The sequence below is a fragment of the Manacus candei genome, unplaced genomic scaffold (assembly GCF_025592945.1).
Source record: "Manacus candei isolate 608988 ecotype Guabito, Panama unplaced genomic scaffold, ASM2559294v1 h1tg000025l, whole genome shotgun sequence".
Taxonomy (NCBI): Eukaryota; Metazoa; Chordata; class Aves; order Passeriformes; family Pipridae; genus Manacus; species Manacus candei.
The window spans coordinates 5,997,288-6,241,080 of NW_026138073.1; the positions used below are offsets into that span (position 1 = coordinate 5,997,288).

At 44.6% G+C, this 243,793-nt stretch overlaps 2 protein-coding genes across 3 annotated transcripts; one reads left to right on the plus strand and one right to left on the minus strand.

The window, feature by feature from the left end:
• The first annotated feature begins 63,947 nt into the window (after nucleotides 1-63,947).
• On the plus strand, nucleotides 63,948-157,177 carry LRIG1 (leucine rich repeats and immunoglobulin like domains 1). The gene is made up of 19 exons (XM_051788788.1): nucleotides 63,948-64,438; nucleotides 101,445-101,516; nucleotides 106,340-106,414; nucleotides 124,863-125,000; nucleotides 126,014-126,157; nucleotides 128,395-128,538; nucleotides 129,374-129,517; nucleotides 133,589-133,732; nucleotides 137,542-137,622; nucleotides 142,528-142,599; nucleotides 143,858-143,929; nucleotides 145,888-146,051; nucleotides 148,036-148,356; nucleotides 149,008-149,289; nucleotides 149,817-150,236; nucleotides 151,542-151,664; nucleotides 152,243-152,389; nucleotides 153,508-153,816; nucleotides 154,060-157,177. Exons 1-19 carry the CDS (start codon nucleotides 64,260-64,262, stop codon nucleotides 154,284-154,286), a joined length of 3,258 nt encoding a protein of 1,085 aa, XP_051644748.1. The 5' UTR covers nucleotides 63,948-64,259; the 3' UTR covers nucleotides 154,287-157,177.
• Nucleotides 157,178-159,560: 2,383 nt separating this feature from the next.
• Nucleotides 159,561-243,353, minus strand: SLC25A26 (solute carrier family 25 member 26). 2 transcript variants are annotated; one of them, XM_051788826.1, is made up of 10 exons: nucleotides 243,196-243,353; nucleotides 239,875-240,031; nucleotides 238,244-238,353; nucleotides 225,129-225,233; nucleotides 223,877-223,924; nucleotides 184,849-184,893; nucleotides 173,429-173,498; nucleotides 165,431-165,495; nucleotides 164,139-164,212; nucleotides 159,561-160,008 (listed from the first exon to the last, which is right to left on the minus strand). In XM_051788826.1, the coding sequence occupies exons 1-10, from the start codon at nucleotides 243,226-243,228 to the stop codon at nucleotides 159,912-159,914; spliced, it is 804 nt and encodes a 267-aa protein (XP_051644786.1). In that variant the 5' UTR covers nucleotides 243,229-243,353; the 3' UTR covers nucleotides 159,561-159,911. The 2 variants fall into 2 exon arrangements, with proteins under 2 accessions (XP_051644786.1, XP_051644787.1); XM_051788827.1 differs by lacking the exon at nucleotides 184,849-184,893.
• Between the last annotated feature and the right edge of the window lie 440 nt (nucleotides 243,354-243,793).

Sequence of the window (243,793 nt, forward strand, 5' to 3'; positions counted from 1 at the left end):
AGTTCCAAAGAAAGGGCTTGTCAAATTGTTTCAAGCCATGACTCTCTTCCTGTCCTACAGCAAAGCAAACAATTTGGAAACCCCAGGTCAGCGAAGCCTTGCATGTATTGCTGAATTGAGCCCTTTATGTTCCTGGGCTTATGTTTCAGAGAGGCAATGATGCTTTTTATAGCTAGACTATTTTCTATTCAACTCTGAGTTGGGCTCTGCTTTCCTAATAAGGATTCTTCACCCCATTTTGCAAAGGAAATTGCATTATTTTGAAACTACATTTATCCACCCCAGCCTCACAAAATGTTCTTGAAAACACTGTGCGCTTGAACCTACCACCCATGAAATAACAGAGGGAGCTTTCTCCCCAGGCTGTTTCTCTTTCTCTGTGGTTTAGGGACAGCCTCTTCACCATACAGTGGATCATGTCATGTGGTAACACACCCAAGCCCAGCTGGCTGGTGCTGCTGCTGAGGACATGCACACTCATTTCTAACAGGATTCTGGGCTCATGAAAGTGGATGGAAAAATTCTCTTGTTGATTCCAGGAGAGCTGGACACCCCTATAACATCCCTGCACAGCATTTGGACATACCTGTGCAAGTGCTGCAGCAGTTGTAGTGTAAAGCAGCTCCTTAAGGACCTGTTTGATGTCCTCCTGTTCATCCAAATTACACCCACAGCACTCATCTCTCCCATCAGTTATCTTCCAGCCTCCTGTAAACACCAAGTCTGAAAAACTTGTTAAACAACGACAAGAAATATTTAAACACTGCGTTCAGGTCCATTTTGAGTCTTAGATCTCTTCTCCAAGTCCCACTGTCCCTGTGAGTGTTGGTTAAGGAGCATTTGGGGAAGGAATGTCAGGAATATGGACATTACCCGGCAACTAAGAGATGGTGTTTGCAAACACTGTCCACAGGTGGGGTAGGTGACTTAGTGCTGAAAACTGGATGATTGAGCTGTGTCCTAAAGCTCAAGGCTGTGATTACCCCATGGGCTTGTCTGCACTGCACAACAGTCCTAAGAGGGGTCCTGGAAGTGGTGCAGCTGTGTTGGCTATTTATCCAGTGAGGAGCTGTTCTGGTAGAGTTACACTTCCTAACCCTGAAGCCTGATTTATGAGAGCTTTCAGGAGGATTTGCGCCTGGCATGTGGTGCAGAAGTTCCTATTTCAGTTGCCTGTGCCTAACTGATTTCAATGCCCAAAGTTCACCCAGGAACAAGGGAGTTTTAGGAAAATTATATGCAAAAAAATCTAAGAAATAGCGTGGCAGGGATGTTGCAGGGCTGAACACAGCTCCTGGGAATTTTCCTCCAGGACGTGCCAAAGCCCAGGGCAGCCTCTCTAAGAGCTGTTCACAAGTCCTGGGCACCCTCCCTGCCCACTTGTCACTGGACATGCTCAGCATGTCCCTGCAGGCACAGTAGGACCATCCGGCCATTCTCTCCACCAGAGCCTCTTGGGACAATCACAGTCCAAAACCAAATCAGCAACTACAGCTCTGCCTCCATCCAAGCTTTTCAGCGTTTTGGTGTGACAGTTGGGAGGGAAAATTTAAAACTTTGTTTTTATCTTCCTCTCTCTGTGCTTCTTTTTTTTTTTCTTTCCTTTTGTTTTTTAAGCAGGCAAACATCTGCAGAGCACTTTGAGATAACCATAGCAATGACATGAGGACAATTGGCAGGCACTCTCTGTGCTCCTCAGCTGTGTGCTGTGATTCACCGGCCCAAGCAGGAGGGACCTCTCTGCACTGAGACCTTGCCCCGGGGTCAGAGATAGAACTTTTACTGGAGCAGAACAGGGGGAATGCAGATATCAGGGGATTTTCAATGGAAATCACAGGTGTTTCTTCCCTGCCTCCTCCCTGTGAGAGGCCCCTCTATGTTCTGTTACGATTTGTTTTTCTGGCAGCCAGCGTGCTCTATTTTTCTTGCCTGTGTTTTTATGACTTATGTTTGGTTTCTGCTAAAACAACAGAAAACAGCACAGGGCTGGGTTGATTTTTTTTTTTTTTTTTTTTTTTTTTGAGTGGGTTGTTGTTTTTTTTTTTTCCTTTTCCTTTTAGGAACTATGCAAAGGGTCATTTGGAAGCCCTGATTCCAGTAAAACTTTGCAGAAGGATTGATGGAGGTTTCGGATCAGCTGAAGGTCACAGGTCAAATGGTTTACCCCCCAGGCGGGCGAGAAGATGAGATTAGCAGCCACAGAGCCACGGCTGAGCCGTGAAAGAGGACACAGGGCTCCACAGGACACACTCAGCAGCAGGAGGAACACGAGCCTTTAGCAGTGGGCTTGCAAGCAACTGTTTAAAAATGCCTCACTGAAGAGCCTCTCTTCCACTCCATCTCAGCAGAGAAAGTGAACTGCAGCTGGCCAGAAGGGAGGACTTGGAATGAAGCAGACGCGTATTCACACAAGAGCAGGAGAATAAATACCTTGTTTTTTAAAAGGAAGAGATTTTTTCATTTTGGTGGAGGATTAAGGGTTTTTTTAAAATATTTGATACTGTGTTTAAAAGCAGAATCAATTGCTAGTCAGTGCAGGCCTGAACCAAAAATCAAGCAGGGAGTAAGAGTAAGTTACAATAAATCTTCAGAGGAGCTGCTTTCAAAGGTATCTGTGCTTTGCTCTAGACGTGAAGCATTGGTTTTGGTAAAATGCATTATCCACACACTTCCATCTAACTAGTGAAGGATTTTGGCTGTTTCAGAGAAAAAAAACTGGTGGCATATGGTCTGCATAAAGCATGAACATGTCTTGTCCTTTCGGCTGATTTTAGCACAGGGAAGGTCACGAAATCATCTTTCAGAAACCCCAGCTGGACTCAGACAGAGCCTTCTTCCCTTTTCCTACTTCTCCCTACCAAGAACCTCATTCAGAACCACTACTATCATCATGCCACGCATCCTCCCAGGACCAAAAATCTGCTGTTCTGAATACAGAAGCCTCTTGCTTTATGCCATTGAAGACAGGGATAGAGACTAAAACAAATCAGCCCAACAGGTATTATTCCCTGAGAAATGCCTGTAATTCTTCTTCATCTTTCATTATCATCATCAGTAAGGTTGGAGAAGACTCTTAGGATCATGGAGTCAGACTGTTACCCCAGCACTGCCAAGCCCATGGCTGAACTGTGTCCCCAAGCAGCACATCTACATGTCTTTTAAATACCTCCAGGGACTTTCTAGTGTGTCAGACTGTTCCCCCCACCTACTGCTGTCAGAAGGAGAGGACTCCAGGCTCTCCAGCAGGGCTCAGGACCTGGCTCATGTTGCACATTCAATATTCACAGGAGCAGTTGCTGCCAGCCGTGTGTCACCAGTGTCACCAGCCCGTGAGCCCCGCGAGGACGGGCAGTAACGAGCACCCCTCACTTTCCTGAGTAACCCTACCTGTGAGGCAGCTTTCAGGGGGAGGAGGACAGTGGAAAGTCTGGAAACAGAATATGGAAAGGAAAAATTCAAGGCCTCCATGTTACATGAGCTCGCAAAGGCGAGCTGCGAACCTCTGCAAGCAAACCCGGCAGTGCTTGTCTGCACAAACAAGCATCCTTGCTCTGCCTTTACAGGGATTTTGCAAAGGATTAATAGTTTGGCTACTTGAAATCATGTAGAATGAACAAACCCTATTCCTACAGTCCCTGAGACAGAAGAAAACACATTAGCCACCTGCCCAGCTGAGCAATGATGGCCACAGCATTTACGTAGCTGGGAGGTATTGCAGAAGGTTGGTTCCTCAAAGATGAAAAAGACTCTAGGCTGCCTTTTTTCTATGCACAAAAAGTGATTTATGTGAAGCCAAAAAGTGTGAAGGATTATCTTTTGAACCTGCCAAACTGGCTGCAAACGTCCCGAAGAGCAGATTTTATTGTTATTATTTTGCATTATTCTATTTTTAAAAGAACGAAAGAAGCATTAGAAGCAGAAAGATGAAAACTGGCTCTCCCTTGACATATTTACCCCCCAGATTAAGTGTGTGTAACTGTATGCTATATACACAACCCTGCAGATAACAGAGGTGTTGGCTGTAGGACATTGCAACATCCGGGATGTAATTTATCTCTCTCTCCACGTCTCCACTCTCAAACACATGTGGTTCATCCTGTTCTTTGCCACTGCTGGACCTTGGCAGGCCCCAGCATTTCAGTGGTCACTGGGTTGTTGAGGGGCTGCTTTTGTCAATAGACACTTTTACTGTGTTTACCCAGGTATTGTTCAGCTTTGTACCACTGAGACAAGCTGGTTCACACCGGTTCTGTTCCACCTATTATTTATTCTCTGGTGTTTTGACCTTAGAGTTTATCTGTGAAATGTGTCCAACAGCACTTACAGAAGCTGCTGTAAGAGGCTCTAGAGATGAGAACAGGGACAGGATAGGATAGGATAGGATAGGGTAGGATAGGATAAGATAGGACAGGACAGGACAGGACAGGATAGGATAGGGTAGGATAGGATAGGATAGGTTAAGAGCTGGTGTTGGAGGACACTGGTTAGACCAAGCTGAATTTGACATTTCTATTTAAACTTGATGTTTGCAAATATAATCCACAGCAGAGGCATCACTCCTCTGTCTCTAAACCTCATAGCATGCAGACCACAAATCACAGCTTTGGCATACCTGTTGCCAATCCACTGAATATGAGGCTGAGATACCGCAGGAAAGTACTTCTTTTTTCCCTTGTTTTACATTTAACAATCACAAATATTATCCCAAGGGGAAAGTCTTCCTCTTTCTCATGCCAGCCAAGTACAAGTCCAAGGAAAACTAACAGCTGGGAGTCCAACCCCTCTGCTTTCATGCAGCATGACTTAGGAAGAGAGTCTTAGGATGCCAGTGGTGCTTCACCAAACCCAACCTGAAGCTGTGAGAACGTCTCCTCCACAAAGACCTCCAAAGACTGAGTCCAGTCACTTGCCAACAGACATTTTACAAGCCCAATTTCAGAGGACAGATATTCAAAGCTTTCTGAAAACCAAGACCTTTAGAAGTTTCTTTAGCTGGACACTCAATAGCTAAGGCATCCCAAATGCCTGGCTATTTCTGAACATCTTGGCACATAGTGCTGAGCATAGGAAATGTGTGAGATTAACGACTTCTGCTCACACATCAAGCAGGATATGAAGTGCTACATGTGCTATGTGCATAATATGTCCCTTTTGCCAGTGTCAATCAAATTTTAAAGCACAAAAAAGACATTGTACCCATTTGGAGACCAAACGTTTCACTACCCTGGGTCAAAACTTAAGGGAAATATCTTCTTTCTTCCTGTCCTCCTGCCACTGTGTGAGCTGGAGAATACCACCATCTAACATTAAAAATAAAATTAAGTAGACCAAGAGAGTTTACAAGCTAAAAATCCAGAGGGAATTTCTCCCTCTCCATGAACTTCTCACATTTTCGTTGCCTGAGAGAAGCCTGAGGTTTTCCAAAGGTGTATTCAAGGATCTCGCACAAACACGCTCTGCTGCACTAGACATTTCTTATCAGCCCTGGACTGCGAAAGCTGTGATAGGAAATGTGCCATTCATTCACAGGGCTGCTGGTGGGGATCTGAGGCATATCTTGAGCGTGTTATCACACGCTTTGTATTGTCTACTCCATCCTGAGAAAGAAACACTCTAATCAGCCTAGCATTTTCTCCTTCTGGAAACCACCAGCTCACTTCTGTGCCTTTTGCCTTGCGTTGATTAAACACCTTCCTGTTGAAACAGTAACTAGACAACCACAACAGCAGCAAAAAAAGACTTTGAAAGTCGGTATCAGCTTCCCGGATTCCTGTTCTCTTTCACATGAGAACAGAGTTATTTTGACTGCACAGGCAGGGAATATGTGGGGGAAGAACTGGAAGAAGTTTTGCCACTTGGTTTAATAACGTTCACCCCCTAGTGCTATCCTGGACCTGTGTACAAGTGGATTTGATTCCTCTGGGTTTGGATACTGCTCCCATGTATGATTCCCAGGAAAGGATCCCCTCTGCAGGAGATCTGCTGCTGCTGCACTCAGGAAGGTTTCTTCTCTGAGCAAAGTCATACATACTTGAAATATTGAGGCCAAAAACCTGAAATCTGATACAACCCAGAAATTCTGGGAAGTTTACAGATGGACACGTGTCTGAATTTTCTTCCAGCAGAACCTTTTTCCATTTTTCTATGGAAAAGGGTTTCCCCTTGCACCAACCACACAGTCCATTTAGATCTGCTTATTCTGATCAATTCCAACTTTCTGAATACTTTTAACTGTATTTCCCAGCACAGGATACTTTGTCTGTGTCCTTTTACATTGGCTAAAGTGTAAAAGGATATTTTCTAGTAGGAAGGAGAACTCAGTCATTAAAAATGTACACACACAACCCACTGAGGCGGTCTACATTTAAGAGTAACATTTATCTAATCACACCCATATCAGCTCAGTGTGACATTGCCTCCCAGAAAGGGAAAAAATTACACTAATGTTAACATTGCAGTAAGATAAAGGGGGTTTTAAATGCAATTGTGCCTGTTCAATTAGCTTCTAGCACTTATTAGCTTCTAGGCTGCCATCTTCTATAATTGTTCTTTCCTTAAAGGCAGTTTTTAACTTTTCACCTCACTACAATTTAGTGGAAGAAAACCAAAACTGCTCTTCTTTTCGTCTAAACAAGTAAGCATCTAAGATCTCAGGCTGCTTCTGGGAATATCCAAGAAAAATGCTGTTCTTAACATCCTGTCTGTATGGAAAATTAAACATTCTGCGGATAACAAAATATTCCCTGTATTTCAGTTCTTATTAGCAGAAAGAAAAGAAATAATACATTCCAGAAGTTATTTAAATTTCAGAAAACCCATAGAAAAATTCTAACTGCTTGGGGAGAATCCTTAAACCTCTCTTGCTTATGTCAGCATTAATAACCCACTTGAGCACTTCCTCTCCTTCCCAGGCAAATATGCCCAGGATACTGCACTAGTTTTCTGTCAGCTGCAGCTCCCTGACAAGGGACCCTTAGTTTAGTGGGGTGCAGGGACCTTGTGAGCTTGCAAGGCAGTGATATGCAGAGAACAGGCAGAGTACAGAAATCATCCCATGAAAATGAAAAGGCAGTCCCATCTTCCCCAGACATTGTACAACTCCATGAGGACATTCAATTGTCCTGGTAAGGAGAGATCCCAAAATCACATCATCCCAGACTTCACCTCAGGTGTGGTTTGGATCTCTTCTTTGTTCAGCACTCATGTTTCTTAAGCCCTTATTCTTGACAGTTGAAAGTTTTCACCATGGCTACAACAGCACTCACCCTGGTGTTCCGTAAATTCTAAAATTCAGGATGACTATTGCCATATATTAAATATATTCAAAGGAAAAGTCAAAATGGCCCATTGCTCCACTCAGTGTTTCCCCCGTTGTTGAAAAATAGCAAGTAACAAACCACTTATGGATTAAAAACTTACCAGCAGGCACTTTAAATCCTTACAAAATTTACCTTATACCAGACCTCGGCTGAAACTACTCATCAAATCGCACTCAAATTTGAGGAAGATAGTTCCCTAAGCTTTGCCTAGAAGAACACCCACTGGATGCTGAGCAGCAGGATGGAGCTGACTGCTACACACACACATATGTGCAGACATCCAGGGAAGATTTAGGAGCCACCTTCTGCTGCAGCTGTTTTCATAACTTAGACCCAACATTCTCACTCACTGCACGTAGTCATATCAGTCAGACTTACAGACTTGAGGAGGAGCTAAAGATGAGTTCAAACCTAAGCCCTCCTCATCCATCTTAGTCATTTTACAGGATTACAGCAGGAGTTTGTCCTTAGAAGTGCACAAACAAGCCTTTCCTCAGTCAAACCAGAGCTTTAATTTGTTGTAATTCAGCCACTTTGGACAAGATGACAGTGTGATGACAGCAAGCCTGTACCATCAGTCTTTCTGGAAGCACCATGACCATAACTTCTTTGATGTCTCATTAGATTCAAAGATTCTAAAGAGCCCATTGGAGCAGCATTTAAAAAGGGGATGAAAGTTTAGTCCAGTAAGAATGATCCAAGCCCCCTGAATTCATGGAACCTTGTTATCTGCATAATTCCTACTGTAATTTGCCTGTTCTGTGACCATTCCTAAGCAGATTTTGCATCAGTTCTTGCATCCTTAACCAAAATAGACACCCATTTTTTTAGTGAACACTTACCAAATTATCTAGTGTTTCTGAATTTTTACCCTCCATGGGTGGTGAATTCCTTCTCAGAGCAGAGGCTGTAGGTGGGGGGTAACTGCTGTGCAGAAGTCTAAGCTCACTAACAAGAAATCTCAGAGTAAAATGATCCCTTTGATCCAATGCTTAAGATCAGTCTCTAATATTACTGATAAGCTTAGATATCATTTTGAGAGAGACACAATAAATAATACCACAAGAAGAGATGAAGAATCACATAGAAGAAGAGAGCCTTAGGCATAAGACTGCAGCCATGATCTTTGGTCTGATCCATTTCCATTTAAAATTGCTGGGTTTTTCTGGGAAATCCTGACCCTTGAGACGTCAGTGTAAGAATGAATTCCTTATTTCATTTCTATACACTGCTCTCTCCTCTTGATCTTTTTTCATAAACCATGACGTCTTATTCTTTTACAATAACTTCCAAATGCAATCTTTAGTGGTTTGGGGTTTTTTTGTGTTTGGGTTTCTTTCTATTTGTCTACGTTAGAGACAGTTTTAATATGTCCACAGACCTTTGCAAATATATTGAATATAATTCAGGTTTAATCACCAGTGATTAGGGATGAGTCATTGCTAGAGAGTTTGCTTTGGTGCAGCTTCCCAATTTTCTGTCAAAGAATATACGAGGTGGCTGTAGCTGAGCACATGGACTGTAAGTCTTGCCCTGGATCAGGCAGGAGAAGCTGATGTATGAGCCTGGGTCCCATTTCTTATTTAGATCACATATAACAAGGTTGCATTATTGCTGCATATCCAAATGACTTCTGCAGTTGTCCCAGGTACTCTTGGCCATAACTCAGTATGGTGGAGATACGCACAGGATGTATCGATTCCCTGCAGCATCTCCTCTTCCTCCTGTAAAAGGAGCCATTGTTCTAATGCCAAAGTTATGTGGCTGGATTTCCAAAGGCACTTTTTCAATAACTTTGTCTTACTGATAGCCCAAGGAACTGTTGAAACACCAACCTCCAGGTTCAGCAAACTGAATGGGAGCTGATTTCTCAGGAAAGATCTTTCTTTTAATGTGGGAAAATTCACAGGTCCTGTGAAATGCAGGAGAGGTCCAATGGTTGGAGTCTGAAGGCAGCTCCTTTATCCCCATCTGAGACCCAGCTCTGCTCCCTTTTTCAGTGCAGAGGGAGTGGAGAGGACTCAATCCCTAATTTAACACACCAGCATTAGCTGACCGTGTCTTCAGAGGGAATGGGGCATGTCATGGTCTTGCAAGATGTGTGTGCCATGCTGCCAAGAAAAATCCTCATCAAGGACAGTATCACATCCTGCTGTTTTCACAGCTGTCAATTTTTTTCTTCCTAAAATGGAAGCAAACCTTTGCAGACAAACTCATCCCTGGTGTAAGTACACTGAAGACAAGTCCAGTATCAATAAATCAGTGCCCTCATCAGGAAAGCAAAAGCATGGTTGTTTTTATCTGCTATTATCTGTAAGTTTAATTGGAGTACGAAAAGTAAGTAAATTTTTAATGACAGCTGCATTCCCCATCCCAGCCTGTTGTATGACCTTCAGATATTGAAAACAAATGAATAATTGAAAACAAAGCTTCGATCATGTAACTTTTAGGTGTTTTTGAAGCTTGCCTAAGAAACCTCAAAAGACTCCTTGCTCCTACCAGAAAGCAAATACTTCAATCAATTCTGATCTTCTGCATTTCTCTTTAAAAATAATTAAAATCTATTTCTGTGTTCTCTAATATGGAAAGAAAACTATAAAGAAGCTAAATTCTGCTGGTTTTCCTGTGGTTTAAGTCAAAGAAATTGCTGCAGTTTTACACCAAGAATTCACTGTCTTTATGCTGGGGGATTTCAGCTTTGGTACTCATAAAATCCATCCACATTTCATATAGAAAAGCTGAATTTTCTTGCAGAAAGAGGATAAATTTATTTTTCCAGAAATAATTCAGGCAGGTCAGAGGTTCTAAACCAGCCCTGGACTGTTTTAGCTAATACTCTCTGTGTCTCTCCCAGGGTGGCTCAGGCTGCCCCAGGAATGAAGCCACAGCAGGAGCGTCGGGGCCACCCAGGGAGAAACCCAGGGATGTGGTGACAGTCAGGAGACACCACACACACCCATTCCTGAGCACTGTACGTGGAAATCAAACTAACACCCAGCTCAGAGCAGCATGTCAGTGGAAAAGGCAGGCAAAAAATACCAGGCTTGTCTCCAGTGACCACGGGGATGGGGCAGAGCATCAGCCCAGCAGCCTCTGCCAAGACCTTCCTCTGCCCCATTCCAAGCCATCACACCTGGCAAAGTGATGCCTTGTCTCATTGCAACACCAGCTATGTGGCCACATTTCTGCCCAAACCCTTTTTGTTCAGGGACACAGGGTGTAGAAGCAACAACTCTGCCCATGAGATCCTTGCAGGAAAAGAGACAAGCAGGAAGTTTACCATCTATATGCATTAAAAAAAAAAATAAAATACACCTCTGTAGAAACCCTCCTTTGGTTTCTCCTCTGGCTCTGAGTCTCACCCAACGTGGAGGGGATCCAGTGCTGGCCCATCCCAGCCCCCAGCTGCTCCCCAGCTGTTGCCCAAGAGGCTGGGGCACATTTTCCAGTGACAGGGCTGAGCTGATGCAAAATGCTGCACATTGCAGCCAGGCCCAGGCACTCACCAGTGTTTTAGAAGAAGCCCCTGAGATTTCCTTAGTTGGAAGAAAAAACATTCTCTGAATTCCCTGCTTGGGCTTTTGCTTTGTCTTAAAGGAAAATAGCAGGGGGCAGGGAGGGAGAGTCTCCTGTCCAAGATGCTGTGAGGGAGGGAAGTCACTCCTGGCACTGCAAATAATTACCTGTGCATGAAGCACAGAGTGACAGGGAAATGCTGCCTTCAGCAAAACCTGGACCTGGTGACAGACAACCAGCCAGGAGAGGGGCTGCTGACAGGAGCACATACACGTGCTTTAATACAAGTGCAGTGGCTTGCTGCAGATAAACCCTCGTTAGCTGACACCCGTACGCTCGATTCAGCTCTCACAGGTGTCATCGCCCTGGCTGGGCATCCTGCTCATTCCACTCAGAAGGCCTTGCTCTTTCTGGAGTTTTCCTGATTTTAAAAGCCTCTTAGAAAGTCTATAAGTGATTGCTCCTGCAGGTCAAACCTTCCCCAGTGCCGCACAGCTGGAAGTTGCCCTGGGCAAAGGGCAACTGCAAAGGCTTTTCTGGACAACCTGGCGTTTTGTTTTCACATTCTGTCTGTTAACTCTGAGGCTTTACAGGGAAACAGTGCACACAATAACATGAAATATTTAATTCATATATATGCCATTTTATGTTTGCTACTGGGTAGAAATTCAGTGTCATTGAGAAAATCATTCCTCAGGCCAAAACAGTTTTTAACTATTAATTCCCCGGTGTGGCAGGAGACACTTCTAATGTTTGTAGCAGACTGGAGCCCTTTTACTAGTGACAGTCTCACGTAATTTTTTGCTCCCACTTTATGCCAGCAAGTGACAATTCACTATTGAATTAATCATTACCCTTGGCAAGAAGGTATGGGGTTTCACTGGGAAAAGTATTAAACTGATGACGGGTTCCTTTAAAGTTAAGGAGATTTTAAACTGAATATTCAATGAAGTAAACAACTTGTGCTTCGGTTATTAGAATGAAATATATTCTCCTTTTTACCTACCTGGAGCTCTTTCTGAAAGAAAATTATCTTTGTTTAATTATCTAAATCAAGCAGTATTTCTTAAAAAAGGAAAATGCCACATGCAGGATGTGAGTGATCAACAGCTTTTGAAATAAACAGGAACTGAGCACTATATCCCTAAAATATCTTCGCAAACCTCAGACTGAAACCATATTCATATGCCTTGACCCCAGTCTGAGTGAGGCATCCAGCCCAGATTTCTCTCCTTATCCTGATTTTCATTTTGAATGTGCATTTTACCTTCAAGAAATTAATCTTTTAAATATGAATTGCTTTTCCAAGATGCCTGGCTATGATAAAAGGCTCCAGACACTGCCAAGAATGAGATTATAATGAATATTGGTATTTGTCATTATTTGTTGCCTCTTTGGCATTTTATTTTGTGTTTTGAACAGGAATGATCTGGGCCATGTATATTAAACACTTGTGGCTTCTGCCACAGAGGGGGAAAAGGACAAGCTTTATTTCAGAGGTGCCAGGTTGCACCCCCAGCCCATAGCTATGGGAATAGCCATTTCCATCTGTTCAGCAGGAGATGACTCCCTGCTTTGTCAGATTTTGAGGAAACTTGAATTCCTGATTTTGAGCGTAGTTGGCCAAAACGCATCCTCCCCGTGTCAAGATTTCAGCCTGCTTTGGATAAAGCATTGCAAAGCCAGGCATTGCAATTCCATCTGAGGTGATGGGTAGCTGGCAGCACTGCTCTGCTCCGAGCAGGAATTGCAGCTCCCAGGGTACCTCTGCACCTGGGGGGTGTTACACACCCCCCTGCTCACACACCCCAGAGCCCAAGCGGCACCTGGCACCTCTGTCTGACACAATGCCACAGCCTCTGGGTCAGGAAGGCTCTGAGCTTCAGCTGGCTGAAGGCTGGTGAGGCAGAAATTGGGTATTTCTCCTCACCTACCCCATCCCCACACTCCTCCTGCAACCCCAAGGTGGACCCCAGGCCACAGGGCACCAACCCGCCCAACCCATCGCTCTCACCAGCTGCTCCCACGACTTTCAGAATAACCCTGGGAAGGGCAAGCCAAAGCAAACTGTCTTTTGCCTTCAGTAAGAGTTTCTCAGGCCTTGTTGACAAAGATAACATTTATTTTTTTGGAAAGTAGACATGTAAAGCCCGACCAAGCGCCCCTCCTCCCTGCCTGCCTGCTGGCCCTCACGTGAGTTTGGGCAGTTGTGTTTGTACACATTTGGTCTGCTACGCATTCGCTGTGATTTCTCTTGATTGAATAAAGCATTAATAAGATAATCAAAACAAATGCCACTCTTTGTCCCTTAAGCGTGTCTGGAGCTACATAAATCATTTGACATGACTGCTGGAAAATGGGAATGGTGTAAAACTGTGCACATGGTGCCATATGGCTTACACACAGCTTCACGATCAATCAGCATCAAATTAAAAGCAGGAATTATTATTGAAGTTGAAATGAAGTACAGATAGCAAATGCAAGTACTTACAACTTCTGGGTCACGCTTGAGAAAGGAAACGATGCTAAGAGCTATAACTGGTTCTTTTTCAAAGGAGCATTTAATAAGGGCTCAAAACACTTTTAGGAGGGAAAGAGTCCTATGGCTGATCCCCGAAGAGCAGCAGAAGGCAGAGAGCTGTGGGGGTGCAAGCTGGGGGCTGGCTTTCCCCTCCTCAGCCATTTTTTATGATGCTGCCTCAGTTTCTTAAATCTGTAAAATGGGCTGATATTCCCAAGAGCTTTGAGGCTGGATCAAAGCAAGGCACTGGAAGCCACAGGCAGACCCTGCACACCACTGCAGAGAGTAAAGCATGATCTGCCTTTGAGGACTGAGGGGAGCCTGTAGCACGTTGAACCTGAAGGCTACGTACCCTCTTCTCAGCAGACACTCCGTGCTGTGCCAGGGTGAGGCTGAAGGGAGAGGACACAGCAGTGCTACATTGCATTTCTCCTCCTGACCATTCCAGGGAAGGGTGTTGTTCCCATTCCAGTCCCTGCCTTGCATTGTATTGGTCCTTGATTGCATTAGATATTTTCCAGGAAATCTCCTTTCCAGCAGATTAGCAGGTCCCTCTCCCCGCCCCTGTGGTGCAAGATTCTTTATGTCCCACAAGTCCTAGTGCAGTCAGGAGTTTTTGGGGTGGGAGGGTTTCAGGGTTAAGTCTGATGCTGTTGCTAATTTAGTCCTCTTTTCCCATTGCACCAGAGCCCATCATACACCAAGGATTGCAGCATCCCCAGGTGTTCACTGTCACTTACTTCATTAAAATTTGAGGAAATTTTCCTATCAAATCAAAATATCTACCAGTGTCTTTGGGCAGTATCTTAGAAAAACAGATCTCCTTTGAAAAGCAAGAGAAGCAGACAAAGCCAACAGCTAGAGATGTGGGGCTTAGTGGGTGTGGGGATGTTCTGCAAGTTTTGAGGGTTTGGGATTTCTTCAAGTACTTCAGATTGAACTAAATTAATCAGGACAAAATGAGGATCAAAATTTTGTCAAGAAAATTACCTTTTCATGCAACTCTTTTAAAGGGATGGTTCTGCCCACGGGCTCTTGTCTTAGACCTCATCTGTGCAAAGATAGGGAGAAATACATATTGACATTTTGAGATAATATGGAATTTTTAATTATATCCTCTCACATTTAAAAATGGTAGCTTTGAGGTGGCTTGGTTGGCTTTGCTGGTTTTCTTTAATCTCATTAATTTCTGTGGCAAAAATTACAACCTCATGAAACCAGGCCCCACGCCAGGAAAGAGCCCAGACCTAATTCCAGCCCTAAGGTGGAGGATCATTCCAGGCAGTGAAGCTGCTTCAAGATCTTGGCTTGGCTGAAATGGTACCTGAATAAGTGGAGTTGCAGGGGAAAGGAGGGCCCCAATTTCCCTGGGCCACAATGTCTGCTCAGGTTCTTCTGCCATTGTGAACTGAGGGAGCAACAAAGCAAATGAGATGGCAGCACTAATTATGGTTGGGAAAAACCTGGGACTCACTGCTGCTCTCACCAGACTATTTGTTTAATTATGGAAATACTCTCATTAATAAATGAGATACAACATGCAAGAGCTCCTGCTCCCTTGAGCACCTTAAATATCCTTTTATCATCTGTCTGTATTCCACAAAGGCACTTTCCAAAAGCATCACAAGCTTGAAATCCTCCATTTTTGGTCTTCTCACCTGCAGCAACCCCAGCAGACTTGATCCTTTAAGGATTACAAACCTTCTCATTTTCTGCTTGTTTATACCCATTTGCTCTGCTGCCAAAACTTGTGTTGGGGTTTTTTTTTACATTTCTATTCTCTAGAGAAACAGGAATTTATCTTGGAGTGCCATGTCCCTTCACTTGAGCCATGTTTTGACAGGAACACCATGGACCCCTTGAATGTCAAGAAAAAGCTTGTCTGACTTTTTAAGTCGTATTTCAACAAGTCCTTCAATTGTTCCATCAAACTTGGGGGGAGGAAAAAAAAGTAAAACAAACAAGGCACACTTTTGCCCTGTCTTTAAAAGAGAAATACACCTCCCCCCCACCTTCCCTGCTCCTTCGGGCAAAATGCCAACCTGGGAACTCAGTGAATTATCACCTTTTTAGCAGAGCTGAAAAAAAATGTTTCTCTTTTGTATGAGTAGCCCTGCAAGGGCCAGACCCAGACAAATAGCTCCAGGGTGAAGGACCCCCAGGGGAGGGAGTGTTCCCAAGTGGGGATGAAGCCACCAAGGGACCATGGCTTCTGCTACCTCCCCATTTTCATCCAAATGTGGCTTGAGACGGGGGAAGGGGGGGGGGGGAGGGAGAGGGAAGAGAGGGTGTTTTTTAAGTAATAAATGTATAAATAAGGAATAAAACAAATATTGCCAAGGGCCACAAGTCCAAAAAAACCCAAAGTGAGCCAGAATGTTATGAAATCCAGGCAGCATCTGGGATCTCTTCCTTCACTGTTTGCATTACAACCAGCACTCAAAAAAGTTCACACCTGTGCTGGGAACCCTGCCTAAAAAAAGCCCAGCCAAATATTTGAAACAAACACATTTTCAGACTTTTCTAACCCCAAGGCATTTTCACAGGCATTGCCAAGGCTCCAAGTCAAAGCACAGAGAAGAGAACAAACAAAACATCCCTCAGCCAAGCCCAGCTCTCCTGCCTCATGCAAAGCCCCCCCAGTGGGATGACCACAGCCGGGCTGGGGAGCTGGATTGGGCTGGGGATGGGTTTCCTAAAGAAAAGGCTCCTCCAGCTCCCAATCCCACATTCTGCCGTGGGAAGAACGTTATTCGCTCAGCACCTCCAGGTGGAAAAGGAAGAGCACCCCGATTCCAGCAGCCTCTGAAGCTAAGGACCAGCTAATAACCTTGTACAACATTGCCATAAAACGTAAAAAGGGGCTAGAAATGCCGAGCAGTAAGTTAAGCAAAGTGTGCTGCTCCCAGGGAGGTGTTCTGCTCGCTTTCCCAGCAAGGTCTGACAGTAGCTTAGTAACTCCGTGTCACCAAAATATTGCTGGGGTTTCCAACCTGGCAGAGCCCTCGGACTGCATGGAGACCAACTGTGTCAACAAACAAAGCAACCCCTCGGTGCTGCTCTCTGTTTAGTTAAGCACATCTTCCTGAGAGAAATGGAAAGGTAATTCCTGAGCTATTTATAGAGGAATTTACAGCACGAGTCGCCGGGCACAGCCCGCTTGCCCTTGCCGGGTCCTGCAGATGCCTGGGCTGTGTGTTTGAGCCCACCTTGCTCAGTGTGCAGGGGTGGCTCCTGCCAAGCAGTAGCCAGACACCCGGGCAGACACAGACAATTAGCAGCGTCCCTCGTGGGGTGGCTGGACTTTCTGTGTGGTCCTACCCTTCAAAGCGCCGAGGCTCCAGCCCAGACTCGTGTAGGAAACACTCGTAGGTGGTTTGTGGGGAGGACAAACTCCCTGCTGGCCATCCCACGGGGAGCTGGGCTGTGCTGAAAGTCTCTCTGTGCATTCTCTGCCTCACTCGGGAAGGGCACATGGAAGGGGAGCTGGGCCCTCCCTGCCATCACTCATCCTGCCAGATGTGGTGTTGGACATCCACGTCGAGTCAGCCCCCTAACAAATGCTCCCTGTGGAGGAGCACAGAGGTCCTCCCTGTGCCAGGCAACCCAACAGCTGCAGTGGATAAAGGCAAGGTTCAACGTCATCCCTGTGAGGAATCCATGGATGGCAGAGCCACCAGGGCTGGGTGCTGGCTCCTGCACACCTGGCAGGGAGGCTTTAGTTTCAGATCTGTCCTGCTGGGGAGGTCACCAAGAGCCTCACAGCCCTCTGCTGCGGCCCTATCACGTCAACACCACTGACAGGAGCTCTTGACAGGGATAATCAGACAGTCACATTGGCCCCATTCCCCCAACAGGTGATGCTAAGTAAGAAGACTTGGTCAGTACTAACTTTGGGCTCCTTTTTAACACAGGACACCAGGCTCCCTAGGTAAAACTAATGCTTAGGTTACAATCTTTGGATTTAAGGACAGAAAACTGGAAAAGACCTCTGAATCCAGTCTCCTGCCATCACAAAAAAGATCACAAAATCTCTTTCAAAGCCAAAAAAGCTCCTTTTGGAAAATGGAACCGTTTCAGTTGTCATTGTTCATCCCAGGCTTGTAGGAGAAGGTTTCCAAAGCCAGGGTTCAGCCCACGAGCATCTCCCTTCACAGTTAAGGAGAAAAGTAAATATATCAAAAGCTCCAGAAGAAGGTGGGACAGGCAGCTCTTGGGCTGGAATAAGCCAACAAACAGCTCTTGCTCCTGGGGCATCTTGTGTCAGCCAAAGAGCTGTCTCAAGAGCTGCAGGTGAGTAGTGGAGAAGCAAACATCCTCATCTCCTGCTAGGACAGGGAAGAGGCATACATCACTACACTTCCAGTTTCCATTTATTCTGGGAGAGGATTCAAAGCCCTTGCTTGAATTAGCCAAGTCTGTGAGTATCCAGACCCCATGTTCTCCTTTGAGCACCTAAAATCTGAATTCCTGAAAGGAATGGCACTGAGAGGCAACAAGGGGATTAAGGCACTTTACAAATGCTCCCTTGCAGAGCAGACTTGCTCCCATGCAGTTTTCCAAGGGGAAGATGACTGCAGTTTGTCACTGAACTTCATCCCACCAGCCTGGCCTGTCCTGGCTGGCTTTGAGAGTGGCTGACATTGTGCTCTCCCTTGCTGGCAGCATCTAAAGCGACCTGAGATGTGGGTCTAACAGTGCCAGCATGGGTCTGACTCTGCATCTGCACCAATGTCCCCGTCCCCAGGGCAGCTCCCTGCACGCAGGATCTGCTCTGTTTCTCTTTCTGCTGAGTGAAATGTAATTGCATGTTTGTGACTGCTGCACCCTTGCCGGAGTCTCAACAGCTCTGCTGGTGTCTGGGCTCCTGAGGGAATAAACAGAGAGGGGAGAAAGAGCCAAAGCACCAGGGGAAACAAGGAAGGAGACGGGGAGCTGCCAAAAAAGACTGCCTCCTGCCTGTTCAGACAAAGCTTGTCTTGCTGCCAAAGTGGCAGAAAAATGCTACCCTATAAAAGCAGGCAGGGAGCAAGTAAAGTGAGAGATGCCCCTTGCTGCCGACTGGACATTGGGGTCTGTGTGCCAGGGGAGTGGGGCCGGGCCTGCAAACCGGGCTCCAGGGAACAGGCACACCAGGCACCGGGTCCTGCTGTGTGTGATCTGCGCCCTTTGTGAATGGTGGGAGGGAGGAGCAGCGAGAGATACCCAACCATCCTCTTCTTAAAATGCCCCTCCTGACATTAGAGCAGTGGGGAGCTTTATAAACAGTCCTTTTTTAACAACTGCCTCCATCTTTTCTGGATTAAACCCTGCCGTCTGTCTCCAATCTGAATGCTGAGTCAATTCGGCTACAACGCATCTGCAGAAGCCCCGAGTGGAGCCTGGGATACTGTCTGGGCTTGAAAATACTCTGTTTGAAAATCCCACGAGGTTTGAAGCTCTCAAAGCAGAGCCCACCAGAGTTGCTGATAGACACCCCTCTCCTTCCTGAGGGCTTTTGGCTCGCTGAGCTGAGCTGAGACGCGGCGGCGCGTTTGACGACAGTCCAGCGTTTTGGAGAAGGCAGGGTGGCCAGGCAGAGGAGGAGCACAGCTGCAAGTCAGGAGACCCGGGATGAGCTACCAGCTCCATGGTTCTGGATGTGCTGTGTCCTTCCCCCATTTATTGCTGACAGCATGATAAAGACCTTTGCAACATCAGTCATCTTAAAACAATAAAACGTACAAACCAGACCAAACATCTTGCTTCCAAACACATCAGCATTAGTGACTTCAGATCTGTATCCGCTGTAAGTGCGACTTTATTGTGATAAAGTAAGTTCTATCAGCCCAATACTCTTAGCAAAGGGTACTTTAATGGGCTGGAGTTTATTTTCCTGGACTACCACACACAGTCACCACCGAAGAAAATAGAGAGGACTTGATGGGACTCCAGAGCACACAGAGAGTTCTCTGCAACTTTAAAACTGATTTAATGCTTGCACACATGTAAGACTCCTGGATGTGTTTAATTCTGAGAATTTGCACAGAGGGTTGTTCTTTGGGCATCCAGAGGAAAGTTTTATGTGTGCAATTAAAACACAGAGCAACCCACCCTAACCAGCACAGAGATGCTGCTTTGCAAAGACTGAACTAAGTATTACTTGGTCTTGATGGCTACTGCTCTTTTTGTACTTGGCACTCCAGCATCCAAGCCCGTCACAAAGTCAAGTTCAACTCCAAGAACCCAATTTCCCTGCCAGCTGTTATTAAACAATGTCCTGAATATTTCCTGATTATTTTGTTTGTTTGGGTTTTTTTCCTCCCTTTTCTTTTCCCTGCATGGGAATGTAAAGTCCAATTTCTACAAATACTCATGACAATGACATCCTGGCTTCAATACTTGCATGTGGCTGCCAGTAAAACCTGATGGACTGAGTATCAGTGAAAAGTGGATACAAAGGGTGTGATCACAACTCAGACAAATTCATGTAAAAATCTCTATGAGTATTCATGACATTTTTGTGGCATTCAGCCATCACCAGCACTTTGGACTTCTCCCAGCAGCATTGCAGCCAGTTGTGGGGAAGGGGAAAAGCTTGCTCTTCACACAGGAGTTATCAACCCTTCACTGCTAAATTAGGACCAACACAATTTTGCTTTCCAGCACTCAGCACAGCCTGTAAACATCCTAAACACAACACTCAATCCAAAATGTGCCCTCCAGTCATCCTTGATGTGCTCTACCCCTGCAGCCTCAAAATACAGGGCAAACACCAATCTCTCCAAATAATTTCAGATCCACTGACTCCTCTGCTAAAAACCAAACAGCAAGTGGGGCACTGCCTTTCTCACATTGATTTGGAGGGCACTTGGCACAGGGCAGAGAAGCTGAGCTCAGCCAAATCCCCTGGGTGCTGCTAGAAGGCATGCTATTAGTAATATTTTCACTGACGAGCAAAAATTTTAACAAAATCTTTGTATATTTCTACCTTGTTCATGGGAGTCTTGTTGACTGAAAGGGGAACCCTGTTGTGGGTGAAGTACAGACACACTTCCCTCTGGCAGTTTCAGTCACCTGAAATACCATCTCCAAAGAAACACCTTCATCAAGACAGACAGTGTTTGCTTGCTGCAGTGAACATGTCAGTAAAATATGTCTAAGCACACTATAAAAATTAAATAGTACATCCATTACATCACGACTACCACACTGCCAGGGCATTTGGGTTATTGGATCCACAAAGCTTTAGCAGGAAAGGTTCTATAAATTCAGTCAACTTGTGATATTGCAAGGTCATGTGATATGCCAGGTCATGTCCTCAAAATGTGTCAATTCCTTGTGAAAGTTTGGCTTTCCAGAGGTTAATAAACCAGCCAGTGCTGTAAGGAGGTGGTGCTGTCTCTGCACACCACCACCTCAATCTTCTCTGACATGGATGTGAGGACACAGTTTGGGGTTGGTCCCAAGGATGCTGCTGGGTTATAATTGCCACAGCTCTGGCTTGGAGCCTGCTGGGGCTCACACACAGTACCTTTATCGTACTATTTCACAGAAATAAAATAGCAGGCAGCAACCCACCAGGCAGACTCCCCTCTGCTCAAGGATGAAGCGAAGAAGAGAGGAGAGGCCCAGGCAGACTCCAGAACCCTCACCGGTCATCAGCTGGCTCAACACTGGACACACCAAAGGAGTCAGTGACCCTTCCCAGGTACAAGGGGTCAGCAGTGCTCATCTGCACCAGATATCTGCATAGTCCTGACAAGGCATGAGGGCAGCGGTGCCCAGTGAAGGATATTGGTGGGAGCAGGACCCTGAGCAGGACCTGAAAGCTGGAAAGCACTGATGCTTTTCTTTGGGTTATAATTTGAGATTTTTTTCCCTGTCATCCTCTGCTGACACTTCATTAATCTCTCCTGCTTCACCACGTGCTCTAGCTGACCTTAAATCCAGTCCAAAACCCACTGGAGTTTTTTCCAATCTCCTTTGAGGGACATGATAAACTTGTGCTACTAAAACTGAAGGCAAATGGCTTCAGTCTGACCTGATGTAGCTCTGCTGGGATCAGTCTGACTTGGCCAAAGAAAAGACAAATATTCACTCTGCACACAAAACAAGGCAAAACTGCAAAAAGTTGTTCGACAGCTTTTTGTCATACAGAGGCACTTTAAGAGTTGTCAGGACATGAAAGAAAGCGCTACTAAATAATATTTGACTTGAGTATTATGTCACATGAAGTAAACATCATCTGTTGCCCTGATGGCTTGCTTTGGGTTGGAAAACAACCACCACTGCCAAGGCACCCAGGCAAATTCCTAAGACAGGCTCTTGCCCAAGTGCTCAGAGCAGAGTTTTTCTGGCTCTGCGCTTCATTTGAGCCCCTGGCAGAGCCCACCTCCCAGCTGTGGATGGACAGACGGATGCAGAGGACATCGGAGCAGTTTCAAATCCCATCAGGCTCAGACAGATGAGTAGAGTTGCCTCCCACTCGTACCCTGATTCCCAGACATTCATGGACAGCCTTTGAGGCTAGGGCCAGGCTTCCAGAAATGGGACAATCCCAGCCAGTCACTGATAGGGAGACCTGCAATTGTGGGAAATGTGGTGCCAAGTGTGCAGAACCATGAGGAAACTTAGAAGAGGTGCACAGAGATTTTGGCTGTGCCAAAGGTCAGGTTTACTCAATGTTATTAGTAGAGAAATGAAAACAGCAGATGAGCCACTCCAAAAAAATCACCCTGGAAATGAAACTGCTTTAAGGGAGAAAGAAAATACAGGGGGAAGAGTCAAAACCAGAAGGCAGCATTAAGTTAGTGGTTGGACTAAAAGATCTTAGAGGTCTTTTCAAACCTAAATGGTTCTATGATTTTGCTTGGGAGAGGAATACAAGCTGGTACATCAAGGAGGAATGAATCCCAGTCTGGAAAAAAATTCTTAGGGTGAAGAGGTGCTATAAAGAGAAACCTGGGGTGTGCATCCTCTAAGAATATCTCCATGCAGGAGACACCAGGAGGTGCAGAGGGCCAGACACCATCCCCCTCTCTACAGCACAAAGAGAAGTTGTGAGCATCAGGATGCAGTGATGGTCTGTTTGGTGACACAGACAAGCCCTTGAGCAAATCAGTCCCTGGACAGCACGATGAGCAGCATGGTCACCCAAGGAACACCCAAAATGTTGCAAATAATGGCAGCACTTTCAATTCAGGGCATATGAAGAGCATCTGGAAAAATCAGTTTTCCTGGAAAAACTCCAGCCAAGTGCTGTTGAAGTCACTCCACCCTGGGGATTTTTTGCACACGTAGACTCACTCCTGCATGGAGAATTCACAGTCTTGAGACATGCATGGTTTCCCCAAAATTTCCTGCACCCCAGGAAGCTCCCATTGCACAGGGAAGCTGTCAGAGAGTCTGAGCAGAGCCCAAGACAATGGGGTTGGCTTGGGAATGGCTGTGATTTTTACAGTGCTAAATATGATAGATTACCAGGATTTATTCTGTTTGTTTTTTTAAGGAAAATGTTTTATGGAACCCAAAAGTATTTTGCTAACGAAAATAAAAAAGCCACTTACAGAAGGCTTTGTGAGCCACCACACAGACAAATGTTACTAAACACAGTGTTTAACTGGGATTAGAGACACGGACATTAAATACCAACAGGCAACACAACCTCCAGCGTGGGAAGTCCCCAAGCCATCGACAGCCATCAATCAAAACAATGCCAAGGGTGGTATCAGGACATTCTTGCCTTGTCCTTAGGTTTTTTTCTCTCAGCATCTGCTCCATGTTCCCAAACACGAGGAATTGGTCTGATCCAGGAGAACAGTTCTAACCTACATACATACACCCGCCACATATAGGATCCCATTTTGTGTTCAGACTGCAAACAGCTCCTGGAGATACTGGGGATTTTTCCTTTGGATTAAGTTCAAAGGCCTGGTGGTGGTTTACAAATAAATGCCTCAAAGATAAACGCATGAAGTTTTTTGTAGGAAAAGATGTTCTTGAAGGAAGAGAAGGAAAAGCAAATGTGAGCTAATCAGGGCAAAGAGAGAACAAATGAGTTCATGGCCAAAAACCCCCTAAATTCATTGCCATAAAAGATAAAAACTGAATGAGTAATGAGAGCACAGCTCCATCACAGTGGGGGGAAAACTGGATAAAAATGCAGAGGTCTTTTCACCAAACAAGTCTTTTCTACAGGAGGAAAAATGGGAAAATATAAGAAACACAATTATCCATCAACTGCTTAGCCAATTTTCCCTTAGTGTCCTGTATAATAAATGCAGTTTAACACTTTGGGAATACAAAGGGAAATTGTGTACTGGACTTGACAAACACATGATGGACATTAGTAATGGAAATTCATGTCTTCCCAGCCAGGCAGACATGCCCCAGGAAGAGGCCATGCTGTTAGTGATGGGGAAAGGGGAGAGAAGGAAAACAGAAAGATGAGCAAAGGAAGTAATTGGTGAATTTCGGGAATGCAAAAAAAAATCTCTTAAATTAGGTCAAGCCACTCTCCTTTATGCCTTTGTGCTGGTCCAGAGGGGTCAGGGATGTCTGAGCATCTCTCCTAGTTGTGCTTAAAGAGGGCAGGTTGGTATCAAACCTCACTCCAGAGGGGCTCCCCTGGCTGGGGTCACCCTCTGCCAGTGCCCAGCCTGCCCTTGCTGCAGACCCTGCACAGGGACAACCCCACATCTGCTCGCTTGGATGGTTTTGCGGGAAATGACGTTTTTAAGGAAGATGAGGAGGAGCGAGTGGCTGCTCACCACAGCAGAGATGGAGCACACGGGATGCTGGCCAAGCCAAGGCCGGGGCTGTGAGTCACTGTGATCTCTGCTAATGCTTCCCTGAATAACAAGAGCATGGCTTGGTTGCAGCTGGGCCGTCCCAGTGGTCCCCAGCCCCACTGGCCAGGGGGAGATTGTACACAGTCCAAAAGCAAGGAGAAAACCACATGCCTGCAGATATCCTTCCCCATTCATTCATCTGCACACTGTGCCCTGCAAACTAGATGATTTCCCTGCGTTTATTTTATGTAACACTTCAATGGTTACGGCTGTCAGATGCTTTCACTGACAAGATACTTTTTTCAGTTGCTGTTGCCAAAATTCAACTATCCAGGCTTAAATTTTCCAAGTGAGCATCTGCTTCAGTCTAGATCTTGGGGGGAAAACACTCAAAATATGTCTCGTGTTTCGTAGAATGAGCTCATGGAAAACAGGGTTGTTTTGTCTACGTTTACAAAAATAAAAAGAATCCTCAGCGTTTCACAGAGCAACACAAACATTTCCATACAATAGAGTGAAACATTAAAGTTTGCTGGAGGAGAGAGGAGTTTGCAAGTTCAAAGCCATGAGAAGGAAAACATCGATGCTGGGGAGGCTGAGCAGTGGCCAGGACATTTTCCCCATCGCTCCAAATGGAGATCTGCCATCGGACAGACCCGCTCCTGGGACAGACCCAGCACCCCACTGGGAACCCAGGGCACGTCCTCCTTGGAGCAGTCACTAGACCCTGGCTGGATGGAGCAATTGCATATGTCCACATGTGCATCTGCAAGGCTCTCTTCGATGCTTGGCCTGAGCACACGGGTTTTTGCAGGGCAAATGCAACGTGGTCATGTCTGGAGAGCACTGTGGAGGTATTCTCCAGCTAGTGCAAGATGCAGCTGGGATTACATCATTTATTAATTTGTGGTAGAGACAAGTGTCCCATAACTCAAGGCCAAGAGAGATTTCTAGTGCTTTGACACTGGAGATTAAACAGAAATAAACACGAGTATCAGTAAAAGCAACTGCAAAATAGCAGAAAGGGTAAGTGGTTAAGAACAGATAAAGATCAGTTTTGTTACCCTATAACAAGGATTTAACTGCAGGGAGGAGAAGGGCATATAGAGACCGTGACAAATTGACAAGTTCCTCAGTGTTTATGAATAAAGGATGTATTTAAACGAATAAAGAGCATTTCTAGGAGGGGAGGTGTGCACAGGCTCTATTTGTGTATAGCCCCTTAAGCTGAGAGTGCTGCACTTTAGGCTTGCCTGTCTTGAAAAATGGCTCCAAGGTACCTTGTACCAGCATGTTAAACCTAAGGTGTTAGTTAATACCTTTTTGTCTCACTCTCCAAGAGACAATGATGTTTTCACTGGGCTCAGTAGCTGCCTCTGAGGCACACATGTATCAGTAATGAAATCCTACTGCTTTCTAAATGTTTTGGAAAGCACACACAAAAAAAGCCCATAAACAAGGACAGTAGCAGTAGATACATTCTTCTGGATCTTTATAGCCTGTTTGGGAATAGTTCCATATGGGCCCTGCCACGCACTCCACAAGGGATCAAATCCTATGTAAAGCAATGCCAAAACTTTCCTAAAACCTTCCTTTGTTTCCCTGGAGCTCAGTGCTCAAGGTGTATTGCAGGGACTGACCAGTCTCCATCCCTTTAGCAGGGTCCCTGGGACCATCACAGCTCTGCCCTGGCAGCTGTGGCCAGCAGGATCTGACCACTCCAAACCCTCACCCTCCTCTGCCTTTCACCCTCTTTTTTTTTCCTCTTTAAGACCTAAATTTTCAGATGTGCTTGACAACAACCCAACCATTGTCTGTCTGTTCCAGTGCTGGGGGGGGGGGTACACACACTTGGAGATAACATCTCCATAAGCCAAGTGTCAAACTGAGGATGCCACGAAGCTGTTTTAGTGAGGGAGCCAAGAAAATCAAGAGTTTTTAAGTCAATGAGTGACTAAATAAAATAACATAAAAATACCTATTAATCTTAAACCAAAAGGAATGTTTCAGGAAAGCACACACGTCTCCTCCTTACCCTTTGAAAAATTTCAGATAAAGTCTTCAACACATAACATGGGTTTTCCTCATTCAAAATAAAACAGTCTGCATCACTTTAGGGTTACTCAGGCTTATTTTTAAAAAAAAAAAACTTTTCTCTTTTTGAAATTGCTTTTTAAGTCTGGTCTAGAATACACTCAAATGTGAAGGATGGCAAAACGAAGCGTGAGGGTTTTAAAAAAGTTTTAGTAGAAAAGATTCAGCAAGTTCAGCCTCAGTTCACAAGAGCTCCAGACCTTTCAAAACCTAATTTTAAAACTGTGTCCTTCACTTCAAAGATTCACCAGCCCCCTTCCAGCATCTCATACGCATCCTTATGGTGACAAGGCTCAGAGAAGATGCTCAGGCACACCAGTGTGGGCACTGTTCGTGTCTGTCTTGCACCTGCAGGACAACATCTCCTTGCTGATGGACTTTGGTGACACAAGAGTGACTGCCAGCCTTGACATCCTGCAACACCTTGCCCTAACCAAGACAGCACCTACCCATAGGCAGGAGTACATGCTTAGGAAACCTCTAGGATTACGCAAAAACTCATAAAAGCTCATAAGCTTGAGGAGTTTCACTGAACAAATTGGGCACATTCACCTGAATGAACTTCTGCAAGTTTTTTCATAAGTGTTAAAGAAATGCCAAGAAGTATCTGTTTGATGGGAAAGAGATTTCTTCCATTTCTTGCAGTACCATGGGCTCCACATCCTGAAAAGCTCAGAAAGGACCAGGCTGCAGGGAGGACAGGGACGATTCCCTGGGCTGTTCTTAAAAGGTATTTTAAAAATACGGCCAGCACGTGGAAAATATTTGGAACAGCTTTCATAAGAAAGGTTTTGTTCTATCTGTTCGAGTGAAGATATTTATGGTGTCTGCTGTGTCATTCCAGATTTGTCATGGGCCATTAAATATCCACCTGGATATTGCATCATTTAACTACTGGAATGCGTAAGCATTTCTGCTGCCCATGAAAGAGCAACTCTGAGCTGTACAGAACATAAGTGCATTGCTGTACTCCAACAAATAAATCAGAAAGTGGAGCAGATAATACAACTGTGTTCAGTTGTGGTGGACTGACAGTTATGTGTATTTATTTTTTTTAACTGGTCACGACAAGAATGTGAGTAGTATATATTATTTCTGGCCTTTCCCTGAGTTTGTTAATCTTCTCAGGGTGTCAGCAGCATTTTGGTGATCCATCTGAGCAGGTCTCTTCTCAAAACAGACACTGCACAAACATGGTCAGAAGCCTCACACACAGGCAAATGCCTGGTATGGACAAAAAAAGTTCATCTTGATTCAAGGCCGTGCCCCAAACTTTGTGCAGCTGAAGGTGGAAAGCGATTGCTCAGTCAAGGAGGCTCCAACCTGTCAGGATCTGGAATGGGATTGTGAAACAGGGTCTCAAATTCTGCTTTTGTGAATGAAATGTCCATACAAAAAAAACCAATGTTTTTTTGCAACCCCAGTGCCTCAGAAATGTGTTTGGCCTCAGGTAATGCTTTTCAGACTCACCCCTCATGCTGGCTGAGCCAGCTGCTTGTATTCAAGAACCATCTACCTTTCTTAAGCGTGGCTGGTGATGCCAGGGGGACATCCAACATTCCTACAAACACCAGTGCAGTACTTAAAGTGGAAGATAAGACCTATGGTTACACAGGGAACTGAAATGGATACCTCCTCAAGAGAAAGCATCTAATGACATATTCACAAGTACAGACTTCCTTGGTGGTCCTGGTTTATCCAAGATTTAAAAAACATGCCTCATACTGAACAGATGGAAACAAGGTGATATTGTGGCTGTACTGCAGTTGGATGTTGGCACAGGATGTACAAACCCAGCGGGTAGGGACAGCACTGGAAAGAGCTGATTCTGCCAAATCTAGGGGGTTTAAAATACATATATTTTTTTCCAATCCTCAGTGGAGATGGTGGGGAAGGAACCTAAGCTCTCTACAGAATCAAAATGTAGTTGTAGAGGGTTATTTGAGAAATAAAGTGGTTTCAGTGGGAGGGATTTAGCCAGGCTAAAGGGGGGAGCTGGAGTGTGGATTTTGGGGCTGGCTCTCCCAGGGCAGCCTGTGAACCAAGCACCCTGCTCGAGGGCCAGCAGCCCCACGGCCTTCAGCCATGGCACACGTCATCTCACAGAGTCCCCAGGGAATGTGCATATTGGGAGCACGTCAAAGAGGTCAGAAAATCTGGCAGGTCTCTGCTCCGATGACATCAGTTTTGGAAGAACTTCGTAGGAATCAGAGTCCTGCTGGGGAGAAAGCAAATGTCTGCAGATCCTCAACTGCAGGGGAAGGAGCAGCTCTTTCTTCTGGAGGGTTTTCTGGTTCTCTGCAAGTCGCCCAGCGTGCCCAGGCCCCATCATATATCCATTTATTGCCTCCTGGTTGTCACTGGAGCAGCAGCAGCAGCTGTGGAGGCGCAGGTTGGTCTCAAGTAGGATATTCCTCCCTCCCAGAGCTGCGGGAGGTTTTCTTTTGTAATTCCAAGGGATTGGACCCTAAATGTGATGTGTTTCCTCTACTAAGCTGCTCATGACAGAGGCCCCCACCCTCCTCCTCTGATACCAGCAGCATGGAGCAGAGAGCAGGCACAGGAAGGAAACTGAGTAAGATCAAGTTCCCTCAGAATAGTTTTATCAGCAATTTCAAAGCTACTCAGCCCTTCCCAAGCACAGCAGAGGCAGGTGCTCCCAGTTTACTGTAAACCACCAGAGAAGTGTGAAACAACTCTTACTGTACTGGGCCATATGGATAGAAAATCTGCCTCCAGGACAAAAGTATTTCAAATAAACCCATTCTCAAGGCACACTCTAGGTTTAACCTATAAAGCAAGCTCTGTGGCACTCATGTTGGAGGAGAGGGGGGAACTGTTTTCCTTGGCATTTCCCATCCCTTTTTGCCTCAGCTGCAGACAGAAGGAAAGCAAAACACACATGTGGTCCCCAGGACAGAAGAGAAGAGGGGGATTTTGCAGGGGTTTGGCATTAGGATGCCGTGGTGCTCTGGAGAGCCTCTCCAGTGCCACCCAGCACGAAAACAGCAGCTCACTCTGAAAACCAGAGCAAGGAGCCCTGAGCAGATACTGCAAGGAACAGAAAAGGAAAGCCTTGGTAAAATGTGCAAGCAGCCTGTTGATGCAAGGCAGAGAACAGACAAACAAATAATGACACCAGATAGGTAAGTGATGAATCCAAAATTTCCATCCTAAAAAAATTGCCTCACTGCTGCTTTGCTCACTTAGATTCTATTACCTGACTTCCTCCTACAACCACTAAAGTCCCCAGGGTGCTTCAAACTGGTTACTCCTGTAGTCTAAATACAGCAAGACCCTATATGGCCAATAATTACAGAGGAAGCGAGAACCTTGGCAATGGGACCCATCATAGAGCAAGCTGTCCTGATGGCTAAACATCAGCAAACAGCAGCAGGTAATATTTGCTCTGCTTCTTTCCCAGACTAAGATCTGACTAGCAACAGCTGCCTACTTTATGGCTGTCTCTTTTTATTACTTTATTCCCCTCCATGCCCCCCCAAAAAAGGGAAAAAATAAAAAAAAGAATGGCTAAAATTTATGGCTAGAAGAAACCGATTACTGTTGGCAAGTGAACTGAAGGGATCAATTGTTCCATACGGCAAAAGCCAAAGAACTCAGGACTCTATTCACAAGAAAAGACTGATGTGCTAAAGGGCATGGAAATGCCACTTTTATTGTGTGGCGGAGAATTTTCACGATTGAATCCAAATTCCATAGGAAAGCGTGGTATGCAAGAGACCCAGCTCCGAGGGCTGGCCAGACGGCGTGTGTGAGCAGAGAGCATGTGCGCGGGAAAAGCATAATACCCTGAGCACAAAGGTCCTGTGTTCATGGCCTCCCAGTACAATGTCGGGCTTTCACACAGGCAGGGAATTGTGTGCAAAATGCTTAGAAGTCAGCACCAAATGTGCTCAGAAACAGGCAAAGCCAGAGACACGTTCTCCCCTTGCCCAGCCAGCATGGACTGCGAGGTCTGTTGCTGGTGCAAGAAAACTCGGTCAAACTCATGAGAATTCCTGTTATAAGGGTGGGAGAATGAACCCCTCATGTTTCTGTGCTCAGGGGAAGGAGCAGCAATTCTCAAGCTGAGCAGGCTGGGGCCACGTGCCCAGAGGTGGGAGCAGGGATGTGGGACAGGATGAGCACAGGCATCGGTTAAAGCACGTCGGGAAGAGTCATCAGAGGTAGGACACGCAGAAATATGAGAGCCTTGGCTCCAGGACAGACATGCAAACTGCTCGTGCATTTGTACAGTGGGGCATGTTGACAGAGCAGTTAAGCAGGATGGATCCAAAGAAGCCAATTCAAGCCGTATTTCTGGACGTGCATCAAAGGTAGCACCCGGTGGGGAAGAGGAGGGTTTGAGGCACAGCGCTGCCATCTCAGCACCACGTGCTGAGATCACTGTGGTGCTGTTCCCAAAGGTTCTTGGTGCTGGGTGCCACACAGAAAGTGGGAACAGATGACTCTTGCTCAACACTGGGAATAGCTATTAATTACCAGCTGATTTGGTGCTTTCCAGCTGTACAATAGCAAAGAGACAGAGAGAAATTTTGCTTTTCAGATTTTCAAGCAGAAAATGGGAGGTGGGCACAAATTTAATAAATCCTCCAATAACAGGAAGGTACCTCACACCCCAGAAGGCCTTGGAAGTCACAGTCCTTGCTCAATTAAGTGAAAAACAAATAAAGTTCTCCGAACAGCCAAGTACAAATTCTTCTAAAGCAAATGCCATTGTCGAGATTTCCCAGGTTTTGTTTCGGGTTGCTCTGTCTATGGGTGTCTGAAACTCAGGACACACGAGTGTTTATGCATTTAGAAGGAGGCTCGTGGCTAAATTTGGGCAAAGGTTTGCAAACTGGAGGAGTGGGGAAAAGGCTCTGGGAATGAGTTCAGCGTGCGCTCGCGCAGCCCCGCGGATCGGCGCTGGAGCAGAGCTCCCGTCGGGGCGGGCGGTGTCGATGGCTCTCTGGACGGCTGACAGCACAGATGTACTGCAGCTCAGCCTGTGACTAATTTCAACAAGCTGCTTGCACGGTTACAAAAGGCAGATCTGTTGGCATTTTTACTTTCAACCACCTGGTCTTGACAAACATTTTCTGCAAATAGAACATATGTCATGAGGCCAGACTCGGGAGACGTGCGAGGCAGGGAGGGAGGAGTTTAAATCCCAAGGATGGAGGCAGGGGCTGGAAGTGGTGATGGCCAGGAAGTCTCACCAAACAGTACAGGTCACCATAACCAACTGTGGTCAACAGGCTGAAGAAAGACAACACTCATAGGAAGAGGTGAAACACTTGTAAGATGAATGATGCTGTTGGATGGGTGTATTGCTCGTGATGGACATAGAGACTTATCCAGGCATGGGCTGGAGCAGGTTTCCTACTCAGTGTCACCCACAGTGCGTTGACATAAGCCCTACATCAGTTCCTGCCGTTGGCTGGGTCCATCCCTATTAAGTGCCAGACAGAGAGACACAACTCAAGAAGGAAAATGCCCAGAAGATGACAAGCTTGACCCTTGGAAGGAGAACATGTTGAACAGTTATCATAGAGGGTTTCTATCTGGAATAGGTCCCTCTGTGTTAAAGCCAGCAGGGGAGGACACACCTACAGAGATGTGGTGGTGCTTTCAGGGATAACTCCAGATCTGTTTGTACTCTCAAGCCAGATGCCTTTGAGGTGCTGCTGGGCACCCTCAGGCAAGGCGGTTCTTTTTCTATGAGATCCAGAGCACAAGCTGCTCTGTTGGACCTAAACCTGCAGCAGTGACCTCCAGAGTTCTCCTTTTCTCGTTCCACAGTAACATCCACTGCTTACATTCAGGGAGGAAGGACTGGTGTGAATTTGTTTTAGAAATGAACATCCTCAAATTCAATCATCATGACTAAGCACAAAGATAACAAAGGAGCTGCTAACGCAGTCTCCATCCCTTGACGTCGCCACTGGCAGGCCATTTTGGAAAAAGAGTTATTGGGCCCACTGCCAGGGTGACTGGTAAATCCCATGATTCATGAAATGTAAACTTCCAGTTGTTGATCTTGAGATATTCTCTGCCCTTAAAACTAATCCAGCTGTTCACAGAACTTTCTTCTGGTTTTCTGGAGCCTGGCACAATGAGGGAGATGAAGCGCGGGAGAATACAAGAGTATAATGTCAAACTACTGTGGCCACATCTTGAGTTGACTATTTCATAGGTCTCTTTTTGCAGATGGGGATGGGGAGGGACTGCTGACAAGCTGAGCTTTGATCAGACGAGGGAAGGGAGGAGGACACCAAGTGATGTAGAAACTATCACAATGAAATCGCTTTTTCTTTTACAAGGATGAAGCTGGTTCTTCTCTGTTCATCTAGAATTAATTTACTTTGGGTTGGGCAAGGAGAAGAGAAGTGAGAGAGCCCTGGAAGTCTGCAGTCCTTTTCTCCTGTTACAACGTGTCCTGGCTCACAAAGCTGAACTGTTTTTCCAGCTCATTTTCAGGCTACACTGGAGCCATTTTCAGACTAAAGAATAAATCAAAAAGCAAAGCAAGCAAACAACAATCCAAAAGTTTATGTGTCAGATCAGCTGAAACGCTGGGTCTCTCCTCCCCAGAAAATGTTTCATATTTTTACTACGGCATTACCAAAATGGGTCTCTACTGACCTATTATACAGAGCTCATAGTCAAAAGCAGACCACTACAACCCTTCTGCACACAGCCTCACCCCCAAAAAGGGCCAGTCAGGAGTCTCCATAGTTGTTAAAACACACTTTAAGCTGCCTACCCAACACACAAACTCTTCACAGCTTGCTTTGAATTAGTTGTGGGACAGCAGAGAGGAATGAGAAGGATTTGAAAAGATGGCGATTTAGGAACAAATGATAATTTATGTCTTTCAGAAAATGCAAGTCAAACCTTGCCTGTTCTGGCCCTTCAGCACTCCTGATGGGAACAGGATATGTGTTTAGCATATCTCCAAGGTATTCTCATATGAACATGACAACCAGGTGCCTACTGCGAGGACAGCTATAACAAATCACCCACATTCTTTTCAAGCCAACGCTGCAATTGTTCTTCTCCTCGGATCATCTGGCTTCAGTGTGGGCTCCCTTCAGTTTCTAACACGGAAAGTATTTCCAATAGTTGACAGATGTCTTTCCTCGCTTTACACTCCTTTCTTACCCTCTTCAGTGTCAGCCTTGCAGGAAATACCGAGTTAATTGGAAAGATTAGGAAAGGTCTCCTACAGCTATTGGAGGAGAAAGTGGGAGCAGACAAAATGCAGTAAAGGGAGAATAATTCATTTAATATTTTATTTTAGTATTACATTTTCAATGTTAACAGCCAGAGAAAGGAAGGGCTCTAAAATTCTGTTGGATGTTTGTTATCACTCAGCACAAAGTAAAACGATCCCCCTATAATAATTTTCAACCAGTAGTTTAATTCCTTGCCCACATATAGCAGAGTTTCCAAGGAACAAGCATTTGTAAACAGTTACTAGAAATACAATTTGATTGTGCTGTGCGATACTAGAGTATGGTCCAGCTCACTGGTTTATCCCACACACACAGACCTCAGGATCTTTGCCTATTAATTTCTCTCCTGTGGAACATGAAATACTCATTCTCAGAAAAAAAAAAACACAGAAGGGAATATTTTGAGCCTGTAGATAATGAGAATTTCTATAGAAATCATCTCTCATGAGCTCATTGGATTTGAGGAAGTCAGGGGGTTTGATGCCAAGATTTCTAAGCATGAAAAGTCCTCCAGAAGGATCCAGGAGTGGGATTCAGGTTTTTACCTCCACCCCCTCTCCCCCATTTCATAGGCAAAAGGAATATTTTCACACCAGTATCAGTTTGATCTGCTCTGATTTACAGCCTATATTCAAGTGTGAGCAGTTACAGACTTCTCTTCCTAAAAGGACACAAAGCACAACATGTCCTAATTATTTTCCTAAATGTACTGGGGCCATCTAAGCTGTTGGGACAGCAGGAGCCTACAGTCATAATGGAGATATGTAAGCATCTAGATATATTAGTCCTTTGATAGTGCTGCTCTTGCAGTAAGAGAAGCACCATCCTCCTCAAAAAGGGGTGGTGTAATGACAGGGAGAAGAAGGGGAAAAGGACACCTCTATCCTGCAGAGACCAGCTGCAAAATCCCTGCATGAGGAAAGTGAACCAAAGGAAAAGGCTCTGTGTGAACAATACTGACCATGCAGCACTTGGCTCCTTAGGACCAGTGTGAGAGGACAGAAACTGGACATGGCTGAGCGTGGATGTAAGAACAGATAATAAATTAAAAATTAGTTTTGTGTTTAGACCTCCTGAGGAAGCAGGGACAATTAGCAAAGACATGGTAATTTAAGGTACAAGTCGGTGACAGTCATTGCAGGGCTCTACAGTATCCTGGCAGGAAATCACCCCTCAGAGGGGCAGGTCTTTGAGCTGTTACCACCATTACGACTGGTGGGGATAATTTGGGATAATTTTCAAGATTGGTATTATTTGTGTCATGCCAGCCAGCATTTATCCTGCAGGTCAAAACTCAGCACTCATTCAAAAGACATTTCAAAGCATTACCTGCTCAGGCATCTGGAAGTGCTTAGGCACATGAACCTGTTTGCTATTTATGCTGCTGAACTGTTCCCATGTTAGAGTGCAGTGGAATGTTGGGTGACAGCAAAGAAAACAGCAAAGAGCAAGACCCAGGGCATTTCCCCAGACAAAGGGATGTTAAAAGTCCACTGGCAGCTTTGTTTGCTCTTTAGTTTCTCCTTATCTCATGCCTTGAGAATCCTGCGGAGCAAGTGACAGAGCAAGGGAAAGAAAATGAAGAGTAGCCATGACTTCAGATGATGAGCTGCTCCAATGACATCAGGATGAAGACTGCCAAAGTCTGATGGAGAACAGGAGCATCCAAAAGGGAATCAGCAAGGAAGAAGACCTTAAGGAAGGTTGTCTCAGCTGGGGATGCTGAACAGATGGGATCCAGTGAGGAAGGATCTACTGCCAGGAGCCATAAAGCTTGAAGAAAGCCCACGAGAACTGCAATGAAGGGCTGCAAGAATGCTTAGTGAGCACTACTGAACTGCCAGAAAGAAACCATGGGCCTGGGAGCCACAGCAAAACTACCCACGGCACCTCCTGGGTGATGCTGACAAAGCTCAGTGCGGGTTTGTGTTAACAGATCATACCTCCACATGCCACACGTGGTGGCTGGCAGAAGAAAAGAGATAAACTACAGCAGAAGGCAGGCTGGGATGTGTAAAATCTCCCAAACAGCCATACTCCAGAGGCAGGACTATCACCTTAAGCAAACAGAGCACTAGCAATCAAGGTTCAGTGCTGACAGAGGCAGCTGTACACGCTGGAAGGTGCTCAAATCCTGGCACGGGGCAGAGAGCAACTGACAGTGTGAGAGCAGAGAGGACAGGGGAGAGCTCAGTTGAATGGTGAACAACACACTGCAGTGAAATTCCATCATGGAGAGTGATAGGAACACAAGCAGGGGTGTGGCACTCCACTACAGGACAATTCATCCTGGAGGACACAGGGCAAGGAAGGGTTCAGAGAAGCTGAGCAAACACTGAGGCAAGAAATAAGTTCTCCTCTGAAGAGCCAGAACAAGTTACCTTAAAAAGAAACAAAAAAGGAGGAGGCAGAAGAATCCACTTTCTATAATTTGAAGAAAGCTGACAAGGAATTCCTCTATTCCTTCTTCCATGACTCCGGAACTACCAGAGCTAGACCAGTCCTGAGGACAGCAAAAGGCACAGCTTCATGCAGCCTCATCACTGGGACATTGAGGCCATTATTTTGAGATGTCACTGAAACTGAAGCCCTCACTGGCTTTAGGAGACAACTGCAACTGAGACGGGTATGAATATCCTGAATTATCCCTCAGGCCCCAGACTGGGCACATGTTGCATCTTGGAATTATTATGTAGAGCAGTTTTAGAGACTATGTGCATGGATCTACCTGCTGCAAAGCTTTAATGCCTTCCCCAGCAGCAGGATGAGCCCCATGGCAGGGGCAAGGACAGGCAGCAGACGTGGCAGTGCTCAGTGACACAGTTTAATGCTGCTTCAGTGACACACGTGCGGTCGTGCAGCAACGTGAGGACAGACACCTGCCAGCTCCCAAAGCCAACAAATTCCTGAGCCAGCAGTAGGAAAACAAACACATACAACAATGACTTGCCCCTACAGCAACTTGGGGCAGGAGTCCCAGCTTGCCTGAAGTATCAATAAATTGTTCTTTCAAAAAGCATGAGGTTTATTTGCTCTGATAACACCCATACAAATATTCGGGGGCATGCGTTTCTCCTGAGCTTGGAGTTATTTTCAACCTTCACCCTGTCACCAGCCCTAGTGCTTCCCTGCCAGTCTGCACTGCTCTGCGTGTCACAATGTCCCCACAGGATCTTCCAGCCAAAGCACCCATCATCCCACATCCACATCATTTCCCAGACTGTGAATGGATGGAAGGTGAAGCCAGAAAACCTTGCACCAGCCTGATCTCCATATTGTGATACCAGGCTAAAAAAATATCCTTCCATTTTCCTTGTCTAAAGCACATTAACATAATTCAAGCTTCTAATATCAAGATTTCTGTTTTCCTTTTTTGCTTCCCTTGATCACTTCACAGGATAGTTGGTCACAATTTTTCTTCATCAAGTCAGTTCTTATCTTCTTACTCTCCCAAGCCTTATACTGAGATCCCAACTTTCTTTTGAATCCCACCTTCTAATTACCATTGTTATCTAATTATTTTTCAAGAGAAAATAATGACCCTTGGTCTTTAAATCAGCTCAGATTTGTGACCTGACTTTAAATACATTCAGCTGAAAGCCATTAGCAATTACTCGATTGCCTTTGCTGTAAAATGGCTTAAATTACTCAATATTAGTCCATTATTTGAAGAAAAAATATCAATTAAACCTTCAAATTTAGAGAACTTACATTTATACATTAGAGGAATTTAACAGTATTTTGATTCTAAATTTTTTCCACCAGGTTCATTCAGAGCACAATTTTCGCTTCACACGAATCCTGTCCCCACCTGAGATGATGCTGGATTTGCAACATGCTTGGACCCAGCACCATCTCAGGGCTGGGTCCACGTGTGCCATGGACCTGAAATGATGCTGGGTCCAAGGGCATGCTTGGGACCATGGCTGTGCTTCCAGCTGGAGAAAACATACCCCTGGTCCATGCCAGATGACCTGCAACCACTAAATACTTTGCCCCAATGCTTCAATCCAATGAAAAGGAGAAGGGATAAAATAAAAGAACAAAAGAAGAAGAAAGAGTGAAACAAATGGTTTGGTGGTGGTGCTGACCAGAGCATTGTTTCTGTGTACACCTGTCCTCCCTGCTGCCTCTTGGCAGAGAACAGGGCTCAATTTTCTCCCCTTCTGCTCTGAATTTGACTCTTCTTCAGGGCCTGGGATGTTGAAATGCTCAGGTCTTGGCCATTAAAATCATCAGGTGTACACAACACACCCATCTGGCACTGATTGCAAGAAAGAGTGGCTGCAATTTTAGCTGTAATTTTACTGCAATCGATTTGATTTCAGGAATTAAGTTTTTCACATCCCTAAGGAACACTGAACTGCATTTCATCTCTGCAATCCACAGGAAAATATATCAGAAGTTGCCAAAAGAGGGAGCATTCCCTAAAAGCTCAGAGACGGACCACCCCTCATGCTGGAAGGAACACCATTCCCAGCATCTCCATGCAGCCCAAACCCTGTGAGGTTTTGCAACCAGGGGAGATGACAAAAACCTACAGCCAGACACTATCATGATTATATATTCCAGCCTGTTGCTACTGCAGGGCACCAGCTCATCTTCCCACTCCTGAGCAAACAAACAAAGCAAGGTCTGCCAACTGAATTAGGTGTGAGGAGACACAGAGTGACCTGAGGATCATAGCATGCATCTGCCACCCTCAGCTAGGCAGAAGTCCTACCCTCAGGGGCATCTGGGGCTGGGTACAACTGCTTGGGGCAACCAGGAGGCAGCACAGTTTGAATATGGGGCAGAGGTGACCCCCACATGAGATTTTGGGTCAATAGAACCTTCTTTCAAAGATTTGCCCTGACACCACACTTCTTAGATAGCAGCTTTCCCCTGGATCCATCTTCAATGCAGTCTGAAGGCAGAAAGAATAAGTACCACAGTACAGGGCTGGTGTTAAACCTCTTGAAATGGAAGAAGGGAAGTTCAGGTATGATGGCATTCCTGATGTTGTGAGTGATGCTGCTGCAGAGAAACACTTGGCTCACTGTCTAATCCAAACACCAGGCCAAATTCAGATGTGGCTTTAAGTGGCACAGATCGAAAGGCATTAAATGTTCAGAAAGAGGGAACAAAAGTTTGCAAGGCACAAACCACCCCCCACGCCCTTCCGCCAATTCCATCTCAATTATTTTCCTAACAGCATTTTCTGGGGCTGACAGTCCCTGCTGCAGAGGGGGCCAGCATGGATCCCTGCACCGCAGTGGTGGTTTGGCAGCTTTATGATGTTTTACATCACTTTTTCAGAGAACACCAGAGCTATAAAATTTGTAGTTTTCCTAAACCCCCAGAATCCATTTAATCAAAACAGTCCGGCGGCCACACCAGGGCATTATGCAAGTGCATGGCTGCTGCTCCTTCGGCTGCTGGAGGAGGAATTTGCTGACAAGTCAAGATTAAACTTTCAGTTCCTCCTGCTCTCCCCACTCATTATGGGCTGTTAAGAAATTTCAAGTTAATTAATTCAATCTCAGGAGGGGAAAATACTCGTAGGATTTCTTTAACATGGTGCAGTTATGGAAGGGAAAGGCTGAGCGTGTTTACTGCTCAGTGGAAAACAGTCCATATTCCATGAAACTCCCTTCTCATCTTCCACTGCACTGGGTGTTATCATGGGGTAGCCTCGTTGGAAATCATTTCGCATGAAATTAATTCTGTAGCATCTGAATGGATTTGTGCCACAAAACCCCTTGGTTTCTGAGCCACTTCTTGTCGTGCTTTTTGTTTTCTTCCTAGGAACTGCCTGTATTCACAGCCCATGACTTGGCAAGAGCACCAGGAGCCGCACCTCACCTCCTTCCAAGCCAGAAACTGGTAGGCAGGCGATACAGCCCCATAAAACACAATTAACCTTTTCATTAAGCAACAGCTCCCAGAGTGAAAACCAGGCTGTATTGAAAGGAATGAGACTGCTTTATGTTAACGGTGTGTCTCAAACCTTAAAATAAAATATTTGTGCTTACATAAATAGTTGGAAAGGTAAAAGTGTCATAACACTGGGTGTTTGTTATTGGAGCCGGAGCTTGCCTCCTGCCTGCAACAAAATGTCATAACAAAGCCTGGGTCGGGCTTGCTGCGTTTACTCCTCGCTGCTGTGTTTAAAAGTCAGAGACAAACGTGGGGTATAAACACATTGCATGGCAGCTCATGCAAAGGCTCCTGTTAGAGTGGGGCTTATTTTAGCATGACACAGACCCAGCATCATCTCAGGGGGTACAAAGCTTGAGGACCAAACTATACATCCCCCAAGATGATGCTGGGTCCAAGCACACCATGGACCCCAGATGACGGTGTGTCCAACCATGCCATGGACCTGCTGGATCCGCAGCATAGTTGGACCCAGCGTGACCTGGAGCCCATAGCACACTTGGACCCAGTGTTGTCTCACCTGGCACAAATTTTTTTGCCCCCTGCCATGACACTGGGTCCATGGCAAGCTTGAGCCCATGGCCAGGCTGCCTGCTGCAGAGCACCCGGTCGTGAGATGAGTGTTTTGAAGTCACTCAAAAAATAGTGTGGCCTGTGGTGGTGGGGGGAGGTGAGGTGGGGTGGGATGGGGGGATGCACCACCACACACCTTGCTGCCCCCCAAAGCCTGCCCTGAAATCCTCAACAAAAAATAGACTTCAGCCCATCACACCCCAAAACCTGCTTTTTGCAGAGAGTGCCTGCATCCCCAGTTCAAGCTAAGCTGGGCTTTCCAATTCACCCCAACCCAGGGGGGGCTGGAGGGAGACTTTTATCACACTTGGCCAACAGCAGCAGCTTCCCAGCTGCTCGCAGCACCAGAGGAGCCAGCGCTGGGAGCTGTGAGCACTCGTTGCAGCTCCTCCCCGCCAGCGGGGCCCACCTGCTGCAGCAGGATGGTTTGGCAGCATTTCAGCCTTGGAGTCTTATCGATCCCAAGGCTAGGAGAGGTTTCAGCTGTGCAGGGACTAATATGACTAGTGCACCGCAGAAAGGGGCAAGGGAATCTATAGGGTCTTTGTGGATTGTCCCTGAACATCTAAGGAAGAGGAACTGGCAGAGATGGAGAGCACAAGGTGGACTGTGCAGGGCTGCCACGCCCATCTTTGGAGTAGCTCTGCTGTGATGGTTGCTCCAAGGCAAGGACTACTCCCAGCAGTTCCCTGCTACCCACCTGCCTCCACCAACAGCCTGTTACCCCTGGGCTCAGAGGTGCTTCTGCCTTGTGCTCAGTGTCTGTCCCCTTGGCTTTTGCACTGTGACCCACCCTAGTCACTCAAAGCCCAGATAAGAAGCAAGGGGAGATTTAATGCTGTATAATCAAGGCAGGAACACCCAGTGTGCTTTCTGATATGGTGTGACTGAGCAGAGGCCAGGAAATGACAGCTATATCTGAGAAGTGGATCAGCATCCTTTTTCTTATAAAATGCCTTAGGTCACCTACAACTTAGGACCTGCTTTGCTAGCACAGATCAGGACTGGTCGCTGTTTTGTGTGAGCAACCAGAATTTCCATGAAGCCCAAAGCAGGGACAGCCCACACAGCTGTGCTGTACCAGGCAGCAGAACCTGTCCTGAGGATTCTGCCTGGTCAATACTTCTGCAGCTGTGAGCAGCCAAGAATTAACATGTAGCACAAAGCAGCATGATTCCCCCAGAACAGCTGTAGAAATACTTAGCCTAAATTAAATAAGCATTACCATAGAAGCTAGGTGCTTATTTACAAATGAAGGCCTGGAAGCTGCAGCCAGACCTGCTTCCCGTGGTCCCCACAGACCCCCAGAGCCAGGGTAGGCAGGCAGCTTGCAGGTTTTGCACAGGGAGAGGACTGGATGATGGATTGGAGGATCAGGGCTGTAGGCTGTACTGCCTTCTCTGCAGCTCTCAGAGGTCATTCAGGAGGTGGATGGTGATTACCAGGTCTCCAGAAGGTTAGGGGATCTTTCCCCAAAAGGCTGAGCCTATGACAAAGCCACCCTGCTGCCTGGAGGCTGATGCTATGAGCAGGGCTGGTGGCTCTACCTGAGCAGCCCCATGGAAAGGTGGGTCTCTCCATCACCCACCAGAGAACCTCTCTGCTGAGCAAGGAGGTCACCCTTGTACCTGCATCCAGGACTGTCCCCTCCTTGGCTCCCTGTGACTCAGGGACCCCACCCTGCCCCAGCAGCCTCAAACCTACTCAACCTCACAGATACTTTCCCACGTCCTTCACCCACTGGTGCCCTTGGCGTATATTTTCAGAAGCAGGTGTCTATCTGGAGGCTCTTAAATCCACACAAAAGCCCCTTAAATTGCTTGGTTTCCAAAACTCCTGCCCACTCAGCAATCCGCTCGAGTCCCCAGAGAGGCATCAATCGTGGGTAGCGAGGATCCACAGCGGAGAGAGACCCCGCAGCTGCAATCCCTCCCTCAGGAAAGCCCCTGTTTGTTTATTTGCCCGGCGTGGGCTGCAGCTGCCCCACACAGCCCTGTTCCATGGCCCCCCTGCTCGTGTGGGGCCGGGGAGCAGCTGCAGGCTCATCCCTGGACAGGGTGAAGGCCTGCAGGAGCGGACGTACGGCAGCGAGCGGAGCGTGGTTGCAAGACCTCAGGGGAACAGGCTGAGGTTCCTGTTGCCCTATCCCACCCTGCAGGAATCCGGGGTCACGTCGTTCCCACCGGGAGAGGACTCCACAGCTGTCCTCCCTCCCATGGGGCTTCCCTGGTCCCGAAAACCTGCCTTCCTGCAGCAGCACTTCAAAGGGCTTCACTCCTCACCAAGAGCAGAGGATCTGGGAGGCAACAATCCCAGGCTCTGAGTCTTCACTAAACATCCCTGAGGGATGGAGGGAAATCCAGTCTTATGGGAACGCAGATGGGTGAAGGCCTTTCTTGTTTACTGAGCTCAGCTCCCACCTCCCCCTTGCATCACCTGGTGCCTTGAAGGTTTACTCAGTGCAGGGCTCCTGGCACAGCACCAGAGGGCTCAGGGGGAGCCCTGGGGCAGGCTCAGGTGGGCAGCACAGGGGGGCCGGGGGGTGCCAGCAGCCGCCAGCCCCGGCGGGCAGGGAGCCACCGCCGCTATCGCTCTGGGATCAAACCCTCTTCTGAGAAGCACCCGGGCTCCAGCAAAGCTGGCACCCTCCTATGGAAAAATGTGCTTGGAAGCTCTCCAGCCATCCCTGCTCCAGAGGGAAAGTGATAACCCTGCTGTCAGCCAGATACCCCGGGATTGTCCTTCTTCCTCCCTACTGCAGAAGGACATTTCAGATCCCCTCCTCTCCCGGCCCAGCCTTTCAGTGCCTTCCATTTCTCAAAAGAAATTCCTGCGCAGCCAGAAGATTTTACCACTTTGTTCTCAGAATATCATAATATTTTCTTTTTTAATTAAATCGCATTCCCCATCTGCCTTGCATCCCTGTTTTGGGTAGTCTACTTTTGCCAAACATAAGGTCAACATCCATGCTACTAACTTTCAGTAAAAGCACACTAATGCTGGAACTCTGTTTTATCTAAACCCGATGTCTGTTCACAATTTTGACCGCACCCAGACTAGGGCTATGTGACTTCACTGCCCCAGATTCCCATCAAGAGCCTTTTAACATGAGTACACTCATTTAGCAGCGTACATTGTCTTGCTTTCTTCATTAGCAAACTCAAAACTCACAAGAATGATTTACAGTATTTCTGTAACAATGATGAACTTGTGGAGAAGGGTTGCTGTATTTGATTTGAGCTTCAAGCAAACGAGCAGAGATCTCCCAGTTCTTAGTTTTAAAGCTCAAAAAATGGACTCAACTCAAGGGAATTCAAGAGCAAAAAAGCTAAAGCAAGGGTATTAATAAGGGAGCTGAAGGGGAGACAGCCAGGAAAAGCAAATCCCAACCTGCAGCATACAGACTAAAAAAAAGGAAGCCTATATAGTTGGCCTGAAAGACAAACAACATAAATATAAGTATAGCAGGGCTTCTGTGATAGATGAACTAAAATGAATAAAAACCTCACAGAACTTCTACAGGTTTCTTGTCCAAAGTTTCCAACCTTGTCCAACAGAGGTTGTAACCTCAGACTTTCTCATTTTGCAGAACTGAAGCACAAAGATTAATAATTCATAGCAGCTTCCACCTATATCCTGCAGTATGGAAAGGCCATAAATGAGCATGCACTGTCTTATGCATTACATAAGTCCAGGAGCTCTATTTTATTCACAGGAGAAGGATTTTGGAGAAGAGCTCACCCATTTACATGTTGTTGGGAAGAGCAGTGCTTTCCCTCTCCATCCTAAAGCTGAAGACTGCACTCAGCTATAAATCTGGACTAAGATCTGCAAGGCCAAATCAAGATAAGCACAAAGCAGAATGCCTGCAAGTATAAACTCATCTTCTTCAAAGCATTTCAGGCCCCAGCTGCAAATTGGTTTATTCCGAGAACAAATTGTTGCTCAACGACTTGGAAGAGTCTTCACAAAACTTCAGGCAAAGTATCTTTGATTGAAAAGAAGTTAATATCAGTGATAAATAAGATCACATGAGAACACAGGAGGCCTCAACCTCCCCCAAAAGTGAGATAAGTAACTGCAAGACATGTTCTATCACTTGCTGCTCCATACCAGCCAATAAGTTGCCCAAGAATATTCCCCATGGTACTGTACAGAGTGTCCTTCTTCCTCTGTGCAAATTTTCCTCCACCAAGATAAACTCACAGTAAAGAAGGACAAATAATCCGTCTCTGTTAACAGATGGGGTTGGCTGGCCCAGGAATTTGGGGTGAGCTTCAAGGATGCTCCAAAAAAAAAAATATATCCTGCCAATATTAACTCCTGTTGTTGCCAAGCAGATCACAGTCACATCTCAGTACATAATCCCCTGTGGGAAAAGAGATGTTACACAAGGACAACTCAGGTCTTCTGTGAATTCACCCTCCCACCTGCACAGGTGTGGCTCTGCTGGGACAAGAGGAAAGGTGGAAAGTAGAGACAATGTCTCTTCTCCTATTGTCCAACTTGGTATTTTCCACTGGCATTGTTTGAACATGTGTGTTCGGAGAGTCATGAGACTGTGCAGGCAGATGACATGATACTCTCCAGATTATGGTCTTATTTTTCCTTTTATTTTTTCCTATAGACTTAGAGAATTGCAAAAAGAATATTTTTCCCTCCAATATTCTTGGTTTTTTAAGGTGAACAAAAAGGTGTCAAACCTGTTCCTAAAAAGGAGCCATCTCTTTCCTTCTTTTCCACTCCACATGGGGAAGGGTGCATGAGAAAGAGGGACAGAGAATGAGGGAGGACCACGGGGGGCAAAGAAGGGCCAGGAGAAACAATGTGAGAAGGCAAGAAAATAAATAGAAACACATGAGGTAAACCATCCCTCATTTAATCACTAGACAGCTCAGCAGGGTCACAGATGATATGAGGAACAAGCCCAGCAACCTCAACAAAATATTGTCCAGGTTGTGTTGAGACAAGACACTTTCCCTGGTGCCCAGCACGAATTTGGGTTTGCTGCCACATTGGGTTGGTCAGAGGAGGTGCTGCTGCTTGGCAGGTTGTTCAGTCATACCTGCCACCCACAGAGCAGAGCACAGAGCTGATGCCTGTGCTAGCAGGGAGCCAGTGAGCTCGGGTAGCCCTCAGGTACCCTCGGGTCCTGCGCCAGGGCTACGAGCACACAGGTCCAGCTCTGAGTCAGCACAGCTGGGCCTGGTCCAGTGACCAGGACTGTGCTGCAGGGACTCACCTTGCAGCAGCTGTGCAAGGTGAGTGATTTGCAGGCAGCACTGTAGCTGAATGATCCCCTAAAGGTCTAAGGGATCGGGCTATGGGAATTCTCTGGAGCAGCAGAGCATCATCTCCCTGAAAATATTTTGTTGTTTATCAGGGAAATGAGAGACACAATGGAGCTGCATGCTCCACAGCCCCTCTGCACTTGGTGTCCACATGGGGCTGGGGGCCACATCTGTGGGACAGCATCCACCTGCACTGGATTACTCTTTTGCATGTTGACCTCATTTTGGCTCTCTTGCTCAGCGTTTGAAGTTCCTCTGCAGAATCAAATTTAGCAAGGTCCATACCTGGTCTGAAAAATATATGTCCCAGGGGGCACTTCCTCAGCCATCCTGGCTTTCATTAACCCAGCTTCTCCACTGTTCTTCTTTCACACCCATTAAACAGCACCAAAGGGAGCTGGCAATACATTTTCCTTTGCCCTTCTCCTTTGTGCTCCTCCTTGATGAATGGCTAAAGCAGATGCACAGTTGTCTTTGAAGGCTCTGGCCCATGAGCATGTTGAATCAATGATGGATTGGACCAAATGAATCACAGTGTGGGAGAAAGCACAAGGCAATGATTTCTAAGTGGCCTTCACATCTTTACACTTTAGAACTTGCTTTAAAAGCCTGTTTTCTTCTTTTTATCTGGTTCCAGTTTCTGCAGTGCCTTTGCATATGTTGAGGGAGGTAGGGGGGAAGGAGGGGAACCTTTACATATAAACAGAAGAATCCACTTCTCCATCAGACAATAATGAAGCATTGTCATTTAGGGAGTTCAAATAGCTGGGAAACCACTTCAAGGCCATGCAAAACAACTGGGTAGCATCAGAAAGAACAGCGGTTGGCAAACTGAGTAGCAGAGTTTTAAAACTCCAGCAAACTAGCAAAAAAACCCACAGCTGGTTCAGTGGCCTACCTCCCCTCACTGAGACACCAGAACTGCTTCAGAAAGAAGCTTTAATGAAACTATATTTTTAGGATACAGTGAATTGCCAGAGATTACTGGATATGTAATGCTGCTGCTCGATCCCAAGCGGAACCCTGTGTGCTCAGCCAAGTCCCGTGTGTCCCTTCCCACAGCGAGCAGGAGGTCTCCAAAACCCATTCAGAGCATCAGTTGCTTCCAGCTTGGCTGCTCTTGGGCCCTCCCTGTGACTGACAACATGACTGGGCTCATCACATGGATGTTTTTGCCCCCACAGATACACCAGGGTGGTTATAGGAAACCAAAACCAACAATTTTGTGGTGCTGCTGGAAGAACAGTGCTGCCTGCCTGGGCACAGGACAGAGGCAGGGTTTGTAGGAATAGGAAATTGTCTTTTGGGGTTGATGGCGAACTAGAGGGAGAATAATATGCACACACAGAAATTTTCAGGCTCAGACATTTGAAAAAATCCCAGCAAAAGCCATACCCCAGGCTGGGTATTGGTTTTTATGGTTAAGCAACATGCCACACACGTTCGCCTCCAGCTCTCTCCACTCTATGCTGCAAAGGCACTTTGTGCCCAGACAACACTGTCAGAAGGAGGACACGGGTGGCTGATCCCTGCCTGGGCAGAGGTCTTCCCACACACAGGCCTCTGTGGGATCTGCTTTATGTTAGAGCTCGGGACGATGCCGCATGTGGAAATACAAGTGGAAGCTTGTTCAGACCACAGAATTTGCAAAGCCTGTTTGCTTAACCAGAGCTAAACACAAGCCAAGGACAGCTTGGTTTGACTCCCTTTATTCTGGATACCCCACATGAAGTGCTGTGGCTCCCGCAGTAGCAGTGCCAGTGCTGGACTGAGCCCATCGCCGCGGTTAGCACGGACAGGAGGACAAACTAGAAGCTGCTCTCAAGGTCCTTCTTGGAGATATCGTCTTAGTAGAAAGCAGAGAAAAAACTTCCTGAGGCACTCAAAGTGCTTATTCCTCCAGCACCCTCTTCCCAGCGCCACCATCCCTCACACAGCTGCACTCACACAGGAGCTGCCCATCCACTCACAGCACCACCATGCACCCGCTGCCTGCCTCCTCTGCTTCCAGCAAGGGACAAATTCCTCTGCTCCAGAGAAAATGGACTTGGATGCATGAACTCCCCTGGAAGTCTCAGGCCTGCCCTGACCCCCTACTCCCCAGCAAACAGCCCCTGCCAGCATTGTGGGCAAGGACAGATCCAGCTCGGCTTCCCAATAAATATTCAAAATCTCCGTGGCCTGGCAAACAGGGCTCTGGAAAGTGCCTACTGCTCTCCACACAGGCAGTGATATTTATGAAGTGCTACGAGGTTTGGAAGTATTATTTTATCCACGAACAATGGAAGTAAGGACGAGCTGAAACACGATTTGCTCAAGACTTTTCCAGCCTAACACCAAGTTTACAATTAAAACAGTAGAAAGGGCTGAACGAGCCTGTCTGTGGCCAGAGGATGGTACTGCAGACCCCACCACGGAGGGAAACCTGTGAAATAGAGGTGCTAGGGACAAAGGGAAGTCTGTTGAAGTAAGAAAAGCCTGAATAAACAGTTTTTTCACCCAATACCACTTTCAGCTTCATCCAGCCAGAGCTTAAAGATAAAAGAACAAGGAGCTGCTGATTTTCCAGCAGTGGGAAGTCAGCTGGTGGCTTCAGGGATGTGTTTATTAAGCGTTGCATTCGCATGGCTGATCTGAGGGGGAAGCCAATGCAGTCAAGTGCTAAAAGGAGTTAAATCCTCCTTTGAGCCTTATGGACTCCTCACTTTCAAGGATAAATGGAGGCTCTGCAGCTGGACACCCCTGGGAGCACACTTCCCCCAGTCACAGAGAGCAGCCTTGGGATGAGTCGGGAATGCTGCGAGCTGCACAACCCAGGTGAAGCCCTGTAAAACACAATACCCCTGTCTGAAGGCAGCATTTACAGCCACCCCTGTCACATTTGTCACCAGTTCTCAGTGCTTTCAGATGCATACACTGTACCCCAGTGGGATGCAGCCTCAGTTCAGCAATGCCCTGTGCATCTGCAGGGCTACAGGGCACTGCAGGCTTTGAAGTTTTGCTCCTCTGACGAGAGCACTGGTTGGTATGAGAGCTCACATGCTTATTAGGAGGTGAGGGTGATTAATTGCCTCTCCCCCCTGCCCCTCTGAGGGGGGCTCCTCAACGTTGTCTCACTGACAGTGATTTTTCAGGACCATATGGCACTTCCACATCCCATTAGTAACGTGCCTGCTGCACCCCCTTCGCCCTGCACCAAGTTTCAGCTTTCACTGGGTTGGGGAATGTGAAATACCAAAGCTCTGGATGAAATCTTCAAGGTCAGAATGTTTAGAGAAATATATTCTGTGAAAAACTAAACTTCTTTTCTGCTATCGACAGGGCTGGTGTCATGTGGCACCACCATCACTGTGGAGGGACACCAGCTGCACCCAGAGAAGGGTCCCATCTCCAAAAAGACCTTACATGGGTGCAATGCTGAGTTGCCCTAACAAAGGGGATGGGTTTTCTCTGTCATTGCAACATGCTTTCATAATATACTTTCACAAAAGCAACTGAAACCCCACTTGTGTCTCTTCTCTTTCTGCCCCCACATTATGGGCTTCCTCTGCAGCACATGGGGATATGTTTCCTCTTTCTGGGACTGGCAACAATTTCAGGGAATGTGCCCCGATGCCCACAGTCTCAGGGAGCAGAGAACCTGCAGACTTTGTGACCAGACATGGTATGGTGAGGCAGTGCTGAGGTGCACAGTGCTGCACAGCTACAGCTCTATAACAGGTAAATCCAGATTAAAAGGGCCTCAAGTTGTTCAGGTTGGTTGCTTTTTGGTTGGTTGCTTTTTCACTCCATGCAATCCATTGTTTTATGTCTCTCAGCCCCTCTAAGTGCAGCACTGTGCTCACACCTGCTTGGAGCTGGCACATCCCTCTGACCATGGAGAGCAAACTCACAGCAAAAGCAATTCCCACTCCCTGCTGCTCCTCGCCAGCACCCAAGCACACCATGGGGACCTCTCCCAGCTCATTTGTGGCACAGCAAGGAGCTCTTTGAAGGAGCCCTTTGCAGCCAGGCACCTACAGAGCAATAACTTGGGTACTCTGGTCCCAGCAGCTGGTGCCTGACAAAAGCCAAATTCCCCACAAGAGCAGGCTGTGCTCACATTCAGTTGCTAATCCAGACTGCACAGCCCCCCTTGGCAGGCAGCGTGGAAAATGCCAGTGCTTGCAGATATGGTCTCCAAGGAGGACAGTTTCCATAACCTACAGCAAAGCAGGAGAGGCTGACCCAGAGCCCAGGGTGGCCAGGGGCCAGCACCCACCTCCCGAGGTGGCAGAGAGCTGTGACACCTGGCAGGCACTTGCCTTGCAAGGATTTTGGTCATTTATCCCATCTCTGGTTGCTGTTTTTACTGGAGAAAGAGTCCAGCCAACTAAAAAATAAATAAATACAAAAGCCAAGAAGAAAGCAGCTTCCAAATAACATTATTTCACTTGGCCATTCAGTTCCCATCACAGAAGGCAGCTGGTTTTTTTCCAGGGAAAAACGTGGTTCTTCACCTCAGCCCCATCCTCAGTCTCCCCTGTCCAGGACTTGAGCACCATCATGGCCAGAAAGAGACACTGACTGTGGTTGCCACCACCTCTGGGGCTCAAAGCAGCTCAACCATCTCTGCAGCCCCAGAAAGCCCTGCACGGACTGGTGGCTGCTGTACCAACACTGCCCCAAGGACCCGAGCTGGGATCTGCAGTGGGATTTCTGCCCCATAGTCACTGGGAAAGCCACTGGCCTCCTGCTTCCGTGGACAGGGACCTGGGGTCCTTCTCCTGCCAGGCACTTGGAAATGGGCAGAGGCCCCTCTGCTGTGATGCTCCAGGTCTCTCCATGGAGAGGCTGGGAAAACCCTCCCTCAAAGACCTTCAGAGCCATGTAAGGGGAAAAGGAGAGAAGGGGAAACCAGATCCCTGCTGAACTGCAGAAGATCCCCACCAACAAGCCCCAGTGCCCACAGGACACGTACCTTCCCCAGTCCCACGAGCCTGCCAGCAAACCTTGTTGCTGTCTAATATATTCCATATGGAGCATTTACCTCCAAAACATTACTTAAAATGGGAATAAATCCTTCATGAGACCTCCACATGACAGATACCACTTGATTGAACTGCCAAGCAAGGAATTTTTATTTTAAGGAAAAGTCTGCAATTAACCTATTGTCACTCTGCAGCAGGGGGAAGCAATAAACTGTGTATGTCTGCTTTCCAGCCAAGTCCAAAAGGTTTATCCACAAGCCTTCTTAGCAAATCTCCTCCACAAGATCTTTTGATACCTTGTGGATTTGTTAAACATTTATAACATGAAAGTGAGAATATTATACACAGTACCCTGGCATAAATCACAGGTTTGATCCTCTGTATACACTGGCAATGGAAAGGGGACCTAGAAGGAGTAACAGGGTTCTAGGCTGCAAGGTGAATAATTGGAAAGGTTTACCTCATCCCTCCACCAACACTAAATGCACACCAAGGTATTAAGAGAAGCTGTTTCTTCCCCAGCCCCTCCGGTTTTTCAAGTTTTACACCTGGGGAAAGAAGAATGAACAATCCCTGTTAGACATCGGCGAGGTGAGCGTACAGGACATTTAAGAGGTGGAAAAACATCTGTTTAGTCCAGATAGAAACCAGATGGAGGTGGGGGGAGGTGGAGGATGGCAAAACAGTCAAGAGGAAAAACAGAAACACAGTGAGGAAGAAGGCTGCAGGAGGAGAGATGCTTCCAGCAGGCACAAGTATCACCCACCAAGACCTGCACGTCCTTCCTCGGGTGGTGGGCAAACAGCAGGGCACAGCTCTAGGTCACAGGATGAGAGGCTGGGGGTCACTCAAAGCAACTGATTTTGAAAACTCATATGCTGCCTGGCCACCTGGGAATGGCTATGGAAAAGTCTTGATGGTGGGAAGAATGGTGGACGTGGGCTTGTCTCCAGCCATCAAAGAGACACAGACCTGCCTGGAGGTCTCCACCTCCCCAGCTCTGCCCTCCAAAATGCCACAGTGGTGCCTGGACCAGAAGCACTTCCTACAAGGGACATACAAAATGCTACATTTGCAGCAGAAAGTATTTTTTAAAGGGTCATTTGGCATTATTCCCCAATCCTCTTTGTCCTCACACTCACAACAGCAATCAAGCACTTCTGCCATAGCACAGCTCATTTTAGGGCTTTCAGAGGCACCAGAGTGGAGCTTTAATGGATATAGCAGGGCAGTAAATGAAAGTGAGGCCTGGCAGACAGGGTGCAGCAAGCAAAATCTGAAAGGCAATGACACAAGCCAAGGGCACGCAGACATTTTGGGAACTGGTTGTAGCTCCTTCAGGCAGAGAACAGCAAGTAACTTCCGCAAGAGGGCTGGAATTCCCCCGGAGCTGAACCAGGATGCCGGGGAGAAACACCATTGCAACACCAGGGACACGTTTCTATGGCTGTGTTTGCAATGCTGCCAATCAGGTTGGAAAGATCACTAAAACAGGACAGGGAGATGCACTGCAAAACTCACCTCCAACCTAATAAACTGTTTCCTCCCGGTTTTGCGTCTGACTTTACTCTCAGATTCCACTTTAGCTGGCAGAGTGAACGAACAAAAAAAAAAAAGCAGCAATTTTTTTTTTAAACTGTAAAAGACTTCTCCAATAGTATCAAATGCTAGAACTAATGAGCAGTTTCCTCACAGTGTTTCCCACAGAAAAAAAAAGTATTGTCACAATGAACTTTTTTTTTTTGCAGGAAACATTTAATTTTGAGGCAATTTTGATCCATTGTCTAAATCCAGGTAAAGTGTCCCATTTCAAGTGAGTGTCAGAACTGAAGGTCCTTTTTTATGTGACTGTTCAAAATGTATCTGTGTTCCCTACATCGCAAGTAGGAAAAGGATCAAACTAACCCCCCACCTTGACCCCAAACAAAACCCAAGTGTTTGAACTTGGTCACTGTGCAATCTGAAAGACATTGTTCAAAAGTCTCTCAAATATTCCCAGTTTGGGAAAACTCTTTCTCACTCCGTGGGACATCTTCAACTAGTTCAGGTTGCTCAGAGCCCCATCCAACCTGACCTTGAATGTTTCCAGGGATGAGGCATCCACCACCTCTCTGGGCAACCTGTGCCAGTGTTTTACCACCCTCATTGTAGAAAAATAATGAGCAGACCACTTCCAGCCCACTGCACCCAAGCACTGGTGCCTCTGCAGGCAGGACACCCAGAGAGGTGGCACTGAGACTGTGCTTTTAGACCATGAGCTGGACAAATGAAATCTGAGTTCTTTTAATCTCTAAGGGGAGCTCACCCTACTTAACCAAAGCAGGTCCCTGCTCTTGTGGAGTCCTTCACAGCAGTCACAGTGCAGCTCAGTATTTATACCTTCCTCACCAAAGGCAGATCACTGATGTCTCATCTCCACCCTGATGACTATTTCCACAAAACCTATGGAAACCCAGCTGTCCTGGAACCCAGCACACGTACAGAGCTGTTCCCCCGCCAGCTTCCTCTCCGGCCGGCTCCCAATTTGTCTGCAAACCACACATTTAATTGAAGTTGGCAAGTGTTTTGACTTCAAAAACGTCTGTAACACCTGGAAGACAACGCTCAGGTCTAGGGGGGGGAGGAAATGGGATGATATCCAAATGCTATTGTCACGCTCTCAGCTGCCTGCACAAGAAGGAATGAATAGCTGCAGGGTCTGGTGCATGCAGATGATACCAGGGCAGGCACACAGCTCTGCCTTCCTCCAGCTTCACACTGCAGCAGGCTTTTGAGGTCACGTTAAAGCTAGTTACAAACACCTCTTGCAAAAAAAAAATAAAAAATAGACACATCCTATAATGTTTGGGAAAAATTAATTCCAAGAACTAGGAAGTGAGGGTGATGTGCCATTCCCAGCCAGAAGCACAGCCCACGAAGCAGATAAATGATCAAGCAGCAAAGGGCAGTTGGATGGGAAAGACTGTTCTGCTGAAGGACACTGTGGAGAGGACTCCCCCCATGGGCTCCTTCAGCATCCATGCAAGCTGACAGTCAGCTTGGATCAAATCCACCACAGTGCAATCTGCACACTCCATTATCCCACAAGTCCTGAGTTCCAGCTGTCTGGACACTGGGTTTATGGTTCTCCCCATTACAGTTTGCAATGCTTTAGGAGAGACATTCAAGAGAGTCATGGCTGGGCCTACGGCCTGGTCTACCTTCCTGGTTTTTGGACACTCCCTGAAAAGTCTTCTAGCGCCCACTGCTTGTTTGACCTGTTGCAGGAAGAGAAGTATCAGAGCCAACTCCTATCAGAGCTGCCCTGGGGGTGCTGGTGGACTCATGAGTGTCAAGTTGGACAACCAGAACTACCTTTTATGCAAAAAACATTTATGGCCAAAGACTGTTGAGTCTTTCAAAGACCAGGTTAGGAGGAAAGATTTATTGCCAGTCACTTTACCTTAGCAGAGGGTGGAGCAGATTTTTTCTCATTGAGGTTCTTGCAATTCCAACCAGTGATACCCTGCTAATTACTGTGGTCTTTCTCAAAAATAAGATACAGCTGAAAACCCATTCCTCTCCCACAGCTTTGAGGGTGGTAAACATTAATCCTTAGGGGAGATTTAAAACAGGATAAAACTGCTATGACACAGAAAAATCCTTCAGTGACACCATGGTTTAAAACATAATGCCCATTTGTCAGCCTCCCCTACTAAGTTTCACCTTTTATTTTCAGATTCTACATTGTTGAAAGTCCCACTTGTTTTTTTTCAAAAGGTCAGTTTATCTTATTTAATTGATAGAGAGTACACAAAGTTTCAAAGTCTGATACCAAAGAGGTGAATTAGCTGTTTCTGCAAGTCTTTCATTTAAACCATTTATCAAGCCTTTAATAACAGCATATGAGAAATGTTAACAGAGAATGAATTTTAAAAAAAGAATAAATGGTTTGCAAGGTGCTACAGCCCCAGAGACCAGTGTGATTGGTGTAGCAGATTTCCTTCCCTCTTAGGGAACCAGTCATTTTTGCATCTTTGCTGCAAAAGGACACAGGGGGCTTCTGACATGTTCCTGGTGCAAAAGCAACACACACAACTGAAAACCAAGTAGAGGTTGTATTTTCACACCAAGCCTGCACACGTTGCATCCTGTCTTTATTTTCTTGTAATACACATATACTTTTCTAGTTTTTCAGTACCGTATTCAGTGACTTTCTTAAACTTGGGCAAATTCTTCTGAGCCAGATTTTGAAAGAAATCCCATCTGGGAAATTTGAGTGATAATGAAGATTGTGACACTGGCACGATTGCCATGTGAAGGGATAGACAGTTTTGTTCATAGAAAAAAAATCTCAAGAACTTATGCAAGCAAGAGCAAGTATAACAAAAGCATGCACCGAGTTGCCTCCCATTAACAGCACAGATCAAATGAGCCAATGCAACTGCTTCTGCTTTGCCTAAATAAATGCCTGGATCAGTCATCAAAGTAGAATTGTTTTCCACAATACACTTCCTTGAGCAACCCAGATAGCCTTTGTGCTGGCCCCAGTAATGATGTAATGGGAAAAACTTACAGGCATTCTGTCAAAGCCATGCAGATTGCTCAAATACTATTTCCCAAGGCTCCAGCCTCGCAGGTGCAGACTCAGCAGCCATCGAGACTTGCTATGATTAATGACTTTTTCCAATGTGTTGCCTTACATTAATACAGCCAGCTAACTTTTATTAAATTATGGATGATCTATTAGAGGATTGTAGTCACCTGCAGGCTGCCATATGTAAGGAAGCTGCCCAAACCTATGCAATTTGGGTATCTCAGAGACAAGCCAGTTTAACCTTTATGCACTGAGGTTCATAGAGACCTCCTGTCTACATTGCATTCTGCTGTTTGCCTTCTGCCCAGCTGCCAAAGGAAAACTACTGCCCAAGCCTCAAAGCCATCCAAGAGCCAAGGGAAACCATCAGTCCTTATGGAAACCATCTGAAAATGCTTTGGGCATGGGAACCAGCAACCCACCCTGACCATATCCAAGACTGGGCTCTCTACAGAAGCACAGAAGGTATCTGAATTCCCAAGGAAACACCTCACACAGAGGCAGCAGTTCAAACAAGGCAGGAGCTCAGACAGTCACAACAGGGAGGTAAATGGAACAAAACAAGATAGCACTTGATAAACAGCGTTTAAAAAGAGAAGCAAACCTCATTCACTTACCCCTCACGCTTAGCTTATTCACCACAGATATTCCAAGTGTTGTAAGGCTCCACCATGCACTCAGATTTATCCAGGACACCCCAGAGAGGTTTCCTTCTGCCCAAAACAAGGACAAGTAACAAGGAATCATCTGACTTACAACTCTGGTATTTCTAGCAAAATAGCCAGCAAGGTCATTGTGTGAAAAAAACAACACTCACTACCCACCACCTCACCCTCAGCTATCCTTTAAAGGATAAAAGCTTGGGGCAGCTTGGTGGTGCCTGGGAGGTGAGGCTAACTGTTGATAGCTCACAGCTGGTTTTCTCCCCACAGGTGTAGCCCGTCCAGGGACCCAGAGCACAAAAGGCCCTGCACCCCATAAATGCTGGGGGGAAGGGGTCATTTTTTTTTTGCTGCAAACGGCCCACCAGGTTCAAAAGGGAAGGGCTGGACAGACAAGGGCTTGTGTATCATCAGATGATGGTGATGGAGAAGAGAGGGAAGGAGTTCAGCTCCCCTTCTCAGCAAGCCTGTGCTTGCCTATGGCAGAGAGCCTGTGCACAAGGCACGTGGCTATTTACTGTATTGCTGCCAGCTGAGTTCAGGGACCGCATAAACCTCCCTGAGATGGGGGTAAGCAGGAGGTAAGAGTGGTGTTTTTTCCTTTCTCCTTCCACCTTCTCCTTTGGGGATTCTGTTGGGCATTGCTTGTCCTCTAAGTTGCCCTCAGGAAGAACCCACGGGGAGTAGATGCTGCTGCTGTAGCTATGTGAGGAACAGAGGTGGCTGGTTGGTCTGGCCTTACCTTCAAGGTGTCTGGTTATGGATCCTCCAAAACAGAATAGAGGGTGCTATTGTCCAGGGTAACCAGAACAAAGAGGCTCTGGCCAAGGGGGATGGGAGGCAGTAATGTAGCCCTCTTGGAGAAAAATTTGGAAGCTAAAGAGCAGGAAGAATTCCTAGCTGAGTTTAGCTCCTTTCTGGAGCAACACAGTTGTGAGGCTCAATGGTCTATGTTGTTTCCTCTAATCTAAGAGACAAATTACATCATACTGGAGTGGGTTTTTTTTCTTTTTTTAAATTTGGGTGGTAGGGGTCATAACACATCTTGTGCCTCCTCAAACAGTGCTGCCTCCAGAATGCAAGCTGGTAACAGATTCAGCCTCATTATTTCTGTATTAGCTCTTCCATTACAGCATGCCTTTCTGCCAAGCTGATGGAAACTGTCCCCAAAAGGCAATAGGAATGTAATCTTCCTGAGATATGACGGAAACAATCATTATGTATCCCTGCAACTTCCCGTGGTTGCTCACATCTTGTGGGAGATGGAGAAGGCATGTGGTGAGAAATGAGTGTCACTGAAGACACGCAGAGCTTATATGCAAATTCCAAAACATCCATCACTGGATCTGAGGACAAAGTTGTCCAGCTACTGCAGTGATGGTGTGATGATGCCAGAGATTCATTCACGTGCCATGGCAAACTCTCAGAGAAGTCTGAGACATTTCCATCTACTTGCTTCCCCCTGTTTCTAATTAGTTATGGCACTGGCATAAAGCAGGATCTGTGTCAATTAAGCCTTCATCTGCTCTTCCTTATTGCCACATGAAGTCACAGTCCTTCATGGCATCCCAACTGTGTACTGTGGGAATGATTTAGGGTGTCTCAAACCAGAGGATAATACTTCAGGTACTGAATAAACAGAATAACTGTGGAGGAAAACAGACCTTGTGTCACATACTGTTTCTAAGAACACGTGTTAGCAGAGGGAGATGAGTAGAGAAGTGGAGGAGAGGCTGATGTATCCACAGAAGAATTTGAAGAACAATCATGAGATTTTACACATGGCAGATGTCTAAGATATTTTGAGAGATTCTTCTCAGAGCCTCTAAGCCACAGCAGGGCCCTGCCACATATTTTGTTCTTCATATAATGATGCTGTGCCATTTGTATTGCGCTATTGATGCACTCCTGGGTGGTACCAGCGGGACGAGAAGTGTGGTTAATAGTTGGCTTCAAGGGCCAAACAGAAATATCAGCCTGCAGTTCAATCCCTAGCCAAGAACGAGGCACTCAAGCAAGGAAACAGACTTCTTTCCTAAACAAGGGATCAAAGTATGATGAAGCAGAGCAGCCAGATGAAGCAATAAGAGACAGTTTGGTAGTAACAGCCCATGGTAATCACAGAGGCAGCAACTGAGTCCCAATAAAAGTTGTCACAAGGTATCTTTGCCACATTTCCAGTATGGATAAAGATCAAGCACAACAGTTAGAAAAAACTAGCTCTGACCTGTAAGTCAGTCCTTGCTTGCCAGATGCTTCCAAAGTCTGACTGCTCTGGTCATTCTGCAGTCATCTTCCTTTAATTGTTATATGGGATCTGGACCTTTGAGAACAGCCCTAACTTGTGCAACCCTCAGCTAAACTTGCCTTGAAAACCCTGCCAGGCAGAGACCACCCTTGCTGATGGCACCCTTCATCTGTGCTATAAAGTCTGGACAGTGAGCTATTAAATAAATACTCAGCAGCTTTTTGAGGGGGCAACCTGCACTTACTCCATGTGGGTTTTTCCTTATCTGAGCCCACAGAAAGGTAGGGGTTGTTTTGGGTGGGGTAGGTTACCTTTGTTTGCTATGAAAGTCACTCAAAGTCATCAGCCATCAGCAAGGAAATACAAACTTTATTCTGGAAACACTTTGGAGTCCATTAGTCTTATTAAGCAAGCTGGTGGCTCATTTTCCTACTTACACTGAGGCAAGGAGTTGCAGTGAAATAAAGCATCTACTATTTTCCAGCTGCACCTGAAGTCTCTAACCCTTTCTAGAGGAGACTTGTCTAGAGGGAAGAAATAGTTTTGATTTAAAACATCCCTATCTGAAATAGAAGTTAAACTCCTCCTCCTCCAAGATTTCTAATTTTTTTTTCTATTATTGTCTGAGCAGGGGCAGGTGGCTCTGATTTTAGCTGCAGCTGGATTCCAGCTTCTTTGCTCCACTTGCATCATTTCATCTAACACGTTCCTCTGGGGCTGCAAGAACTTCACGCTTCCATCTCAGCCTAGAGGTGAAAGCAAGGAGGAGAAGTTACACCATGTAATTACAGTTATTATGGCAGTTAATAGAGCTCCTCAGCATAAACACTGTTAGCACGAGTCACTGTCGGGAATAGCTGTGTCTCAAGCTCTGCTCTTGCTGTCGGAGGCTCGGCACAGATCTGAGTCCAAGCCCAGATCTGAAGAGCAACCCGTAGTACCTGCCAGCTCACTCATGGGGCCAAATCTCTCCCTGGGCTTGGGCAAACTTCTGGATTTTAGAGCTTGAGCACGATTAGAGAAGAATAATGTCGTGCTGGAATGTGTGATCCAAGCAGACGGTGCTCAGGCTTCAGGTCTACCAGCTTTCTTTTTGCACTTGGAGTCATTCCACTGCCTTGTCTTAAAAAAAAAAAAAAAAAAAAAAAAAGCAAAGCTTTTAAACAATTGAGTGTAATCTCCAGGCTTGAGTACCACAGATTTACATTCAAACCCTCACTCTTACCATATATTTTTCTGATCTAAATGGCAGGGAGTATTCCAGTGCTAGCAGTCCCCTTTCTCTCTCCCTCTTGTCTTGACAATAAACTGCTGTCATGCTATTTTGATAGTCTACTTTTAAAAAGATAAATACACATTTATACAAAAGTTTTAAAACTATTTCTTTGAGGGAGAGGGGGAGAAGATCAGAGGTGACAAAGTTGTGACAGAACTTGGATTTAGTTAATTGGATCTAGCTATTTGCACCATCTTTTGCTAACTGCCTGTGCCAGTCTCAGGCTGGGAAAGCAATTTAACTCATTGCCTGTGAAAAATGAAATGACAGCAGCTACTCGAGTGAACTTTCACATTAAGGAAGCATGATCTGGTCTTGATCAAAGACTTTATGTTACTGGAGGACCAGAGTTCAAGCACTGGCCTCTAATTTTGAAGGAAGAAAAGGTTTATATGTCATTGTAAGGCAAACTCTTCAGAGTTTAAGCCCAAGGTAAACTTTCATGTCAGCACTGTTAGTGACCCTATAGTGAAGCTTGACTTGATCATCTCTTCCTTCAATTCTCACTGTCATATGCTGCCTCCTGCTCAGCTGCATTGGCTTCACCCATTAAAGCAGTGAGAAGTGATGTTATCATTAGTTGCTGCTGATGGGCACTTTCGGATCACGTCACGCATCTTGCAGGTTGTTCCAACAAAATGAGCTCTGAGGAGCAGGGCTGGGATCCAAGAGAGACAGAGACCAGCTTTGGGTGGCAACAAGCCATAAAATTGTCCTTGCAGATCTGGTGTAACCAGATCAACTAACAAACCTCTGGAATGCTGATGCCATGGTTGATCTGGTCATACCAGAGAAACCATCTCTCGCAAGCCGGATGCCAGGAACCAAATCATGCAACATGCCAGGTGCTGAATAATCTCTGTGATCTCACACACTGTCCCCAAAACACACCTGCTGTAAACTTTTTGGGCCTTTGGCACCATGATAATATTGATTGACACATCAATGCAACAGGGTGACAATATAAGGGATTGTAGCCATGGGCATCAGTCATTTTGCGAGTCTCAGCATCACTGGTGTTGGGTAGAAAGCCATCATGAACATTATTAGGAGACAAACGTTGTTACAGAGGGATTTGTGGCCCTGCAGATAGAAACACCAGGCAGGAGTGAAGGAAAATTTTCAAATGCGAGGATGGTCAACATGAGCAAAGGTCCGTCCTTTTCTATTTCACTGCCTCCATCTCTTGCACCAGGAGATGTCAAACACATCCCTCCCAAAGCCTGACACCATTGCTACTGTCCTCCATGAATTTCACCACTGCTGGGTTGCTCTGCAGCCTTACCACAGCTCTTCTTCAAGACAGGCTCTTGCTCTGAAAGCCAAGGCATCCCTGAAAGGTGATCCTGCAGTTCCCGGATGGTTATTAAAAGTTATTTAGAAGGTCTAGCTTGTAAATCAGATTAGAGAGAGATACTTTTGCAGAAACCAGGGGTTAGAAACTCAGTTGATGTTGAAGAGGAAGGGTGCCCTGCACTCAGGGCTCCTGTGAGTTCCTGGCTGCACCCCAGGTGTGTGGGGTTGCCTAAGGTGAGTCATCTGGGGCTCCATTTCCCCAGCTGTAGAGCAGGGATAATACTTCTGTTCTCACCTCAGTTTGTCTTCTCTGTTTAGATTTCAAGCTCCTCAGGGCTGTGTCTTGATACATGTATGTACAGTTCCTAGCTTAATAGAGTCATGATCCAAACTGAAGCCTCCAGGCACTCCTGGATATTATATCATTGCTAATTTCACAAGAGGTTGCAATCAAATTCCTGTATCGGGCAAAAAAAAAAAATCCCAGAAAGGAATAAAGCAAGCTATTAAAAACTGAGGAGCATTTTTGCTGAAGTGGAAATAATGGTACTTTGTCCCAAAATGTATAAAATATGTATTGCAATTAAATTCTCTATTGGCAAATTGCTCTACAATTAAAAAACACAGAAGCTTGAGTGAGGCAATTAGAATAATAGTAGAGTGTTAATTATAGCTTGATGGATTCTGCATGCTGTCAGCAATTACCTTCCAAGTGTGCACTTCTGAACTCACTCCAAATCCACAAAAAGACACCAACAGAATTAGAAATATCTTCCTTGTTGGCATGCCTTCGCCATTTTAAAATTTGTTTTCATAATACCTTTGTAAGCTATTTAATTAGATTTAATGAAGTTCAAGGAAGAAACATCCTCCATGCTGTACACAGACTTCTCTCCAACACAGGCATTAGTTTGGGGAGGAGGGAGAGCACAACTGAGAGTAGTTTCTGCTTCTACCAACTGCCCTTATTTTCAGTGCATGGAGATCTTGTGCAAATGCAAGGTGATTTGGCCCAGTTTCCAGAAGAGTTCCTTCTACATTTCTGTTTTACGAAGGTTATCTAAAGCTCTTGGATCTCTTTCTCCGTGGGAAACTCCATGGCCATCCTCTTGCCTCTTGCCCTTGTATTAAAAAACATTAATGGTTAAAATGAATTTAAAAACTTCATTGTCAAATCTGAAAACACTGTAAAAGAACCAAAAGTTTATTATTTTTATGGTGCCTTCCCTACTGGGCAAGAGAAATCCTCTCCATAAATGTGCCTTAGACTTTGGGTTTCCCACATTTAGGAAATAAAGAAGTATTTTTTAATTGGTGATTTATTTGTATAAGACCGCAATATTTTCTATAATACATCTACTCTTCCTGCATCAGGACCCCTCCCCAAGGACAGGAACTCTTGCTCTTACTTTGCAAAAAGCTTTCAAATAAATCAGGAGACTAAACATCAGCTATTCTCTTCTTCAGTACTTGAAGGCTGAAGTAAGACCCTAAACCATAACAATATGAATATATTTTTAATCTCTCCCCTCTTTATAATCAAAAGCTTAAACCCCAAGTTTTACCTAGCCTTTGCAATGATTGAGTTTTCTGTTTGTCATCAGTCTCTGCAATCTGATACATTCAAAGCTGTCCCAAAAGCCAAATAGTTCTTGTGCAGGTGGCTGTCAGGAGTAAATAGAGAGGAACAGGAAACTGCTATGCCAGTAATAGCAGTAATGTATGGTTGAGATTCAGGTGAGGATGCTGAAATCACAGACTGTTCCTTCCTGGAGCAAGATCTTGCCCCATCAATAAACCCAGCTTCTACATTTCGTATCCTGTCATCTTCCCAAGCTAAATCTTCCTCCCTCAGGATCTCCAGACTTCTTTCCCTCTTTCTGATTTCTCTTGGGTATGATTTGTGTATGTGCATCTTTTCAGCAGTGCCTGTTGCATGTGGTGATCCAGAAGCTGAAGTATCCAGGAGGCACCGGGGCCTCCCCACGTTGCTTTTGGGTCCAGCAGAAGACTTGACTGCTGTCTGTAGCAGGCAGCACTGTGTCAGATGAAGTTAACTGTTCCATTCATTAGTTTGTAAGAAATCTAGAAGAAAAGAAGGAGAATAGGCAGGGGGAGAGAATGTCCTCATCCAGAGTGGTAGCTTCCAAAAATGTGTCTCCTCTCACACCTTCCATCCCATCATCAAGGTAGGATTTCATCACTGTGATCACTAACGCTGTGGTAGAGAAGGGCTTCGCAAGATTTTTGCCCAGATTCGGGACTAAAGGCTGAAGCACAGATGTTTTTAGCTGAATTCTTCATCCCTCCAAAGACTGGCCTGTCCATTCCTCTTCTCCCAGTTGATTATAATGTTTCAATATGGTGCTTCTTCCTGCAACAGGCTCCCACACATGGGTATGGAGAACAGATACATCTTCATCCTCCTCGTGAGACTTGTGAGGCTGCCAAAACTCTGTGACCTGCACAGGGAAGAGACACTTGAGGACTTTTGCAGCCCATGGGCCAAATGTAATTCGTTTGGTTATGCTTTCCAGCAAATCCAACATCACACCTGGGTTTTGGTTCAGCTGACCCCATCTGTTCTCTGGGTGACACCAGTCCAGGTTAGCTGCCTTTCAGGATCCAGTTTTGCTGCCTTTCAGGAGGAGGTACTTTCAGGAGCTTGGGTGCCACCTTGAACAACCTGGAATGCCATTCCTCTTGTGCAGGCTGTTTTGTGTGCAGAGACATGGGACTCTTGACAGAGGAGCAGCACGATTAAAGCATCCTCTTGTGCAATGCCCCGACCCATTACAGAAAAGAAATACAGCTCTGTCCCCACAATGAGCAGAAATCTGCAGCAGAAGGTTGGAAATCTAAGCAAAGCTAGTGGAAGCAGGATTGGGCCGTAATATGTGTTTCTCTCCATAAAATATCCCCTTTCTCCCCATTCAGCTCCTGGTGTAAGGGGTTAAACCACACTCCCACCCGCCCTCCAAGAGTGTCCTCCCCTAAATGCTGTGTCAGGCCACCTCCAAAGTCAGTTGGACGCTCTCCACTAAGCTCAGGAGCAGCCTCTAAAGTCAGTCCTTGGAGTGTATCGATGCTCTGACATGAGCTGTGCCCGTAATGCTCTCGGTGCGGCTCTGGTGAGTCACACTTCGACCCGGGTGTGCTCCTTTTACATCTGCCGTGTGCTGGGCTTCCAAACGCAGCGGCACATTTGGGAAGTGCAGCCTGTTCTTAGGTTTGGTCTGCAACACGCGTGGATCATTGATCCACTCAGGGATCGCGGGGACGGGAGGTCGTGGCAGGACACCCTACGGAGAGTGTGGCCCCACAGCCACTTCGCGGTGGCCAGAGAAGGGCTCGCGGGGGTGCAGGGAAGCCCCCATTCCCTGGTGTTCCAGCAGATTGCCCAAACCTCCGGGAGGGAGGTTCGTGTCCCGCGGGGAGGGCGCGGCGGGCGCGGCCCCTTTAAGAGGCACCGCGCGGGGGCGGCGCGTTCACACCTGGAGTGGCAAAGGGAGGCGGGCCCGGCGCCGCTGATTGACGGGCGGGGAGCACCAATGGGACGCCGCGGCGGCGAGCCCGGGGGGCTCCCGGCCAATGGTGACGCGCCGGGGGCCGCCCGGCAGCCAATGGGCGGGCGCGCGGGGGGCGGCGCGGATACATGTTGCGGTGTCGCCAACGTGGGTCCGCGGTGAGCGGCGCTCGGGGCGGGCGGGAGCGGCGGTGCCGGGACACGGCGCGGCGGGCACGGCCAGCGCAGCGGGCACGGCCAGCGCCCGCCGACTGAAAGGAGGAGGAGGAGGAGGCGCTCCCCGCGGCGGGGGACGCGGACTGTGCCCGCCCGGCGGTGGATGCCGGTGAGCCGTGAGAGCCCCGCGGGGCCGGCGGGCGAGGCGATGGTGCGGGCGGCGGAGCGGCGCTGAGCGCTCCCGCCGCCGCCTCCTCGTCCTCCTCCTCCCGCCGCGGACGTTGCCCCGGTGCCGGATACAAAATGGCGCTGCCGTCACGGGCGGCGGCGGCGCTGCTGCTGCTGCTGCTGCTGGGGCCGCTGGGCTCGGCCGCCGCCGGGGGCTGCCCCGCCGGCTGCTCCTGCGGCGGGGACACGCTGGGATGCGGCGGGCTGGCACTGCCCGCCCTGCCCCGGGACCTGCCCCGCTGGCCGCGGCACGTGTGAGTACCGGGGGGGCTCCGGGGAGAGGGGGCGAGCGGCGGGGGGGACCCGCGGGGATGGGATGTGTGGGCGGCCGAACCTGCGCTTGTTGGCGCGTTGTCAGCGACGGGAAAACTTCCCGCAGAAATCGCCGTAGAACTCCGGGTTGTTTGTTGGAGCGGAGCGGAGCGGACCGCCTTTTGCGGGCGCGGAGCTGCGCGGTGCGGGGCTCGGCCCGCGGTGCGCTGTCCCGTCGGGATCCCACCCGGGGTGATGGAGACGCCGGGAGCGATGCCGGTCCCGCGTACAAGGTGGGAGCTCGGGGTTCCCCCCGCCGCCCGCTCCCGTGCGGGGCTGGCGCTCCCTCTGCTCCGTGCGCGCGTCCCGGAGGAAGGAAAGCTGGGAGCGGGTTTGGTCTCTAACGATGGGATCTGCTGGAGATAACGGACAGCGTGGGCTCCCGAATCCTTATTAGGACATCATCCATCCATCCATCCATCCCCGCTGTCCCGGGGCTGGGAGCGGGGCGCGCCCAGCATCGCGCAGGGGCGGCCGAATGCGGACCCCCAGGACCGGGGCCGCACTCGCCCTTTTGGCCCTTCCGTGCTGCCAGCTTTTTAGGGGGTGACTTTCGGGGGAGATCGAAACGGAGTTGTGGGCTGTTGGGGTGTTTCGATAAAATCCGGGTGTTTCGATAAAATCCAGGTGTTTTTCAGTAAAACCGGCCCTCCCCCAATACTTGTCCATGTAGCGAGGTCATTATCCTCGAGTGTTTCGTGTGTCCTGGATGGCAGCAGAGCTTAGAGCCCTGCACCTGGGGGTTGGGGCAGCACTGTGGTGGGGTGGTTTTTATCCCCAGAAGGGTGTTTTAAGGGGCTCAGGTACGTGCCCAAGCACAGGACGCGGTCACTGCCACTTCCCGCTCCGATTGTGGGACCGCTGCTCTGGGCTGGTAAAAGCTGAAATAAAACATGAGACACCTTGAAGCTCAAGAGATTCGGGGGGAAAGTGTGCTCAGGTTTGACAGCTCAAGCCGTTTGACAGTCCAGGAGGACTGAGAGTTAAGTGTGTATGCCCTCACGAACTTATAAAAATAAGTGCCCTCGACTATGACCAAAACTTGGGGAAATAAAGATCGGGGAAGGGAGAGGGAAAACAGTGCTTATGTCATGAGGCCTTTCTGCTGTTTGAACAGATTTATAGATTATTGAATCTATAAAACCCCTGGTTGTAATAGATACTCCTCAGCTCTGCCAGGAGAAAGAACGGTCACTGAAGTGTTGCTGGAGATCATCCAGCTCCTTATTAAGAAGAAGTATTAGAGGTTTGTCAGGTCCTCCTGGTGGTATTCACTTCTGGCTGCAGAAATGCCTTGTTTTACTTGAAATTATCAGGTGTCATACTGAGAGGAACGTGTGGACTCTGCATTAAAACCCTGACTCATCCCATTCACCTGTTGCCGAGTGCTTTGAAGGATCCTTCCTTGGGCACCTTTCAGAGTGAGCTTTTAGTCTTGTCAGCGTAATTCCAGCATTCCCATGCACCTCTTAAAATAGGACAGTGTATCTTTGTTCGGGCAGGGAAATGCGTTAATAGCCCAAACAGAACAAATTTATTGTTGTGTGTTTTTTTTTTCCCGGCGTGCTAATACCCAGGAGTGTCTTTTTTATATGGAACAGATTTTTGAGTGTCTTGTGTTCATTTTGAATTTTACTGGTGAAGTAATAGCACGTATAAATCTTCTGCTGCGGACCTGTGGGCTGTTGGTCGTTTAGCCACTTAAAATATGGCTTGTAACTCTGTTCTAAACTAGCCAAAGAATTGGTTAAAGTGATGGTTTTTGTATCTGAAAATGCAAAATTAAGGCTTTTTTCCTACTCCATAGCTAGTATAAAAAGCAGACGTTGAAGCTATTGTAAATACTCTTGTTCTTAAAGTAATACTATTTCTAATTACTAAAATTACTTAAAATTCCTTATTTCAGTTTAGGAACCAAGATGAAGCACGTTTTTCATGCTTGGTGGGACCATAAATGCTGATTTTTGCGGAGTTGCTAACTCACTTTTTTAGTAGTTTAATATCCTCTATAAAAGCACCACGTGCTGGAGAAAAGTTACCTCTGCAACTATCTGTTGCTTTTTTTTGTTTGGTTGGGTGTTTTTAACTTGTCTTTTTAAAGAAACAGAAGGCAAACGTGAGGGTTTGCAGTGGTCCATGGCTGATGCCGAGTGTAGTGCAGGGAATGCGGGTTCCCCAGCCACAAGCTGGATTGCGATGGGTGATGTTGGAGCTGTGCATCCCGCATCTCCGTCACTTCTGGGCAGGCTGTGTCCCGCCGGAGGTGCCTGCTCCCCCGGGGGGATAAGCTCGGGCATGTTCGATCGCTAACGGGTGACGAGATAAATCCAGTTTCCAGTGGCTGCGGTGGCTGTGCTTTAACTTCATTAAAGCTCTATTGAACAATCCCTCCTTAGCAGTTTATCTTTATTCCTAACGAGTGCCACAATGCCGGGGCAGTGCTTGGAGTCGGTTTTCAGTGTGTTGGAGATAAAGCTTTTGTTTGTAGGGGTGGAAATGCTGCTCGGCAGGCCGGAGAGGGTTCTGGAACTGACTTAATCACGCCGCGTATTTTGTCAACAGGACTATCAGTACCGAGGAAAGGCATTGGAACTTTTGGAAACTATTGTTATTTCTCTGTTGGCAGTAGAGCCCGTAGTTGTAATTTTTCTCCCAAGCTTTCAAAAGTAATAACTGATATGCAGAAGGGCTGCAGTCACTTACAGTTAATGTAGTGTGGCATAGATGTGTGGGGGTTTTTGTTTTGTTGCTCTGGGTTTTTTGGGTGGGTTTTTTTTGTTTGTTTTATTTTGGGGTTTTGGTGTTTGCTTTTTTTTTCCTTAAAAGCAACGGACGCCTCAACACTGTGTGCCAGTTATATAAGTGTGCTTGACTTGCTGAGGGCACGTTGCAACACTCTGCCATGATCCCTCCTGTCCTTGCACCAGCACCCAGCTGCTGCAACCTCTGCAGCTGGGAAAGGTCCATGGGGAACATCGGGAGAGTCAAAGTGTGCTGGGCAGTTGCTGTGCCCAGGGCTCCTTTGCGGTGCCTCACTTGGAAGATGCTGAAGGTGCTTCACATCTTTCATCGTTTAAGTCTGAAATTTGTTTCTGCGTTAGAGTGTAAAGGGTGGCATGAAGTGTAGGGCCAAGCTTAAGTAGAAAATGCTTCATGCTCTAAAAAGCCAGGGCTCCAGCAGCACTGGGGGCATGGCACATCCCCTGCATCCTCTGCTTCTGTCTCTCCATGCATCTTAATTTTTGAGGGGTGACAGAAGATATTTCCTCTAGGCATCATGTATGAGGGTTTTTCCTTCCTACGTAGTGATAAAGCAATAGTATTTTAGGTGCAGATTTTTGATGAGAAGATTTTTGGGGCAGTGAGACTGCAGTTGGATAGCTAATTCATTGCTGGTATGGTCTGCAGGAAAGGAAAAGTTCTTATTTTAAACAGATGTATCGTGTATTTTTGACCCAAATGACTAGGGTGTGTTTTTTTGGATACTGAGCATCCGTGCATGGACCCTTCTGCCTCTGTGTCAGTGTGCATGTGCCTGGCATGTCTGGGAAAATGCAGAGTCCTCAAGTGCCCAGGAGAGCTGGGCTAAGAGCTGCTCTCTGTTTCCCAGGGTTTGACTATATGGATAAGTTGCCCCGAGGCACCAGCTACATGGATGTTGGCTCTTTGCACTGTGCTGCTGCTCTCTGGAGAGATCCAGGCAAAGTGTCTGGATGCTTTTTAAAGTCCTGTGGGTGCCTGTCAGTAGTTTTAGGGCCTGGAAATGCATTTCAGCTAGAAGTCATTAGCAGACTCTTGCTGTGTTCAAGTGTATACATACAAAGAGATATTGTTAAAGGCAACGAAACTGAATGTTTGTGCTCAAAATTACCTATAAGCTGATATTTCTTGCTGAACTGGGGTTTTAATGTGTCAGGTCTTGTTGCTTTGCTCTCACATGTTAGAAGGTAGAAGCTTACATGGTAAGGGGCTGTGCTGCTGCAGGTTGCATGGGACTTGTGGAGAAGGACATTAGTTGCTCTTGAGCTCTGGAATAACTCATACTCCTGCAGATGCTGGAAGAGGAGGTGGTTGAGAAGACTCTCCTGCTGACAGTTGCCGGGAGAGGGGAGTGCTGCTGGCAGTACTTCTCCTGCATGTCCTACTTCCAGGCCCGCTGAAATAATGGAACAAAGATTAAGTAATCGTCACCCTGGGCTCCTGGTGCCTGACCCTGTGCAGCTGCAGAGACCCCACGGAGTGTTTGAAGGATGGCTTGGGAGAGGGATGTGGATTGGTGCAGATGGCCGGTCCCCCTCCTTCCTCCTGGGGTAACAGAGTAGAAACCCCAGAAACGCTGCAAAGGCGGTGGCTCCCTCCTGTGTGATGGCCCAGGAAGGATTTCCTGCTCAGATGGGACAGTGCTGGGAGCTGGTGGTGCATGTAAAAGAAATCCTGCTTGGCTTGCTATTCCACACTTTGATTTGGTGCTTCCTGGAGCATTGTCCTTGTCAGTGGCCCTGCTTGGGGATAGTGTCCAGGCCCAGGGCTGCAGGATGGCTCTGCACCCTAAGGGATTGCAGTTCCTGCACTGGGGCTTGGCCCTGGTGGGTAACGGCAGAGCCTCTCCTTGCAAAGCGGTGCCTCTGCGGGCCTGCTGCTTAAGCACAAATAAACACGTGCTTGCAAGTGAATCCACCCCTCCTGTGAGAACATGTGTTGGTGGATTCGCTGACCACCCTCAGCATGCTGCAGTATTTATCAGCTCTTCCAGGAGAGCCACAGTTAACAGCAAACCCTCTGCATCTGCTGTTCATCCTGGACCGAGCCCCAGCCGGGGCAGAAATTGGCTCATCGGACTAGAATTAGAAATACACGTGAGATTCTTAACGAGGGATAAAATACCGGCACCAAGAAGCCTTTTTGGCTCTCGCTGAAGCCCCTGGCTTCAAGTGAAAGGCTCTAGGACCCCCTCAGCCTCCTCTGCATATTCCTCTCTCCTTTTGAGAAACTTCATGGCATTTAATCACTTTGAGACTTTTCCTCTCTACAGTGACTGCAATTTGAAACGCAGGGGTCCCATACAAAAGGAGCAAGTGCTCAATGGGCTGTGTTAATATTCAGTGCAGTTTACAATGGGTGCAGTTTGAAAAGGGGAGAATGGATGGTCTGGGAGCTGGGGGAGGAGGAGCTGCAGAGGGAAAATTCCCAGGGCAGGGGAACCAGCATCTCAGTAGGCAGCCGAAACACACCATCGATTGTTCTCTAGAAAAATCAACTATTTTATGTGTTAGGTACAGTTGAATATTTTTTCTTTGCTTTTGCGAAGTGCTCTACAGTTGCGTGGATGTAAGGTTTGGGCAGGAGAAAATTTTTTGCTTGGAGTTTAAGGAGCAAATGTGAGGTTTTTTGTCCCTTTGCTTGATGGCATCAGGAAGCTAGAGAGGTGGTAAATGATAGGTTTGGGAGCCCAGACACTTCAACAAAGCACTTCAGGTGCTTAAATGCTTCCTTGAGCATGGGTGAGATTTCAGGTCCCTGCTTAAGTTAAAGTGGTGTTGGAGTCTGGTCTCTGGGGATTTAGGCAGGTGCAGAAGCACTTTGCTGAGATAGGGCTTTAGTTGGTGTGAGCCTCACCTGGTGCAGGGAAGTCTGAGAGCACTGGAAGGATGTTCCCTGTGTGTAGCTTCAGAAGAACCTGCTGGAAGGAAAGGTTAAAGGTGGCTTCATGTTGAGGCAATCCCCCAAGAATTCTCCGTGCTGGAGAAGTGCCTTCCTTACTCTGTGCTTGCACCTGAGCTCATGGATATATGTGCATCTGCCACTGGCTCTGCGGGGCAGCTGGGAATTGCTGGGTGCCACCCTGGGCATGCCCCGGCAGTGCCTGTCTTTGGGTTCCGATTGCTTTGATCTCTTGAAGGGGAGTTAAAAGTTGTGTCTTGAAGTTTGAGTGGCTGCAAATTGGGATGATGGCTTTCATTCCTCGGTAGCCAGATCTACTCAGAATTTGTGTATTTGCCCCTGATTTGTGTATTGTCCCTGACTGGTATGGCAGTGCACCCAGAAACTCCCAATTAGGGCTGCAGGGCTTTTAATTGATCTTGTTGCCTGCCCCGCCAGACACCTTGGATTGAGTTAGCTCAGCTCATCAGCTTTTAACATAATCATTTTGTGCTGCTAACCTAATCACCCGGTGTGACTCCCTTGGAGCTGGATGGGGTCATGTGCATGAGTGGAGTAGAGATAATTTAGACTAATGTTGCTGCGAAGAGCCATCTGTGAAAAATCCAGGCTTCAGGTTCATCAGCTCTGCAGGACCTGGGCTGGGCAGGAATTAGCACCTCATTCTGGGTGAGGGGATCCATTTAACATAGAATTGGCATCGGTGAATAACAGTAAATAAATAAAGCACCTTGGTCTGGGTTGTGATTTCATGCAAACCTGGGCATCCCCTGTAGCTCTTTTCAGAAGTCACTTGCTGGGTTTTAGTGAAGAAACAAGCAGAGTGAGGCTCCAGAGTGTGCAGGAAGAAACTAAAGTGTGAATCAAACCTGTTTCCTGATATGTCAGCTATTAAATGATGTGGTCTGAGATATTTTTTTCCACTATGCTTAGGGGCCTAAGTCAAGGACCGGGATGCCGTTGTGCTAATGCATCACATGAAATACCTATTATTGTTGTAGCTGAGTCATGCATTAATAGTTAACCAAGTCCTGTGCTGCAGCCCAAGTCCTTCAACCCCAGCCTCCTCCAGCTTCAGAGCAGGACCACAACATATGTAATATGTTATGCTCCCTCATTATGCTTTCAGCACGTTGTCTCTCAAGCCACAACCATATAATTTTGGAGATGTCTAGAAGCAGGCCCTGCTATTTTAGGGACACCTCTCAGGACCTGATGATGTGTCACATCCAATTCCAGGAGCATGGTTCACTTCCACGTGGTTGCATTTTCAGTTTGAGTAGGAACTGAAGGACAGGTCTCCAACTGTAGCCATCTGCTTGGCTTTTATTAATATGAACCATGCTGGACGTGCAAGCAGGACAGTTGGTTCTTTGCATCTGTCATGGCAGTTTTGTTAGTTCCCCACAGTGGCTCTGCATGGATTTCAGGAGGAACAGTATAGGAGACACTTAACAATTGAATAATTTTATGTGGAGCTGCAGATTTTTTAAATGTATACTTCAGTGTCATGCACAAATTTGCATTTAAAAGTGCATTGGCTGCCTAAGGCTTTGTGTTGGAGCTGAAGTTCTATGTGCAAGAGAATGTCTTGGGGTTTTTTTGGGGGGGAGGGTAGTCTTGATATTTCTGCCCATAATGAGGCAGTAACTTCTGTGAATTTTCCTTCAGTGTCTTTTTTAGACCCACTGGGGCAGCCTCATTAATTTTTGAAGTTGGCAGAGGTGCAGTCTTAAATGTAATTCTTTTAAATCCTACTCAGCCGTACTTGGTTGTGTTGCAAATGTTTCTGCTTTGAAGGTGCCTGTTTTCAGATGAATCTTTTCAGATTAGAGAACACTCTGCTTGAGTTCAGTGGAAATTTGGCTGGGAAATCTTGAATTAAGATGTTTTTCCTAGATCACCTCCTTCAACTTGCAGTTTTTTGCTCCCTGCAGGAAGGCACACAAACCCTCAGGTACAAGAAGGAAATGAGAAATTCAGAATGCCAAGTCAGGGTTGTGCTGCTTCCCACAGGGACATGGATCCATGCTCACCACTGACATCTCCCTCTGGTTGTCCAAAGCCTGTGATTTTGGGATGGACACTTACCAGAATGGGACCCTGTTACCTTTCAATGCTGTGTATATTCCTCTGCTCTGGAGAGTTTACCATCAACACCAGCTACTCACAAGCCTCTCCAAATACTGTCCTGCGAGTTCCAAACACATTTTGCCTAGCTGGTGTGCTGGGCTGTTTTATAACTGCACTTAAAGTCTGTTTTAGCCTGCTGCACGCCAGTATAAACACAGGTTTTCTGTGTTATTTGTCATCTAAAAAATACTCCAAAAAAGTGATGGCTGGCCAGGTGTGACAGTGCTTGGCTGATCCCCAGCACAGATGGGTACTGAGGTTGAGTTGATGAAAGATATTGGCATGGAGATAATGGGTTACTGGGCATTGTCTTGTAGTTGCATTTAAGAATGTGATGCTGGAGGTACTCTGGGTGAGTAGGCCCCCCATTGGGACTTGGTGTGGGTGATGTCCTTGTAGGAGTGGGGTAGTGGGAGACTTTGTGGATGGGCAAGCTGCTGGTCTGTGGGTTGTATCAGGGGTAATAAAACGATGGTCATAGGAAACAGCCTGGCTGGAGGCCCTGTGAAAAAATTGCCCCCTAAATGTGTTCCAGTTGTCCAAACAGTGGTGCCTCTCCTTCCTCTGCTGTGTGTGGGGGGAGGCTGGGGCTTGCTCTCCTCCACTGTCTGGGGAGCAGCCCTGGGCAGCCTGTGCTTGCTTTTTTGCTGTGTCTCGGTCAGCTGTGACCCACCCGGCTTCCAGAGCTGTGAAAAAGCTCCAGAAGCCTTTCTTTAGCACAGACCTAAAAAATATCCTTTAGCTGTCTGGACAGGATGAGCTCTCACAGCAGCAGCCCAGTCAGTGAGCAGGCAACCCGAATTTGGTTCTTCCCCAGCACAAGGTGGTTGCTTTGAGTTGGAGCTGGAAAGTGCCCCAAGCCATGGGGTTTTCTCCTTTCTCACCAGGCTCTGCAGCCCCAGGGAGGTGTGAGGATGGGGAGTATGGCAGGATTGGGTTCGTGGCCCGTGTTAACAATGAGCTCTGTCATTTGCAGAGGATGAGGAGGTGTCTCTTGATCATCCTGGATGTTCCTCATCCTGTTCCCCTTCTCTCATGCCCAGTTACTTCATCGCTCCTGAACCTGTCTGGTGATGGCACAGGCATGGGCAGGGCAGAACTGCCGACTGCTGCTGACACAGGGCAGTTGGCTGGTGCTCAGCTCTTTGCTGCCTGTGGTCTGGCCTTGCTGGGGAGCCAGGAGAGCATCCTGTGCTCTGTCTGTGTAACTCACCATAAACCTTTGTCCCCTTCTGAACCAGGGGCAGAGTCACATCCACACTTGTATTTCATTTGTTTTGGCAAAATGGGGAGATTTCTCTTGTTTTAGATTTAAACAGACCATATGATGTTTTATTTTGAAAGGTGTCATAATATTTTGCACTTTCCCTTTGCTAAACATGTTTTTGTGCTCTTCCTGTCTGTTAGTCTATAAACAACTCTGTTCCTCCTGTTTTCCTCCTTAAACAAGTCTTGTAAGTCAGAATTCTTGGCTTTCAAACACCTTTGGATTCTTTTGGAGTAGGGCATGCATTCTGCATTAAACCAGTAAATAAAATAGTGTGTATTTCTAGACTTCCATGATTTGGAAGCATTTGTGAGAGTTGTGCCATCTTTATTGTTTCATGTGGTTGTAAACCTCTTGTATATCTTCCCTCCCCCTTTCCAGCCTTTGTTAGTGAGATGGTGACCACCCAAAAGCTGTTGAGCTTGATTAAATTAAGGGGGTTGAATGACTCTCTTCATAAGAGTAGATGAATAAACCTTTACTGTTATAGTAGGTTAGAAAACAATAATAAAATAGGCAGACTCCACCTCTGCTGTGTGAATGGGCAAGGAGAAGTGTTCTGCTTTGGGAGGAGGTCTGCAGTGCTGAGACTTTGCCCCTGGTTTCTGAGCAGTTCCATCTTGGGTGGTGTCACTTGGTTTGCTTGTTGGACAAGGAGCTGGCAGCCTGTCCCTGCAGCCCACAGGGGTGTGTGTGGAACTCCATCAGCTCCTGCAGTTTCAGTAAATGAATCTATCTGTGGGGCTGAGTCCAGTTCCCCAGTGAAGTTGTTTGGCTTTTGACTCCTTGGTGAGCTGAACTTTTTCCAGGAGCTCCAGTTTGATCCTTGCTGACCTTACCAGCAGAGACATGTACTGGTCTTTGAGTTAATCTCTTTGGACAGAAACTTGTACAGATCTAACAGGATGTGTTTGGCTTATACTGTCTACTTAGAACAATTTTAGAGAACAATTAGCAGATTTGCTCCTCCCTGGTTTAATAACCTCTGAGGCAGGTTTAGCTGTTTAGCCAGGTTTCCTGAGAAAGGAGGCTGTGCCATGGTGCATATGTCTGTTCTCTTCCCCCAGAGGTTTTGATGCTGTTGGCCAGCTTCACTTTAAGGAGTGAACTCAAATTTGGAATGCCTGCCGCTCCATAGGCAGCAGGCTGAGGAGGGTGGCTGTATCCCCACTGAGGGAAGAGAAGCAGTGTGAGATTATCCTGTATGAGACATCAAAGAATCTCTGTGGGGAGGAGTGGTGCCATTAAACCATCCCTGCAGGAAAAGTGGATAATGGAAACCCAGCTGTGAGACAGGGCTCTGCTGAGGGCTGTGCTTACCTTTGTTAGGAGGTATTCAGAGTCTTGCTGGGATGGTGCTGGCATTAGCTAAAACTTCCATAGCTAGGAGCTGAGGGTTTAGTGCTGGGTTACTCCGTGCTTTGTTCCCCTGAGCAGGGCATGCTGTGGAAGCAGCATCCAAATCCTGGCCTCTTTGGGGACCAACATGGTTGTTTTTCTGTATATAAAGTAGTGCCACCGTGCAGTGGAGGGGTGTCTCAGCCAGAGAGCAACAAGGCCTTGTGACTGCCATGGCCATAGCTAGGAATTGTTTTTGGTGACTTGCTGCTCCTCTGGAAGCAGTGTTTCCATGAAGAAGGTGCCTACATGGCCTTGATGAACAATGGGCTATGGGTGGGGAGCAGCAGCCCTAGGTGTCTGCATCCCCCTGGCATCACTGTGGCAGGGCAGGGATGCCTGCCTGGTGTTCCTTCCCACTCCAGCTACCCAAGGGATCTGGGCTTTATGGCAGCTGTGAGGAGAAGGCAGAGCTGGGCAGCATCCTTGGGAGATGCCAAATCTCAGCCCAAGCTGTTTACTGTAGCTTTTCTCTCTCATGGCTCCTTGCACTTGTCTCAAGTGCTACCACTTTGTGGTCTGCTTCACAAGAGCCTGAGCTGTCCTTTCAGCTGGCAGGGACACTGGGACCATGCTGCATCCCTCTCTGTGTCTCCTGGGCTCACTGCAGCTTCCAGGCTTTCCTTTAATTCGGACTGCATAAGCTTTTTCCCCACACCTTCCCTGCATGCTCCCGTGCCCGCCCCATCCCCATCCCGCTCAGCAGCCCCGGTGTGCACAGGCTGCTGGCTGGGCTCCGGGTCCTGCTATTTACTTTGTTTGCTTCACTCTCCAGCTGCACATACTCGAGCCAGCTCAAAGGCGAGGGCTTGAAGCACCCCGTGTGCAAGTTGTAATGCCGGCGTAGGGCGTGTTGGGGAACGGGCTGTGCGTGATTAAGCCGTTTAGACTTGTCATAGATTTCTTTTTTTTCAAGTCAAAACAACTACCTTTTTGGGAGGGAGGGGGGCAGCTGAATGCTTTTGGGGCTGCATGCTAATTAGTGTTGCTCTGTTTATGAGAGACATGGTTAAAAGAAGGAGAATTCCGTGCAGAGTTATGGGCCTGCGCGTTTGGAAATGGAATGGGGAAGTTTCCCTGTCCAACAATTTCCAATTGCTTCCTCTATGGTTTCCTGAGTAATTCTGACCGCCGGTTATAAAACCATGAGTCTGCCTCACTGTTGCAGGGTGCATCACCCTCCAAATCTCATTCTGGCTCACTGTCTCCCCAGGCTCCTCCATCCCCTCCCTGTGGGCTCCCTGAGCTGGTGGCTGGAAAATTTCCAAGCCCCCTTGGAAATTGGTTTCCTAACATGTCTGATACACAATCAGAGCAACAGCCCTCATGTGACTGGGGTTGGGATTGGGAGTGAGCTGAAAGTGTGCACTGAAATGTTTTGGGGAGGTTATTGTCTCTCACAGCTGAAATGCCTTTTGATGGTTTTCTTGCTTTTTAGGTTTGAAATGCAGAATTCCTCTTGGTTTGTTTGGGTGGTTTTGGAGCCATCTGACTGTCAGCTGTGGAGGAGCAGAGCTGGTCCTTCTGGCACTCCCTGGTGTTGGGAGTGGGTTGCAGGATACCTGTTTAGGTCTTGGTCCATGGAAGTCAAAGGCAGAGGACAAGCCAGGAAGGAACCCTCCAGCACTGCTCCCTCTGCCAGGCTTTCAGGTGCTGGCTCCTGCACCATCCTCCGTGGCCACTTCCACTGAGGGCTTTTGAGACAAAGTGAGCCAATGCTGTGTGTCTAATATTTGATGGTGTTTTGAGGCAGTATGTGGCTGTTTGACCCGTGCCCAGCCTGCCACAGTGGTTGTTTTTCACCTTTGGTCTGCGTTTAGCCCAGTGCCATGACATGGGTGTTCTGCAGCCAAAAGTGTCCCTTCAGCCCACATCTCATGGTGTCTGTGGGGACTCGTTGGGGAGCAGGGTGGGAATAAATGATGAGCTGATGTGGCAGGAGCTGGGCTGTACTTTAGCAGCCAGCAGGAGACTTGGCTTGGGCAAGACCCCTCAGCCTGAAAATGGTCCTGTAACTAAAGCAGTGAAGATCTGTCTCACCTAATATAAGCCTGTAAACATTAGGCTTTATGGATAAGCTAGAGGTCTAGTATTCTCAGTTTCATGGAATGCAATGGATGTTTCCAGAGAACAACTCAAGTATTGTCCCCAGAGCCATGCAAGCAGAAGACCAAGTGCATGCTTGGCCTTTGGTGCTTGTGGATAGGGAGGCACTGGGACAGGGGTGGATCCTGTCTGTGGGGAAGAGACTCTGTCCAGAGGTTTTTCACAGCATGATCATCTCTGTAAAGGCCAAGAAAACTTGATCTGAAAGTCTGTTTTATTTATTCATTCCTGACTCCAGCCCTGCTTTGAGGGGAGCACATGGAGGCCATCAGCCTTGCTAAGCACGCAGGCTGTCCTGGCACAGCCACCTTCCCCTCCTGGAAGAGAGTGTTCAGGGCAATATTTGAAATGCAGCAGAAAACCCACACTTCCTTCAGAGTTTTGACTCTTGCATTTTTCATCTTGGGCATGGTTTAAAGTTTTCTGCAGCATTCAAGGGAACGTTTTGGTTTTCCTTTGCCCACATGTCAGCATTCCTGAACAAAGCAGCCTCAAGATTTGTGGAGCAGATTCTTGAAATTCTGCAAGTGTTTTGAGCCAGAAGATGTTTCCAGAAAATGCTTGACCCAAGAAAGAGTTGGTAGGACTTGGGCATGGCTTGGGAAAAATGAATAAGGCATTTTTATCCCTCTTTAAATGAACATCATTCCAGTCAAAACCACCATCTCCAGTCTTGGAAGCTGCTGCACTCTACCACCTTGTTGCTCTTAAACCACAGCTGTGCTTATTTGAATAAGCCAGATAAAAATGATAAACATTTTAAAACTGAGGTTTGCCCTTCTCTTACACTAATTTCCCCAGTGATCTTAATGTCATTTGAGGCTAGATCTGAAAAGGAGTTTAAGTACCTAAAGGTGGACTTAAAGAAAGGGGAATAAAGGGTGTATGACAGCTCATCTACCTGCAGGCACTAGAAACCTGCTTAAGGCTCCTGGGAATGTTCTGAGCACGTCCAGAGGTGATCCAGTCTCACGGCCACCAGCACCCCATAGTTTGCACCCTGCAGCACCCATGTGTTGCTGTCCTGGTCTGTCATGGATGCTCCAAACATACATTGACAATGAGTTTCTGTGGAAGAGCTCAGGGGGAGCTGATGCTGCTTTTGCCCAGAATTATGGAAGTGGAAGCACTGCCTTTTCCTTGGGGCTGGGTGACCAGTGATGGCATTTTGAATGGGGAATGTGACAGCAAGCTTTACCTGCTGTCTCCCTGTTCTGACTTAACTGTGCTGTTGCTGGGATTGGATGTCTCTTCTCATGAGCATTTAATTACAGGCCATGAGCATGAATGACTGGGAAGGGGATGTGGAATGTCACAGTACCCAAGGGGAGGAGGCAGGAAGGCTCCTGTGTCTGGGACCATTGGCTCACATGCCTTATAACCTCATTTCTGAAGATGAAATCCCAGAGCAGACCCATTGGTATTTTGACCCAATTATGGATTTTGTTTTGATTTTTTTTTTTTGGTTGGTTGGTTTTGTTTTGTTTCCTTTCTAGCACATTTATGGTGCTGGGGGATTGCAGTGTTAACATTTTCTCTTCAGAGAAGAGGCTTGACTTGAAGTGAAATCACTGATTGATTCCCTTTTTTTTTTTGTGCCCTCCCCCTTTTCCCCTTGAAGTCAAGAACCACTTCAAAGGCTCAGATGTGTTGGTGCCAGATGCCACGCAGTTATTGTGAGAAGAATTTGAAATATAATTGAAAACAAACCTTTGTTCAGCCAGGCAGATCTGGCTGTGGGCTTTCACTCACGACAGTGATGGGTGCTCAGCCTCTTCTGCTGCATTTAATGTCTACACACTTGTCATGGCAGATGAACTGCCCGTGAATTTACATCTGGTAAACGTTTGCAAAATCTGGAAAGTGCGTATTTTAGGGAGGTTTTTTCCTACCTAGGAACCCGCACTGACGTTCCAAAGTTGCCAGCATATTTGTGGAATTCCTTGCAGTAATAAAACACATCAGATTGGTCTCAGTAGCCTGATTTTCAATAGGGATACTCCAAGTCCAGGTTTCTCAGCTTGGCAAGCAGAGCTGTCCCGCTTCCTTTTAAGACTTGTCTCTTCTGTGGGATATAAGGATACTGTTTAATGCAATATCGAAAACATTTGTAAAAGCACGGATGATATAGATGTCAGCACTCATTTTACTTGTACTTGCTGTGAAAGCAGAGGTTGGGGTAGGTAGCTGTAGTCCAGCTCAGTTCTCTTGGTGAAGTCCACGAGCCTGGAGGCTTCTGAAGGAACCCAGCAAACCTTTGTACATAGCAGCCCTCGCTTGCCTGGTGCTGAGTGTGAGCTGTTGTTTTCACACCCCATGGGATTCCATTTCCAAACGTGGTACGTGGTTGCAAGGTGCACAGTGTATTTGTGGTTCCCGTTTCTTGGAGTTCTTTCCTGCATAAATTTAGAAGAGTGTACTAGATCTGTCTTGGATCATAGAATTTGAGCTATTCCTGTGCACCTTAACCCAGAGTATTGCCCTGGGACTCGTGTACCACCCCACGTTCTGTGTTGTGCACCTGCCTGGCATGACCACCTGGACAGCACTTTGTCCCTCCTTGCTCCAGATACCTGGATTGGGCCCTCTTTTGTGCTGGGATAATGGTCTGAGACCTCCTAAAACAGTAGAGTGTGGTGGAGGTAACTGGCTCCCTTGTGGAGGTTACTCCTGCAGCCTAACGTGGACAAAGGGGTCCCTCTGACATTTAATAGGTTCTTTAGCTGCTATTAGGTTACTGGATTTGGTGTTTCTTGTCTTTTTAATTTGCCTCCCCTACCAAAAACACTAGCCTCACTGCCTATGGTTGCCTGTCTGTTGTTTATTATCTCTGCTACACTGTGGTTAGTGCTCACACATGATATTTCTTTGGTTTCAGTACAGACTGAGCGGGTTGTCCGCCACTGGATCCAAAAAATGTAAACTATTTATAAATGAAAAATACTCTCCAGTTTGAAACACAGTTTGAAAGTGCTGTGTTGTCCCCTCTCCCTCCAGCATGTGCACATTTGTCTGCTCTCCTGTAATCCCACTGATGTAAGTCCAGATTTGTAACAATTTATGGGACTGGGGGCCATCTGGAGAAATTTTCATGGGACCTTGTGCTCATGGGAGGAGAACACAAAGCAATAGTGATAAAAAAGTAATGGAAAAATGTTACTTGGCTGTGCTGCATTCGGCACAGATACGGGCCCAAACTGAGATAAACCTTCCTTCAGAGTTCAGGGATTCTTGATTTTGATTTTCCAGTTGGGCTCATCTCCATCATAAGCAACTTTTGGAAAAACTGGGACGAAAACTTATTACTGTGGCTTAAAATGACCTGGAACTACCAGAGTGCTTTTTTTAGTACTCCTTACAATTAAACTCTGTTTGTTCTGTTTTGAGCATGTACTTAGTTTTATATTGAACTAAGTGCCTATGTTTAGTCTCCTAGGGAAGAAAAATAAGACAGGATTTAATAATATATTATGGGAGGCTGAGGTAATTTTTCTGTGCCTGTTTGGAAAGCAGGGCAGGAGGTGATGCTGGGTGGGCCAGGAGGGGATAGGCTGGACCAGAGGCTGAAATGGTCAAGCCCAGGGGCAGGAGAAGAGGAGACTGTGAAGGAAATACAGGGTGTTTAATTGAGGAGCTTGTTAGCCAGCAGCTGATGGACTGTTTTTTGTAGAGAACTACAGGGAACTTGAACTGACTTGGTTTCCTGGTTGAAATGAGTGTTGCTCAGTGATGGAGCTGGTAGGAGTGAGGGGTGTGGGGAGTGGAGCCGTTCAGAAAGTGCTCCCAAAAGACCAGAAATTATTTTGATCTATGGTAACATGGTTTTCCATGCAACCACGATGATGGTAAATGAGGCAGGACTGTCCTGCTTCCTGCTCAAATCTGGAAGATTAGAGGATAGCTGAAAAAACAGGTGGGATTTTTTGGAAGACCGTTCACAGCATCCCATTGAACCATCATTCAAATGCAAATAGTGGAAACTTTCTCATCGGGGTTGAGGCAGCCTTTGCCATGTAGCTACAGTTAGTCATTCTGTAAATGGTGCAAAAATTCAGTAGTGTAACTGCTGCATCGAGAAGTAAAGCATGAGTGGAAATTCAGTATAGTTTCCAGGTTTTCTGTGGACACTAGTGGCATTGATGGTGATAATTCCTTGTTCTGTAAAACCCAATTGGTGGGAATATTGTTTTTTAATTTTGACTGTTTAGGAGCACCTAAACACATTTGCACTTCTGTCCTGCACAAGACAGCACTTGCTGGAAAAGGCTGTTGCAGCCTGGCTGGGCCTGTGGAATGAAGCCTTTAATGTACTGATTGCATATTAATGAACAGCCAGGCAGGCGGGAAGGTGCCAAAAAGCAGCGAGTGAGAAAGCCAACAATATCAGCGCGAACTTTGCTCTCTAGAAAGTGTGAAGTGATGTTGGTGAAAGGAGTTTATTGCACAAGTGGAACACTGTGGTCCTCTTTGATGCCCAAATTTCTGTGCTAGTAAACCGAGGAAGAATAATTGGCTGGTGGAGCTCGGTGGGTTCCTGTTAACCCCTTCTGCACCCCTCGAAATGTTCCCCACTCTCCAGTGTGTTTTGGCGGTGTTGGGTGCTTGCTCTGAAGTGTTTGACATGCTGTGTCTGACGTATGGAGCTGTAACACCTCTCAGAACACATGGGGTTACCATCCACATCTGGTTTGTATCACCTTCAGTGGGTTTTATTGCAGGCTGTAGTGCTCCATCTGCACCCTTTCCCTTGCCCAGTTCTGTCCTGCAATCTCAGCCTGGAAAAAGCTACAAAATGGGCTGGTGTGTGAAATAATTAATATAATGGCTACTGATAGCAGTGTGCTTTGCCTGGTATTTGGCAGAAATTGGATATCTTGGCCCTTGCTTCTTCATTAGCCAGGTTTCCTAATCCCAAGCTCATTACCAAGTCCCTGGGATGTGGGTTTTTTTTCAGGGGAGGAACCGGCAGCCGCTGTGTGGTGGTTTGTCAATCACCTTGATTATGTCTTTGTTCCGTGCTCCCTCCAGGAATGTGCAGCATTCAGCGTGGGGGCTTGGGTGCACTGTGCAGCCCGTGACTTTTCCATCAGGAACATTGGGAGTATTTCAGATGATCTCTCAAATATTTTTGAAATTTTTGTATTGGCCCTGAGCCAATTTTTGCTTGTCTCTGATGCATAAAGTGGGTTTGAAAAAAATGTTGTTTCTCCCTCTCCCCTCATTTAAACATTTCAGGAATGTCAAGTCTTGTCAGCCTTAGCTTTGCTGGGGGAAAAAAAATCCCTTGAGGAGCTTGGGGGGTGGTGTGTGTTTTATATGTGATCCCAAAACCCTGAGGGGAAAGTACGTGAGGGAGGGAAAGAGCAGGTCATTAACAAAAGCTTCCTTTATCCCAGACTTTAATGAGGCATTGCCATTAAATAGTAGCAACCACACAAATTCAGCCAACCTGACTTGGTTCCCTAATGTTCAGCCCCTTGGTTTATCTTGTGCTCTCAGTTTGCTGGTTCCCTGCTATAGCCCTTGCAGGGATTTCAAAGGCAGGTAAACCCCAAATCTGTAACATAAACTTGTTTGGTAACATGGACAAGATTCCTCATGGAATTTTTCTTCTGCAGTTACTCATACTCTCCAGTAATCTGCATGAAAATGGGCACAAGAAGTCTGGTTTCCTGACAATTTTTGTCCCTAGGGCTGACTAAGATTTTGATTTCTGCAGTGTTCCCATTATCTGTGTTGTGTTTTAGCATCGCCCTCCTTCCCCACACTGACTGTCCTTGGTGTATTTTGGGGGTGTGTGGGGCTGCCTCTTTGCCACAGCACTGGGACCAGGTGATCCCAAGCCAAGGGTGGGGGATGTGCATCTCTCTCCACTTCCTACCCCTTCTTCTGCATTCTTGCAGGAGCTCATTGACCCTTCTCAGCCCTCTGGTCTCGTCCTGGTTTTAGACTATTTGTGATGAAGACATGTCCACAGCCTTGTCTTCTTTTGGGAGTGCAGCTGCAAGTCTCACCCATTCCTCAGTTTTTTGTGATAAATGGAGTGATTTGTTGCCTGTAGTGTATTTATCCTCATTTGGTGAAGTAAGGGAGATGGACGCTTGGGGTTTCACAGAGCCCGTGTCCTGTTTCCTAGGCTGTCTTTCATGGAAGACTGCAGTGGATACCTGCCCCCCAGCTTTCTTTCTGGTTTACCCAATGCAGGGGGGTCTGTGTGCTTTATCACCATCACCACCACCCCCCCATGGATGCTTTTGAGGGGCTGTTGGAGGTGGTGGGGATCGTGCTGAGCTCTGAGCTGACAGTTCACCTCAGCCCTGTGCCAGCTGCTCAGCTGGACTTTGGAGCCGAGCTCTGGATGGGGCAAGGGGAAATCCCAACGAAGGAGGAAATGTTTGTTTAATTCCTGACGTAGCACAAGGTTCAGAGTGAGCAGATTGTGAAACAGTGTGGATGGAGCAGGGAATTGCTTTGCCTGTGGTTTGCAGATAACACGTGTGGGGCAGGCAGCCGACATGGGGCTGGGGAGAAAGACAGCGAGGTTTATTTGTTTGTGTGGTTTGTTTTTAATTTAAGTAACCTTCATGATTCCTTACTTATAAAGGCCTCCTCTTATTGTTTGGCCTGAAATACAGGCTGTGCTCCAGCTTTTACGATTGGGATTAATTTTTTAAGATGGGCACAGGCAGGGGGGCAGGCAGAGTGAGCCCCCCGTGTTTGCGTTTCCTCTGCTGTTGTGGGGCTTCAGCTTCTCTACGTGCCTAGCTGGGGCCTGCTGCCCTTGCAGCTCTGGTGCTATAAATGAGGCAGCAATGTGTTCCCAGCTGGAAAAGGGCCGGATAATTGCTCTGGGCAGGTTTATGGTGGGGAGGTGTGAAGTGCCTGCTGTCTGTCTGCCCCCCCTGGGAGCTTGTCTGCAGATGGGCTGGGAAGTCAGTGGCTGGGAAGGTGGTGTGGGAGAAGGGATGTTTCCTCATGTGGGGTCAGGGGAACTGGTTAGGGGAAAAAGCAGTGGTGTTAACTATTTCTGGAATCATGGAATCATAGAAATCCTAAAGGCTTGGGTCAGAAGGGACCTTAAGTCATCTAGTTCCAACCCCCCTGGCAGGAAAACTCAGGGTTCCATCCATAGGATCATCTCTTCTCCAGAAGGATGCATGTCATGAGGTGTGGGGCTCTGGTGCCATTGCCCAGTGAGAGCACTCACTTGGAGAATCAAGCCATGCTGGGATTTCAGAGTGCATCTCTGAATTTCACACTGCATTTGACTTATTAAGGAGGGGGGGGAAAAAGTGTCCAAGGAGCCATTTGCAGACTTCTCATAAATATCCCACAGATATCACAGCAAAGTGCAGAGACCATGGAAGCTGGTTGGGCATACCAGAAACTTTATGAAATAGTTGGATTTGATCAACACTTAATCACATTCAGGCTGCTTGGCTCAGTCTCACCCGCACTCTCCCCATCCCAGAGGAGACAGGGGGGTGCAGGAGTTGACTTCGTGCCCCTGCTGTCAACTGCATGTGTCTGTGAGGTGGCTGATGGCACATGAGGACATCTGTCAGTGCCCACGGTAAAATTTCACAGGTGTTTGGTGCCATAGCAAGAGAGCAGTGGGGCTGCACCAGGTTTCTGATGTCCCTTCAGGTCTGGGGCTGTAAATGGAATGCTCTCTGCCCTCCTTCACGGTGGTGTGTGAAGATTGCAGAGGGCTTTTGCAGGCAGCCTTGCAGAGCTTCTCTGAAGTGTCTGGTTCAGGTGCTATTGTGGTAAGGCTGTATTTGATGCTGTCCCATCTGTTGCTGATGCACAGGAGCTGCAGACAAGCCACCTCATTGCCTGCTGCTCCATTGGCCAAATTGGCCTGTTGGTGAGCGTAGGACAGTGGCAGCTGAAGGTGGAGGAATGTTCTCACTGAATACAATGCCCTTAGTTTTATTTGTCAATAAATATTTTGGGTGTATGCTGTCCTAAAACCCCTTGCTAATGCTTCCCGTTTGTCCTCATGTGAATGCCTTCCCTCCTTGCTCCTGGCTGTCCAGGCTTACAGTGTTTCCTTTGGTTCAGAGGAGCTCTGGCTCTGCAGACACACACACGTTTACACACACACATTTCTCTTCACCCAAGTCCTTCGCAGCCTGGAGTTGCACTGCTCATGTGGGCCAGCGTCCGGTTTAAAGCACAGGAGAGATACTTGTTTTGGTTCTTTGTGCTAAAAACCAGCTTGCTTTTCCCGTAGAAGAACTAAACAGAAAACTTCAGACGTGGGTAGGAGTTTCCAGTCAATTTCATGAAGTTATTAGTAAATAGAAATGGAACACTTTCAGCAGCAGCAACATTTCTAAAAAGTTTACCTACAAGTAGTTTATTGATTTAGCAAATAGGTGGATAACACAGGCCCGGAGGTGTATGATGGTTAATGTGTAACCATTAAATAGACTTATTTGGGCACTTTTTATGTGTTCTCATAGCAATTAAAGCTTATAAACCTGTGGAGAGTGTTTTTATGTGGAGTAAAATGAGAACCTTTATCCCAGAGAAGGTGTTCATGGAAAAGGTACGGTTTTATGTAATTGTGTTCATGTGACTTGACGTAAGCGTTGGGCTGCAGGAAAAGGAACGACCTACTAGAGCTGATTCCCAAGGCTGATTGCAGTATTCCTGTGTATTGGCTTTCCTCCCAGGGGCTGATTCAGTATATCGAATTGAGTGTCATTCCATGGGGGGGGGCATTTTATTGTGAACCTCCCTTGCTCTAGACAGATTTTTTTGGCTCTCTCCGCTATGGGTGTGTGTTTTGTGTGTCTTGGAGCAACTTTGGTGGTGGTGTCAAGTTTGCTGAAAAAAAGAGCCTGAAATGGTTTCCTGCTGGCTAATGTGTTGGAGCAGTAAATGTGTTCTGTAGCTCTTGAGAAGCTCTGTCCTGGTTAAAGCAATTAATACACAGGACCCAAGCTTTGTGGGGATGTGGAAAAGCCTTGGTTTCTTCTCCTTAGTGTTTTTCTTCCCCATATGGTGTATTTAATGGAAAGTGAAGACTGAGTGAGATGTTGGGGATTCAGTAGATGTGTGTGCATATGTATATTACATATATAAAAAGCTGTAGCTCCGCCTTTCTGACAGAAGGAAATGAAGTCTGAAACCCAGACTTGTTTCCGGTATTTGCAGCAGCACCTTCTCCACACTGGAGCGTGTGGATGTTGGGGGAGAGAGGATGGGAGGGCAGCCTGGCTCAGTTTGTGGAATTGTGATTGCAGAGTTCCAGGCAAATATTGACACCAGATTTCTTGGCAGACCTGCTGTTCCTGAGGTGCCTTGGGAGTGTAAGATCCTTCACTGGCTCTTGTAAGATCCTTCACTGGCTCTTGCTGCTGCACAAAGCAGCCCCTCCTGGGGTGGTGGAGGTGGTGAGTAAAGGGAGAAAAGCTCAGTGAGTGTTAGTGGTGGAGCTGAGAAATATGATGCTAAAGGGAGTTTCACCCACAAATACTGTGGGATCACATTATGGGATTTCTAACAAATGGATGGATGGATGGTCTGACAGATGTGGAGAGGGATGGGACACCTTTGATATGTCTGCACTGCCACTCTGGTACAGGTCCAAGTGCAGGGCATGCAGGCATCTGCTCTGCTCTTCTCTTTGCACCACATCTTATAAAAAAAATAAAACCCAACTGCCAGGCACAGAAAGGGAAAATTGGAAAATGCTGTTTTCCATCAGCAGTTGGCTGCCTGGGCTTTATACTGTGGCAAGGGTGAGCATGTGTGAGATAACCTGCTCTCTCTGCTGCAGTTCTAGAGGATACACCAGAGGATTGTTAACATCAGCCAGATACCCCTGCAGTACAGCTTTGTAGCATGGTCTGGACAAAAGATTAAATCAGGCAGTCATTTGTACAGCGTTATTTCCTATACAACACTCTGGAGAAAGTTCAGTATCACTTAGTTAACTTTTGCAGAGCCATTTCCTGTAGGTTTTGTTAGAGAAAAGCAAGATTATGTGTTTCCAGTTGCAGTAGAGTTATTTTCCCCTATAAAATGCACTGCAATTTATTTTTATGCAATTTTCATTGGTTTGCAGAAGACTTTGGAGGGGGGAACTTGTGTGTTTGGAAGATCTGGAAAGATTTTTATTTCATACCTTACTTGCTGTGACAAATTGAGGAAAATGTGTTTTTGAATGTGGTGTTGCTGCAGTCTGGCCAGGCTGGGAACGGGGAGCGCTCCCACAGTGCCGCGGTCGGTGGCCTGTCTGACCCAGGGTCCTGCCTCTGGCAGTGCCTGGTTTTAGGAAGAACTGAGAAACCTGTACAGCTCACAGCCAAGGTGTGACATGCCTGAAGGAGAGAAAACTATCTGTTCTCTGTGGCTGCACAGTTGTGGTGACTTGCATGGGTGTTCCTTTGTCTCATCAGTCACGTGATGTGCTGTTACCCTCTGGTCTCCTCAGGCTTGTCCCCTTTCATCTCCCCCATGACTCCTCTTCTGGGGTGTCTTGGGTTCTCCACCGTGGTTCACCTCAGGATTTCTTCATCTTTTGCATGTGAAGTGCTACCTTTGTTTTCCCTCATTGCTGTTGCTTAGAGCAGCAATGCTTTCCACGAGCCCTAAGAATTCATTCTCTGACTCCCTTGAAATGGTGACACTGCTTATTATTCTCTTCATAGAGATTAATTTATCTACTCTCAAAAGGACATGGTTTGAGTTCTCTAAAGCAGTGCGTACACCTGTGGCCCTCCATGTGCAATAACAAACCCTGGGAGCACCTTTTGCATTCATGTTTTCCAAATAATTGTGTTTTGGAGCGCGAGGCCTTGGTGTGAAGCCAAGGAGCCCTTGGCCCTGTGAGAGGTGCAGTGTGAGTAGTGAATGGTGAGCCCCTGGCACAGTGCCTGGGCTTGCAAGGACCACTCGGAAGAGTGAGAGGGTATTTCTGTTCCTGGCTGAACTGTAGTGTTAGCTTTTCTATTTTCAGGTGGCCACCCATGTGGAGTTTCATTATGGGACTTTTTTTTTAATGTTTTTAGAGGCCATTAGGCAGTTTTAAGATGGGATCTACTTTGGATTATGCCCAAGTGAAGTGGGCTCAAAGCAAGAGGGAAGGATCTGTCTGCCTTTTAATATCCCCCTCCAGAATCTGTTGTTTGATGCAGCATCTGTTCAGATTAAGGGGTTCCCTGTCCTTCGAGCTGGGACTGGAGCTCCCCTGGCACATACAGATCTTCTGGTGGGCAGAAACTAAGATAGTTATAACAAAAAAAATCTGATCTCAAGTGCCAAGTGGAGCAGTATAATTCCAGTAATAACAGTTGAATGAAGAAGAAATTAGTTTATCCAAATACCTTCTGAATCCAGCAATTTTGTAAGAGTTCTTAATTGTTTCCCATAGCAAAAGAATAGGGTAATGTTCTCCTTTCCATCCCTTTAGAACATGGAAAGGATGAAAATCTATAGAGGAGAGAGTTTGTTCTTTGATTTAACCTTCAACATCTACCTTCCCTTTGAATTAGCTGTGATGCTTTTAGCTGAGAAAATGTGCAAATCCGAGGGAGTTCACTGAATAATAAATCAAGGTGTCCATCCAACAAAGTACATCATAGCCCTTTGAAGTAGATGAAAAAATACTTTCCTGATCTGAAGGATAATGGTGTGCTCAGCTTTGGCGCCTGACTGATGCTAATGCAGGGTTTGAGCACAGCTCAAGTGACCCCCAAGACGGAGCGTGCGGAGCAGGAGCAAGTGTGGGCTCATGGGCAGCTGCTTCACCTGGAGCCCTATTTGCCCAGGACTCCTGAAAGGTTAAGAGACCTGAAGAGCAAAAAACTGCAGCCACTGCAAATAGTCATTGTCTTTAAATCCTGCAAAGTCCCGAGATATCAGACCTGGGAAGATTAAGCTCATTTGAAGCGCTTTCTAAAATTTATTGGCTGGAACTCCTTTTGAGACTTTCTGCAGTCTGAGTTGCACTAATACAGAAGTCTGGCTTTGTAAGTGCAAGGAGCTGCAAAATAGCACCAATAAAAACTGTAAAGCTCTCAAAGATTTTTAAAATAGTGCTTCTGTAAAAGACGTGACATTATATGTTGGGGCAGAGTGTAATAAAAATTTTTTACTAGCGCTCTTCACTACTCAGTCATAAACTGTACAACTGTCCCAAACTCTCCTGATAAAGCTTTTCTAGCTGTATACATCACTGTAATTGTATTGCCTCATGCATATGTGGATGTGTACATATTTGTGTTTATAACTGCCAATGTGTCTGTAAATTCACGTAGTGAAAGTCACCTACACGTTTAAGTTAAGTGTGAATATATGTTTTGTGACATTCTACTGTATTTAAGGAACATGAAAGCTGGCACGTTATGGAAAGCAGCAATAGATTAAATTGTTGCCTCAGTAACTTTGTGGTATTTTTTTGGGCAGAGACTTGAGCTTCAGCTCCATCTCCTTTGACATCCTTGCTGGTGTCCTGCTGCTGTCCCAGTGGCAAAAACTAATGCGGGAGTTATGCCAAAAAAGTGTGAATGCTTGTTCTGATAGATGACCCTGAGCTTAACACCGAGGCAGGAATATAGCATTCTAGAGCACATGGATTGTAAGGAAAGAATCTACCATGTCATACAGTATCTGACCTGCTGGTTTCTTCCTGTGTCACACCAGTGCCTCTGATGTGCTGCCTCAGCCTCTTGCTACCCAGAGATGATAATACAGCTGTCTGCCATCGAGTGATAGACTGTGATAAAGTGAGGGTAGAGGAAGCCATCTCTGCTGTTCTCGGGGCATGTGCAGAGAAACAAGTTTATTGAGGAAAATAGCTTTGCTTAGGACCTAAAATAGGGAGTAAATTAACTTGAAAGTCTTTTCTGGCTTTTCATTGTCAAGTGAAAGATAGTTTCATGCTATATTGATTTGCTTTGTTTTGTGGCAAATGCATTATATATAGCTTGGCTTTTATTTCTCTTGATCTAGGTGGAAATGGTTTCTTTTAAATGCAGCCTTTCCATCTTGAAGGTCAATTAAACCAGGTTGGAGGTCAGATAAAATAAAAGGGACAGAACATTTGCTTCTTCTTGTATCTATTTCTGTAACGTTACCAGTGCATGTGGTTTTATTTCTAGCATTTTGTTCCTGGGGCTTCCTCTAAGACTGAACAAACTGAATCAGTTGGATGCAGTACAGCTTCCAATTTAGGGTTAGAAATGCATTAAATTGCTTGGTGCTTTGTTGGCAATATAGAAGTGCTTGGAATGGAAGTGCATTGTGATTGGACATTGATTACTTGAAAGGAAAGAGGGTGGATACTTGTGTAAACCACACACCTCCAGCCAGGATGACCACCTTAGGTTTTTTTTAGCTTAAAATCTGCAGGTTTTGCCCTTTAAAATGCTGTTCTTATTACAAAGAAGAACTATTTTTAAACTGGAAAGGGAGAACTGTCTGCCATGTGTTTCTCACACCTCTGGGGGATTAGAGCTGGCCTGCAACAGGCAGCACTGCCAGCCATGGACTGCCCTCTGGGTAACGAGTCCTTTAGATGATGCTTTGAGGTTATGTACATCATTCTTTTCCACACACAAGGGCTTTGGATTTGGCCAAACTCTCACTTTCAGCCCACGGCATTGGAAAGTGCTTGGGAACGTCCTTGGTCTGATAGATTTTAAACTTGAGTAAGTTCATGGTGGGCATAGTAAGGAGACCAGTGTTGTAATTCCACTTGGACTGTTCCTGGGATCAGAGAGGGATTTATTTCCACTGTTGTCTGTGAGACCAGAGTTATTGCTGCCAGGTGGGAATGGTGGAGCAGAGCCAGGAGGGTGACCACTACCTCTGTCCTGGCAGGTATAGCTGAATTGGCTGCTTGGACTCTGGTCCATTGGTTTGTTAAAGTTTGCAGCACATCTAATGAGATACACTGACTTTAAGCTCTATTTGCTGAGATTTTTCTTGGATGATGATACAGCAGATGCACTGGGTGGCTTACGAGGAGCAGCCACGAGTGAAACAGCAGTGTAACGTGGCCAGCCAGATGGAGAACAAGACAACAGTGGTTCTTTCTGGGAAATGTCTTTAGGAATGCTTATGTACCATCATCATGAGAGCAGGGAGGTGCTGCAGCCCCTCTCTGCAGGTGGGAAAAGCATGATCAAGTGCAGGAGAAGCAGGAGCTAGTGGGTGAGCCCCCATGCCTGAGCAGGAAAAATCTGAGCGCTGTTTTACCAAGACTATCCCCCCAGCTTTTTGCCTGACTAGCTTTTGTGCCACTTCCCAGCAAGCAGGTTTTTTTGGGGGGGGGGAGATCAGTCCTTCCCAATTAGCTGTTAATGAGAAGAAGCAGGACAGAGTGAAACGCTGGGCAAACACAGTGGGAGTGCATTCCTGCCCTCTCCCCACCATTAATGATGGACTGGGCTGGGCAAGGCCATGCCCAGCTGTGCCACTGGACCAGGCAGGGCCAAGCCTCACTCACTGTGGGCTCTGCAAAGGGATGATTCCAGGTGTGGGCTGAAACTTTTGTCATCAAGGCCTGGTGGTCTCCCATCCCAGTGTGCAGGGTGTGCACACATGGTGCTGCTGGTTAATCGCACCAAAGTCTTGTGCCTGGTTGTGTATTTACTAAATTAATATTTCTGATAAACAGTGGTGTTGGAGTAGTGGAAAAAATGTTGTTTTGGCTAGTTAAGCACTCTGAGCCTACCAGAAATGCTTGCAGACATGATTGAAACCACTTGGATCCCCAAGGAGAGCAGAATGCACTGCAGTTCTGTGTTCTAGGAGAAAACTTATCTTAAAATATGGATTATTGAATAATTGACCTTGGAAGCTTTCTAAAATCGTGGATACTTCTGAACAGTGTTCAAGGAATTTCTGAATTCTCCTTCTCTCTGCGCTCAACTTGTAACCCGCAGCTGGATTGTGCAAAGTCATGTAGTGGGAGGGCTCAGTTGCCAGCACTCAGGCGTTGCTGTGGGTCTTGCCAAACATTTGAAAAAGCCAAAGGTTTAACATGGTTTATCTGCTGTGAGTACTTGTGAAAAATTGCACAACATTCAGATGAAAATATTTGCTTTGCAGAAGGAGCCATTTTTGAAACTGTAAATAGCACTTATTGCTTATTTATCAATGTAGCTCTTGTTATTAGTTAAAGGAGGTTTAGCAGTTCTAAGGTAGACATGTATAGTAAATTATATAGTTGTTAATCTTCAATAAATTGGTTTAATATGTTGAATACACAGTGGGAAACCTTAATTGAAAATGTTAGTAAAGAAGTCATGGCCTTTATTGATTTACTGAAGAAACACAATGGTGATGGAAGCAGGAGCAATTTGTTTTATATTTTGTTTATGAGCTGGGCTATCCAGCCATTGCTTCAGTGGTTTAAGGCACAGAGTACTTTGCCTTGTTGGATGCAAAATCACCAAAAAAAATTTTCTATCAAATTATAGAAAGGTGAGTTTGCTTGTATGCAGTGGAGCAAACAACTTGCAGGGGTTTGGTTTTAGGATATGTCTTTCTCATGACAGTAGTCAGCACTTTAATTAAAGCAATAAAATCTATGGGTGTCTGGGCAGATGAAGGGTGGAGTTTTATTTGCGGGTTAAAAAAAACCTTCCACATCCTGCTTTTCCTTCCAACTTCTTACCTGTCACAGGTGGTAAAGCAGGATTGCTTTATGTGAAATTAAATACAGTTATTTTTATTTAGATGTCCATGCCTCCTTTGAAATGTGTTTTTGCTTTGATGCAATCCTTGGAGCTGATGGCTCAGTGTGTTTTGGAGAGGATCAGTCTCCTTCAGGCAGTGCAGCTTAATAGGAGAAGCAAATAAAGTGAAAAATTGCTGCAATTAAATACTGCCTGCTCTAACCCTTGCAGGATCCCCTATTCCCTACACACAATACTGCCTTTGACTGGGCTGCCTTGTTGGGAGCAGAGGAACGTGCAGTCCTGACGGGAGGGTTTGTAGCCTCAGTGACTGTGGGCTGTGCCTGCTCGTGGTGTTCTTTTCAGAGGCAGAGAAGGTGTTGTTGAATACCTGGTCATTCCTGCTTCCTTTGCCCTGCCATCTTCTGTTGGTTTGAGTCCCAAACTCACTGCTGGGAAGGGCTGTCAATGTCCCCAGGAAAGAGAAGGGCTGTAAATGCTCTTTTTGGAATGTGGAGCAGTTGAAATACTGAGAACTCTTGTTGAGTGGGCCAGGATCAAGCCCTGGTGAAATGAGAATCCTCATGTCTCTTCTGGTGCTGCAGAGGGATAGCAAAAGGTCCATAAACACCTGAGTTACCCAAGTGCTTTGTACATATGTTGTGGAGTATTTGCATATATGTATGATTATGTAGATTAAGTTGAATATAATTTTTCTGTCTTAAAATAGGGGTGTTCAGAGGAGATGATATTTCAAGAAAAAGAAGAAAAGCAGACAAGAACTCCTGTTTTGCTAAGGTTATTAAAATAGGAGGAAACGAGATCCTAGGTTTTGTCAAAGCACATTTGTGTAAATCAAACAGGACCTAAAATAAGGTGACACTGCCCTGTTGAAAGAGACAAACAAGGCTGTAAAAGTTCCTTGGTGCAGATGTGGAAGCCCCAGCAGCAGTGTAGTGTTACCCAGTGCTCCTGCGAAGGACTCCTGCCTTTCCTTAGACACCAGGAGTGTTGTTGCTCTCCTGTGCTGCCTGTTGGAGCCTGGGAGTCGACAATAATGGAAATATTTACATTTACAGCCTTGTGTGAACAGACCAGCTGTGGTGGGTGCTCACCAGGCTTATATGTGCAGGCACCTCTACGTGCCAGAAGTGTGGTCTGTGCGTGGTGAAAGAGCTGTGAGCACAGAGTGACAGAGCAAGGAGAAGGGACAGGGCTCAAAATGTACCCCCGAAAGTTACCTAAAGGTAAGATAATTCCTGAATTCCTTGAGCCATATCAACCACATGCTAAATTAAATTGTAGTGAGGCATAATGCTTCTCATTGATGTGGTTTTAATTAGTATTCTTTGCATTAATGGCCCCATGCATCTGCTGGAATCGGCATGGTACCGACTCTTGGGGAATCATGCTGCAGGAATTTCCTTTAGACGGTATCGTTGGTCATGACTGAGAGTGATTCATGGTGCAGTTTTCTTGGTGTCTGGATGACCTCTCAAAGTTTGTCTTCACTGTCAAATTAGCTCATATTATGGCTTGAGGGTTGCCCTTAAGTTGACTCCCTTCTGCACATAAAGCCCCTTATATGAGCAGGCTATTAACCCAAGCTAATATGATGCTGCTGCTGCTAATTTGAACAAGGACATAAGTAAAGCCTGAGTGAGTACATTTGCTGAGCTGCTAACAGAACCTCTCAGTGGTGAGGCACAGCTTCACCCTCGTGGGTGCCCTGTGTCCTCCCTGTGTCTGTAGAGCCTCCTTCTCTCCAAAGCACTTAGAGCAGCCATCTGGGACATTCCCCTCTGTGGTGCCCGGTGTTTTGTTGCTCTTCCCTCCTTTTGGGAGGTAACTGATGCTTGGTGTGAGATGTTTCTGTGCTCTATTTCAAGAGTCTCTTGTAAGCTGGATGCTTTGCCCAGGCAGGCAGCACACTGTAGTTAGGGTACACTGTAAAAGAAATCACAAGGGGCTCAGTTTGGGGTGGAGTGGCTGGAAAGATGCCTGGCTGAAAAGGACCTGGGAGTGCTGGTCAGCAGCCGCTGAACATGAGCCAGTGTGTGCCCAGTGGCCAAGAAGGCCAGTGGCATCCTGTGGCCAGCAGGACCAGGGCAGTAGTGATTGCCCCCTGTGCTGGGCACTGGTGAGGCTGCACCTCAAATCCAGGGTTTGGTTTTGGGCTTCTCACTACAAGACACACACTGAGGTGTGTGTCCGGGAAATGTGTCCAGGAATGTGTCCAGGGAAAATACAGTGGAGTTGGGGAAGGGTCTGGAGCACAAGTATGAGGAGGAGCAACTGAGGAAGCTGGGGTTCCTTAGCCTGGAGAAAAGGAGGCTCAGGGGAGACCTTATCCTCTCTGCAGCTACCTGGTGGTGGGAGGGTGTAGCCAGGGTGGGGGTTGGTCTCTTCTCCCAGATAAGAAGCAATAGGGCAAGAGGAAATGGCTGGGAGGTTTAGGTTGGATATAAAATTGTTTTCACTTGGAAGATAGTCAGGCATTGCAACAGGCTGCCCAGGGAAGTGGTGGAATCACCATTCCTACAAATGTTCAAAAAACATGTGGATGTGGCAACTGGGGACGTGGTTTACTGGTGGATGTGGTAGTGCTGGGTAAATGGACTTGATGATCTTGGAGGTCTTTTCCAACCTCAGCAGTTCTGTGATTCCAGGTATTGCTCAGCAGTGAGTGGGAGATCATGCTTGAGGCTGAACTGCAAGACAGTGTGGGTGCAGAGCCCTTCAGTGCAAAACATGTATTATTTCTGTTCTGTATCCTTCCTGGGGAAGGAACTGTGGGCCTGTTATGCTGCATTTGGGAGCAGTAAAATGGGAGGTGAGGGTGATGAAGGAAGAAAGGGGTGTAAGGATCTGGAGGTTTATATCAGTTGAGCAGGTGGATTCAAAGGAAACCCAGGAATGGTTGTGGTGGGCTGGGTGAGAGATTTCTCCAAGTCGAGGCTTTGACTTCTGGCAGTGCATCAGCCACTTCAAAGGAACCTGCAAGAAATCCTCCAGAAGGTAATTAAGGGCTGCATGTGGTATGTGAAAGCTCTTCCTGACTCTCATCACTGTGATGGCAACTCCGTTTAGTGGTGATTCGTTTTAGGGAGAACTGAAAAATTCCCATTTCAGGGAATTGCCGTGCAGTGCAGATGTGAGCAGCTGGCACTAGAAGCAGGAGCTGTTTGGCTGCTCTTGTCTCATGAGAATAGAATTTGGACTTGTCCTGTGCACAAGAGTAAAAATCTGGACTAAAGCTGCTTCTTTCTGCCTGACAGTCCATACAACTGCCTGCATCCATGAATCTCTTTGATCACGTAATGCTTCAGCTTGTGAGGACTCTGCCATCTCTGGCACCTTCCAAGCTTGTTTAAGAGAAATTCGAGTGTGCTTTCTTCCCTGCACAGCTGTACACTTCTAACATGGGCAACGTGTTCCCACTCTTTTTCCACCCTCTGCCCCTCATCCCCAGGCTAATTCAGCTGCAGCCATGCTTTTCATACCCAATCAAGTGTGCATGGGGCCTCCGTTCCAGCGCTGTAAAGCCATCTACAAACATGTGGGAAGAGGGTGGTGCCTATTCAGTAAGCTGCAGACTAGGCAGCTATCTTTCGACGGATGAGCCAGAGGAATTCCTGTCGCAGGGCTCAATTGTTCTGGGCCCTCGGCTCCCTTTTGTGCAGGAGCAATGAAAAGTTGTGTTATGACAATGGTTGACAAAGTGTTTAAATGAAAGCCACAGTTGGCAGTGGCAGAATTTCAAGCCATCCTCTTTTTCTTCAATGCCTGTCATCAAAAGGTGCAGAAGCGCTTTTGACATAATCTTCTGCACTGACAGATAAATGGTTTTGACGTAAGGGTCGGAAACCTTCACCTCTCTGAACAGAATTCAGCCATCGTCGTGGTGAGCAGAGACCAGGAACCACATATGTCTCTATTCCTTTGCCTGGGGAGACAGCCACCTCTGTTTTCTAAAGAGAGGTGGCTTTCCTTTGCACTGGTCAAGTTCCCAAAGCAGAGCCAAAACCTGTTCATGAACTCCCAGTCTGCCCTGCACTTTGGCCAAGGAGTTAGGATTGGCATCTCATGGTTCAGAGAACTGTCTGATGCTTCCTCACTGGCAAGCAGGACTCTTTCTGTGACAGCATTATTACTTTTAGGAGGTGATTTGAATGCAGGCTACATATCTGGTTATTTAACAAGGCTTTCTTTTCAGTCTCTGCAGTGCTCAGTGATCCACAGTGCCAGTTTCTTAATGCCAGCTGAAGGCAAACACTGCTTTCTTATTTAGAGACTGGAATGGCTGAATAGACAGAACAGGGGCCTTCCCATATTGATTTACCAGGCTCTCAGTTCCTGTTCATGGGCATCTTACTGACAAAAGGGGAAAACCCTGCATTGTTGGATTAGCCAATACAAGGAAGAATTGAAGTATGTAATGGATAAATAATATGCAGAGCACTTCTCATGCCATTAAGTCAGAATAAAGTTAAAAATCCCCCACAAACTCTCGCAGTTCAGTAGAAGCTGATCTGAAAAAAATCCAGCTGAATGTTAAGGGCCACTCAAGTTGTTGCTCTGCTTTATCTTCTCTGCCAGCTGCAGAAGCTTCTGACCTTTGTAGGATGCTTCCCTGAACTCGCAGCCCAGGCTCTTGTCCCAGATTTCTATTGGTTGAATTCTGTTTTCTTTCCACAGTTGCCTTGGAGGGATCAAAATATCCTCCCATGAGTAATTCAGCAGAAACATGTACCCATGCAGAGGAGCAGGCAGAACTCTGGGCAGTCTGTGTGGGTATGCCCACGTTTGGGCTCAGCTTAACCCTGTGTTAGGTGCCAGGAAATGGGCAGGACACACACCAAAGACATGGACTCTTAGGACTGGCATAAAACACTGTAGATGATGCTTTATAAACTGCCACTTTGAAGAGATGCCCAGGACGTGAGATAGCTCAGATGGTTTAGAGGAGTGCTGATTTGGGAAAGGCTTTGGGTGTTGATGGCTCTTTCTTTGAAGAAGACATTTTGGAATACTGATGGCAGAAACATTTGTTCAGTGATACGTTGGGTACTGCGTGGCATCATCCCAAGGGGCTCCTTAAGAAGGAATGCATTCTGTGCTGTGGGAGAGCAGTAAATGTGACAGCTTTCAGCAGTGGGACAGCTGTGCCCCCAGACTTGGCATCTCCACTCAGCTTGGAGAGACCAAACTGGTGGGAATGTTACGGCCCCTGCAGTGCTTCATGCACTGCTGTACATTTGGGACCCACGCTTGGGGTGGGGGAGCATCATGTGCACCCATGACCTCAAGTTTTGAGTTCCCTTCTTTATTTGCATTACTGGAACCCAACCAAGACTGAGGCCTCATTTCATCAGCATCGGGCAAACCAAGACAATACCTACCTCAATTTTATTTACAGTCTAAATAGACAAGACAGACAAAGGGTGGCTGTGGAAACAAAAGCTCCGGAGAGGTGATGTGACATGACCCGGTCACACAGCAGGAGATTAAGAGAGCCAGGAATAGACGGAGGTTTCCTGACTTCCAATGATCTATCTATTGGAGCACGTTTATTCTTTCTCTCACTTAAATGCTGTGACTTGCATGCCAAATAGTGCCTAGTGAGGGAATCTGAGTTCTGGGAAACACATCCTTTGATTGCTAATGCTTAAGGCTAGAAATTCTTGGGTATTTTAATTTAAGTTTTAAAGTACAGCTAGTGTGAGTAATTCAGTAAACTTTATTTTGGCATATCTGTGTAATTTCAAGTCTCCTGCTTATTTTGTACTGACTGTATTTCTAGCTTGCATTTCCCCACTGATTTTGGAATAGTGTATTGTATGTTTGGTGAGGATAGGTGGTGGTTGGGGTGGGTAGAACGGGGAGAACTGAAGACTTGGGCGTAGAAGAAGTCGGAGTTCACCTGCATTTCTGCAACAACCATTGAAAATTCTGTTGCTGAGGCAATGAAATACGGCTGTGCTGTCTGAAGAGCCAGCTACTTGTGCAGTGACTTGGGTGTTCAAATATCTTGAATGGCAGCAACAATAATCAGAAAGTCATTTTGGATGATGTTAAACTGTGGCCGTGAAATCCCTCAATTTACAAAGACCTTTGTTTTTTTCACTTGTGAACTTCTGAGGTTCATATCAATATCACTCAGTTCTTGAGCTCTGGCTAAGCCAGGGATCTGGTCCTTTTGACAAGTGTAGGGATGATCAGTTTGGTGCTTTTGATTCTCGGGGGGTTTTTTTCTTCATAAAATAGCCCCTTAGCCTATTGCAGAGGAATGTGTTGAGGAGAAATACATAACCTTAAGAAATGCAATGGTTGGCTGCAATAAAGGCATAGAAATACATGAAAACAGATGGATTCATGCACGGTCATGTCCACAGTTGTATTTCCCTCTTACAGTTTGTCACTAGTATTCTATGTCGGCTTGGTCTTTATTGTGTTGAGCCTATAGGACGTTACTTGTTGCATTTTCTCTTTTGCCTGTGGATCAGGCAAGGACAAGCTCCAACCTGATCTTGCTGTGTGGTTTTAAAAAAAAAAAAAGTAGTAATGTAATCTGTGGGCAAATTGCACTTTAATTCGTAATTGTGCTATGAATATGGACTTGGCTTTCAAACGCACTCCGAGTTTAAACTGCAGTTTGACTTTTATTTAGATAAATGCCTTTGAGTTCATAGTGAAATGGATATCTGCTGTAGGCTGGTATTGATTTAAAGGTCTCTTGAGTGTTTTAAAAGACAGTAGGGGCTTACAGGACAGCATATTTTAAACCAAGATGCTTGGTTAGGTTTTACACTCCCATATAGCTTCAGTTCTAGATTCTGTTAAGAGCCAGCCTGTGTTGTTGATTTGTAGAGCCTTCTTCCACAGCAGCTGTTGGCAAAAAATTGAACATTTCGGGCAAAGATGCAGGGAGCTGGCTGCTCTGAAATGGGGAACAGCATGATCATGAGAGCTATCAAATGATTCCTTTGTGCAGGGGAACGCTTTGAGGATTTCCCATAAATGCATTATAAGAGGGCAGGTGATCAATATCTGCGTTTTAGCTTGAAGGGGGTGTTGATCGCTTTGTGCTAATCATGCAAAGTTGTTAAGCTTTGTAGTCTTTCAAGTCTTGGTTGTTTGTAAGGTTGCTGTGGGCCCAAGTTTTTCTTTGCATTCCCACAGAGTGCAGTGGGTTGGCACGAGTGGTTCAAGCAGGTGGTTTCCATCAATGCTGTTCTGCCCTTTTTTTGTGTGCCTCAGCTCTTGTGTCATGTAGCTTGGGTTCAGTAGGTGCCTCAGTGACTTAGGTCCTGTTTACCTGTTTGGGTTCCAGACCTGCTTGCATTCTGTGGGCACAGTTTTAAAGCAAGGAAAAACACAAACCAGGGAAGATTGGCTGGTTTTCTAGTCAGACTGGCTTGGTTGTTTGAATAAGCAACTCAGTGTTTGAAGGCTTATCTAAAATCAGGCCATGGATCTTTTGGGTTGTGTTCAGAGGTGCAGTAAGAGGGTGTAACCTCCCTGCAGAGGAGACAGGAGGGATGAATTTTACCCACGGTAATATCCTAGAGCAGGGTGTGGAGCAGAGTAAAATTAAAGAAGGTCCCCCTCACAATTTCCTTACAATTCACTGTGGTTGCTTTTCTGCTACCACCCATCAATTTGCCTCCTCCCTCTTTAGATTACACTCTCACAGAAACATGCCAGCACTGCACAGATCACTTAATTACCACTTGTTACTTTCTGCATCATTAGTCACTAGGTCTTAATTGATCTGTGTTCTCCTGGTTAGTCCCTGGCTGCAGGTTTGACCTGTCTTGTGTGGTGTGCTTGTCTTGGAGGGAAGACTGCTGTTCAGCATGTGGTGCTAAAACAGAGTGTGGCAAAGCTCTTGCTTGTGGTTTTTGGAGTTGGTACTTTATTAGCATTATTTTGGCTGTTTGATGGCCCTAGCAATCCTTGCAGTGTGTTCCTTCCCAAAGTATGGTGAGCTCTGGATGTGTTTCCAATCAGGGATGTCCTGTGAGATGGGTCTGCTCTACCACTGGTCTGTTTTCAGATAATTGAGCACAACCCATTTGCTGTCCATCAGTGAAGTGCTAGAATGTGATAGAGATTTGGGCTGTTGGGTAGCTGGAAGGTGTTGGTTGAGGTTGTTGAGGACCAAAGCATGTACTGCTGCAGGGCTGAAAGCTGTATTCACTGGTTAGAAAAACATTTACTGATATAATATAACCTTGTTAGAAAATGTAGAATATATTTTATGTTTACACATAGTAAGTGTGTAAGTATCTATATGTGCACATTTTGTGTGTAACACACAGTGGTATGAAAAAATACTCCATGTGAATATAGCTATAAAATATTTAGTGGACGGTTTGTTGATTGTTTCAGTTCAGACTTTAATTTGTCAGGAAATATCCTATTCATCTGTGATTAGTTTTGTGGTTGTGAATAACCAATAGTAAAATAATAAATGTAATTGTGTAATATGAAGACAAATTAAAACCACACTAATCTAATGCAAAGGAGGGAAAAGCTCGGGGAGAGCTAGATAATATTTCTGTCATGGAACTAAACTCAGTCTTGTATTCAGCAGGAAAGTGCTGCTCTGCCATTTAAGTTCTCTCTTTTAAAAAACCCCAAACCCTCCCAGTGTAGTCCAGAATAATTAAGATGACTGTGTTTTGCTGAGCGGGGGAATTGCAGTCTGCTGATCCCCCTGTCTTTTTATTTTAACAGAAACCTGAGCTACAACAAGTTGACAGAGATTGATCCTTCTGCCTTTGCAGAGCTGTCGAACCTGCAGGAAGTGTAAGTATTCCTTCAAATGTTTTAATTGTATTTTGCCAGGGCAGCTTGTGAGCCAGAGGGAAATCTTATCTTGTTTCCTAAGACAGCACCTTCCTTTAGCTAACTTGAATGAGGTCTGACTTGGTGTGGAGGGTGTTTTTTTTTCTCCATATTGTACCTGTCCTGTTTTGTTGTTTTTTTTTTTACTAATCAATTAGCAGAACACAACATTCCAATTAAAACAGCAGAGCTGTTATTGGAAATCATTGGAGTTTGCCTCCCTCAGTCTTGTGCAATGCTCCCAGGGAGCAGTTCAACCAACACACCTGAACATACACACAAAGCTCCTTGCTGAAAGGATAACCCTGAAGCAAGGCAGAACAGCCTGGATTGTGATACCTGATGCCAACCTAGCCCAAATCTCCCAGGAAACAAAGGTGTAGTGTAGTGGATAACAAAGCACTTAACTGTGTCTCCTCCTTTCTCAGACATTTGTACTCCTTTTGGAACCAGAACAAATTCTGTTTGAAGTCTGCCAGGAGAGGCTAGAACAGCAGAGCTGTCTTCTGCTCTGGTGGGGAAGAGAAGGAGCTGGTGAAGGTCTCAGTGGCTCTGCCAGACCCCCCCTTGCTGGCAAAATAAACTTTTTTTGGGGGGGAATCGCAGGATTTCCAAGCTCCTGATCTGTGTAGAGGCTCAGCAGTTACACTCACAGAGTCAGCCATTCACAGGGATTCCTGGAGCTCCGATTTTGGGTTTGGAAAAACGAAAGTGACTGAAATTGCAGGCGGTGGGTTGAGGTAATGAGCTCGTGTTTGACTGGTGAATCGCTGGCATACTTGAGGTTTGGACTCTGTTTGAAGAGCTACTGATGCCTCATGGGAAACTGAAAAAACATTTCCTTTCAGAAACAATACTGTGCTCTGTTTGTATCGTGCATTTTCTCTTGTCATCTGTCAGTTTTCATTAAGTTTTGGCTCTGGGGCTCAAAGAGGGGCCAGATCCTGTGATTCTCAAATAGGCAGAAGGTGGAACTCTGCCTGACTGATGCCAGATTGGAGTATGGGGATTATTGTAGCATCTCTCCCCTGACCTGATTGCCCCGGGCTCCCCTGCTTACATTAATAGTAGGGACTTGCTAGGAATCATGACTAAGTTAGGAATATGCATCAGGAGTGACTGCAGTGCTCTGAAATCAGTTCCTCATGATCATCCTCAGAGAGAAAGTGATGCAGGTCAGCAAAACGCTGCCTAAAGGATCTGTTTTCTCAGCTTCTCTTTAAACTGTGGAAAGCTTTAAATTACTCTGGGCTTAAAGAAGAGAATTGCAGCCCTGATCCCATGAGACTTTTGAATTATCTTAACATGACTGTGGCTTAGCAATAGCTTTTATTCGTGGAAGTGCCTGAAGGCATGTGACTTCAGGGGAATGGGGTGAGAAATGTGTATGGCTGCTGATTCCTCGGGGAGGGAACTCCCTTGTGCAAAGTGCTGCACGTGTGGAGGGCAGGACGAGCCCTGCACTGAACAGTTAGACACTATAAAAAGGTGTTAGGGTTTTGGGGGAGGTAATGCAGCCCACAAAGTAATGGTGAAGATGGGAGCTGCTTGCTGTGTCAGAAGGGCAGGGTTAGGGAGCAGGGAGAGAGCATAGGACTGAGTAGGAGGGAAAGGGAGCAGTCAGAAATGGGAGACTGGAAGGGAGGCAGAGGTCTGGAGTAGAGCCTGGAAGGCAGGCTCTGGAAAGTGTGAGGGAGAAGCTCTATTAAAAGCCCTATCTACCAATCTTGGTTGCTTTTCAATAACAGCTAAACCACAGACCACTGAAATAAACTTCATTTCACAAGGAGAACCACATCTGTATTGCCAGAGCATCTCCTTTCTGAGGGTTTTTTTAAGCACTTTACAAACATTCATGAAATAAGCATCATGCTGTGGCATGTCTTGAGAACAAGTCAGTGTTTTGCTGTGCATGCTGCGCTGGGCAAACCAAGGCACCCTCAGGGAAAGAGATTGCCCCAAATAATAGATGCATTGATAAGACCTGAAACCTCCCATGATGCTTCAAACATGGTGTCTGTGGTTCCTGAGCATTACATGAGGCTTAAAACTCTGTGTGTGTCTCTCTATGTGAATAATTAGTGTGATGTATTTTGAAAACATCTTGCTTTCCCCTGATTTTAAGAAAATGTCTGCAGACCAAAGGATTTAAACTTCATAGCTTATCTTGGATGCTCTGTTGTGCTTTACTGAGATTGTGATAAAGTAATAGCAGAACTTACCCTACACTTTTCCCTTTCCCTGGGTTTAGGCAGTTGTTTGTGTGGTTTATTTTGGTGGCCTTTTTGTGGTTTGAGCAGCTTTTCTTTCCTTTAAAGCTTTAAGTCTGTGTGGGATGAAATTTAGTGTCTCAAAGTGGCACGAAACACTGTGATCCCACATGCTCTGAAATAAGTGGTGGGAGCTCAGGGGGTGTGCTGGGGTGGGATGTTACTTTCCTTCAGGACGCCTGTGCTTTTTCTCATCTCTTTTGGTGGCTTCCTCTAATGACAATCCCTGGGGTCCATCCATTCTTGTACCTTGTTTGGAAGGGTGGGATGGAGGGTGCTGCTTTGGGGGTAGGCCCTGTGGTCCTTTCTGAGGTTTCCTCAGGTCATATGGATCATGGGATCCACAAAAGTGATGGTTGCATGGCTCTGAGATTTTCCAGCCTCATTTGTAACAAAGAAGGTAGTAGCTGTGCTAAAATTCCTCTCCAAACAACTCACCTTTTATTTTCTAAAGTGCCTTTTACTGAAAGCTCTGGAGAGCTGTGCTATTTTTGAGCAGGCTCCATTTCAGCTTGACACCAGCCTGGCAACTGGACTGTAAATATTTTATATGTGTGGCCCCCCCTCCTCCTCTGCCTCAGCATCCAGAGGCAGCGGGTTTGTGTCATCAAAGGCAAGGGCTGGGGAAGAGAAAGGAGACTGAAAGTTTAAATTCGTTGAGCCTGGCTGTTCTGGTTTGAGGTTTTTTTCCTTTTTTTTTTTTTTCTTTTTCATTCCTTTACATGGGAGAAGGGGAAGATGAGTGGGAAATCCCAGGCAAATACTGAACTTGGCCGTCTCCTCTATGTCAGCAACTGGTGTCTGTGAGCCAAGAGAGAAAACGAGGTGGGAGAACCACTTCTGACTGACTCCTGACATGACAGGAGGCTGATATATGAATATCACACTTATGTCAGAGGAGGCTTTGACCAGTTGTTAGACACTGGTTGGTGTTGGAGCTGCTTAACCAGACTTGACCCAGGCTAGCAGGGGGTGGGCCTAGTTATCCTCCTTCTCCCATGGCTTTTCAAAAGATGCTCAGTTAGATGTTAATGAAGACATGGCACAAATAAGCATTTTAATGCTCTGTCCAGCTTGCTCTGTAGCTTTGGAAGCTCTGGACCTTGCTGTAACATGAGCAAGAGTGATCTTTTAGTTGCAGAGTGGAGCTCCTTGCTGAACTGCAATGCATCTGGCTGGCTTTTTTTCCCTTACATTTTAAGGCATGGGCATAATGTCAGAGGCAGAGCTGAGGCTGAGGAAAGCTTTTATCCCAGCAGTGCCTGGAACTCCTCGTGAAATCAAATATCTTGCCTCCTCTTGGAGGAGCCAGAAGGGAAGCTCTGGGATGCGTGTACCGCTGCCCTCTCCCACCTGCCAAAAATAGTTTGAAGGGAAAGAAGAAGAAAAAAAAACCCCAGCAACATAATTTAGGATCGCCCCAACTCGTGCCCGTGGCTTAGCACACCTGGGCTGTGCAGCTACAGGGTGCTCTGCTTCTTGCACTCAGACTGTGATCTTTCCAAGATTCTCTGAGGAAGGGGAGCAGTTTGAAGGCCACCAGTGGCTGATGGATGGGATCAGAGGTGGGTGGGGGTCCCGGGGAGCCCCTGTGTGCCTCCCACCTCGGCCTGGCTGGGGCTTGGCTTTAATGACTTCAGCATGTGGTGGTGAGGGGGGAGCAGGCAACGTGGCTGAGAAATTAGGTAATTTTCAAGCAGCCAGACAAGCGACTGTTACAGTAATTAATTGACTAATTCACCATACAAACAAGGGCTCTTTAAACCAAGGAAGAGCCGGTCACATGGCAAGGATCTGTTTTCAGTCAGAAAAACACTTCAAACATTAGGCCATTGAAGGGGACGTTTTTTGTGCTGGCGTTTGCAGGAGTGGGAGGTCTGTGATCCCCCTGGGGGGCTGCACTGTGCTCCCCAGCTGGATGCAGCAGGTCCCCTGTTTTTGGTGGCATTACTGTGGCCAGCACCACTGTTTTGTATGTGTGCTGCTGGCTTTGTGGGGTAATCCCTGTGGGATTTCCAGAGGTTTTCCTGGTGTGGAGAGCATGCCTGAGGCTGGCACTCTCTTGTGCTCCCAGGCCCTGACCTGGCATGGAGGGACAAGTGAGGTTTGCTGCTTGGGGAGGGGATTAAATCCATGTCCTGAGGCAGTGGGACCCATGGCTGTAGGTGCCAACAGTCCCTTGTCTCAGGCTTACTTCTGTCATGACTGGAAACTTGGGCAGATAGAGGGCTGTGGCACAGTGCCTTCCTCAGTGGCCCTTTAAGGGAGTGGGTGGAAGGGGGGGGGAAAAGCCTTGATCTTATAAAGACACTACTGTGGGACCGGTGGTGGTGGCTCTCATGCATTAAAGAATAAGGTGGGGCCATCAGAGCCCCAGACAAATGTCATTTCTGCCCAAATGTCAGTGTTCCTGGAGACGTGGGGGGCTGGATAAGGGAGTGCCATGGCCCCCCCTGCTCCCATAGGCCTGGTCACAGGCTGCTTGCTTTAGCCATTCATTTCTGTTTGTTGCAGGCGCCTGGACAACAACGAGCTGACCACCATTCCCTCCCTGGGATCTGCTGCTTCCAGCGTCCGCTCCCTCCACCTGTAAGTCACTGCAGCCTCCTCCAGCTTTGGGCTCTCTCTGGGTGGGTTTAGCTGCCTCTGAGGGTTTCCTGTGTGTCATCCTCATTGCTGCTGAGTCTAGATTTCATTAATGGGCTGTTGGCACCTTAATTAAGAAATCTCACCTGGAGTAGCGCGATTAGCATGAGGTTGGGCCCAGCTAATGTTGTTCATATGGTCAGTGGTAACTTATGTCAGTAAACTCCACATGTTGGTTGCATATTGAATAAAACTTTTATTTTCTTCATCTGCCTTTGGGTTTCAACCATTATGTCATACTTGTGCTATCAAAGGAGTGTATAATTTTACCTTTTCTTTGTTGTTCTTTTTTTCTCCCTGGTCCTGTTCTGATCATTTCTTCTTTTCTCTTAAAGCCAGAGACTGTTCACATCCTCATCTTTCAGGGAACTCATTCCAGACCTGTTTTTATGGTCTCTTTCAGCTCTTTTTTTTTTTCTTTTTTTAATTTTCTTTTGAGAGAACAGTGGTTGAAAAGCTAGGTTCCAGCAGAAGGTTTGAAGTTCCTCACTTTGGTGTAGATGACCACAGAAGTGTTAGACACCTGAGAGCCCTTGTGTATCTTCCACAAGGATCTTGGGTTGATGGTGCTGCTGAAGGGAATAAAAACATTATAATATCAAACTATTTAATACCTTAAGAGTGTGGATTTCTAAAATTATTTTTGCATGTGTGTGCTTGTAATGCACACCGAGAAGGAATTTTGCTGAGGTATGCATGATACCTCCCAAGTTCCTGGGAAGGGGAAGTGTTTATAGCTAATGGGGACTTCAGCAAAGTGCTAGAACTGTTTGAGTGATGGCTTCCAGCCTGCAGTGTACACCTGCAGGCAGGTATCCATATTTACCATGGATTTGCTACTTTTTGTAGTGGAAAATACCTGTCACCATACGACCAGGTGATTGGCTTCTCATGCTCAAAGGGCTCTGACTTACTCTGAGACAGCCTTGATCTGTTGACTAAAAGTACATTCCTGTCACTTAAATCAAGGACGAATTGAGTGAACTGGCACTCTTCCTGCTCTTCCATTAGGCAGTGTTAAAATATGCAAAACAGAACAACTCCCTCACTGCCTTAATTCAGTTTAAGGATCTTCGCTTCAAACTGGTGTCCATATCTCACTCCTGGCATGGAGTGAGTTTAGCTTTTGTTTGAGATACGGTGCCTTTGATGTGGTTCTTGGGAATATCATGTTCCTGCAGGGCTTACCAAGAGCCAAAGTGCTCCATCAGTGCTGGATCCAACAAGCATCTCTGTTGGATGCATCAATAACCACTTCACCTCCTGGGCGCAGGGGTGGGTTGTGTCTCCGCAGTTATCAGGCCTGTCAAATGTCACATGGAGTTGGTGGGAAACCATCTTGTTTGATTTCTGCCCCTTGCCACTGCCCCTCCCTGCTTCTGTGACCACATGTGCAGTCTGGGGGCTGCAGGGCAGGGTGGTGCCTCCCCTGACACGAGAAGGCATCTGCCTGCTACTTGATCTGAGCTCACCAGGCTGCTGCATTACCCTGTGTGTTGTACATCGGGATTCAAAAAAGAACTCCAGAAATCTGATTTATGGGTGGAAAGCTTGCATAGAATTTGCCATTCAGGATATAGTTTTAGACCCCCCCAAGATGGACTTTTCTTTCTCATGAAGTCTATAAGTGATCTGAGTCTCACAAGCCCCTGTTGTTATTTTTGCTATTAATTTAGCCCTTGGCAAGGGACCAAATTGCTGGAGCTTTGGGTTTTTTATTCTTAAAATGAAATGAGCAGTTTGGAAGGGAGGAATAATCACTGGTGGAAGGCAGTAGATTTACAGCTCCTCTGAAATTTCAGAGTGGTGCAGAGGGAAGGGGAAGGTACAAAGCCAAGTGATAAAAGGACAGTATTCTAAACAGACCTGCTTAGTATCACTTTCCAGAAATCTGCATTACTCTTCTCAGCTGCTACACATAAATAACTCTGATAGTGGTATTTGTAATGCTGCTGTCATACCTCTGCAAGAAGGATCTCTTTGTTTAGCTTGTTTCAGATAATGCCACTTTTTTCCCCCCTTGCATTTCCTTTTAATTTTTATCAGAGATAAAAATAACTTGAAAGATGTTTTAAAGTACCTGCTTCAATCGATGTTGCTGACTAACTCACATTGGAATGATTTGCTGAGGAAGTGAAGCTTTCTCCATCGTTGGGAGTCTTTAAATCAATTGGATAGCTTCCTAAAAGATGGTCCTTCAATTCAACTCCAGGTTAATGGGCTTGATTTGCAAATTGGTGGGTAAAGTTATTTAGCCTTGTGTGATGTAAGAAATCAGATTATATGGTCATACTGGTTTCTCCTGGCCTTCAAATGTGTGAAGTAATAATTGGGGAGGCTGCCAAACCAAACCCAGAGTGAAGACTCATAATGAAGACTTGTGTACTGAGAAATTGGTTTATGTTTGAGTGTATAGTGTTACAGTGTATTCTTACTGCTGAAGAAAAATAAATACATTTCCTTTTTTTTTCAGTGTTTAGAAATGTGTGAAGTGTGTTTACCTCACAAACCTCTGAAGTCAGTTTTGTATATTGCATGTGGTTAAGTATTTCCAAAGGGCTGTTAATGTATTATAAAAGCAAGGGTTGTATATTTGTCACTCAAAACAGTCCTTTTGAATGAGTTACTTCATCTCTTACTCTTCTTAAACAGGGGAAGAGACTTTTTCTTCTTTAGGATATGTGGGAAGGAAATCTGCCATACTGCCAAACTCACATTTTCCATAAAGATTTTCTTTAATGAGCTTTACTTTACATTCCCTGCTTTGGGGTTTTTCATACCTGTCTCCATCACCCAAAACTTGCTTGACCCCACGTGTGTGTAGACCCTGGGCCAGTTGAGTATTTATGTGAGAATCTGTTGCAGAGAGAATTCTCAAAGCTTTCTGCAAGTGTTTGGATGTTCTAGGCTGCAGATGGACACAGACATAACATATGTATCAAAAATGCTTTGCCCTAATACACTGCCATGAAGTTTAGTTCAGTTTAATTATTCCTCGAAGAGTCAGTTTGTTTGCCTTGCGCGTTGAAAATGCTGCCAAAGTCGTTCATCTCAACAAGAGCAAACATAAGGGACTTGATAAGGCTTTTAATAGAACAGAAGGGAAAAATAATCTATGTACGAGTTACCAAATAAAGACAGACATTAAATGCAAACATCTGTTAGTGCAAACAAAAGCCAGGAAATACAGCTGGGAGGGGGAGAGACTGAATCTGGATTCATTCCGAAATTACATCGGAATAGCTGAGAGGAGAACCTTGCCTGAAATTCCCACAGCATTTGTAATTTAACTGCAGTTCCTAGACTTGGACATTTGGGAGTTGATGGCAGGATGTTTTCACTGACATGCTCTTGGCTGAGGGTTTCCCATCTGAATGCAGCAAGAGTGTGTTAACTCTGTAGGCTCTCGAGGAGACTCTGTTACCTGATCTGGTGAGGAGGGGGGGAGGATGGAAGAAATTACCTATTTGCAGCAGAAATTAGTCTGTTTATCTCTAACTTCCTTGCTAACTTGGCCTGGAAGGACTCTTAGCCTTGCCTGCATGCCAGGTAAGAGGAGAACCTGAGCTGCAATCAACCCTGTTACTATGAATTTTCTACAAACCCCTGAGCTCAGCCCTTACTCTGGGCCTTTCTCTGTTGCTTTGTCTACCTGCATGTGGCTAAATGCATCCTGGAAGGTTTTGGGGATGTTTGCACAGGATGATGGAGGTGGATCCTTGTCCTCTGCCCTGGTTCCAAGGTGGCCAGCCTGGTTCAGGCAGCATCCTCTGACTCAGGCTCACCAGCACAGGCTGTCGGGCAGCTGTGGAGCTCAGCCTGCTAACCAGACCTCTGGAGCAAGCAAGGTAAACAGAGCACACTGTGCCACATCCTTAGCTGGCTAGGAATTAAGGAAGTTAACAGATTAAACACTTAAAAATAACTTTCTTTTGCTGGAAGTCTTTTAAGCCCCCAACCATTCAGGAACAAAGGGGATGGTGACCCACAACAGTCAACTGTGTGTTAGCAACACCCAAAGCTGTCTGAGATGCTTTGGCCCCATCATCTTGTTCTGAATAAGCACAGATAACAAGGAAGTCAGAGAAGGGATTTTTGGAGCAAAAGAGTGTGAAATAGGATTAGCTGATTCACAAGAAGTGAATCAGTGACACTGCAGTGTATTTACTGGGGAAAGCGAAATCAATAGGACTACTCTGCTGCCAAACTGAGCAGAAAAGTCTCTTGAAGAAAATCAATCTTCTTTACAGACTCATTAATGTAAAGATCAATTCACATTAAACTGTGATTAAACAGAGGGCTAATAGGGGAAAGGTAAGTGATCTACTGTGCCACAGGCAAAATATATCATGTAAAATTTGAAAACGAAATACATGGAGAATTGGAAGATGGGAGTGGCAGGGAACATACGAGGGCTTCTTGTAAGGACTAGTAAGCTCAGATGCTGATTGGGGCAGCATGGTCCTCATGGAAAGAAGGGTACTCTATGGTATTCCATCTGGATGTCAGGAGTAAGATAGGTCAAAGACTGCAGCCAGTAATTTCTGCATTGAAGTCATTGCCATTTGACTTGCATGGTTTCTTGGAGAGCTTTTCCTCCAACTGTTGGGGACTTTATTATAGTTCTGGTTAAATTAGTCACATAGTTAGTAACATGACCCTTGTTTCTTGTCTGACTTTGATTTTTCTTTGTATCTCATTAGACCTTTGTACTAGATGAGAGTTGACTGGTTTTTGCCCTAATATGGCAGAATCAGGATCATGCTATTGATCTTACTCCTGGAGCTGTTGCCTCATCCTTTCAAAGTATAAGGCTTGGAAAAGCAGCTGTTACTTCAATGCTGCTTGCACTATTTCACTCATGTTTGCAGAGACTCTTTCTGAAGACCTGTATAGTCCATTAGATTCTTTGAGCTGCTGTTTTCCTTCCACCCAAGACAGACATGTATTTCGGCGTGAGCTGAAACAATGCAAGCAGTCGTTGTGCTCTGCTGATACAGGTGGATCTTGATAAGACTTTCCTTCTGCAGGCTTTCTCAGGATCTGTTGATGTTGAGATGTGTGACTGCAGTTCATCTTTGCTTTTCAAGTTAAGATGATGAAGACTTGATTGAGCATCAGAACAGCAGCTCCAGTTCTGCCCATGGCAGCCTTTCCTGGTGATCTCTGTTAGAGGAAGGAGCTCAAAACTGCTGCATCTGTGCTGTTTATAGATCACAGCTGAAGCCTGAGCTGGTCTCTACACGATTTGTGAGCTCACTTTGTGTTCCTGGCTAGGCCAGAGTAAACACTTCTGTGTAGGTGCTGTTGATAGTTGGGAAGTTTGGCTTAAATGAGGAACGGAGGTTTGAGCTGATACCATAGTACAGACATAGCCTTGGAGACCATTTGTGGCCTGGGATCCTGCTGTGCTAATTGCTATACAAACACAACAACTGCCTTGACCCCCAAGAGATTTAATCTGCAAGTCATCTTTGCTGGAGTTAAAAAGGGATGATCTAACAATTAGAAATAAGGAGACTGCTCTGTTAATTCCATCTGGGTCGCAGCAAGAGGTTTTGTGCTCATAAGCACAAAATCCAGATGACTCAGACGCAGCCGTGTGCGGGGTCTGGTTGAAGTCAGCAGGCTCTGATTGTGTGCAGGACGTGCCTTGGGCAGCTCAGAAAACCACACTGCCTGATTACTGGCACAAAGAAAACTCTCTGGGAACTAATGAAAGTGATACATGCAGGTTGTAGATACATAAGTGGGAGCAGATTCACCCCCACCTCCTGTTTGCATTGCTTATGGGGTGTAATGTCTGCAGGGGCCAGTCCTCCAGTGTTTACTCAGGCAATTCCCCTTGGAGCTGGGAGAGAGGGTTGTTTTCTGAGGGTTTGGTCCACAGTACAGGCTACACTACTGAGCTTCTATTTTTGAATGTGAATGTACTGACATGGAAAGGGGAAATAGAGTAAATACTGGCAGTCAGGCTGTTCAGTGTGCAGCAAAGATAGTCTGAAACCCACCTCTCCTGGTTGTTTTGCTCAGAGTTTGTAATAAGGCTGTGGTGTGTAAAAGTCTGCAAATATTTGAGGCCAAAGACTGCAGGAGCCTTTCCCAGTGGAGGAAATTCTCATTAATCATGTGCTCCCAATCACCAGAAGAGATGCTGTTTTGACTTCTCTTTTGGGCTCTTGGAACTGTTCTAATCATTTGCATGTCCTCTTTGAGCCTTTAGATATAACATGAGCACATGGAAATGGAAAAGGATCTGAGGCTATTCCAGGGAAATGAGTAATCATTTCTTCTAGAAAAGCAACAGCAGTACAGCACTTAGTTGTCAGACTCAACAAAAGAGCATCAGAAAGTAATCTGGGCACATATAGAGGAGTGCAAAAATTGTCCAGCAGAAAAAGATAGTGGAAGTTGGTGGCAGCTCATGGAATAGCAGTTACCCCTTGAGGATAAGCATTTTGTGCAACTGTGGCAGCTTCTTCTGTGAGTAGAGAATTGCTTTGAGCTGGGTCAGGTCTGCTCTGATATCTGTGTGCTGCTTAGCACATGGCTGGACTCATATTTGTCTGGAGGAAGGAAAGGACACAAGTGGTCTTGTGGGACAGAGCACAAGGTTAGGAGTTGGAATACTAGAACAGGATCTTTTTGTGTGTGACCCACATATTCATTACACCCCAAGAACAAGTAGATTCCTTTTGGGTGGGTCTGCTTCCTCTGAGCTGAAGAGGATCTACCTCAGGGCAGATGTAACTCATGAATGTAAAGCATCTCCTGATGCGTTTTCCAGGGGCAGGTGCATATTATGTGCAATGAACAAGATGGTTATCAAGCCCAGATTAGTTGTTAGGGTCATTTGCAGCCATGATCTTTTGTTAAGGTCAGTATGAAAAATAGCCTCATATTTGAGCCTTAGAATAGGCCAAACTCTACTATTAATATCTGTGGTAGAGTGACTATCTCATTTAATGGCATATGGCAAATAAAGCACATGTCTACAAAAGCAATTCCTTTGTTAGTCTTCACAGACTGAGCAGATTTCAAATATAAATAACTTGCTGAGTTGAAAGTTTCTTTAGCATGTTGGAGTTTCCTGCCTAAAAACTGCTAGTAATGGATATTTAGTTTGCTCAGAGGTGAATAAAAGCAAAGCTGAAGCTACAAGAAAAGCAAGTTAACATAGAAGTTTTCTCTATGAAAGCTTGGGAGGTTCAGTTTTATAACTGAATTTAACTAAAGTAACTAAAATTGCACAAAATCAGGAAGCTATCAGTATGTTTTTATGCTTCCTTCCCCATTGAGATTGCCCAGGTAGAATGACAGCTGGCAGTGAGGACTGTCTTGGTTGTTAGACCAGTGGTGCTTGCTCAGAGCATCAAATAGATGCACAGTGAGAATAAAGAATAGGGTGGGGGTAAAATTGTGAATTTTATTTTTAAGTAGGGTGGCATAAAGCACTTTCAAAATACATCCATTTTGTTACCCTTCGAGCACCCTGGAAGGCTTGAGAATGGGCAGTGTAGTTTAGTTCCTTTGCATATAAGAAGGCTCAAACCGTTTAAGCAGAGGTGTTAAAGAATGAATTCTGCTCTTGTTTTACAAACTGGGCTTTGAACCACATCAGTTTTGCAATTTACTTTATCCTCTCTACTACTCTTAACACTTCCATCATGGCTTCCATGGCACCATTAGAAATAGTGTAGGGTAAAAAGCATTAATGTAAACAGTATTCACTAAAATGTGATCCTGCTGTGTGCAGGTTGGAAAAAATTAGCAGAAGAAGTCTATAGAAAGCTCATTTTTACATGAATAAAAGCTGGCTATGTGCTGGATTTCCTGTTATTTGTAACCCGTGTCAAATCCCCCAATTAATTGCAGAGGTGAACAATAGAGATCGTGTCAAAAGTTATTATCTTCCTGTTGCAAAACCAGCCCTGCTGGGGGTGTGCAGCGTGGAGAATGTGATTGCTGGTTAAGGTAGACAAGAGAGTGATCTGTCATACCTTTAATGAAGTGATCACTGAGGAGGCCACCCTCCCTTCACAGTGTGTGCATAACTCTTGCTTGTTAACAGGAATTCCACGTGAATATTGATTGGGAATAAGTGGTCGGGTGAGTACATGTTCTGCCTGTCAAACCATTTAATGTTCAATTGCACGTGGGGGAAAACAGCAAAGGCAGCTGGAAAATGAAACAGGAGCACAGGGTGAAAAGACAACTGTTAGTGGTGGGATATGAGCAGAGAAAAATGAATTGAGGAGAGGGGTAGAAAAAGAATCTATAAATGGCTCATTTTAGACTTAAAATACCATCTCCAGTCCATTATACTGCAGGTCACACACTGCATGGAAGCAGTTGCTGAACTGCAGTCAGGTCAAGGCATTGGACTTTCTGTAATCCTTGGTGCCTTGGAAAAGGAACACTTTTGGTGGTCTTACTGAAAACTTTTTTGCCCTCTGGATTGTTTTATTGAGAGAGCTGTCATCTTTTTCAAAATAAGAGGAACTGAAGAAGTAAGTGGTCTTATTAAAGAAGCTTGAAGAACTTATTGACTCAGTGGTGGTGAATGCTTACCACTGACTTTACAAGATCTCCTCCAGGAAAGCTTGAACAGACAGTGTTTTACACCAGCCTGGCTTAGCACAGTAGCAGTTCTACTCCAGAGCTCAAATTTTCAGTTCCCTGGATCTTTTGGCACCTCGTTCTGGAGTTTCTAAAGCACCCTTCCTACTTGACAGCCTTTATTAATAACAGGGTGTCTAGACTTGTTAAGAGCAGCTATTTTCTTCGCTAGCTTGACCATTGCTTTTCCACACAGGAGCTGCCTCTTCTTGCAGGCTGAGCAGTGTGAGCAGAGCTCGGTGGAGTCTGCCCAGAGGCAATCCCAGTTCCGGTGACCTTGCTGACAGGACAGATAAGGCCTTTCAACAGAGCACAAGTGTGTGTCATGTTGGAACAGACTAACCCGCCAGCCTATCTGCATCTCTCAAGTGTTAACAGGAGTTTGACTGGCCAGTCAAAAATGTGTTTCTTCAATTGCTGCCTTCTTCCAGGAGCAAGTCTTTTAGCAGCTTCTGCTGCAAGTTCAATGAGACTGATGGTCTGGAGAGTAGATATATTCAAATGTGTTGTCCTTTATTTACCTCCCTTAGCATCAGCACTCCTGTGTAGTTAAATCCATGTGGTTTTGTTGTGTTCCTGTCAAAGGTAGGAAAAGCCCCTGTGTCACATCACGACTCAGAGGCACAGACAGTGCCTGTCAAGAAGTCTGCTTGCAGTTGCAGTTTGGATTGATGTTGCAGCATTGTGGGCAGAGCCCATCACATTTGGGTTGCCCTTAAATTTCTTCTCTGCCTGTGTATTTTCCCCTCCTTGCTCCTGTGGAGAGACAAAAGCAAAACAAAACCACCCACAAAACGCATGCACTCGCTAGGCTGTGGTGGATTTTCTTTGATCGTTTATTACACAAAGAGAAACTAAAACCAGTATCAGGATTTAAGGATAAAAATGCCTCCATGCCTTGTGCTTTTGGACCTTCTTGATTGTCAAATGAAAATGCTGTCCTTGTTGATTAAAAGCACAAAACTCGCTTGCAATGAAAATGCAAGAAGGCTGCTGTTTCTGCCTGGGAGTGGGACAGGATTACTGCTCCACATCTGGGCTGGATCTGATTTTTAGTGTCTGTTCTTCCTTATCACAAACCTGCCTCACCTTTGAGGCCGTTGATAAGAGTGGGAGGGCTTGGGCTGCAGCCCTGACATGAGTGCTGTGCAAGTGTGGGGCTGTGGAGAGCAGGAACTCCTCAGAGCAGCAAACTGGTGGAGGTGCAGCTGGCCTCTTTCTTGGCTTCAAGGAGTGGCTTATGCATTTAATTTGTGATAGAAAATTGAGTTTGGCTGGCATGTATCAGCAGCAGAAGAAAGCCCTTAAGTTAAAAGTGCAAGAGGGAAAGCCAGTGGCAGTGTAAGAGAGTAGCAGACTGAAGATATAAACTGCAGAACATGGAAACATTGACCTGACTGTCATCTGCCAGCAACTGAATGACCCCTTTCAAATATTGATGCAGCCCTTCCTTCAAAGAGGCTCTGCTGAGCCCACGACCCCATTCAGGCAGCTGGTGCAGAGCCATGTGGTTTCCTGCATTCTTGTATGAAAACTGCTGTTTACCTTATATGACTCCCCTTTTTTTATTCCCATAGGACAATTCTTGTCCTTAGCAGAGTTCACCACTCAGAAGAGCCTCTCCTCTCCTTTGCAACCCTTCTCAGTGCTTGCTCCAGACTGAGGTCAGGGAATGTGAGAAGTGACAGGAGCCGTGGTGTGGACTGAGAGCTGGAGAAGGGGGTGAGGGACTAGCACATCTATGAGTGCTTGCAGACTGGCTGTTTCAAAACCAGCATTGATTGTGCTCAGTGGCTTAGAGCTCCTCTCCCTCCCTTGTGCCAGAGAAGTGGCCAAACTGCATTTCAGATTGGGCTAAAGATACCTGGCCCCAACCCTCACAGGTGCATCATCCACTGAGGGATGCACTCAGTGGCTTTGAAGACAATCACTGATGAGATGGTTTGAGGTAGAGCTGCACACAGGGCCATGAGGTTGTGCTCTGGTATTGAGTTCATAAAAGTTCAGGGAAGCTCCTTACAGGGAAGCTGTGCTAGACAATGAAAGATGCTTTGCACAGCCTGTCTAATGGATCTGTGCCCTTTGTGAATACATCATTTAAAAAGCTGCTGCAGAACACAGTCTTGATGAAACATCCAGTGTAACCAGAAGAGAGCTGGTCCTCTTAGAACCACCCAGCTGCTGATGGGGGTACTGTGCCTGTAACAGAGACTGTCTTGTCTTCAGGAATCTTAATTTGCTTTGATGTCATAGCAGGTTGTGTAATCTGCTGAAGAGATAAGACAGCTTCTGTTTTAAAGATGACTAACTTCTAATCCTGCCTGTCCCACACATTTTGCTCTCCTACTGGAATGAAATTCTGAAGGCTTTGGAACTTGTGTATTGCAAAAAATATCCAACATCGTTTGGTGGCAAGTCAAGATCCAGTGAGAGTAAATGGAGATCAAAGTGAGGGAGAGATGTTTTAAAAACTACATGGCTTACTTCAGTGGATCTAACACACAGCATAAGGTCATCTAAGAGTCAGATAGTTTTACATAAACAGTACTAGTGCAGAATTATTCAAAGAGAATACGTATCTCACTGGATGTGGTGGGTTTGGTTACATTAGGAGAAAGGCTTTCCTTCATGCTGTTCATACTGAACCCAACAAAACCCCTTACTGATCATCAGATCCAGGCCCTTGCTTATGTCCAGTTGGTATGAAAGTCTCTAAAGAGTACGCTTGATCTCCACCTCTTATCCATGTGGCTGCCTTATGAAAGAGCTGTGAGAGTGTGCCTGGCAGGAGGGTGACATCTGCCCATGGTTGGGTACCCAGGGCTCAGGGATGCTCCGAGGCCACACTTGAACTGCTCCGGGGTCAGCGGTTGCAGTCTGTCAATGTGAGAGGCAGATGAGCTTGGTCCTGTGAGTGACCACAGAAAAGCCTTTAATAGACAGTGAAAACAGAGCCCTTGGGTCACACTGGTCTCACATGAATAGTCCTGTTGACTGCAGTGGAACTATTTGCGTGAGTAATAGTTTGCTTGTGGGAATAGAGAGTTCATAGCACAGCCCTTTGCAGGTGGCCACTGCTCCCGGGCCCAAAGGGGTGAATTAACAAATCTCATCTCCCAGGCTGCTTTCTGCCTCCAAACATCCATGACCTGGAACAGAGATGTAGTCACTTCACTGTGAAAGGTTGCATTTTTTCCACCCCCTCCTCCTTCAAAAAAAACCAACAAAACTCACATTGTTTTTTGAACCCCCTGTCTTGTCCCAGCTGCATGGGGGTAGTTTGCTTTATGCTTCTCCATCCTCTAAACCACAAAACAGGGTGAGAACGTGACCTGATAAATAAAGCTCCCGACATATACTTGTTTTGAGGCTGATGTACAGCAGATGAAGAGATGTCTGCCCTAGTTTGATATAGTGGGAGTAGTTCCCTCAGCTTGTTCTTGCGTTACTATTATATATGATGTGAATTGGAAAACTGTAAAACAGTTATGGATTTTGTTCACTGTGTCTTGCAAGGGCCTTTTTTTGAAGGAATACTAGGGAGAGGGAAGATCCTGGCATACGGTCTCGGGCAGAGCATGTAAACCTTTAAGGGAAAGTTTGGATATCTGTAAAAAAATTGTGCAAGTGGGGATTTTTTTGTGGTTTGGGTTGGTGTTTTTTTTTTTTTTTTTTTTGTGGCTGACCCTAAAATGCAGTGGCTGCCTGGCCTGCCACTGCTCTGCTCTCGTTGTGCGTGCAGCCAGCACCTGAACAAACAGAGCTGTATCTGCCACAGCCTGGGAATCCGCCAGGATTCCTCAGGGAAGGAGTGATTCAGAGCATCTGAGAAAAGTGGGGGCTGCTGCCATGCATCCTTGCTTCCTGCCCAGACAATAACCCATGCAGCCTTACCCTGAAAGGACAGTGGTGCTGTTCCCATAATCAAATACAGCACATGTTGTGTTGGATAAAAATACAAATTCTTGTAATGGTCCAGAATCTTGTGCCTTGTGGATTATTGTGGAGAGGCTGATGTGACAGTGCAGAGTGTTAGACAGTGTCAGTGGGGCTTTCCGGAGCAGTTGGGAAGTGTGAGGGCTCATGCACTTTGGAAAGTTCAGATTTTCTGGGATGGTCTCTTGTGAAGAAATAGAGGATGATGTGCCACAGACTTCCAGCATGTCACCTGCATGTGTTTACTTCACCTTCTACTGCAGACAGAGCTTCACCACTGCAAGGTAGATATTTCACAAGTTACAGTACAGAAGAAAAAGCTTTCTGAAATAGAAGTCTTTGGAAGTAAAAAAAAATATCTATGAGTAGATGTTAAAATCACATAAGAAGCTCTGCATTGATAAAATGTTTGAACTTTGAGCCAAAGCTGATGTGCAGGTCCTGATGATGTTCTTCTCTTTCCTTCTTTCCATACATTAATAAAAACCACTTAGGAGATCTTCAGTTATTGACTGTAATAAGGTGACCAGGAAAAGTGGAAACATTGTGTTGTTGCTTTTGTAAACACAAATTCATCTTCCAGATTATCAGCTACCCTTCTTGCTTGACAGGAAAATTGCTCAGGCATTGCACTCTACTCTGAAACCATGATTTTATTTGTTATTTTGTGTAGCAAGTGATGGGCTAAAATCAGATGGCAGATCATCTCAGGTGAAAGTTTAGGAGCACATGTCTTCGATATTCTTCAGTGTTTCTAGGAGGATCAGTACTGGATCTCCATCTTCTCAGAGTTGAGGAGAAGGAAGGCAGGTAGTTCCAGGCATCGTTTAGTCACACTGTATGTGATCCCTCTCCTGTTACAATGCCTTTGATCTCCCTCTCTTTGCGTGGCCATTCTCTGAAGCCAAACCTTGCCTGTCCTTCAGTAGCAAACCCTGTTACTCTTTCTGGCTCCAGCATTTAGTTTCTTCAATACTTTCCCAGTATGGAAATATTAACCAAACCCTGAACTTTTAAAATTTCTCTCTTTCTAGCCTTGTGATCTCCCTCTTTTGCTGATTTTGAAAATGTGCTGCCATATTAATAGAACCCTCCCTGAGGTGCGGAGCCTCTCGTTTGAAGCTTGGTTTTATTTTTGATGCCTGTAACAGGTGCTGGTTTAATAGGTTTGCTGTATTACAGCTTTCCCTTTTTTCTGGTGAGCCCAGCCAGATCTGTAAGCTGACACTACATGAAGGCCAAGCATGTGACTTCTCCCTGCCTTTAGCCTCGCTTCGCACAGAACATTTGCGCTGCAGACTCCCAGCAGCTCAGGCAGCCTTAATTCAAGCTTTGTCTAAACCAGGAGGTTTTGTATTTAAATCAGTCCAAGCAAAGCCTCTCGTACATTCCCATCTGAGGGTCTGCTTGCTTTGATTTTCCGCTGTCAGCTTTCGAATGGGCAGCTGCTGGGGGGGTGAAAGTGGCTCAAACAACAAAGGAGCGTGTTTGCACTGCTCTCTGCATCGATTTCACACAAGGAGTTTGAAGCCACGGTCTAAATTAAACTGATTAGTGTTCTCCAAAGGACGGGCTTGCTGCAAAGACGAAGGTGAATTCTTCTCCTATTAGATCTAGTGGAAAATGTTTCACAGCCTGTTTATCAAATAAATATTCACAAAGACGCTTCGAATGAGGAAACCCACTGGGATTAAAGTGTAACTTTACCTCTAAAATACAAGCTGAGATTCCTGGAAGTGCTGCAAGCCTTTGACTTTGCGCCACCTGTTATTTTCCTGCCACCCCCTTCGGCTCCCTCCCGACTCAGAGCAAACCCAAACACGCTTTGGCTTCGCTGGAACGTTCTGCTTGTTTTTCTCAGCCCGGAGGAGCAGAGCGCGCGTTTGCTTCCTGATGTCCTTGTGGGCTTGGTTCAGCAGAGAGCTGGCTGAGGTTAATCCAGAACTCCTGTAATCCTGAGGAATCTCTTCAGGAGCAGTGCAAAGTGCAGGGGCTAAGAGGCTGCACTCCCTTGGGGTGCTGAGCCTGGGTGCAGGCAGGTTAAACTGAGGGGCTGGAGGGTGACTCCCCCCAACTCCCCTCTCTCCCTCTGCAGCTGGGGCTGACCTGAAGGTGAAGCAGTTCCTGAACAAGTGCCATATGTGCAGACCTCGGAGTTTGAAAGTAATCCATTGCTGACTCTGAGTTACCTTAGCTTGGCACAGAGATGTTACAGTTCAAGGCCTGTGTTAGCTGCAGATGAGGTGTCTGTGGGAATGACGTTGGATATGAACTGGGAAGTTCAGCTGTTTTTGCCAGATCCTCCCATATTCATAAACAAACCCAAATGGGCTCCTTAGTTCTTATGATTTCTTTTTCACTTGAGCTGCTTTGACTCCAGATTTTTAGTCCTCAGCAAAGGCAGTTCTGCACTATCCTAGCAGGGTAGTCCTTTTCTACACACATTGGTAAACCAGAGGTAGAGAAGGGTTAAGGAACTTGCCCAAGGCAGATGAGTTGGTGCCAGAGCTGGGAATAGAAACTAAGAGACTTGGCTGGTGCTCCAGGCTCTAGTTGCACAGTCTCACATTGAAGCCCTGTCATCGTATACTCTTGAGGTAACACTGGCTGAAGTGAGGCAGGGAAAGCTGTTTCCAAACTGTGATACCTAAGGAGTGAGGAGAGGAAAAGACACCTGGAGGCAAATTGGTTGTGCAAGCACCAATTATTTGTGCTTTACTGCCTGGTTTCGGCAGTTGGTACTAAAATCTGATCTGTCACCTTTGAAGCCAACCAAGTGTAAACTAAGGAGCTAGTTGGGAAAAATCCAGCCCTTTTCCAGTCAGTGATAAAGAGGCAAAGTCTTAACATCACTGGTCTTTTTTTTTCTGTAAAACACCCTTGTGATGAGCTGGGGAACAAAGGCGGGAGAGCTGAAGGGATCCAAGTAATAACAGGAAGGGTTAAATCACATTTGGGCTCTTACCAAAAGAATGAAAAATAAATTGTAATCAAGCTAGTAAAAGGTTTGGGCAATGTTGCCTTCATATCACATGCTGTGTATAGGAAAAGTCAGCCGGGCTGGCTTTGTTTGAAGTGCAGTGCTTTGAGAGGGTGCAGTGCTTTGCAGCAAACTGTCTGACATTCCCCAGCTGGGACTGGGACTGGCCCGAAATGGTGTTTGGAGCTGAGAGTTACATTTGGAGTCAACCCATGTTTGAAGGAGACAGGGAGAGGGAGAGAAAGGAGCCTGTTTTTTTCCTGTGTAAAATAGCGCATCCATCTCATCTGCCAGCTACAGCACATGAAAGCAAGAGGCAAACAGACAGAAGTCACCTGGAAACTGCTAACATGGCTCAAACAAAATTTCTTTCCTGTCCTTTTCTTCCTTTCTTGAAGTCTGTCTTCTGGGATGGGCTGGGAGATCTGGCAGGCGGGCAGATTGGATATATGTTGAGCAACCGAAGCACAGAAATATTAATACTCCAAAAAAATAACATTGGCTTCTGAAGAGCACTTCATGTCCAAATTCACTCTATGCTCTCAGTCCCTTGCAGACTTAACTGCCCTGTGCAGAGATTGTCAGGTGATTTATAGATTCTCCAAGTTCGTTTGTACAAGCCTTCATTTCCTGTTAATTTACGGCCAGATTCATCTCAGCCATCACAGCCTAGATGAGATCAGAGCTGAACTCACAGCCCCTGCTTCGAGAGAGCTCAGGGTTTGCTTTCAGTTATGTCTGCGTTGAGGTGCTTTCCTGAATCAGGCACACACACACATTTAATGGACTCTCTTCTTTTGAGGAGGAAAAGAAGACTGAAATTTTTGAACTTGCTGATTCTACTAATTGAGTTAATTGAAAAAAAAAACCAGCTAGTCCTTGGGGGGGAAAAAAGTTCCCTTTGCCTCCATGTGTTTAGTTAATGGAGATGACAAAATTCTGGCTACAGTGATTTTTCTTGTATTTTAGTCTAGGTATAGTATAAATTCACCAGACCTTCCTTCTCCTAGGTGCATGAATGTGAAAATTCACTCTTTATTTCTAGCTGTAAGTGCATATTGGTCATTTGGATAGCAGCCATGTCATTGTCTTTTATACAGTTTGTAGTTGTAGAGACCTGTGTGCCTGTAACCCGTGGAATAACCAGGTTTGGAGACATAAATTATGGCTTTCCTTTGATTTTTCTTGACACTTTGTGTCATTTAGCAGCATACTGCTATAGTGATGTAAGATTTGTCCTTAATGTGTTGTGAGCCTGCACTGAATTAAGTATCATTAAAACTCTTCAATCAAAGCAGCATTTCTGTGCCTGTTTCCCCAGTGCGGAGGGAGGGTCATGTGCTGGCTGTTTAAAGGGTGAGTCTCCAAAAAGCAAATTGTTCTGGGGTTGCAGATTTTATCCTCTTCCTGTTGCAGACACCAGCAAATGTGGTAGTGAAACAATCTGGTTTTAATAACAGTGAGGGTAAAGGAGCAGATCGTGGTGTGGGGAGCAGGTCCTTTGCCACGTGCTATTGGCATTTTCTGTTGAAGGGGGGAGGTTTGCTTTGAAAGGGGCTTGTCTGAACCCCTGGGAGAGCCTGAAGTTGGGGTGAGGCTGGAGAAGACAGGCTCCTAGACAGCTGTCAGCTTCAGTGCCTGGAAGGCTGTAGTTGGTCATCCTTCAGTTTTCCGTTTCAAAGAGCTGGAGAGAGTGTCAGGAGAACTGGGACTTGCATTCAGGAGTTCATTCACTGGCTGCTGTCTCCTCCTCTGGTAGGTAGCTGGATGGATTAAGGCTCGGGACTTGTTTGAACTCTCTCTGCTATCTCTTGTTATTCAGCAAGTTCCCAAGTGTCAGGTGAGCGTCTCTGTTTGGAGTGTCTCACTCACAGCCTTGCCAGTAATAGCAGTGACTGGTCTAAATTCATGTCAGGCGTGTGCTCTACTTCTTGTGACTAATGCACAGTGTATTTTTTTAATTGATTACTGTTCCCTCTGCTGATTCAAGCTAGGAAGGAGTCAGAGGAAAGGGGATTTTTTGTTAGACCTTGTTGAGCACAGATGAGGTTTAAAGGTATTTAACTGTTCGGTGGCTGTGGAGACACAACTTGTTGTACCTTCTCCAAAGAAAAATCTTACATTGAATCTTTTAGGCTGTACTGCAGCAATCACAGGTGATCAGTGGAGGGTTTGATCCTGTGGTCAGTGTTTGGGCAGGCCTGACACTGCAGAGTTGTCCTGATGGTACAGTGGGACAAAAGTAGCAAAAGATGAGGAAATGCTTGCAAGAACGTTTGCAAATCCTGTTACAGTATTTCTGTGTGTTACAAATCGTTGTAACATAATGCAAAACAGGGAATTTTCAGAAGAATCCTTAGGAATTAAGGATGTTTTACATTACAACGTTTTGCAACTTTTGTTGAGATTGTATTTACTTCTCTGCAAGTCTCATCCTCTGTGAATAACATTGGCAGCATTCCTCGCCTGCAGGATTAAAATCCAGCCATGTAGTCCTTACGTGTAACAAATCCATTTTGGAAGTGCAGGCCTGTAGAAGAAGGAGCCCAGATGACTGGAAGAAGAACTGATGAGTGGAGTCAATAGTTCTGCAAAGGGGAAAAGTGTTATGCCATAGCAGAAAAAGTGTTCTAAAGCCTGCAGATACCTGTGAGCTGGTCTCTGGCCAGAGGAGCAACGTGGGGATTAGGGAATGTCTCTCTGGGATGGGTTTCTCCTCCAACAGCTGTTGAAGAAGCACCGTAACTGAGTGTACGAACTCAGGGCCAGCCTGGGGACCTGCAGCAGCCTCAAGTGTTCTTTCTGTTTTTCTAAGAAGCACTAAATAGTTTCTGTTTCTCCTCCTGACTTTTTCAGGCATCACAACAGGATCCGCAGCATTGAACCAAGTCAACTGCAGCCCTACGTTACCCTGGAAACGTTGGACCTGAGTTTCAATGACATCACGGAAATCCGAAACGGCTGCTTTCCACAGGGACTTCACATAAAGGAACTGTGAGTTTTTCTTGTTGGGAACAGCTTTTGTTGAGTTACCCCAGCAGAGAAAAGGGCCTCAAACCTTTAAAAAAAAGGAGAAGTAATGAATATAAGAAGTATGGGGTTATTTGTCAGGATTTTAAGTGCAAAGGAGAATTAAAAGTCAACACACTGTCCCTACTGCCATGTTATTTTTTGAATGCTGTCTTTTGGACTTCTGATGTATCTCTAAAGAATGCAGATTATTACAGTGTTGCAGAGAAAAGGTATCCTGCATCCTTCAAATGTGGATGTCTTTACATCTGCAAACTACCTACAAGCCAGCAGAACTGTTCATGTCTCTTCCCCTGTGGGAAGTCTGTATGCTGTTTCCCAGATCAGCCCATGTGCATCTGGAAGAGTGGAGGGAGAACAACTATTTTGTCATTAAAGTGGTTACTGAAAGAACAGAAATGTCTTATTAGTTATTAGAAGAAAGCTGGGGATTAAGTGGAGTAACACCCTCCCTACAGAGATGTTTGACTATTTAGAGAAACATAAAATAATCTGTATTTTGGTACCTTTGAAGCAGTGCAGGCAAATAACCTGCCTGCATTAAAGTTTATGTTAAAGTTTCTGGTGCTGGTTGTAAGAGGGTACCGGAGAGTGGTGTTGTGACTTATGTTTGCCTGTTGTCCTGTAAAAACAGCCTCTCTGGCTAAGACTGGGATCCAAGTAAGAAAGAGCCCTGGGACACATACTGAGGGGAAAATAGGGAATGAATAGAATCATCCTACACTGGAATATTCTCCAGTTTTTGGCTTCCACTCCTGACTGCCTTGCTCTAAAGTAGGAGGGTATCAAGGAGCTCTTGGGAAGTGCCCAGGGATTCTCCACATTCATCACAGGCTCTGTGCTCTTTGTGCAGCCAGAAATCCAGCTGGTTTGAAGCCATCGCTGTAATTTCACCAGCCTGTCTCGAGACCAACTAAATGCTGATAAAAGGAGATTTCTGACAGAACTGTTCATTTTTCTGCTGTGATTTATTGCAGCTACCTGGGGAGCAACAGAATCAGCACCCTGGAGCCTGGTGCTTTTGATAGTCTGTCACGGTCCCTGCTAACACTTCGTCTGAGTAAAAACAGGATCACTCAGCTTCCTGTCAAGGCATTCAGGCTACCCAGGCTAATACAACTGTGAGTAGAAATGTCCACTTTAATTAAGCTCAGCCTCACTTTATGGAGACAAAATGTCCCTGAGGATATACACACCAAATGTCACCCTTCCTCATCTACTATCTGTAAAATGTAGAATACACTATGCAGCAGTCCCCTGCCAGCACCTAGTAAAATATGTTGGGAGAAGGTCCTTTTTGTCTTGTAACTCTCGGCTTTTCAGGCCGCTTTTTGGATCTACTGGGAAGGGAGGGATGCTGCAGCAGACATCAGCATCTTGTGCACTTGGCAGAGCAAGACAAATCCATTCCCTTGCAAGCTGCTGATGTCTGTGGTGCAAGAGAGGTTTGGAAGATGTTTCTATTGCGAGTGACAGAGCTCAGATACCATGTTAGTTTTTCAAGACCACACAGGTATCTTTATGTGGCAATAAAAATGCAATCAGGAAAGGCTGTTAAACTGTGCAGTGATATTTGGGCAGAGAAAATAGCACTCGAGGTGAGTTAACACACACGTCGTTGTCCTGTTTGCGTGGGGACACACAGACATCTGCAGCTATAAACGTGCTCTGTGTGTAAAAAAGTAGCACTAATTGTTTAGCTTTTCCCTTCTGCTGCTGTTGGAGAAATGTGCCCAGCCTGAGGCTTGTTGCAATCTTTCCATCAAATTTGATAGGCAAAAGGTCAACCTCTGTCTGTTAACATAAAATCCACACAAGCTGTTGGAACTCACACCTCTAAATGGCAGGGAAAGATCCTTAAGCCGTGGTGTGCCCAAGGAATGTGTGTGCATTTGTGCTTGCATGCATGCAGGATTTACAGCAAGTTTGGGGTTGAACAGGGTGACATAACAGCAGATGCACCTTAAAAGTCTGTTGCCTCTCCTTTGGAAGTTACTGTCCATTGAGTGAGAGCTTGTAATCCCCTGTGTTTGACTGCATTATGTGCAAAACTGTAATAGAAACAATTCACTCTGTTTAGGAACACAGTTTGCACTGAAAGTTGGAGTAATTGGTACTCTTAATGACAGCCTCACAGCTGGTTGTTTAACCTTGTGGATAAACATGAATGAATTGCAAGTTATACAGATTGATGTGTTGTAGAATTTGTGTACTTTTTCTGGCAAAGCCTATTTCACTAATAGCCCAGGAAGTGCAGTACGACAAGGGACTTTAAGTCTGCAAAATCTTAATTGCTTAGTTGACTTTAATTACACTCAACTTGAGTGCAAGTTGAACATTGTTTTTTTTAGACAGTTGAAAAGTAAGCTAAAAGTTTCTATGGCTTCCTCATCTTTTCCAAAACAAGTTCTGATGTTGTAACTTCCACCATTTTCCTCAACACAGACACTGACTGGGGAACTACCCTTAGATTAGTCTTGTATGTGTGGGAAAGTATCCGTTGTAAAAGCTCTCACTTCAGCTTTAGTGCATTGGGTTGAGGTTTTCCACTGACTTTATGTAATTGGCTTTTCACCTGGTATGTCTGAGTCAAGCAATCTGTAAGACTGTTTGATATAGACTGGTAAAGTGTGCTGTGATTGTGTTCATATTGCTATTCAGAAAGAAAAGGTAGTCCCAAAATTTAGGAATTCTTCCCCACCCAGGGAAAAGAAAAAGAAATTTAATGAACCAAGTTGCAGATCTCTATACACGAAATACTAACATTGCCTTGTTATTGGAAACAACTTGTTTCACTCTTTATTAGTTTCTTATAGTAGAAAAAAAAAAAAGTGAAATTTGTCAGGGAAGCTGAAAGCTTTCCTTTCAAACTTGGCCATAAAGTTTCCTCTTGAGCCCACAGCTCTTGGGGCACCTCACCTGCATTTTTCAGAGCACATTTTTACTGGGCAATTACGAGTCCTGTAAAAACAATGGGTTGTAAGGGGAATAATGCTGATGTTTGGCTGTACTGGTTCAAATGGTGTCTGCGCTTGAGACAAGATGAAGTGTGAAAATCGATGAAAAGGATCAATGGCTTAAAAGAAATGCAGAGAAAGGAGGGATGAAGAGGAATTGCTGCAGTCTGTTATTCCTCTATAGTGGAAGTCTATCCCAGGGTGAGTTTATTTAAGCAATCACACCCAGCTGACTTCCCTGGATAGATCTGGGATTGAAAGTTTCCGGTGCGTTTCCGCTGTCTCCCGGGAACGGTTGACAGAGGAGTTGTTGGCATTGCTGTCCCCATTGTGTGCTGCACAGATGACTTCGTGAGAAAGGACTGGGGTTTAATAAACTTGTATGGCCTTGGTGATTTTAGGGAGCTGAACCGGAATCGCATCCGCCTGATTGAAGGCCTGACATTCCAGGGACTGGACAGCTTGGAAGTCCTGAAGCTCCAGCGCAACAACATAAGCAAATTGACTGATGGAGCTTTCTGGGGTCTAGCCAAGATGCAAGTTCTGTAAGTTTGAGAGAGGGGTTCTTTTCCCTTAAACAGACAGGAATTTACCTGCTTTCACGTCCTTCTCCGCATTTTAGCAAGGACTCCCCAGAGACCTGTGAGCACCTGTGCCAGTCCTCCTGCTTCCTCCTATGTCCTGCATGCCCAGAGCTTTGCCATGCTGCAGCAGTTTCTGTTTAGTTGACCCACAGTTTAATAAAGCTCATTGCTTTACCAGGTGTTCAGTCAAAAAAATCCTGTTGCTTGTGAGTTTTCCTTTGGAAGTTTGACAGTTTGAACAATTCTCAATTGGTCTTTGAATAAAAGCTTGTCTGGTTTCTGCAAATTTGTTTTCGCTGACACGTGGGAACTCTTGTGTTGCAGACATGATTATTCCACCTCGTGGCATACCTAGAAACCAAACTGCCCTATCTTGGTGATGCTTTCTTTCCATACCGGGGAACAAATTGATTAGTCATTGCAGAGAAATGCCTGAAGCTTCCAACATACTTGGCTTTCAGGTGTGTTTGCAAGGTCACAAAGCAGCATGTTTCTGGATGCTGCTGTCACACAACTGACACTCTGCAAATATAAACTTGATTGGGATGCTTTGAACCCAGTTTACTTGCAGTGGAGCTTATGTCTGCAGTCACAGCTCCTTCTGGGCATTTCCTTTGCGTTGTCCTTGAATTTCCTTCTATCTTTCATTTGACAAGAAATGCCCACACATGCATGTATCCACATAGGTGTGTAGAAAGCAGTGTAGGAATGGCTAAAATTCCAGTTCTTGCCGGAAGTTCTCCAGCATTTGACCAGTGCTGCTTATCTGTCAATTCTTTCTGATTTTTCTCCACAGCCACCTGGAGTATAACAGCCTGACAGAAGTAAACAGTGGTTCTCTCTATGGCCTCTCCTCTCTGCACCAGCTTCACCTCAGTAACAACTCCATATCCCGCATCAACCCCGATGGCTGGAGCTTCTGCCAGAAGCTGCATGAGCTGTAAGTTGGTTTCTGTTGTGTTGTGTAATCTTGGCATGAAAGGGGAGTAAGGAATTTTCCCAATCACAAGGCTTACGGCTCCCACTGTATCAACCTGTAGAAATGCAGGAGCTGCAGCCTCCTAAGTGATGCCCTTGTTATTTATGATGTTATGACCTTCAGAGCACCTGATTAAAATATGTTTACACAAGAAACAAAGACTAGAACCCACTAAAAGTACACAGTGCCAAAAGGCCTGGAGAGTTTGTGAGCTGTGGCTTGCCAATGCTTTTAGCTAGAGAGTTACAAGACATGTAACTTGCCATATAATGACTGTACAGCCTGGAGGAAGCTTTGCTTTATCCTGTGTATTTACAAAGAACAATCGTGTTTTTAACCAGCAGAGATTTGACCCTTTAAAGGCAGTTCTCCTGTTTACACTTTACCCCTTCCTGTAGGGTTCAGTTGTTGAAAAGTAAATACATTGGCTTTGCTCTCCTGAGGTTTCCAGCTGTGAATACAGCATGTTTGATAAATGAAAGAAAGCCTTGCTGCTGAGGACAGCCCCACAAGGGTGTCTTTTGGGCTTGTGGCACTGCTTAATGCCTTTTTGAAGAGGCACACATGGACTTGCAGTATTTACAGAAGTAGCTGTCATCCCCTCGGTGGGACTGTGGAAAGATTCACTTTTTTCTCTGGAGAGCTTGACACATGTGGTTAGTGGGACTGTAATTCATTCTGCTCGGTGCTCAGAAACGTTAAACATTGTTAGGGATTCTCCTGTCCACCGCAGAGCACGGTAAAGCAGCTTCCTGCTGCCAGAGGCCTCACTCTGGACTCATATTAGAGGTTGGTGTCTGCCCACCCAGCTGTGAGCCCCTAGACTTCTGGGCTGTGGATTCAGAGATAGGTGGACACGACACTTGTAATTCCTTTAAGTTTAGAATTAACATATTAACCCTGTGATCAGCTGTTTAACCCAAATTATTAATCCGGATGTGGGTTATTTTGGGGGGTGCAAGGAAATACTTTATTTTTTGTTTTAGTTAAATATATTTGTGGCTGTTTAACTACCTAATTTTTCAAGTTGCTGTGAAACTGCCCATGCCTAAAGGGCTAATGTCGGAACTCTTTTAGGGAAACCTATGCTTGTCTTTTCTGCCTGACACTGTCCTGCAAACCCCCAGGGTTTAGAGTGGAGGTTGCATGCCATGCTGAGTCCCTTTTTTGTCAGTTATGGGTTGGGATCTCATCCAACCAGCAGTGCTAATGGTGAGCTCTCCTGGCTTAGGGGCCATCCTCTGCACTAACTGCAGAAACCCAGTGCAGGACTCCCTTGTGCTGGTGCAGGCTGGGGTAGATTTGGAAATGTGAGGTGGTGGGAGCCACTGGGGTGTGCTCGGCCTGACAAACAGGATTGTGCTGGAGTGTGAGGCCAGAGATGACAGTGACTGAGATGTGAAAGGCGATTATGTGGGTGTTAGCACACATCCCTGCAAAATATTACAAGCTCTTGCAGGTGTTGCCTTAAGGGCAAGGCTGCTGCAGGGAGCCATCAGATCTCCTCGCTGAAACTCCCACAGCCGGAGTATTTGTAGAGTATTTGCAGGAGAGGTCTGCTCTGGAATTGAAGGGTGAGGAAAGGAAGCCGTGGATACATCCGGACTGACTCGTGCACTTCATTAAATGTGAACGTTTTGTTCCTGATTGAAAGATTCTTGCTTGTCTCCACTATTGCTAAATCTCCTGGGTTTCAGTTACCAGAAAACACTGTGTGTGGTTGTACAGGGAATGAATTTCAATTCTAAGGAAGGAGTTGGTCGTCTGAAGAAGAAGTTGTCTCTCATTCAGTTACTAGGACAAAATGTGACCCCAAGGCTCTGGTCTGATGTAAAAGCTAACAAGGAAAGAAAGCTCTTGCCTTGTTATGAGCATGAGAAAGGGCTGATTGTACTCACCAGTCAGGTGCTAGAACACCAGCATCATGGAAAAACCCACAGTGGGAGCATAGGATTTCACCAGAGGTAAATGATGACTTGGCTGCTGGGTCTTTCCTTTCACTTTTTACCCATAGTTTGGTCAATGGGAATGAAGTGTGTCAGATGTACCTAGTCCAGAACTGGCTGGCAGCAGGACACTGCTGCACAGCAGGACACTGCTGAAGAGGGAAACCTACTATTTTGCAAATTGGCCTGTCCCATGGCAGGAAGCAGAACCCTGGAATGTTGAAGAAGCCACTGCCAGGTGCTCCTGAAACCTTCCACGTGATTGCATCATTGGGAGAGTCTCTAAGTACTGCTGTGCCTGTCCATCTTGAGGTGACAGCACAATTGCCAGAGAGAACGTGCCTTCACCTGTTGTGGCAGGAGCTCTTCTGTGTAGAATCAAAAGGAACTATTTATTTTCTCAGCCAGGTTTAGGATTGCTTTTGAACACTATTTTTTTTTTTTTTACAGCCAAATTCTTTAATCGCAGGTGAGGACATAATTTTGACCAGATGCCAGTTCTTCATAACTAACACTACAACTTCTTTAGGAATGAAAGTATGTTGTCCCATACCTTCAAACTCATTAATCTTTGCTGAACTTTTTCAGAGCTTGCCCTCTGCCCACTCACACAGCAGCTAAAAGATAGACAGCACTTTTGCCAAGTAGATGACACTCTCAGGGCTTTAGAGTATGTGTCTGTTTTGACTTAGGTTTTGGCTTTGCAGTGAGTTTCATGCAAGCTCTAGACACATTTTTAAGCAAACTCATTAACAGGCAGTACTAGAAGAAGAATTTGGAGGTTTGGAACTCAGTGAGGTTTTTTTTTCTGGTTGTCTGTACAGTGAAGGATTTCAGTGCTTGTTCAAAGCTGCATAACTCCACTCTTTGAAAAGCTGAACAGCCCAAACCATCATATTCTTTGAAGTGACATGTGGTCCCAGGTCTCTAAAGTATTTCCAAAAATCCAATGCCTGCTGCTATCCTGAGAGGTCCCTCATTTGCAATCCAAGCTGGCCTTCCACAGCAGCAACACCCTGGCTTTACTGCTGCATAGAAGGTGGTTGCACAGTGTGAGAGGTGACTGCAGTGGCTTGTAGCTTCCCATGGCCTGCCCTTGATGTCACATCTCCAAAACCTCATCTGCACCTTACTGGGAGAGAAAAGCAGCTTTCTTCCTACCAGCTTCCAAACTGCGACAGGAGTAGCGCTTAAAAAAAACCTCCCAAACCAGAGGTAATACAGGCAAAGGGGAAGAGATAACTGGAAAACTAGGAAAAAACCACCAACCCTCCAACACGAGCATCTTGTAAGTGGAGAGGATTTCAAGCAGACTGTGTGCTCCTTGACAAAGGGGAGCGGGAGGAAAGGTGGCTGGTTTACAGCAGATCCCTCCTTCCTGTGCATGAAAGGAAGCTTTCAATTGCCTGGTGGTGAAATGCTCTTGGATCTGGGCTGGGGTGGAGGCACCCACACCCAGACGCCTGGGGCTCGCTGGGCACCAGTGCAGAATGATAAGACACATCCTGAGCACAGAAGTCTGGGCCCTGCCAAGAGTGCGTGTGAACTTCAAAATGTGTGTGTTTGACGTCTCTCTCCACCTCTGAGGGCGCGGGGAAGGAGGGACTGCTTTTTCCTGTAGGCCTCGGAGAGAATCCAAATGGGAGTGAGAATTAAACACAACCAACTGAGTGTTTCCTGTACCTGTGGGGACTGAGGGGACGGTGCTCCCAGACCCTCACCCAGCCATACAGGAGCAGGAGTAGCTCATTCATGCTGTAGCTGACTCTGTGTGTGTGTGTGTGTGTGTTGGCTTGTTGCTCTCAGTCACATCCAGGGGAGCCTCTCTCTGTAGCCCACACAGAAGACTTTCCCATAGCTGGGTACCAACTGTCTCTTGCTCCCATAAGTCATCTAGGCTTCCCCACAGGTATCTTGTGGGATATTTACAGGCTGCAGTTTTATTTCCTAATCCAGCTGTTATGTATCCACCCAGTACATCACCTCCTACAAGCTGGTTGTGGGAGGCAGGCACTGGCTGGCACAGAGGAGTTTGGAAAATACCAGATGGATTGACAAGGGCTGTTGTGTTGTTTTTTTTCCTCAGAATACTCTCCTACAACAACCTGACCAGGCTGGATGAGGGAAGCTTGGCAGACCTTGGGGGACTGCACGTGCTGCGGCTGAGCCACAATTCCATCAACCACATTGCAGAAGGGGCTTTCAAGGGACTCAAAAACCTCCGTGTCCTGTAAGTTGCTCCCAGCTTTTGCCAGCTAACACCCATCTTCCCTCCACAGTTGTGTTCTGCTTTGCAGGTGCTTTGGGTGCCCGTGTCCTCAGTGTCAAACTCCCCTACACACTGCTCCGTTGTCTTCTGTGTTTGCTGCGTTATTCAACTTCAGTGAACTTGTATTTTTTTGTTTAAGAGCATTTAGAAGAATTGCAGTCAGACAGCTCAGTGTTGTAGAGTGTTTTCAGAGTAGAGAGCTCTGGAGTGAAATTATGGGAACATAGGACAGGATCCTGAACCTAGCCCAGATGACCAAAAGTCCCTGAGGTCTCATTCATGCAGCTAATAGCAGAATTTCTCTTGCTATCATGTTGACTTTAACTGAAATTCTTAGAAAATGTTAGTTTCTGTTTGGTCTTTGTGCTCTCAGTACAGCACTGAAAACTTGAATGTCCACTTAAATGTGGTATCGAGCACATTTGTTACTTTTTTTTTTTAATTGAATATTAAATATAAAATTAAGGGCTAAGATGGTCTTAACTAAAAAACAGTGGCAAAACAAAGAAATTTAGAGGTTGGGCTTGGGATCTTATTATACCAGAAGTGTAACAACACATGAAGCTTCACCCAGTGTTTGATTCAATCTTAGGAATAAGAAGCTGCTACAGGTACCATGAAAGTAACTAGAAGTCTTTCTCTTTAATGCAGAATTTGGTTCATTTGAGTCATGAGTTACTCTGTGCTCTGATTTTCATGGTAAACTCTGAAAAACAAACAATTTGCCATACTATCAAAGGAAAAGTTTTGTGTGCCCTCATACTGAATTGCAGAGTGATCCATCCAGCAATGGCTGTGGCCATTTAACACAAACTTTTATTTTAAAGTAACTGACACAACGTAATACCTGGAAATATGACACTGGAAATGACCTTGCTAATCCAAATAGCATTTTCTAAGATTGTAGGACTAGCAGAGAACATTAGACAGATCAGTGTGAACCTCCTCTGGGATCCCAGCTCTAGCATCGTCCCACTGTGCACTGTTAACCCAAGAGCTGTGTTAGATTGAAGTACATCTGGGCTTGTCTTATGAACATCAGAAGATGGGGAATCCTACTCTAATTGTCCATTCCTGAAGCTGTGTTGTCTCTGTCTCCTTGTTGGTACCTGCAGGGCTGCTGGCTGCTCTCCTCTCTCTTTGGGGCTGCAGGCTCAGCACCTTCGTCTGGCACATCACAAAGTTCTCACAGTCCACATTACAGCACCAGCCACACTCTCAGGCTGGTTGGGTTCACAACACTGATTTAATTCTTCCTTCAAAAGAAAAAAACACACTTTGATACTTTTATTCCTCTTCAGAAGCCCATTGTGGCCCAAGTCATTAAAAGGAAATGGGAACAGAGAGATCTTCCGTCTTTACAGTACTTTTTTGCATCTTACTCTTTCCTTTATTGAAAGTTCATAGTGAAGGGAGTGACTGGAAAGTGAGTTTGGGTTTTGTTTGCTTTTTTTAAACTTAAGCCAAAGCCTTTCAGCCACTGGGCATTCAGAAAGGGACCTCTCTGAGGCAGCTGTCAAGACCGGAACTAAAGGTTTCCAAAGAAAAATGGAGGGGAAGGGGAGCTGGTAGTTCTCTTTGCTCTGCACTGAATGTGGAGTCTCTTTTATGTCCTAGGCAGAGGGGGGAGGCGGAGAGGGAGTGTGTGAGCGAGCTCTAATTTAATAAAGAGAAAGGCCTATTGGGTCCTGCACCTGGTGAAAAAGAGCCGAGCATGCTTTAATTATGGGCTATTGTTGGGGAGCCTTTGGTGGGTGTGAAACTGCTGAAATGTGGAGCTATTCAAATAGAGGTCAGGCCCGGAGACCTCGGAGCACAATGATTAACAAGGCTGCGAGCATTCAAGCTCAGCCAGCCAGAAAGAATAGGAAATTGGCAACAGGGGCTGGGAGAGGAGTTGGAATACAAAGAGAGCTGGGCCAAAATACCCCACTCTTTTTTTTCTCCCTCTCTCTATTTTCACTCATTTGTTAAAAAGGTTTTTATTCCTTCTTTCTAACACTAAACCTTTGAGTTGCCTTTGGATGAACAAGCAATACCATTTTCTTTCCCTTTTTCAAGAAAACACAATGTGTGGCAGTCAATTAATAAAAGTGTGTGTCAGGGCTCCTACAGGCTGTTCCCACTTGTCTGTCTCTGCCATGGGAAAAGGTTTGCAGCTCCAAAGACCAGTAGCCCGTGGTGAAACTGAAGAGGAGAAATGTCTGAGAAGGGATTTTCCCTTACAAAACAAACAGAACAGTGGACACTGGCTTGGCAACCATAGGGAAGATGTAGAAACTCAGCTCCAGGAAGATGTATTTGCTCTTGTCCCACTCGAATAGTGCTGGAAATGCCATCACATCAAAGCGTCTCTCTTGGATTTGTCCCTTGTGCCACCACAGCATTATGTGTGCTCACACCCCACGGGGATGTTGAGATTTTATCCACCCACAGATCACTCTGACATCCACAGTGCTGCTGGCTAAGGCCAAAGTTCCCTAGGGACAGGAGATTCAGGTCTCAGGCTGAAGCCAGCTGAGAAGCAGGAACTGTGGCTTTTGGCCATCTCCCTTCACGTCTTTAGTTTTTACACCAAAGCCGAGAAAGGAGCAAAGACTGCAGCCAGCTGAGGCACTGGGAGCAAAAACCTCAGCTCCATCTCAGCTGAGGAGAACCATGCCCTTACTAAAACTGTTCTTTTCATTTTTAAATTTCTTTTCCCTTCTTGTGAGTTACTGTGTATTGGTGCTGCAGAGCCCAGAAGCTGCACTGTGTGAGGTGTTGCAAAATGCAGGGGGGATTGTTTTTTCTTTTTTGGTCTTAATATTTTTTTATCTGGAAATGTTCTGATAATAATCTTCAAAAGGTGCAAAAGGAGTACCTGAGGGTTCGGGGGTTATCTGGGTAGTGAAGTTTGCTTTGGTATTGGGTTTTGCCAGGTTTTAAATCAGAGTGATGTAACAAAACCAACAAAGCCTATTTGGTTTTTCTTTCTTTTTACTTAATGTTAGAAATGATGAATTTCTGTCTGTGTTGCTGGGTATTCATTGCTAGCTGGAATTAAAGCTAGGAGGGAAGGATTTTTAAACAGACTGTTTAAACAGCTTTTGTGGATCTCTGTGTTTGTTCTCTGTGCTTGTTTTTCTTCAGAGCTCTTTGACTCTTGTAATTGATGGTCAATTTGAAAGCCAAAAGAAGCTAACTCTGAAAAAGGAATTCTTACTTGTTTTATTGTTTTGGTTTTTTTAAAATGTGGTTATGCAGAGAGTTAGGCTGGTATAGAGATGCTGGTGCTTTCCTTTGTTGAGTTTTCAAGTTCGTTGCCAGAAAAAATGCAGCTTTGTAGCAAATACACCAAATCATCTTGCTAAGATGCAGCTATAGACAAATACATGTATGCACTGGGATAGCCGAAGTGTAGCATTTAAGGACAACTGTTTATTTCAGTTTAGTTTTGACACTTTATTTTCATTTTCCTCCTTCTCTTTGGATACACAAAACTAGGAAAGGACTGAAGCTGCTTGTTAGAGTGTCTGCTCCTGTTGCTGTCTCAGAGGGTTTCAGCTAGGAATAAACCAGGAGTATTTTTGGAATGAACCATCCCAGAATGGGTCAGTGCAGGAGAAGAGATTAGTAATGCTTTGCTGCAGGACTTTGCATTTTCTGATAACCACCAGGAGAAAGTGGGAAGCTCTCATGTGGCAGTCTCCAACTTTCTTCCATTTGTTTGTGACAGTGAGACTGGGACTAAGATGCTGATTCCAGGCTTTCTCTTGTCCTCTCCCCAGGGAACTGGACCACAACGACATCTCAGGCACAATAGAAGATACCAATGGAGCCTTCACAGGCCTGGAAAACCTGAACAAGCTGTGAGTATCCCTGGGTTTGAATTCTGCAAATTCAAAAGGGGTGAGTCTGTCCCCTCTGATGCAGCCTTTCCTCCCTTTGGAACAAGATAATCAACAGAAAATCTGAGATGTGATAGTTTTGCAGGCTCACTGCAAGAGTGCAAATGACATTTCTAAGGAGGTACGAGGCAATTATTTCCTTTTAAAGTGGTGAACAGACGGTGCCACATACTGTAGTTCAGAGGCATAGGAGAGAGAGGTTTAAGTTGTTTCATTTGTAAAATTCAGCACAACTGTTCCTCACTTCTAAAAGCAAACAAACAACAAAAAGGACCCCTTGCAATCTTCAGCCAAGCATTGATTGATGCAGCAAATAACAATAAACAGAAGAGAAAAATCACCCCACTTCCTGTAACAACAGAGGATTGAAACAGGATTCGTTTCTGTGGGATACTCTGTCTGAGAGTGATCTTTTGGGCTTGCTTCCATGTGCAGCGACAATAAAAGGCACCATGGGGCACAGGCTCTTGAGGAGATAAAAAGAAACCCAAGGCAAGCATGCGCCTTGCAAATGTTTATGGCTTGCTCGGCCTTCGCAGGGATTTTCACATTGCTCAGTGCAAGTTCCTATTCCATTTGAAATGGGCCATATAAATCAGCCCTGTCAGAGCAGCCTCTGATGGCTTGTGACAAATCAAGAGTCTGTAATCATTACCTCTTGCCTTTGTTGAAGTTCTCAGCACCCCCCCATCCCGCTGTCTCTGATGCTGGGATGGCACAGCCAGAGGTGCAGTAAAAGTACCTCGATGGATAGCAGATGGCTGGAATGAATCCTGGCAGGCGGGATATTGTCATGCTCTCATTAGAGGCTCCTCAGGGAGTGGGACGAGCCATGGCAGGATTTGTGGGGATGTAATGCTTAGAGAAGGAGAATTTGAAATCACAGACAGAGGTGGCATTTGATCGTTGCTGAGGGGAGTCACTGGGTCCAGGGAGAGGGGAAACCAAGTTGTAGCTGCAAGTAAAGTGAGGCAGAGGAGGATTTAAGGATGGGGGGAGCCAGGCAGGGAAGTAGAAGTAGTGTGTGGGATAGGGAGGCCAGTAGGAATTTCTGTACACATGGAGTCGGGAAATCTTCCCACAAGTTGCTACAAAAAAGACAGAGGAGCAGATGTGGTGGGTGGAAGAGTCCTTGGCTGCTTGAGTGAAGTTTTTGGTTTGACTGAGGAAACCAGTGAAACCATGTGAGCAGTTAGAAGGGTAATGGGGGCAGAGACTTTGTCTACTGGAATTTGCAGGCTGCAGGGATTGTGAGTCTATAGTGCTGCTTTGACAAGGGAGGAGAAGGTGGAGGAAAGGAGTGGAGAGAGAGAGAGCGAGCTGTCCTGGTGGGACATCCACTGTAGGGCATCTCTCCAACATGGCATGGGAGCAAAAGTAGTGGTCCCATGTGATTGGGATATGTTAGAATTGCTGGATGCAGCAGATAACAGGAGAGAGGTGAAAAAGCCAGAGGAACCAGAAAGAGTTCAGCAAAAGGATTCACTCAGCAACCAGGAACAGTGAGCCCTGATGAGCTGTGGGGGTCAGGCAGAGGCCAGGAGGTACAGCAGGGAGCAGGAGGAGAAAGGAAGGGAGCAGGGGCAGCCTGTGGGGTTGTGTGTTGGGAGCTCTGGGCAGAGGAGCTATCACTCCCCTGTGAAGTAGCCGTGGCCTGATGGGATGTTTATCATCTGGCACAAGGAACCCCTTCAAAAGATTTGGGCTGCCGGTAGCAAAGGATGCAGTGGGGGCTTGTGCAAAACTAAGGAAGTTGGGTTTGCGTCTTTGCATTGCTGACCTGTGTCTTTCATTGCACACGGACCTGGGCCAGCTCTGAGTGTGGCAGAACACAGGGAAGGACATGTGCAGGGGAGTTTGGGGGGGCCTGCAGTACATTTCATAGCTTGCAAGAGCGCTTGTGTTGAGTTGGTTTTGGACAGGCAGGAGTGGTTTGAGTACCTAACAGAACAAACCTGCTGTGGGACAGACAGCTTGCTGGGATCACTCATTGTCATCCAGAGTGTAAGGCTAGAAAACCCCTTAGAATATGAGATTATTTTATTTCTTGAGGCATTTCGAGGATACTTGGGAGTGGCCACTTTTGAAAGGATCTCCTCAGAGCTGTTTTAGCTCATCAGCACATAAATCTCGAACTGGTGATTTCTAAGGCTGAAGTGAGTATCAGGATTTTTTCCCAAATAAAAGATCAGCCTTTACAGCAAACATTTCACTGTGTGATTTAGGGCCTGTGTTTAAACCATCAGCCGGCTTTAAATGCATTAGCATACAAAAAATAAATGGGCACTTCAGAGGAGACCTTCCAATGAATTAATAATCACCTCAGCTCTGTGGAGATTGCCTTAAAAGCCGTTCCCCTTTGATCTGGCACAGATTAGCCTCTGAAAGGATTTAGCACAGAGAGGGTTGTTCGCTGACATGAAGGTGTTAAACAGAGATGGGGAGGCCAGTCACTTTAGCCTTCTCTGAATTATATATGAAGCTCTCCAGGATGGAGAGCACAGGCCGAAATTAAAATGTTGTTTCAAGAACGGGAGTTGAGAAGCACCGAAGCATAAAAAGCGTGGATGGAATCACTGGGGAACAAACGAGGTTCCTAATTACTCAAGCTGCTAAATGCAACCGGTTTTTTGATGGCTCACTCAGCGACTGAGATCTTCCTGCAGGTGTACAACTGGCAGGAGGAGAAAATACTGCTTTCTAATGAATTGCGTGCCTGGCATGTAATTACACTTGAGCAATCACGGGGAGAGCTGTGCCCGGCTCTGCCGGTGGAGGAGCGCTCAGGGATGGCTGTGAGTTGGCTAATTGTGAGCTGCATCCAGCTGCCTTCACATTCCAGCCTGCCACAGCCCTTTGAAGGGGGCTGCTGGGTTCAAACCATTTCAGATTTGGAGAAGTGCACAGCTGAAGTTCACAAGGTGTGACTGAGTTTCAGGAGTTCCCCGAGGCCTGGCTTTGTTACGTGTGTTATGTGTTTCTCATGTGCAGCCATAAATTTGTATGCACCTACACAAGTACACGATACATTGTGTATTCCCATCCCCAGATCTCTGCCCAGATAGGTAAATAGGTATCATCAGTAGCTCCAATTTTCAAAATCCAAAATCTACTATAAACAATCAGTAGAAATCTCCAATTATCAAACCCAAGCTCAACTTAATTTTTTCAACAACAGATGCCCATCTAATTTTCATAGAATCATTAAGGCTGGAAAGGTGATCAAGTCCAACTGTCAGCCCAGCACCACCACCATGTTCACCATTAAACCATGTCCTCAAGTGCAATGTCCACATGTTTGTAGAACACTTCAGGGATGATGACTCTACCACTTCCCTGGACAGTCTGTTTCAATGCTTTACAACCTTTTCTGTGAATAATTTTTTCCTGATATCTAATCTAAACATTCCCTGGCACAACTTGAGGCCAATTCCTCTTATCCTTATTACCCTTATCATGTCCTCATAACACCCTTATTTAGGAATAGGGCTCCAAAAATCAGTGGATGGAAAAACAGATGCAACCATATGACCAGCGTTTGCATATAGTAAATTATTTACTATATTAATCCTTCTAATGGATTTTTCAAAGTCTTCATTAATGCAACATCCCTTTTACCAAGGATGGTGCACATGATTGCACACATCTTTTGGTGCTGGGGGTATTTCATCCAGAGCAAACAGCCACGTGCACTTGGATGCAATGGAGAGGACCTCTGATAACCTTGGGTTTGGTGCTCTAACAAGGAGCTCAGTAAAGCTCACTGTAGATATTTAGAATTATTCCATCAATAAAGTAGGTTGCAGATAGGTCACACCCTATATTGAAGGAAAACTCTTGAAGGAAGAGTCAAAATCTAAGGCAGCACTAGATGTGCCAGTTTTTTCCTGAGGTGAGGACTTGTATTGAACACCATATGATGCAGATGGTGATAAAAGATGCACCTGGAGGATAAACCTTAGAGTGAACTTGGGGAAGGAAAGCAGTTCCTAATTAATGACAGTGATTGATGTTTTATTAAAACAGGTGAGGAGACTGTCCATTTGGCACAAACCCTGCCCCTGACCTATCGCCACCGGTCAATATTTATAGAGAACTGTTACTTTGGAGGTGGCAGCTGGGCTGGGATCTCTCTAGCTGGCTGTTGCCCACTGATAGTCCCTCTCGTGCTGCTGCTGATTCAGAGGAATGCTCTCTGGTCACAGAGGCAAGCAAGCACGTTCCTCAGCTCTGGACATTACCTTTTCTACTTTCTGCCTCTTGAAATTACCACTTGGCTATGATTTGTTGCATTATATTATTTTGCAGTTACATTTGTAATGAGCCAAGGAAGGAAGCAGCAGTCCCTGCAGTCAGCTGCTGTGTAAATGTGCAGTCAAGGGCCAGCCCTCAGTCTTGTGTGCAAAAGGTCCTTCAGGCCAAGCAGTGAATAAATCACCACTCTTTTCCTGTCTGGGAAGAAGTTCGAAATGAAAAGTGTTTCAGGGAGAGACCAATATCTTGTTAAACTGTCATTGCACTTAATCCTGTCCTCAGTCAGCCTGCAGAGAATAGAGGGGACCTTCTGTTACTCAGCAAGCTGGTTTCCAAACGCGGGAGCAAACCTGCCTTTTTACGTGATATGGCACATTCCCTTCTGCGCTGTCATCACTATTAAATTCAAATACAGATAAAAGGATTTAATTTCAGGAGCAGGAAAGCGACTGTGCTCCAGCCCTCTTAATCTCTGTGCAGTTCAGATTTCGCGGGACTTGCACTGAGCGCCTGTATCAGATAAAGCCACACTAATTGTGTTCCTTCTTTTTGTGCCTCCCTTCTCCCCGTTTTCTTTCTGTTTATCTGGCACTGGATGTTTGGAAACTACAGAACTCTGTTTGGAAACAAGATCAAGTCGGTGGCCAAGAAAGCGTTCTCAGGATTGGAGGCCCTGGAGCACCTGTGAGTAACCCACCATGCCTCAGAGCTTGGGAAGGGGGGTCTGCCAAAAGTAGCTGCTTGAGAGATCTGCTAGCAATTTAATAGTGTCTTTGTAAACTGAGAAACCAGTCCATTTGTGGGGGCCACCTGCTTCCTTCTCATTATAAGTCCGCCTCAACTTTGGCCTTTTTTTGTGCCAGGAACAAAGTTATAGAACATATGGCAAATCTGCATGCTCTTTAATTTTTTGATTTGTTCTTGGATAAGTATCGCCTTGACTTGCACATTGCTGCTTTGCAGGCTGTTACCAATGAAAATACACTGTTTCAGATGTAGTCCTCTCTCCTCCTCCCTTGCCCCAACTTCCTTCTAAATCCAGGCCCTGGCAGTGCTGCACGTTGCAGATGACTGCTGACAATCCAGGCACTGAACACCTCCATTCAGCACAACCGCCTTAGAACCACTTGCAACAAGCACATTTTGGCTGCTTCTGTGATTTTTTTCTGTATCCCAAGGCTGATGACTCCAGCAGAGATTCATGAATAACCTCCTTTCTGGATTAAGACAGTTAAAGTATATGTGGCTGTGCTCTACAATGTTTTATTGGCTGTTGAGTGTATGAAATGCTATGGCCATCAAGAGCACACTGAAGGGTTGGAGCTGCCTGACTGGGGCTACATTCCCAAATAAAGGTGCCCTTACTGATCTACTGAGATTTTCCTCTTCAAGCAGTGTTTGCCCTGCATGTCACTTAGTAAACTTCAGCCCTAAATCTGACACTGTGCTTTTTCAGAGAGCAAATGAATCTTTTATTTAGCAATAGTTATAAGTGAAGCTTTTAAGAATCCCTTCTTTTGGAAACATTGTGATTTTTTTTCAAAGTCAACAGTATTCTCTCCAAGTCCCTTTCAAATAACTCCTCAGATGTTGCTCAGTGCAAGTATTTGCTTTCCTTATGTTTGCTGAAGGTCCAACTTGGGTATGACATTCCTGACTATCTTTGGTTATCAAGGGGGCTGAGGAATTTCTGAGCTTTGGATGATGGAGGTAGCTGAGACTGAGAAAGCATAATGGGGTAGGGAATGGCTTAGTGATTTATTCCTGTAATCTTTATTGACTGACTGTTGTTCAGGAATACTTAATCAAAATCAAGGTGTTTTGAGGAACATTTCCATGAGCTGCAAGTGCATTTGGCCTTAAGAAGCAGCTACCAAATCAACTGCTACTGTCCCAGTCATAGCATCCCTTTTGTTCACATTGCCTGTGGTTGTGCCTGCAGGAACCTGGGGGACAATGCCATCCGCTCCATCCAAGCCGACGCCTTTGCCAAGATGAAGAGCCTGCGTCAGCTGTAAGTGATTGCCCTGCACACCCCACTCAGGGGGCAGGGACCTTCCTTGCCCAGGGGGCAGGGACCTTCCTTGCCCTGGACGTGAGCAGTAGCACGGGTGTTGTCTGCATTTCCACTCATTTATTTCCCCCTCCCCTCTATCCTCCTCTGAGGGGTATTTTTACACATGAGTAGCTGTCACGGGAACATCTTGCATTTAATAGTGAGTGAAATGAGATCATTGGGACAGGTTCTTCCAGCAGCTTTGCATCTGTGCAATTATTCCTGTCTGCTCAGGAAGTCCAGCCCTGGTCCTGTTAGCTGGCTATCCTCCTCATACTGCCAAAGATTTAATTCCCAGTGGCTCATCTGCTCCCTTGCCGTGCCTCTGTTTAGGGTTCACACACAGGACTGATATTTCAGTGATAAGCACCATTTGAACTGCATCCACTTGTCATCCAGCCTTCTGGTGTAAAAATACGGATGTGTTATCAGAGCTGCTGCTTGTGCTCCAGGCCGGGGCTCTGCACTGTTATCAGATACTGTTTCCAGTCTTGCTTGGTTTCCTTTTCTCCTCTTCTGCATAAATATTTAATCCATTGTCAGTGCATTGCTACACTCTGGAGTAGTGCAGTGTCTGTGGAACACAAAATCACTTATTTGGTATTTGGTCAGGTACAGGTTCTTCTTCCTGACATTGGAAATGAGAATCAGATGGTCACTGTTAGCAGTGACATTTAATGCCAGTGACTGGGAATGAGTAAGATAAACGTTGCATGTCTGTTGTGTATTTAGCCACCTTATCTTTTGCACTGGCTCTTGGAACAAAATTGAGGTGAAAGATTGATCTTATTAGGGAAGAATTAGTGAGATCCCAGATATTGTGAAGGAATGTTTATACCATGGAGAAGTTCAGATAGAGGACATATACATGCAGAGTTCATTATGCTGAAGGGTCTCTGTGACCTGTCCCAACTAGCCAGTAGGATTTATCCCATAATGCCACAATTTGGCCCAGATTATTAAAAAAACACGTTAATCCTGAGGCTCCCATTTTCTTTGCTCCTTTTTTCACAGCTCTTTTCCTAACAGAAGGTGCTAAGTTACTGTTTGGATCATAGAATCATAGAATTCTGCAGTGGTTTGGTTTGGAAGGGACCTTAAAAATCATCTAGTTCCAAGCCCCTGCCATGGGTGGTGCTGGTGGGGTTTGGAACTCAGGATTTCTCAGCATCTCGGGATGCTGAGAAATGTTTTCGTGTTTTGCTTTCCAAACTAGTGACTGTTCCTCTTGGGTTTACACAAATACCTTTGGTCACTCCTCTTCCACTGCTTCTGTTAATCAGTAAACACAGCTCCAGCTACACCTCTTATCCCTGGTGATGCCAGTGTGTGAATATGCACCTTATGGAAGGCAGGGCCTCTCCACTTACTGCCCTAGGGTTGGCCACAGAGGGAACTCAAGGCCTTACAGTGGGAGTTGGGCATCCTCTCACTGTTCAGCAGTTAAGTCCAGAATTTGTTCCCACCAAAGATGCTCAAACCACAGAGGCAGAGGAGGAATGTGTGTGGTAATGAGAGATGAGAGAGGGCAGGACAGGCTGTACTGTTGCCTTTTGCCTCTGTTGCACCTCTCCGTTGTAGATGATCTGCCTCAGCTTGTATCCCTTAAGCCAGGGATGACTTTGCTTATCTGTTCCTGGGGATCACTCTGGAAGGGGGTTAATAAATACAGGGTGCTAGAGAGTGTCACTGCAGTACAGGAGTGGGTTGCTCCATGTGGAGATGAAATGCTGTTTAAATGTGTCATGTATTTAACATCTTTAGTGCCTCGAGGACATTCCTGCAGGCCTTTTTTCCCTTCCACCCATGCTGGGGGGGCGGGAGGAATGTGTCTGACATGAAAGGGCTGTGAGCCTTCCAGCCTTCTCTCCGTGTAGGACTCACAGCAGGCTGCTGTTGGTTTTGTTTCCCTGCAGCCACATTAACAGCGACAGCTTCCTCTGCGACTGCCAGCTGAAGTGGCTGCCCCAGTGGTTAGTGGAGAAGGAGCTGCAGTCCTTTGTGGTGGCCACCTGTGCCCATCCTGAGTCACTGAAAAGCAAGAGCATTTTTGCCATCCTGCCAGAAAGTTTTGTGTGTGGTAAGTCTCGCCTGCGTGTTTTGAGGTTGTATGAAGGGTAGGACTCACTTGGGAAACATTTTCTTTTGACTACCAGCGTGTTATTACGAGAGGCTTTCTGTTTTGTTTTGTTATTCAGTGGGATCAAAGGAAGCCCAAGCCTGCATTTTAAAAATTTGTCATTGGCTACAATTTATTTCCCACCAAAACCACACAGTGCATTGCTTGAACCGAGTGTATTCCTTGCAGGGCTCCCTGAGTGTTAAATCAAAAGGGACTAATGCCTGTTCCACTTCCAGATGGGGCTGCACAGAGACTTGCTCAGTCCTCTCAGTTTGATACTATCAAGACTGCAGCTGTAACTTTTTCCTCTCTGCAGTGTTCTGACCTGCTTCTGTGGCTTTGTGTTCTTCACGTATCTTTTCTCCTTCTTGGAAATAGCAAAGAGTTAAAAAGCAGAGGAGAATCTCCATCACAGCTGATTTTTTTGACCAGTAAGGCCCACCTAAATACTGCAGTTGACTCTGCACCCGAGCTGTGGTTGCAAAGCAGCTTTACTTAATATCCAGCACACACAAACATCTGCTACCTCTCTCATGAAGAAATTTAAGTGATCAGAGGAGGCCAAATTGATGCTGCTCATGCACTCAGCTTTTGTGGAAAAGAAAGGCCTGGTTTGGGAGCCAAACTTTGTGCATTGGAGCCAACCAGTGTGGATCCTGGGTGGAGCTGCAAATGGGTGTTTGAAGGAAAAATGAGCTTTTGCAAACACTGTTTAACTAAGCTGAATGCATGACTTGCATTGAACACTGAGTGGACACTTTGTTCCAGCTGTGGTCCCATGTCCCTCCTTGATCCCCTAGTGGCAGGACTCTGCCTAGGTGGCCTCTGTCTGAGCAGGCTGGGAGGCTTGCTGTGCTCATCTGGAAAAAGAGATCCTGAAGGCTCCATCCCCACAGCAACATCACAAAGCAAAGACAGCTTTGCTTCCCAGTGCCTGCCAAGTCCTCCAGGCACTAGTATACTCCTGGTTCCAGAGGCCTGGCTGTTTAATTAAACCTTAGTCAAATATTAAATTACACCATTTGTAGAAATCTAATAAATGAATCTGCTTGGACCCTTGCTAAAACCAACAGTCTTCAGGGCACAGAGAGAGTGTGTGAAGCTTTCCACCCCAGGCAGGTGACAGAAGCAAATACAGCTGCTTCTGCTCTGACAGCACAGGCTGTGTAGAGTCACAGAATCCTTCAGGTTGGAAGAGACCTGCAAGATCATTGAATCCAGCCGTCAACCTACTAGTGCCAAGCCCACCTCTAAACCACATCCCTGAGTACCACATCTACATGTCTTTTAAATACCTCCAGGGATGGTGACTCTACCATTTTCCTGGGTAGCCTGTTCTGGTGCTTGACAACCCTTTCGGTGAAGAAATTTTTCCTATTAGCTAATATAAGCCTCCCCTGGCACAACTTGAGGCAATTTCCTCTTGTCCTGTTGCTTTTTACCTAGGGGAAGAGACCAATTCCCACCTCACTACAACCTCTTGTGGGCATTTTTCCCTAGAGGTGGCATTTGCAGCCCTCTAAGTGCCCTCCTGCTCTCCTGTCCTGCTTCACACTAATGCAAACCTGGAGGTGAAGTTGTAAGTTCAGTCGTGCTCTTCATGCATGAGTTGTACAGGGAAGGATATTTTCTGTAGACCATAGTGTCTTTCTCAGGTTCAGCTACATTGGTGAAGGAGCTGGGCATTTTGTAGGTGTCTGACAGCCCACTGGTGACAGAAGGACCCAGAGGAACAACAGTCCCACCTAAACCAGCCCCTCAGTGGAGTTATGCACTACAGAGCCAGCCTTGAGGCTGCAGTGCATGTACAACAGTGGGTATAAAAGCAGATGTGCAATAATAACTTCCATTTATGCACTGTTCAGTTTCTCATTGCATCTCTTGGCTTGCTGAAGTCTTCCCTCATAGTCCAGCACTAACCACTCCTGCTGTTTTCCCACAGATGATTTCCCCAAGCCACAGATCATCATCCAGCCCGAGACCACAGTGGCGGTCCTTGGGAAGGACATCAGGTTCACCTGCCTGGCCGCCAGCAGCAGCAGCTCCCCCATGATGTTTGCCTGGAAGAAGGACAACGAGATGCTGCACAACGCCGAGATCGAGAACTTTGCCCACGTGCGGGCGAAGGACGGGGAGGTGATGGAGTGCACCACCATCCTGCACCTCCGGCACGTCACCTTCGCGCACGAGGGGCGGTACCAGTGCATCATCACCAACCACTTCGGCTCCACCTACTCCAACAAGGCCCGGCTCACTGTTAATGGTGAGTGGGAAGCTGCTTTCTCGTTCCTTTTCTCAGCCTGAGCTGGTACACGGCACAATTCCTTGGGAATCATTTCTGGCGGGTGGTTATTCCCGAGGGTCCATTCCTGATGGTGGGGAGCTCTTAATCTCTTCACAGCAGCTGCCTGTAGCTCAGTGGATGGTGAGAAGTGCCCTGTGAGGAGCACAGACCAGGTTTGGGATGGCTGCCACCCAGCCAAGCACTTCAGCACATTCTTAACATCTCTTTGGCTGTTCAGGTAGAGTCTTTGCCCACTAAAATGGCCCAATGAAAATGAAAATAGCCAATGAAAGTGAAAATACAAAAGGATACAAGGAAGAAGGATGTCGTGATTAGAAGTTCTCTGTAGGAAAGATAATAGCTTTTTTTTTCCAGGATAACCACCAAAGAAAATTAGTTTTGATCCCAGCTCTCTTGATCTGAGCGGGGCTGGTCATGGACTCTGCAGACAGGTGTGTTCTCTAGGAACACAGGGTTAGTCCTCAGCAGTTCAGAGATATCCTGCAGAAGCACAATGCCCGTGGGTAATTGTCACATTAATCCTCGCTGGAAAGGAAAACAGAACCGTGCAGGATATGGTGTTTTCCCCGTGGGATTGCTCATCCCTTTTCTTGTTTTCCTTTACGTCAGTGTTGCCCTCGTTTATCAAAACTCCCCACGACATCACGAGCCGGACGGGGACGACGGCGCGGCTGGAGTGTGCGGCAGAGGGACACCCCACGCCGCAGATCGCCTGGCAGAAGGACGGCGGCACCGACTTCCCCGCGGCCCGGGAGCGCCGCATGCATGTCATGCCCGACGACGACGTCTTCTTCATCACGGACGTGAAGATCGAGGACATGGGTGTCTACAGCTGCACGGCACAGAACTCCGCGGGCTCCGTGCTCGCCAACGCCACCCTGACCGTCCTGGGTAAGCCGGGCCCCTGGCGCCCAAGTGGCCTGGAAGTGGGAGTTGGGAGAGATGGCTGTTCTAGTGCTCTGCCAGTTGCAGATACAGAAAAGAGACAGAGTCCGTGCTCTGTCTTGTTTCATTCTTTTGCACTCTAGTTAACTAATGAAATTAATTAAGAGAAGGAGCAATAAAGTCACATTTCCTCTTGTGCCGAGGGAGCCCCTCCAACCAGCCTGTTTGCTGTTTGCAAAATCCTTCAAAAGGAAATCACCCTCCATCTCTCTTGTCCTACGAAATAATTTATGTCAACTGTTGACCCTTGTCCTCAGGGGTTCCTTTTTGGGAAGACTAACACCAACTGGTTATGGGAAATGAGGCCTCGGTTGTGGTTGTTGGATCTGTTGTGGTTTGCAGCTGCCATGCTCCTGGGCACGTGCCTGCCTCGTGCACTGCTATGTCTGCAGGAACATCAGGAGTGTTGAGTGTGGTCTAATCTGTTGCTACACCGTCCCCAAGAACTAATTTCTGTGTTTGTTCTCCTGCAGAGACACCATCCTTGGTTCATCCCTTGGAAGATCACGTGGTGTCCGTGGGTGAGACCGTGGCTCTCCAGTGCAAAGCCACGGGGAGCCCCCCGCCCCGCATCACCTGGCTGAAAGGTGACCAGCCCCTGGTCGTGACAGAAAGGCACCACTTCACCTCTGGCAACCAGCTGCTGATTGTTAGGAATGTTGTCTTGGAGGATGCTGGGAAGTACACCTGTGAGATGTCCAACACCCTGGGGACGGAGCGCGCGCACAGCCACGTGAGCATCCTGCAGTCCCTGGGCTGCAGGAAGGACCGGACCACGGTGGGGATCATCACCATCGCTGTGGTGTGCAGCATCGTGCTCACCTCCCTGGTCTGGGTCTGCATCATCTACCAAACCAGGAAGAAGAGTGAAGAATACAGTGTCACCAACACAGGTAGCTCCAGTCTCCTGCTGAGGCTTCCTCTGACCTTTTGTGCTGTCAAATGTCCCGCTGAGGGTGAATCACCCGTCAGGGAGCCACACAGCCACACTGGAGCAGCAGTTGTCTTATGTCCGTGGTTCTCTTGGCACACAGAGCTGGAACCAGCTTTCACTTGCTGCTGAAGCATGTTCAGAGCTGCATTTCTCCCCTTGGCTTCCTCTTCAGGAAGGTCTTTTCCACTTGGCAGTAGTTCCAGCCATTGCTTTGCAACTTTGATTTTCCATGACCATAAATGATAACTCTTGAGACAGTCTGCATTATGTCCATAATGCTGAGAACCTGTCTTACTTCTTGGGAATTTATATTTTCAAAGACTTCAATTTCAAAACTTGAAAAATTAGATTTTGAAGCTGGAATTCCTTTTTCCATGTCGGCTGTAAGAGCTGTTGTAGCCCTGCTGATGTGGGATATCTGTTACTTTTTAAAGGAAGGAGTAGTATTTATTTCTTCCTCCTGATATGAAGAAAGGATAATTTGGTGCTGAAATTATGTGTTGCAGTGGCAATAAAGTCTCCTGCTCTCAATATTATGCAGCCTCTGAACAGAAGAGAACTATGGAAGAACCAGCCTAAGACTTTCCCACCCTGCTGGGATTTGCAGCCTTCCTATATTCTGCTTAGCTTTATATAGAGTATAACAGGATTTTAAAGATGTAGTCTAGGTAGGAAGTCTTGGATACGCTAACAGCAGTGTGATGTATCAGTGGGATTCTTTTTTAACTACTTTTTTCAGTCCTGAAAATTTAGGGCTTTATGCCTGGCGTAATAGAGTTTCACTTGGTTTTGTGTGACAAGGGAAACTGAAATTGCCTTGTAGAAAATGGAGAAAGCCAAGGACAGCCAAGGGGCTTAAGACTTACTTGCCTTTTTAAGTGAATCTATGACCCTGTTCTCCAGAATCCTTTTACTCCTAACTTCAGGAGACAGAGGACTTCAGTCAAAGAAGGGACTCTGATTTTCAGGGGAAAGGAAAGGATTTACTTGTCCTGAAGAAACAGTTCTACTCCACCTATCTTGTATTGACCATGCCAAATGCAAAGACTCCAAGTGCCTTTATCAGCACTCTCTCTCACAGCTTTTAAGCTTTTAAAAACCAGGAGTGGGGCTTCTGAAGGGAGAAGAGTACTTAGACAGCTCCGTTTCCATGGCATCTACAGAAAACACCAGATCTGGTCCCAAATTTCTCTTGAAAACATGATTTTATATGCCTCTGAAAATCTTACTGGGAACTGACATTTCTCTGCCCCCACTGCTCTAGATGAGACCATTGTGCCTCCAGACGTGCCGAGCTACTTGTCCTCCCAGGGGACTCTGTCAGACCGGCAGGACGTGGCCATCCGAGTGGACACCCAGCAGCCCAACGGGCACATCGACAGCAACGGTGAGAAAGGGTCTAGCTGTTTCTTCTGCTGTGCTGTATCTGGACTTGAAATGGGGAGGTAGAAATTGCAGCCCAAAATACTTGTGAGTTATCTGAGAGATCTTCATAATGCAATTCTCTGGCTCCTGCACTTATGCAGAGCAGGGATGTCCTTGACTTCACAGAGCTCTCCTCTCCCAGGAATAAGTGTTCCTGCAAGCAGGCTGCCTCAGAAACTGCTCAGTCAGGCCCTAAGGACTATTTTTTTGCCAATTTTGGATTAGTTTTTTGGCGTCAGGTTTACCCATAGTTAGGCTCTACTAGAAAATGCATTAACATTGCCTGTCCCTGCCTTCAGGCTTAGAAATTAAATGTTGGGGTTTTACAGTATTTAAACACGTTAGGGAGGAGAAGTTAAGCGTTCTGAACTGAGATTCCCCTGAGATTGTACAGGATTTATTCTGTTAAACGTTATCTGAAAATCATCTGTTATCTCCACTGCTATTTTTTCTCCCTTCTACAGTAGAAATAAGACTAACAAGTCATTTAACTGGGAGCAGATGGATGTACTCTTTAACCAGCTGGTTCGTTTGTTACAGGTATGTGTCAGACTGATGCTGGAAGGTGTCCAGATGTTGAAGCTCCCGCTGTAGGTTGCAGACAGCCCAAGCTGTGTATCAGCTATAATAAAGACACTTGGAAAACTGAAGACATGGCTGATGGAATGCTTGTTCCAGATAAGACAGGTACAAAACCCATTAATCTGGGAAGGCATTTCGTGTTTGTATAGATCAGAAAGCCCTCCTAGTCAGGCAGAATGAACATGAGAAATTTTTACCTTCAGAGAAAAAAAGCCCAGAATGATTCTCAGGTGCAAGCACAGTAAATTTACTTTTTTCTGCTTGCTTTGATCCTCTCTCAAGCTTGGATATTTGGAATTTGAGGAACCATCAGAAAGAGACAGACTAAAGCTCACGATCACCATTCCTTGCAGCTGGCTGATGGGAATTCTGATTTGAAATATTCCTAAAATGTGAGAGCGCTTTCAAACTGAAGGTGTTAAATTTTTTCACACTCTCTGAAAGAGGCTGTCGACTTCAAAGCTCAGCCTCATTTTAATTTATTTATTTTCAAAATCTAAAGGTTGTTTTGGGCACTACACCTGCCTCTGCTCTTTGCCAATTTCTTGGGTGTTACGCTAGTACTTTTCTATTTTTAGGATGTGTTTTCTGTTCTCTTGCTGTATTGTAACAGCCACACAAAAAGAGCCAGTGAAACAAATTTTCTTTCCAGGAGAAACTGTAAAGTTTAATAATGGAAAGTTGTTGAGTGCGCTAAGGAAATTAACTTTGAACATATAGCACCTCCTTCCTGCTTGCAACTGCTTTGATTTCAGCTCATCTGTTTTTCCCACTAACAGTAATAGCATATCTGAGATAACAGTGTGAGATGATGGTGATCCCTGTAAAGGACCAGTACAAAAATGAGAAAGGTAAACTTGGTATTTTAAAGCAGGTAGAGGAAAGTTCCACTTTGCATTTCTACCCTGACTAGAAAGCTTGGGAAAGGAAATAAATGCACAAGGTTTTTTTTTTTCCTTAAAAAGTCACAAATTCTTTGAAGTAAGCCAACCAGCTAGGCCTATTAATTGAAACTACCTTTAGTGATGGTGGCTACAGAGTTCTGAAAAGCAGGTGTGTGGCAGCCCTGTGTAAAACTGGGAATTGTCCATGTTACTTAGTGAGAGATTCCCACACCAAAGTAAACAGAGCTGCCCTTTCCATCCACAAGTTGTGTGCTCCAGTGCTGACCACTTCCAGCTGCTCATCTTGGTTTGTTGCTGTTTTCCCTTCCTCCCCCAAAGGCTACGGGCTGCCCGTGGTGTGCACGGACTGCAGCAGCAGCACGGACAGCATGAACGTCCACATTTACCCCAGGGACTCCGAGTACTACCCCGAGAGCCTTAAGACTGTGGATAACCCCCATCCCAACGCACTGAGCAGCAAGGAACGGAATAGGAAGAGGGGTGCAGGCACCAGCCTTCTTCATCCTCAGCCCTGCAACGGGATTGCCAGCGGCAAGAGGGTGGAAACAGACGGGACCCTCTACCCCAGCAACCACGACAGAATAAGGCCTGTGAGCTCGGCCAGCCCGCTGCTTGCAGACACACACGGTACGTGCTCCCCTGGGCTCAATTCTGCTCCTCACATGCACTGTCGGGGTTAGAGCAGAGCCCTGCGTGCTCCCATCAGCCTTTTTAACTGAGTCAGGGGTGTGAATGATAGCAGCGGGGTTGGTTTTATCATAGAATAGAATTATAGAGTCATTAAGGCTGGAAAAGACCTCCAAGGTCATGGAGGAGGAGTGCTGGCAGGCTGAGCATCAGCTAACCCCGCTGTCCTTTGGGTTTTTGCAGGCTCTTCACAGGCAGCAGCAAAGCCTTCAGAGCTTAACAACCTTAATTTGGTGAGAGCTTCACCAGCAGGAGGGTCATTAAAGCAACTGAATGTGCTTCCTGAGATGCCCCCAGCACTACTGGATCTGCAGAGTGCAGCAGAGGTGGAGCAGGTCCTGCTGCCCAGCGGAGCCCAGCCCTGTGACTCCGCTCACGAGCCGAAGCCACCGACCAGGTCACCGGACTGAGAGCACAGACTGACAGTGCAAATTAATACACTATTATTTTTTTTTTAATTTTTTTTTTTTTTTGCACAGAGTATATAGGCTACTTACTTCTACCTCGAATCTCGAACTGATGACCTGTCAAAGGCAACTGACTGAGGTATGAGAAACAAGCTTGTATGGGGAACAAACTCCTGTTCGAGCGTCATCTGATTGTACATAGTTTAAAACTTCCCTGAGAAGTATGAAGTGTTCAAAAGTCAACTTGCATATGAAGCACATAAATGCAAGGGATTATTGTGTAAAGAGAAAAGTATTTGATACAATTGTACATAAGAGTTTTCATATATAAATATATATATATATATATCTTTTACAGAGGCTATTTTAATCTTTAGTGCATGGAAAACTGAGTGAAATTTTACAATTTTGGCAATATTGTTTTCAGTATCGGATTGCTGTTAAACTTTGTGAGAGAAATAATTCTGGTGCCTTAAATGCATAAACAGAACTTTAAAAAGCCAGACTATTCCAAAGGGACTGTCCTCTTTTCAATGGAAGATCCTTTACATCGAGTACACCTGGGTTGGGGCAGTCCCAGGTACAGGTTGGGCAGAGAAGTGACCAAGAGCAGCCCTGTGGAGAGAGACTTGTATTGGTGGATGAGAGGCTGGACACGAGCCAGCCACGTGCATGTGCATGATTCTAAATATCAATTGGGTTACTTAGCACAAATTTCCTTCCCCTTTGAAATTTATTGCACTTAACACATTTAAACAGAGATCTTCAACTGTTTCAAATGAAGTTTATAAAGAAAAAAAGCAATGGGAAATTACATAGCAACCTGATATTTTCCTGTTGCTGGAAGAACTTAAATTCCTTTATTTTTCAAAACTGCATAAAAATTAGTATTTGAACTGTGACTCTGTGAGATGTTAGAGTGGACCACACAAGAGGCACTAAAAAACTCAGCAACAGTGTGGAGCCCCAAAACAACCAGAGGAAAAGGCTGTCATGGCTAGGAAGCAGTCGTTACCAAAATAAATAACTTGTGCAGTAAACCAGGGGTGGTCTCACACAGTGCACCTTTCAAAAACATCATCACAGAAGGTGTTACCTGCCACGTGAGCTGTCACAGCACTGATCACCACAACACTCACTCCCAGAGGATCCAGCTTTACCTGCGTGAGGTGCCTGTAATGATCCAGCCTTGCCCTGCTTAGAGGGAATAACCCGTGCCAGTATAATGCATATTAACACCCAAAAAATACATCTGTTCTGGAGGGGGTTGGAAACCATAGAGCTGTTTTGTCAACAAAACTAAATCGCGCTCCTAAGGGGACAGCTGTACCATTAATTCATCCGATGCTTTTTTTCCCTGCAACACAATATTACACTTTGTAGTTGAACACCATTGGCTCCATCTGCAGCCAGACTCTGTATTATGAAAATATCACCTTCAAGTGAGTTATGCTGCCTCGTGTAGCAATTCTGGGCTAGTCAGAAATACACTCATTTAGAAGGAGAACCATGCATTTATGGTTGAATAGACTGTTAAATGGCAATGTCCCAAATATTTTTTATTGTGGTCTTTTAAGTTCATCCATTAATGGGGGGGATAAAGAAATACCCACCTCAGTCAAACAGATCTTTGTCACTTCTGACTTCACTGTGACGCTTTTTATTTATCGAGGGACTGCCTTCTGTTGGCATCATTACCTGTGGATGGAGGACTCCCAGTTCTTTGTGATTTGAGTTCTGCTAATATGAGGTTGCTAAAATTCTGGTGATGACTACTTTGGGGGAAGGTTTTTAGGTGGGTTTGTTACTTTTTTCCTTAGGAGCAACTCAAATGCCAGTTCCACTGAGGGTGAGTCTGGTGGGAATCCACCTTTGCTAGGCCTGGGGCGCAAAACAAGCACCAGAGGCAAGGGCAGAAACACTTAATTTTCAGTTCAGATTTATCACTTATGGACCTGCTTGAGTGCTGCCACACCTGTGGGCTTCCAGGGATGCAAGGTGCCCCTTGGTGTTATTAGAAGCTGGTCCTGCCCAGCCTTACCTTGAGGGAAGGACCTCACCTCTGAGCCCAGCAGCTGCTGAGTGTCAGTGCAGAGCAGCAGCTGCCCCTGGATGAATGGAGGCGTAATTCAGCCAGTACCTGTCTGTACCAGTTCCTGACTATTGACACGTTTGCACTTTGAGACAGGTGGTGAATTATGTTGAGTGCCAAGTTTATTCAAAGCAAAGGAAATGGATGTTAGAAAATTATAAACCGAGCGTAGTTTTCCCTTTACTGAAGGGAAAAGTGCTCCAGAACCGACTCATGGAGCCAGGGACACGGGGAAGATGGGAATGATACAATGGATTCATTTTGCTGGCAGAAAAGTCATCACCATTGCGGATACAAAAGCATATTTGCCACGTTAACATTTGAAAATAATGTTTCTGAATAAAGTTAACTGCCTAATGTTATGACTTCCACTAAATATGTGAATTTGCTGCTTCTAAGAGGCAATGTGAAAGAGGAAGTATTACTTTTGTGTACAAAGTTATTTATTTATTAGAAAATTTGGTACAATGTTGTACATTGAAAAACATGTAAGATATTGAAGTGTCTAACAAATGGCATTGAAGTGTCTTTAATAAAGGTTCATTTATAATATTACAGCTGTTTTGTTGAGAGTGAGCTTTTGGGAGTTTCAGTTGAAAATGAAATAAAATTCTAATCCATTGCTATACTCTTTACTGTCTTTCTCTGGTGAAAATGCAAACTAACTGCCAATGTACCCACTCCTGAAATTGGATCATGAGATACTGTGGAACAGCATGAGGCTCTGGCAGCCTGGTGTGTGGACGGGGTGGAATTTGGGGGCTGTATTGAAAGACAGAATAAAGAACTCATAAGAAATAGATTTCCAGTGTATCAGCTTGCTTTAGTATCTGGCAAATCCCCCTTATCTTGGCACTGAGAACAGAACAGATGGGGGGGTGTGAGTGTGTGTGTAAGTAAAAACAGGGCCAGGACAGCACCAGGCCCAGCTGCAGCTGTGAACACCTCTGGTGTTCCCAAACCCCAACCCCACCCTGGATGGAAATTCCAGCGGCAACTTTGGAGATAAGCCTGAATTCCTGCTTAAACTAAAAATCTCAATTCAGTTTCTGTATATTTAAAAAAAATAATAAAAGTATTTCCTCCTCCAAATTATAACTTTGGGTATAAGGCAGGTTGTCTGAGACTACTCGAAGTCCCTTAACACATGTAAGAGTTAATTTTTTTTAAAATGGAAAAGAAAGAGCCTTTAGGAGGCTGGTGCCTGGTCTGAGATTCACGTGTTATCCTGCTTTATTCCAGTAATGGGCTAAAATTAATTTTTTTAATTTTCCTAAACTTGAAAAAAAAAACATTGCTAAAACTCGATGCAAAGGGAAAAAAAACCCCACATTTTTAGGTCTGTTCCCCCCCCTCACCCCCATAGTCCAGAAACTAAAAGTGTCTTTTCCATAAGGATTAGAAAAACTGGTACATACAGAACAGCCCTGGCCACCTGCTGGGGCTCTCACTTGCCTGGTACTGTTCCTGGGTACCTTTGGCCTTCCCACAGTGATCTGGGATGCGGAGCTGGTCCATCAGCACAGCAGAACAGGAAGCACTGGGGTTGCATCTCCTCCCACCATTAGGCTGGCTAAAACAATTTGGCTAGTTGTTTGGTTGATGTTGGGGTTTTTTGTAAATTAAAAAAAAAATAAATCCAGAATGGTGATGACAAAAACTGATTACGCAATGTTAAATAAAAACAACAAAAAAATGCATCACGTGGACCCAGCGACTTACTAAAGATGATTATTTACAGCGCAAGTAATCAAATGCATCGACTGCACTGCTAACGCCTTCACCATGTTTAAAGAGCAAATATAAGTTAGATTTTGAGACAGAGTAATAAATCTCCTTCCCCCAGCCCCTAAATTTGGCTCTGTTATATATATAGAACATCATAAAAGAGAGACAACCTCCAAGTGGCAGGAACAGCTACACCGAGCCTTGGTAACGGGAAGCGTTAACAACCAGCCAATATGGGACTTGGCTGAAATTCCCCATTTTAATTGAAGATTATTTTTAAGAATTAAGTCCTTTGTTGTGTATGTTTTACTTGTCTGCCAATTATTTTCTAAGTTTTTGGCCTCTAAAAAGTCATTACTATGTCATGGGATGACAGCCTTAGTCATGCTGGGCCAGGTCGCATGTGCTCCCTGGTCATGCACTAACCTGGTTTGGCATTTGTTCCTCCACCTACCTGTATATCATCCTCATGAGGCAAACAGTCTCAAATTCCAGCACTCCAGGGGAACACATCATCCCTGGTGCCTCCGTGCTGGGATGACCAGGAGGGAGTGTGCACAGAGCAGGCAGGCAGTGGCACCAGGACAAGCCCGATGTCTGTCCTGCTCACCCAGCACGGCTCAGCCCACACATGCCAGCTCCCACCTGCTCGTCCCCTGTATGAGGAGCTTCCCAGCACCATGGCCAAGCCCAGGGCAAGGTGTGAGACACCACTGCCTGTCCCAGCCCCGTCACCCACCGTGCTGGTGTAGCCCAAGGAGGGGCCTTTTGGTGCTGCCGCAGCCCCTTGGCTTTGTCCACCCAGAGAAACCCACGCCAACACACTCCACAGCACCACTCAGCCAAGCTGCTGTAAATTTGGAGCTCCCAGACCTGATGCTGGTAATGATTTTGAGTAATTCCAGTAAGGTCTTTTCACCGTGCTAGTCCCTGCACCATTTTGGTTGCTACACCTTCTGTTTCCTACATGAGAACCGCAGCAGAGTTTTGCTCTGCCTGCCAGCAGCCCCCTGAGAGCCCTCAGGATCCATCCATACACAGCAGGAGAACCCCCATGTTCTCCCTGCCTTGCCTTCCCAGGCTTTCTCCTGGGCTTCAGCACTTGAAGCTCCTGCTCCTTCAGCTGCTGAGGGATGAAGACCAAAAGAAGGCAGAGCTCCATGTCTTTGCTCAAGCACAGCTGTAAAATAATACAAGCCTGTGCTTTTACTGGAGAAATGTGAGTCTGATTAATAAAGCTGCACTGGCTCCCACACAGGAATGCTTGCTGAGCACCTGTAGGTATAAACAGGAATATAAACTTCCACAAATACAGCTCAAATCAGAAACAAATGGATGATTGTCTTTTACAAAGAGCTCTCCCAACCCAGAATACTTTTAGTGCTGTTGGAGGGCAGCAAGGCTGTAACTCTATCAGCCCCTTCCCCTCCCCACGTTATGAGGCAGGTGCCACTGAATGATGAAAACTTGCTTTATTTCAGCCTCCCAGCTCAGCCCCCGAGCTGGAGGTTTCCAAAACACTTTCCCTGCAGGAGTTCTAATAACGCCTTTCACGGCCACTGTAATTAGCTGTTTACCCCCCAAACATTACTTTTTTGGCACAACTCTCACAATGACCTCACTCACTTTCCATGCAGGAAAATTTCATGTTTGGGAAATTGGATTATTGGAGGATTTACTTTTCTCTAACAGTGAGAGTGGCTCTCAGCCTGCAGGACAGCTGCTGAGGAAGGCTGTGCTCGTGGCCCGACTCCTCCTCCGGCTTCTCCAGCTCCTCGGTGGCCACCGGCAGGACCGGCCGGGCTGGCTCAGAGCAGCAGCTGGCGAGTCTTCTCGTATGTCCCCAGGAAGATGAAGCCTCCCAGGCTGATGGCTGCCATCCGTGGGACAACACCTGCGAACAAGCTGAAGGCAAAGGAAAGGTGGCTTCAGGGGAGGAGCCGGGAGCGGGTGTTGCTCGGCCGGCTTTGGAAAACAAAGCCAAGAAAAACTCTGTCTTGCTGATTTCTTAAATCCCACCCCACTGCTCCCTGAAGGAAGTCTGTCTGGACTTCCCTAACACAGGACTCCCAAGGCTTGTGATTTTTAACCCCTCTCCACACTCCTCAGGTGCAGGAGGAAAGGGCAGGAGGTCTTTATGGTGGGAGCTCAGACACATCCACATGAAGGGCTGCAGACAGATGGGAAGCGTCCCATCCTCTGCTGCCCTCATCCAGCCTGGGCAGAGGGATCTCCTCTCTCTGCCAGGGGTTCCTCCACTGCAGAGACAGCCCTGCTCGCTGCAGCAGCCCGCTCCCAGTAACACACAGGGGCCAGCCAGGATGGAGCAGGAATATTCAACCTGTGGTGCTTTCAGCTGCCACAATTTTTAGGTGCCTGATCCTAATAGTTCTTGGAAATTAACAGGAAACTCATGTGAAGCCAATTGCTTGAGACATCTAAGCTCCCCTTTCGTTCAACAATTTCAGGATAGGCCAGTGTATTCCCCCAGAGGATTACAGGCTTCCTCTGTGGCAAGCAAGGATTAAACATTAGGCTTGAATCCGTTTGGCATCCCCCCCACCTGGATGTATTGCCCTCAGTCTGGCTGAGCTCTGCAGGGACGCTGCCCTCGGCTTTTCCAAACACTGCGTGGTCCCTGCCAGGAGCATGTCCACAGCAGGACAAGGTGTAATTCCTGGTGAGGCCTGACTGTTCAGGAGCTCCCTGCTCCCAGCCTGTGCCCGGCTACTCGTGCTGCACAGGGAAACCTCTGGCTGCAGGAACTCTGGCTGTAATGAGCTTTGCTAAGGAGCCTGGAGCACACAGGCAGATGGAAACATTTTATGGCTTTACTAGACAGCAATTGGGTCTATTACCATAATGACAGCTTTAAAACAGAGTAATTTGTACAAGGCATGTATGGACAGAGCACTGATAGGGCAAATCCTATGGAGCAGCATCGCTCCCAAAGCACACACCATCCCTCTCCTGCCGAATTAGGCGGCCTCATTACGGGAGCAGTGGCAGACATTCATTTCCAGAACAGCCCACTCGAGACACCTCTATTACACAAACAGGAGCTGATAACTGAGTTATCCAGAAGCTGCATCCCTGGCAACCCCCTACTACTAACCATCACTTCCAAGAATCCTGGCCCTGCTCCCTCCAGTTTCCCATTCCCACCTGTACCCGTGGCCTCTCCAATCCACACTTCCCCCCTGAGCTCCCTCCTGGGGGAGGGCAGAGCTGCACAGCTGCAGGGAGGTCCCAGATCTGGAGAGCTGAGCTCTGCCACACATCTGATCCAAACTGGTCCCCACTGGGCCATGCCTGCTCCCATCAGCAGATGAGATAAATTGGATTTATCTCTGCTAGCCCCATCAGAAACCGCTCTGGTGGGCGCAGGTCTGCTGTCTAGTTGTATTTGCTCTCTGTCTGCACAGATTTAACCTGGCACTCTGCCACTCCTCAACCCCTAACAGGAGACTAACAGAACCCCTGCAGTTACCCTCTGGATCATAGAATCATTTAGGTTGGAAAAGACCTCTAAGATCATCGAGTCCGACCATTAACCCACTGCCAAGCCCACCACTAAACCATGTCCTCAAGCACTACACCTACACATTGTCTGAACACTTCCAGGGATGGTGAGTCCACCACTTCCCTGCAAAAGTGGATAAGGCACTGCAGGGCCTGGACACAGCACAACGGGGCCAGTGCTGAAAAAGGCACTGTGTGCTCAGCCACAAAACTCACGTACTACCCTCTGGACCAATGAGGTGGCCATGCTGAGAAAAACCACTGCTTTTCTCTGGCTACAGCTTTGCACCAAGCTCACTCTGTGGGCAGCTTGTGTTTTGCACAGCAGCCAGCAGGATCTGGCTGTGGAGAGCAGTGTGGTTCACACCTGCCAGGCCAAGTCCATTCCAATAAGGAACCTCACCGGAGGAACAGGACACCCAGTACAAGCTGCCAGCTCCATCCCCAGGTACACACAGGCTGGGACAACCCATCTCACCAGATTTATCACTCCAATAACCCTCACGAGTGAGTTCCAAGCTTCACCCACAGCTTTCAAACACCTTCACCTCCTTGTGTGAAAAGCAGTCGGACAAGATGTAAACCCCCTTTCCCGTGAACGGTTCAGCTACTCCGCTGGCAAGAGCGAAGAGGCACACGGATCCTCTCACCCCACCCCTATCCCACCTCCCCCTGCAGGCCTGGCTTTCCCTGGACAGAAAGGGATGTGAAATTTCTTGGCGTGAAGCAGAGGGATTTACTAGGTGCAGACCAGGAAGCTGAGCCCTGCGCTCTGGTTTTAATAAGGTGGCAATAAGCAATGCGTCTTTCTGCCCTCAGAATTCCTCCTCTTCAAGCACGAGATTTATTAGAGGAGCCATAAATCATGTCATGTTGCAACTGGCCAAAAAAGCCCGACATTTTTATTGTTTTTGATTAATAGATTTATAATTGGCAGCAGGCATGGCAGCCTCTACGTTTATTTTTCCCAAGACTTTCTTCCTTTTCCTCACAGCTGACGCAGCTTGGCCTCCTTTACATGTTACTTTTTCTCCAGATCACTTATTGTTTTGATTTCAACTGAATTGTGTTCCCTTTGGTTCTAGTCCACGGGTACTATCTTTAGGCAGAGTTTAATTTTGGGTTGTTTAGAAAAGGGCACTGCTGAAACACCCTGAAAAGAACACAAACATACATTTTTACTTTCTGCTGTTGGCTGAGGAATGGGGGAGGTTTCCCCAGCCAAATCCATGCCTCTTCACACCCCTCAGAGCTCAACTGCCATCAGCAAGCCTCACTTCTCCCATTCCCTTTCCAAACATGCCTTAAGAGTCCACCAAGCCATGCAGGACTCAAAACTCATCTACTGCCACATCACCTCATCACCTCAGAGAGGTAAACCTGAGACAACCCATCTCAGTGCTGCCGGGGGGCACAGCTGGATGCCTTCCTGGAATCGGTGTTCAGGAACTTCCTGCAATTTGTTTTGAATTATCTCCCACATGTGTAGAAAGAGGACTGAACTTTTATTAGCTGGGCAAGCAGAGATCAGATGTTCAGAGAAAGCTGTCCCCCATAGAGCAGTGATGTGCAGGATGCTTTGGGAACAGTTTACAAAGGTTAAAACAGCACCCTGAGAGCATCAGCCACAGCGAGGGGGTTAAAAACCTATGAGAAATTACAGGGAAAAGCCCCAAGTAAAGCTTCCAAAAATCTCTCAATTTCTCTTCCAGGCCATGGGCAGGTGAGAGACAAGCCCTACTGAAGGAAGCACAGGCTAAACTCCATGGGCTGGAGAAGTTGTTTAAGACATATATTCACTATGAGTGGCGAACAACTGGTATGAGTCACGCCCCCAAAGAAGGCAAGGTGGTGTACATGAAGCAGGTAAAAATCAATAATAATTTATAAGCCTGTGACACCTCAAAATGTTCTACAATGGCTAGCAGAGGAATCTGTGTTCCCACACCACTCCAAGGTCAGGAGAGCAGTTCTTTTGTCTCAGACCTGAGCAAAGTGAGGCAGTTAAGAGACTGGACTGACATCAATCCAGACTTCCACAGCATAAGAAATTGCCAGTAGGTGGAAAAGGCTGTCCATAAGGGACACATGACTCCTATGCTGTCCTTCTCTGACATCTCAGGAGGGAGGATTCACACACCTCAAGAGGAAACTGTGGTCCTCAATGCCACAAGATATGCAAGCCTGAATTTAAATGGATACAAAACACAAACACTCACAAAGTCCATCATGGGTTGTTAACACAAAACCGCCCTCACCTCTGACACCTGGAGCTGGGCTTAGAGATTGTACCATGGATATACCCCCAATAATCCCTATTTCTGTGCTCTTCCCTGGATATTGCTCCCAGCCAGTGCTAGGGCCTGAGGGACTTGTTCTTAGCTACCTGCTCCCTGTCCAGGTGTACAACAATCAAAATCTTTTCTCTTTGACAGAATTTAAATATAAGCAACCATCCCATCCTCTCCCATCCCCTGACACGATACAACACCCAAGGTGCAACATGTCCTTACCCTGACAGGCCTTGTGTCCTCCAGATGCCACCAAGGGCAGTCAAAACATTCCCAGTGGCATTTCTGGAACCAGCCTGCACCACAGAGAGAGAGAGAGAGAGAGGACACTGTTGGTAGAGATTTAGACCTTAATAAAAACACACTCTTAAAGCACCAACAAGTGACTTTGCAGCTCACTGCAGCAGGACAGCATCCTTGAGATTTTTTAAAAAAGCCCCAAAACCTGAGCAGTGCATTGCATGTGAAAATTGACTTAAGTGCAAACCAGAGGACAAACAGCAGAACTACAGATTCTGTAGTTATTAGATGTGTGATCTAGTTTGTGGAGATAACTAATATAAAGAAGTTGTCTGAATGGTCTCAAAACACCTCAAAGCACCCTCCCTCCCCTACCAATGGTACCTGGCTGCCCAGGACAGGGCACAGATAATTCAAACCTGGTTCTTACAGTTTTATCACCCACACTATTGAAAGACAAAGAATCTGCAGCAGATGCAGCCCAGCAATGACAGATACGCCCAGCAACACAGTGAGCACAGATGTGTGTGACTTGGCTGGGGAGGTGCATGTTATCAACAAGTTACACCCCCACACTGAGAGACATGAGCAACAGGGTGAAAACCACCCATACAGCCTCCAGGATGCCTATCCTTTGCCAACACAACAGCTCTTTTCAGGGTAGAGAAAGGCTTTAGGAATATCCACCTGCTCAAGGCTTTTAGCTATGTAGCTGTCAGCTCTGCTCTGGGTCAGTGAGATGATGATGGGAACATCAGACCCACTATCAATTTGTAAACTTATTAAACTTACTGACCTTATAAGCAATCTTCCTTTTGCTCTGGTTGGCAGATGCAGGCCATCACAATCGCTATGGTTTAAAATTTTAGGACAGAAAATCCAGTGCCAAGCCCTCCTCAGAAAACACACACACACACTGAAGCCCAACAGTTATCAAAACAACGGAGGAATAAATCCCTGATGGGCAGTTTAACTTTGGGTGTCTGACTCTGCAAGGATTTTCTCCTGAAGACACTGCATGAGACTCTGGTCAAGCCCAAGCCTTGTTTCAGACAAGCCCATTGGGAAAGGACCAGAGGAGCAATTCAAGGAAAGGAACACAACAATTTCATTAGTTCTGCATGCAGTGCCTGTTCACATCTAATCCTGCTTTCGGGGACAAGACCAGAAACGATTATTAATAGGTGCTGGATTTCATTCTGTAACGACCCTACAGAAAGCCTGGAACTACCAGGCCAGTCACCTGTGTGTCTGCTGGACTCCTTCACTCTTACCTTTGCCAACATAATTCTTGTCTTCGCTACGTCGAGAGGTGTGGTGACTACAGCTGCGAATCCACCTGAGAAAATTAAAATACCAAACACAAGTGAGACATTGTTGGGTGGATATGAATGCCACACTGCCTATAATTCCCAGGGCTGTGGTCAACAGTGCTCTGTTATTAATGCCTACAGCATTTTCCCCCCTGTCAGAGCCCAGGTACATTTGTTGAGGGTCTGCACACAGAGTGTTTTGTTATCGTGTGTTGACTTAAGAAAACGGCTCTATACTAGTTAACTGTAAATCCAAACATCCCCCAGGGAGACTACTGTCCTTTTGTTTTGGACTCTACATGTATGAACACATGAAGGTTGTAATGATAACGGATTCCAGTTCCAACAGCTACAGCAAGCCTGAAAGGAAGAACCTGCTTATTCATTTGCAGAGATGGGAAAATAAACCAGTCCCACTGTGTTCGGCCTCAAGAATTAAAACCTGACCAATCAAATGCTACAAAGATAAAAAGATGCTCTGCATCTGAAACACACAAGCTTCAGGGGCAAAGCTAACCACTAGATACAGACAGACTAGATCTGGACTGTTAGACCCGGGACTCTGTTTGAAGGAAAAAAGACAAGCCAGTGTTTGGGATGGAGCTCATCTCCAACAAATGAAATCAGCTCTCCACTTTGGATAACAACAACATGAAGCTGCCCAAAGGTCTTAGAAAATTGTTAGAAGTCTGCTGCCACAAGTGCCATCTTCCCCTCAGGGGCATTTTTATTCTCTCTAATCACTCCCAAACTTCACCCTTGGAGCTCATTACTTACACTTGCCGCAGCCAGCTCAGCTGTGATTTTCCTCCTGAAAGCCAGAAATCCAGCTTATCCATCCACATGTCTCACCCACAAACGTGTGTGTCTGGCTCCACATTCTAACCCTGTGGTTACAGCCTGGCCTCTTGTGCTATCTAGGGAGCAGCTTTGCTGTTTTTTCTCCCAGGATTTCATTCCCTTTGCCTTATTTCCCCATCTTAAAATTAACTATAATCTCTCCTCCTCTGTTCACAATATTTCAAGTAAGTAATTCATGCTGAGGAAGAGCCAAAGTGAAGGAAACTTCTGAAATGCAGGAGCAGCAGTAAGTGAAGTATGAAAGGGGAAGAAAGGGTGGGGAGAGAAAAGAGAGACTTGTTCTGAAATTATTCTTCTTCCTCCTGGTTTTTTTTCTCTAGAGCTTGTATAAATCCTGTATCTGTTACAGCAGGGAACAAAATGACTCCAAAGACTGAAGCCTACACAGTACCCAGGGAATAAGCTAAAAATAATCTATTTTCTGTTCCAAGTTTTAAGGAATGTTCAAAAAATTGATTTATTTTTTCTTGGGATGGGAGAGGGGAAAAAGCATTTCTTCCAAAACGTGTAAAGTAATGAAAAAATCCATTTTCCCTGCTGGCTCGTGTTATTACCTGCATCTCTCTCTCTCCATCACCTTAGCTTGAACATATTAAACCCCTGTTTTATGACAGAGGAGGCTGGGCCAGCTGGCACCCTCCTTGACTTCTTACAGTTAATTAAGGAATGTCCCATGACAGTTCAGGAGATGCAGTAAGGCACATGTGCAGTGCCCTGGATCTCAAACAAGAATAGCAGGAAAGCTGAGTTAGTGAAGAGCCCAAAATGCCTGGTCTGGGAGCAGCTTCCGCTCCCGTGAGGTCGGCCCATGTGGTTCGCTCTGCCGGAACCCTTCCAGCAGTGGTACCTCACTGAAACGCAGAAAAATGGGTTGTATTCAAGAAGTCAAAGCAGAAACTGTGAGCAAGTTAAACTAAATTCCAGTCCAGAAATCTTTTTACTGCGAGCCAGTTCTTGAGTAAGTGACCCAAAGGCTTTGAGGGAATGGTCTGGATAGAAACTTTGGTGCTCATGTCAGCGGTGTATTTTTAGAACGGTAAAAATAATCTTCATGGAAAATAGTAGCTTTACAAGTCTGGATGTAGAAGCCCTTCCTTTGCCCACAGAACAAGATAAAATTAAACAGTGAACACATGGCTGTCAGACCTGCAGCAAGCAAAAAATCTCAAAGCACCATCCCGCTACAGCGTTGATGGTAACAAGTTAGTCAGACCAACTTATGTCCTTTATCAGATCCCTGCAAATTTTTTTATGCATTTGTTCCTAAGAGTTTCTTATTGGCAGCAGCTTCAACCTTGGCTGATAGACTGATTAGAACAAACAATTTATCCTGACACGATGTTCCCAAATTCTTATCTGAAAAGTTTAATCAAGGCTGATTGGTTTTCATTTTTCCCCAGCTAACATCTGGATCTTTCCTACTCTTGTGTTATTAAAATTTCAATGTTTCTTTTTCCATCACTGGGAAGTATTTGGTACAGATTTACCAATCAATTCAGAATGACAACAGCAACAATAAAATGCTGCATAAGCACAACAAGCAGCAGGATAGCGGCTAAATTAAAAGCAAGTTTGTATATGCTTGACAAAAACACAAGATTAAAGCTAGCATTTGTTGGGGACTGCTTTTTATTGAAGGCAGTGAGTCTGACAAAATGAATTTGCTCCAGCCTTAACCCTAAATGTCCAAGGTAATTTTAGAATGACTTCTTCAACATTAGTGCACAGGTATCCAGGAACAGGCCACAGCATCAGTGAGGTCCTGCTCAGTCCCACCTACTCCAGCCAGGTGAAGGAAATTAAAACATGACTGTTTCCAATCATCAGATTAATACAACAGATGCAAACCAGTACAGCCAGGGTCTACTCATTCAAAATAGGAGGGCTGTGCACTGCACTAATACACATTAGGGCCCAACAGATCTTTAAATCACTTCTATTTATTTAGTCATTCTACTCCTGCTGTCACTGAATTCTCCAAGAGCTGCCATAAAAGGCTAGAGTCTGATCAACTAGTCAGCAACCAGGAAAACCATCATAGTATCAAATGGGCAAGAAAGGCCCAGACACATCCAGCCTCACACTTCTAATCATTCCAACCTCTCTGCAGAGCTGACGGAGAAAAGGGCACCTTTGCAGGCAGTCTGTGTTCAGACTCACTCACCAACTCACTCCTAGACAAGGCTCCTTTCTCCCTTGCCCTAGAAAGATCTGGTGATGACTTGGGCTCAGCAAGTAGGCATAAACATGGATTTTCACATGGGATAAGGCTCTTGGCTCATTACTACTTCTAGCAGAGCGACAAATTCCTCTATTGGGAAAATAAACCTTCACTCAGTAGTGGGAAATTCATCACCTGTCTCCCAAGAAGTTACAATGGTCACTGTATATTCACACATCAGCCGAGCTCAGGGTGTTAAACAGAAAATCCCTCTGCTACTCACACTTTCCCAGGGACCAGTTCTTGATGGAAGTGCTAGTGACAGACACCTGCAGAGAATGGTCTGCCTTTATTTGGCAACAAGAATAAAAAGTCTTGAAGATCAAAGATATTCCCCTAGGCTCCTGTTGGCATTTTCTACCCTTTTTAGCTGTCATACACAAATAAAACCATCAGAAGAGAGTGAAATACTTCACCTGAGAACAATGCACAGCCCTGGGTCCTTGCAGTAAGGTGGTTGCCTGTAGAATTTGCTGCTACAGGAAAATGTTTCACTGGTACTTTGACACACTTCTCAAATAAGATCCCATGAAGGAAGGAAGACAAGTTCTCCTTCAGTCACCTGTTCTAAAGGGTCCAGGGAACCCTTCTGGCCTTCACAGAGGTTACTCCTGATTCTGTGTTCCTGTCATCTGACCAGACCCCTGCTCTTTCTTCTGCAATATCAGCCCAGTTCAGTAGGTCAAGCTTGTTTCAAGAGACAAGAACTTGTGCCTGACTAATTTCCTTGTTGGAATTAGCCTGTCTGAGGAAGAGAAAAAAATCCACGTCGAGCTGTACTATTGGTTTTCTTCATTATTATTTTCTGTACTGTCATCTGAAGGTTACCCAGGACTGATTCAGGATCGAATCCCCAATCTGGATTGAAAAACTCAATGGCTCAGGTCCAACCTAAACCTCACAGCATCCTCTTACACTGACTGACTTCCAAGTTCACAAATGGTCTTTTTCAGAACTCTTCAATCAATAAGTTCTTACTTGAACTTTTATTTTATTGATATTATGTCAAATTTTTTTAAGAGGAAGTTTATTCTGGTCCTTTATCAGTGTGGGAACAACACCTGCCAATGGTAGAGCAAAGTGACCCAAGAACCTCTTTGGATTTCAGCAGAAACACCAAGACAAAGCACTGCTTCCTCAGAGATTTAACCAATTCAGGGTTAGGAGCCCAGTCCAAGCAGACTCTGCAGGGAAATCTTGAGAACTACTCAAAAATTTATTCAGAGCTATGGAGTTAAAGAGGCTTTTAGACACAGTGTGTAATCTTGTCAGAGCCGATTAGATCAAAACAAAAGTGACGGGAAATCCTCCCCGTTAATGTGCAAAAAGCTCTCGTTATTGTGTTGTGTCTCACTAGACTTGCACCTCCATCCTCCGTGACTTCGTCACCACAGAGCATTAATTATTAACGTGAAGCCACACTTTTTTTAGATAGGGAGAAAAAAGGCATCTTAACAGAGGTAATTTTCAATTGCATCAAATGGACATTCAGGTTCTTTGACAAGCTGGAGACCTCCAGGGCAGTACCTTGCTTTCCTGACAGCTAATACCCGATGGCAGGATCTCCTTGCTAGTGTCCCACTTCCCTGGAGGACACACAGGACTCACCCAGGAGCTCCTCTGGGACAGCCTACAGGTACACTGTAGGGCCAGGGTGCAGTGGTCCAGCCAGGCAGCCCAAGCCCAGAGAAGATTCGAGCATGGAGCACAACCACAATCATGCCTGGCCTGCCCACAGCACAGGGACATGCTTCCCTCCTCTGCCTCCACCCCGTGCCCAAACTGCTCAGACACAAGGTAAGGTTTGGTTCAAACACGACCCGAGGCCTAAAATATGTAGATCTATCCTTGGGTTCTTCCCCACTGGCTGCTCAGATACCACCTTCTCCCACTCCCTCACTGCTCCAAACATCTCTAGTTAAGACACCAGAGATGATGATAAAGCCAGACAAGGTCTCAAGGGATTAAATTATTAACAGATGAACCAGAGCAGATTCCAAATCTCCGGTATCTATGCTCATGCCTGTTACATTTCTGTAAAACCCCCACAGATCACATACATACATGTGTGCTCAACCCAGCAGCACCAGGCCTCTCACCAGCAGCACTTTGCCTGAAACTGCTGCCATTTCACAGGCACTGGGGATGGAATTCAACAGATTGTTGCTCTTGGTTCTGTCTTCACCAAACAGTTATAATTCAGCTAGGAACTAACCAATGCACACAGACACGTGTGTGTGCCATAAAGGGAAGCTAAATAGGACTTTTCTTTCGGTTTGTTTCAGCTTATTACCCTGCCCCTCAGGACCTCTAACATATTTTTAGAAAGTATTGAATTCAAGCAAAGAACAGAGAAGAAAAGTGTGTCTGTCTGATTTCACCATCCCACTACTACCATGGTGGCATTTTACAGCATCTCCTTGTGTCAAGGTTGTTTTTTGGATAACATTTTTCTTTTAAGATTTATAACATGAAGATTTTAAATCACTTGGACGCACACATCCATCTTGTTTTATTCACAGGGTACTGGTGAGATTTTGATTTCTTTTGTTTTGGGGTGGAAAGAAAGGGATAAAGAATTTGTTGTTTTTTTTTTTTCTTAGCTTGTTTGAAGCTATATGTAGGTAGTTAATTTTTAACTGTGGAATCCATTTTTCAGAAAGCAGGAAATTATTTTTTCACTGCCTCCACTCAGCAAGAAGGTTAAATATTTTTGGTGAAATAGAATGGATGCAGTACCAGAACAGATCAATAAGGAGGGCCTGCATGTTACATGTCTGCAGAGGGAGGCAGTGGAGACACAGGGGAAGGTTCTGATCCAAAAAGAGCTGAACCTTGTGAGTTTTGAAGCAGGTCCTCAAAGGACACATGAGAAAGGAAGTTTACAATACTGCTGGTGAAAAGGAAAGAATAGGGAAACAAAGCACAGAGAAGGAAAACCAGGACGGAGGAAGTGAAGCTGGAAGGATGACCCAGAGAATATTTACGATCACTGATCACAACATGACCTACAAAACAGGACTCCAGCTTTGCAAAGATTTGTGCTGGGGGAATAGAGCCAACGAAGGCAGGTAGGTTGAACCGTCCCATCTACTACCACCACAGACCTGGAAGTCTCTGCTGCTCCAGGACCTGGTGTCTCCTCCAACACCAAGTCTTAGGTCTCCCCAGCATGCCTCTGAAAGCTCCTTCTGCAATATTTCCGCTAGAAAAGCAGCAGACACTGCTGAACATCCACTAAATAGTAGCAAGTCCAAGCACAGCTGGTCAGAATCAAGACACTCAGAAAAGGAATTGGAGGCACTGGGCTAGATTTCCAACTGAGGCACCAAATTTGACTTCAGGAAATTACTCTGCAAGGCCTTGGGTAAATCAGATAACCTTTCCAGCTCTCTGAACATGCCTGAACACAGTTTTGTATCAATCTGACTGTAAAGAAATCAACAGAGGTAAATTAATGATCCCCATCACACCTGCAGACGTACAGATTGCATTTTAAACATTTTTAGTCTGATAGCTTGATTTGTTTCAAAACAAAAATGAACGACCTGCTTTAATCACTCTGATTTTGTTTGCACTGATTGATGAAGTCGGTTTGTAGAATCCAGCAGCGGGATTTTAAGCAGAATAAAACTCCCTTCCCATCACATAAACAGAGAAATTACAGCTGGACAAGACCACGAGAGGTCATCTAAAATATTCCCTCTGCCCCAAAAATGGAATCAGTTCTACCTAAACCATTCCCTCACTGCTCACACACCCAACTTACTAAACTGTGCAGCTACAGCCACAGTCCCTTCCCTCAGCTGTGCAGTTTCAGTGCCCTTCAAAACGAAGCCTCAGTCTCTGCAGGAATTCTGCTGCTATTAATACTTCATTTCCCATAACACAACTTATTTTTAAAAAGTTACATACGATGTAATGGCTCTGAATTTAAGTTATCAAAGAACAAGCTTTGCTTTTGATAATCTCTATTTCTAGAAATGCTATAATTTCTCTTTAAACAGGATTTATTTTTTCCACATATTCTGTTACTGGTTTGGAATCTCAAAATGTGTTTTAGCTCCATGGGGAAAAGCTCTGGCTATCCATCTCTTAACTACTAATCTGTTTTTTCTATTAAGACAGTTGAGTCTCTCCTCCCTCAAACTTGTCAGCTATACTGATGAGTCACTAATTGATTTTTTTCCTCTCTCTTTTTTTTTTTTTTTGGGAAACAAGTACAGTAGGCTAAAATCAAGCAAGAAGACTACTGAAGAATTCAATTAACTTCTGGCTCGATTGGTAATAAATAGTGCAGTATTGTACTCTGCCACTCTTTATTCTTGTTCTAGTGTCTGGAGACTGCCCAGATGTTGTGTCCTCTGGGCTTTTTTGCTGTGGAAGGCTTTTGCCTCCAGGCTGAGCAGTGCTCTCCTCTGCTCTCCTGCCTCCAGTTAATCTACATGGCTGTCAGAGCTGTCACATGAATGGTGAATCATGGCCTCTCACTGCAATCACTTCAGCCCCTGGGGAAGTGCCGGGAGCAGACAGCTGCACAAACCCCCCCACCCAAACAAAGTTTCTCCTGGATGAGGATTTTCCAGATCAACTTTGAAATAATCACAAAGCCTGACTGACAGGTCCCTGGTTTTTAAATAACTGAAATTTGTCAAAAACAAATTGGTTGTCTTTCAAACAGACACCCTGGCTGAGTCTTTTTTTTTTAATTCTTCTCTTTCCTTTGCTGACTTTCCTATTTCCAAACAACAACTGGTCCGTTTTCTTCTAAACAAACTTGAATTACAAAGGAATGTTGTTCTGCTATACTTAATAGATTTGCACATTTTTCCCTTTCTTCTTTAGTCTTTCCCAGTATAACATATAATCCTTTGCACCTGCAAAAGCTCCACAGACTGCTGACTGCCAAGAATCCACCACGTGACCCTGCTTCCATGACCAGAGATCCTGTGTTTAAAGAGAAAGGAAAATAAAAAGTTATTAAATGTTTGAATCTATCTGATCCCCATGTGAGTTAACTCCGAGGATGGGAACTTAAGTGAAAAGCTATTTTTGTGGCATTTTTTAGTGATGTAATAAGTGATTTTTCCCAAGGAACTTGTGTACTTGAACGAGCAGATGGAGTGAGAGAGATGTCTGGAACAGAGGGTTTGAAGCAAATTGCTTTCAGGGAATTCATATGTATGTATTTAAGCCTGTGGCCATGCAACTTTGCAAATATTTTGTGAATTTCTTTTCTTTTTGGCAGATAAAACAACGCAAAGCAAAACACTGAGCGGGGCAGGGGGGAGAGGCATGCAAAAACCAGCATCAGCTCAGCTCAGCTCAGATGTACCAAGGCTCCTACTTAAAATGAATAGTCCCCAGAACCACAAGATTTAAGTCCTGTTTGCTCCCCTACATTTCTTAAACCAACCCTTCCCATCCCTTTCCCCAAAAAAACCCCATCGTTCAGGAATTACTCTTATCACTCCCCTTATATCCCAAAGCAGGTATGTCTCTGTTTCTCACTTGGCATCCTTAGGGACCACGTACCCTCCTCTCCTTGGCTCCCACCCACCCTGCTGCCACCCCTCAGCTCACAGCAGCATTTCAACATGCACATCTGAAAGCACCAACAGGAACAGTGCCTCCTAAAAACCTCTCAGGAGTCACCTCAGCCCGTCTGATGAGCCCGAGCGGTGCCAGCAGCAAAGGCCAGCTGGGATGGTTGTACTATGGCAGCCATGGTCACTGTGTTCTCTCCTCCTCCACTCTGCTCCATCCCCCATCCCCATCTCCTAAAACACTTAACGCTGGAAGCTCTCTGGAGGAGAGGTTTCTGGTTTATGATGTGAGGATCAGCGTTGAGCAAAACGGGATGGGATCCATGGCCCTTCTGAGGCCTACCACAGAGAAATCAGGAATTTTATTTTATAGCTGAGGCCTTCCCCTTCTTTTTAAAGTCATATTACTTCTATGCTATAAAATTTTCTTAAAAGCAATTGGTAGCTGTGCTAGGCTGAGATATTGCTCTGGGGCTCCTGGTCTTCAGTACAGCAACTTTCCACTGGAGCAGGAGAACTCTTCCCTTGTTTGCTGACTCTTCATTTAACACACTGTCCTCGTGACTTGCTTATTCCAACTTGGCCGGTGGTTATATTTCAGTTGAATGTTTTAAAAATCAAACTGTTCAAGCAACAATGGCCAGCCACAATGTTGTTTGGTACCCTGCCATAGCTAAATAGCTGCAGTTCTGCTGTACGAAAGCACTAAAGGGATTCCAGTCTCTTTAATGCTAGCCATTCTTTTCCTGGTGTTTTTAGTATGGGATGCTATTCTGCTGTCACCCACAGCAGAAACTCATTTTCATCTCATAAATAAATAAATAGGGATTCATAATTCTTCAAAACCATAACATGCTTTTCTGGAATAACTTACAGTCTTTTGGACACACAGTTCTCTCACAGCTCAGTCCTGCTGGATGAAGGACACAGTGCTCCCTAAGACAAACAGCACTACCTTCCAAAGTGTCTGGGTGTTGTAATAGCATAAATCCCACCTTCAACACCCCTTTCCAAAACACTTCAGGTGCTTAAAAAAACCTCAAATTGAAAATCAGGGTTTAGAAACTTAAATGCTGGAGCCACTTGACAAAAAACAGAATTACTGTATTTTTTCATTAAACGTTCTCCAAAGGTCTGTACCTCTACAGCTAAATCCAAGAACTTACAGCAGCTACTTCTGCCATGAAAAAAAACCACTGTGGAAGAGCTGCTGGAGGACTAAGAGAAAAATCAGCCCATTAATACAGACATTCATGGCTCTGCCAGAAGCCCAGCCTATTCTCAATCATGATGGGGTTTTATGTTAATGTCATTGTCCAAAGAAGAAGGAAAAGGTCATTCTTATTGGCATGTAGCTCTGAAATCTAGTTTCTGATAAAGCCTGGCTTCCCAGTGCAGCTCTGCACAAAGAGCCTTTGCCAAGCAAGGCACACGGTGATGAATTCCCATCCATTATGCCTGCAAATTGACAACAGGTATTTGCAACAATCATGCAATATGGAAAATGGTTTAAAAGGGTGGAGCCAGGAACAGTTCAATTAAATTAGGGAAAAGGAGAATTGAGGCTGGAGAACAGGAAGAAAATTCCCCAAGAGTGAGGTCTACTGAACCGCAGAGCCAGCCTCCCCAGGGAGGAGAGGAAAGCCCTCTCCTTTGAGTCATTTAAAAATAGATTGGAGAAGGCACTCAAGATTGTACTGTGGGGAATAATCCTGCGTTGGCAAGGGCAGGATGAGATGACTTCACGCATTTCTTTCCATCTCCAATTTCAGTGATTCACCCAGAGCTCCAAACCTGAACACGCAGAAGAGCAAGAGAGAAGCAGGGTACGAGGACATCACCCCGGAGGAAGCCAAGAGGAACAAGTGTCACAGGGCCAAGAGGACCAGCAGGACTCTGGTCCAAATTCTTTCTAACCACACAATGCTACGGGCCAAGATGACGTGCTGAAGGTCACACATGCTTCCTCTCATAGCCCATGGGCCAACTAATTGACAGGGTTTTGTGGTAAGTCGGGATTGTAAGTTCTTTGAAAACACTTGCCTTTGTGCTGCACTGAGCAGGTTTTACCACCATTAAGACAGGGCAAAGCACAGAAGCTATTACAGACTTGTGAATTACTGTAAAATCAGGGCCTTGTTCCTGGAAAGAAATTCAGGATCCATATACAGATATCCCAAAAACACAGACTTTGAACAGAATTGGCTGGTTATTTGCAGTGATACAGGGCCTAGATCACACTCTGCCAGCCCAGATGCTGCACAGAATCAGAAGAGCCTTCCACTCGGGGGGATAACAGCGAGAGCTCAGGTCAGGCAGAGGATGGGTGTCAGAGGTAGGCTCAGAGCCCACAGGCCACGGCTCAGCAGCTCCAAAAAGGGCAGAAGTGGCCACGTAATGCCTGCAGAAGCCCAGCAATGACACCACTCTCCTTACACGCGCTCTTGCAATATGAAACACAGCACGGGAATTATAAGCCACACAACTGCAACAGTTGGCTCAGCCTGGGTTCCCCACCACCATCACCAAAAGGCTCCTACCTGCTCACACTGTGCTCCTCCTGCAGAAGGCTGCAGGGGATAACCTGACTTTTCCAGGGCAATACCCATTCCCACTAGTATTCAGAGCCTAGGAAAGCAGAACGACAAGGAGCACATTACATGAAAGCAGCCGCCATGCCAAGCCTGTGTCATGTGTATTCTATTAAGCTGAAGGCTGAATAGAAGACTTTGTTTTCCACTTCAAAGGACCCCATCCCAATCTCTCGCTCTTCCCTTATGAATAACAAATTGGAAATAAATCTTCTGGCTGAAGCACATGGAAACTCGTACAGTTGGGGCCCTCTGCAGCTTCCCAGCTCAATCACATGCTAATTTTTTTTGTAAACACTTTTATGTGATATATATGTAAATCTCACTGTGCTTTGCTGCACCATGTAAAGCAATACAGCGGGTGTGGCCTCAGGGGATGGGACACAGCAGGAAACCTGAATGCAGATTTCCAATTATTCACAGGGATAATGTTCACAGAGAAGGGTCATGTTTTATATGTGGGCAGAGCCTTACTTTTCTTCCTAGTGATCCCATTTCACACTGTTCTATAGGCCAGTGTCCTCTAATTCTCACCACAAATGTTATTTAGCTCTTTTGATACTGAGAACACAAGGACACCCCATTTTGTTGGGCAGGGGGAGCACTGGAAATGTCACTCTTAGGATATACCTAAGGACTTCCAATCTGAAAACAAGCAAAAAGGAAAATATTACTGCTGTCTTTAAATACGGCGGGGGGGGGACGTACATGGTGCCCACAAATGTGAACTCCTCATGTGCTGTGGACACGTGGCCTCCAGATGGCCAATAACCTTTGACTAGTGCACACAACTCCTTACCTGTGTGTGCCTACCACCTTTGCCATACATTTATGGTACAAGTTAGGAGCAGAAATGAGCTGTCAGCTTTGTGCTCCCAACGCAGCCAGGTCCTGGTCTATATTCAGGGTATCTAAGCAATGGTAATCCAGAGGAAAATGCAATACTCACACCTCTCAAACCTGATGACCAGCCCAATGCCCCAAGTGCCGCAGGAAGCAACACAGAGAATGAGACGTTTCTGCCTTGGCCTTGATATTCTTCAGGCACTAAGAGGCAAGCAGATCTCATGGCATGCACTAAACTTGAGGCCTGCAGCTGAGTAAATATTACAATTCACTCCAGTGATAAGCATCTCTAGTATTTCTACATATCCCTCTGTTCAAGACAGTGTTCAACCTCACGAGAACAGGGGGGAGAAAAATCTGTGCAAACTAATCACATGGATCTGTGTGCACGTGCAGTCCTGTAAGCTGAGGGAAGAAAAGCAGTTTTCAAGTTTGCCTTTGCTACCAGAGATTTTACTTGCAACGTGGCATTCTGCATGGCTGACCCTCACAGATGCATGGCACATTAGCTACAGGAGAAGCAAAAAACTCATAAGCTGATTGCAGTTTCTATACATAAAGTCAAACATGGAGCACAGAGCCAAACGTCCTCCCCAGTGAATTTTTATGTGCATATGTGCAGCATATGTGCAAGCACATGTGTATATTATCTTGCAGGAAACATGCAAGCCCAAACATGGGAAAAATTCAATGATCTAAGTTCACTGTTGACATAAATGTTGAGACTCCATTTGCACTAATGGAGTTGTGCTCACTTATGCCAGCACTGATTTTGGTCCTAGAATTAAACCCACCCAAATCCTAGATAAATTGAAAGAGAACAAAAGTTGGCCTACATGCAAGAGCATATTTTTCATGTTAAAAGCATTTCATTCCCCTCTTCTGCCCATATAATGCTGCATTGATGTCTGTGACCCATTTGGATGTAAATCAAAATGGATGTGCTAAAAGCCTGGTTAAAGAAAATGTCTTCCAGTGTTCCCATGGCAAGGCAGAACAGCCACACTCCGTTTCCATGGCACGAAGGGCCATGTGTGTGTCTGAGGAGGAAAACACACTTCTGAAAAATCACTTCAAAGTTCGGACAGTTTTCCTTGAGCATCTGCACTGCTACTACCTGCTAATAAATCTGTGCTTCATGGGCTTGTGTGAATAAATTACATGGAAGAACTATATGAGCCTTTTAAGGTTCTTCATCAAGAAGCAAACGCCCAAATCAAATGGTGAGCCCTTTGCACTGATTACTTTGATATTCTACCAAACATCTCCAGATGTCATTGGCAAGCTCAGCAACTTCTAGAGAACCACTTGTGGCCTAGGCACCACCAAGAGTGTCACAATCTGGCTCTGTATCTATTGACTGTTTTCCTCTGGCCGTTTTAAATGCTGCACTGATGACCCAAGACCATCTGACTCTCCCAAACGTGCCTGCAGTGCCGTGAGTGAGGGTTGCATTTGTTTCCTTCTCTTTGGTGCAGATGGTGTGCAGCATTCCTTCCACTGCGCCTCAAGACTGCGTGAATGACACTTATTGTGCCACTAATAAAGAGAGGGCTGTTTGCTGAACAGCTGTTGGGTACATTGTTCCTTTGTGAGAAAAATGCAGCCGTTATGCTAATGGCATGCACACGCTGCACGTTACATCACGCCTCCAAACGCCCTGTGGAAATATGTTTTCCTGATACAGCACCTAAGCAAATGGCAGACACATTAGGGTTATTTAACCATTAGGACTTAATCCCTAAATCAGCCCAACCCTTACTCAAAGAGGGAGCAAGGTATGGTAGAACACTTACCACACTGCCTGCAAGGAAATGGGTTTAAAGCTGGGCCTGGGTTTCATTTACTCCTGATTTACATGCAGCTGAGCACAGAGAAAAGAAATACTAGACTGCTTCTCCAGGAAAAAAGGAAAAGGGTCACCTACCCATACAGAAGGGAAAGAGCCATTTAAGGCCCAGTTTGGCTACATTCCTTTATTTTCTACTTGCCCTCTTAAACAGCAACAGATCTGACTGTAAATTTTAGGAGGGAAATAGCATGTGGTTTATTGTTTCAATGGTGGAGTTATAAACACGTATATTACTGCTGAGAACCCCAGCTGCCTGGGCAGAAATATTCTGTAAGCTTTTCATTCTTATTAACTTTAAAAATCAGGTGCAATGAGCTCCAAGAAAGATTAGAGTCTTCACTCTCCACAGAAAGCTACCTAGCAGTCTTTGCACAGCAAGATTCAAGATACGTCTCAAAATATATCTGCACTGACCACTAAGAGTGAGGCTGAGCCCACCCTCAAACCAGTTTGTCCACACCCTGTACTAGCCAGGCCCCAGAAGTTGAGCTCTCTGAAGGGGGGAACCAAGAGAACCAAGCAAATGATTTCATGTACCAATGCCCTCAGGTAGACCTATGGTTCAGTTCACCAGCAGATTTCCCCTCAATACAAATGCCTTGTGCCTGGGGTGACAAATGAACCTGAACAGAAAACAGGGGACCTAAATCCAATCCCAAACCTGCTCTCCATCGCATGGGCAGAAACCAGTTTAGAACCAAACCAAGGAACTTCTGTTCTGACCCAACCAATTTTTAGATCCTGCTCAGCCTCACAGGGGAACAGCTGGACTCTCCCCCTTCTCTTTACTACAATGGCCCACTTATTTCACAGGGTGGAAATGTGCCCATGTGCACTCACCCTCTTCTCCAGAAGCCACCAAAGCATTCCTTCCTCTGCTTGTTCAGCATCTTACAGCACAGCAACCCACAAGGGAGACCTGCCCACATATCTCAGTTCCCTGTCTCCAGTTATTGCCTCTGAAGTCCAATCAAATATCTCTTTTTGTAAAACATTTGTTAATTTGTGAGACCTACAGATTTGAGAAAATTATCTTATTGCTAAAGCCAGTGACAAAAAAACTTGTGGGATCACTAGAGGTGCAGAAAGTCTAAGAGCTTTAAGTTTTGTTCAGCAACGAGACAAAGAGAGAAACCCTGGCCCTACTGAGTGCCAGAAGGGCCAGACCTCACCTTGAGCATGGTCAGTTCAAGATTTTTATCTTTCTTAGCAGCTCCTGGGCCAGTGGAGCAGCACAGCCTGTGCCAGCCCTCCTGGAGAGGATAGGTGTGCAGGGGCAGGACTGGCTGACCCTGATGTTACACAGTCTTAGGAACATCCAAGTATCTTGTCTTAGAATCAGGCACGTCTAATGAAAAAGACAAATGGTTCCCAGGATAGTAGGTTTGTTTTCCTTAAAAAAACCCCACCAACTAAACAAACAAAAAACCCCTTGTTTTTCAAGTCTAATCATTTGAGACCTATGTCCTCCAGTCCTGCCTGTTCCTTCCCTCCTCACCAGCTACCAAAGCCTTTTCTCCAGACATACAATACATTTGGTCTATAAAGAGACCATTCTCCACGTACAGCTGCATTTGAGTAACTCTCAGAGGCTGGCTCTGAAGCGCAGCCAACATGCAGAAATACAAAACCCAAGAGGACTGAGTCTTGTTTCACCTGAGACAGGTTTATCTTACACACAGCACTGTTCTTTGAAGGAGCTGACTACTTCCAGTGAGCCATAAGAAACAGGCATTTTTGACAAGATGTTTCTGAACTCAAGACCTAACCAGAGGCTCTTGATTTTCTGCAGGGTTTTAAAACTCCGTTTTATTGAAAAAAAACCCCTGATGCCCTGTATTTCTGTAATACCTCCACAGTAGAAATTAGAGTTATTTTTTTTTTCTCAGTTAGGTCTAAAAGAGAAGAATTATAGATTAAAACATGAAGTAAATGATAAATCACCTATGTGCTGCTGGTAGAACTCAGATATGATGATTACAAGTGCTGAATAAAACACCTGACCAGAACAAAAAAAAAAGAAGGGATGGGCTCCACAGTGCTGTAGTCATCTGAGCAGAGACTACACAGCCCTGGCATCATGAAAGCAAGAGTTGCACTAGACTCTGTGTAACCCACAACAATTTCATGCCAAATACACAGCCCACAATGTGAAATTCCCACAATGAAGAACATACATATAGTATTTCCAAAGCAAGTTACAGAGGCACCCTGGAAATTCCAGGGCAGTGTACAAGGGGACTGTATCTTAAAACATTATTCCAAAACCTGAACTAATATGGGAGGCACTGTGCTTGGCTGGCATTTGGGAAGCACACTACATCTATGCTCTGTTGCCTTTCTTCATGGCCAGCTGGTTTTGAGATGGGATCAAAAGCATTAGCCCCACATAAAAGAACCTAAACCTGATCAAACTGTCACAGTGGTATTCAACCATGGTGCTCCTCTGAGGGCTGGTGTAGCAGAAAGTGAATGAGATTTGAAACACCCCTTCTTTCCCTGAACTCTGGGAAAAATTCAGAATTGTTTTAGCTGTAAGGCTTGGGCTAAAAGGACAGAGAAGCACTACACTAGCTCACCCCAGCAGAAAATTACAATGTCTGTCCTGAAATCTCATACACCACAGCAGTTTCCTTCTCCCTTTTGGCTTGGTTAAATTACATCAATAATTTATACCTCAAATAAAATATAGAAAAATGGAGAATTAGGAAGAGAAAGGACATTAAGCACACATTATAGCAGTGGATCTACCTACATCCAAAAATAAAAGGGGAGTTATTTTGTTTTTTTTTTTAATTAAAAGCACCATAATTTCTTTACTGTTTTTTCCTGAGTCACTGTGAACTAAAAAAGGAGTCTATTAACTGTTCCTAAATTCTATGTTCACCCGAGTCACTGGCAGTAAGACTTGTATTTGAAGCAGTATCTGTTTCTTGCTAATTACTGCAATACCCCCTTTGCCAGCACCCACAGCAAATGTAACCTTATAGTTCAGTAATCTATACAATGCTCTCTCTTCTTCTAACTTAGTTTAGTGTATGATATGCAAGTTTACTCTCTCACAGGACAGCTGGCCCACATTCACAGACAGGAGAAAACTGTGCATGTAAATTACGTGGCTAAATCATGCTGAAAGCATAAGGAATGACTAGAGCAGCTTGGAGCAACGTAGATAGAGAAAATGGGATATAGAAACACCCAATTTGCTACCTATGACAAGCCTTTATTAGGCTTCTTTCAACTTAACACCCTGCTGCTGGTTGCAGCCAGCACATACCTGAAAGAAAAGGAAACTGTTCTCTTCCATGTGCCTCACTAACTGTCCTTTCATAGTGGAAAGATATTTTTCCTCATTTTTATGGTGATTAGCTTGTTCAGGGAATTGTGAGACTGAATCTATCTTCCATCAGCTTATGCAACTTTGTACTAGTGGTTTTAAAAATGACAGAGCCACAGCACTTGTTCTGTTCTGATCTATGAGATAGTCCACATGCATCATTCACAACTGCTCCTGCAGTTACTTTCTCAAGTAATCCCATTAATACAGTGCAGAATGGTCCCTCAGGCATCATCTCAATGACTCTTTTCTGTTCAGGCTTTGTGCCATTTTTCTCTCATCCTTTGCATTCCTAGTCCTTCATAATTACTGTCTCTTCACGCTCCCTTCGTGCACCCGTGAGAAGCCTTTCCCTGAGCCACACTCTCATTGATGCTACTGGCCACATCCAGCCTGTTGATGGGACCATAATGGTTTTTGTCATTTGTTGTACTGACAATTTTTTAAGAGCTTCATTCAGATAAACAAAACGTATTCTGCTTTCACTGCCTGGCTTTGACCATGACAAACCCTGAGCTCTCTCCCTCTGCTGAGCCAAAAAGTCTGGAGCATGCCAGACTGATTTTTGCAGTTTTCTACTCTTGGTTCCCCAGTAGAATACATTGCAACAGGTTTGTGGAACAAACTGACACGGTTTTGTTTCTCTTCAGATCTGCACTGACCTCTTTAGATTAAACATGACGCCTCATCGTAAGTGACTCACTCCTGTAGCTGGCTAAATTCAAACTGTCTTCTTTAAAGTCTGTAATGTAAACAATACATTTTATTGTCACAGCTACGTGGATATTAATTAAAACAACTTTACTTTCTGAAACCAGCTACACAATGGTGCTGGTTTATGTGGTTTTGGCAAGAACACTGCACTTTTTCTCTTCAAGCTCTGCCACCTCTTGCTCCCAAACGTGGCTGCTGCACTAACTATGAGCAGGTCGAGCCAGTGTAGCTGCTGAAGAGTTTACAGAAAGTCATTCCTAGACACTGGCAGGGAAACAGATTCCTAATAAGGCAGCTCAAGCTTCCCTGTGCAATGGGATGATACCCAGACACCACAGCAAGCCGAGTTCACAAAGTACCTACAGAATCCTTTGCGAAACACAGCTCAGTTCTGTGAAGGCTCTTGATGTATTCCACGCTCCTCCTGCCTGTGGACTCATCTTTATACTGGACTGCCTGAAGCCTCTACATGCAAACATTCACACTGTGGGCTTGTTCCCCCCACCCCAAGCCAGAGACACACAGGGAGAGAAAAATCTATTGTCCCAACAAAACATACCAGCACCAAGTTTGGGTCTCAGTGCTGAGTTTGCTCTGAAGTCCAGCACCCTTAACAAGAAGAAAGTTTCTCTCCCCAGCTCCTCTCTTATAATATTATATTTTGCTGCAATGCTTTTAATGACCTGCAATAATTCTCTGTGCTTCCAACCTAGGATCTCAAAGCACCTGAAAAAACCTTTCCTTCATCTTCTGTGGTGAGTTCAAGGAAAAACAGAGGGAGGGAGAAATTCCATGTCTTCAAATCCCACCTCTGCTCAAAAATCTAGACCTTGACTCTGACCATGATAAACAAAGCGACCAGCTGGTGGGAGAATAGCACATCATTCCAAACAACTGCACTATTAAAACATCATCCAATGACACCTTCTTTAAATGACCTTTAAGTAAACTATAGGCAGCCAACCAAAATAGCTTTTCAGCAATACACTGAGAATCTCTCCATGTCTACAAAACCCTGTCTCAAACAGCTTTCTCTGTATCATTCACAATTTCCTCTTACTTCAAAGAGCAAAACACTAAAAAAAAAAGAAAATTAAAAAAAATAATAAATAAATCACACAACACAAGACAGTGGCCACTCTTTTTAAGCAGTAAAAAAAGTTAGAGCCGAAGATAAAATTTCTGGCACGTTGGGAGTAAAATTTAGCCTGCATGCCACAGATCAGTGGTTAGATATTCCCTGCTGTGTTTCAGATATTCAGGCAAATGATCTTCACATGCACAGGTAGGTTGGCACATACTTACTGATTCTTGGAAATGCCCATAATAGCAATAATCAAATTAGAGAAGTTACCATGGAAAGCCTTTGCAAACTGTGTAACTTATATTTCCATCACTAAAGAGGACTTACCTTTAATGACTCCCAGAGGGGAAACTGTACCAGAGAGAAAGGAATCTGGAGAGGTGGGAAAAGAAAAAAAAAAAACCAAAAAGCAACAACATAATGTTACACAAGCAAATTGGGTTGGCATGTTCCTCAACTGGCTAAATTAGGAACAGTTATTGTTCCCCCAGTGAACTGCAGCTTATTACACTTACAAATCTTTACGGACACTTTATGTACGCTGCCATTAAATGACTGGTTTCACTAAAGCAGTTTTACTTTGTTTATCACATTCCCTGCTGAGAGGTTAATGTATTGTTACCAGGGTGGCCTAGAAGAGCAATAAGCAGTGTGATCTAGTGCAGGGACATTCTTGGTTTGACACTCAGCCAAGAAAGCCATAAGGATGGTTCAAGAAACACGTTCCCAAGGCCAGCAACACAGCTTGGCAAAAAAACATTGTCAGCAATGCACACTCTCGCAGATGCTGAGCTGAAAACAGTTGTGCTCCAACCAGGGTTTTGCAGTTGGGCATCAGCTGCAGAAACTTCCCTGAATGTCTCCTGGTGATTTCCATTGAGCAAGCTCCCTTGAGAATTAAAAGCAGGTTGTGAAGAACTACCACAATTCAACTTAAAATCAAGGGAGAAACTTGGTGGTTCTCTTCTCATTGCCTGTAACATGAGGTTCTTCTGTACAGCAACAGCCTGTACCTCTGTCTAGGCCCATTCCTGCTGTCATATGTCCCCATCAGTGCCTGTGCATTTCCAGGTCCTTTACAGATTTTGCCCTGATAAACACCTCATGACCCTCTTAACACCTGGGGAGAAGAAGCAAATGTCTGTCTCCATCAGCTCTGGGGGCTGTGCAGGGCTAACACTGAGTCAGTTTTCATCATGAACACTGTGATTCTTTGCAACAGGAGACATCACTTTCCAAGGTTATGCCTTCTCTTATAGTTCCTTCCTCCTCAAAATTCTCCAGTAAATTCTTTCTTGTCCTTCACCACTCTGAGATGTCCTGTCCCATACGTACCTCTGGTACCAACCCTGACTTTGCTACCTCCAGGCTGAGTAGCTATCTCCAGACATCTCAGAGAAAGGGGTCCCTAGGAAAACACTACCTTGTCCTAGAATTGCCCTTCAGCTGTATCTGCAGGTCTGCTTTGCCCCTTCCTAAGCCTTCTGCAGTTATCTCCTCCTCTTTGATAGCTGGTCAACCCCAGGTTCAAATCTTCTTCCAAGTATCTGTTTTCTTCTATTTTATCTTTCTCCCCCAAACATGATGCATGTTGGGTTAGTTTTCCCCCTCATTTAGGCTGGTTTTACAGTTCATGTATCAAATTATTAGTCTCAGAAAGTACTAATTCACCTTTTGAAAGGAGTAGATACTTGAAATAGATCATGCTTAACTAATGCCAATATCTTTGCTCTGAGTAATGTCAGGTTAAAAACATTCAGTAAAGAGATGAATGGCTTATTAAACCCAAATTCAAGGTACACAAAGGAATCTGAAATGGTACATCTATTCAACATCCCAAGAGTTAAAGAGTATTGTCTGCTTCACTGTGTTGCAACTAATGATTAATAAATGAGTCTATTAAGTTAATCTGCCAGGCAAAACTAAACTTGACAGACACCTGCCACAGAAAATTTGTTATCTATTCAGGCAGGAAATGGCAGTGAGAAGAAATCAATGTCACTGCTGTACATTGAGCTGACAAACTGAAATCTCAGAGGAAGTTTGTCATCTTGGACAATGAGCAATATCCCTGGTGGCATCTCAGAGCCCCACAATAAAGGTCAGGCATGGCTCTTATTTATCAGGGTCTTGAAACTCTAGTGTAGCAATTAAATTTCATTTTTAATACTGGGTGAAAAAGTCCAGCTATTTGACAGTAATGTGTGGTAATATATTTATGAGAAGATATATATACACCACGCTACTGCATCATTGTTGAACTGGAGATATATGGTATCATTTTTTTGCAGTGTAAAATGAAAAGCAATATAATCTTATATTATCTAGGCAAAAAAAAAAAATAGGGAAAAAAAGAAACAATAGCCAATACATTTGCTTCAAATCTGTTAAAAGAGAGAAAAGGAAATGCTCTGTATCCAGCTGTACACCAAACAAAACAAGCTTTCAAATACAGTCTCCAAGTTTTGCTTTTTAATGCTTGTAAATGAGCGGCAAAATTACGCAGCTGTTAATAAGACAACAAGGAAAGCTTTTGACATAACCCCCCTTTTATCTCCTAGCTAGAAGCATTTCAGTCAAAGAGAAAATTTGTTCATGGTTGCTGTTTGATTTTCGGCGTTAGCGGTGTTTGCTTTCCACGTCCTGCTCAGCGGGGTCGGAGCTGGACGGGGATTATCAGTTTCACTTTTCCCCACACGCCCCATGAGATGTGCAGCATCCAAAACACCTGGGAAGATTCTGGATGTATGTCAGTGGGACCTGCACAGCCACTGCGATCCCTCCTCTCCAGGATGGCTGCAGGATAAGGGTCTAAACATTCTTAAGTCACACTTTTAATAGAGTTTGAAAATTTGCAAAACCCAAGCACCACGAACAACAAGCAGAGCAGCAGCACCTCTGTTGCTCTAAGATGGTCCTAATGAGATGCCCTACATTTTTTGGAGTCTGTCTGACAACAACCTGACTTAAGAACAAAACCCACATAAGCAATTTCATGGGTATTGGAATGAAAAGGAGCCTGGCTTCCCACAGATTTTGTTTTTGCCATCAGATTCTCTGAAGCCAAATCATTTCCGAGCCACATTCAGCAATATTCCCATAGCAGGGACTTCCATCACATTTCTTCTTGAAATGTATTCTACAGCCATTGTTGAGAGTTCCTATTACAAGCCTTCCCTCAAACTTCTTAATCACCTTTGTTCTCCCCCTCACAGACATATTTTCAAGGAACTTCTATTTATCTTTGCTGCCTCTGCCCTTCCACCACATTTCCGTGGTCAAGATGTGGAAGGGTTGCTGTGTGTTCATGTGTGCATACACCCTGCTTGCATAAGCCTTGTTTCCCTAAGAGACCAGACTAACAGCCCACACCCAAAAGTAGGATCAATATATGCAAAAAGAAACAGCTCTACAAGGGTAGCCCTTAGATGGCTTATTGCCCTTTCTTCCTCCACCACGACAGACGTGACAAAATCTCAGAGTCTTAATTAGAACAATTACAGCATTTCAATCCTTTTAATATTTTGCTGCTTAAAAGAAAAGCTCTTCAGCAATGAACAGGATCACACCCTGCTAGGCAGCAATATTTATGCCTGAAATAGGCTAAGGCAACAATAAAAATGTGGTCCACACATGTGGGTAACTTGCTGCCAGCAAATATGAAACCCTGGCAAGCTCCACCAACCTCTCATTCGACATTAATATAAAATAGACAGAGAGTACCAGTTCTCATGTCTGGCCTAATGTTATATAACTGTGCTGTTTGTTCAACAGAGTCAACCCTTACACACACAAAAAAAATGGACAAGCTTAAAGTCCCCAGACAGCTGCAAATCATTATTCTAAAATGTTTTATAGGTTAGTGAAATTATCATTTACTCTGGTTCCTGTAGTCCTTAGCACCTGATGCCTAACTTAAAGTAATGAACTTTGCAGATCCTTATTTCTACAGATCTACCTAATTCCTCACATACAAGATGATTTCAAAAGGTTATTTTTAATAACTTACTTTTAGAAATAGTTGCATTTCAAGGCCAGAACAACAGATACACACATCTGGCTTCTAAAGAAAAATACCAACCTGCAAGTACTGCAGATTTATGACAGAGCAAAAGTCATCCTATTAAATACTGTTTGATCAAATAAAAGAAATTTAAGGAGGAACTTAATAATACTCTTTGTAGCTACAACACAACATTTTAAAGTAAAGCAAAATTCACCCATTTGATATCTGATGCTAAATTGCAAACTGACATTGTCCCAGGAAAACAGCAGCCAGGAAGCAAGGGCAGAATGCTGAAGGAATGGTAAAGAAGCGGGGGGAAGAACCAAAAGGAAAAAAAAACCCAAAACCTCATCAACCCCAATCACAACTGGGATTCCCTTCCAAATATGAGAATTCTTTTGCACAAAGAGGAAACAGATGTCCATGGCTGGAATTTGCATGTGGCTTTATTCTCTTCTAGGATACAATAAAACTACTCTTCTTCTCATCCTCCAAACTAGAAATTAAACAGTGGCATGTCATGCAGAGTCCAGCTGTGCTTTCTACCTCCAACCTTTATTAGCAATATATTTAAAAAGAAGAAGAAAAGAAAGAGACAGAAACAAAGGGAGAAACTAAAAAAGCCTAAGAAATGAAAAACTGTGGTATGTGTTCTCAAAACAATATAAAACGTACAGATGTTCTTACTAATCTGTGGCACATGTTTGTTTATTCAGGTTTTCCCTGTCTCCAGTTCAGCAGGCTCTGCTCTCCAGAAGACTTATCTGTTTTTACAAACGTTAGAGTAAATACTGAAGGAGAGATTGGCACAAACAGCCAGAGGAGCAACAGCCTCACCTTGTAAGAGCTTTCTCAACGTTCCTGAAACTGCACCCCCATCCCAGAAACTGCTCTCACCCATCCCTCCACTGTTCCCTGTGTCAACAGTGATGGGAAAAGAGCAAACAGCCATGAAGAGGATTTTGAGAGTATGAATATCACAAAGGCCAGCAGCAAGAATATCTGTTCACCTCAGGGATGACATACTGCTCATGAGGTAACTCTCAAACTCACACCCGACCTGCCACCTGCACTCGCTGTGACAAGGACAGAGGTGCCATCACTGTCCAAGTCTTTTTGAGGAGTTTGAGGAGTACTGTACACAGTGTCTAGCTGGGGTCCTAAACTGTGCTTTCTCCACTGTAATTACAGAGAAAAGTCTAATAGTCCACTTTTGAATACCATAAAAAACATACTGTTTTTCAAGGATACATAAACAGCTAATTTCAGGAGAACAATCTTCCCTTTACCTAAGTCCCTTTTATATTCCCCTTTTTTTTTAAACCATCTTCTTTATAAAAGAAGGGGTTTTTAACAGGTTCAAGTTACAGCAGAATAAAACAATCCTGTCACCCCACTGGAGTTAAATATTTCCATTAATAATTACAGTAAATTTGTTTCAGTGTCTTGTCCTCCTAAAATTCTTCACACACTTGCCCAATACATCTGGATTATGATAAACTGGTGTTCCAGCTATAAATATACTTTCCCCAGGATAGGATTTCAAAAGACAGCATGAAATGAGGTAAGCCTGTCCCCTGGACACCTCAGAGGCCATAGCAATAGCCACCATCATGAAGACCTGCAGCTTTCCACAGCACTGACAGAAGGTGAAGGTGTAGAGGACCCATCATCGATGGGATACCCCAAAGCTGACATGGTAGACTTTATTTTCTTGCAAAGCTTCAATTAGTACTGTCTCCCAGATCCTTCTTGATAAATTGCAGACTCCACAAGGAACCCAGTGAAGGTAATTTGTAATCTTAACATGAATGAAAGACTGTCAAAGCCATCAGTGATGTTCCTGCAGCTCTGAGAGATGGAAGGTGGGAGCATGGGGAAAGAACAGACAAGGTCATATGTTAAAGGAATGATGGAGAGCTTTGTTAATAAACACTGATGCCACCAGAAACAAAACTTTCCAGGCAAGTACGACAACACTTGCATAGCAATGATCAGGGAAGATCTATTGGCTTCGTTCCTTAAGGAAAACTGTGAAAGACCAAGTTCACACACAGCACCTTCCTATAAGACTGCACAAAGCCAAAGAGAGGTGAAAGCCCTGCCTGGGCTATCTTTCCCAACTGGGAAAAATATCAAGTTGCATTTGCAACAAACAACTTTCCAGAGCTCTTTGGTGTCGAACACATGGCTCTGCAGCACTGCCAGAGGCAAAGGGTGGTAGAAACATTGATCTCCACAATGCCAAGAGTATAATTAAAACAAAGGTTTCAGATCATGCATCAGCAGCCACCTGAGGTAATCGGCAATTCCTGCATATTCAAGCAAATAATATTAACCCTGTGTGAGCTGGGAGACCACAGCAAGATATAAATGGGAACAAATACAAAATTCCTGAATTATACTCGTTATTCTGGTTCAGGCATCCACTAAGCCTCAAATAAATATTTGCACCTTGCTTCCTCTCATTCCCCAGCTCTAACCCCAAAGATTTTCCACTTGTCACGTGGCATATGTGAATGTTTGGAACTAAATTCCTGTCTGAGACAAAACATTATGCGCCCCACAGGGTTGCTTAATTTGGTTACAAGCCATTCTCACAGATGTGCTTTGGACCAGTGTGGCAGAACTTCACATCCAACAGGATTTTGTTTTAAACGGCACCACACGCTCATTATAAAAGCAACATATAAGGGACGTTATGTAATAAAGATAAATACAAGGAAAATTCTATCTGGTTTTCCCTCTACTATAAAATGGTTTTGTGCTTTAAAAAGAGAAAAACAGAAAAAAAAGTTTTTCTGGAGGGGCAATGTTGAGCAGCAAAGGGGAAAGACACAGTCAGAGATCCGGCATGACTGTGTGTTCCCAAAACATGGGAAAAAGAGAGGCACTGAGGCAGATGCACAAACTCAATGCAGGCTGGATTGATTTAAGAGAGCCTGATGATCACAGAGACCTAACTTTGCACACGCGTGAGACAGACCATCGTTGAGCTATTGAGGACTCTTTCCTCAAAGAAACAACATTAACAGCCTCAAATTCCACCCCTACCCCCTTTCTGAACCAGTCCCTCACTTTGCTGGGAGAAGAGAATAACTATTAGAGATCGTATAATGACAACCACAAAAGTCAATTTTATTGGATTTCAAACATAAGCCGGACTGACCAGCCCCTAATTAAACAAATAATATCCATGTTCTCCCATTTTCCAACAAATAAGCACTAAAGGAGATGCCTGTTTTGCTATTCATTCTCAACAACATATAAAAAAAACCCCTCAGCAAGTAAACGAATATGCTGACACTGATTTGTACATGCTGTTTTCAAGGCGCAGATAAAAATCTTGTAGGATAAAAGATGAGTTTAGCAGCTCTAGAAGAATGAAGGTATTGTTTAACAGGAAGCAGATGTATGTCAGATGGCAAACTCATTAAAGTGTCCCATCGTTAAAGGAAACGGGATAACAACGAGCCATCTGAAAAAACCTGAACTGATCAGGAAATACACAAGCCGCAGCTAATCTCCTATTTATTGGTAGGTAATGCCTTTAAGTCATGCACATGCATTGAGTTTAGGACCATGAAGGACTGATCTTTGTTCTCATGAAAAAAACACAAGCACAGAACCCAAGAGCATGGAGAGCAGAATTTCTGGAAAAAGTCTTCTGAGGAAAAGCTCTTAACATTTGGAGAAGTTATTACATCAGCCCGTGGGTGAACACGCACACACGCGGTTCTGTGCTGCTGTCCAGGCAGCATGTCACTTCTCTGACTTTGAGAGCATTTTAAGGGACACTTTACATATATGTAACACTTTAAATGTGAGTATAATTGCAAAAATGCCTTATGAAAGGCATAAAAGGCACCTATCAAGGAAGAGCCTCTAAATACAAACTTGTAAACTCCAATCAAGGAAAAAAATATTAACAGGCGGACACAGGACTGAGGGATTTGCAGCATCACGGAGTTGAACAGTTCCTCAAATGAGAATTTTGCAGGAGATTAAAGCACCTAAGCACAAGGAATCAAACAAGCAGCATTGAATCACAAAATCATAGAATCATTTAGTTTGGAAAGACCTCTAAGATGATCAGGTTCAGCCATTAACCCAGCACTGCCAAGCCCACCACTAAACCACATCCCTGAGTGCCACATGCACACAGTATTTTAATACTCCAGGGATGGCAACTCCACCACTGCTCTGAGCAGCCTGTTCAATGTTTGACAACCCTTTTGGTGAAGAAAGTTTTCCTAGTATCCAGCCTAAACCTTCCCTAGTACAACTTGAGGCCATTTCTTCTTGTCCTGTTGCTTGTTACATGGGAGAAGGGACTGACCCCAACCTTGCTACACCCTCCTCTCAGGGAGTTGTAGAGAGCCACAAGTTCCACTCTGAGCCTCCTTTTCTCCAGGCTGAGCCCCCTCAGCTGCTCCACATCAGACTTCTGCTCCAGACCCTTCTCCAGCTCCATTCCCTTCTCTGGATATGTTCCAGCCTCCAATCTCTTTCTTGTAGTGAGGGGCTGAGAACTGAACACAGGATTTGGATCAAGGACAGCATGTTTGATTCACAGGGCAGGTGGATCTATGGAGAGAAGTGAGAGTATTGCTTCATCCAGCAAATATTCAATCTAAGAAACTTGACAACAGTGCAGCTGTAATTGCACTGACATCAGCAAAGGAACTTTTGTCCTCAGTGTAACAACCACAAAAAAATAATTAACAGACTGGGAAGGAACATGAGTTTCTCCCTTTCTGGATGTATCAGCCTATAGTAGTTTTGTTACAAATGTCTTATTACTACATTATGATTACAAGTACAACACAGTAACTCTCACCATAAAAATTAAATACATCTCCTGCCAGGAGTTTTCTGAGTATCATTAAAAAAATTTCCAGGAGAAAATCCATCTCTGCGTTTGCATATGGGCCTGATCCAAAGGTCATAAGTTGCTGGGAATTTTGCACACATGATTTCGACAGCTTCTGGATCAGGACTGATGCTCAGGATGAACAAAAGAGGAGAGAGCAGATGCAAGAGTTCTAGTGTACAACACATGGATCAGCTAATCTGGATTCTCCCATGTCTTCCCCAGGAGGCACAGACCCACAGAGTCATGGATGTGCTCTTTTTAACTTGGTGTGAACTTCTGCAAATTCCCTGCTTTTACAGAAGTCTAAAGAACAGCCCAACTCTTCGCCATATCTGAGCCCAAACTGTGAGCATTTAAGTATATCCTAAAGTCCCAATACAGTTAATGCAAGCTAAGCAAGTTCTTTTGAATGTTTTACCAAATACAGACTTTGGTGTTTTGCTGCATCACTACCCCTGGTTATTTGGTAAAGGTATTCCTGCTTATTTGCCTTTGTGGAGGGAAAAAAAAAAACAACAAACCAAGCCAAAACAAAAAAAAACATGCAAGCAAACATTGCTTTAAACAAAACACCCCACAGACACTATTGAGAAAATTCCTCCATCAATGCCAGTGCAAAACCAACATTAATGGAACAATTACTATAAACCAAGTTGGAACTTCTTTCCCTGAAGTACGAGCCCTGTGCAGCACTGTTTATGTATCTTACATCATTATCTCCATCATGTGGCAGAGAGAAAGAATGCAGACTAATGTCAAATTTAGGAAACACTGTTCATGTAAAGCTATTCTACTTATCTTACATGTGTATACACATTCAGAATTCTGTATCTCAAAAAACAGGGCTTTGTAAAGCTTCTTTCTGTGGCTGCTATTTTCAGGTGTTGACAAAGAACCACACCTGCACTGCATGCCACAGGTAAAAGATGAAATAGGCTTGTCCTGTAAGGTGCTCCTCCCAGTGGGAGCCAATGGAACAGTGCTCAGGGTGGGCAGTATGTCACACTGCAGCCTAAATGGCAAATTAGTAAAGGACTGATCTTCACAGACTCCTCGGAAGACTTTGCCATGTGTGATCTCCATTGGCATTAGCTGAATAGAAGATGGATCTGCAAAGCACTAAAATACACGTCTAATTTCCCACCTCTTTATAGGGAGGCAGTTAAATGTATTCTTAAGTCCTGTAGTGAATAGTCTGACTATCCTGTGTGTCTGAAATAAGACCAGACTATTTCCCCTCCCTCATCTACCTTTTTTATTTTTTTAATAAACAGTTGCATTGCTTTTGCCCAAACACAAGACATGGTCTTGCAGAAGTGAAATGACCTACTAGCTTACAACAATGATCTCTCCTAGCTTTTACATATTAAAGCTTTCCTGAACTGCAGCTACAGTTCCACAAACTTTAATCTGATTCTACATTACAAAAGACCTAATCTAAAACTCGTTAGAGTGAATTGAAAAATCTCAGCAAACATTTGGTCGAACCCAAATGAGCAGTTAGACAATAGGATAGCAGATACAGGAAGGATGGTTCTCTTATTTTTTTTTTATTTTTTTTTTACCCTCTATAATTCTTTTCTGACAGTTTAACCAATTCTGCAGACTCTGTAACTATTTAAACAGGAAGCTCCCTGGACCCAGCAGACCTCCCTGCCTATGCAGCTGGAGAGTTACTCTGCTCCTAATGGAGCATTTCTTCCACCCCCACCCAAAGGTAGCAGCTGTGCGATGTCGGGTCCGACACTGCAGGGCCACCTGGGACTTGCTGCCCTCCCAGGTGTGGACTTGCAGGCTTGTCCACGGCAATCAAGCCCCTGGGAAAGCTGTCCCGCTGCCTGCATCCCCCAACTTCCTGCCTGTCAGCAAGCTGGGAAAAAACTTTAGTGAGGCTGGCTGCATGTGCAAATACAGCGTGCACAGAGCAGGGTTCATGCTTTCAAGAACCTCTTGCAGCTTCCTCAAAGGAGCCTAACCCTGCTTGCACAACAGCAGCACCATTATGAGAACTGTGGAAATAAAAGCCATGACTCTCAATGATTTCTTTCAATTCATTTATGGAGAAGATGTTTTCGTCATAAGCCTTTGAATTCCTTTGCATGTCTTTATACGGCCACCTCCTTTCTGTCTGCCTTGAGGATCTCTCATAACCACAATGTTAAACCATAAAGCTTAACCAAAATGATTTCTCACACTCAGTGACCCAGCTTGGACATGAGGAAAGTGTGCCAGACTACAAGAGCATGGGAATATGATCAAGAGGAACAAGAGTGCTTTGGTGGGCAAGACAGCTAAACAACTGGAACACCCCAGACACACACATACAAACCCTTATTTTCTTCATTTGCTTGTCCTGCCTGACTGTTCACACAGCCCAGTTATAGCTTCGGGATATCTGCAGGGCCTCAGGGAACTGAACTGCAGAGCATGACAGCAGCTCATGCTTGTTCTGTGAAATTCTGCTTATAGCTGTGATCAGCAAAATAGACACCACTGAGTTTCCACTTTACCAATATAAATCATCCCCTCTATGCTTGGCAAAGCACTTAAGCACATGCTTAGCTATGCTAGAGCTAATATTCTTCACAGCAGCTAGCGCAGGGCTGTGTTTTGGATTTGTGCTGGAAACCGTGTTGAAAACTCAGGGATGTTTTAGTTATTGCTGGGCAGTGCTCACACAGAGCCAAGGCCTTTCCTGCTCCTCACCCCACCCCACCAGCGAGTGGGCTGGGGGTGCACAAGGAGTTGGGGGACACACAGCAGGGACAGCTGACCCCAACTGACCCAAGGGACATTCCAGACCATATGGCACCATGCTCAGCACATAAAGCTGGGGAAGAAGAAGGAAGGGGAACATTTGCAGGTATTTGTCTTCCTGGGTCACTGATGAAGCCTGGGGATGGCTGATCAACTGCCTGCCGATGGGAAAGGGTGAAGGAATTCCTTGTTTTGCTTGTGTGCTCAGCTTTTGCTTCACCTGTTAAACTATCTGTATCTCAGCTCACAAGTTTTGTCACTTTTACTCCTTCAATTCTCTCCCCATCCCACCAGGGCAGGGAGTGAGTGAGCACCTGTGTGGGGCTGAGTTGCCAGCTAGGGTTAAACCATGACAACAGCTTTCACTGTTGCTGAATACGAGCAAGGTTATGCTTTAAAAACATTACAGACCAAACACAAACAAGTTCTTAAACTCCATACTCTTCTTTACACTCCCAACTTCCCATTACTAAAAGCTCTTCCAGAGCTGGAGCTGGGCCAAAGTGATTTGTTGAACTCAGGCCTAAACAAAGTGTTCTGCTAAATTTGGGCTGCAAACAACATGGTGGATGAAGAGAAAAGCCAACTAATAGAGTCTAATCTTTTCTGTGGGTTATTTTAGATATGCAATGCAGAACTCGGAGTGATCTCAAACATCCAACAGAGGACAAGCCAAGGTAAGAACACAACTGCAGCTCCACCAAGAGGCTTTAGAATCACAACCAGCAACAGAAAAATCCAAGCAATGAGTGTAACTGCCAGGGCCCCACGATGGGATCAGATCCCACTGTTTCCAGCACACTCCTCTCTCACGCAGCAGGTCTGAGCACAGCATCTGTTGCACTGATGGTCCCTTTAAGAAACCTACTTCTGTGGAAAACATTGACACCAAAAGGAGAAAGCCAAATTCCACGCCCACTGCAGCATGGGCTCCAGAGGGAATGGGATGGGAAATGCTGCTCTCACAGCTTTAATTCATTTAAAGGCCATTTTGCATCCAGAAGGTTCCACTGAGATGATTTCTTTTCCTCACTGGTTTTGCAGCCATGTCAAATGCCCATCACAGCCAAGTGGCAGAATTGCCAATTCCCTGCTGTCACAGGTACCTTCATAAAACTCACAGTGCAATGACTCAAGCTGTGTTGCCAGGTACAGGATTTTGTCTGTGATACAAAGCAGTCAATGGGATTTACATATATATGATTTGAACCATAGTCTTCCCAGTTGTTTTCCAGCTGGGAAACAGTCAGCAATGAAATAATTTTCACACTAACAGGCATTACTTGAGAGGAAAGGAAATCAAACACAAAAATGTTAGTTGGAGAAATGGCCAGGAATTCCCTAACCATGAGGAATCTCCTGAAATTTTCCCTTCTTGTTGGACAGTATATTAGTAACTGCTTGAGAAACCTGCTCTTAGATAGGTCTCCAGAACTGTTTCTGTTCCTTCAGCATTTAGATGCCTTATTCTGGGAGATACTCACAGCCCCCATAAAGCACAGACAACACTTCTTTCACCCTGACTGGGATGTCTCTGTCCAAATTAGTTCAACAAGATTATGAGGCAGCATCTGCAGAAACAATACTGATCCTGACCAAAGACATGGTGCCCCAGAGGCTGCACTGCAACTTGTACTCAAGGAACGGGACAACAGACAGTGCAGTAAAGAAAAATCAAACAAGTTAAGGACCAAAGAGAAAAGGAAGGAAAGCAGTGCTACTGCCTAATACAAAGAATGAGCTGATCTCAAAGCAAGTGCCTTTTACAGTATAATGTTTGTAACCTTTTGGGCTGAAAAGGAACAGACTGGTGTTAGCAGCATATAATAAAACCAGGTGACTTAAACCATTCTTTTTCTAATGAGATTAGCAAGCTATACATTACAATTCCCATAATGTTTCAACCTCAGGGCATTTTAATTACATGTTTCATTTATCTTCCCTGGGATTTTCTGATTTGTGCCAGAATGCTTTCTTCACTTAAAATGCAATTTTTATCTCAGTGCAAGTGCTAATAGACCACTTCAGACAAAACAATCGAAATCTGCAGAATTCATACAAGAGCAAAAATCAACTGTGGCTTTCAATCAAAGGATATAATTCCATTAACACCTTTCTTTAAATAGTATCACCAAATGTTGGTAGAGGGATTTGAGATCATGAAAAGAGTTAAGAAACCTGCAGAACAATGTGCTGATTCTGTGTTCTCACATACAATTTTAAAAGCTCAGCTGACCTGATGCCAATAAATGACCTGAGTTTGTTTGGAAGTCATAGAATCATAGAATGGTTTGGGTTGGAAGTGACCCTAAGGATCACCTCGTTCCAAACCCCTGCCATGGGCAGGAACTTCCACAGCTGAACACTGGGAAGATCCCACCCTGGGCAAAAGCCTTTACAACACATGCTGGTTGAAAAAAAAACCAACAAAAAAGTAAGGAACTCGTGCCTTTGCTCTGCAGCAACTCAGTAAGATAAATGCCAAAAGCCTTTACTGTGGTGGAATAGTTAAATACAATCACAATAAAATTCCACCTGTCAGCTCCAAAAGCACCCCACATGTAGAATTTACACAAGCTGAACCGGAGCTGGTTCAGGGCATGTCATAACAGCCATTTCTGCACCGTGCACTGTTAAAATTGGCCTCAAGATGAATTGAGTGCCTGGAAAGGGCAACCATATTTCAAGCAAACCAGGACATGCTCAGGGTAGTTGGACTGCCCCTTCAGCTGCATTCCTGAGCGTTTAATTTTTGCCACTTGGTTTGCGTGAAAAATATTTCCAGTAGACCTCCAAAAAATTCTGCAATACAGTAAAAATACTTTCTGGTAAAACTTTAGAGAAGAAAAGTGTTAGTTTATATTGAAAAGATTTTGCATAGCATTATTCCAACCTGTGCTCCTAAGTGAAGAGTCAGCATCACAAGTATTTCTTTTTCTCACATGAGTTGTTTGCAATCTGTCAGTTCTCACAACTAAAATATGGCATTGCCAATCTAACCACATCACATGGAGGTTTTTTTTGAATGGTACCCTATTTTGGTTTGTGTTTGTGATGCTTTGCAGTAGAAGTCACTTTTGGTGTAAGAGATTACTAAGATTACTTACACTTTTGGTGTAAGAGATTTGCATTACTAAAATGCAAATAAAAAGGCCACTGTAAATGATTTCACTCTTACTGGTTTTTTTCTCAAGGGGCTTTAACTTGAGAAATCTCACTGTGTGCAGAACATCTGAATCAAGCCAGTGGTGCTGAGCACCCGCATCCCTTTTTTAAGTCAACTTCAGGCAGACAAGTATGGGGGAAATAATCAGGCATGGCCCTTCCCAGGAGCTGTGCATTAGAGAAGTCAGTCTGACACAAATGAATAGAAATCGCTTGGGCTTTCTCAGAAATAAATGTACCAATAATGTAGGATTAAAATGTAATAATGAGAGAATTTTCTTTCATGTCCACAGACTACACATGCTATATCAGCAATTCACATGCAGTTTGAAACCAACAAACTACTGTCAGCAACAAATACATTTCAGCTGTAGCAACTAGAGCAGTTTTTAGCAGCAATTTTGTAGGGAAGGCTGCAATAAACCCCATGTCTCCTTTACCCATGCAGCTAAAATAAGTCTTCAGATGCTTGGGTAACATGTTATTGAAAGGGTATTTTCGAAGGTAAATATTTTTGTCAATTATTTGCTTTTAAAATGTTACTATTCTCACATTTCTCTGGATTTTAAAAAAAAAATTGCCCTCTCACAACCTACAAAAATAGATCTCTTGGGCATCTTTAAACCTGTATCATTAAAAAGGAGAGAGAGGGGGAGAATCAAATATCTTGGATTTCCTCTTATTCCAGGTAACTTATTCCATATGCAGTCCAGCCAACTGGTTAAAACTTCCTCCCCTTTCTATTTCCTGATGCTACCAATATCCAGTTCACAAAATCCACCATTTGGAGAGGTAATGAGAAATCCAAATGGCCAGCTGGGCGGCACAAGGTCTGGGGTGTCCTCTGGAGAGGCCAGAGGTTCTTGAGAGAATAAGGCATCAAGCAGGGAATGATGGGGCAGCAAGAAGTGATCACACATTAAAGAAAGAACACTGGAAAGGCAGCTATAATATTGTTGCAAGTCACTTTTGTACCAAACACTTCACAAACAACTGAAGATTTGCCCCAGGACCTGCGAATATGGGAATGAAGGCTAAAGTCATTGCTCAATTCTCCTTAAAGAAATGCTGCAAGCCAAGTGCCAGTTTGGTGACAGCTTATTCTTGATAAATAAATCATTTACACACCTGACACAGCTCATGTCTTTCTTTTGTGATAATTATAGTTTTAGAAGCCTCATTTAAGGGGTGCAAATTAATTTCCAAATTCCACCTCCTGTCAAAGAGTGTATTTTATTAGGTGATTAATTACCTTCAGGAGCACTTCAGGAGACACCTTGGAGGCAAACAAGGATTGCTGTGACAGCTCCTTTAAGATATGGCTCTGCTCCTAAGGCCCGATGAGCCCAGAGATAAAATAACTGCATACAGGTGTTATCATCTACAGCACCTTGTGTTTGTGCCTCAGAGAAGCGCATTTCCCCTCTAGAACATGCAAATATTTCCCTCAATGCTACAGCCCTTGCTTTGTGAGGAGTCCCATAAACTGCCTTGGGGTTGGTTCCACTTCCACAGTGAGGCAGAAAGTAAGAACAGCCATGGGGAACTGCCCTTCCCTCAGCTTCAGTGTCCTCCTGAAACATTCTGTACCCCAAAACACACACCACTTGGCCCTCTCCAGCTTATATGCCTGGATGACATACAGCTGGTTTCAAAATTCTGCGCCAAAAATCCTTTTTGTAAGTTTTCTGTCAGCCAGTTACGTAAAGGTGGCAGGATTTATAGCAAATTTTACTGCTGTTTCCTTGCTGTCATTTCAGATTTCTACACTGAGCAGAGCTGCCAGCAGATCTGTGCTCACATAACTCCTCTTTGCAAGCAAGTTTGGTGCCCAAAGGTGACAGTGAGAAGAAGCCAGTGCAGCCCAACACAGGTTATATGCACACCAATGCACCAAGTTCAGGTACCTCGACACTCCCAGTGACCTTGACACATCATTTAGACACTGAAAAAATTTCCACAGAAAAACAACTCTTCCAATAACACAAGTGGAGAAACACGAAGTTTAACAAATTTTATAGTCTTTATCCATCTGTTTACTTGAATCTCTTATTCTACACAACACCCAAAGCACTGCTGTCACAAGAATTGCTCTGCTCCCCTGCATTTCTTGTTTGCCTTCTCTTACAACTATACCTGCCTTTCAAGGGAATTACAGTTTTATGGATAAAATGAGATCCAAAGGCCATTGACCAAGGGCAGGACCTGTTCCCAACATGCCTGTCTATCTTATTTTAGCAGCCTCTCCTGATGGATGGACTGCACAGATTATCAGCTCAGGTGCTGCTTTGTTGGATAGTTCCCCAGAGCAATTTAAGTCATTACTTCTTCATCTCCTCATCACAGGCAAAGGAACAGATTTTTCTTTTCTCCTTTGCAGAAAATTTTCAAGTACTTGTCTTTATTTATCATTTTACCTTCCTGTGGCTTTTCCAGCACTCTTCCTCCCTTTCCTGCACAAGGACATCAAAGACTGCCAAAGGCAATTCTCACTGTGTATTTCATCAGCAAGCTTAAGCCAGATTGTTAGAAAAAGCTGGTTAAGTCTAAATCAACATTAACCCTTCAAGTTTGGGAGTAAAAGAAAACACAAAGTCAGAACCATCTGAGAGATTCTCTCATCTGACAGCAACAAACTTCTGCTGATCTCAGGGTAGTGGGATATCCCAATCTCCCTTCAGTAAGCATGGAAAACAGGGAACATCAGAGATGAACAGGGAGAAGGGAACACAAAACTAGTTTCCAAAATCTCTAACAAAATAAGAATGAAAGACACAAAGTTGTTTTGGAAGCATTTTGAAAAGCTGAAGATATGTGGCAAAGGGAAGGATTGCTCTGGACTCTGAAAAGACCACCTGTAGCCTGAACAGATCAACAGCAGTTCTAGTTATCAAGATATGGATGTATAAGCCCTTGACATAACTCTCAGCTAAACATCATCAGAAAGTTACTTGCTGCACTTTCTTTGTCTATCTCAAAAAGCCGAAAACCCCCCCCACAACCATCAACAACCAACAGCAGCAAAACAAAAAAGCCAAAAAATCAACAACATCACACAAACTTCCCAGAAAAACAATCAGATTCCAGTGAAGATCAAGCTGGAGCTTATTGCTCCAAATCTGCCCTTGATTAAGTATAGTCTTCCACTACTCAACAGTTGTTACAAGGTTAGAGAGAAAAGTATCATCTAAAATGTCATACAACCCAAAATTAATTAACCAACTCTGACAATCATTGCACTACAAACCTACTTAGATTTTAACCCATAGCATGTGCTGGAAACTTCCAGTTGAACATTCTGTATTTTCTCATTTGCCCACATACGCTTGTTATTAAAACCACATGCGGGCACTGAATCATTTCATGGTTCGTTTAGAGACAAACACGCAGAAAATTGTGGGAAACAAGTATAGCCCTAAGAGTCTGTGCAAGCCTGTGTAGTCTGAGGCCTGCTGTGCTGCAGGAGCTTGAGCTACACAACTATGTTATTCTGGGGCTCAAAAGTGAACAGTAGAGAAGGCCCCATACACATACACTGAGTTTTGGAGTAGATCATTAGCAGAGTCAGACAGTGTGACAGTTTCAGCCCTCAGTGCCTTGCAAAATGCCACATGTGTGCTCGACTGCTAGTCCACAACAAAAACCCCTAAGTGAGGCAGCAGGATAGTCTTTCATTTCTGAAACTGCTGTGGCAATGAGGAGAATGCCCCAACTGCATAGGAAGTTCAGAGCATAACCTCAGGCAAAGCACTCAATCTTTCTGGAACTGACATCTGGAAAAAATGGTAGCCCTTCATCTTGTCCATTGGACTAGAAGGTCACCAGCTCAAAGATGACCTTTTGCTGAGAGGACAGTCAGTAAAACAGTAAGGCTTTGCTTTTGATCGTGTTTCTCTGGATTATTCATATTACAGCAGTGGCCGAAGGACTCAAACATAATGTGCCAGCTCAGATGTGCAAAGATAACACACATGAAGTCCACCTGAGAACACAACCTCTTCCCATTAACAATTACTATTGCATTCAGAAGCATGAATTCCCTGAAGGGAAAACAACAACTGTGTAAGCATTTTCTCTAAGAATACATCTCACCTGTGGATCTTATTCCCCAGCAACACAGGGAACATTCATATTCTGTCTGCAGATCTCCAATTTGGCTTTGAAGCCTAAAGCAGCATGTACAGGATCCAGGTTTCTTGTTGAGTCCTCTATCAGGATGGTATGTACACCCATACCAGAGATTTTCCCATGGAACACAAATGCTTCAAGATAAAATTAAACCATTAAATTATAAGGTCTTCCAGGAAGTTCTAGGGGAAACCTTCTAAAGTCAACTCTGATAGAACAGCTGTCTACTACAGAGCTCCACAAAGAGGTCATTTGTGATGGAAGACAAAGAAGATGATAGCTGATAAATCTAAAGCTCTATAAACCTTCTGGCCAGATAAAGGGCACACAGTTCTCCCAAGAACACTGGCTTACCTGCAGCTTTACAAGGACAGTAATGACACTCAAAAGCAATAATGAAAGCCTCAGACCTCAGCCTTTTACTAGTGTTTCCACCTTGCTCCTGCTGATGGAATTCTATAAAGCAGGACTTCTAGCTGGTATTACTGAGGCAGTAAACATCCCCTTTGAGAAAAGGGTGCTTGTAATTTCAGACAGCTGCATATGTAAAACTCTACCTCGAACTAAATAGCTGATTCCTGGAGAGGGAAAACAAAGAAATCCCAGCCAGGTTCCTATAACATAACTGGGGCTTCTGATAGATGGTTGGAAAGGTGGAGGAGAGGGGGGAGGGAAGGTCATAAGATTAACAAGCGTGTAACAAACACAGAACAATATCCATCAAGAAGATGATTAAGGCAATCATTTCAAAACTAGAGAAAGAGATGGTTTTAGTACCAAAAATTTTAAGTATATACCAAATTTGGTTTTTTTGACCAAGTTTTTGGGGTAACAGGAACCCATATTTGCTGCTCTGTACAACTCTAGGAATAACTATTCATTCCCACCCCACTTGCAACACTGGTGAACTGTGGACATAAGAACAAAGCTTTTTCCATGAGGAAAATCCATATCTTTGAAAGAAAGAACTTTACAGTGCAATCTAAATATTCATCAAAGCTCTACTTGTAACAGCAGGAACTTAGCACATGGAGGCAGGTGGGGTGAATAAGAATTTATGGGATGTCTGTAGACATATTAAATATCTGAAGTTCGTTCTTCAAAGCACAGGTAACGCTGAAATGGAGTTTACAGACACAGTTGATTTAAAATATGCACGGTCTCAATCTATACTCAATACCTTCTCATATAAAAACAGATGCAGAAGATACCATCTGCTCTTTATAGGCAGTGGTAATCAAAGGTTTTCTGGTAGTCCAAGCACAGGCATTAAAGGACATATTGGGGTAAAGCTCATGCTAAAAAGGGAGCAACGCTCAACGCTGTGTTCTTTCATCCAAAGGTACACCTGCGTCCTTGATCAGAACATTTATTCAAGCTGGGGCATCTGGGCATCTGCACTGTGTCCATATTCAGGATGCTTCAGTTTCTAAAACCTGAAAAGTACTTTTGGTCAACAGGATTGTCTAAGGTTGCAATTTCTTCACTGTCAAAGAAGAATACTCATCAGTTCTTTGTTAGGTAATAAATTTCTTTTATCTTCTGATTATTCTCATGGAAAAATACAAGAAGGAGAGTGGCAAGGTACTAATAACTTCCTGTTAATTCAACACGCTGCATCAAGTAAGAAATCAGGATATCTTCCATCTAGATGCCTGGAAGCAGCCTTACCCTACAAACATCTCATTCAAGCAGTTCACACTTAAGTTAACAGGGGCTTGGAGAGCAGAACAGCTCTTAACACACAGAAATGCCAACATTTCTGTTTCATTGTGATTTTTCTTAATGTATTATAATATTTCAAAACATGCCTGTGCAAAAACCTTTTCCATCCCAGTAAAATGGAATATTAAGGTGTTATTGAGTAGAAAAAAAGCTTTAGGGTCACAAAATACTATCCAATTTTACTGTCTCTGATCCAAACTGTAGCCTGGGTATCCATTTTCAAATAGAACTAAACCACACTGGGAGCTTTATGCTCTCTGAACTGTTATTAAGCTGCACTATAAATTTAATTACGGAAACACTTTTGACAGAATTAAATAGTAGTGCTTGAAGTAAGAAATAAGATCACCAATGGTGGAAATAACATTGAAGATTTACATAAAACCTGACTGTCTGTGATAAAGCTTAAAAGCAGCAAAGTACCAGATACCTTTAAGAAAAAGATTTCTGAGCCCATTCAGGTACCTGTCACAGTTATCTGGCATGGATACAATTAATTGTAAATAAACCAACAATGGAACAACTCCACCTCTGCAAGCACACAGCATTTGCAAGTCTGATTCCCAGTGGGTAAAGGCCATCACAGCCCAGTGCCCACAGAACACCACACAGTTCTAATATCTTGGCTTTAAACTCCCTGATCCTCCTTTATAGGTTGATTTTTTTTTGCTATTTCAGGCATTTCACTATAATAAACTATGGAATTCTGCTCATACAAAGAAAATTCCATAACTAAATCTTCAATTAAAGAGTCTCATATCTACCAACAAGAGGAAAGTCGTGCCTCAAACCTGCATCATGGTTTGGTTACTTGCAGACTACCCACAACAACTCCTGAAAGGACATCTGTGCTCATGAAGTCTGAGGACATTTTGTACCAACAAGTATTTCTCATTTTTAATACTTGACTGTTCAGGAGTGCCCTGAACTAAACTTCAACTTGTTAATCTCCACGGGTATTTGGACTGCAGCCCATGTATTTTCAATGGTTACCTGACACACGATAAATGACAATATTTGGTTAGTACAGTAAAACCCAGTGCCTTTGCCAATTATTAACACTATAACATGGTCTTGATCCAAATTTCACTGGCATTGTCGGGTTTTGCCTTCCATCACAATGTCTGGATGGTAAAATTTTAGTTAACCATGTGGATAATAATACTTAATCAGTACTAAGTTTTCTATTACCACCATATGCTTATAATCTGGCTCCAGAAATTATTTATTTCACTGCTGTACCAGTAAGTAATGGAACATGAGCCATTCAGTAGGATATTTACTGACATCTTGTCTCTGACTGTACAGAGCTACATTTCTAGACTGCTTTGCTATTGTAGTGGTGCATGAAATCACCCACTTTTTTCCCTCCTTAGCCTTTGAGCTCATCATCTGATTTTAGACAAATAAGACAGGGGTACGGACAGAGCCCCGAAAACTTCTGTGAACATCTCACAAACACCTCAAACACATCTGTAAGCATCTCAGCTGAGCTGAGAGACTCAATTTGGAAACTCCAGTTTGCAGGGAAGGCTGCAGAAGGAGCTCAAAAGCTGTTGGTGTGGTTCCTGGCCAGAAAAGATACTATGGCCTTGAGAGCAGGATGCTGGTCATGTACTGCACCATGACAAGGTGGATGTAGAGGAAGGCAGCATGCAGGCAGCTCAACAGCCTTTCAGAATTTCCTTCAGAACACAGAACCATCCAAAACACGGGGGGAGGGGGGGGAACCACAGATGAAACAACAAAGAAAACAAAAAGCCGCTGCAGACCTGTGTAAATAAAGGGTGAAGCTGCTTAAACCCCAAGGATTTCTGGTTTGTGGTGATGGATTAAAGAGCAAAGCAGGAGCCTAAGAGATTCTGTCTGTGTTCTGCTCTCAAAAGAAACATAATGCACACAAGAAAGATTGGCAGAGAATTGGGGATCAGTGTACAACTACTAAAGCTGAAGTGCTCTTTAACAGGGTTCTGTAACACACAACCTCTGTGGGGAACCTCAGGAGACCATTTACAGAGCGCTTTCCCGAGCTCAGGGCACCACTTATAGTCTTTCTTGGCCACAAAATGTTATCTCTGGCTGCCTAGGATGTTCAGAGTCCTCGGTCGTCCCAAGGAGATGGGGAAATCTGTGAGGCCAACAGGCCAGGAAACATCTGAGAAACAGCTGCTGAGAACTTTAGAAGTTCCAGAAACCTTAGAGTTGATTAAAAATAGAAATAATTTAATCAAGGTCACATTTATCCTCAAAAAGAAGGAATTTTCTTTAAATACACAGTATTTTTTACAGGAAAAGTACTCCCTGTGTTGGCAATTCACAGGCCCTGGGAAAATAAATACTTAAGTCATTCTAGGCCATCTTATTTGAAGATCATAATTTCCAAGGAGACTGAGAGATCAAACCTCAGCAAGCAGACCCATGTTTCAGTGTCCATATCCCCATAACCCATGCAGGCTCTTCCAGGTACAGGACAAAATTCATACTGGATCCTTGAGTTGGCTGCTTCCTAACATTATTACTCAGGTCTGCTCCCTTTTTAAATTAAAAACAGGGGGAAATCCAGAGAAAGGAAAGTCAGCAATAGGAATTCCCTTACACACACAAGATCCATTTCCAACTCATATATTAATGCCTAATTTGTTTCTGGAAGTACCAAGCTCCTTCCCCACTGTTAGTGGGATCTCTGCATGGCTGGTGTTTTTAGGAGAGCTCGAAGGTAAAATAAAAATCACAGGTGAGAGGACACATTCTTTTCAGGTCCCTTAGTAATGCACGGGATTCCTGTGGCCTGGATTAGTTAATTCCTAAAGTGCTGGGTCTGTCAAGAAAACCATGTTTTTGCATTCTCTTCTTTATGTTCCCTTCTGCTGACCTATATTAACAAAAGAGGTTCGTTTGTCAAACCACAGATATTCGTATGCTTAAGCTCAGATTCATCACACTTGGTGGTCTGGAAATTTTTTAAAGGACACAGAACTAAACATGAGCTGGACAAAACAAGGAAAGGCACCTTGATTCACCCTGAGCACAAATGGACAGATTGAATTTTCCTAGTGTTAGCTGCAATAAATACATTCCAGGGCATGAGGGGTGACGGAGCAGTGGAACAAGGAGGTATTCTTGACTGATTTTGAAGGTTTTGTTTGTGCCCAGTGGCTTAAGAAATTTGTTCATCCTTCCTTGAAGACGACATTTGTAATGCTGTACCATGGCCGGGGTGAGTCAGAGGTTAAGTTACTGGCCGGATAAATTCCAACAGCACAGTTTATGTTCACCTGACCTGTGGATCTGTGCAACATATTGACTCAGGTATTAGAGTGAAACAAAGAACTAAAGATCTTTTGCATCTTGCCTTTCACCCCTCTGAACATGGCACAGCCCAGCAGGATCTTGGGCAGAACTCTCTCCCCACGGTGTGCCAACCCACAGGATTTATTTTTAACTGTGTCTTCCTCGCTCACATTGCTGTTGTTTTCCCTCATTTGTTTTCTCTCTCAGGCATCTGGACCATCTAGGCAAGGTGAGTTCACCTTCAGTCACCATGCACAAAGGCCATGGCAGTTCACCAGCCCCTTAAATCACAAAACCACACTGCCTTCTTCAAACACTCTCCTAAAATTCTGAATCAAGCACCAACAATCACGAAATAGGAATGAAAACAAACACATCCAGGCTCTTTTGCTGGGTGGTGTTTGAAACTTCACCATAGCATCCAGTTCACTTCTCAGACATTCTTTCCATGGTTGTTAGATGTACATACACTTCTGTTTTTTCAAAGCAGTTCATATTTTACGTATTCACATCAGTCTGAGAGATGTGGATCATAAAAGGCACGGTGAGAAGAAACAGTAACATCCAAGTTTAGCCAGAGAACATTTATCTACCAGGCACATTCATATTGTCTCTCAACAGAGCATATGACCTGTATCATAACATCAGGGAAGGGAATGCTTCAGTGATTTGCAGAGGCACCATGAGCTTTATTCTTCTTCCAGTCAATGACAGTTGAGGCCAGAAGTGCCTGACCTGCCTCAGAAATTCCTGGGCTTAGTTTCTAATTGCATTCTTTCAGAAACTCCATGTTCTGAAAATAACAGCTAGTACCACTAAATATTCAGAATAAGCGTCTCTCAATGATCTAAAACTCAAAATTAACAAATTAAACACATATCTAGACTTGCAACCAAAGTGACAAAACTGTAAGAGAGCACTGGGGACAGCTATGAATCCAAAATGAAATTCCTACTCGTTACTTTAGGATGGAGTGTAAGCACTCAGACAATGTGCATATATATCAGAGCACTAAAAAGGTAAATACATTGCAAAAATAAAATAACCAAAAAACGCATAAAATGTAATCTTGTGGGATGCAGTTTGGATACAAATACTAGAAGCAACCAAAAGAGGAGAAACCTTCTTTAGAATCTAATTCTACCAAATCCAAATGCTTCAGATATTAATTTACAAAACACATTCTGCTGAAATTCAATGCCAAAGCCCTCAGAGAGGCACCCCTTTTACCTTCTCAGGGTAGCCCTCACTGTCCTTTTGCTCCTCATCATACCATTTTAGCCAGTCCCTAGTCCAGTGATCCCACCTTTTCCCACCTGGTCAAACCAGAATCTTCAGCTTGAACAACCAGCTGAGCAAAATAAAAATGAAGTAGCTCAATGATACAAACTACTCAAGCTAAAGCTAAAAAGTAAAATTTCACTGAATCTTTTACCTTAGAAAATGCAGAGCCTATCAAAGCTTCTGAAAGAATTAAAAACATAAAGACAGGTGGTCCCTGCAGTGGCACTCTCTCTTTGTTTTTCAAAGTTGGTACAGACACCAAAAGCCTTTAAAACTGGTCAGAAAAAACCACCACACTGAAAGCATCCATCAACATTTCTCACATTGAAAATTACCTGTGCTACCTGTTTCCTTTCCCTTTTCAAAAGACAAAGATTTACAGCCAGAGCACAAGACAAGGACCCTCAGGTGTCCATGAGCGAATGCATTGCCCCAAAGGGATATCAGTGGAGATAAAGCACAAAATCAGCTGAAAACTCTTCCTCCCACGGTCAGGTTGTGACCACATCTGGAATTAAACACAAGACCTTACACTGCACTAACAGCATCATCCTTTCACAGCACCTCAGTGCTCTCACTGTGCCGCTCCTTAGGTTTTCCTTGTCCTCTGCTGCTGTTTTCTTTTCCATGTCAGTTCCAGCTGAATTTTGATGTCAACTATTTCTCTCCTATCACATTATATCTACATAAACTCAGGGTTCTTTGGATGTGTTCAGCCCTGACACAGAAGTGAAATCCTCAGCCAAGAATGACAGGTGGGGGATGATGTTGTTCCAAAGCTGCCAAGAATTTTCACGGTGAGAATTTCTTTCTGAATTTCTTCTCTACCCACAGCTTTGTTAGATGTTCCTCTGGTTATTACTTTCTGGACAATGAACTGCAATGTCCAAAAGATTTTGCAACAAAGGTAAGAGACCATCATGCAGCCACCCTGGAGAAGCCTCTGCCACACAGGTCTGGGAGACACGTGGTCTTTGGTTGTGACTTGTTGGCCTACAATCTGCTGAGAGGGAGGTCAGCAAGAGAACACTGATGGGAGCATGATTTGGCCCACGAAGATTAAAAGTTTATCTGTGCAAAATGATGTTTTGCAAAGCAGGACACAGAAATAAATAAGGGTGTTTTGGAGCGGAGTCTTGAAATGAAAGATAGATGGAGAATAAGTAGGAAGGATAATTTGTTTTCCCATATAATAAATATAAGCTGCCTCCCCCTCAAAATATCAACCATCAGTGTAAGAAAACTCTGAGCCAGCTGCATCCATTTAAAAGGGTTAATGTGAAAGTTTAGGATTTGTAGTACCTATTCCTACAGTCATTTTTGTTGGGTTGCTGGTAAAAACAAAGACTCACAGAAGGGAGGTTGAATGCTTGTCTTGTAACAGCTGCCAGCTGTGAGCCTGAAAGACAGCAGGGCACCTTTCCTACATCCTGACTTCCCTGAGGATTCCACATCTGGCCCCAAGGAGAGACAAGATACTGGACAGAACATGGATCTGATCCTGTCATGCTCAGGTCTTATCATCTGCCACCCACAGAAATAAAAGATCCAATCATGAGATATCAAGGGATTATAACCAGAAAAGGGATAGGGATGTTGTATATTAAGGGTTGTAGAGAACAAAGAGTTTCTATCTCAGTAAACCCCAAAGCCCTATGAAAACTACTGTAAGAGTTTTTATAGAACTTGAGTATTTACACTAACCATGGAGTAAAAAAACCCCGTTGCACCACTGCTGGATGCTGAACTTTTCTATGCCAAAAACTTAAAGTTAAATTAGAAGCAATGGAGTTACCCAGCTGGAAAGCTGATGGTAAAACACCAAGAAGATATAATTCCCCACAGTCCTTTGCTACCAAGAAATCATACAGCTCTTTTATAACCAACTGATAAGCCCAGAGGTAGTGCAGTTAACTAACTATTGAAAGGCAATGACTCACTGAACTGGGTCAGCACCTGTATATCTTTAAGAAGTAACAAATACAGCGTGTCTGGTCATCTCCAGCTACTGTCTGCTGGGTGGCACAGCAGTTCAAATCGACAAAAAGTTCAGAACTAGGAAAAAGGCTGGTCTGTGCAAGCTACAGCAGGGAAAGGAGATTGCCACAGAGTTCAGTGAAAATAAACCCTTGGTTCACTTGTTTTATACTGCTGAAAGAAGAAAGGAAGACACCCATTGCTAACAGGTTGTAGAGGATCTGCACTACAGGAGATGGTCACTTTTGACTTGGTAAAGCATCTGCTGGTGTTGTCTGGGGGGCACATCACACCAGAGAAGTGTTTGCTGCTTCTCTTAAAACAAGAAGAATGAAAAGAGCTTTCTTTGGTAGCTTTCTCTAAATCTCAAAACATGAGTAGCTTTATTAGACTGATTCAAAACTGTAACTAGAAGTCAAGTCTACATGTAAAAGCAGAAGTCATGAATGCGTTTGATGTATTTTAAGTAAGGCACTGAACTGCAGTTGTTATTTACAGATCAAAGAAGCTCCAGCAGTGTCCTGAAACAATCTAAGTGAGAAATGCCAAAATCTGATTTCATCCACGTCCATGTGTTGCTTTGAACTTGTAATTCACAGAATTGGTCACTATATTGAACTAATTATCAAGCTTAACACTTGCCAATTTTGATGGCTGTGCTCCCTTATAAAAAAGTCAGGTTTGAAGGGAAGCAGAATGATATATTGGAAGATGTGCAGCCTTTATCGAAATCTGGGGAGGAAAAGTAATGAATATACAAAAAAATACCCCCTCTTGCCAAAAGCTAAGTATAATTTAGTTCTCTAATTGGTTGCTGTGACACAGATTAGCAAAATAAATAGTTTTTAATAACAAATACATATAAAAATAAAGTGGTTAATTCCTTCTCCCTCATAGGAAAAGTTTCTTGTAACAATTGAGTGGAAAAATATCTATGCTATCTAAAAATCTAATGAAGCCATATATTGTTCATGGAAGTAAAACTAAAACAACAATTTCACAGCACAGCCTAGTACATTTAAATTAAATACTAGTAACAGTGGAAAGAAACACTGATAAATTATTTCTGCAGGCAGGAATATAGAAGCAAAGTGTGTTCAGACACTAGAAAAGACTTAAAACCTACTATTTTTGCCAATTACTTACTGTGGTTGGAAATGATCACAAACACTGGTTTGCCAAAGAAGTGATTTCAGGAATCACACAGCTTAGGCTATAATTAAAAAGCAATCTTTGGGAAATAGGTTATTACCAGTATTTAGTAGCTAATTTGTTAGCTAATGCCTTAACAAAGCTCTCCTCTGATTGCAGTGGAGGGGGAGAGACTTCAAGAGGATTATTTGCTATTAAGACCTGCACTCAATTATTGAGAATGCTGCTGTGCAATTACAATGGCAGAGCAGTCACCAGGAAAGCTGGATGGATTCAGCCTGTGCTGCAGCCAGCAATTCCCACATGCAGGGCACAAGTCTGGCCTCTGAATTTTAAGAACAGCTCTCAGGATACCCTCACAAATTTGAGTGTTTGGCAACTAATAGAGGGGTGCAAGTTCAATGGTTCTTGATACCAATCACACATTTTATTAACATCACATCAATGTGGGGATTTTTCCCCTATGTTCTTTAATTCCATATTGAAGGAGCAGTTGTGCAACTACTGGAGTCTCTACATAACATTTTTCATTGAGATAATATGATACTAATTTGTTTTGCCTTTTGACAAAAAGGACAACAGGAAAGTATTTTCTGTCAAAATCTATTGGAGATTTACATTACTGAAGATCAACATAACAGTAACTTACAAATATATCCCATGTACTGACTCAAAGCTGCCATCACTTGCTCCTACCTCCTATAATAGTTCCTGTCCTGCTGACCAGGGCAAGGAATTGAACACCTCACTAACCCCAGATTTAACTTCAGTCTCAGGAAACATAGCCAACAAACTTCTAGGTATCAGGACAAAGGGAAGACATCCAAACTCACCCATATTTATGAACCACTTTTCCTTCCAAAACTACCACATCAGACTCTTATTACCATATTTCAATTGCAAAGACTTTCCTATGGCAAAATCTGGGAATAAAAATGTCTTTAACAACATAATTGAACATGAGACATACTTTTTTTGTAAAGGTTGGTTTGGGGAGCTGTATCCCAGCTGACACAGAATCTCAGGAAGCCTTCAGCTGCAGAGTAAAGCAGAGAGGCCCATTAATCATATTTATCAAGATTGTCTACCCTGGCTTTCACGCAGCTAGGGGAAATGTGCTATTCTACTCCAGCAACAAGGAGCAAGGCTAAAACAAACTGACCTAACTGCATGGGTCATTTCCAGAAATAGAAAGGATACCAGCAGCACAGCTGTACAGGCCAGAAGGCAAAATGGTGGGAAGGCTGGAAGGAAAGGGGTAAAAAACATCCACTCAAAACTTGTGAGGTATGTAGCCAGTGGCAAGATTAATACTGGGCCAAATTTTGCTTCAACTGGCATTCAGTATATTAAAGTCAGCAAGACAAGATTCCGTTCAGTTAAGCGCCTTATGGTCTTGTGTTTCACGAGACTCCTAAAATGTTTTATTGCACTTCAGGATTTCATATCAGCAGAAGCAAGGAGGGAGCAGATAACCTCCCACTGAGGTATGAGCATATTATTTGTTCTGATACTTGTGGATCCTTCTTTATTTTCCCTTCACTTTTACATTAAGAGAGTCTGCAATGCCAAATGCAAGCACAGAATATAATGTACTACCTGTTCTCCCATGGGAAAGCAGGGGTAGTATCCTGGCTTATGTATCTGCCTCTGTTCTGAGGGTTTGCTCTATCTGAAAGAGCACTGAGATGCCTCAGTCTACTTAGGACAGAAATTCATCTATGTCACATACTGTGCATCACCAGCAGCCTTTAACTGGGAAAGAATCAATCCTGGGATAGCCAGATCTGGCAGAGCAGCCCAAGCATGGGCAGTGTGATGCCAAAATGTTCAGGCCAAACTCTAGACCTGCTGGCTTTGAAAAGCAAGAAAATGATTTTCACATATTCAACCAACATAAAAAGAAAATTTGCAGAGCTTAAGCTTTACTGGCTTCTATAAAATTAACAGAAAAATAAAAGTGAGATAAAAGCCTGGTTTAATAACACTATTTCCATCTGCAGTATACACACCAGGCCTGCTTTGCCTACATTTCTATAAAAATAATGAAAATCATGTTACCACCAGTCTCTCCTGCTCCACCCCCTACATGCATTTCCAACTACATTGTCACTAAAAAGTGACATGGGATTTTCAAATTAAGGTACACGCCACACTGGGATTATCTCAAAGACTATAAAGCTCACTGGATTTTTCTTAAAAACAGATAAGCTAGAGAAATGCAGAATATTGGCAAAAACTGATGCTAAAGTAAAATTTAAAACAGTTTATTACACAGCCCAGGCACTGCAACATGTCAGGATCACACATTCTCCTTTCTCTTCTTTGTGTCACCTAAGCTTTATTCCACTGGGCAAGAATACACGGGTAATGCTACACACCTTATGTAGTCCATTCATATCACATGAAAACCTGGTTAAAGTTAAAAAACAGCAACCCATAAAACCATCCCTAAACTGAATTTCTCTCCGTTTCCTCGCGCGTTTGAATTTCCCAGGAAATTCAACAGGACTAGCGGCCAGAATCAAATCAAAGTAATGACATCTCAGATCTTATGTTTCCTTTGCATCTGCTCGGAGGGGCGGGATCAGAGCAAAGCCAGCTCCAGGATCCACAGGTCATCCCAAATTTCCATCCCCGCGGCCCTGGGCTGTGGCTGCCGCAGGTGCGGGCGCTGCCGCCCCCCGGTGTCGGGCCGCGGGCAAGACACGCTCCGGTTTCCTTCTCTTTTTTTGATTAGAAGAAAGACTTCCCGTGCCCCAAAGTAACATCTTTTCCTTTACCTGGCCAAGCGAACTGACTGATTGCTAGTGCACTGCCAAGATTCCCCTTTCAGCAAGCTAAGAAAGCTGTTTCATTACCCAAGTCTGGCCCTTAAAATATCCTGGAGCTAGGTAGGGCTTTCAGTATTTTCTTTTATGAGGGTCACTTCTCCTGTGCTCAAAACACTGGGATCAATTCCTATTTCCTGCAAGAGAATAAGGAGATAGTCTTTCAAAAAAACTGAAGTATGATGTGTATCAAGCACTTGGAAGAACTGTTCTTGTGGTCGACTCTCACAAGTGCCTCTCTAGCCATGCTTCCAAACATTATCATAACTGATAAATTACATAAGTTCTCTGCCACAGATCTGGTTTCTTTTTCACACCCTTTGGGCTACAGATTCAATTCTTGGATTGCTGATTCTTTTCCTCTGGTTTTTAGCAGGTGTAGAGAAAATAGGTAATAGCAACCTAAGCATAAAAACCAGGTAATTGCTATTAATACTGAGAGCAGCGTGATCCTGCTGGTGGAAGGCTTCCACTGTAAAATCATGTTTTGGTTTACTTCAGGAAAGAATTTCATCCTTGAAAAACAGTCCTGTGCTTTCAGAAAATTGTTAAATTGCTTGCTGTTCCACACTGATCACATACATTTATAGGACTAGTTGCTTCAGAGAGTCCAAGACTCTTGACAAGGAATTATTAAAAACAATACCCTATTTTACATGTAGATACATCTGTATGATCTTTGCATGGATTTTATATAAACAGATACACGACACACACGTATTTTTGTAGGGTTAGAGAATTACCCACTTCAGCACAGACATGCAGAAATTGCTTCACCCACAAATGCTATGTGGCCTTCACAAGAAAAAGCCCAGCAACCCTTCAGCCATGACAGGATTACTCTACTGCTTAGTAAAACAGGAACTGAGACCTACAGAAAGAACTTAGACAGACAAAATACAGTTGCCCATACTGGCATGTAGCTGTGGAATTAAAACTAAAAGCCGCCACTCAGCCAAAAACTCCACAAATTTCTCTTTGATTCTTGCTTGCTTGCTTTTAAACAGTCACAAATGTTAAGGCCAGTCAAATTTTACAGAAGTAGGTACAACTGTGTAATCCCATTAGACTTGTAGGGTCTTCCCCTGACCTCAGTGTCATGCTATAGGGCTACAGTGATAGAAGATTCTGGTCTCCAGGTGGAGGTGTGGGTGGAAGTGTTGAAGAAGTGTTGGCTTAATGATTGGACTCAATGATCTGAGAGGTCTTGTCCAACCCAAACGATTCTATGATTCCAAGATTCAAAATTATTCCATTAACTCTAATATTCTTAGTTTCCCTGGAAAAGTTTTGAAGATTTTAATATCAGATAGCTTTTTTAATATCCCTTATAATCACTTATTTGTTACTTTCCAGTGTTCCTATTTTAAGCCTTTTCTCCTTCCTTTAAAATGAGGACACTATCTCTTGGTGCCTGTCCTCCCTCTTGTCACAGTCCCACCTTCTCCTGAGGCAAAGGGATGCCTTTTGTGTGTTCTCTTTCATGAGGGATTTGCAGCCTCCTCCTGATCCTTTGTAACAGATAATTTTATTTAGTTGGGGGAAAACAGTGGGGAAATTCATGCTCTCCACTGGAGATAGCACATGGAGTGTGCTTTTCAAACCACTGTGAAACTTAAAAATCAGAGCAATCAGTGTAAGAAATACAGTTCTTAGGTGATTTAAAAAGTAAAAACAACAAAAAAAATCAACAAAAGAAACAAAAATGTCACAACATGAAGAAAACTAGAACTTTTTCTTCATGGCATTTTCTTCTTCCCAACCTGTTCTTGCCCACAGTGCTGCTACTCACCCACAAAACACATTCCTACACCTTGAATGCTGCAGAAAACATCATTTGCAGGAACACTTTAGTGAACTGCTTTGAGACTGTATGGAAATGGTATCTCTGTTTGAAGCGTGGAGCAGAGCACGCTTCCTGCAAGACTCTGCTTGCACACACATTCACTTGGAAAGAATCTGCATTATCAAATCACATATGGTGCTTTCAGTTCACAGGGCTTTCAAAGTGTTTTTCTGTTCAAAGACCCCAGATGCTAGGCAGTAGTTTTCAAAGTACAGAAATACTCTGCATATATGAAATTCTTTTCATCTGAAGACACCCACTGATGTCAGGGAGATGCAATAACTGTGTGCTCCATTGGTAAACTGCACATGGATGGCAGCAAGGATGGCTGAATTCTGCTTCTGGGCAGCCTGTATGGATACTGCACCTGGCCTGAGAGAGAGGGTTCAACCAGAAAATCTGAGATCACTGAACATGCTTGGCAAAAAAAAAAAAAAAAAAAAAAAAAAAGACACTGCTTCCCCCCAGACTTCAAGGAACTTGCTTTAGCTCTCTGTCCACCCTGGCCAGTTTATCTGCCATTCAGGTATGTCACAAAACCTATTTCCCACAACTTGTAAATTAGAAAAAACAGGGTTATTTTCTGGTCTGTAAAACACATTTATAAGTGCTTTGTGAGATCTCCATTTTCAGCTCCAAGTACTATTCCAGCTTGTGCAGGGAGAAGACAATGAGCACAACCTACAGCAGCAAAGGACAGTTATTCCTTTTATCTGTTTACTGGTGTTCCAGAGTCAGGAGTTATGATGTGCCTGAGCCCTTCCCCCTGAGGATAGACTTGACCCCTGCTCTTATCCCTCAAGAATTACCTTTAACCCTCATACACCCCTCAAAATTAAAATCTCTTCAATATTGGTATCTAGAAGGATACAAGTGCAAAAGTGATACAAGAGCTCATACAAGATAGGCTTTCCAAGACAAAGTGATGTTAAGGAGAAGGGGGAGCAGGGACTTATTTTTCAACTTTTCCTCCCATTAATCATGTCACATAACTTCTGTACAATTTTCCACATAGCTCCTTAATCCATTTTACAGTTCCCACCTCTTTCATGAGACTGTTGATGTTCTACATGGAAACCCCTAAGCCAAAGAAATGCTGGTTGCTCAGTAAAAGTCAAAACCCCAGTGCTAGGGCTCCTGCGTGGCAAATTCCTGGTTAAATCTAATCTATCTAGAATCACAAAATAACATAAAGCCAGCTTGGTTTTCCAGAAGGTAACAAAAGACAGATACTGCACATATTTCATTAAGGAGGATGTTTATTTTTCCAAATATTGTATTAAGATAGTGTCCTGTTTGCCTATTTCTATCGACATCTGCTCTGTAATACACAGAGAATGACAGAAGATCAAAGTTTTAATTGTGCAAGTCAAAGAATGTATTAATAACATTCTTTCTGTTCTACAGTAACAGAGATAAACTGTAAAAAAAAAAACCTCTAACAGCTAGGAGAACAGGATATTTATATAAAGATGTCCTAACAAAAGAAAAGCATGCAAAACTACCTTGAGTGAATAAACAAACTGGGCTCCCTGTTTGCAGAGTGTTCCCTATTGAGCTTAGCTCTCTCAGATCCCCTCCTGCCCTCAGTCAACAGGGTCAACCTACCTCAGTGGGTTTTACATTTTTATACAAACCTCTCTCAGCATCCTTTGTTCACTGACCCTTTAAATTTAGGAAGACACAGCAGGTGTGCCTGTAAGGCCCATTTGGCTGCTAGTTGTTTTAATTTCCCTCTCCCAGGCAGCAAGTCGTTTGAGAAGAGGGTTTTTTGTTGGTCTTTGTCCTTCTAGCTCCCTCTTCATCTGCAGAGATGCATATTCTCCATAGCCCTTTTGAGACACACCTTACAACAGGACAGCAGTTCTGTGGAACACACACAACAAACAGCACCTTCTCCTCCTCAGGAGACATTATTACTTCTTGGCTTTTGCAACTGGGAAGAGCCTGAATGTGTTGCTGTTTGTCACACTGCTGCCACTCATTAATGGAACAGCATACTTGGAACTAACTGGCCTTCTCTTCCCCAAAGTTATTATACCATGGAGTGCTCTCTCCCTCCCAAGACAGCACAGCTGCCTTTATTCATTTAGGATTTGATTTTAAGGGAAAAAAACAAACACAAAAAGTCCCAAACCAACCCAAAAGTGTACTAAGTTAACGAACTGGGACTTCCAGAAGGGACGACTTGGCCATCTCACTGAAAGCAAGGCCAGTTCTGTGCTGTACCAGAGTGGGGCCAGGTGGTTTCCTTTCAAATTCAGAGCTCTGAGATGAATTCTGAACCAACACTGACAAGTAAAGCATCGTTGCTACCTCCACATGAATGGAGGCCACTACGGCCAGAGCGTGAATTGTCTCAGAAAAGTCTATGAGGCAACATAGAGGATAAAAAGAGTTTAATAATAATTTTAGCTCCATTTGAATTTATTTCTAAGCTAGAGCCCAGTCTGTCTGCAATATTTTTTAAAGTGACAGACTGAATTAAAAGCACACAGAACACCCACTCAGCACTCACTCAATTCTTCCAAACCATGGTAACTCGTGACATGACATTTACCATGGCACTACTGGTACAAAGATGCAACCTGCACACAGACATGCCAAGGGTGAAGTAACTCACTGTACACAGGGAAACTGGATAAAGCTCTTCCTTTCCTTTTGTGTTGCCCCTTCATTCATAATAATGTCCTTTAAGACATCTGCTAGAGTCCTGTAACATGAACGGAAATGGAAGAGCTCCAACGGGAACTCAGGGGTTTCTTTCTTTTTCCCATGAACTGAACATTATGGAATTTTAACAGATGTTCTACTTGGTCATAGTTAATAAAATGAATTATGCAGGAATTAAAAATCTGGCTCCATTTGCTTATATAAGATCTCAGCAGTAGAACTACATTCCCATTAAGAAATTCTAGTGAATTTACAGTCTGGTCCTGCCTTGTTATAAGATGGCTGGATTCTTTTAATTTTACAAATTAACTTGTCTCTGCTGTGGAAAACATGAATAAATTTACCTGTTCATTGACTGCTCTTAGCAGCGTAATCCACTTTCCACACCGATGCACACTACAACCATAGGAAAAGACAATTCCCACTTGGATTTGCTTTGGAAATGACATCATGGGAATTCCACATCATTTCACAGCCTCCAATTTCTGCCATTTATTCAAAGTCTTATTCAGCAACCTAATAACCATGCTCTCACTTTGTGCTTTACTATAAAAGCTTTTCTCTTGGAGCACAGATGTCTCTTTCGGGTCTCTACTGCCAACAGAATGATGCACTGTACCTCACTTCCCCTTCCATTTTAGGATTAGTTCAGTGTAACTACATCAAAGGAAGATGTAAAGCCCAAAAAGTAACGGAGATGAGAGAAAAGTCACCAAAAAGGAGGTAGGTGAAAAGCCAAAACTTTCAAGTGTTGAGGTTCACACAGTTATTTCCGAAAGCATTATATATTTAGCCATCTTCTTTCTCTACCAACGTTCATCTGCTCAGAAAGTATTCTGAGGAGAAGATAAAGGGATATGTGAAAGACTGAGAATCAAAAAGGAAGGATAAAACAACTACCTTTCACCAGAACAGCAGCAGCACAGCAGCTAAAGCAAATTACATGAAGCTGTCCTGAAAAGATCTGCTTTGCTATAGTAAAAATATGAGGTTTCAACATCACACTCCATTTATAAACAGACTCATTCCCACTGAAGTCCAATCAACTGGCAAACAGATCTCTGCCCAGGCACTGAAATCTGCTTGATGTAATACACAAAATTTCATCCCAGTGCAACAGCTAAAATTAACCTTTCTTAAATTCTGGTTCAAGAACTTTGGCAGTGTGAGAATATCATCATCTGAAAAGCATCAATATTCCCAGCCTCTTCCAATTACTTTTTTAAAATGAAAAATCATGCATTGAAGCCCCTCTATCCAAAAAATCCCACTCCACTGTAACTAAACAAAGGGGTTTGTGAAGGTGAAAGAACCAAAGCATGTAAACAAACTCTATAAGTAAAAAAGTCAGCTGGAATTAAATGTCAGCCTATACATGCTATGCAGCTACCTGGTTATGTCCAATAATGAATTAATATAGATTTTTATGTGAAAATAAAGACTTTCTCTAAAGGAAAAAATGTACTTAAGGAGAAGGAAAAATCTCAAGATTAAATGTCATCCTTACAACAGCTCCAGCTGAAGGTGCAATATTCTGCTCTTACTCAACTGGACATTGCTTTACAAAATTTAATGTCAGAAAAATGCATCAGTCTTAACAGTGTTAAATTCAAAGATTTTTTTTTTTCTCTTTGAACATCACCTATGATTTGTTTCATTTTGAAGAGAAAGCACATTTCATTTGGTAATCATTTACTTCTCATTCCATTGGACAGATTCTCCCAAAAAGCAATACTTCAACTGAAATCAGTTCTGAAGGATCTTTTATGAATACACATAATGGAGAGGACCCCCATTAAATTTCCAACAAAGTGCTGCCATTTTGAGTAAACAAAGTTATCTCAGCAGGGTCACACACTGTACCATGAATATGGTCTGCAAATTAATTACCACCCTGACATATGTCAAAACAAATTTTAAGGAGAATAGCACCCAGTAGCAACTGTGTGTTTTATCTACCTGTTAGTATGCAAAATCTGTATTCAATGGGATCTAAATTTATTCATTTATTCAGAACCCCTCAGAGAAATCAAAATGATCCGTATTTGTTGGCCTTTTTTGCCCGTCTGCAAATGAAATCTGAGTGAATAACGTGTTTAGTGAGCCAGAAAATAAGTGCAGGACAAAGCTGTGGTGGAGGTTACGTTTCAGAAAAGCAGGTGTCATCTTTGCACAAATAACTAATTTTTTAAACACTCAAAACTGCTAAAATAGACTGCAGTGCATTAGCATTTGTCAGCACTTTAAGAACACTAAGTTTTGTATTTCTTATTTTAGGTAATACCCATCTTTATTCCATACTTGTAACAAGAGCTGGCTAACATAACTGTACCTAAAAACAGTTTTCAGCATGAAGAAAGGCTTTTAAAAGAGCTCTTGAATCAAAGCTTTAAAGGCCTCTGCAACTGGCCTTATTATCAAGGGCAACACAGCCAACAGATCTGAGCCCGTGGTTAAAACAGAAGAGGAAAGACCCAAAGCTATTTTACTCAGTTGAGTTACGTAAGGAGAGGACAAACTCCCCCATACACACATAAAGCACCTTCCTGAACAACACGGGTTCTGTCTGACCACGTGTCAGGAAGAAATTCTTCCCTGTGAGGGTGGGGAGGCCCTGGCACAGGTTGCCCAGGGAAGCTGTGGCTGCTCCATCCCTGGAAGTGTCCAAGGCCAGGCTGGACAGGGCTTGGAGCAACCTGGGCTAGTGGAAGGTGTCCCTGCCCATGGCAGGGGGTTGGAACAAGATGAGTTTTAAGGTCCCCTTCCAACCCAAACCTTTCTGTGATTTTATGTTTTCCCAGAAACCAAGCCTCATCTCTGTTTCAGCTACACATACATGTTGCAACTTCTGCTTTGTCAAAAGATGACCTCCTGGGATCTGATTCTGAAACTATTTTAGACTGGGAATTTCTCAGTAGGTTTTTCTACTTCTTTTATAATCTGCCTTCAGTCCACATGGCATATCAAACACTTCCATGACACTAATCCTGGAATTCACATTACATTTATGAAAAGATTTTAGTTTAGGAACTCTTTTCTGCCAAGCAGGCAAAAATATTTTTAGCCCCACTTTTTTTTTTCCCAACATTGAAGTACTTCTGATTTAGAGTTAAGCAATGCCATATCAAATCTACAGACTGGGTGACTAAATACATTTCCTTCACACATTAAAAGAGAAAAAAAGAGAGAGAGTACAATCCTCCCTATATACAGATGACAGATAATCTCTTGGCATCTGCTGACGAATATATTTAAAGAAAGCCTAAATCTGTCTGTGCTAAACTTGGCCTGATGCCACCAGTTCACTGCTGGCATATACAGTTCACATGATGCAATCACAAGACTTGAGAAAGTTTCCAGTATTTTAGTTTGTTGTTTTCTCATGTTAACATATACCTTTCCCTCCATTTTCGATTTAGCAGCAACAGAACTGAGAGACAGAACACGTGTATCACAGGTTTTCTTAGTGCACATTATCAGTATTCTATTTAAATTACAGACCAGTAACTTATCTAGAATGAAATACACTGGGATTTAGAGTTTATGGTTCGAGCAATTGATCAGAACAACTATCTCTTGTTAGAAAACTAAGTGAGGCAAAGGAATCGATTTTTAAAAAAAAGAGAAAAAGACAAGTGTTTTACCTCTCTTAATACTGTGCTTTTATAACCCCGATAAAGTCCTTGAACACCCTGTAAAACAACAAAAGAAAGCATCATCCACAGGGAATTAGTTTGCCAAAGAGCACATTTAGTCAGTGATTACACTGCAGGCATTACAGCCTGCCCAGTGTCACACCTGAACCTCAAATTGACTATATTCATTGTAACATTGTATACTGTGTTCCATTACTTACAATGCCAGAGGGTTTTATTTTCACCTTCTTAGCCTTGATTCGGAGCTTTTATCAACACAAATATTTTATATTTTTAACCAGCTGATTAGCATTCAAAACCACTAAAATTTATTTTATAAGCATATATAAAATTATGTTGTATAGGGCAGTTCATTCAAGTGTTTGGAAAGGCTTATGGTTCTCTGGACAGCAACACAGAAGGGGAAAAACATATGGTTTTGAGAGCACCAGCTTTTAGAGCAGAATGATCAAGTCACAGAAAGAAGTTCCAGTGAATCTTTTGTGCAAGGTTATCACAATAGTTTTCATTTGAAAGCAAATAACAATCCAGTGAATCATTTAAAGATCATATTTATGTCTTCCTTCTCCTGGTTTTTATTTTACACTCAGAACTGTGTATAGTATTTCTCCCCACAGCGTTTTCAGGAGCCACTTTCTCTTATGGAATACAACCTGAAAAACACGCCTTGTGAGACTCTGCAAAACCAGAGGTGAACAGGTTTCTACAGGAGGGAACAGCATAACTCCTGGGAAGATTACAAAAGCCCTTATTTTTCAAAAGTCACCAATACTGGATGAGCACCCATTTCCAGAGTTCCTCCTGGCTCCCATAGAGCCTCTCTGAAACAGTGCCTTTAGGACACCCCCTCCAAAGCCTGCTTCAAAAACTGGGGACCATTCAGCAAATTCTACACACAGAGACTGGATGTTCTGCTGTCCCAGAGGACTGTTTGCACACATACAAGCAGAGTTTTGGAACCTGGAATGCTAAATCCCCTTTTTTAAAAATTTTTCCTCCCATTTAAATGGAGGTACCCCACACAAAAAGAGTTGTTTGGAGCATGCATGTAAGTGCACATGCAAGGGGGAGGTGGGGGTTTGGTTCCCTCGATCCTGACATGCCAATCGCCTCTAACCAGAACAGATGGGAAAGTGCTGGGAGAGCACAGAACTGGAATAAAGCTGTAGGAATGCTTCTGTACACGTATGGCACCGAGTGGGAAGAATGACACAACTTAGAAATGTTGCTCTGAACTCACCTCATGGTACAAGGTTTGGGAGAGAATCCGGAGGGTGCTCGAGGAAGGAGAAACCTGGGCCCTTTGCTTGACGACCTCAGATGGAACCCGTATGAGACACGCCACCTGCAGAAGAATGAGATGGTCAGAGAGCAACTCCCTTTGCTGTCTCTCTCTTGATACAGTGGACACTCGTTTCATATGAGAAACCTGAACAAGGAAATCAGTTTTGTAATTATAGGAGTTGAACATAAAAGCTGTTTATAAGCAGTTTATGTATTTGCTCTGAGCACCATGTACTTTCTGAACACAATATTATACTAACAGGAACATGAAAGGACCCTTGAAATATTTAACTTTCAAACCAGAGCTAGATTTGGATGGGGAAAATCACCAATGAAACCAAATTTGAAGCCATCCTGTCTTTTAGCAGCTACAGGAATTTCCCCCCCTACTTTCGCATATCTAAACTGGAGATTTAGGATCTCAAGAACAAACTGCTTTCCTTGGTAGTTCCTTTGTGCCCTCTAGTGACTGATAGCAAGAGACATTCTGGTCAGCTTTAGATGCACACAATATAATCAAGATTTACCCTAAAATGCACACTAGATTTCATTCAAGGTGAAGCACTGGATTGATCCTTTCCTAGACAACGAATTTTCAAGGCAAGAAAGTTCTCTGAAGCTGGATGTAATAACATGGCTGCTGCCATAAAGGTCCAGCTTTTCTGAATAAGCTTTAAAACTTGGCTTTAAAACATTCACCTGCCACTTCAGCTTCAGGTAGGGATTAAGCTTATGTGGATATAATTTTAAGGAATGAGGATCCTGAAGTGTGGGAGTTACAAGCGTCTTATCTCTCTGGAAAATGCCTGTTTATCAGCACTTAAACTTTTAAGCAGAGTTTTTCTTTGGTTGGCTCCAGGGATACTTAAAGCAGTGATGGGGCTGGTGGCAAAACACTGGAGACACCACAGGCCTAATTTTTAGCCTTCGTTAATCCCATTCTGTGCTGGACTCAGGAGCACACTATGATTCCTAGACATAAAGGTGATCACAGAGTACTTCAAATTCAGAGCAGCCCGTCTGAAGTGGCAAACCAAACAGCTAAGTGGGAAATCCATGTGTGCCAAAGAAAGTACAGGAATTCACTGGAGATTGCGGAAATACAGCAACTTGAGTGGTCATTTGTGGGCAACACAATACAAGTTTTAAGTTTCATTTTCACAAAGACACCAAGAAAAAGTCTGTTATCCTGTTACATTCCTACAAGTTTACCAGACAACAATATCCAAAAGTCATTACAAACAGATCTAACTCCATGTGCTCTTCAATTCTCAGGGTCAAAAATAACAAGTGACCCCAATCTGTCAAGAAAATAAGAACTGTCAAGTTGTTTGATAGTTCAGCATAAATATTTATAGAACTTCATGCTTCATAACACTCCATGTCCTTATATTAGCTTTTTATTCCTTAAAAATATGGAGGAAGGAGGAAATCTTTAAAAAGGCTCGGATGAAAACAATCTAGTCAATCAAGACCAGACAAAGAGCACAGCGTGGCTTCCTGACATCTGGGGTGCTGCAGTTTTGGCAGCAGAAGGGTGGCTACAAAGTAATGTCTCCATTTCCCCCAGACTACTTGGGGTGCATTTCATTTCAAATTAACTTTGATGTTTCTCCCATTTGAATTTGCGCTTACAAGGGAGTCTGTGGCTGCACAAGAACAAAAACAGTGATTACACTGCGCTGCTCTGAAAGGAAATAAAGGCCTGTGTCACCCGGGCAGTGCTGTCAGATTGGCTCCATAGGGCACTTCTGGTACTCAAAAAGCCACAAGCTGCGACTGCCAAGATCAGACTGAACGGTGACATTTTCGCTGTGCACCTGAACTTCCAACGCGCTGCCTTGTTTGTTCCTACATATGTACCTTCCTTTGTATCAATAACAATCCCAGCAGCCTTTTGATGTGGAGAACAGGTCTCTAAAGGGAAGTATGCAAGATTAAGTTCACAGGTATCTTATTTAAAAAGTAACAGCCTGGACAGATGGGTGCAGAAAAATCTCAACTCTATCACGCTCAGATCTCAATCACTCCGGTGCCTTCCCGGTAACGCTGCCAAAGGTAAAAGCACACAATGTGTGTCTCCACAGTTTGCTTTCTTAGATAAATATGTTCAAACAGCACCACTGTGATAACTCTGCACCAAGAGAATTCACACTTCAGTCTTCAGACATCTGAAAGCTATAAGCAAATTGCATAGCCAAGGGTGAAAGACGTAACTGTGCAGCCTCTCCACAGAAACTGCCCATGTTGAGGCTTTTACCTGCACCCACTAAGGAATTAATAGACATGGAACACAGACAATAACGTGACCTCGCACGGTGGGAGCCCATTCAGCTCCCTAATCACCAAGATCTCAGGAAGAAATTGCTTTTTAATCTCTTGGCTGTTCACACAAATGTAGCCTGTTGCTTGCCACAGAAGAGCACAATACAGCCCACCAAACTCAGGCCATTCCTGCTGCATCCTACCGGATTTGAGGATGACCCTGTGACAAATTAGCTCTCTGCAGAACATCTGCAGAGCCAGCCATGGACAGAGTCCAGCAGTGGGCCCTCGGCAGACTTACAGCATCAGACAACAGCACCCTGTTGATAGGGGCCACACTCATTTTCACAAGCAAGGTCTGGAGCCAGGAATTATTCCCATCTTTTGATGGGAGTAAAAAGACAGAATCAAGATCCTACAGACCAAGTTCAGGGGGAAAATGGGTGCTGCCCTATAAGCTCCTTCCTTATTTACCAGGTCAGGTAACACAATTTTCCAGCTTTCAGACTCTCTTCTCCCCTGTCAGTGCACATGTATACATATCATAGGAGCAGGAAGATGATAACACTGAAAAACTAAAGGCTGGAGAATTTTTAATTTTAAGCTTTAAGAAAACCTAATTTTACAGCTACGAGCAAAGTTATTATTAGTTTACAGAGCAGGTATGCAGAAATGACAATATTAGCATTTATTATCTTTCTAGCCTTTTAAGACTGTAACCACTTCTGAGAAAGAGGGTACTGAATTTCAAAATCCTTGTATCAAGTCATTACCAGGTCAGAGGGTGACTCCAGTATTTAGACAAAAACCTAAGTGCATTTTTAATTTACTAACTTGCATTAGTGAATTAGGGATAAAAACTAAAACCAGGACTATTTCATTAACATTTATCTATGTATTGCTAGGACAGTATATGTTTTAATTAAATTAAGGTAATTTTTTACTTCTGTCAGTTCAGGGAAAGGCGTTTTAACTTTTGGATAGTCTCTGCATGCTTCAATGCTGCCATCTCCTGGTCAGATCCATGCTGGAACAAGACTTTCCTGGCTGTTCTCACCAATGTCTCAACTGATGGTGAAGAATGACCAGGACAAGTAAAGTCTCAAAAGTGCCGTGAAGCTTTATATATACCAATTCAAACAGTTTGTTTGAATACGTATATTATACATATATATTCCTATATACCTGAAACCTGTCCCCATGTGGCCATAGCTAGCAGAAAATAAAATCTGCACCAAATAGCACCAGGAACCTGCCCAAAGCCTTTTCCATGGGCTCACCTAAGTTTACTGGAAATACCTGATATTAAAGCTGTAATTTCTGCACAGGGGCAAATCCCACTCAAAGCTAAAGCAGCTGTTCAGAATCAGGCAGACTCATCTAATTCATCGGCACAGGGATACTGAGCATTTTTCTCCAGACAATAACACAAGATACATGTTAAAAAAGAACAAAGAGGGACAGGAAGGTTCAGTGCAAGTAGGTGATAGGCCCTCGTGATTCAATAGCCAAGAACTGCAAAAGCTGCAAGATATCCACAACTCTCTGCTCATTCAGGGAAACCAGCAGCAAACACAGCCTTCCATGAAAATGGCTGAAGAAAACTCCCAACCAAAAAGACATTTTTTATTTTATTTTTTGTTAATGATCTTTTGGTTAACATGACAAAAAATCTGAAGTAGCTGGCTGGACTAGAAAGAGCCCACAGCATTGCCACTGCAAATTCAGGAACAAGCACTTAACTGCAAACCACCCTGACACCACTTCCAGCTCACTAGCAGGTCCCTGCTCCACTATCCAACATGTTCTGTTCTTTAGCAAAGCCAAACATAGACAATGCCAACATTTTTAGAAAAGAACACAACCCCTCCTGGTCCTCAGTGCTGCATTATCATCCAAATATTAACATTTCTCATTTAGATTAACAGCCCTCTGCTTCCACCCTTTGTGCTCCAGGCACATCATTTTCTCCATGACTGGATTTGTAGGGTTTGGTAGGGAATCAAAGTTAACATGTCTGTTTGTTTTTAGGCAGGTACACTACAGCTTGACCACTAACCTTGCAGGAACAATCTGTGCACAAGGTGTATCCAGAAACATTTGGATGAGGAGAGAGCAGGTGCTATAGTTGCCATTAAGGGCTTATGCTGGGTATTTAAACTGGGTTGATGCACGGCAGGTTTTCTCAGAACCAGGGACACAGCTGGTACAAAACCATTAGCAGCTTTGTAGCTCTAAGGAGAGCAGCTTGAGAAAGCATTTATTTCCTGCTGCAGCCTGGCTGCACCTTGCACAGCTGATGATCTGACTCACACTCTTAAAAGCTCCCACAACCATACGGTCTGAGCACTTATCTTTAGTAAGAGATAGATATTGCCCATGCTCTCAGGAAAGGCTGCTGAAGCCCATTTTGTTAATGTACTCCTTCCTGACTAACAAGCTGAGCCATTCTCTGTACTAACCTGAGCTTGGGTGAGGATTAAGACCAAATTTTTTCCATTTAGTAATTAGCCAGCTATTCTGCTACGTGGCAAGAGAAGAGTAGTTTGGGGACAAAGAACTGCTCTGGAATTTGTTAGTGGTTGGTGATTTAGAAACCTGCACTCAGTGACTCTGAGCAAATCTCTGGCTTGCACAGCTAAGCCTACTTGAAAATCTGGTTCAGAAACACGCAGTAAGCTCCAGAAAACTTTTCTTTGTTGCACCTTTAAACCCTTTAGAACCCTTTCTAAAGGATTTTAGTATTTAAATTTCTCAAGTAGGAGGTTAATTTTAATTACGTTATCTGTCTGAGTAGGCTGAGAAGCTTTAATTGATGTTCACCATATAAATATAATTTAATACTTAACACAGAACTAAAAGAACATACCTGGGGACAGTTACTCTTAAATGTCATTTGCATAAATTTATTTTTAATCAAATAAGAATCTAATTTATGACACTAAAAAACTTTGTATCCAGAGAGCAGAGACTTTAAGCTAAACCTCACAATACCTGTGGCAAGATAATCACTAACCCATTAGGGAGAAAAAGCTGCTGCACAAAAATCACAACAAAGAGGCTATGACTTATCAAAGGACATATGTTTAGGCTGCAGTCAATCTGCTAACAAATCCTAATCTCTCACCCCATTCTTGAAGGTCAGAAGAAGTGCTTGCTGCAACATGATGTAAAATAAGCACAAAAGATGGAGCAACTCTAAAACCCCATTCAAAGAGAAGCAGCAGTAAAGTTGGTTTTGTGGGGTTTTTTAAGTGTACTCTGCATTAGCCCTCACCATACTCCTGCAGACAAAAGCTACCTTGGGGCTCAAGTGTGTTTTGTTGCGGGTTTTCTATTTGGCTGTTCCTCAATTTCTATGTCAGATGTTCCCTTCTAAGTAGGAAGTTACTATTTTTAATCTGAAACATGAAAAGTGTCCTTTCCCCTTTCTCAGGTAACTGAATTATTAAAATAATAGGTGAGTTTAAAATTAAGACATCTGAAGTTGCACTGATTTCCTCTGGATCCTGAGAAAGTACGGGATACTTGAACCTCTTGGTCAACTTAGAGGCTCTCAACAAACCTTGAATTCAGCACTGACACTTCTCATGCCTCCTTGGTTCTTCAGATCTCTCTGGGATTTCCCCTCTCCAACAGAAGAGAAAATTGAGTGCAATATTATGGGATTAGCAAAGTACCCTCCAAATAACTGCTTCTAAACTGTGGTCACAGCTCTCGTATTGGAAATGTTTGCTAGCAGGGAACATGAGATGCATCTGTACATGGAAGATGAACTTCCTCCCCCTTTCCACCACCAGGAAAATTAACAGAAAAGCAGAGAAACAGGAGATACCCATTTATCATTTGGTTTCATATTTTCTTTGAACAGAGCACCTGAACTGCTGCAGTCACAGACCCACGACAGCTCAAACCTTCATCTAAATAATTGCTGCCCCTTTGACCAAGGCAGAATGAAAATACAAGTAATTTGCTGTGGGTCACAACTCAAGTTGTGAACAAGTCCCTCCACACGTGCTTGTCAGCAGGCTGTGCTACCTGCTGGAGAACACTGAAGTGGAGAATTGAAGCGTTAACACCTATTTTAATGAGGAAATTGCCTCCAGGGATGAGGGAAACTGCCCAGTACATGCACTGGCCACTATCACTTGCTGCTTTAAATGCCAACCCCAGGGAAAAAGTGTTCATCTTTAGCATTAAAACTCAGAATATGCTGATCTTATGTTCCCCTCCCACTCTCATGCACAGCACAGAAGTGCCTTTACAGCACAGTTTAATTCAGTCCTGTGTAAAGCTGCTGGGGTCGTGAACAGGTGACTCCACTCCTAATTTAAACCCCATGGAGAGAACAAGCTTTGACTAATGGGCTCTGGATGGGAAAGCTTGGACAATGCCAAGCTCTTTGTCCTATCTTTGCCTCTGACTGACACAATAAGGCCTTCATTAATTTAACTGCAGCTCCCCTGTATGCTGGCAGGAAACATTTCTTCAAAGAGCAACCTCACCCAGCAAGATCCCTCAGATCTCAGCACCTCCCAGAGCTTAAAAACATGCTATTTCAGAGAGGAGACCATTCACAGGGACCAAATGTCACAAGCATTTAGAAAACTGGAGTTTCTGCACAAATGTTTTCAACTTCCTCCGAGTTCCCACCTTAGACAATTTTACCTGGAATCCGCAGAGCTGTTTTTGCAGAGCATTATTTCATCCTGTCATTGTCAAACCTAAGTCAGCTCCATTTTATTACTTTCCAGAGCTCCCTTCTTCCTGCTTCAGAGCATCACCTGCACCACCACTCACTTCTTCCTTCACAATGGCCTTCTTGGATGAGCCTTTTCACCCCAGCTGCCTGAAGCCCTCAGCTGGCTCCTCGTCCATCACTTCAGGAGCCCTCTCAGGGCTACTGGGCTCTCAGGTTTCCCTCCTCACACATGGCTCTTCAATTGCCCAGCTACATTCCCTACAAATCTTGCTGTGGGGGTTCCCTGCCTACCTCTCCTTTAGCCAGATACACCTTTGTACTCAGTGGAAATTTGTGCTGAGTTCTCTTCACCCCAAGGAGAAACTCTTATTCCAGTCACATCAGTTAACGGGCAAAGAACAGGGAAAGTTTGTGAAGCTGAGAAGGCTGACATTAAACACTTTGCAGAAGTACTTGTCACTGCAGATATTTTGAAAGTTTGTGTGCTTTGCATAACTCAGTTGCTTCTTTCAAAGCTTAATCAGTGTAGTTTTGTTTCCTTTTTAAAACTAAACCTAAAACTTACCAAAAGTGGCCTGCTGTTACGCACACCTCTTGTACTCCAGCACAAACTAAGTGTACCATGGATTTTGAAGTTCCTTAGTAGTCACATGTAGTTGGTTTAAACCCAAGTGGCAAAAATCAGATGAATAACTTTAAAAAAATCTTCCTTAACCTGGTTGATGCTTGAATCATAAATTACTACCACATTTAAAGACAGAAAGCCTTAAAACCAAAGAAAAGTAGACCCTTAATTCAATATACAGAACCATCTGTATGATCCAATCTATTCCAGCAACTCTTTCACCATGAGAGTCTGTTAAACTTATTTTAAAAGGCTTAAGAAACTAATCAAATCCACCAGCCAAACTGTTCTTTCAGCAAAAGAAGCATGGTGCATCCCATCCAGCATAAAACTGTTTCCAAGGAGCCAAGTGGGGTCAGGCTGTGTTACAGGAGGACAGACGTTAATGAGATTCCAGGCAAGAGAACACAGGCAATATTTTCTGAAAACACATTAAGTCTCTTGTTGAAAGATGACTGGTGTTTTACAATTTGCTCAGTCTCTTGGGGCTACATTGGCCCAGAACACGGAAATTTCAACTACATTGTATTTTATCAAGTATTTTCCTCTAATTGATCCCTTACTCTTTCCTTCAGCCTTTTCACTTAAAGAATTATGGGCTTGTCCACATATGGAGCTATTCATAGTTATTCCTGACAAACCCTGATAGAACATTAGTTTAAGGTAAGTTTATTCCAAAGTATCTCAGACTTTTCCAAAGCTGACTCTGGTAGAATAAGTCAGGAAATCCATCAGGAAATACTTTCAAATTATTTATTTCTCACTTATACTCCTTAATCCAAATTAGCTTTCCTCTACAGACACTTTGAGCTACGAACATTTCTAAATCAACTGAGTATCAGCCCTAGGATTAAAAGAAAAGACATGACAACCATCAAGCTTTACTGCAAAGTAGCATGACCTCTGAGCCCTGGACTGAGCAGATGACACAAAGCAGTGTTGGAAGAGCAGCTGACGAAGAAGAGGCAATATATGCAGTTAGCATGGAGCATACAAGAGAAGATCAGCGTGGGTGGCTGGTTAGGTGTTTGACAGTTCTTAATTTGCTGTTTCAGCCTTTAATTGTATGATGAATTTGTTGGCAGCATTTGTGGATTCACTCCTGCATTCATCTTTATTTACAACCAATTCCCAGACGAAGCTCTGATTTGAGTTTCCATCCGCTCCAGCTCTGCTCCTTCCCCAGTAGCTCTTAATGGCAGCAGTCTCACCTTCCCAACCATCTCCCAACCACTGCTTCTGAAAAAGGATTTGGCAAAAATCCTACAGCATCTGTATTGCAGACCTGACCTCACATAGATTAATTTATGAGTATTTCAAACCCCACCACGATTAATCCAAAAGACCACCAACATTGCTCACTCCCCTCCACTGCACATCTTGCCAGGGTCAGCATATTCCCCTTCCCAAAGCCTGGATGCAGCCAGATATGCACAGCACAAAAGGCACAGTCACAGCTAAAATTACAGGTACTGATCAATGAAAATAGAAAAAAAAGTTCAAGTACTGTGGAAGAAGTCCCATCAAACTTTGGCTGCTGTCAGACTTTGGATACTACGTTGAATACCGTGATCTGCCAGCCCACACTACATGGGATGAGAGGAGACAGGACACAAAGCAGAAAATGCAGCTTTTTGGTTTTAAACAGTTCAGTCCATTTATTAGTTCAGTTCCTAGAAAAGACATATTTAAAAATTCAAAGCCATTAGCCCAAATTCTAGACACTCTAAGTACTAAATCACTTTGTTGAACTAAAAGCAGCTCTGCCTAGAGTGTCCAACTTGCCTGTTGAACTGAAAAGCCACATCTTCCAACATGCAAGTTTTGGAGTTTCAAATACCTAAAATCTTAACTTCATGTCTGTTGTGAGAGGCTGTTTTATCTCTTTTAGATTGGGCTCCTGCAAGCTGATCTTCTAGAGCTTACTGTGTTGTAAAGCCCTGACCAATTATCCTGCTGGAGATCCTCTCATTCCATTACTCTGTGGATTTGTCTGACTCATGCTTCTGCCTTTTCCTCAGAACAGGCATTAATAGCAACTTTCTTCTCTGACCCGGACAGTTACACTCATGGAATTCATACCAATAAACTTTCAGAGATTCATGTTCTTCTATTAAACTGAAACCAGTTGACTGTTTCAAACAATACTGCCAGGGCAGAGGGAAGAAGGGGCTGACTCACAGACACAGACAACACTGTGTTGTCTACCATGTTTAAAATGCCTCTTTTTATCCAGGAAAGAAAGCCAAAAAACACAAGCATAAAATAAAGTAAAACATAGACTTTCCTCCTTTATTTGAATTTAAAGCACACTTAAAATGTCTTTCTACAGAATCCTGATTTGTAAACTGTAAACTTGATTGCATTTGAACTTGCTTCTTTTAAGAAACAAGTTAAGACTAGTAGAGAAAGCTAACTGAATTCCCCAGAAAGATAACTTCTGCATTTAGAAGTTCTCCTATTTGACACATCCCAACAGCAGATAAAAAAATTCTCAAGTTATTAATACAGAGGGTCAGATGCTAATCACAGATGAACCACACACTTTGCTCTTATCACAGAAGTACCTCAAGTGGCAACGCACTGGAATACACAAGTGAGGTTGGAATTTCACCTTAAAATACCTGTCCTCACCTTGCCCTGTGGAGACACATGATCCCCTCTGCCCATTGAAGTGACGAACTTTCAGACATTTCAAGTCTCCAGCATTCAACTCTCCCTAAAGTACTCTGGAAACTTATACAAGGACAAAAGCAGCTCAGTTACTTCAGCTGGTAATCTACTTCCAGAGCATGGTCATTACAACTACCTGCCAAAAGAACAGGACATCTCCCTCCCATCCTGGTCCTCAGTCCTCCCACACACTTCCTCTCGGAAAGTCAAGGTAACTTACTGTCTTACAGAGTAGGGGAAAAAAAAAAGAAAGACAGTGTCATCAAAAACAGCCAATCAAGAAAAAAAGGTCAGAAAGATAAGAGTGAACCCAGTATTTACAAGCAACAGCCCAGAACTTTCACTGAATATCTTGCAAAGCTCAGATGGTAACCATAACAATATCTAAATATTAGGTGGAAAAGGCTGTTGTCAGCTCCCTTCTCCACAACGTGAGCCAAATGACTTTATTCTCACCTCCATGGAAAAGCCAGTGGGATACAAAATTAGCTGTGCTGAATCCAAATTAGCTGTGCTGAATCCGACCACTTTGGCACTCCCGAAGGAAACCTCATCAGTCAAACTGGGACAACCTTAAACTTGTCCCACAAAACCATGTTTGCAGGAGGTTGGTGTGAGAGGCTCAGAGCAGGACATCAATTTATCAAAGTTTCTTGTAATTAATACATACACTGTCATATTAAACTGACATAAAAAACTCTGTACAAATCAATCTGGAGCTGTACAGTTAACTTTGGTTCTGCAAGACCCACTTGGTTACTACTTAAAATGGGCACTAAGAGGTTAAAAATACTTTCTTCTCAGAGTTACTAATACCGCCTCAGAATATTAAAAGTAAAATTTTAGAACATCTGGTTTTCCTTTCCACTCCCTATGATATCATGTTTTCCAAGCACATTTGGCAGCTCAGTGTAAAGATACAGGCAGACTAAACATACAGGGCAAAGTCGAGTCAGGATGAAAAATTCCAATGTCCTGGATGCAGTAAGTGTGTTTCCTATCTCCAGATTTCAGTTACACAAGTGGTATAATAAGGGGTTTTTCCCCCTTGGTAACTCATGTATTCTTCAACCTACTTCTTCCTTGATGAGATGGTATACCATGTATGTGTCCTCTAGAATTTTGGCTGTGTCTTTGTAAGTAATTTTTCGTGTATTATGGGATATTTGGAGTCCCTTTACGGCGAGATTCAGTTATAGGAAAAACTAATTATGTTTAACAGGGTCAGATTTTGTATGTACTTTTCTTTATCTCACTCTGGGAGATGAGACTAGCTTTCTATATTTCTCCTGCCTAAAAGGAAAAAAAAAAACAAAACACTGTTACAACCTCTGCCTTCTCACTGCTTGGAACTGGAAAAATGAACCAAAGCCATCCCAGGAGACTTTCTTTCCCATGAATTTCCACAGACTGCAAACAAGACAGAAGAAGGGCTGTTATAACAACTAAGATTTTCCATTTGACTGATTTCTCACATATATTTTATCATATCTTGATGCAAACTTTGTCTCTCTTCCTCTTTACCTATTATATTATTTTTAGTGGGTCACATTCAAAACACATATTGGTCAGCACAAACACACCTTTAAGCTTTGCACATACTCACATTTTATTTGTGCACAAGAAGCTATCTGACTCATTTATGCTCACCAGCAAACCTAGAAATCCAACATCGCTCTTTTTGCTCTAAATCTTAATTTCTCTGTTTCATAAAAAAACAGTGTGGAAATGCAAAGACATGCCTCAGGAATCTAACATGACAGAGTGTATGCTTTATTATTTCACATTTAAAAGCAATTTATATTTTAATAACTATTAGAGTATACAATCCAAGAAAAGTACATATTATCAAAAAGAACTACTGACAAAATAATAGTCCCAGTGGTTATACCCTGAATAAAACTTAATGACTAATCAATAAAACTATAACTTTCACCCTGGTGCAATTTGGACTAGTATATATATTTCTATTGATCAACTAAGACTAAATGTGAGAAGGTCTTGCTTTGTGCTATTTTTTTACAGGTGTGTTGTAGCAAACCTCCAAATCCCTGTCTCAGGTATTCTACAGCTTAGTTCTCCTCTCACACCCATCAGTCCAAGAGGAGAAGAAAAAGCTAGCAAAAGCAGAAAAATGAGCTGAAAAATGGCTGTTACAATATTGCAGTTTCCACACCATTAAGTGACATTGCCATTTCAATGACTACCAATATACATTTCTCTACTACAGACCACCTTGGAAAAAACAGGGCAACAGGTTCTGCTGGAAGGAGTCATTTGTAGCCAACTGGTTTTTGGCTACTGCTAATTAAATTACCCAGTTACAGCTTTCTCACAGAAGCCTCACAGGCAGAGGGAATATACTATAAATAACCTACTTGACAAAGAAGAGTGTTCTGGAGACCATGTGAAAAGCTGTCACTAAAATATACAGATGTTCATCCCAAGGGAAGAAGCTTCATTAGATTATCCACTATATTTTCCACTGACACAGGCTTCATTGGGAAAGCTTACACATTGTTTGGTACATGAAGTCACACAGCTCTATCCTGTAAAGGTTTATTTATGTTTTCAAACAATCCACACTTTCACCCTCTACTGACTTAGGAAGATGAGCCAATAGACCCACTAAGAATTGTTATTAAGTCATTTACTCACTTTGAAACAATCCTTACAAGTGCCAATGTGTAAGAACTGTCACAAGTATGGTCAACACTCAAAAAGATATGATGCCAAGCCCAAGTTTTCATAACTGAATGGTTTCCTCTCCTCTCATGGACACACAATATATGAACTTCCTTCTTACCACTTCCCCAAGGGAGGCAGCCACCATGTGTGTTGCTGGAGACAGGTAAGATGAAGAGCCTTGGGGCAGCACGGATTTCACATTCTCATACGTGATAAAAAATGCAGCAGCTGAAATTCAAGAATACATGCAATCATTTCACTGTTCCTCCATCACAGAACTAGCACAAAAAGCATTTAGAGGTGGATTTTGACACCTATTATTGTGCAATCGTGGTTAAAACCAGGATGCTTTTACACCATAACAGTACAACAGTATGAACAAAATCTGAGGGATAATTCCTTCAGAGGTTTATACTCCTGGCTATCCTGGCAAATATCCCATTAATATTAAAGGTGTCAGGACTTTAGGCAACATTTCATACAGAGACAAGATGTGTTAATTAGTCATGAATGTCCAGCACATTTTAAAAAACAGTATCTTCCATATTCACAGATAGAGAGAAGATCTTTGGGTGCAATTGAATGGATGGTCTTTTTCTGGGCGTGAAAGAAAAACAATTGATTAACTGAAAAGAAAAACAAACAAACCCAAAATTCATCAAGATGCTTGATACAATTCTGCCCTCCTTCATGTGCAAAACTATTTCAGTAGCAGTTCATTAATAACTTCTTCCCTGCTATCGTCAGTTTAATATTTCGCAATTTAGTGCCATTTTTTTTTCCCAAGTTTGTCAAAGACTTGCAAAGGTTTTCTGCAGTGAACAAAAATCATACAAAACTAAGCTGAACACAGCAACATGAGCTGTGTTTATTCACTGCAACAGTCAACTACAAAGGCACTTACACCTTAAGGGTTATTCCTTCTCCTAAAGATAATTTCAGTTCTCAGTTATATGTAGGAAAGATAAAACCACAGTTCAGATTTTGGAGATGTAAAGCCTGGAAAAAATGACATGTCTTGCGGGGGAACAGATTTTAATTGTACAGAAGGGCCATGTGAATTGCCTTCTGCTAATCAAAAGATGCTTATCACCTCAAAAGGAGATAACAGAGCAGCCAAGATAAAGAACTGATTTTTTTTATATCACCTTATGAAGGACATCAAACATCTGAAGGTGTCAGTGGATTTGTCAGCAAAGTTCTCCTGACATTTATGTCTGACAGCATAGCTTGCTGTTTTTTCATCCCTCCCTACAAAGACAAAATGGACAAAGGCATCAGGAATTTCAGATGCCTTTTCTCTGCAGGAACTACAAGTGTTTACTTTTTAAAAAGATCAGTTTCAAAAGTATTTCGAAAGTATATTGTTGCTCAAGCACTTCGGACTTTGATTTATTTCCAGTGCTGTGGCAGAGTGGGTCATGACTAAAGTGTCCAGGGCAAGGAAGACTCAAGCCCTCTTTGGCACCTAGAAATGCTTTAGAGTGCCCCTATAAGTAAGGTTTACATCCAGGTACCCTTTCAAGGAATTAGGGTTGCTTTTCAGAGTGAACATGCAGCAGCCTTCACTCCAGGCTTGCTCAGAGTTGGCTCAATACTGTACAATTCTAGAATCTGCTCTTCACAGCTGGACATGGACTCACAGAATCCAAACAGGCACCTGCAGGAGAGGAAGCCACGGACACGAATGTCCTATACAACGTAAACTCCCACTGAAATAAGACAAAGCAAAACCCAAAGACAATTTACCATTTGGAAAGGATCCTATCGCAGTGGAAGGAACACCAGCATAGATGCCACGAAAACCACCAGCCTTCCTAAATCCTTGAGGACTCTGCAGTCTTGTTTTTACAGTATCCAGGGGGAAAAGGATCAAGTCAACACAGACACCAGCAACTCCACCAGCCTTCAAGACAAAACCATGGAATAAAGCACATTAATACCTTCAGGGGTGAAGCTGTGCTGCTTATGTGAGAAACTGAGACAGGACTAACCCAAAGCACTACTGACTGTGGCCTTCCTGAGGTCAGTTTATAAACTGATGGTCTTACACAGACCTCAGTAGCTTCTATAGCTATAACAGGGAAGCTTGAACAGAAGAAAGTAATAGATATTACAACTTTTAAACCATTTTTAAGGTATTTTCAAAACAACCTCAATGTTTTGCATAGTGCAAGCAAAGCAATGCAACACTTCCCCACTATACAGAAAAGCAAGACAGTGGATGTCACTTATCAACATAGCACCGAGGGACCAACACCTCCAGGAGTTGTGTCATAAGATCAGAGAAAGACTGAAGCAATTCTGCTCCCCCTGTAAGCATCTCTAGAAAGCATATTCACATTTTTCCAGCAAACTTCTTCATTTAAAGTGTTCCTCCCACCCCATTTCCTTTGTTGAACAAAGCCTAAAGTAAAGCTGCTTTATTTTCTTTTGCTGATAAAAGCCTATTAAAAAAAATCATACAGTCACAGAATGGTTTGGATTGGGAAGAATCTTAAAGATCCAAACCCCTTGTCCACTAGACCAGGTTTCTCCAAGCCCTATCCAACCTGGCCTGGAACAGTTCCAGGGATGAGACATCCACAGCTTCTCTGGGTAACCTGTGCCAGGGCCTCACCACCCTCACAGGGAAGAATTTTTCCTTAATATCTAATCCAAACATTCTCTCTGTCAGTTTGAAGCCATTTCCCCTTGTTCTTTCACTACATGCCCTTGTAAAAAGTCACTCTCCATGTTTCTTGTAGGCTCCCTTCAGGTACTGGAAATCATATTCAATAAAGATGTTTTCAAAGTCATAAGGAAAAGGGGAAGGTTTTTAACCAAAGCAATTAATAAAACAAAACCCTAAAAAAACTGGTTCAACTAGAGCTCAATCTTCTTCCATTGTCTGTGTTTCTAGATGACTGTGTTTTTTTTTTAAGTTACCCCACGGCATGGTTGATTGTAGAAAATAATTACTTGGCAAAAACAGGGAGACAAGACTGAAATAAACAGAAAATCTAATTAAAAAAAATAAATCAATAGTTAGCATTAATCCATTATGAGACATTATTTGGATGCAGTGCTAGAACATAAAAGACAGTTTGAAGTCTACTTCATATAGAATAGCACACGAGAAACAGCTGCACAGATTTTTAACTCTGCCTGAAAACAAATCACATGTGTGTTACTCTGATAATTTTTTTCAGGGCAACAGAGGATTCAGAGAGGTGCTCACTATCTACTACTAAAGGTTTAATCAATAAGTTAATTACTCTTTTAATCTAGTTGGCTATTTTGCATGCATTGATTTTTCTTCACTCCTTCTCATCAAAATCCTTATCTGCTCAAAATAACATTGATCAGATTTAATCAGATTTAATCTAGCCATCTGTTACAGCATGAATCAAAAGTTACTAATTGCTTCTTTAAGTTCTCAAAGTTCTGTATCTTAAATGTCATTTAAATTCATGAAGCAGCCAACAGAGCATCTGCCATCAGGTGACAGTATCTGTGTGCTTACTCATCTGCAGAGAACAGGGATGATTTTGGGATAATAAGACACCTAAAACACACCTTCTCCCTCATCTGTCAGTAACAGTAGTGTTATCAGAAGTCAAAGAGGTGAAGAGCCTTTACCAGGAGTTGGACATACAGGTTAAACTTATTTAAGAGGAGACTGAGGGCTCATTGTGATCTGCAGCTTCCTCACGAGGGGAAGAGAAGGGGCAGGCACTGACCTCTGCTCTGTGAACAGGACCCAAGGAATGGTCTGAAGCTGTGTCAGGGGAGGTTTAGTTTAGATATTAGGAAAAGGTTCTTCCCTCAGAGGGTATTTGGGCACTGGAGCAGGCTCCCCAGGGCAGTGGTCACAGCACCAGCCCTGCCAGAGCTCCAGGAGTGTTTGGACAACACTCTCAGGCACATGGTGGGATTCTTGGGGCTGTTCTGTACAGGGGCAGAAGCTGGACTTCAATGATACTTGTGAGTCCCTTCCAACTCAGGATATTCTATGATTTTATAAACTCCATCACAACAGTTAAACAAAACCAGGACCCAATTCCAAGGCACTGAACTGTGACCAAACAACCTTCCCCTGGAGTGTTTGGGGCAGGGAGCTGAACTCTCCCCCAGCTGTCCCCACGCTAGCCCAGGGCACATCCCTGACTCCCACACAGAATCCAGAGCTAGCCCTGGAAGTTTCCAAGGATGTCCCCAGCCATGGCAACTGGGGGTCTCACCCCCTTGCTTAAAAGCAGCTTTTAGGGTGGGAAATGCATCACTAAGTCAGGCTCTCCCTGTGTCCCCAGGGTGACTACTGAAGCTTTGGGGGGATGAACCACAGCCATCCCTCAGCTCAGCACATCACCTTGGCAACAGGCAGGGCTGCTGCAAAATGTGGAACATTTTGTAAAAATTTCCTTAAGAAAGGATGTCCTTTGATCTTTGTCTACTTTCAAACCTAATTAACAAGAAATGAGATTCAATCCATGTAACAGAGAGCAGCCAACAAGCTCTAAATGATGTCCAGGTGTTGGAAAGACACATTACTTGTTGGTGGAATTGCCTTGTTAAGGTTTAGGGCCCTACACCTTTCAATGATCTCAGACATAGGGGGAGGTTTCCAAAGCTTGGGAACAAGGTTGTTCCACTGATAGTGGACATAGAATTTACAGGCCACAGGGACACTTGGCAGAGCCCCACAGATTAGAAGAAAAGAAAGGAGGAAAGAAAGGAGGACTTAGCAACTGTGCTGAATAAGCTCCATCTGGGTAAAAGGTAATTTACAACAACCGACCCAAAAGAAGAGAAAGACTGAGCACATGGATTAATTACCACAAGAACTAGAGAATAATTAACCAACAGAAGACAGAATACTAATAGCAAAACTACACAACTTGTAGCTAATGAACATCAATGGGCTTGCTTGCTAAAATGCATAAATAGTGAAAAGCTTTGACAGTCGCGGTGCTGGCTTTGTGGATTTCCCGCCGCAGACCTGTAAATAAACCAAATAACTCCACTCTGTGTGTGAATCGATCTCTTACACATTCGGCGAAAGAAGTTATTTTGGGCACTCTCACTCACCGCCAAGGCTGCCCAGGACTCCCGTGGCTCCATGTAGGGGTGACGGTGGGCGGTGGCGGCCCAGCCTGGCTCCCTTGGCCCCGGCACAAGATCAGCGGGAACAGCCCCGGCGCTGCCGCCGCGCCCCGTGCGCGCCCATGGGCGCAGCCATGTTACCGCTCCCGGCCCGCGGTCACGTGAGCGCGGCTCCCACCGCGCCTGCGCACGGGCCCTGCGCCTGCGCACCGAGGGCAGCGACGCCGCTCCCCTTGGCCGCGCCCTCAATTAGCGCCGGGCGTTAATTAGTTATCGCTCTGTGGCGCTGTGCTTGGCGCTACCAGCCCAGCCGCTCCAGAAGCGGGGGGAAGGGGTTCTTCCCGCTGCTTCTGAGGCGCTGGTGGGTGCGCCAGGGGTGCCCGTGGCCCCTGCGTGGGGTCTGTTTAGAAAGCAAACCTGTCGTATCCACTGCGGAAAAAAAATATACTCTAAGGTAGAAACATTCCCAAAATCGCTTGGAGTTTTTCCTCTGTTGATGTCTTCACGCCGAATTTTCTCGCCTTTTGTAAATGTAGCTGGTAACGTCAGATAACTTTAATAAAAGTCGCTTAATAAAGAAAAG

What these genes read in the sequence shown, in the direction of transcription:
- SLC25A26 (XM_051788826.1), bottom strand. Translation starts at nt 243,228, where the DNA reads ATGGAGCCACGGGAGTCCTGGGCAGCCTTGGCG. An exon ending in CAAGAATTATGTTGGCAAAG is followed by an intron (nt 164,213 to 165,430) that starts GTAAGAGTGAAG and finishes TCTGTGGTGCAG; the next exon opens with GCTGGTTCCAGAAATGCCAC. An exon ending in AGGACACAAGGCCTGTCAGG is followed by an intron (nt 160,009 to 164,138) that starts GTAAGGACATGT and finishes CTTTGCCTTCAG; the next exon opens with CTTGTTCGCAGGTGTTGTCC.
- LRIG1 (XM_051788788.1), top strand. Translation starts at nt 64,260, where the DNA reads ATGGCGCTGCCGTCACGGGCGGCGGCGGCGCTGCTGCTGCTGCTGCTG. An exon ending in TGCCAGAAGCTGCATGAGCT is followed by an intron (nt 129,518 to 133,588) that starts GTAAGTTGGTTT and finishes TTTTTTCCTCAG; the next exon opens with AATACTCTCCTACAACAACC. An exon ending in CGGGCACATCGACAGCAACG is followed by an intron (nt 151,665 to 152,242) that starts GTGAGAAAGGGT and finishes CGTTTGTTACAG; the next exon opens with GTATGTGTCAGACTGATGCT.